The following is a 288,358-nucleotide window of genomic DNA, read 5'->3' on the forward strand; positions in this document are numbered from 1 at the left end:
GGACAGGGGCCAGGGGCCGGGCTGCGCTCCGCGCTGCCTGAGGGCGGATGCTGCGGCTCCGGGAGCGCGGGCAGGGCACAGCCGGCCGGGGAGGAGGCGTTGGGGATCCCGGGGAGCCTCGTCCTGCCCTGCCGCTGCTGGCGGCCCGGCTTGGGTTGTAGGATGCTCCCCGCGCTCTGGAGCCGGAATTTGCAAATGCTCAGCCCTCCCCGGAGCGATGGTTTAACACCCGCCTCCCCCCTCCGCCCACCTCAGGCTGTCCCGCCAGCTCCCCCCTCCTCCTCTTCCTCCTCCTTCTCCTCCACCTCCTCCACCCAGCATCGCCACCGAGCATCCCCAGGCTGCGCTCCCCGCCCCGCGGGCAGGGCCGAGCCCGGCAGGTTGGCAGCCGCGTTCCGCGTTCCGCATTCCCGGCGGATCCCGGCCCCGCTCCCCATCCCCCGGGCAGGACTGGGTGCCCGCATGGCCCGCACTCCCCTCCCGGGTGCCCGCATTCCCCTCCCGGGTGCCCGCATTCCCCTCCCGGGTGCCCGCATTGCCCGCATTCCCCTCCCGGGTGCCCGCACTCCCCTCCCGGGTGCCCGCATTGCCCCCATTCCCCTCCCGGGTGTCCGCATTGCCCCCATTCCCCTCCCGGGTGCCCGCATTGCCCCCATTCCCCTCCCGGGTGCCCGCATGCGGCGGGCGGGGCACGGGCACAGCCCCGCACCTGCCGCGCTCCCCGGCTGGCACGGACCCCGCATGTTAAAAAAAAGAACCCGCCGGGAACAGATGACACAAACTTCAGCTGGAAAGGGCGGCGGGGGGAGCCGGGGGACAGACGAGCTGAAAAAAATAAACGGACGGGGAACATTTGGGAAGTGTGGAAACGATGTGGGCGCTTTCGAGTTACAGCAGGGAAATGTAGAAGCAGCCCATGTGGGCATTGCTAGCTGGGGCTTGGCTTCAAATTCGGGCTGTAAAAGAGGAGAGCATAAGGGAAAATATATTACAAGTGGTTTTGTTTCAGGTTGAATCAAATATTTCGAATAGAGATTTTTTTTCCCCCCTCAAATCCTCTCCTTTTATTTTTTTTTTTTGTTAGGTCATTCATTTTCACCCTAAGTTTCTAAACCCCTATCAAATACCTCTTCTTTCTTCATCTCTGCATCTTCTCCTTGGCAAACAGCATCACCCAAACCAGGTTCTTGCTTCAAATCTTCCCTCAGTTCCACACTCAGCTGCAGTTATGACCAGCAAGGCTTTCCTCTGCGGCTCCAGGGGATGCACTTTCAAACTCGCAGGATCCTAAATCCGGGATTCTCTGCTGGAAATGTCCCAGAAACAGTCAGATCTTCTTCCAGGTGAATCCTCTCCCTCTCGCCCTCCTGCTCCAAGGACTTTTCTCACTGCCTGGCCACCTGTTGGCAGTGCTCATGGAAGACAATGGAAAGATGCCCATGGATTAATTTTAAATTAACTTGAGCTGACTTTGCACCCTGCTTGTACATTACACATAGGAGCTTCTGCTGTGGTTAAAGTTTTCAGGATTTTGCATTTCAGTGATGCCTGTCACAAGAGTGGGTGCTGGGGCCTCACCCTGTCAGCTCGCTGCCACATCAACCCTTGTGCCTAACAGGTGCAGGATGAGCCTCTCTCTTTTCTTTTTGATGCCAGCGTTTATAGTTCTAGTCAAACCTGTCTTGGGAAAGGAAACCTGCCAGTGGTAAAACTGAAAATTCCTATGTTTTATCGTTTTTTAAAGCATCCTCACCACAGACATTACCAGAGCTAGGTTTGATTTTAGGTGGTGCATTTGTGGTTTTTGTTTTTAATGCAGCTGGTATTCATTAACTGAGGATGGAATAGAACAATTTTTCCAAAGCTGACTTGACACAAACTAAACTTCACTTGGAGGGATTTTTTTGTTGATTTATTTTTACGTCCTTCTTCATCTTGTTTTCAGCAGGGATCAAAACAGACCCTGTTTTTCTGCTCCCCAGCCAGGCCTAGCAGGCTCAACAGGATACACTTGAACATCAAAGCTGACAATGAAATCTCATTCCTGAGAGTAATTCTAAAAATGGAAGGAAGCTGAGGGACAGTAAACATTAGATGATTCAATGCAGAGGAGAGACCAATTGATTGATGATCCCAAACCGAAGGCTCTGCTGTAAGGGACAGTCTGCAGGCAGATGCTGAAGGTGTTTATTTGCTGATTTGTTCAGTATTTGAAATTACTGATTCCTGGTGTCAAGTGTTTTACTCTCTGCTGTATTCCTGCATCAATTCCCATTCAGTCTCCCACCAGCTGAAGTGTTTGTGGAAGTAATTGCTGGCTGCTAATCCTTGTGAACACTTCCCAGTGTCTGCAACAAAAATTACAAATTTTAGAGCAAGTTGAGAACCTATTTTTCTTTTTTTTTTTTTTTTTTAAATTCTGATGGAACCTTTGCTGTTGCAGTGAGGGAAATTCCCTGGATTACAGGCAAGGTCTCATTCATGCTCTCACTGTGTCTCCTGTGCTCCTCATCAGGAATTCCTGCCTGTTCCTCTCAGCCTGTTGAGAGACCCTGCACAAGTTTCCTGGCCATGCCTTTCAGGCCCCACATTAAAATGATGTGCCCTAAAAAGCAATTCAAGTTCTGCTTTATTCAGGTTTATCTCCGCACTCCCAAGGAATCCTTTAGAACTCTGTACAGAAAGTAGAGGGCTGGGGGTGGAAATCAGATTTTTCTCCTCACCACAGAATGGTGCTGTGAAGTACCAAATGGTCCAAGGCTACATTTATTTAGATTTATAAACTAAAATTAATCAAGAGAAGTCATTAATACCTAGAGAAATTGGGGAAAACGACCTCCAAGAAAAGTCCACATGTCCACAGGATTCTGCTAGGCTGCCAAAATTAATGTCAGCTAAAGTCATGTGATACAACTTTGGAAATTAAAAACTGGGGCTTGGCTCATTTATTCCCCTTATTGTAATTCTGAATTTCTGTGTTGTTTCTGCAATACAGAATCCTCTGACAGTGTAATTGGGGGGGGGCGAGGGGGGGGGGGGGGGGGGAACAACAATCCTCTCCAGATTTAAAACCTTCAGTTTAGATTTGCTATAAGCAAAATCTGCACATGGCTTCTGTAAAGATTTCATAAAGTTGGACTCTTCGTGGGCAAATAGCTACACAAAAGCAAAGAAATACAATCAGAATTTCAGCAGTGATAGCAATCTGACAATATTTTGGATCAAAAGCTAAAATCACAAAGCCATTTGTGAACAAGACCAGCACACTTAGCTGTTCTATTAGAGGCTGACTTCGATCAAAAATAGGCTGATTTGTGCCTAATCAGTTTTCTGTAATGGGAAATAATGTTTCTTTGTTGCAGATAATTTTAAGTAAAGCAACACCTGATTGTTTGGCTTCTATTCAGAAAGGCTTAACCCCTATCATTGTAGATATCTCTCCATGCAATTTATTCCCTCACAATAAATTCTGAGATTCTGAGTTTTGGGTTGAGGAGAGCTGCAAGAATCACTTTTCCATCTATTGATGTCATCCTTCCCTTGTCCCCTGCTGTCAGTCTGAGACCTGTATTTTGTTACTCACATTTTATCTTCCACACCCTCTTCTAGACAGGAGTGGGTGAGAATATTCCACAGTAGGTGATTTCTGCTCCAGACTTACAGTGATCTCCTGGAAAAGGTGGCACCAATTGGAATTTCCTTGAGTTAATTAATCCATTCCCACTGTGCTTTAGGGACACACCCCTCTGCTAATGTGTAGTGGTACCTTCAGTTTCTTAAACTTGAATTTTGTGTACAGATAACACTTGGAGAGAACCTCCAGTCCTGAGTTATCCACAAGAGTTAGCAGCCAGCCATCCAACTGTAGAAGATAGTAAATAAATGACAGCACTAAATGAGAAGACACCTTTGGAATGTTTTAATGGGACTTACAAGTCAGACCAAATAAAATAAATACCAAAGAGACCTGAGAAGAACTTGATGTTTAACACCAAAACTGTCTATAGCAATCATTCTTCTAGATTAGAAGCTGAATTTGCAGTCTTCATGCAGATATAGATGTTATCAGCACGCCTAACTCATAGTTACTGGGAGCTGCTGCAGCCTGGAAAAGGAATGAACTCTGAGGAGAGTTTGTGCTCGGCATCTCTGGATATATTTTCAACTATATTAAAATATTTTATATTATCAAAGGTACTTAGTGACCAATGTCAGAATTTAATTTGGATTACAGAAGCTCACTGCAGGCACTAAAATCTTCTTTTATCCCAGACACTCTTTTTTCCCTATTGTAAAGTAGGGTTAGGGGTTGCTTTGTGCACTGGTTGTTCCGGATCAGTGTGGGAAGAGTGTTAGGAATTACAGAAGGAATTTGACTACAAGGAATTAACTAACTCTTACACGTCTGATAGGAAGAAGCATCTCTCCCCACCCTCGGGTAGTGGTCCAGTGCCCTTCAAGTCTACAAGCAGCCTGCTGAGCCGGGCTTTGGGTTAATCCTGGAATTTCACAAAACAAGGTTGCCTTTAGGCTGAGTCTATAGCAGAGTAATTAAAAAATTAAATTCCAGTTTATAGATGATCATTCCATGCTATGAGGTGTCATGCTCAGCAGTAGAAGATGGGGTCAAGAGGGAGGGAGGATGATGATTTGAGTGATGGCATTTGTCTTCCCAAATATCCCATGGGATGAAGTGCTGCCTTCCTGGGAACGGCTGAACATCCACCTGTTGATGGGAAACAGGGAATTCATTCTTTCTTTGGCTTTGCTTGCACATGCAGCTTTGCTTCACATGCTAAACTGTCTCAATCTCAGCCCCTGGGCTTTCTCATCCCATGAGTTTTCCCACTTTTCCCTCTCTGATTCTCTACCCTCTCAACAGGGCAACCTGTGCAATATTCACGTTCAGTGAGGGGTGACAGCAACACTGCACACTCTGCCAAGCGCTGCTTTAAAATACATTACAATCTAAAGCAAGTTACCATTAGAAACACAATCATGGGTGGGAACGAGGGAGTGGTTTGGTTCTGTGCCAGATGTGAAATAGGAAAAAAGCTCCAAAACACAGGTCAACCCAGAATGAAGAGAATTTTTCTCTCCAGTGTAAAATAGTAAGAAATATATATTACCCCCTAAGATTTCAATTCAATCACATTTTACTTTTGAACTAGAGTGGAACAGTAATATATGGCTTCAAAATTTAAAAAGAGGTCCCATATTTTCACAACATTTCCTTTATTGAAATCTTTTTGGCTGAAGCTGCATGTCAGTAAAGCAAAGTAATTGCCTGGAAAATATTGATTAGCTCTTGTCAAACACCCCTTTTGCTATTGAGTATTTCCATTTGAGCACTGTCAGCATTTGAGCACTGGCACAAGAGTTGAACTGGTGTGTGTTAAGTTCTCTAAACAGCCCCAGTCCAGTCCCACAGACACTGAGTCATTGCAACTGCTCTGCCACATAAATTACATGTGACAACTTGGACTAACTCAGCAAACAATCCTTTCCTGAGCTGTCTGCTGGCACATTGCTAATTAACAATTAATTGCCTTCCACACGACTCCTGCAGAGCAGGTGATGTGATACTGCAGATGATTCTGTGCGGCGTTGCAAAGTGCCCAAAGATTTCTTATACTGTTTTGGGGTTTTTTGTAATGGTCTTTTTAATCAGATATATATTCCTTTTGTTATTTTTTTAATGTGTTGTAGTACTTTAATACTGAAACTCCTCTTGCTAAAATACTTTCTTTACAGCTGTGAATCATCAGTTGTTGTTGACACCTGTAGGTTTGTAACCTGAAAATTGGGTCAAAATAGAATTTAGCTGGCAGACCAGGAAAAGAAATTCTTGTGAAACCCTACCCAATTATGCCCAGCAAAAGTAACATCTCTGCTTCAAGAGCCAAAAGAGAAAATATTCTCAAATTTTATTACATCCACGTACCAAAAATGCTTTTCCAGCTAAAAGAGGGAATATTTTGTTGCAGACTCTAATCCACTGGGAAGACAAATGGAGAAGACACAAAGGCACCAGATTACCCAGAATTTCATATGTTCTGGACAACAATTTTTCCCAATGAGTCCTTAAAGGTGAACAAAGAAACTCAGTGAGAGAAGAACCCTCCAGAAACAAGCAAACATCACATTTAGTTGCACAAAGCTGGGCCTCGAGGGACAAAGACCAGCAGGGAGATCCTGACTGCTGGCCCAGATTCCAGGAACCTGACAATGGGTGTGGTGGGAGAGCAGGAGGAGATGTGGGAATTGCTGCTGCAATCCTCTGGAGCTGGATGAACAATTCAGGCACAGAGGATAAAAACAGACAGAATGCTGTAAGTGAGAGAAGCCTTCCTAGAAATTTTCAGAAAGCCCTGAGTTGATTTTAGGTTCTTCCCCCAGAGGGTGCTGGACACTGCCCAGCCTCCCCAGGGAAGGTGACACTCCCAAGGCTGCCAGAGCTCCAGGAGTGTTTGGACAGCGCTCCCAGGGAGCACAGCGTGGGATTGCTGGGTGTCTGGGCAGGGCCAGGAACTGGACTGGATGATCCTTGTGGGTCCCTTCCAACTTGGGATATGATTATTTTTATGTTTCAGGATATTTCTGACTATTCCTACTCCCTCTCGTCTCAACTCCTTTCCTATCCACAGGAAAACTGAAACTGAACCTGCAGGGTTTGACTATGTAGTAAGGAAAAGCTTGTCTCAAAATACACTTGTCTCAAATTCTTTTCCAAGTGTCTGGCAATGAGGAGAATCATCAAGCTACCAGAAACATGGAGCTTAATCCATGGAAAACTGAATTCAGGAGAGGAGAAGGAATTTTGCTGGAGATAATTTTATGCATGACTTCTGCCAAAGGCCCATTTTTGACTCCTTCAACACCCTGATGTTTGTAAGATGAGCTATGAGTAATAAATCAGGCAGAGAGGAGACATCCCATATTACCTGAGACATGGAGTTCTGGCTTCACAACAGCAGGAAAAAGAAGTAGGGCTTGTTTCTTTTTGCAGTCTGTAGTAAGGAAGGCAGTAGTAGAAATAATCAGTTGAGATTCTGTGCTCCCACAATGTTTTAATTTAAGCACCATGTTTTGTGAATGGAATTCCCAAAGCAGCACCCATTTCTTAAACTCTTTCTCTAAAATTTACTTGCGATTTTTTAAAGGAAAAATTCCCTATCCTGAGGAAGGCTAGGCGTCAATTAAAAAACAAAACAAAACCACAATTTCTTTAGAAGTTTAACTTTCTCTGAGTATTGTTCTAGCAATCATTTCCTCATGACTAGAAGTGTGTAGTTAACTAAAACATGAAGAACACACAAAGATCTCCCTATTCAATGTCACTTTTACTTGTCCCACTGGGAAAGGAGGATTTTGCTGATGGAGTCAAGGCAGATAAGGCTCCTCTAAAATGTCAGAGCATGAGTGACAGCGACACATCCACAAATATCACATCTTTATCAGCCCTGGTATCACAACTGTACAATTTTTGGGAGCATCATTCTGTATTTTGCACACACATCTGCTCCTGAGATTAAATATCATTTAAGAGTAGAGAAATTGCACCCAGAAGATGAACATTTCCTCTGCAGAGGTCTCCATAATCACAACCTTTGAACTTCTTACAGGCTACAGAATATGCTGCAAATAAACACAATAAAATTTTCCACCAGTGCATCATTTACAAAACTTTCAGCATATTCAGCCTGAAATTAATTTCTAAAGAAATGACCTTTGCCATAAATGTTGCATATTTGGGGCCTAAACATCAAGTTTTCAGGAGCTAAATCACTGAGATGGCCTTTTCTGCTGAGGAGAGGCAGAATATGGCACTTTATTCATTGCTTGCAGTTCAAGAGGGGTTTGTGCATCTTAGATATAGATTGTTTGGATGGTCAAAGTAGCTGAGACTAAGGAGATATGGCCTTATATCTGTAAGTGCTTTTATCTTTCCAGAAAGTTTGAGTTTTCTCAGTTCATTACTAACTTTATACACAGAAAAAAAAAATAAAAAAATAAAAAAGAAAAAAAAATCAGCTGTAATCCACATAGGAATAGAAATACAGGTTTTAGATCAGACAAGGTTTTCTTCTGAGGTTTGGTTTTAAACCAAGCAGGGAGGGTGTGGAGCAGCCAGCTCTTAGTGCAATTAATTTCAGGTCCTTGTTAGGAATGATAAGAAAGTATTAAATTTCAGATGATAAGAAAGCATTACATAGCAGCTGATTGTGTTACCTGGATTTTTGATTCTAAGTCGACTCCTATTTTAAGTCTCTTTAAGCTTATTGAGCGTTTCTCATTTCAGCCCTGGGTTTTACAAGAGCCTTGAACCAGGAGCAGAGCAAAGTGTCCCTCTCTTCCAGCTGAGCTTGTCATTTCTTGGGCACACAGGGATGGTTCAGCTGCTTCCAGTAAAGACAGAACTTACAGGTGCAAGACCTGATTTTACACAGAGAGTGTTTACAAAGCAGCTTCTTTCTCCTGTGCAGTTTTATACTCAAAGAAATAACAATTTATGTTAATTTGCTGCATGGCCAATAAATCTGCAATAGTCTGCACTTGTCACACGTGGGTTTTGTGAGCTATAACACAAATCATTCTGCACCAAATATTTTTATACTCTGAAAAGTTTCTGCACACTGAAATGCACAGTGCTGGGCTTTGTGCACTCACCTTTCTGCAGAGACCCATGGAAGGCAGAGCCATCCCTCAGCAGGACACAGACTGCATTTTGTGTTGATTCGTGAGGAGGAATCAGGGAACTGTGGAATATCCTGGGCTGGAAGGGACCCACAGGGATCACTGGGACCAACCCCAGCAAAGACCCCCCAACAATCCCCCCTGTCCATCCCGGGAGCAGTGTCCAAACTCTCCTGGAGCTCTGGCAGTCTCGGGGCCGTGCCCGTTCCCTGGGGAGCCTGGGCAGTGCCGGCACCCTCTGGGGTAGAACCTTCCCCTGAGATCCACCCTAAACCTGCCCTGGCACAGCTCCAGCCCCTACAACTCTTTGTTCACCCTTTCTACTCTCATGCAGACAGAATTTTTTCAGGCATGGGGCCCTCCGTAATTTCTTGAATTTTTTCAGTGCCCCTTTGCTAAGAGCATCCTGAAGTCCTGAGTCCCCTTTTCTATTTGCAAATCAGAATCCTGGCCAGACACAGAAAACAAACCATCTATGAGTCCATTTGATTAAAACAAAATTTGGCTGCTGCCTAATGGCTTGCTCAGGAAGCGTTTGGATTGCATTAAAATGAAAGAGGCCAAAGCAAGTTCCTGAGCTGCATTCAAAATCCAGTGTTAAAGGTCAAAATACCAGAGTGAATGGCACCTAATCTGTGGAACAGCTTTCAGGAACTCTTTTTACCACCTTCAAAATTTAGCAATCTATTCTTAGCTGAAGCAGATGCAAATTATGGTTTCTCATTAAAACAAATGAAATATTCTAGAAAACTTCTTTTTGGAAACTGGAATAGCTAAATGTAATAAACTTAAGACACACTTGAGTTCTGTAATTAATTTTATTTTCCTATATGTAGCTTAACCTTAATGAAGACTGTTGTTTCAAAAGATATTATTCTAACGTAGATGTTGTTATTACCCTTTGTCAGGTGCATGAAAATATTTGAAATTCTGCCCAAATTACCCTTTCAACTCTACAAACATCACCCTATTCCAATTCTAGGCTATAAACAAATTTGCACTCTACATCAATTACAAAGCATCTAAAATAATTCATAGTGCTAAACATATATTATCATATTTGGAAAAATTTACTTAAGCTTTCCATATTCCAAGTACTAATTTAAATTATTTAGAAGAAATAAAGGCATCCTTCACCTATGTTTGTTTAAAAAGGATTATATTATAGTGCATTTTACTTACAGTTGGTTTCTTCATGTCTTCCTCTTATGTTTGCAGGCTTTAAGATTATCTCAAAATGCCTTTTCCCAAATAATTCCTTGTCAATGGTTCCTGAGCCTGTGATACCACCCCTGCAAACCCTTTACAGCAGGGCCTCACTCAAATGGAAGGATTTCCACACAATTATAGTCAATTAATGTTCTTGTTTCCTGTAAGGACTTGGGGGGTGGAGTGTTTAAAAAGCAGTTCCTGGTAAAATTCCCTTTTAATGACAATAATGGGCTTTCCTTTCTCACTGGTGCATCCCTAAAGTATGGAAAAATGAGCCCCTGCAAACTCCAGCCCAGTTCTGAATATGACGCTGAAAACTCAATAGTAATAGTAGGACATTTTAAAATATTCCTGTAACTTTGTAGAGTATCTCAATCCCTATTATAGAAGTCAAGCCTTATTTTCTGTGATTTTCTACAGCAAGACATCAAAACCCTCCACACCTAAAACTCTCCTGACAAATTAAGGCTCATTTTCTTCTGCTTTGAATTAATTGTTCTCAAAGCTTTTGGTTCTTTACAAAGTAATAACTTCCAAGATTTTTTAGTTCACTGTTTTGAACTAAACAGTTTGAATGGAATAGTCCAGCTGGATTGCCCCATCAGCATTTTATCTTTATTTATGTTAATGCCTCTCTAAAACAATTTTTATTATTAGTTTGCAAGGCAGAATTACCTGAATGCAATCAGATACAGATCTTCCATTAACTGAAATATGTCTCTGGGCCATAAAGAGCTCTCTGTGGTTTTATAACATTATTTTAATTTATTATTTAACATATTTAATATTACTTAATGCATTATTTAATATTTTATATACTAATTAATGTTATTTAACATATTACTTAACATGAGAACAACATAGCTTATAATCTGTAACTATTTTATAGGCCATTTTAACTCTAGTATTATAATTTTGACATTATTGTTCAAGTTGCATCTTGCATTTAGTTCCTTCACTCTAGATTACCTTAAAATATATTCACAAATACAAAATAAAATTTTTTATTTTATTTACATTTAGACATGATTAATGACTGAAAGTTTCCTGCCCATGGCATGGGGTGAGAACAAGGTAATTTTTAAGGTTCTTTCCAACACAAACCATTCTGGAATGCTCTGAAAATGGGCTTCCCATTCCCACTGTCCTTTGTATTAACATTGACTGATTTTCTAAATTGTGTTTCAAATGAGGCTGTGCTTGCTCCACTTCTGGAAGAAACAGGTAACTATTTATAGAGAGTATTTCTAATTTTCTATGTTGTTCCACGCTGTTCCTACAGATGCTTTCTAAAGGCTGCAAAAATGCCATAAACACCAAAAATTCCTTGCTAAGGAATAGACTTCGTCCATTTATTTCTGTTATTAACTTGGGAGAACCATGCCTAATTGCTGCAAGGAGGGATTCACGGAGCTAAACAAAATCTTGGCACTTCAGAAACAAACCGAGCCAGGTTTGTCTGTTTTCCTGAGCAGCTCTGAACTCTGCCCAGATGTGCTGTGATCCAATCAGCTCCCAAGGGAATCACCGCAAACAGAACATTCAGGGTCACCAGTGGGCTCACCACAGTGGCTGGAGCTGTTTTCACAGCACTGCTTGGATTCTAGCAGAAAAACTAATTTTAAAACCTCACCAAGACAGAAATAAATGCAGATACAGAATTCTTAATTCATCAGGGAAGATGTGCAGCAGTAGGTTTGTGAGAGAGGCAGCAGCAAGGAGGAGAGAGAAATCCCATGGGAATTTTTTATCTGGGTGAACCATGAGTGCCCCAATGTTACATGCCAGTTTTATTAAGTTTGGTTTAATCTCCCACTGACTCTAGGAACACCTTAGAAGTCTTTTTTTGTATGACTACTCCCCCAGAGGGTTGAGATCTATGATTTATAGCTGAGTCGTCACAGCATGACTTATTTTTGAAAGAAAAGCCTGCTGTAGTCACCTTGTCCTGTGTCAGCAGAGCAAAAAGGTACCAGGCTTTTTAAAGTGTGATCTGCAGCAGTGAACTTGAGCTCACAGATATAAAACCTGCTCCTGTCTCCCTGAAACCTGCTGGATGCAGCCCTGACAGGTATCCCGGACTGCTGGAGATGCACGAATTTCCATGAACATGCAGCTATTGAAGGAGAGACCTTTCCAAGGAGCAGCTTTACTCCACTGCCTCCCACCCTCGAGTGGGCTCCGTATTATCTACAAAATGGGTTTCTCAGCAGGAGCTGCTTGACAACAAAATGGGCCCTTGGCTCAGCCATCCCATGTTGTCAGAGCTGAATATCTGCCTGGAACAGGACTTGATATTCCTTAAAATGAGTTCATTAGCTGTTTGACCTTTTCTACTTCCTAGGAAGATAAAAGTATCAATGCAAAGCCAAAACACAGCCCTGGACCACCTAGGATGCTGCGACATGGTTTATAAGCAGGGACGTGGGCGAGAGCAGAGCCCAGGCTGCCCAGAGAGCACAGGGCTCCAGTGAAACCAGCTAAAAGTCATTAACATTCTCCAAGACTTTACTGGGAGCTTCAGTGCCTCGGAAACGCCGTGTCTGCTGAGGCAGGGCACAGACAGTCCCTGTGCCCAAACATCCCCCCTCGTGCTGGATTCCCCAGCTGCCAAGTTGCCTCTGTGTTTATCACCCTTGCAAGTGAACAAAATGACTGGAAAACAGCAATAATTCTGCTCGTGCTCCAGTAATGCACGTTTTGTTGCTGCTGTTAATCGTGGTAACGGGGTAAACTGAGCAGCTGCAGATCTGGGGATTCCATTAACTACAGTGCAATGATGTCAGTAATTACATCCATAACAGCATCGTTCAGAGCACTTTCACATCCAATTACATCACTGATATATGAACAAAAAAGTATAACACATTATTTTCACCCTGACTGCTTTCTTGGATTTTCCAAGAGTTTTTCATGAAGACCATCATTAATTTGTCAATGACTTGAGCGACCAAATGACTGTGTGGGCTTGTTCTATATAAATCCCATCTTTCTTCTGCCTGCTCATCATCAGTATTCCCCAAAATATCAGCAACTGCAGCCTCAGGCCTCTGAGGCCTAACCCATGCTTCGCTTCAAGTATTTAAGAATTCCTAATAAGCACCATCTCTTAACAACCTAAATCCAAAATTGTGGTTTTGCACAATGATTACGCACAGACGTAACCAGTTCTGGCCACCCACAGACAGCAGATCTTCCTTTAGTCTCTGGATCCACTCTGCTAAAACAAACTGAAAATGAGTTTTTACTGGTGGCAAATCTGTGTCATTTTGATCTCATTTCCAGTTGAGGAAGAAATTATTTTCATCCTGTACCAAGTCTGAATGATTAAACATTTACACAGTTCCAGAGAGACTTTAGAATAACTTCTTCTAGCAACATCAAAACAAATCAAGGTTTTGGCTGAGTGTCAGTTTAAATAGTAATTGATAGGATCCTGGAGTTAAAAATGACAATTGAAATAATCCTGGAGTTAAAAAATATTTTGGATACAAATATTAGAGTTGTAATAGACACTGATTTACCACACTCCAGTAGCCTAAAGTCATTGATCTACCTAGGGCAAATCTGTGTTGTGCAATTACCATTGAGAAAAAAGGGAAACTTGTTTTTTTTTTTTTTAAATCCACAATGCTATTGTTTTCAAATGCAATTATACAGACAGGAGTTAGCAATTGGGGTCTAGACTTCACCTTGTAAAATGAATTTGAGACGAGGCCATCTGAGTAAAGCTGGAGTTTCCTAAAGCACTTTCATCTCTAATGCAAGGGGAGTTCTGCAGCACAAAACACCAACTGTGGGGTGGTACAGTACCAATATGATAAAACATCAATACAATAAAATAATACAATATCAATAAACAAAACCATGAGAACCTGCCTGTGCTTAAAAAAATTAGAAAGATCCTAACTCCTCTCCCAGATTTGGTATATAAAAATTCCAAAGCCAACTTTAAACTAAATTGAATGGAAGAACAGACAGGAGCTCAGCAGCACTGTCAAAACTGTGAGTCTTGATGCCATCCCTGGGTTTCATTGCAAAGGGAGGGGTCAGAGCAGGTGATCACACCAGTCCCCTGGATTCATTCAGTGATTTAAACCAGGTGTGGCGGCCTGACCCCAGCTGGCAGATGTATATTGCTGTATTACCTTCATAAACTCCATTTGCATGCCAAAGAAATCATCTGTTTCTTCACAAATGTTTCTTCTGCTCATAGAAAATATATTTTTATGAACAGAATTAAACTGACTTCATGATATTGTGGTTTATGGGTAAAAAAATACAGCTATTCTACCTCTACAAGGTTGAAATATATTCTTTCCATCAGAAGAGGAAACAGGCAGAACAAAGTTACTTCTCAAGCAGAAAATTGCTAGATCAAAAATGCCAAGCAAAGCCAACACTCCAAACATGATATGTCTATCAAGCAAGGCTCAGAAATGTCACCTGATGAAAGGCTGGGGATTCATACCCTCTACTAATTTTGTCTATTTATCTTTCAGTAGAACCATCTTGTTTTCATTTGTGCTGGAAAACAAAAAAGGTTGAAGTTATTATACAAAAAATACGTTAATTCTTATAATACCAGCCAGGACAAGTGCCTGCTTTTATTGCCCCACACACCAGACTGAGCAGCCAGTGCTTTGGAGCCCCTTTTTGCTGTTTGAAAAGGGACATTCCTGCTCTGTCATAGGGGGTTTGCCCAGTAAAGGGGCAAAACCAGCAGTAACTCTCAATAAAAATAATAAAAGTATTGAAAATCACAATGTGACAGAATCAATTAGCCTGATCCTCCAGAAAAAGTCAGTTTCTCCCAACTAAAATAGGAAGAAAAAAAGAATTTTGTTTCCTGTAATCTTCTGGAACATCATGCTAATGCTGACCAGGACCTGGGGGAACATTTTCTTTCTAAATCCACACATTTGCTGTTATACTCTCAGCCTATTTATTGTATATTTGAGTAGCTTGCTGAGGTTAACAAGTAATTCTTCCTTGGCCCAAACTCTATCCAGCTCAATTCTCCATAGAATAATAAAGGACTGGTTTTGGTCAATAAAACCAATTTGATCTGTTTATAATTTCATTGTGTGGCCCCATTTATCTCCTTACATCACAGTCAAGATGATTTGTGATTTTTGCAATTGGTTTAAATATTTCAGTAATAGTCTTCTGAGTTATCAAAACTCATTTTTATGCAGCATTTCAATCATTTGAAATCCACAGGAATCTAATACATGAAGATTTTTTTAATATAATATGTTATTTATCTTTAATATATATACTAAAAAATAGCAATATGTGGATAAAATAGCTCAAAGAAGAAACTGAATTTGCTTTTTTCCCCCCTTTTTCACACATGATTGAATGCAAAAGTTGTTCAGTGAGGATTCACTGGGTTTTGTGGCTACTAGGACACAGATTTTCTACACACTTGGTGGACAAATTACAACAAAATAAACTGCTTAGAAAAGTTTAGCTGAGGTATATTAAAGGCAGTTAGGTTTTATGGTTTGGCTGATGAATACCTCATGAAAGATAAGGACCCTTGGCCTTCTAGAAGAGATTTCAGTCTAGATCTACACACAAACTGCAGGAGAGACTTTTAATAATTCATCTGTAATTTCACATCACTGCAGAAATATTTCTAAATGCTGTTGCTGCCCACAAAGAACAATAATATAATCACCCTCATAATGTTCTTTGCAGGTTATAATTTTCCTTGCAGCCAGTAAATAATGGCTGTATTAGCAGTAGGTGATGGGAAGGCAGAGAGAGATTTATTTGCATATGTTTATAGCATTATTTAGACAATAGTTAGAGCAAGCTAGGAAAAGATAACTTGGTAAGACAGCACCCCATCACAGATAAACATTTCGGGGAGAAAGGATGTGGGAAATCATGTTCAACTTCAAAAAACCTCACTAAATGTGGTGGCACTGCTGAGCTTTAATGAGTTAAACCACTGCACTATTGATTGCTTTGGAAATCCATCATATTCCACTGCAGTAACAGCAGAACATCTGTGGGCAGAGGTGCAATATCAACTGTGATAAAAAGAGTAGCCACCACAAAAATCACAGGATATTATAAATTAAAGCTTGGCCAAATGTTTGCACAATGGAGGAGCCTCATTTCACCTCTTCTGAGCATCTATAAGTTGCTCTAAAATATTCAGCACAATCTGATTTCACCTGCAGCTTGTGCTGTGAATCTCAAATAATCCTGACCTCAATCTGGCCTAGAGTGAGCAGCTTTCATGTTCTGTATTTTAATTGCCTCTAAAAAAAGTGAAAATATTTTTTATTTTTCCTGACTGAAAAGAGTTTCTTCCCTGTTTTTTTTTTTCCCCCCGAAGGTGCTGGTGCTCATTTAAGAGTCCACTGTTACAATAACAACATACAATGTCTTTCAGATTTCATTAACAGCATTTTAGTCTGGATGTGAGCATTTTGCTAAATTATTTTGTGAGTTGTTTTCCCTGTGCCCAGGGAAGAGCAGGGTTGGCTTGTGGGAATCACTCCATGGTAATAGTCAGTGTGCAGACCAAGGTTCTCAGAATTTATCTAACATTTCTTTTCCAGTTTTCTCCTGCAGAAATATTTGGAAATCAGCTATGCCACTACACAGATACGTTCACATTTTCCTTGTGGTTCAGTTATGTCTTTGAGCACCAGCACCCCAAACCAAAGGATTCTCCAAAGGTAAAAATGAAGGGTAAGGATCATCATGGAAGTAGAAATCAACATTTTTAAATACAGACCATGAAAAGAAATGCTACATTTCATATTAATCTTGTCTGGAAGAGCAAAGCAGTATGAAACCATTTGAAAAACAATTTAAGTGTACCCACAGACAGGAGAAAATTCACAAATAAAGTTACCCACATTATGGAAAACCCCATGCCTGGTGGCCTTATGGGAAAAATATATGTATCTAGCACAAAAAATATGTCTTCCAATATTCATTGTGGAATGATCTGATCTTTAAATGTAGAAATCAAGAGCTGCAGCCTTAAAAAAATCAAAAAGTAGGAATCATCAGGGAAACACAAAAGTTTGTGAGAGGGTAGATTCATTATGAGGAGTGAATTATTACTTAGCCTTGGCACACATGACCAGTATGTAGAAACATTAAATCCCAGTGAATCAATCAAGCTTTGTTACTTCTCCATAATTAAAAAAGCATGTGTGTGGAAACTTGTATTACCAAAGACTATTCAAAGACCGTGTCTGGAAAACACACACAAAATCATTCAGAGTTTAAAAAAAAAAAATTGTTCTTAATTTTTAGAATTTTTTGTTCCCAGTCTAGTCAACACTTTGTTTTACAGACATGGGACAGGTGAAGTAATCTATATTACATGCACTAATTTAATTAAAAACTAATTGAGTCACAGGGCTCAAAAATACCTGTTACAAACAAATACCTTGAAGGAAATGACCTAAAGTCAAAAAAAAAAAATTAATTGCCAAGGTGTTAGACCTATATTCATCTTTATATTTTTTCCTTTCCCATATCATTCTCCTTTCTTAACAGGAGAAATGGAGTAGCTTTACAGTGATCTAGTGCATCCTGCTGCCGTGTTCTTGAGAGAGGTCTTGGAAAAGAACTGCTAGCTACCCGCTGGAGTTATTTTTAGAAGCTGAATACATCCCCCAGGTCTGTTCTGCATTGCCAGAGCCAGGCCCAGGTGTCACAGGGAGCCTGGATGCGTTCCTGACGCCTGTGGGCAGGGATCCAGCGGTGACGGTGACGGTGACGGCGCAGATCAGACTGACACGGAGCAGCAGGGCTGCAGTGAGCACTGAAAACTGCTCCAGGCAGACAGAAAACATGCTGGAGAAAGGAAAATGTTGGAATGGCTTCCTTTGTGCTTCCCTGTACTTCTTACCAAGAAAGGAAGAATAGGAACACACTGCTAGGAGTTTAATTTCTGGGATAAAAGCAGAGGAGCTTAATGGGGCAGATTAGAGGAGCAGAAGCTCACAGACACTTTGTCCTCTGAGCAGGAAGAGCAGTGCTCGTCCAGAGGGCAGCCAACATCACTGAAAGGCATTAAAATAAAACAAAAATTCACTCGTGAGGCCTTGCACTCATGTTATAGGTCAGGTAATCATGTTGGTGCCTACAGTGCAAGCCTTGGTTCCCAGGGAGCAGAACTACTTCAGGTACAGTACAAACAGTGCTTCGAGTGCTGCCACCAGGACACCAACTGTGCCACAGTGTCCTGAGGGGGAAGGGACCCCCAGGATCACCAGTCCGACCCCTGGCCCTGCACGCACCCCAACAATCCCACCCAAGCAGTGTCTAAGCACTCCTGGAGCTCTGGCAGTCTCGGGGCCGTGCCCGTTCCCTGGGGAGCCTGGGCAGTGCCGGCACCCTCTGGGGTAGAACCTTCCCCCGAGATCCAACCTGACCCTCCCTGACTCGATTCCAGGTCGTTCCAAACCCCAGGTGAGCACACAGCGATCAGTGTCTGCTCCTCCTCTTCCTCTCCTGAGGACGCTGCAGATCCCCGAGGCCTCTCCTCAGTCTCCCCAGGACGAACTGCCTGAGTGCCCTCGGCCGCCCCTCATGGCCTTCCCCTCACAGCCCTCCGCCATCTTCGTGTCCCTCCTTTGGGCACTCTCCAGCAATCTAATATTCCTTTTATATTTTGGCACCCCAAACGTGGCACAGCGCTCAAGGTGAGGCTGCCCCAGCCCAGAGCAGAGCAGGACAATCCTGTCCCTGGCCTGGCCCTGTCCCTCAGGACACTGACGTTCCCCTAGCTGCCAGGACACACTGCTAGAGCCTCAACAGAAATATTTATACCTCAAAGCCCATAACAATTCTCCTCTGGGACCTTTGGAAAGTCACCTTTCTCTCTCCTCTCTGGGATTCTTGGTCCAGATGTCAGTCCTGTTACAAGCAAAGCCTTTCCTTCCACTGGAGGTTCCCGGGGTGAAGGCTGTGCTCCAGACACACAGTGGCTTTTGGGGAGGAATCTTCTCTTCCCAGCACAAGGTCAGCCTGACCTGGAGGGTGCAAGATCCTACGAACATCCAGGCAGTGCCACTCTCTTCAAAAGGCAAACTGGAAGAGTATCAAAGCCGTATCATCTGCGGCAAGATGAAAGCAAGTCTAATTCAGTATAAAATGTTGATATTTGACAACAGTTAATCTCGTCACTAATAAATGTGAAGATGAATTATTCGACTGCCTGTTCTGTCCACAGTACTGGTAGTCTTAGATGAGATGCTCTGGAATTTCCTCTTTATGGAAATGATCCTGATAGAGCTGCTGGTGTGAATTTGTGAAGAGATGATTCACACCAAACATTACACTAACTGCTATAACCACATAAAAAGGATTAGTACAGGAGTAGAGGCACAATACCAGTCCATATCAGAGCCAACCATTCTTGAGCCTTGAAATTCAAGTATCTTCAGCACAAACAGGTGAATGAAGCACAAGATTACAGGTTACCTCTCTATCCATCACTCCACAAAATCACACTAACAATTTTTGGCCACATACTCACAATTAATAAGAATTGAAGTTTTGTTAATGTAGTGAATTTCAGTCTATATATGCAAATTTTTTTTCAGTCAACTGGTACTAAAAAGAACATTTCCTATTAATGAACTGCAAATTAGAGCTTTCCAAACTCAAAAAGGCTGTAGCTCTATTATGTTCTAGCATTTGATCATCCATTTGTTTTCAAAGAATTTATAAAAGTGTACTATTTTAGCTTTTATAGCTCAGAGCTTGTTTGAAGGCAGTAAATTAATTTAAAACCACTGGGGCAGTGATTGACTCCTGTCAATCACACGAGCACAGGCAGTGCTGCAGGATGAGAGAGGAGCAAGTCTCCAGAGGGCAGGAGAAGAGATTGTGAAGATTATCAGACTGAAGGGTTTTCTGCTGTTTCCCTGATGAAATATTTGCCTTTGGAAGCAAAGCAGAGTAACTAAGGAGGTGTTAACGAGGAAGTAAAAGCAGAAGGTAAATCAAAGACCCATTTAAGAAGCCAGGCTACAGACAAGGGCAGTGCTATCCCATTCTGAGAACTACCAAGAGTAACAGGCGAAACGTTGAACAAAAATTCCTTTTCTGACTCCAAATTAGGGTGGTCTACTCTGTGCGCTACAGAAATGCTTCCTCTGCTCACCTCTGGCTCCAGGTCTCTTGCTTACCCAGCACAGTGGCCTGAGTGTTAAAAATAAACCAAACTTCAAATAAACAATCAAACCACTACATTTCCAAATCCCTGTGCTTTTTGTTGAGTTGCTATGATATTTAAATCTCAATTAATGACCTAATGATTATGAAGTCTTGCTGGACAGGGTTCTCTCCCGATTTGTAACCAAGAAATGAAGGCCAAACCACTTGTCAGAGGTTCTGTGCATAACTGAGTGATCAGAGTCTGTTGAATTCTAAAAATGTTGTGGAGAACAAAAGATCTGTCTCCCACAGAAAGATAGGCAGCCCTTGGCAGTCCTCACCATCATTTATGGCAGCAGTAGAATCCCAGCAACCATGCTCGGAAAACCACATGCTGAATTTTGTAGAGAAGTACCAGCATTATTTAAAACTACTATGAAAATGGAAGGGTTCATCAGCCTCATTTGTACATGCAGTGAAACCTCAGTGGGTCTTTCCAGAAAAGGCTGATTTTACCTGAATTTTAGAAACATAAAACACCCAGAATAACCTCCATCCTTTGACATTTGTCATGGGGTACCAGCCCATGGAGATTCAGCATTTTCAGTTCTGGGGCTGGAGAGCGGAGACCCATTGTTTATCTAATCAGACCAGGATCCCTGTTTGGTTTGGATGAATTACATTATGATTATAATCAGAATTTGGGGTTGGTTCATGGATAAGAAAACACAGGCAAAAGCTTTTGTGCAGCAGTAAATGCTGGTAATTAAGTATCACCCATTCTTCCCTTTATTTGGTGATGCTATACACAGAACAGAAATTAAAATTCCCAAAGTAACCACCATGGAATACATTTTTCCCCCTTCAACCAAGGTGACCTAATTTGACTCATCTCAGTTTTACTTTAATCTCCACAGTGCAACCAGACCCGTCCAGAAAGTGGGGCAGGACATCTGTTAACATAGGGACATGTATGAAATCCAGACTCATGCCAGATATTCACATTTGTCTTTTTGTGGCTGGATTAGGAAGGAGTTTCCTTACACAACCCATAAAAGTTGCTTGCTGTTGAAGATGATGATGCCTGAGGAGCTGCTTGACAAATGTGAACTGAGAGGGGTGTTTGGAAAACATATTTGGTGTAAAGAACAGAAAGGAAAAGTTGGATTATGCTGAAAGTTTGCCAGGAAAATACTCACTTAAAATTAATCTCCTCTGGGAATGAGAGGAGACTCCTATAGAGGCAATGCTTCCCGAGTCTCAAATCCCTCCCCCATTTCCTGGGAATAGGCTTGGGAAGCAAAAATTTCCTTGTGCCCACTATGCAGGTACACGTATTTATTTGTGGTAAAGGTTTCTTTTGGCTCCTTCAGTCCCTCTCTCCTTGGAGGGGCCTTGGCAACACTTCCCTGGACACAGCTGGGTGGGAGCTGCTCCCTGTGGTTTGTGTGAGCCTGGAAAGAAAGGGAGACAGCCCCCAACCTCAGCTTTTATCTCCTCCTAGCACTGATTTTAAGCACGAGTGCTGTGGGGTAAGGGGAACAAGGAACTGTCCCTGTGCCCCCATCTGCTGCTCCCCTCTGGTGCTCCATTTTCAGGTGTCTGACTGCAGTTACACCAATTAACCTCAGGAAAAGATAAAGGCTTGATGCGGCTGGGGGATAATTTTTCTGAAGCCACAATGTAAAGGTGTGACTGGTAGTCTCTAATATTTGATGTTTTCTTCTGTGTTCTTGGAATTTACCAGCTTTGCAGCAAAGGAGTTTTGAGCTCTAGGGCAGACAAACGATGGATCTTAGTGGAACAACCCCTTTAAAAAGCTTCTCAACACATTTTCTTGAAGTCATTGTTAAATATACCCTGTGTATTAAATACATAAATGTAACCCATGTCCTGGCCTTCCTAGGAATTCCTGCAACACTCTCCCTTTATCCACAAGCTACCTTGAAAAACATGTGGAGGGGAGGTTTCCCAAACCCCTTCTAGCTCTGGCTGCTGTTCCAGCTAGTTTCCCATACCACTTCCAAGCTGTTAAGGAACAGCCTTGTTCCAGGCAAGCAGAAAATCCAGAGCATCCAGGAAACACAGGATAGAGATCTGGGGAGGAGCAGGGGAGTGGGGCTCCTGAGAGTGGCACTTGTTTTACCAGTGAGAAAGGCAGAAGTCTAAACTGGGAATAGAAAAGGGGCAGTTATCCACATTTTACCAGCAACAACTAAAACCGGCTGCTACTGATGTTGTCACTTTGTAGCAGGGCTGAGCAGTCAGCGTGGGAAGAGTATTTAACACAAATCCGTCGATCTGGAAGCAAAGCTGGTTTGTCTTAGGGTTTTTTTGGTTTGTTTTGGGTTTTTTGGTTTTTTTTTTTGGGGTGGGGTTGTTTTGTTTTTTTTTTTTTTTTTTTTTTGTTGTGGGGGTTTTTTTTTGTTATTTTTGTTTTGTATGGAGGTTTGTTTTGGTTTTGGTTTTTTTGGTGCTTATTTAGGGGTTTTCTGGCTCGTGCGGGTTTGAAGTTCCTGGAGGAACACATTTGTACCAGCGCAGGTACAGGCTCCCTCTGGTGGCTCGTTTCCATAAATGACAATTTTTTCCCCAAAAATACCATTCCGTGCAGTCCAACCAATTGCAGTTGGCCAGATGAGGAGGAACCTGTTTGAGAGCACGTAGGTTCAGGACGCTCTAAGGTTCTTTGTAAAGCACTGAACAATTAATTCTCTTATTATGAGTAAAGCCTTGGGGGTTGTACAGGCTCTTTGTTGTTGCTATGCAGGCTGTGAAAGCACAGAGAAATCTTCATCTTTTTAAAAAAATTAAAAGTCGTTCAAAACAAGTATATTAACTGTGAAAAAGTTGTGTAATTTTAATTAATAACACTTAAAGTCACTGATTATTAATTCCACCCTTGCTTTATTTGAAAAATTACTATCCTTGTGATTACTTCAAAGTCCATAATTGCTAGTTTTAGGGGGTTCAAGGAATAGAATGAGGCTTAGACAAGACAGTTGAAAGACTTTAAAAGAAACAAACCAAAAGCATAAACACTTGGAAGAGCTGATATTGGACATGTACCTGTCTTTTAGCTCACCAAGATGTCAAAATTAGAAAACAAAACACATCCCACCTTAAAAATAAAAACCCAAAGGCTCTGTGATTGTATAATCAACATCACTGCTCAGCTTGCAGCACTTGCACTCGGCTATTCAGCCTTGATCCCAGGTGGTCCTACCCAAGACCTAGCAGATTTTGACTGAAGTAGTTAAAATTTCATATGTGGCTAAATATAGCCTGCCAGTCAGGAAATGCTGCATGGATGGAACCTTCCAGCAGGTCAGGAGCTGGAATAGGTAACCCAAGCCCAAGCAGAACATTTTCCACCAGACTGGAGCTAACTGTGCTCATGTCTAACAGCTCCAGGAGCTGCACCCACAGTAAGGAAATGCTTTCTGTCCACGCCTCTCATGTTGTGTTATTGATACAAATCTCATCAGAGCTTCTGCAAAATCCAGAGCTTTCATAGTTCCTGATTCTTCCTGTAAAGATTTTGGCTGCAGCAGAACAAATTCTGGGTTTGAACAGGCTTCAACAATTTTTTTGTTGCGTCAAGTTTTGACCTCACCAAATATTATTCTAAAGGATTTGTTTGAGTCTCCACAGGGAATGATCCCTAATTCTGAGGAAGCCCTTTGTGAAGCACAGACCCTTCTTCAGTTTAATAGTTCATAGAGTTACAAACTGTTGGAAGTTATTCCAGGACTGTTCCTCTGCTTCTTGTCCCCTTTCCCTTAAAACCTGTCGGAATTATCAGAATGGTACTAAAGAAAATTGTGCCTTTAAGAAATGTCCTTCTGTCAGTTTGTTTTATATTTTAGGCCAATCTCTTCAGAATCCTTACCTAACCTTTACAGTGCTGGAGAAAGGGGAGGGGAAAAAAAGGTTGCTAGGATACTTGCAAAAAGGCAAATTAGCTGCACTAGAAATAAAACAAAGCATTAAAAATCTCGAACCTTCTGAGTTAAACACCCAGTTCCGGCAACTGCCAAAATTTCATGGTCCTTCTTTTTGTGACAAAGGAATGCAGAATGTCATAGAGCCCCAATTTCACAGGCCTATGGGATTTTAAAGCATTGTCTCACTGCATTAAGTTTAAGATATGATTAACTCTATAGTAAGTTTCTCCTAATGCTTGCAGAAAATTTGATAATTATTTATAAATTTATACATTTCTATTTCTGTCCATGTTTGGCAATGGAACTTTGGAGTTCTAGATATTCCATTAAACAGTGAACTCAGCTAAGCAAAGCTGATTCCCTAAAACCAGGTAGAATCTAAGGCTTCAGGGAAATACTTACTTTTGGACAGAGCTGTGGAGTTCTCCTTTTATACCACTTTAGTTCTACTGATCTTTTCTCCATTTATAGATCTGGTAGAAAAAAAATCCAGGAGAAAAGTAAAGCTGAAGATCGAGATTCTTTCCCTTCACTAAAATATGCACCATTGATTGAAACACTGATAAGAAATCAGCCCTTGCATATTTTTCTTCATCTTAAGTGTAGTAAAATTTCTGCTTATTTCAAGAAGATCTCAATTTACATATTCAAATCCACTGCAGCAGAGAGCTCCAATTGCCACTCCCTGCATTAACTCTGAGGCAGAGCCAGAACTCATGGAAAGCTGTTGGGATTATCAAAGCACATCATTTTCAGGGCTCTCTATTCCACTGAGCTGAGGTTTTGTTCAGATCCAGGAAAAGGATGAAGCCATCATTGTTCTGGCCACTCCAGAAATTGGATGCAGTTGTGATTTGTAGGCCAGTGAGCACATCTGCATCGATGACCCTTTCTTCTTCCCTTTTTGCCTGGATAATGTCTGAAGCAAAACCCCCATGTCCATGGGAGATCTTGAGGAACACTCCACAGCTGAGGCATGTTTGGTGTTTTGGTTCAGAGAGATTCTACCCGGTATTTACCCCGAGATGTGAAGAAGAAACACAAGGCAGAGGAGTGCTAGGCTTTAAGAAACCAACATTCTTGATGAAAATGGAGCAGGATTTGCTCCTTGCTAAGTCCCAGATGGGATGAGCTGGCCTCGGTGCAGGATTGAGGGAGGGCAGTCCTGCCAGCTGTCTGCTCTGCAGATGCTCAGCAATGAAAGGCACCTCTGCCTTTTCACACTGACAGAGGTTGTCAGAATTCCCTTTCCCTGGACAGCCAGTGAGAACTTGAAAAGCTTTCAGGGAGATAGAACGCTGCCAGTTTCATAATGAATTCCCATGGTTCTCCCATTCCCATGTCTGATGCCAGCAGGGATTTGTTCTGCACCCCTTCTGATGCCACATAAGTCACAGATGGAAGGTTAGGGCTTCCTTACTTATAGAAGGAGCTGGAGATCATTATATTGCTCTGGCTTGACTATTTCCTTTCTCTAGATGAGGCAATGCATAATATTCCAGATAAGAAAATGTATACCAGGAGCCTTCCCTTGAGGCATTTTCTCATTTATCCCTTTGACCCTTTTAAACAATGTATTTTTCTTCCTCTTCTTCCTCTCACCATGATGTGAGCCACAGAAATGAGTTTTCAGGTGTTTTTTTTCATTGTTTTGTTTTTTCTAATTTAAAAAAATATAATCTTTGCATGCATAAACAGAACTGGAGTATTGACAATCTGAGATGGCAAACTGGGAAGAATCTGAACGCAGCTGCATAAAGAGAGAAAACAGCAAATTGGAATGGAAACACATTTGGATAATTACAAACTTGCCAAATGTAAATCTCCTAAAAAAAAAAAAAAGGCAAAAAAGTTACACTTGTGTTTCTGCAGTGCTAACTGAATTAAAAATACAGAGGCTGTAATAGTACAAAGCTCAAGATTTACAAAGGAAAATGAGTTGTAGGAATTAAGAATTACTGAGGTCTAACAGGTAATTTTAAAAGAACTCCAGAAGAGCAGAGCCAGGGCACTCCATGGGCTCACTGCTCCCTAAGGAATGGCAAGCAAAATCCTCACGGAAAGAGCAACAGCAGCCAGAGCCCTGCCCGGAGCAGCCAAGGGAGGCAGGAGCAGCAACAGGGATGGTCCCGGGCTCAGGCAGAAGCCCAGGGCTTCAGACAAGCCATGGAATTCTGAACTCAAAGGATCTCAGAACAAGCCATGGAATTGTGGACTCAAAGGACCTCAGAATAAACCATGGAATTCTGAATTTAAAGGATCCCAGAATAAGCCATGGAATTCTGGACTCAAAGGATCCCAAATCATAGAGTTTGGAAGAGAGCTCCAAGGTCGAGTCCCAGCTGTGCCCAATCCCCACCTTGTTCCCAGCCCAGAGCTCCGAGAGCCACATCCAGCAATTCCTTGTTCACTCCAGGGATGGGGACTCCAAACCTCCCTGGGCAGCTCCAAGGCCTGAGCACCCTTTCCATGGGGAAATTCCCACCTGGCCCAGCCTGAGGCCATTCCCTCTGCTCCCGTCCCTGTTCCCTGGGACGAGATCCCAAATCTCCCCCTGGCTGTCCCCTCCTGCCAGGGAGCTGTGCAGAGCCAGGGATTCCCCCTGAGCCTCCTTTTCTCCAGGCTGAGCCCCTTTCCAGCTCCCTCAGACCCTGCCAGGACTGACCCCTTGCCCCTTCCCCAGGGTCACCTTTCTCAGCAACTCAACATCTTAGGAAAAAATAGCAAGGCAATTTAGAAACGATTAGGTATAAAACAAAATGTATTTTTTTTTCTATTCTAAAATCCATTAAATGCTTTTTTTCTCTTTTTTTTTAATCTTAAAGGGGGCATATATGGTGCAAGATGTTGATTCCTGGAATATTTTGTTTAATATTTTTCTTTGGTGATCCTCATTTCTTTGAACATGCTTTTGAGAAGACATTAAATAGAATAAATATCCTTTACAGGACAAGTAACCTTTCAATATGCCAGACTTTTTTTTTTTTTTTTGGAGGGGGGGGGGGTGTTGGATAATATTAATAATTCAAGCCATCACAGTACTTGATTAAGCCTCCAGGAATTTCAAATTATTTGTTAGGTAGCTGGAGTACTCCTTCAGAATATCTATTTCTGTTTAAGAATCTTAACATTCAAATGGCTGGTGTCTCTCCCGTTCACTCAAAAAGATTGAAAGTTGAATTCATTTGCTTCTGTTCAAACATATAAAAACCTGCTGGAGAAAAGAAGTGAAAATATAGTAGGCATGGGCATAGATAAACTTTTACTAATTACTTGTGTTTGGTAGGAAAAAAAATCAAAATTAGGCATGACTTGGGGTCAAAAAAAAAACCATTTATAGTGTGAATCTCTTCTCCAGAACTGAATTAATGATATTAGAGCTTTATGATAATTACAGTGAAATGCAACAGAGTGGATAAAAGTGGAATAAGGTCTGGGAGGATCCAGCACTTTGGATTTCAGTGTAAATGAGAAAATTAGAAACCTAATAGGAAGCATAACTTGGGAATGTGTTTGCTGGTTTTGCTGGTTTCTTTTTCCTGTTGAAATTCCTCCAGTTTTTAATCACCCTGTAAATCTTCTCCACGCAGGGTAATTAGTGAGGGCACTGAACCCTAAGGGAGGCAGGCTGCAGTCACACATATCCAGAGGGAGCATCATTCCCATTGATTATTTTCTGTGCTACCCTTGATTTCAATGCTGCACCATTGTCTTCATCCACATTTAATAGAAAATGACAAATTGAACTAATTTGCACCTAAATAGCTTTTTAGAACTGCTTTTTTATTTCCCAAAAATGTGCAGCACAGGTATTAAGTCTCACTTAGCTTTCAAAGCACAACCCAGGAGCTGTAAACACCTTGGTGAGCAAACTCTGACAGGTGAATAATGTGAGTACATCCTCCCACAGGAAAGGCATTTTCAGGGTGTTGAAAGTCTGGTGGTTCACACTCCAGCTTGAAAAGTAAAACTTTGCTTTCTCTGAGGAACTGGCATTTTTTACAACCTGTGCAGAAATAATGCATTAAACCACTTCAAAATATGGGGCAGTGATCCCACAACTCTGCACTATAAAGAGTATTTCTGCTGTAATCAGAATGGGATGTAAATCAATTCCTGGGTGATATTTTTAAAGGTTTCAGGATATTATTGGCTGAAATTTTTAAAGAGATGCTAACAAAACATTTTTGCTTCTTCTAGTCACATGCTGCACAGTCAAGAGTGACAGGGGGAAAGGGGAATGCCTGCTGGGATTTTTGAATTTATAGCACCATTTAAAAATTATAAAATTCTCCAGCAGAGACAGCTCTGGTATTTCTACTAAGCTGATACCACTCCATTCCCCAGAATACAGCTAAATTATTAAATATAGCTTATATATATAAATAAAAATATTTCTGGAACATCTGCAGAAACACTGATCTGGCCTCAGTGTTTCATGTTTCCAGCAGGAATGAATTCCATTTTTATTCTCTTTATAAGTCAGTATTAGAACTTTGGGAAGGTCTGAACAAGTCCTGTAACACTGAGGTGTTTTCAGGGGTTTCTTCTTCAGGGATGGAAAAGTTCTTTTTTTGTTCTTCTACGTCCAAACAGGAGTTTTCTGTACTTTTCCCCCCTGAAACAAGAGGGTTGCAAAATGCAAATGCCATTGAGCTGTCACCTCAGTCCTGCTCCATGTGGATTGCACATCCTGTCCACTTCCAGCAGGGATGAAATCTGCACACTGAGGAGTCTGTTCAACCCTTCCCTTGGGTTGTTGTGACCCCCAGCACCTGCCAAGGGTTGGTTCCCCCTGCTCCCAATCCCTCTCCTGAATTCCCCTGGCAGGTCCAGCACGGGACAAGTCGTTCAATTCCTCCCTGCTAAAATGTCTCACTCGTGGGATGTTCTCTCATTATAACCACACAACAGAGCCAGAACAAATGCATTAGTACCTTGACATCTCTCTTGTTTAGGAGATGGAGCTATGCAAGCAAAATATAAAATAAATATTTCATAGGGGCAGTTAAGAGGCAGAGTGTGTAAGACATGAAACTTCCGTTGAGCTCCTTCCAGAGACTTTTAAAAACATCCTTCTTCCTCTAACAACATATTTAACTTGTTCCTCCCCTCTGTGTTTGTTGGGGATTTTGCATAATGCAGTGTCACTAGAAACTTTCTGTCTAGCTGAATTAAGAGCCACCAAAAGTCTCTCTGGAATGGAGTTCCTGAGTGAAACTGAAAGGACTAAGTGGCTGAATAACTTTTTTTTTTAATTAAAAAAAAAAAAAAAGGATATGGCCAGTTGCTTTGGAAAAAAAGGCCATTCACTTGCCAGAGGACTTGGAGATCTCCAGACCACCCAGAAGGCAGGGACCCTGCCAAATCAAAACCCCAACGACATCATGCAGAAAGGGCTGCAGTTGGCTCCCAGGACTGTTGGGATTTTACTTTTTATACTACAGTGTTTAGAACCATAAAGGAGATCTTGGAACTGAAACTTTGTATTTTATCATTAATAAACCCCACTTGTCTGAAAAAATGGGAAAGAGCAGAAGCAGAGATGAGGTGATCACTGGGAAAATCAGTTTGGCAGTTGAATGGGATTGGGAATGGCAGGAAGGACAATTTTCCTTGCCCTACACAGCACCCTGGGGAAGCTGCAGCAGGTGGAAGAGGAGACCACAGAAAGAGAAACTTTTGTACCAAACAGGGGCATCCCAGGTGCCACTCAGTGAATTTTGGGAGCTGACACATGAAGTCACCCAGAGCTGAGATTTCTGCTTGGGGTTTTGCACTTGTCATCCCTGAACTTCCACCTATACCATTACTCTGTCTCTAATTCCCTTAAATGCAAATAAAGCAAAGCAAATGATGAATATTTGTCAGACTCTAGAGATATTTGTTGTGAAACCAGTTGCAGAGTTAATAAATGGGGGAGTAGCACTGTCAGGAATGTTGCAGGGTAAATAATAGTGACAGTGGTTGCTCTGGGAATGTCTTCAGACTTCCCATTCCACTAAAATCAATATTAAATTGAGGAATATTAGAGTGATGCCTTATCTGAGCTACCTACAAACCGAGCCAGACAGAATGAAGGCAATAAAAGCAGTTCTGTTTATCGAAGGCCCTTCAGGTACATTTTGGGCAGACAAAGCCCCCCCAGGGGCTACACCCAAAAATGGACCCCAGCTCACAGGTTTTCACTCTTTTATAAGTTTGGTCCATTTGCAGACTGGGGGTCAATCTCCCAGTTACAGCTGCAGGTAATGAAGTCATTTACCCCAAGTTTGCTCCCCCCAATTCACTTTTGTTTCCATCTCTGGGCCCTGAGGCAGTGAGGTGTCCTTGACTGCCAGCCTGGAGAGGAATTGTTGTGTGTGAGCAGAATGGGAAAGCAGCAGCTCCCACTGGGTATGGAGTTTGGAGTTACACAGAACTGCAGAACTGCAGGATTGCAACTATATGGAAAATATAAAAGCTAAAATCCTGAGGCATCAAGAGCATAGTACACACTTGCACTTTAAGATGTGATAATCAGATAGAAAAACTCTGTACCATTTATTAATGAGCATTCCATTCTCACGAGCTCATTTCCAAAGAGCATTGGAAAAATCCACATGGATTTGCACGGACAGGTAATGCACCTTGCATGGGGGTGCTGTGAAAGCAGGGAAGCAGAGCCTGGCATTCCCAAGATGGGATTGTGTAACAGCACCTGCTCAGCAGCACCGACCTGCCAAATACCAGGGACAATTCATGGCATGTGCCTGAATCTTCATTATTTCAATATGTGCTTGAATAAGGGCAGTAGCTAGTGATGAGAATACCATGAAAATGCAATTTTACTGATTTGTAGGTGCTGGTGATAACTCAGATTTACAAATTCTTTTATTATACTTGAAAAAAATAACTGCACGTTAGCTCAAGGCACAATTAGGTCATGGCAGGGAAAATCACTGCTCTGAGGGATCACTGTGGCCTCTACCTTCTGCACAGCACCTCAGTCAATTACATCAGGAGCCAGCCCAGGCATCCAGCAAGCCAAAATTATAATTCTTTCCGAAAATATTTCTGGAAGTTTTCCAAGAGTGAAAACATTCCTCCCTCAAGTTTGTTATTTGAATGTTCTATTTATATAGTGAAGTGTTAAAATAATTAAAATTTTTGGCCAGACTGTGATAATCTCTTGTGACAACCTAAGTGGGTAGCACAGCCATAGTTTTTTTCCCCTAGTAATTATTTGAGTTCTAGACCAGCTTTTAGAAGAAAAAAAAAAAAATCCTGTTTCAGTTAAGAAACGCAGGTGTAAGAGACATAGAACTTCAGGAATTTGTCACAGGCGAGGTAATATGTCACTAGCAAGTTGTACTTCTGTTTGACTGCAAGGTTTTGCAGCCCCAAATTTAGATTTTCATTAATAAGTTAATACATTTCTTCAGGAGTAAGTTCCAGTATAATGTTTCTGAATGCAGAGAAAACCTGACCACCCCCCAAAAAACAAGGAGGAGGGATAAACCTCTGTGTGATGTAGATAGGAAATAATTTTAAAATACATTTTTAAAACTATATTTTGGGGGAGGGATAATATTTTTAAGTACATACTTTTTTTTTTTTCCCAATATTTGATGAGTTGACTTGTCAAGCTTATTTTTTGCTAGTCCTGATCCTATTAACTTCAGTCTGAGCATTCAGTAGAATAATCATTGAGTAAAACTGAGAAATGTTTCCCCAAGATTTTTGTAAAGACATATGATCAGCAAAAGGAAAGTTTTGTGTACCAAAGATACTAATAAATTGAGGCAGATTTATATCATTTCAGATAAGGCCCTTAGTGTGGGCCCCTGTATTTCACACAGTGGTGCTCTGCAGGATTTTGAGGAGACTGAGCAGTGCAATAAATGAAAAGATTGCAAATTACTGAAAATCTTTTTTTTTATTTATTTTTTTATACAGAGGTGTTAAAGAGAGGGTCCCAAGAGTTCCTACACTACAGAGGGACTTGTGGGTTTTGGTTGGGATAATACTTCCAGAAAATAAAATGTCATCCTTAAAGAGATCTTGTTATCTTATTGTGCACATGAGGCTTTCAGCTGGATAATATGAGTATATTTGAGGGATATGTAATACTCCTCTATTACAGCCACAAAGTTAGTTTTTGTCACAGCAACAATGATTTTGTCTCTTGTGCCTGTTTTTTTACAAGATCACGGAATAATCAGGCTTTATCTTATTTTTTCTTACTCTATTCCAAGATGATTTAAAACAAAAATCTGCTCTCTCCTTCACTTTGAAAAGGCAATAAAGCTTATTTGGATGTTCATTGTGCACAGGTGTAAAACTCCATCAGAAATTAGGAAAGGTTTTCTTCAAAGTATCGGGAGATCAGAATAATTTAGAGAAAAAAATTACATTGCAGAAATTACTTACACAAAGCATACTTTACTTGAAAATATATTAAATTGTCTTTCCAAATGAAAGTGCTAATTCCAGTGTTATTCACTACAAACCCAGGTGCTTTGGGTAGGACTAGGAAAAACCAAGTCACATAGCTCTAATTGCTGAATATTCTTCTTGAACACTCAATTTAAAAGCCCCAAAGACCAAACTGTTATTTGAAAACTGAAAACATTTGATTATTCAACTGGATAAATCATCTTAGACTGAGCCAAGGCTGGAATGAACTGCAGATATTGCTGAAACTCCCTGAGAGCAGGCTATGACCATTCCATTAACTGAATTGTTGTGCTACTCATTCTCAACAATACATTCCATTTCTCTTCTCTTTCCTCTTGATGTAGTGGAGATCACAGCCCTCCAACATGTGCAATTTAAGTTTTCAGTGCTGATGACAAGTTGAAATTGAAAGTAGTTTTGTAAAATTACGAGTGTCAGTGCAGACAGAACAGAACAATGTAATTAACTGCAGAGCAAGTCATTAAAGAGAGAGAAGAAATGAAACTGCAAATCAGCTGCAAAGGCAAACTGAACTTTTGGCATCACAAATTGCTAATTCATTATCAGCATTGTTGCTATCAGCCCTCTGAAATATTTGGCGACCTTTAATTTTAGAAATGGAACTTTGGGAGTTCGAGAAACTCAAAAAACCACTAAAAATGTACCTTTTTGCTTAATTGAAACAGGGTTATATAGATGAGGTTTTCTATTTAAACACAGGAGCTGTGCCCTTCAGACAATCAGTTTTGTGGGATCAGTGCATAAATTCACAGAAGGTCTCTACAAACTGCATGAAGCAAATCCACAAATATGGTAGGGAAGTGTTTTGAGCTATCAAAAAAGGCAGAATTTTTTAAACCAGAATCTGTAATTGCTGCTGAAGTAATGGGTTTAATGCTAGAGCAGTAATTATTATTTTTTTAACTTCTGGAAATGAACAGACAGAAAGCAAACAAAACCAAACCATTTGGTTCCTCATTGGAAAAAAAGAAAAAAAAATAAAACTATTGGGTTTGACCATAGAGAGTTCAAGTCAATAAAATGCTTTTGAAGGATGGAAAATAAGGACATTAAGGGATTTATGGGCTCATTTCTCTGTGTTTACAGAATTTGCCAAGGATAGTTGGAAACCCCCCTAGCTAGGGAGATAAAATCAAGCTAGAAGACATAAATTCACAGAACTGCACTTTGTACAAACAAACAGATGCTGCATTTAGGGCCAAAAATCAGATAAATTTCACCTCCCAAGAGGAAGTCCAGCCAGAAATGCTGCAAGGGCTTTCTGCATTAGCTGTGTCCAGGACAGTGATAAATGTTTATACAACGTGACATCACTCCAGCACAGAGAGTTTAGGGCCTTCTCCATGAGCAGAAAAAGTGGGAATTCCAGCACCTGCAAGAGCATCCCATGGTGGTGGAGTTGCAGCATCCACATTTATGATTATTATCCTTACTCCTCTCTCAGTCAGGAATTCTAGGATTTTGTTAATCAGGAGGATTTTTACAGCCTGCTATTTTAACTGAAATTTATTAGGAAATCTAAGTCTGGAAAGAGTATTAGAATAAATCTTATTTTCTTGCAAATATTCCCATTGCCTCTATTAGTTACTGGGGACAGGAAGAAAACCACTCAGAATTTCCCTCAATTACTTTAACCCCGGTGTATATTTTATCTATAAAACTCCCTTTACATCCACCTGGAGAGCAAATATTTTACGGCCCAAGGAAGAGCTAAACAAGAAAAAAAATTCAAGAAATATGGGAATGATCTGTCAAGTAAAACAAAGCTTTTTCAGGAGCTCCTTCCTAATTTCTTTGTTATACTCCAAGCAGATGAAACGGCAATTTTAAGAGTTTGGAAAGAGTAACAACAACAGCAACACCACCATGATCCAGGGGCAAAGGTACCCTGACCTCAATTTTACGTTTTTTTATTTTTTTAATGTATTTTTTTTTACCTGTGTGTTGTTTACATAAAAACATAGATTTATTTTTATATTATGTATAGTCCCTGTTTGAGCTATTTTTAAAAGCCCATCTACCTCTGTTCAGCAATGAAAAACAAGTGTGATTCAAGAGAGCTCCAACAGAGGTCTTATTCTTTAGGGAAATCAGATTGAGCATGGACTTGAATAAATTCAGGTTGCAGCTCGAGCAGCCTGTGGGTGTCTGTGAATGGCTCATTTTGTATTCCGGACACACTGGGAGCTACAAATGCCAACCACCAGAGCTGCGCTACACAGATCAGGCTCTTTGTCCATCTTAAAGCAACCACTTCCTTTCTGAAAACGCACTAAAGAATCCTCTGAGCACAGAGCGCTTCATTTTGGGCATTTTTCCTCCTCTAATGTTGGGGTGTTTTGTGACTGCGACTCAAATATTGCCCAAAGGCAAGGCTGTAAACAAGGAGAAGCAGCGGCTCGGGAGCAGAGCCGGCACGGGAGAGAAGAACGGGAGTTCCTCCGTTTTGGCAGCTAAGAGCTTGCTGCTGCCATCTGCCATTTGGGTGATCTTCCCCTTCCGAGTGTGACCTGAAATGCATTTTGCTGAGCTCTCCTGCGAACCTCTGCGTGCGGGGAGGCTGAGCGCTGCCCCGGGACAGAGCGCGAGTTTCTTCAGCCCGCGCTCACCGAGACTTCCCGGCTGCCCGCTCTGCCCATCGCCTGCACTCACTCGCTCACACAGAGGCAAACTGAGGCACTTCCCCAGCAGCAAACCTGGGCTGGATTCAGAGCAAAAGAAGCGAAATTACCCTGATTTATTGGTGCGCTGAGCACGCTCCTCCGGCACTGGGCATCGTGAGGGTCCTTGTTTCCAAGGAAACAGCTGTGATGCCGAGCACATCCTCTCCTATCATGAACTGCAGGAGGGTTTGGGGAGTTTTTTTTTCTCCCTCTGAGAATTTTTTGAAGCCATCAATCTGAAATAATTCGCTGCACTTGATTGGCGTTGATTTCTATTTACAAATCTGTAATTCTTCACACGAGTAGAGGAGATTATCTAAATCTACACTGAAATGAACTGCAGGAAATACGCGGCACGGGCAAATTAATTTAATTATACTTGGGATGGGATTGCTGCAGTTTACAGAGGAATGGAGATGTTACACAATTGCGATCCCTAGATGGGGCTTTTACTTTGATTCTTTGGAGGCATAATTTGCATTATGGCTGATTTGCCATTTAAAAAATAAATCAGAGATTGACAGAGCAGCTGCTTCCTGTGATCATGCCTGGAGCACCTGGAAAGCATTGAGGAAAACAAGGAGGAAATGAGGAAAAAATGGGAGCAAGTCTGAAAGTGTGGCACACCTGAGGGAAATGGTGTTTCTGCCTATCTGTGCATTGGTAAAATAAAAAAAAAAAGATTTACAGATTTACAGGAGCTACAGAAAGCCCTTCAGTACAATGATAAGGGATTCCTGAAGGATGCTCTTTCCCTTCTTGTTAGAGGCCTGGACTTTTACACCCAGGACAGCTTTTATGGCATCAAAACTTGTTAAATAGGACTGGAGAATTGCAGTAGTTTGGTTTCCAACTTGAATCCATATTCTAAGTTATGGACTGCAGGCTTTCATTTCTTTGTTTCTTTGTGTGAACAACATTAGTACAATAAATTATATTATTAAATCCCCCACACAGTATCAAATTAAATTCTTATTAAAGTGAAGAAATCCACTGAAACAAAAATTGGAAGTGCAAATAATCCTTATTAAAATCTGTAAATCCAAAATTATACAAATTTAGGCAACTTCTAATGTCTATTTTCAGGAGCTTTTGAAAGAGGGCTCTGAGGTATGCAGACATCAATTCTTATTAATCAAAACAAATATTCAGGAGATGACCAAAGCACCAAGAAAGCAGCCAAGCAGCCAGGAAATTTTCTGTGCCAAGGCAGGCAGAAACTCCAGGCTAAGCTGGAGGCTAAACTGGTCCTGTTTGGACACTTAATGAAAAGAACATCATTTCCTCTGCCATGTTAAAAATCAAGCAAGACACTGCAGAGTTTGTAGTTAATATCTGCCAGGCCTGCAAGAGAATTTCCAGGTTCTTGGAGACCACATTGGGCTGCAAGTGCTTTATGCCTTATCTCCAGTGGGAAAGCTGATGACTTTAGTGGCCAATATTAACTGTCCCCTATTAACAGACTGGGAAAAAGAGAATTGGGTTTGTGCTTTAGGAAGGGACATTTAAGTGACAGGATTTAAGCAGGTAATTTAATGTAAACACACATAATTTGTTGCGCTGAGGAAAGAGAATCGGCATTCAAGTAGGCAATTTACTTCAATCCCTCAACAAGCCTTTGTGGGTTACAAAATCTTTCCCAGGAAAACCTCTTTCTTTATTGTTCTGTTCAAAAGCACAGATATATCCACATATTCCTCAAAGGGAGCATATATACTTTATATTCCTTTTGTAAAATGTCTCTCTGGAGGTTTTCAGACAAAAATATTACTCCAGCTTCAATCAACTGGTTTTACTGGAGGTTGCATAGGAGCCTCAAAAACGAGCCCTAGCAGCAGGGACTCCCTGAAATTCAATTTAGCTGCAAAATACTTGAAAAATTCCTCATGAATGGAAATTAAAATCAAGAGCATTTTTTCAAGCTGAAACTGTCAACAGTTTGTTTGATCAGATTCCAGATTAGAAAGGAAACAGGTGGAATTTCTATGGTTTTTTACAGAAATTAAGGACATTTGAAGGCCAAACCCAAGGCCATGGTGAGCTCCAGACTCTTCACTGATTACTCTGTTAGAAATGGTAGAGTTGAGGAGCTTTTACTCTGAATTTTTTCCCATTAAATTCCCTATTAAAATAGAATAAAAGGGACCCAAATTACTATTTACATTTATATCACACATATAATAATTTAATTGAAAGAAGAAATATTTTTTTATTCAGCAGCATGAAAAGCAGAGATCCCTTCAAGGTTTGAAACTCTTTTCTAGCTTTTTTTTCCTGCTTACAAATTCAAAAACTGATACTTGCAAGTTGAAACCTCCACGGGAAACCTCAGGTGGTTTAGGATAAAGTGTTTCTGCTAAAAATTGATTTTTGGGGGAAAATTTAAACATTTCTTTATCTGTCCCTGCACAGTGTAATATTAGAAAATAATTCTTTCCTTTAGAAGAGCTTATGCATGGATGTAACACAGTAAAAACGAAAACTTGAGAAATTAAAAATTTCTTCCTCCTGGAACTGATATTTTGTTTTAGCTTCCACCTTCTGATATCCAAGTGTACTTAAATTTAGAAGGAGTAAAACACTATCCTGAGTATTGTAATCAAAGATGTCCCTTATTAACCAACAAGCAAAGAACTGTTGCAAAAATCAACATTTTAAAAAAGAGTATCTGATCTTAGAAGCTCTGATTTACCTTATTAAATACTGAATAGTTCCTTGTTCAGTCTTGAAAGACAACAACTAGTCCAGGTTTACAATATCACCACTAGAAAATTAATTTCAGTTTGGTTTTCAAAAAACCCATCTGTCAAAAATATTCTCTTCTTGAGTGGGCCTTAATCTGTAGAATACCCAGTTCTGGGAACTGAACCTGGGTCAATATTAAAGCACAGATTATGGACCAAGTGGCAAGAAAACAGTGCTGCAAAGCAATTTTCCCTTTAAAAATCCACTTCTTTTTTTTTTTTTTTTTTTTTTTTTTTTTTTGGCATTGGTCTTGCCTGAAAGCTGCTAAGACATTTTCTCTGTGTGTTCAATGCTATTTTCTTGAACATAAATGCATTGGAAAATAATTCACTTCCGGTCTTCCTTACAATATTTTCCCCTTTGTAAACATGTCAAACTTTTTTTTTAATGTATTTTGTACTCCACTTGTACCTTTCAAAGCTCAAAAAGCCAAACCCTGATTTTCCAGGCTTAAAAATGATCACTCTTTCAAGATTCTTCTATCAATTACATCTAAATCTGAACATGACCAGCTTCATTTTGAATGAAAGCTCTATGAGGAAAGACCATGAATAAAAATCAATTTGTATTGCAAATAATTTCAGAAACCAAGGAGAAGGTTTTGCTTTGGGATCACTTTTGAAGCATCACTGGAGTAATTTATTGGAGTAAATCTGAAGGGTTGTGCTTTTTCTGAACCTTATGTAGGCCTTCAAACCCTAAATTATATTTTTAAATTTGGAAAACTCTGCTTTTGACAGGAATCATAAAGAGCAGACAGAACGTTCGCTTGAAATCTAAGTCAGAAAAAGAACTTGAGCAGAGCCCTTTGCTGATGGCAATTAGCACAAATCATTGAGGTGGCTCATGGCCAAAATTTCAGCAACACCCAGGCAGCAAGGCTGGCTTCAGAGGTGTTATCCAGGATGAAACAGATTCACCTGGCAAGTCTGTTAATTTATTTAGAAGCAGAAACCTTTTCCCAGCCTATTCCCAGCACAACTTTGGGAAGCTGGGGATGCGATGGAGTGCCTCTCATTAGGCTTTGCGATGGTCTAGGGTGACACTATGTGGCTAATCTGAGCACTGAAATATCAATTGCCAGTCGGCTCTTGGAATAATTTGGGAGGAAAGTGATCTCACCTCCTGATTAAAATCCAGAGCAGGCAAAGTTGGAGCTTCTCAGGTTTTTGGAGCATGTCATGTGGAGTGGTGAGCATGTCTGAACTGTTGTTCTCAACTTAAACCTGCACAGAGAATTACCTCACATAAAACAAGGGAACGATCACACTGGAAATGCCTTCACTCTGCCTCAAGAAGGACAGAAGAATTCAGCTGTGGGATAGAAATGAAAAATGATTCATGCAAGTTCTTTATCGGAGTCCTCTTTATGTGCCATCAGCTGTGTTTTCCTGAGGGTGGCAGGGGACAAACAGCAGGCAGTGCTCCCGGTCCATCACCTCGATCTCTCTCCTGTTAGCCTGGAGCTCATTTTAGTTCCCTTGCTATTTTAGTTCCCTTGCTGCTGCCCACCCCTCACACAGACCCCTCCTCTTGCCCCATCACTGCTGCTGTCTCACCCACCCACCCACGTGGATGTGCACCCTCACAATTCATTGTGCTAATTCCAGCAGACCTACCTAGTTCCATGGATTCTCCTTCATCCCTGCAGCTCATGGCTGGCCTCACACAGGTTTGGGGCACAGTTGATTTCAGCTCTTACATCTTGAAGGAAATGTAGCTCTGAATTCCACAGGTTTCAACACAGCTTCACCAGTTCTACCCGTAACGATCCAAAGTCATCAACTTGTGAGCTCAGCCAAGGAAAAGTCCCTTTATAGGTGTCAGTAGTGGATGCAGCCATAACTTTTATTATTTTATTTTTGAATAAAATTATTTAATTATTTAAATTATTAAATTATTTTTATATTTTATTATTTTATTAGCCATACTGTTAATACACCAGTACTTGTTTAAATTTTCCAGCATGCAGCCAGCTGGGAAAAACAGCCCCAGTGTGACACCTTGTGCAGCACCCTCCAGCTGAGGGGCTTGTCCTGACAGAAACCACCACTCTGAATTGCATTACCAGGCTTTGAGAGCATCTTTGGTTGTCCTTCTGCTCCATTCTCAGGTACCCACTTGTAAGATTTAGGTGGTAAAGAGATTGATGGTGTTACAATGTGCAGGCCTCCTCTATTGGAGCAACAAACCAGGGCTTTCAGAATTAGTTCAAGCATTTTTGTATAACCCCTCCATAATTAGATCCTGCTCTTCTCTTGACTGAAACTATGAGTGAGGCTATTGTAGCAGTGTTTACACTGAAATTTCTCCAAAGGCCTGCCCTGCCCTGGTCCCAGTTTGCAGCAGTGTTACCCTCAGAACTAATGTGAGCCTGGCTGGACTTAGGGACCATCCTAAAGCAGATTTTGGCTGCTCTGCTCATGCCACACTGACACCCACAGCAGAAGCAAATTTAATTGTACTCCTGGGAAAGGTCCTCCTTTGGTGTCCCTTGACAGCTGTTTTGTATTGCAGCCTTTGCCACATCCACTGGGGCAGTCTGGGCTCACAATTCCCAGTCTCGTTTCTTAAGTCCATCCATCCCTCCTGCAGAGCCGTGGAAGATTTGCTGGTTAAGGACCACCTGAGACATCAATGTTCACAGAGGATTTCAGCCCCTTCCTGAGCTATCACTGCTGCTCTTGGAATTTCCATCCCAAGAGATCACTTTGGAGCAGAACTGTCCTTTTCCAATAATTTCTTTGTTCAAAGAGGATTTCTGCAGTGACTTCGCTAGACACTTTTCCGTGCATTTATTACATAGTAAAGACCAACCTGACAATTCAGGTTTTCCTTCACTTGAATTTTAACACTAACCCGTTAATTTTCCTAAATTCCTTCATGGACTATATCACTACTGAGACAGAAGTATCCCAGTGGGTTTTCCACTGGCAGGATGCTGCAGTGTCCCTCTGTTTCTTTGTCACAATGGTTTCAGCAAACACAGCAGCCCTGATTGCCTCTTTAAAGGTCTGAAATCAGAAGTGTGGTGTTAGACAAAGCTGTGATGATCTGCATAAATTGTGGCTAGATTTCAAAGTCTGCATTTAAAACTATGATAAGAAAATGCAATTAAAAGATCAGAAGGGATTTAATCTATTTAAATGGTTAGAAATTAATTCAGACCTGCAGGAAGGTGTTGTCCCCCTGCTTGAAAAGGGCTCAGAAGAGCTCCCAGTCTGAGTTTAGCCCTGCATTTATAAAATACGTAAAGAATTGAGTTCTTGTACTTGGGGCACAGAGTCTGGTTATAAAACCCAACTTACAGTTTGAATTACTGCATACTCTGCAAGCCCATAAAGAATTCTCTACTCGCAGCTCCCCAAACTCCTTGGTCCACCCTCCTTGTCAAGCCCCTGGCTGTTCTTGTGTCCTTTGCCCCGTGAATTCAGCGGGGGAGTGACAGAATTCCCCCTCCGGAGTGGGGTTTGTGACATGTGGGATGTTTATCTGTGCTTCCAGCAGACCCAGTCCTCCTGCACAATGCGGAGAATTCCACACAGGAACTGCTGGATCTGGAAAAGCCTCCCCTTTCAGCTCAGTGGAAAAAAAATTATTGGATGAACTTTTTTTCATTTTGCTATCCTTAACCTAAACTATTTAATTAGTGTTTGTGAGAAAAAGTTTTAAGCATTATTTCTTAAAGATTTAATATTATATTACTCAGTCATTAGACTATCATGAACTTTTACTGCAGCCACACTGAAGCCAAGTGGAAAAGAAGAACCCTGAAAAAGAAACACAATCTAAGAATTTGGATCACCATGTGCATTACCATTGGTTTGGGTCTTTCTTAAAAAAACCTGAATAAGATCATAATCTACTGATAGGATATTTGGTTGTCTTATTTTGATAAACCAAAATCAAAATTCCATCCACAGCAGTTAAAAAAATTAAATCAAAAACCATCCCAACAAAAAGAGGTAAAAGGAAAAGAAGGAAAACTGATCAGAAAGAAAAAAGCAAGTCTTAGAACGAGCTCTTCCTTTTGATCTGAACAACTTCATATGGAAGAGTCTGCTTCAAAGCTCAGCAGTTTTCTGGGAATTACTGAAGCTTGAGGAGAGTGTTTCAAGTGATAATGTTCTCTTTTCGTGGTGTGGACTGCACAAAATGACCGTAATGAGATTCAGTTCTAATGTCACAGGTCTTTCATAGCTCTATTTTAATCTCTGCTGAGGGCACCCAGGATGGCTGAATGAACAGCATTTCTATTCTAGAGAAATAAAAATTCAGTTTGAAGATGAGCTTTAGATAATTTGTGCATTTTTTCTCCACACAGGAGTGCTGCTGTGGGGGAAGGAGCAGGAATGGGATGTCAGGGTATTCATTAACCCCTCAGAGGGACACACAGTGGGGGCACTTTGGTGACAGAGCTGTGCAATATGGGCTGGAGTGCTGTGGAAATGAATGATGCCTTAGGATTTTAGCTTTTATATTTGCCATATAGTTGCAATCCTGCAGTTCTGCAGTTCTGTGTAACTCCAAACTCCATACCCAGTGGGAGCTGCTGCTTTCCCATTCTGCTCACACACAACAATTCCTCTCCAGGCTGGCAGTCAAGGACACCTCACTGCCTCAGGGCCCAGAGATGGAAACAAAAGTGAATTGGGGGGAGCAAACTTGGGGTAAATGACTTCATTACCTGCAGCTGTAACTGGGAGATTGACCGCCAGTCTGCAAATGGACCAAACTTATAAAAGAGTGAAAACCCGTGAGCTGGGGTCCATTTTTGGGTGTAGCCCCTGGGGGGCTTTGTCTGCCCAAAATGTACCTGAAGGGCCTTCAATAAACAGAACTGCTTTTATTGCCTTCATTCTGTCTGTTCTCTGTTTGCAGGTAGCTCAGATAAGGCATCAGGATCCCCACTGATTTCACACCTTTGCCCTCTGTTGTTATTCTTAACCTGTTCTTCCAACCTGGGAAATCTTAGCTCCATTTGGAGGAGAATCTCTCCCAGCCTGGACCACTGACATGGTGAAAAATGCCCTGTCCCCTCACTGGTGCCACTATCAGGGGCTGCACCTGCAGCATGAAGTGACTCACCACAGTGACCGTCACACACAGACCCTGCAGCACTCAGCCTGTGCTGTGCAGGATTCAAACTAAAGCAGCTTCTGGTGGTTAAAATTCCCTCACTCTGCCACTGCTGCAGAACTTTTCCCTCTGGTGACTCTCAGATCCAAACACAGCCTCTCTGTGATGTTAGAATCCAGAGCAATCTGAATTTTATGTCTGAAGGATGCTGTTCTGATTCAAATTCTTCCCAGTTCCCCTCCTGTCATCCCTCTGCAGCAAATGTTTCTCTGCAAAGACGTGCACCGAGGTTAATGGCCATGCCACAGAGCTGACAGCTTTACAAGCCTCTGTGTCACACTGCTCATGTACAAGATCAGTTTTTCCAGTCCAGAGCCTCCGAGGGTTTGTTGGAGATTGGCAGGACAAGAACAGATCACCATTGCTTCTGAAATGTGACATCGCTATTTATTTTTTGTTCAGCTTTCCATATCAAACAGCACATCTGTGTACTCTGGCTGGAAATCAGCTGGTTTTCATTCAGAAACCTGGTCCTGGCATTTCCCTGTGTCTGAATCCAAAACATACAAACCTTGTGCCAATAATTTGTTGCATTTCTATGGCATCACTGCAATCTTTAATGCCACAAGAAGCACATAAAAATGAGTTGTATACTTTCTTTCTTTCTTTCAGTATTATGATCTGAGGAACACATTAAAAGACCTAACATATAAATTACTACAAAATATAATAAGACTATAATTAAAAAGTATCACTGAGAAAACCATTATGAGGAGGTCCTAAAAAAAAAAACAGCCCTCCCCCAAACCTCCCTTAAATCTAAACCAAAACATTAATGTCCTTTCTCTGCATGAACAGATTTGAAAATATTTCACAGCAATCCTAAAAACTCCCTACTGCTTGCATTGTCAATGACAGATTAAGCACAAGAATGAGCAATAAGGGTCTGATGAGATCTGGTTTTCCAGTGACTTTTAAGATGTATGAGAAGAATCTCTGAAATCTGAGATTGATTTCCAGTGTACCAAAGTCCTATCTGAATTCTGCCTCCCTATTTAGACAGCAATAAATCATTAATGCTAATTCATGCCTTACTTATGCTCCAGGATTGTTTTTAATCACTGACCATGGCTACCCATCAATGGAGAGATCCTAAGACACCAAACTACAAAATTAAATTGCAAGTCCACAGTTCCTGTGCATTCTTTCCTTGCCTTGTTTTCTATTACACAACACCCATAGACACTAATAAGAAATTAAGGATGATAAATAGGAAAACTTGGGGGAACTCAGAGCAGGGAAGAGGTAACTCCTGAAATCAAAGATATCTGTGCTCTGTCAGTTGAAATGAGAAGCAAAGGTTAACTGAGATATCAAAAGCTGCAGAACAATGCATTAACTTTGGAACACTGGAGTTTTTCATGGTTTTTGGAAATGTTTTCAATTACAGGTCTCTAGTGCAATTTCAAACCATCAGATTAGAAGCAAAAAACAACATCAGTAACTGGAATAATATTCCAAAGAACTGAAATGTTTGAGGATCCAGATTACCAGGTTGCAAACATCTCTCATTGTGATCAAAGGTAATCATGATTTTGGGATGAGAGAAGAAAAACAGGATTTCCTCACTGGGCCTTTGTTGCTCTATTCTGCCCCATAAAAGCCAAAATTTTCCCGGAAGTTTCTTAAAGTCTCTAATGGAAAACACCACAATAAAGGAGGGGAAAAAAAGCATGGACGTGCCAAATTATAAATCCCAGCAGGGTTGGTGGGGGATGCAGCAGACAACCCTCACTATTTCCCCAAACTCCATTAGTAACACCCTGCAGGACACAACAGCTGAGCAGAAGGGAATCACTCCCCTGAGCTCCACAAGAAATAAGACGTTCCCTCCCTTCTCCCCCTGCTCAGCTCCTTCACTTTACCTTGTGAGCAACGCAGGCTGAGCTGCTCGCAGCTTGTCCCAGAGCAGGGCAGGGCAGGGCGGGGCGGGGCAGGGCAGGGCGGGGCAGGGGAGGGGAGGGGAGGGGAGGGGAGGGGCGGGGAGGGGAGGGGAGGGGAGGGGAGGGGAGGGGAGGGGAGGGGAGGGCAGGGCAGGGGAGGGCGGGGCGAGGCAGGGGAGGGCAGAGCAGAGCAGAGCAGAGCAGAGCAGAGCAGAGCAGAGCAGAGCAGAGCAGAGCAGAGCAGAGCAGAGCAGAGCAGAGCAGAGCAGAGCAGAGCAGAGCAGAGCAGAGCAGAGCAGAGCAGAGCAGAGCAGAGCAGAGCAGAGCAGAGCAGAGCAGAGCAGAGCAGAGCAGAGCAGAGCAGCCTCCCCCAGCCCCAGGGAACCACAGCCAGCTCCAGGAGCTCACAGCCCTCACCTGCTGCAGACTCCCAACCTGACCTTTCATTTCCATGTGTCTGATGCTCCTTAGAGATGCAAATGAGATAAATCCGTCCCAGTTAGCAGCAGAAATGGTGTAGCTCACAGGTTTGGATTTAATTGCTTACATACATTAAAATTTTTGGGTACCCTTAAAGATTCCCTTGTGGCACCTGCTGTTTCCTTTGTCTGCCCAGCAGTTCCCTCATCACAAGATTTCAAACACTTTTTGTGCTTTTTGGCTTGGCCTGGAATTGACCTTCAGCTACTCAAGTCTTGAAGACATTTTTAAATAGTGTCACCTACACCATTTAAACAGTTTTCTTTAAAGAATAGATTTTTTTTCCCCTGTGTTGAAATTACTTGATCAGTGTTTCAGTATTTGGACTTTCCTACCATCCTGACACCATTTAATTACAGCCTCAGGGTAAAAAATAGCAGAACTTTTTAAAGCCGCTGCTATTGGAAAAGGCAGGATTTCTTCTCTTTTTCTTTCCATTGCCTGCAAAGTCTTGACATCAAAAGCAGGTGTTTTCTGGGCCCAGAAATTCAATCACCAGTAGTTATTTTCTAAAGCCAGCCAGATATTTTTCTAGTTTGACAGCATTTATGGAATGATATTCTGTGGAACTAATTTACAAGGAGAGATCATTCAGGATGTTTAAGTACCTCCCTGTTTTCCTTAGTAAATCTCAGACTGCTGGGGAACCTAAAGAATATTTTTGATGATTTGTTTTTACTAAATCCATGATTTGTAAAATGCAACGTGTGCATGAACTACTGAAGAAAATCCAGCAGCTTTTCAGGATTCAATGACACAACCAAATACTTCAATGTGGTGGGACTGCAGAGGTTCTGTATTGATAAAGAAATTAAATTAATTATTGACTATAAGTAGCAAAGCTTTCCTCTGATGTGAGGTGATTCAGGGTTGTCCCAGCAATTATTTTCAGTCTGCTGTTTGGAGGGATGGCAAAATTCCACCAGGCTCACCACTAGCATAAGGATGCTCTGCCAGTGGCAGATCACAGATCAGCCTCCAAATTTTCAGGAACAAAATGTCCCAGCAGGAACACTGAAGAGACAAAATGCTTTGGCATTATTGGGAGCGCTTCTGTCCTCATACATGAAAATGAAAAGAAAGGCAATTGAATCATCCCTGCAGCATGCTCAGCCAAAGTGGGTTTTCTCTGTGTTTTCTCATTCAGTGAAAATACAACTTTAATCCAGGAGTCATGGGATACAGGAGACTGTGGCATTTAACACAAGTAAAGAAGTCAGAGGGAATATTTACTATGGCCACTTTTATCACCTCAGGCTTACAGAAAATAACAGAGAAAATGTAATAAGAGAAATAGTTAAACCATCCAAATCCCTCCCAAGCATGGACAGCAGGATAATAAAACCGGGTGGAAGAGACTTTATTTCTTGATAGTAGAATAAAACCTCCAAAAAGGCCCCTATGGCACCAGAAGCAGCTTCTCAAGGAGCAGCCAGAGCTCAGTCTCGCCAGCCTTGCTCGTTGTCCCTTCCCAGGCAGGATGATGGATTTGTCACATGCCAGCCTCTGCCTGGCACAAGTCCCTCCTGCTCTGCAGCAGCCACCCAGCAGATGTTTGTGACTCTGCAGCTTCGCCTCTGAAGCCACAAGCCTCTCTGATAGGTGGCAAAACACGAAGTCCAGAGCACTGAATGCTCTGTTGGGGAGCTCTGGAGGGATCCGTTCAATTCCCTTTCTTTGTAGGCTTGGTAGAACAGACATTCTACTCTGAATTAATTACGGCTTCATTCCCTGATCAGGCACCACTCCCCACCAAACCATACAGTGATACCAGGCCTGAAACTGGAGGGAAAGCCCCTGAAATCCCCCAGCCACACCCTAAACAAACACACAAACAAGTGGAAAACCAGTCTGTTTGTTTCAGACCAGCAAACAAACCAGTCTGTCTCAGGCCAGCAACTCCAGTGCTCTTGCCAGCCACGATGTTTTTGGTGGAACAGCAAGGGTCCACCTTGGTCCTCCATGGTCACAGGGCCATGCAGTAGTGCTGGGATTCAGCAGGTTCATTTGGGACAGGAAGGTTTCTATTTCATCCCCTTCCTTCCCACACATCACTGTTTATGTGCACAGTGACATCTCCTATAACTCCTGGAATTTCTGTCTTCTAGAAAATAATTCCAAACATGATTCAAATTAAAAATTGTAATTAACTCTCCATATGCAAAGAAGCATGAGACAGGTTTCCCATTTGATGTGCTATGATAAGAAAGTATTAGTAACTCATTCCTGTGACTTATCATCCCATAATTCTTATTAAATTTTCTTTAATGATTTTAGATAATTATTTTAAATGCCTCTTTTAAAACTCAAAGCTGGAATTTTAAATAACTCAGTGATGAAAGCACCAGGAGGCTTTATAATTTCATGCGTCACCCTCTCTGGAGACATTCCAGACCCACCTGGATGTGTTTCTGTGTCACCTGCTCCAGGTGACCCTACCTTGGTGGGGGTTGGACGGGATGATCTCCAGAGGTCCCTTCCAACCCTGGCTGCTCTGGATTCTGAGATAAAGTGCCATAAATGCTCTGTGAAACTTTCCAAGAAAGCTGCACAACTCATTTTCCTGATTTTGATAATCTTGTAAAAGCTGTTTGCTGTGCACCAACAATGCTGATTTTATACCAGCTCAGCTTCTAGAGATTCTTAAATGCCCACACACAAGGGGTAGGGGGAGGTGCTTTGCTTGAAAATCAACCAAATACATCAGAGAGAGAAGTGCACTACATGCCCTTACTTGGAATTTAACACTTCACTTATTACCAGCAAATGTGGGCTCCCAGATAGACAGAAAATCAGTTTGTTTGAACATATGGGAGAAAATGTTGCTGTAAATATTTCCTTGGGTTTGTGTTTTTCAACAGTCTGCCCTGTTTAATAAATGAGTTGTTCAATCAAACTTGTCTTCAGTTGCCATCAGGTTAGATCATAATGTGCCTGTTAAAACCTGCTTGTAAAAAGAAGAACAGAATCAGACACTTCCCTGTTTTTCCGCCTATAGCAGTGTGCTGGTGATCAAATCCGAGCATTCCCTAAATGGATTTCATAAACTGAGAAATGTGGATTTGTAGTTCATAGCCTAGGGTGATGCACACATGGACCCTTGTCCAGACTGGAGCCAGGAATACTTTTTATATGTAGTTATTATTATTATTACTATTATTATTTTGCCAATGTCTCACACAGATGCAGGAAAACAAACATAAATGGCAAATATCCAGCTCTTACCTTTTGTGGTTCCTCAAAAGCCACTCTAAAAAGGCTGGAGTACCAAGAGGAATTGGGAAGAGTTGAGCCCTGGTGCTTCAGCTGTGCCATGTTTGCTGCTGGGAGGAACCAGCAGCACAGGTGGTGCCACCCCTCCTGCTGGCACTGAATAGCAGCAGATACTCGGGCACAGGGATGCTGGAGGCCACCTACTCCCAGCTGCTTTGGGAATCTCATGGACTTCACTGGAAAAGGCCTTCAGACAGGGAATACTCTTGGATTGGAACTCAGTGCCAGATCAAGCAATTAAAACTCCATTTCATTTCAGTATCTAGCAAATTATAGAGGCACCTGCATTTTCTTCCTCTTTCTCCCTTATTTCTCCTTTTTGCCTCTCCTTTATCTGCTATTTATGTACCACTTCCCTCCTTTTTTATCAGTACAGCACCTCAGCAAATCACCACCTGGTTTTCTCACAGAGGTCAAAATGTTTATCCTCACGGTCTTGGCATAAAACAGCTAAAAACCTCCAGCATTCCTATTTTGAATCAGGGTATCAGCCCTGGCTGTCCCCCATGGAGTAATAGCTTCAAATATGTGCCTTTCTGAAGCCTCAGTTTGCAGCACAGAACAGCAATTTAGTGTTGTGGGGAATTTCATTCCTGCTTTTCTTCCCAATTTGCACCTAAAACTCACATCCATCCCATGCTCAAAAGTATTTCACCAACTCCCCTGAAAAGGTGAAGCTCCTCAAATACATCTCTGAGGCTCCAGCGTTCCCAGAGTGCTTAAAGCACACTGAACAATGCCAGAGCTTTTTCTTCCCAACACCTCCTCCCAGACACTTTGCAGAGATGAAGGATCCTGCCAAAAGAACTTGGACTAAGGCTGCAAATAAATCCACGTGTGGAAGGAATAGGTAAAGGAGTGACAGAGAACTAAAGTGAAAATATCTTCTGATCATTACCTACCCCGAACTCCCAAAATCAAAGCAGAAAAGAGTTTCATTCCAAAGTAGCTGTAAAGCTCCATTAGTCCAAGAGATCTGCTGTCTAAATAATTGTTTTCTGTAGGGGTTTTGTTGAATTCACTATGTTGAGTACATTTTTATTTGTTGGTAACTTTACTCACAGTGTAGCACTATTTCATTTTGGCCTCTATCAAATATAACTTCTGATAGAGAACTGGTGAATAGAAGTTTGAAATCTAGGTGAGAAGACAGTAAAATCTGTAATTTGAAGGATTTTGCCTCTACAAATGAGATTATTTGACAGCCACTCACCTCACACCTGGCCTGCCTGGCTAACTCCTAAAGCTACAATATTGTGCGAGCACAGCGGCATTGCAGTTTATGAACAACTGCATCCATCTACGCTGGAAAATAAAAAAGGAAGGAACTTCTGGACTCGGGGTCTGAGCACTGGAAGGAGAATTCCCTCCTTTTTCCCTAGGTTTCAAGTGGCAGGATGAGTCCTGGGCTGAACTCCCCAGTTCTAGGAAGATTCATATTTCATTTTTCTGACCATGACAGAGGGAGAAAGAGCTGAAAAAAATCAGTGTTAAGTGCAGAGCTGTCATCAATGACAGGAATAGCCTCGGAGAGCTGTTGGTCTTGGGGCCAAGATTAAACTGGTCGTTTCCTAAGCAAATTCACTTCATCATTTGGCTTTCCTTTGCACTCATTCCTGCGATTTCCCTGCAGCATTCCCCGGAGCATTCCCACCTCCAAGTCTTCTGGCCCAGCAAGGCAGGAATTAAAGCCCTGGGGTCTGCTCAGCCCTCACGGCAAGGGAAGCAAACTCTGCCTGGGGAGCAGGGTCCTCACTGCCAATCCAGAAGATTTACATCCACCTGCACATCCAAATATCCCAGTGGGAATCCAGAGCTGCATCTAAGTGACTTCAGGTGAGAATAAAGAAAGCTGTTACATTCAGACCATTATTGTTCATGCTGCTTTGTGAATTTATTTCTTTAAATTTTCCACTTGTGCTCCTGCCAAGAGAGATCTATTAGACAGAAAGCAGCAAGAGTAAATCTTTATCATTTTGTTTCAAACTATAAAATAATTTACATCACATATTTTACTTACTTTTGTCTTTTTTGTTTGTTTTTTTTTTTGTTTTGAAACCACAAACATTCCAGCATCACACTGTAGGAATAAGAATAACAATAGAAAGCATAACCTTTTGCATAGTATTAAATGAACAGACAGAGTAAGTTCTTTATTTACAATTATTGTCTAGATAAAAAAATTCATAAAAACAGATGAATGAACATATATTAATAACCCCTAGTGGGATGGACTGCCAATGTACCACTGTATTGTTGTCCACAAATCTCATGCTGCTAAGTACAGTACGTAGAGAGCGAGCATTTATATATTGCAGGGAATTTTAACAAACTGATCATTTTGGTTTTTGATCCATTGTTCCCATCACAGAGAGGTCAAGCAATAAAAGAAAGGAATTGTGATGCACGACTTGTAGTTGAAAGGTCATAGCTATTCTGCTTTAAAAAAAAAAAAAGTCTATCATTTATCATATACATAAAGCACAGTCTCTGCTCACAAAAGCCCAAGTTTTCTATGCATCTCAGTTTATATGTGTTTTACTATATATACACAGAATGCAGTGTTCGTTTTCTTAACAGTTTTCAAGTCTGCGAATGGTACCTTAGGGAGGGGTACTCCTACGGGAAAAAATTAAAAATTTAAAAGAAAAATGGAACCAAGAAAAAATAGGAAGAGTGTTTTAAAACAAAAAGGCAAACAGTCAGTGTGTTAAGATGCTGAAAAGAAACTGTTCCAGTATTAATAGCTTCTGTAGATGTTCAAGTCCAAAGCTAGAGGCTTCCCTGTAAATAGACACCACTTTTGTCTTCTGGACAGAGATGCCGAGCGGGCCCCAGAGCCCATCCGTGGTGCACGGGGGAATCACCGATCTACACAGCGCGATCCCGGCTGGCCGCCCGGCCCTGCTCCCGGCAGCCAGCCACCACAGCCAGGGGCTCCTGCAGGTGCCACTGCTCACCTGGGCACCCTGCCGGGCGCAGCCTGCACCAGAGCTGAGGATGAGCCTAAAGCAGTGGAGCTCCTACCCCAGAGTCCGGCAGCTGGCAAGGGAAGCTGCTTAGAGCTTTACCTGGCTGATAGTCCTGATGCACCCTGAAAACATCGGGGTTCGGTCTGCAGTTTGGCTATGAGTCTAAGCTTGGTTTGGAGAGTTCTGGCTTGGTTAAGCTGCTGTGACTGCAGAGATGCACCACTGTATGGAGCCGACTTTAAGACAACCAGAAAAACACCTTAACAACTCAATTGATCGAGATGGTTGGAGAGTTTTGTTCCAACACGCCTGGCATAATCGGTTGTGTAATTCCAAATGTCTTTTGCACTGTACAGTTATGGAAAAAAATCATATGCTGAAAAGTCTCCAAGCAAACTTTGTATTAAATACAAAAATTATTTATGAAAAATCTGTGATCCACAAAGTGCTTAGCATTCAAGTGGTTGACATAGCAATTTTATAAGCTCATAATTTTTATGTTTTTAGGGCTGCTACCATCTTGAAAAACATTGTTCGCCTTCCATACTGCAGGTTTTCAAAGCAGCTTTCTTGGTAGAAAGCTCAAGGTAAAATAATGTATTACTGTGTTACTACAGGAACACAAGCTTGGTTTAAAAAAAAAAAAAAAATCACACAAAGCACATCTCAATACACAATTAATAAAGATTCGTTCAGTCCTAATAGTGCAGAAATTATATTTTTCTTTTAAAAAAATCAAAGCAACAACCTACAGTGATTTTCATCCAAAATGCCAACAGCCCATACTTTGCAAATAATAAGGAAATAAATGCCTAAAGTACTAATTGAAAAGGATTAACACAGTATACCACAAGATTTTAACATTTGTTTTATCTCCATATAGACAAACCAAATATAACTTATTTTAAATTATAAACTCATTTAATGTCTCTCTAAAAATAGTTTTGAAGCCATTGCTGTATGTCTAAAGAATGAAATAGCCTTCATTATTGTACGTTGCACCAAAATGAGTTCAAGCAGATTATCAGAGGGAAGGAAGGGGAAAAAAAAGGAGAGAACCTGATCATTTTGATTTTTATTTGAAACAAAGGAAGCCTGGTTTACCTCCCTGTATATAGGATCACAATGCTACATCCAATGTGCTATAGTTTGGCTTCTTTTGTTATTTACTAGCAGTATCTACATTATTAAGAAAAAGAAAGAAACAAAACAAAAAAAAAAAAGAAAGAAAGAAATCAGGCAGAAATCAGAGCACGGTTGTAATAAAATATCCAGGGTGCGAGAGTACAGACATTTTCAATGAGCTGAGCTGAGCCATTTTTATGCTACTTCGGCAGGAAGTGCTTTCTTAACCCTACAAATAGTTAAGGATATTATCTACAGGTTTGTAAACAAATTACATTCTTTTTTAGGACATAAATAAGTTAAAATAGTCTGAGCAATTTGAGCAGAAACAAGGCAACATGCCAACAAAGAAACTTTATATATATATAACTATATATATATAGATAGATATATACATATATATAATTAATTATCTATATACTTATATGTATATATCTCTATATATAGTCTCATAAATGTTTAAGTTCCTCTGTCCAACTGGTGCAAATCTACTGTGCAAGTTAAGCTTTGCAACTTCAAAAAAGTTATTTAAATTAATCTATACAATTGAGTCCATGCCACACAAGCATTTCAAAAACTCACAGACCAGTGAATTGGATAAATAGCCTCAGAAAGAAGTCTTCTGCAGTTCCTGCTTAAGGAGGAAAATAACAAACAAACAAACAAAAAAAACCCAAGAAGGAAATAAAAACAAACAAAAAGAGAGAAAGAAGGGCCAGCAGTGTACAGTACATTCATGCAGGAGGATTTTTTTTTTGTTTTTGTTTTTCTGAAAGGGAACGGGGGGCGGTATGTAAATCAGCCATTCATTCTTTCCCCAAAACCATTGTGATCAACAATTCATTCACTTGTCTCAGAGTGAATAAGAGTTCAAACAGCTTTTCAGCCAGCAATGTTTTTAATATATATATTTATATATCTCGGTTGTTGTGGGGTTTCTTATTTTATTTTACTTTAACTTTTTATATTTCTTTTTTTTTTTTTTCTTTCAGTGACCTTTTCAGCTAAAGTGATGTCTCCAGGCTATGTATTGGGCTTCCTGGACTAGAAGAGGTAGCTGATTTACTTGTATCAGTTGTAAGATTGATTCCACTGTCGATAGCACTGTTGTTCTTGTTCAGCGAGGACGGTGGACTCGAGTTTTTCTTGAGAGCAGGGTCTTCTTCTAGGTCTGTATCGTCAATGAGTGGGATGTGGGGCTGGGAATCTTCTATCCTAAATTCAGGATGAGTCATAAAGTTGTGAATAGAGGTTCTAGATTCTGGTTTTTCTAAACCTTCATAGAGAGAGCTACGGAATGCCTTCACGACGCGGATCTGGGGGGAGAAAAGGAAAGGGCTGTCAGAGGGCACCTCCCCAGGGCAGCAGCAGGGCAGAGAACACTTGGTGAAAAATGTAGCACATGGTTAGGGCAGTGCAGGCAGCTGGAGTCCAAAGTCTCTGGATGTTATATGCATAAACGAGTGGCTCAGTTATGTGCATTTTGAATGTCTGTACCAACTGCAATATTAAAATAAACCAAGGTTTAAAGCCATCAAAGAACTGATGGGGAGGAGTGGTTAAAGAAAGCCAAGGTCCACTCGTGTGGTACATCCCTAGTAAAAGACAAGCCATGTTAATTGTAATGCAAATGTCAAACCATGCATGTTGATAGATTTTTGCAGTGAGTAAGTAGAAAGGCCTTTTTTTTTAATTAAAAAGTCTCTTTTGCATTGTTGTTAAAAAACCATTACACATAACATATCACACTTCACAAACAGAAAAGCACGGAACACGGACATGGTTGGATGGGTACGTATGAGACACACACAGGAGCCAAGTGTAAAAACTAGAATATCAATGTTTTAAAGCAAAATCTAAATGGATGCAGCCAAGAGCACAAAAAGCCAAGCAGACAAAGTACTAAGCGTAATCATGCTACCACAGGGGGGAAAAAAAAAAATCACAGTTACCACATGAACAGAGATAACTTGCACACAACAACTACACTTGGAAGCCTGGATAATGTGAACATAGTATCGTTGAACCAACTTTTATTTGTCCTTCATGCAGATGTGAGGTAAACACTCGAGTATAGACCCACTGTTCTAGCCATTCAGCTTGTTAATAAATAGAAGAACATGTAAATAAAAGAATGGATTGGTTGTTGGGTTGAATTTAGTCCCATTGTTAACAGCGAGCTGTTTGGTGTCTCAGTTGTGCAGTTAAATGCTGAAAGCCACACGATTTTATGCCATTTCTGCAGTCTTTAAAGCAGGTCAGTGACCTGTGCCAGGGGCCACCTAATGCCAGAAACCACCTGGCAGTGAGAACAGAGGTGAAAATCAACTCAAGGCTCAGCCCAGCGATTCTCAGGGATGGTTCCCAGCGTTTTCCCAGTAGGAAATGGGAGGAGCAGAGTGAGGAGTGGGGACACTATGTCCTCTGTGGGCAAAGGGAGGGATGCTCTCTACGTCCCAGGGACCTACCAGTTCTCAAAAGAAATGAAGGGTTGTGCTGGGTTACTGCTGAAAAAAACAGAACTTTTTGGAAGGGGGTGAAGGGGCAGAGAGGAAAAAACGGAATGGCAAAACGTGATCTGTTGGCAAATGTTTCATGACTAAGTATGAGTTCTGTCCCTCTGCTTCCATGTAGTCCATGAGAGAACCTTGAGTATTTCTCAGGGGGGAGACTAAAACACAGGCAGAGGCAGAAAAGGTGCAAGCAGGTACTGTGAAAGCTTCCCCACACACATTTGAGATGGTTTGGTGGTTGGCATGTGGATCTTTTTACATGTAAATATGCTGCACATTGTTGGTTGGCCTGATACACCACTGCTTTGGAAGGCCTGAATTCCTCTTTTGCTTGGCAGACTGCACTTCAGTAATGGCACGGGGCCACAGGGCTCCAGCTGTGGGCTCCAGCTGATCCTGTGCCTGAAGCTGGCCAAATTGTACAGAATTTCAGCACATTTGAAGAAGAGGCTGACTTGGGTTGGTTTTTTTTCCTCTTTGAACTCAATCCTTGTTAATGCTCTCTAAATTTGGATGTTCATCCTCTTTTAAAAATGAAGTCCTGCCACGTTCAGATTGTTTGGTCAGCCCAAATTCTCTCCCTTCCCTTCACAGATACATTGGGTAACAGCAGGGCACAGTACAAAAAGTAGTTCATGTGACTGCTTATGCTCCAGGTAAGAGGATTGGAGTGGTACAGGACAGCTCAGCCACACCTTGCGGTGCGAGAACATTTTAGGTTGGCAGAGGTGCAAGAGAGAAGATTGTCTTGCACAATAAAATCAACAAATAAATTTCAAATCAGTTTTACCCACTGCAATCCCACAGTGTACCTAAGAGACCTCCTGGAATGGAAAACCAGGGGTTTATGAGAGCTGAATCTGAGTTGTGTGAGGGCTCTGTAGAGTCAACAGAGTGGGGGAACAGATTCATCTGCATTGCTAAAGGCAGAAAAGGGAACAAATTCCTCCTCTATCTATGCCCTCCTAGCTTGTCTTTTAAAGTGCAGAGTAATTAGTCAAAATTATGAAAAAAAACTGTATGATTGTTGAGGCAGCCTTAAAACCACATTCCTATATTGCCCTATTTTAAATCAGGAAACTTTTTTAGTGTGGGTGGAGTATGGGCTGATGAGGTGACATTTCTGCAAACCTCCCCATAATTTCTGCTTTTTAAACACAAATATCAGTCATCTCTTCAGCTGCAGCTGGATGCTAGAGCTTATCAATTAAGAAGATAATCCATTATCTTGGAAACAGCCACTTCTTAAGGCATAGACTTTGGTACTATTTGCCAGCTAGATTCTTTATAGTGAAGGCAAATTTTTAGGTAAATAAAAGGGTTTGATATTATCCTGAACAGATCCAACAGAATCCCAAGAAAGGAAAGGTTTTCCTCGTCACACAAACTGTATTTAAGTTTCCATGGTTTAGCAAGGGAGGAACTGATCTCAATTTGTGAGCTCCATGTCCCACCATAAGGAAAGCATCTGAATTGCTTTAATACCAACATCTGGCACCTCGTTTGGATTTAACTCCAAGCCTCTAGTCAATCCAGGGAAAACTACAGATTCCAGCTGTATTTGACAGGCAGCTCTGCAAACGTGCCTGCATGTTTGACCTGGATTTGGGGCTCTGCAGTGGCTCTTGAATTAATTAATTGAGCCTGCAGAGGAACACTGCAATAATGACCTTCAGCTTCATGGTCTGAAGATAAAACTGCAGCCTCTCACTCCGGGTGAAGACATGTGGGAAGAGTTTTGGTCAGGACTGTTTGGGTCTTGCAAGAACATTGAGATGTTTTTAGAATGGCTTCTACTCGTTCACATTGGTCTGTATTGGAAATTTTAGCTTAGAACTGCTTCAGCTCTGCTGATACCTAAGGTAGTTAATCTTCTGAAGGCAATGGTAATGGAAGAGTCAACTTGGCAAGCCCCTGAAGTTGGCAATAAATCAAATTAGATTTCTAAAGAGCTTTCTTCACAAGGGAAGAAATATATCTTTACTTAGAATTTCTCTACAGAGATGTATATTAGTTTTCCATTTATTTTTCACTTTAGAGGAAACTCCCTCCTCAAGTTAAAACGCTGCATGTTTAGCTTGGCATCCAGAAGAAAACTTTTTTTTCCTTTTTTTTAAATGTCACACATTATTCAGTGACAGAATTTCTGCATTACAATAAAATTCAAAAGCACTTTCTAAGTCTGTCCCCCAATGGATCAAATTATTGCTTGCAGGGGACAAACTTAGTGGAAACAAAGGCAGGGGGTTTATTGCATATAAAGGTGGCATTTTAATTTTTCTGCCATAATACTACAGTATTTAATCTACCTATTATAGCTGATCCAACTCCCAGATTTAAAAAAATTATTTACCCAGACTTACATGGCCGAACAGCTACAAATTCTTTTTAATATATGCTTAAATTCAAGATTTGAGGTAATATCTGGTGAAAGATGTTTTGGTGGTCTGCTGAAACAAAGCTCAGCCAGGTTTTTTTGAAGATAAAATAAAGCAGATGTACTTGGGATGCTGTTATGGCTGTAAAAGCATGGAAAAGCAGGGACATCCATGATGGTAGAACCTGGGAAGTGTTGGTTTTGTATGAACTATGTAGAGTTCATGTAATGGTGTTTCTTTATGAGACTGACAATGCCAAGGGAAGACAAACAGTGAGATACAGCTCCCTTTTCTCACAGTAATGGAGACAACAGGAAAAAATGAACTGCTTTTAACAAAAGACTGTGGGGACAACACTTCAGGACATTTTTGACATTGCTATAAGTTTCCACTTCTTTCTTCTCTGGAGCTGTAACAGAAAAAAGACTTCAGCTTCATCCCACCTTGAAAGTCAGATTTATTATACTGCATCAGGCAAGAAAAAAAAAATAGAATTTTAGCTACTACAATTTTTTTCCCATCACAAGAAAAAGGTGATATTCAGAATGTCAGTCCTAAATACAAGCATCTAGGCAAAATCTCCAAAGCCTTGTGAGCACCAAAGCTGTGTTCTGGTTTGTAGTGTGTGGGCTTATACTCGAATGTTTACCTGGCTTCATCTAAGCCAAGTATCTGGAGTTTGGTTCACATTCATTTCAGGCTCAAGGTTAAAGACTCACAACCTCTTTTTATTTCACTCTCTCCTGCTGAACCCTTTTGTCCAATGTTCTCTAGCCCTCTGGGAAAACAAACACATTTAATATTCAGACAGTAGAGAGTAGGGCACTGCAACAGCAAATAAATTCAATACTGAAAGGTCAGTAAGGTGATTAGTATAAAATTGTAAACAAGAGGTCAATTTTGCAAAGAGATGCCAACTCTTAGGTGTAATTGAGACTATTCTAGGTCAAGACTAAACTGTACAAAGGTAAAGGAGATTGGTCAAGGACTACTGCAAATGGAAAGCTTTGAAATAGAAAACGTCTTCAGTATATTGGTGTTTTTTTTGAATCCTCTCAGTTTTAGGTGAGTATAATCAGATTAGGTCTCCACAGGAGATGCTGCATGAACTGGGGTCACCTGTAAATGTTGTGCCTTGTGTGTTCTGGGGAGTAGGATGCAGAAGTTGAGTAAATTCAAATATAAAGTTTAAAAAAAAAGTATAAAAACTGGGTTTCCTAGTTTTCTGCTTTAATGAGTGAAACAGATACATAACATTATCTGTGCTACTCTCTTCCCACATAAAGATGCAGCAAATCCTGCAAGTGCTGCTCAAAATTCAAGCCATGGGCAGCAAGGAAAGCAGAGAACCTACACAGGCCTGATTCTCATTCCACAAAAGGTTGACAGGGCTGAATTTCACTGTATTTTAGAGTAAATGAGCAGAACCCTGTGCAGGGCTTCCACTTTCCACAGGATTGCTGCAAAATTATGTAGTTTGACATTTTTGTATCAGATTTAAATAAATCACACAAGCCTTTAAAGGAACCTGTTTATGCTTTAGAATCTAACCCTTCCTGCCATGGCACATCTCCACTTGAGAGTTTGGGCTTATATTTGGGCTCTAAATCTGCTTAATTACCCATCAGAGAAGAGATCCAGGAGTCAATTTTGATTTTTTGCATATCCCAGGAGGGGTTTGTCAAACCTTGGTTACAGCCAGTGGGAAGTCCTAGGCTTTAGTGTGGAATCCCAGTCTCTGGTTCCATGGTGTAACTTTTATAAACGTAATTTTGGCTGTGGGTTTGACTTAAGTTCTGCTTGTTCCATTTCCTCCTGTGATGGCTATACCTTCCTGTTCAGAAAATGCCCACTGGGCTTGGTCTGTGACCTGAATGTAGATCGACATTGGGCAGCAATCTTTGCCTCAACATTTATTAAAATAGATGATTTCTCTAAAGGAAATTTGTTCCCATTTTTCTTCATGAAAAAATTCCATCCAAACAAGACTTCATCTCAAGTTTTAGCTCTGAATTCTGAATTACTTCCTTCATAGAAAATGAAATATGCAATTATTTAAAAGCTCTTCATACACAACAGATAGCAAACAGTTAAATATTTAAAATATTTAATATTTAAAATATTTAAGATAATCTCTTAGGAAACGAGAGCCAGTGGAATGGAGCTTGCTGAGTGCCTCACATTGGTGTGACACAATCTGCAGATGCATGGGGCAAAGCCCTGGGTGACACCTCATCCTGTAAATAAATGACAGTTCCTGTCCTCGTGCCACCCCAGCCAATGCTGAATGTCCAACACTGCTCCCTACACATCTTGGCACGTGTTAGAAACTGCAGTGATTCTTTAATTACAAGGGGAATGGGAAAGGTTTTCTTGCCATGGAAATGAAGCCCCAATTCTGAAGCCTGTGACCCCTCCAAGTGAGGCAGAGCACAAACCCAGCCTTAAGGGTGCTGTGCTCTGCTCTTGCATGAAGAATGCTTAAAAAAAACCCAACCAATCAACCACACACACAAAAAATAAGCCAAGAAAACCTTCTGAGATCTGTATGATAGACAAATACCTCTGAGACCATTTGGTGATTGATTGGTGAGGTTTTAACTGCTGCTAGAAAATTTGGAATTGTGACTCTGTGTTTTCTCCTGACTCACCATACAGGCGGGTTATTTGAGGCCACTGTCACTGGGGCTCATGCAGTAAAAGTGATTCCATTAAATATTCACTTCTAAAAACCTCTGACAAGACAGTTCTCGTCAGAACCAAGGAAAAGGAGCTCTGGAAGGTCTCCTTTGGCTGGGGGTTGGTTTGGTTTGTTGTTTCCCCAATACTCCCTCAATTTAAAAATTAGAGTATTTTCTGAAAGAAGGGAGAGATTTTTTTTAAAGGGACCTGAAGTTCATGACTGCTTCCACTTGGGAAGAGTATGAGCTCTATACGAGAATGAGAGGATGAGCAAGTAAAAAGGAATTTAAATGTGCGTCTTTCTTGGAAAATCTGAACCACGTTCTTTTGCAGGGGTTACCTATTGCTAACACAAACGTCTGAGAAGCAGGAATACATAGAGTGGGATAAAGACTTGGTTACTTTGTGTACAGTTAGATATTCTCACCCTCTACCTAACTAAAAAAATCTAGCAGTAAAAGCTTTAATCATGTATTCGATTTTAAGCACGAGATAATTTTTGGTGTTACTGAGTTTCAAAAGAAAAAAAACGATGCTCCGCTGCCCCAAGGTTCTGGGCTTTCCCCCCCAAATAAAGCACAGAAAGCAAATACATATAAAACACAAATCCACCAAAGATTGTAGCTGAACCCACCCTTAACTCTGCAGTGGCAGAGCTTTCAAATGAGAGAAATGTGTGTGTGTAAATCTGTGTCTCAGATCTGAGACCACCTTGCTTCACTTCCCCATATTTTCATTTTCTGTAGCTTAAAGGTTTGCATATTAAACACATGCACATATTTAGTGTGTATTTAAACGAATTTCCTAATTTTTTCAGAATATACAACATGCCAGGGTTTAATTTGCAGGAATTTTTGTTCTGTTTATTTAAAGCTGCAATGTCTTTCAAAATAGGTAAGGGACTCCCAGACCTCACTGCTATCCATCAATGGTGACATCCAGAAATTTGTAATTTGTTATTGGTAAAAACACCCTGATGGCTCACTAGGGAAACTTTAGTATTGTATTAAATATTCCCTTGTACAAGCTGCTTTCGATTAAGGATTTCCATAGTTCTGAATGGGCCATATTTATAAATAACTGCTAATTACAGATAATAACTTGCTAACCTGTTTCACAAACCACTGTAGAGTTGGATGCATTCCACAGGCAGATTTCTCTTTACACAAGCACTAAGCTTTGAATCAAACATTAATTTGCCAAATGCTAGAAAAACATTCAATTAAAAAAAAATCCAAAATGTTACTATAAACCTGTAGAAGACATCTTATAGACTGCTAAGGTGTCACAACAAACTTTATATTAAAAAGCAACATAATTAGTAAAGAGCTTCATAAATGCTCCATTAAATTTGACTGGCACATCAATAAAGCATCATGTGATTCCTATATTTTTAATTTTACTTGATGAGGTTTTTTTCACTAACATTCATAAATTTGTGTCTTTGTAGGAATAAGTCTAAACTTTCCCTAAGTATTAAAATTTCCCAGCAGACATTCTGCTGTGGCAATAAACAGTCCAGAATAACCTCTTTAAAATAACCTCTTTAACCTCTTTAAAATCCCAGTCTCTAATTGCCCTCTTCCACAGAGATCCTTATCTCCAGGAATTTTAACAAATCAATCACCTGGCTTTTATTTTATTAAATGTTATATACATCTTTATATAAAATATGAAATAAAATATTTTATTTTATAGCCACTGAAGAAATGCAGCTGTAACCACGAGCAGCTCTGGACAACTGTTGTATTCCTCCAAATGAAAGGTGACAAAGGCTGGAGCTGATCCTGCTTTCACCTACTGATTAACTTCAGCCCATAAATGAGTGAGGCCCCTGTCAAGACACAAGAACATCCAATTCTTGTTGCTTTGCTACAGTGGAGAGTAGAGAGGGAAGATAAATTGTCTATTTAAATTTTATTAGATCTTTCCTCCCAGAGTGCTGGCTACAGCATGTTAAGGAAACATTTACCACAGCACAATGAGCAGCTCTCAGTTCCCCACTCAAATGGAGAAATTCTAGCCCAGGCAATCATTCCCTGGATGAAAGGCTGCTTTGGAATTTTGGGGTTTTGTGCCCTGCTTGGTGTGGAAATGAGGGAACCTGGGCTTGGGAACCTCCATGACTTTACTTCCCCTGGTCCTGCTGCTGCCCTGGAATAGTTGGGGCTGTTGGGGTAAAAGCTTTAAGACCAAACTTCCCAAGACAAAAATAGGAAAATGTAGAAAAATCTCCAAGAAGCAATTGCTTGTGTTGGAAACAAAACAGCTTTAGCAAAAATGAAGTTTCTCCCTTAAATCCAAAACTTCTGATCCTGTGCTCTGCTGTTGCATGAAAACACTTTAAAAACCAACCAACCGACCAACCAACCAACCAAATAACCAACCAGACATGAAAAAAGCAAAAAAAATCCCTCCAGAGATCTGTCTGATGGACAAATACTTCTGGGACTATTTTGTGATTGTTTGATAAGATTTTAATTGCTGGTGTAAAATTCCCATTTGAATGTTTGGTGTGCAAATACTGAGGGGGTTTGTACTCAAGCAGAATGGAAAAGTCAAGCTTCCTTTTTTTCTGCAGGAGTTCTGGAATTTTATGCCCAACTCTGTTTGTTTTTCCTGTCTCTGTTGGCCGGACAGATGAGAGGTTTCTTCTTTGTTTGACCAACCACTAGAACTTTTTTACGGAATACACCCAATTATCTTCTGAAGTGTGTGGGCAAGTTTGTAAACTGAGTTCTACACATTTAAATATTCTTTTAATGCTGTAATAAAGAATAGCTATTCATAGTCCTGAATAAATAAAAATCCAAAAACAGAGTTAGATCTTTCTGAGCAACTGGAATTTTTCTGTTACTGAAGCAGCCCTTCCTTATCAGCTGCCTCAAAGATTTTTCATTCACTTCAATACCTCTTCACTCAAGATTTTGCAACTAAAACCAAACTGTGTCAGGATTTTAGGATTCAGAAATCTGTTTCTTCTAAGACATTTGTTACTACACCAATTTTGTTGTTTCAATACTGTCCTTTCACATGTCTAGGTCCCTCTTGTTTCAATGCTTACCTGCCAGTGAATTTAAAGATAATAAATCTACATCTAAATAAGACTGAGATAATAAATCTAAATAAGACAGAATGAATCTAAATAAGATAGAGTGAATAAATCCAAGCAAGAGATGATAAATCTAAAACTAAATGAGAGAAAAAATAAACTTAAAGTGGTATTTCATCTTTCATGTAAAATTTAGGCCTGGCATCATAAACTAGATTCCCTGTTTGTTGTTCCTTCCTTCCCATGCCTCTCCTGGAAAAGTTGGAGAGAGTCTTGCTGGTGGAATGATGTGGTATCTGAAAAGCTCTAGAATCATTAAAAGTCTGTATTTTATAAGCAGTAGAAAATATACCCAATGAGACTGAGAAAACCTAACAGAGAGCCCTCAAATAAAATCAAAATCTCCTCTCAATTAAAATAAATTCCTGTCCTCAGTGTGAGTTAGCAAAGAGAGCAATTCCCAGGGCGTATCCACTGTACACAAAGTAATCACGTCACAGGTTTTGGGCTAACTGGAGTGGGAGCAGAGGCTGGGGGCACAGGAGCTGAGTCTGCAGCGACTCTGGCTAAGTTGGCATCTCTGAGGGTCGGGTGCAGTAAGAATTCACACTCACGCCCAGCTGCAGCAGCAGAGGTGCTGGTAGGAGAGGAAAGAGCATTGGATAACGATACGTGACTAGGGCTAGAAATATTGGTTACATCCTGGGTCTGGCTTGTGACGGAGGACTGTCTCCTGAGAGCCCCCTGAAAGGAAGTGCCACTCTTGAAAGTATTGACTACTTCGATCTGTAATGGAGGAAAGAACGAGACAAGTTGCTTAAAGTATGGATACAGTTGCATAACTGACAGGAATAATCATGAAAAACAACAAATCAACCGTGCACACGCTTCTACTTCGCTTGGAATCAAGGTGTCTCTTCTCAATGATTTTAGAAATGATGCTAATTTTCTGTCTGGATAAAATGAGGCAGCTCTGTAGGAGGCAGTGGAGCTGCATCACTTTAAACAGTAGAAAATTTGAAATAACAGTTTTATTAAAAGTTTCAACCATTTTGTTTAGAGGTAAATAAAATCAGATGGAATACTTGATATAACTATCTCCACTCTTTTTTCCCTACTGAGATTAAAACTATGCTGTTATGTCTCTCCAGGGGGAGAAAAATTCAGTCACTCAATTGCAATCTGCAGAGAGGGGAAAGGGATGACACTTAACCAAAACAGAAAAACTTCAAAATTCAATATATGACTCCATTTTGTCTACAAACACATGGTTGTCAGTACACTAGTTTGATAAAATAATTCTTCCAATATTTTGGCTGACTTTTTTTTCTGTAATGAAAGTTGGCATAAATTTAGCATAGTGATAAAGAATGTTGGGGTTTTATAACTGGAGATTTAAAATATTAATATTTTATCTTTATACAGAGCACTTAAAATCAATCAGAAAATGATACGAAACTGGACTGACTATTGCAGCAAATAACATGACAATTCTCTACATATTTTCATATGCCTGCTGTATTCCCTGTTTGGCAGATCTATCTTCCTCTTACTCCCCACCACCGCAGATGAGTTAAAAACAGAGCTGAGTATTTCAAGGCATCCTTTGGCACTGGTATAAACTCATAAAAAACAGGCTTTGGGTACAGAGGGAAAGCTGGGGATTGGCAGGAGTAAAACCCACAGATCCCTACACCCCAAAATGTCCTCTCTGTTGCATCAGTGCAACCCCAACAGACAAAGCAGCAGAATATCCATGGGAGGAATTCAACCAACTACTTGTTTGAAGTAACCCACTGGTACCAGATCAGGCAACCCACATTTCTGGAGATTCCCAGCCTAGAAAGAGGTAAATTGGCGGGTTTTTTTAATCAATTTAAACAGCACAGATCTTGGTGCAGCCCCTCCTAAATTTTCCAAGTGGGAAGCACTAGAAAGAACTTATGATTTTCTGCTGTGGTCAGACTTGGGAATAAACCAATTTTTAGGGCTGCATCTTTTATAATATGGATGTTTTCCCTCCCTTAATCTTGTCCTTGGCCATCATTGTTTATTTTCCTGCATGTTTTTATGGGAATAATTAACCACAGCCAGCTGGAAAAAGGATCCCAGGTTACTGCTGTACAATTACCATGGTTAATTTTCCTCCACACAGCCCAAGGGGCTGATTTGTTCTGTCTGAGCCCTGGTACCATTTCACTGCACACCCCCAGGGCTGGGCAGTGCTCAGCAGTCCCCACAGCGTTGGAGAGCTTTGCTTTTGGCAGCAGAATTACACGTCCACTGCAAATCTCACAGTGATGAAAGGACAAAAGGAGGTGAGTTTGCACGTGGGGTAAGGGGCGAGGGGACTGTCAGCTCAGGCTCATGGAAAAACCACATGGCTCAAACCACTGGTGATGTGGCACATTAAATACTCACCTGAAATGCTCTACAAAAGCAGAATTAAATACAGATCTTGGGTTCCCAGGGTCTAACCCAGGTAGTAGAGCACTCTTCAAAAGAGACCATTCAAAGAAGACTTGAAAGACTCTCACTGAGGGCATGAAGTGTGTGTTTCTGTGATAAACCCTGAGCCAAAGGGCCTTTCTGGATGTGCAAAAGCCTTCCTAACAAACTGAAAGCCTTTGGCACAAGAGTGAAAAGATGAGGGAAGATCTGTGTTTAATGGTTTCTTCAGAGAAGAAGAATTGCAGCCATGCAATTTGCTTTTCTCCTGAAGAAAGGCACTCCAGCTCTTCACGGATAGAATTCCTGGTGGGAGGATGACAATCTCCCCAGAATCCTAAAAGCTGAACATACAGAGCTGTGCTCTGCCTGAAGCCAAGAAAGAAGAGAAGAACTTGGCCCAAAAGTTTATCTTCTCCAAGCAGAAAATAAAGAAGAGCTCATGGAAATAAACAGTGCATTTTGAATTCAGATGGAACCTTTTCGTGACAAAGGAATGTATTTATTTAGAACAATTCAGGATGCTAAGGAGGAGAAAGGAAACAAAAATTCGTAAGTTTAAAATTTCCAACACTATATAGGATGCACACATTTTGATTATAAGCCTTCAGGTAGAGAAAAAATACTGTCCTACATTTGAAGCTTATCCATAAGGTTGACATTTTTCATACCTATCTCGTTTTTCTCTCTGTTCCATACTCTAGAAGATACAATTTTTTTAGGTGTGCACAGCTAATAAAAACATCAGTGACTAGCAATTAAAAAAAACTTAAAATCTGACAGTAGCATGCTAGTCCTGGCAGAAAAGATATTTTTCCTGATTTTTAACACAGATTTTCAGATGCATTTCTGTTGTCATTAATGTGAATAAGACCCAGGTATCATTCCTGTAATCTCCAAGCAGGATATTAATTTAAAAAGTAAACCAAACCAAACCAAACCAAACCAAAAACTAAAAAAAAAAGGCTACCTTCCTGTATGAAATAAACCAGTTCCCATTCCATTCACACAGGGCTACCATGATGTTTTCTACATTAAAAGCTACATGGAAGCCATAAAATGAGATGCTGGCTTTTTACCCTATTTCAGAACCTCTTGCCAGGAATGACTTTCATTGCTGGAACGTCTGAATTGTCAAGAGAAGACCATTTGAAGGTTCAAGAGAAATGTTCTCCAAATGAAAAATGAAGGGTGAAAAATGCAGCCCAGCACCTCTGTGTGGTTTTTAACATCTGAAGAGGAACAATCTTCAAGTAGCAGTTGACCTCTCACCTGTTTTTTCTTCAGCTTTTCCTTTTATTCTCAGAACACTTCAGGCAGTTGTTTCCCACCTGATGCAGATAAAGCAAACTGAATTTCAGGATGAATGAAGCAGAAGAGGAAAGAATCGGGCTGGGGGTGTAAAATCCTGACAAACTTGAGAAGTTTTTGAATATCCTGACTTCAGAACGTTTCCATTCTCAAGTGTGAGGGAACTAGAGAAACTTTCAATATATAACTAAAAGAGGTGAGGTGTGTATTTTTTTTTCTGTTTTTTACTCAGATTATGCAGTTTGGCCTGAAGGTGAACTTGGTGAACTTTCCAAAAGATGTTAGGCCTTCCAAGAGGGTGTGGCCAGTCTTCCTTCAGATTGAAGAATTTGTGAGAACTGCAACAAAACCTTGGAAAACATGGCAGGAAATGGCTGGAAATTCCTGTCTCTATGCAATTTCAGACCCCTTTTAGATCCTCCTCAAACTTACATATCTAAGATAAGCCATTTGTGAAGCTTCGGGTTCCTCAGTGGTCATCTGAGAGAGCTGTGCAGGAAGGAAACACTTCCATATAGAGAAGGGGAACACCCATCCATCCAGAGATTGCCTACTGTATATTTATCAGACAACAAAATATCTAAATGGACAAAAGGAGGCCAAAAAGAGCAAAAGAATAGTCAGTCTCTGCCTTAGCTATGTGCATTTTTCATATACATTTCTTTCAAGTAAATTTATGTATGTCTTCGCAGAAACAGAAAAATCCCAGTAGAAATCCCTCCCCTGGGTTGAACCCTCTGTTTGAGAGAGTATGTAGCCAAAAAAAATCTCTTTAATGCTGCAAAGTTTTGTCAGTTTGGATGGGTTTAGACAGGAGCACTCAAAGTAAGATGTGTTGGTTATCTGCAAACAACACCCAGCCTGCTGGAAGGTCTCTGTTTCAGCAGTGAACCTTTGCTGGCAAGCTGTGGCCATCTGTCCAATAGCGACTGAAGAGAAAATAAGGGCAAATAATCCAATTTACAGCACAAGTGTGGAAATGTGGTGTTGGGATTGAATGACCCATCTGATCCTGAGCCCAGAGTTCCAGCCTAGTCTGCCATCCTCAGAGATATAAAATGAGGAGATGCTCTACCTTCTTCTTCCACATCTCCAGGAGTGCATTAGTCAGCAGAGGATTCCTGCAAATACTCCCAGGGATGCTAAAGACATCCCAGTCTTCTTCCAGGAGCTCTTCTTTTGCTGGCCTCCTGAGAAATGTGTGACAAGGGAATGACTCCACCTGGGTGGGCCCCATAGCAGGGATCAAATTTGATCTAAGTCCATCACTCTCCACTGCACACCTGGGCACTGCTTTGGAATATGTTGGTCCATTTTCTTTTTTTTTCTGCTTCATTATCATTCCACAGATGTGAAATGGATGCAAAAACCAAAAGTCATCGAGTAAATAAAATGAGAAGAAAAATCATGAAGGTGTCTTGGCAGAGTGGAGGGAAACATCCTACTAGAGGTGCTTCTACAACTAAGAGCAGAAAGGAAACCAAGATGGATGTTAGCAAAGAGATATAATTAATGTTCATTTGGGTTTAAGCAGTGTAAAAGAATCATTTCTCTGTGAATTAAGTGGACTAAGAGATGCAGAACTAAAAGCTACCTCTCAGATTAGAAAGAGAACTTCAAGGATGTAATTTGCTTTGTGTTGCCTCAAGTTGTTTGCACTCACCCCAACCAGAAAGACATCCTGACAGAAGTGCCAACAGGCAACACTCCTCCTACAGCCACCAGGGAGAAAAGAATGCACATTTAGAGGTCATCTTTCCCTGAAGATCACCAGTACCTGGCCACCTGTTTGTCACAACTGACATTTGAATTTTCTCTAGTGAGGAGTGCTCTTAACTCAATGGAGTCAAGACACACAAGCTCAAAGCTGCAGATCCATATTTGATCACTTACCACTGAACCCTGGGAACTCCCCAGCTCTTAACTTCTCTACCAGCAGTTTCTACCCCTTTTTGTTTTATGCTCTGCAGATGCAGCCAAGAGACCTCACTGCCCTAATGTGACTTATTGCCATCATGTTTTTCTAAATTCATGGCTGCATCTCCCACCCCCCTACCCCCCCAAAAAAAGAAGTATCAATTTGCAGATGTGAAAAAGCAAAATGTGCTGTTTATCTTGGATGAAGACAAAAACCCCAAATCTTCTGAGACAAAAATGTTCTTTAGAAGATTCTTTCAAGAAAAAAAGATCTTTTTCTTAATTATCCACCTCTTTTTCTTGTCAGGCTCATGTAAAATACGCACATCTGATGTGGTGATATCTGTTCTCTGCTGCAAGCTGGCAGAAATACTTGATCTTAGAAAGATCAAGCAAAGCACACCTGAGTGCAATGAAACACTTCACTGCAATGGAAAAGGCAAAATACTTCACATGATTTCCTTCAGCACTCCAGGATAAATTTCACAGCTCTTTAACCTGCACTGTATTTAGCACTATGATTCAGTGTAAAGGTCTGGTATATTAAAAAATGCCGTGGATTTCTGTGTTTGGCAAAAGCTGGGGAGAGATATTTCTCAGGAATCGTTCCTAATAGCCAACTCTTACACCTCAATATTTAATGGCTGCTTAATTCCTACTAAAATCCAGAACCACATTTTTCATTACCTAATAGGAAAGGAAATCAATCCCTTTTAATGGTGATTGATGTGTGGCAGTGCCAGAACTGAACAGATTTATTTTTTTTAATCAAATTGTACATCATACTTCAGACTCAATTTCACTTATTCTATTAGTGCAGCAATGGCAGCAACAATGTTGGTTTTTTGTGTTTGTTTGTTTGTTTGGTTTTGGGTTTTTTAGCAAATCAAACAATACATTTTAGAAAGCTTTCAGAACACTCTGCGAGCTGACACTGGCCAAGCAGCATGATCTTATGAGCTGTCATCACTCTAGGAGAAAAAGAACATCCAGCCACGGCATTCTCAAATCACAGATTGCTGCTTTTGCATTTTATCATTTTATATCTTTTCAGTTTTTCTCTTCCCCTGCACACACCCCCTTTGCTCAGCTCCCCTATTTTGTTTTTCATGCTTTTCCTTCAAGTACAATTAACCAGTGCCATCCTCCACACACACAAACACTCTGTGGCTTTCCTGTTAACGTTCTCTTGCCTTGATCTCACATGAATCACTTCGTTGGGTGTTTTTTAGACCTTGTAGACATTTATTTTTAGCATACCTGGGTTTGGATTCTGTTGAGCCCTCGGAACCAGAGGATTTGTCCACGTCGGAGTTCTCTCTCTGCATGATCTATTTCTTCAACATCTTCATTGAGTTCTTCCTCAGGGACCTCCTCCTTCTCAGTGAGCCTCCCTGCCTCCTTTAAAAACTTTAGCCTACTTGTTGGGATGGTTGCAATGACCTAAAATTATAAAAGAGTACTGAAAACATAAGCCTCATTCAAGAGCAACAGTAAAACAATCTGCTAATTACAAAAGAGGAGTCATATTTTAGTAAGATCTATAAAGATGAGCTAAGCCTTCTCCTAACAGTTCTTTGCACTTGGACAACTCCATTTTAGTCCCAAAAATATTTAATTTACTGTGTAAACAATTAGCATGACTTGCACCACTAAACAACAATGTGGAGCAGGTTCAAGGCTCGGGAAAATTCTTTTCAATAAAGCAAATAGAAGATAAAACAAGATGGAAACATTTAAATGTAATTATGTAAAGAAAACTTAACCAGATTGATAGCTCTGCAATTAGAGTTTGGGTATTTTTAATGACTTATGGTAATGGGAGGTGAAAATTCATTGTATCTCACGCTGAAAAGCTTTTCTGGCATTTATCAAAGCTGAGTTTTCTCCAGGGTGTGGATGTGGTTGTGGGATTTCTCATGGGGTTCTCTCTCACTTTGTGTCCTTACTACAATAAATTCTGATTAACTTAAACCCTCTTCTTATTTTGTTTGCCCACTCAAGTGGTCCTTGGAAGCAATTAATAGAGGAGAATAATCTTTAAAAATTGCAGATACTGTAGCTGGACAATTATTTTAAATCCATTTCAGTGTTACCCTGTTGGGCAGTCATTTTCTCTTTGTTCTGTTTCCTTGCCTAAAACCAGGAGCAAATCATGGCAATTTAAACAAGACATTACCTGGAACATACTGAATGCTTCAAGTAAATCTCCTACAAAGCAAATTATTAGATCCACTTAACAAAAAAACTGCTGCAATTTTCTTTTTTGCCTTCATTTCAGCAGTGAGCAACCACAACTGTAAAGCTCAGATGTGCAAAAAATGAAGGGAGAACCAAGACAGCTGCAGAGGAGAGGAGAGAGGTTTTTTTTATTTTTTTTTTTAACTGGAATGGATGCAGTGAAGACACATGAAAGATTCAGGATATTTTCAGGGTGAAAGCAAACCTCAGAGTTTGCTGAGGGTCTGCTTGAGCTTCATGATCCACAAGGCTAGTTTTATTACAATGTTTTTACAGACAGATTGAAGAAAAAAATACAGTTTCTGCACTACTATAAAACCTTTTTAAAGGGGGGGTTTAGAAACAAGATACAAACCTGCAAAATTAATGGTGTGACATGAGCAGAGACAGAAGAGGAGAGAAAAAGAAAGTGTAAATTCTCCTCAATTAAATACAACTGAAAGTCCTTCAGCCTCCCAGCTCTCAAACTACAGCACCAGTGCTCTACAGAGAGAAATTGCTGGAAACACTGGGATCTGATGAATGTGATGGTGATAAAGGATTTTTAAGCCAATATTCATTAAAATAACTGTATTGGGTCAGGACTGCGTGTGACAGAATGTTCCCCTCTTGCAGCACCTCAGCCAAGCTGATGAGACTCTGCTATAATTCTTTTCTAAAGGTATTTACATGGCTTTTTTGATTATTTATTTATTTTCTGTATTTGCCAACATCCACCAAGTTCAGGACACAGACTGAATAGATGCAGATTAAAGAATCAAATATTATTCCCAGAAAAATGATCACAGTTTTAATAACTGATCAGCAATTCTGGGAATAGGATATGCAAGACTTTAGAAAGGCTTGGTTTTCAGAAGAGATGGGAGCTGTTGGAAATCTGACCCTCAAAGTATCTCAGACTGATTTCCTGGAAACTTCTTAAAATTCCTTTCGAAAGCACCTGCTTTGACACCAAAACTTGGAAATCTTGATTGCTTTCCATGGCTCACAAGAACAGCAAATTCAGCATGTGGGTTAAAAAAAAAATAAGAATAACAAATTTGTTTTGTGCTGAATTAGAATGATTCACAGCAGAGAAAAAAAGGCTGAGACAGAAGAGAAGCATCACTGCTAAAGGAAAAGAATTCTCTCTCGCTGAAGAGCTCCACGAAGAAAGACCTTTACAGACTGTAAATCATGTAAATATGGAAATAATTGATGGGGTTTAGAGTCCTTTTTTCTCTTCTGGTTCACTAAATATTGATTACAAAACAGATTTCTCCCCCCCCCACCCCCCGCTCTGTAATTGCTTTCTTCTCAGTGATAAAGCTGTGGAGGTGTTCCAATACCAGTTTTAATTTAATATCTAAGGTCTCACAATAAACCTGGGGCAAGTAAAGTGGAAAAAAAATGCTTATACTAGTATTAGTTCTTGATGGTTATGTAGAAGCCATGGATAACAAAATTTTGAAGCCAAAAAATTGATCAAAGGCTCTGGGGAATTTTCACAGCTGAAGGAAACACTTTGGAATCTTCTCCCTCTCCCTGCTGGACTTCCTCTTTCTCCAAAAGTTGGTATATTTTCCAAACAGTTGGGAAAATACCCAAAAATCATTTCTTTCTGAGATTATTGAACTGATTTTAGGTCTTCCTCCTCCAAGGCCTTAAGTCAAATCCCAACCTCAAGTAATAACTGCAGCAGAATCCTCTAATTGTGGTGCTTTTCAGCCAGACATGCATTTAAAAGCTGTTCTGATTCTGATCTTATTTCTAAGGAAAAATGAGGCCAAGCTGTCAAAAAAAGTAATTTTTTCCCCCAGAAGAAAACAAATAATCATATTTGAAAGTAAGCATTTATTCACTACAGTTCCAGCAGAACCACAGCAGAACTCAATTGCAGTGGGCAATTTCTTGACTCTTCACAGAGGCAAACTCTGGATCTACAAATCTCTTTACATCTCAGAGAAAAAATGAAACTTCACATTTTTCTTTACTGCACCAGGTGGCACAACCTAAATACCCTGTCATTGCATTTAGAGGTGAAAAAACGTTATTAACTTTGCAACCTGTGTTTGTGCATAAAAGAACAGCGTAGAATGTTAACAATACTGATTGTGTCTGTATATTACTTCCAGAGAGTTAATCCAAATTTATTTAACATCATCTCACTGGCATTTGTTTCTTCAACAATATGTAATTATCTATTAGCCAATGATGACAGAGGATACAGCAGAAATTGAAAAGAATTAAAAATTAATTAATTAAACAAATTAATTTAACTGCCATTTTCTACAACTATTGAAAGCAAAATTTCTTTTTTCCACTCCTTTTTCCATCCTTCACACGCAGAATTAGGTGGATGGAGAATCACTGCAGGAATATTTTAAAGGCACTGTAATTTTCCGTATGACAGTAGCCAGAATGGCAATTTCAGCAAGGGAATGAGTTGGTTGGCCTAGAACTGGAATTTCATTTCAGCTCCAAAACTTTGCCACATCCTACAGGAGGAATTCTGTCCCAAGGAAGGTCACAGTGCATTTGCCTTTGCTGCATCTTTTTGTGACTAAAGGACTTCAGTTGTGACTCAACATCTTTCACAAAAAAAGCCTAACTGAAGATGGCCCTGGTGCTAGAACACTCTGCTAGAAAGGAAAAATATGAAAATTAACAAAAACTCCCCCGAGAGATAAATGATCCTTATTAATACATCTCTCCTTGAAGGCCTCAGTGAGCACCCTGGGTCTCAGTGAGGGCTGCACTGGGCACTGAGAGAGAGCAAGGCAATAACAGGAATATTAACAATATCACACCTTTGAATGTGCAGCTTCCTGAATGCTTACCTGACCCCACACCAGCTCTCCTAATCCAATAAATACACACCACATCCACTGGTCCAGCTGCAGGGGAGAACAGCTGAATGGCTTTCCTCCAAACTGCACAATTACTATCTACAAAGAGAAGCATGGAGGGAATAGGGTCAATTTTTCAGTGGGAAAAGGCAACAAAACAAAAACAAACTCAAGCACCAAAAAAAAAATCCCATCAAACCCCACTTAAATATGAGAAAAAGCCATACCAGTTCAGGCTGAAGTTCCTCAGCCCCGTATTTAACAGTAGTTAGATATAAATGGTCAGGAAAAAAGAACAGGACAGTCCCCATACGCTCCCATAGCTCCTGAATATTCTAGGCTGAGAATTTATTGACCCTGATCCAGTTCGTTTTGGAATGTCCATTGTAAGAGAGACTTTTCCCTCTGAGCAACATTTTATTTTGTGTTTACCTATGTGGATCACAGAGAGACAGAGGGCACAGAAAACTCTAGATCTGTTGGAGGAAGGGGGTGTGAGAACCCCACACCTTCAGCAGGATAACAACACAGTCTGAGCAGACTCAGAAGGTTTTGCTAACTGAAAATAAGATAGTATTGAGATTTCTTGTTAATATTGCTGCTGCAAAATCAGGGACCTGAAATCACATCCAGAGACTTAAACAGTTCCAAGTTTTAAACTCATTATTTTGAATTAGTTGCTAAAGACCATCACTGAGAAGTTCTGCCCCTATCACTGCTGCCCTTCCTCCAATATTAAGTTTATTGAGGAGTTTCCCTTTTCAAATCACTGTAGCCCAAGTTCCAACTGCTCTTTCCTGTTTCTCCCTCCTCCCAGGAGAAAAGTGCCAACAGTGACAAGATAAAAACAGATTTCTCAATGATAATATCAAATAGTATCAAGTACAGGATGGATGGCAGCAAAAAAAAAAAAATGGATGCAGCAGAAGGAGGAATTCTTACAGAAGAGAAATTTGGGAAGAATGCCTATTATTGTAATGGGACAGCAGACTCAGGAAAGGAACATGAGGAATCGCAATCCAGGGGCATTATTGCTGGGAATACTGAGCTGCATTGGGCAGTGGCATTGAACAGAAGAACTGTTCAGCATCAGGTATTTGCAGGTACATTTGTCTTTTCAAGGAGTAATAAATAATTTTAAAATGCTTTGTCGGTATGCTATTAAACAATTTCTTCTTTAAAAACTAGTTACAATATCAATGATGGCTGTTACTACTGTAGATGCTAATATTCATTTAAGAATTAACCCAGCTATAAGGATCAAAATTTATGTTTTATTAGTATGGCTACATAACATTTTCCATTAATAACACTAGTATTGATTGAGAAAATATATGAAACCAGGTGGTTTACTACAACCCAGTAAAATGGTTTTCCTGCATCACTTAGATTTAAAATTAAAAAAAACCAAAAAAAACCCCCAAAACAAACAAACAAACAAACAAACAAACAAACAGACAAAAAAAAAACCCACAGAGAAGAAAAGCCCCAAACAACTTAGGGTGGATTTCTGATGAACAGTAACTGATTTGATGTCTGAAGTTTTTGCTTTCATATTTTCCAGACTCTGTACTGCATTAGTGTATAATTCTGAACTTGATATAAAGTGTTGGCAAGTTCTCCCCACAGCTCAACCAGACAAAAACCCTTTTCCAGCCCCAGAACCAAGGACACCACTGCAGCTTCAGCCCCAAAAAGTGCAAACAGCAGAGAATTGAGGAGAGAATGTGGGAGGATGGGACTGCAGAACCTGGAGCTGGAATTGGACAATGAACCCCAACATGGAACTGGACCAAAACCTATAAAAGTGTGAACACTCATGACTCTGAGTCCATCTTGGGTGTAGCCCTGGCCAGGCTCTTGTACTGCCCAAGGTGAATCCCTTGAAGGGCTTTTAAGAAATCCCTGCTTTATTCCCTTAACTCTGTCCAGCCTCTGTTCCAGGGAGCCTCTCCAGGCATGAGACTGCTGCCCAGAGCATTACCTGAATAGCGAATGTACCCAGGACAATAGTGCAAAAAATGGGATTTCTGAAGATGCCATCGAAGACGTTCCTCTCGCCATGGATTTTGCGGGCGTTGATCTCGTTGAAGAGCTGCATCATGACAAAGGTGTTGAAGATGATGGTGTAGTGCTCAGAAGGAGGAGAGTGAAGTGGGGCATTCCTCCCACTGTCAATCTTAAACATTTTCTCACCTAGATGTAAGACAAAAAAGAAAAGTTCCCTCTAGAACGGATCAAACCGATTTATATTCCCCTTGTTTTCTTCAGCCTGTTGCCTTCTCTGCTCTGATTTAACACCTTTCTATGTAAAACTTTTACTGCACCAATGAGCAAAGCACATCTCAAGTGAGCAAGAAGCTTTTCAAATGCTCACTCCTATCTAACAACTCTACACCTACACTGACACTGTCTGTCCTGCCCTTATCTACCCAAGCAGGAATTACTGTAAGCACCCAATTCTTTCAGGTGTAACAAAATTGCAAGATCACTGCCAGTGTGTTTGAATTTTTACCCATTTACTAATCCAGTAACTTCTGCCAAGCACTGAAAGATATCAATGACAAAAACCACAGACATTTCTGGTTTTAAAAAGATTTGGCGTTGATCAGCAGCAGGCACTGCTGTTTTGTTTGGTAATTTGTTTTTCACTCATTAATCTGATCAATCAAAAAGCAAGATATAACCCATGATGAGTAACTGTAAAAATGTGGTGAGTTTTGAAATATAAATATAAGATTTTTTTTTTTTATTCCACAGTCTGACAAAACCAGACAGTGAATTCTAGGTTTCTGATGTCTCCAAGACATTTACTGTATGTTCAAACACAATATATTTCTAAAAATAAAAAAAAAACATAAAAACTTGTTGTACTGGTCTCTGAAGAAACCTCCTACAAAAGAAAGGAAGTATTATTTGATCAAAACAGAAATAATTCTCATTAATTTGAAATTTAATTATGGAAGCACTGAGTTTTGCACATTATGTCACTGCAAAGCTGAGCCTTATGGACTTTAGAAAGGAAAATGATATTTCCAAGGCTTATCAGAAAATTGTCTGGGATGTGTACTCCAAAGTATGCAGTTTTCCAAAGACACACAGGAACAATTAGAATAGAGGAGAAAAACCTGGTTTGCTTTTCATCTGGCTCAGTATAAAGTATTTTAAACCATAAAACTCATCAGAAAGCCATTCTAACTCCACCTAAAGTTCATAGAAGCTCTTGTTCAAAGATTCATATCACATGAATTACCAAGAGTTTCTTCACCTGTTTCAGAGAACCTGAAATTCCAATTTCCTAATGCAGACATTCTCAAAATTCCCTGTGAATCTAACAATGTCAGAGACCACCTCTCTTCAGAAAACTGACAATTCTTTTGGTTTAATTCCACTGTGAACAGGTCATCACCTCCTCTCAGCATCCCAGATAAACCCAGATGGTCATAAAAATGAGCAAGGCTTTCCCAATGGAGCTCACAAACCTCCTAAAACCCACAAATTTACATTTGCAGCTTATCTGGAAGCCTGTATATAAGGACAAAAAAGCCCTGAAAGACAACACATGTGATTTAACAGTGACTACAAAGTGACAAGAAGACAATACCCAACTGAAAAAATGATCTGTCCTTTGAGAGGGTTCAGTTATTATTGTGGAGCAACAGAATCTATTATTAGCTCCTACTATTCCCTGCAGCAAGAGACATTTCTCCTTCCCTCCTCTCTCCAAAATACAACCTATAAAAAGCATCCATTGTCAGCAAGGCCTGAAGAAGAATCCAGTAATCCAATAAATCAGACTTCTTGCCCCCTTTTAATATCCATTCCAGAAATTAAATGTCAAAGCAGAGTGTTATTTGAATCACTTAATGCTGATTACTTACTTTCCATACCACTTAAGATCATCTTTATTACTGGACTGTGGACAACACTTCGCTCTCGGTAAAATGGATCTTGATTTTTATTGTGGTGTGTTTTGTGGATTTTTAAAATTTGTTTTTATGTCCCTCCTCACTACAACAAGTTTCACAATGAAATTTCAGTCTAGAAGCAGCAGGGTGGATACTCCTATTACAACATAACGTTCTAATGCTTGTCTTTGATATAAATTTTTGCCAAGTTTACAAGTTTGCCAAACCCCAAACCTGCATTTTATGAGGGGGAAAAAGCTCAATGAGGCCCAAGATAACAATATTTGGAAAGTGACTACAACATGACAGTTGCTCTGCTTCCATGCCATGCCATGCCATGCCATGCCATGCCATGCCATGCCATGCCATGCCATGCCATGCCATGCCATGCCATGCCATGCCATGCCATGCCATCCCATTATCCCATCCCATTATCCCATCCCATTATCCCATCCCATCCCATCCCATCCCATCCCATCCCATCCCATCCCTTCCCATCCCATTCCATCCCCCAGGGTAACAAAAGTAACAAACGCACATTATTAATTCATTGCATTTAAAGAATTTTGACACTTTAGCAGCACAGCCCAGCTCCTTGTGAGCTGAGCAGCAAGTCTGGGTGAGCCTCTCACCGACAAAGAGCAGGGTGAAGATGAGGGTGAGCTGGTAGACAGCGTGGCCCAGGATGTTCTTCATCATGGTGCGGGAGATGAGCGGTTTGTTGCGGCCGTAGGGTTTGCGTAGCAGCAGCGCCTCGGTCGGAGGCTCCGTGGCCAGCGCCAGCGAGGCGAATGTGTCCATGATCAGGTTCACCCAGAGCATCTGCACGGCCTTCAGGGGAGAGTCCTGGGGGGAAAAGCAGGAGTTTGTGTTTCCCAGGAAAACCCGCGCCGGGCGTTCATTTTTGCCGTGGGACTCAGAAATCCCCGCACTGAACTACTGGGACCCTTCTTCCTCTCCTTCTGCAGGACCAGGAGCACAATGATCTGAGCAGAGAGGAATGATCTCCCTGCAGGCATTCAAACAGCACCATCTGCAACCACCACACTCACAGCAAGCGTGACAGTAACTCTTTGTAACACCTATTGCAATGCTCTCTTTTCCTTCATGCGTCATGCTAGAATTTTCAGCTGAATTTAGATATTACTAGAGAACTCAAGTTTCTCTCCTGGAAGAAAAATTATATTGAAACAGATTAAAATGTAACATTTCCTTAATACTAAAACCTACCTGTCTTTTTTTGTTTGTTTGTTTGGGGTTTTTTTGTTGTTTTTTTTTTGTTTCAGAGACAGCTTGAAATTCTTGAAAATTTATGCAACAACTACGGATACATCTTCATACATTACACTTAAATAAGATCTTTAATAGTAGTGACATAAAAAAATGCCTAGTATTTTTATAATAAAAAGAATCTGAAACTTATTAAACTGTATCAAATGTGCAAAAGCAAGTCAACCTATTATTTTACTAGGAAAAGGAAAGCACATTTAGAACTATGGAAATGGGATAAAAAACCCCAAATATTGGTATTTGATGCAGGCTGTGGTTTCTGGAGCAGCTCTCCAGTCACTAGAAGGAGCTCTTTCCTCACACAATCCCATAAAGTCTGTGTTGATAATACACAGGACTTTAGGTCATGTTTAAAAAGCCCAAATTAATTAAATAAAGAAAAGTTACACAAATCTCAGGAACAAGTCTGGACAACTCTTAGGAAGTTTTGATGTGTAACTCCCTGGGACAGCTGTAAGGAGAGATATTTCAAGGAGCCAGTGGAGAAGAAACAAAACAAAGAAAAAAAACCCCTAAGTCCTGTACCTTAAGACTGTAGAAAACAGGCAGCATTAGCATGGCCAGACCGTGCTCCAAACTGACCATTTTTATGAGGGAAAAAAGAATCACCAAAGTAACAAGGCATCAACATGACAAATTTCATCATGAAATTGAGTTACTCTGCTGTGTGAAAGCTGCAAGAGGGAGCACTATTTTTGTATTTCATTACCATGGTGCTGCTGCAGCAAAGCAAAAATGAAAAAAAAAAAAGTAGAGGGCAGGATACAAACCAAAGCAAAGCCAACAAAACTCCCTGAGAACTCTGCCCATTTCTTCTAAGGGTTAAATGTTCATTTTTAATGAAATACCATAAAAGAACAAGGGCCAACATGCATTCAATGTCCCAAGGACTGATAGGAAACAAGGGCAAGGGCTTTGGTCTCTTGGGCATCTGGTTTAGATTCCAACTCTCTCTTGAGATAAAACACGATTTCCCCTTAAAAACACATTTACACAGATTTTGATGCATTTCATTCACTAAAAAACAAAATAACTTTTGGCTTATTCGAAGGGATGGAGAAAATCAACCTCTTGTTTCTGAGTCTTACAGGTTGGGCTCATGGTGGCAAGGAGGACAATTGGCATAAATAGATTCCTGACTTCTTGGTTATAGGTTACATTAACTGGGCTTATCTGGAGAGCACAGCTCACTCATTTTAAATACAGCTGCAGAAACAGGAAATGTCTTTGTCTTTAGAGGTGGCTAAAACCTAAAAGTGATCAGGACAAACTTCATCCCAAACCCAGACCTCATTCATTTTTATTAACACTAATGGCTCCAACAAAGAGAGCACTTGCAGTAAAAAGCAGTTTGTGGCTGGGGCTCACAGACCTTTGATGGGACACAAGTAAAAAGGAAAACATCTTTTCTGCTGAAGTATTTTCCTTGTCATGTTTTTGCCTGTCTCATTAGTAAGCTTGAGCAACTTTCTCTGCTTCAATCTGTTACAATAACTCAATTTCCACTTCACACACTGAATTCTCTGTCAATAAAACCAAATTTCCCTGTTCCATTTAATAGATAGAGTCAGAGATTCAGGTGTCTCTCCAAGCCCGCCTATTCCCAGCAGAATGGAAAAGGCAGGTTATTTCAGTCTCTAAATCACACAACTGTAATTGGCAGTCATCAGTTTTGGCAACAACATGTTCTCACCATTTCACACTGCCAATCACCTTGGGTGGCTGTGGTGCCCCTAATAATTATCTATTATTGGCAGTGCTGCACTGCTCAGTCGAGTGTGAGAGCTCATTCAAGGTTGAAGCCAAAACATTAAATACACATTAGTCTGGGCAGGCAGTGGAATGAAATTTCCACTGCAACTCTATCTGATTTCTGATTAGTTGGTGGAAACTGAGGAAAATACATATCAGCTAAGGAGCTTAGGCTTCCACTGCAGATTTTGGTCAATTATGCAAGTGGGATGCAAATCAACCTTCTTTTCTGTGTTTTAGCCAGGGACCAGCCAACTGACCAGCCAATAACTCTTAATTCCCTCTCTGAAAACTTTGGGGATGTGAACCACCCAAAATCACCACTTATTCATCAAATTCCTTTCACTTGACCTGGGAATAGGTTACCCTTGGCCTAGAGGTAAAAGGAAAATGTCCCTTAAATCAAGTGATCTTACACTTCATCTTGCAAACACTTAAAAAGTACAAATCGCCACAGGCTGGAAATAAACTACAAATCTTTTGTGACATGCAGAGCCTCACAAATTTTAGAGCTTGTTACATTTGATTTAGATGACAAGCTGCAAGGCAACAAAAAGGTATTTTCACCTTTTCCTCTTTAGTCCCGTATGACACAGAACACATGCAGGGATTCATAAAATTGAGCATTTCTGGGAGTTACCTTTCTATACATTAATGCAAAAAAAAAAGTCACTGTGATGGTAGATCACACTGTCTGCTAATTGTATGGAAGTGGCATCTTCAATCCCATCCCAATTCCTTGCCAAAACAAAGCTAAACATTACAGACTTTGATTTTATATTACAGCTTTTTCAAGTTTGCCAGTGCTATTATTTTAGAATTTGCCAAGTACAGTTCTGCAGTAAAACATTATAACCATGTAAATTACTGCCTATTACATGTAAGTATAGATCATCCTCTTTTTTTTGAACAAGACCTGTAAAAACAATCAGTGATTCATGCAGCAGTTCATTGCTACAGTGCCTTTTAATTAACATTTAATTTTCCAAACATAAAGTCCTATGGAGTCACTGTTTTCAGCTCCTAATGGCTGCTAAGACATTAAGTCTCTCTCAAAGTGTAAGAATAATAATTTGAATGTAAAATGTTAAAACACATCCTTTGTCTTCCCTTTCTTCAGTGCAACCTTTCTGAAGAGTTAAATTGCCTCAACAGTTGGAGCCACAGACCGAATCTGGCACTGAGAGAAACCCGCTTGCTTCATTGCTCCAGTAAAAAACTGTTTCCATTTGACTGAGCTGCATTTTAAAGATCTTCATTTTGTTCCTAGCCAGATCACTTTGAGCATCTCCAAAGGTTACGAGCTGATATCCTCTGGGTGCTGTGGGTTTGTTGGGGACAGGGAGTGGGGTGAGCCCATACAGAGCTCTGTGGGACACCCAGAGATGTGGAGCAGTGACTCACTGCAGGCACAAAACTCACAAGAATCGTGGGCAGAGCTCCAAAGAACCACCCTCACTGAATCAATCAGGGGCTCTGCAAAACTGTTATTCAGAGAATGAAGTCAGAATATAAACCTTTGTAACTCATAAACCTGCCGGAAAAACAAGCGATGGGTTTAAGCTGAGGCAGTGGCTGTAGAAGGGGAAGGACAATCCTACAAAACTGGCCTGACCACCACACCCTGATCACACTAAAAGCGTGCAGTGGTCAGCACAGGGAAAGCAGCAAGAGGGAACTGGACTAGATTAATTAAAAATAAGCTGAATGAGCCCAGCTCAGCTGCACTGAGCCACACAAACCTCTCTGGGAGTAACCAGAGGTGTGAGCCCCTCCAGGGTCTGTGCACACACAGACACTGAGCTAAAACCACCCCTGTACCCAGGCTGGGGGCTCCTGAGTCACCTTCCCACCAGAGACTTCTCCAAGCTCTGTTTTCCTGGATGACCCAGATCTCAGAGCTCCTTACGTAATTACAGACTCACAATGCGGAAGTTTATTATTAGCTGAAAATTCAGATCTTGTGGCTTATAGATGGAGCTGCTGTAAGTGAAGCAGGGCCCCGTGTGAGAGAGATCCCTTGGAGGGGTGGCTGTGGCAGCAGCTGTGCTAAGCTTGTCAGCAGGTGACACTGGATCTGTAATTCTCACACTGCTCAGAATATGACTGCTGTCACCTCAACATGACTCGGTGCTGGGAGCCAGAGGAAACAAGAGAAACAACCATTTCCATTGGTCCCGTGCATAGCGAGCTCTTTGAGAGCCCAGTTTGTCCTGCATAAGCTTTGTCTGGCACTGGAGCAGCACAGAGGACCACAGACACTTTGTGCATATCACTACCTACTGAAACAGCAAACCAGGACAAAACAGAAATCAGAGATGTGGTAGATATTCTCTAAGAGCAGCATCTTCTTGAAGCAAGCATTGGGTAGAAGAAAAATAAAACTATATTTGCTTAAAATTAACAGCGTTCAACTAAACAGAAGTTCCCCAAAGTGCAACTGGCAAGGACCCTCACTTCATTTATCTATTTGAGAAAAAAAGCAGCAGATTATTCAAATGGCCTCTAATGGTCCCAGGTTCTGCCTAATGTTTTTCTTAAACCACTCCATGGGCCTAGCAAGGTGCTCTCGACCAAACAAATCAACTCCTGGGTGGGCAATGGACTCCCTGGGTACCCCTAGGAGGGCTGGCTTCACTCCCACTACTCTCACACAGTCATTAATTAATTAACTGATTAATTAGTACAGAATTGCTGTGGTTTCACTCTGAGTCCTGCAGGGAGATGACCACATCCTCATATTTACATGTACACCAGAGTGATTGCAGGATCAAGACTGAATAAAACTAAGCCTGTTATGTTGCAAAGCACAAGCCAAGTGTTAAATAAAAGATCAGTCCATGAAGATTTTATTATCTTTGTACTTCTTTTAAGCACAAACAAAAAATGGTAGTCGAGTGTCAAGGCAGCTTCATCCTGAAGCATCCTAGTGTGATGGTTTCAAACAGATCATTTGAGAGATGCCATGAGAAAAAACAGAACAAATGTTATTACCTACAGAGAATTTTTCTAATTCTAGATATGAAATGTCACCAAAAGAACAGTCTGTGTAATGTTCACTAACCTGCATGTTAATGATGGACTGAAACTATATTCTGTGTGTCAGAGAAAGCCAAACTGACCACCTAAATCAAAGGAAAACTCAGTCCAGTGTGGACTTGCTTCATGCTCATTTTGAAGGTCACAGCAAGCCGTGCTGCCTTTTGGAAACTGCAGATTTAAGCTCTGTTTGTTAGGGACTAAAACGTGTTAGTCAAAATCTGTCAGACCTGTGCACAGTTCTGGAGATTTGGATGTACATGTGTGCACCTAGACTGTTGTAGGCAAGATTTCTTTGGTAGAGTCCTGCACTTCATGCTGGAGCTATTTTCATGGCAACCAGAGGGTACAGCATGTTCCCAAGTGCAATTTTTAGCAATGCTTTCAAGCCAAACAGAATGTCCTTTGGCTGGCTGGAGTCAAAGCCTAACGCAATAATGTGCATTTGTGAGGCAAAATCCTTCTTGAATGAGACAGAACCAGGAGCAGCTCAAGATGATTCACACTGAGTGTAAACAGTGGCAAAGGACAGAACTGCTGCCTTTCTGCATCCACTTCAGCTTCTCCCACACCTTTCCTTTGGGTTTGCATCATTACTGCCAAATTAAGGAACTGCACAAGAATCTGGTCACAAAGCAACCCAGGAGTTCCAGGAGGTGTCCACTAAAACCTGTGAGCAGGGACAACAAGCCCATGGATGGTCTCACAGACCCCTGAGGCAAGAGAAATGCACTGGGCCTGATCCAAATCCTTCCAGAAGCCAAAGGAATTATTCAAAGGACAAAAAAAAGCTGAATATACTTGTCGATAATGCACTTTATATCCACTTAGATTTGATTTTAAATAGTCCTCGCACTGATCCAGCAATGTTTAACCTCTGCAGGAATAAAAAAATTATTTGGTTAACGAATAGAATGAGTTTCCCTTTGTGCTTTCACAAAACAACTGAAGAAATGCTGGGCATTGACCAAGAAATTTCACCTTAAACAAATGTTTATAGTCAGACACTGATTGTCAGCAAAATCAGTTTCAGTGATGGTTCTGTCACCAGCCTGCTGTCAGCACCTTGCTATGGCTGGTTTTGTACCACCTGTAAAAACCTCCCCGAGTTCCAGTCCTTATTCCTGTGTTTCCAGCACCAATCATTTCACAGCTGGACATTTTCTCAATATGCTGGCAAATATTTCAAAAGGGAAATTCATCAAATTTGCTGCACCACCACGAATTTTGTCCCTCAGCACAGGCTCAGTGGTGACAAGAAGGGACCTCCAAGGCCCCTGAATGTCAGCCAGGGCGCAGGAGAAGTTTAACCTCGTGGGTTTGTTAAGGTACCTGGGTTTCTGGTTGCAAGGATCAATTCCATTATTCCAGTGTAAGTTTAGCCTGTACAGAGCTGATGACTTATTCATTGCTTTGCTCAGGTGTGCCTGGGCTGAAATGTACCTGCTGAAACAGGTATGGGCATCTGGGTGATGCACCATGAGGGAAGCATCAGCTTTCCCACACTGCACCCCAATCCAGGGAGGCATTTTGTGACAGCACCTGTCTGCAGCATCTAAAATATACATTATTTTAGGGACTGACAGCACTAAAACCCACATTTTGTTATTTTCTCATTAAAACAAAAACCTTACACTGTACTGCTTATATCCTGTTTACTCTCTAGAGGGGAAAAAGAGTTTTATTGCCCAAAAAAAAATAAAATTCGAGAAAAAAGTTTCCTTTGAGATGTTTCTTGCAAATGACCTGGACATGTTGCATGTGCACCAAGATTGCAGTGAGGGATTAATGAAGTGAAAGAAGGAGAGGTCTAAGTCCAACTCTGTGTGTGTTGTTTAATTGGTTTGTCATCAGCATCTGGAATTAAAAATAACTGCCTGAAAACAACAACATAATTTTATCAGTCAAAATTATTTGGGTTACTTGCATGTGTCAGCACTGCTGCTTTGAAAATAATCTCACTCCAATAATGCATAAAAAATATGCATTTATTAGTGAAGTATTCTGAGAAGAAAAGACAAATTCATATAACCTGCTCTCTTCCCAGTCCGTGGTGCTTTCTGTTTGACCATCACAGGCTCAGGGATGACAACACTGAGGGAGGCAAAAAAGCTCCTAAAAGTGAGTTCTTTTGGGAAAAAAAGATGGATTAATCCAGCCTGATGTCAGGAGCTCTTTAACCCTCAGCAGCCTGATCCTTGGAATGCTCAGGAGAATTTCCAAAGGTTTTAATGCCACGACAATTTTTTGCCTTTTCTTTTATATACCTTTTATGTATTCTGAGTGCCCTTATCATGCATACCTGTAATTCCTTAACTCTGATAATTTAACATACTCCTGATAGTCTGTTAAGCCAGAGCTCAACAGCCTTGCAGCTAGAGGCCAGAAAGCTCTACGACACCTCAAAAAACCAAGGTCTCCTCCAAAATACATCCTGTAAACTTAGATTGAGTACATCAGGAAAAAAAACACTTCAAGATAAAAAAGTATCACACTACTCACTCCAGTGTCTCACTGAGGCATCTTTGTCAGCTATGCTAATTTGCAAGGTCTATAAAACTGTAAACATGATCTATTTTGTGTACACATTTCAGCACGCTCCACCTCGGTGGGAGTGTTACACCACAAAAATCCTTATTAGATACCAAGGTAAAAACCTTTAACCATGTCTAGCTCTTCATTTTAGGACTAAGGAAGTGTTGCAGTTATGTCAAGACAGACAGGGCTGGTATTACCACCAGTCCGTCAGTTGCAAACTCTACGTGCCTTCTTCTCTTAACAAACTTCTTTCAAGCAACTCTTACTCCTTCTTTCATAAACATCTCTCAGGTAACTCTGAATCCTTGTCTCATAGGCAGCTTTACCCAGTACTGATTCCTTGTCTTCCAGGCAGTTCCACATTGCACTGACTCCTCCTTCCATTCTGCGTGACTGGCTAAACCCAGGGTGTCCCTCACACAGCATCTGCTCACCACATCTGCCCCTCGCACATCCCTTATCTCCTCTCAGCACAGCCAACTGCTCTTACTCCAGCAAACTCGGAATCTCAATCTCCAAGTGCCCCTAACTAGCAGCCAGCCAACCCACCCCTTTCTATCCCCCAAACTGATTGGGCAGGCACAGATGTTTCCACTGCTTGCTAATCCATACAGCTGCAGACCATTGGGAAAGATTCCTTGCTGCACTATCCTTTCAGCCTAGCTCTCCACAAGAATAGGCATCGGTGCACTTGGGGCGTGCCAAGCGGGAGTCAAATGCAAGGCCCCATCCACGGATCACGGCAGGATCGCGGCAGCATTCCAGCAGGAATTGCTCACCTGGGTGATGCAGGCTCCGGTGAAGGCCACGATGACGGCCACGATGTTGACGGTGAGCTGGAACTGCAGGAATTTGGAGATGCTGTCGTAGACGTTGCGGCCCCACATGACGGCCTTGACGATGCTGCTGAAGTTGTCGTCCGTCAGGATGATGTCCGATGCCTCCTTGGCCACGTCCGTGCCGGCGATGCCCTGGGGAAAGGGGTTGGGAATGAGATTCCCTGCTGGGCAGCGCAAATCTTCACGGTCAAAGCCCTCAGCCTTTTTACATTTCCTGGAATTTCACTAATTCTGTTTGGTTTTGAAGTGAATTAGGAGAAAAGAGAATTGGTAGAGAGCAGAGGATTTCATGTGGTGATGGCTCTGAGTGTTTTAACAACCTAAAGACTGCTGATCACCTGAGTTATTTTTGTCATGGATGATGGTTTTTTTATTATCCATGAACAGAATATGTAGTAGAGGTGTGCATGGAAGACACCTTTCCAATTAGTGGTGGATTTTACCACAGCAAAAGAGAACTCCAGTGTTGGGAAGAAAAGGTTCATTTTTCTGTATGGGCACAGGATTCTGCACAAAGCCAGTAACTAATTTGACGAAATCCTGAAGAAACATCAAAACAAGCAATGCCAGTGCATCCAAGGATTAATCCAGTTAACTGAAGAATTCTCAGTAAATGTAAGTCATTCCCACCAATATATTCCTGCACTGACAAGTAATAACTAAGCAACTTCACATTTAATGAATGGAAAAGCCCTTATAGCAAATTCATAATGGCACAAACATCAAGATTATACCATTGCAAAGCCAACATCAGCCTTTTTAAGTGCTGGTCCATCGTTGGTTCCATCCCCAGTCACAGCTACCACCTGCCTCTGTTCCACCTGTGTGCTGTCAATAATACCTGCAAAAAATGTAAATATGGGTCTATGTTTAGTCATTTATGGGCAATAATTCACAAGATAAAACAGACCCTGTAAAAAAGCAGGGTCTGTATAATACAGATTGGATAACACCACACAGGTTTACAGAGATTAAAAAGGCAGATCTTTAATTAAAATAATAATGAAAGCTGTGGCATCACCACCACCCATCACTAAACATCACCATTAGAATTTACATGGAAATTTCTGATCCTGCATCATCAATGCATCAACAAAACCTGCACAGGCTTCAAAGGACATGAGAGCAGTTCGTTATGTGCTTTTGGCAGATTCCTGCTATTTAAAGTTTTGTGTCACAGCCCAGCACTGATCAAACATTGATGGGAAGGATTTGCCAAAAAATTTAAGTGCATGTTTAGGGCTCTCCTAAGCTGGGACCCAGCTTTAATATTAGCTTTACTAACAGGCCTTCTTAACCTAAAGATAACAAAAGTCATTGATGATTTTTATTTAGCTGGAGAATTTTGGGAGCCATGTTCAATTCTGCCAAACAATGATTAAGGAGATATAAACTAATTCTTTAAATTCTGGAACCAAACATTTTAATAAATAGAGAAAATAATTTCTACTTTCATTTTGAGATCATTTGAAAGAAATCAAAAAACACTTTTCTCTTGGCGAATAAAGTTTTTCACACAACAAGACTGCAGGGAATTATTTTCCATTTATGCAGAGAGGGAAAGTCAGGAAAAGAGTTTATCAAAGGCTACAGAAGCAGCCCAGGTTTTGATAGGATGAAGACACCACTCAGGTTTCTATTTCTATGTCAGGATTGTTTGTAGGATACAAGAACACCTGTCCACATTGATAACTTAGGGGAGGAAAATGACAGAATTCCTTTTGCTAACACATTTTGCACAAAATCGTTAGCTCCATAAACAATTATCCAAATCCATCCAGTGAGAAAAGCTTTCACTCTACTCTGAAAAAAAAAAATCCCTCCCATATCAGATAACCAAGGAGAAATAGGAAATTGCAGATTACAGGGCAATAGCTGCCTCTTGGCAAGGTTCAGGCTTATCAGGCACCAGAAGATTGCAGTGCCCTGTGCAAGCAGTTAGTGCCCTGTATTTTTCAGACTTATGAAAATGAGGGGGAAAAAAGCCTTATTCACTTTCTACGGGTAGTATGATCTCAGAAAAATGTCAATTACTCTGATAAGATCTTACGATTAGAGCTTTCAGTTTGTTGGGGTGATTTGCCTTTGGAATTACTAAATAAACAGGAACATCATCTGTCACTACTGTTAAAAGCATTTACTTGGTCTTGTTATTAACACATCCTTTGATGTTAAATTAATAGTTGAAGCTTCTGAGAAAAAAAAAAAAAGTCATTGAAATCTCTGGCTCATTAAGGTATCAACTGCCCCAAAGAGGTCAATAGTATCCATTCATAACTGGGTTCCAAGTGGGAGCAAAACACAAACCAAGTTGAAGAGGCTCTAACAAATGATCTCCTATAGAGATAAATGGATATAAACAGTGACTGTGTTGATGGCTGTGCCACCAACTGCCCTCCATGAGCCAATTCCTGCGTGCTGCCAAGTCATTCACAAAGTTTAGGAGACACTTTTATCCCAAAAACCACCAAACTGTGCAGCCAGGATGACCCAGCACTGCCCAGAGCAGAGACCTGCATGCAGCCACGGAAAACCAGACATGAAAAGGTCTCAGGTATCATCAGACCTCCCAGCGGGGCCCACTGGAAGTGCCACAGGAAATAAGTGGAATTCTAGGGATGGACTGCAGTGCTACCCATGGAAGAGAGAAGGACTTTGCAAAACTCTCATCTGTACACTTCTAACATGGAGCAGCAGCAATTATTTGGGATTCAGAGGATTTATCACAGCTCTGCTGACACTCCCTAACTTCTGCCTGCACTTTTTAATCTGTTCCTCCTCCCTTGCTTCCTCACATGGCTAAATGTCTGCCTTCTTTCCAGCACGTGCTTCCTTCCAAACACATTCAGGTTTGTTTTTATTTATTCTGTTAATGGCTGTGATAAGGTTTCACTCCAAGAATTTTCTTCAGTACTGAGGAATGTGCAAAGACAAAATTCAGTGTGAGGAGACCAAAGAGAAGAAAGATGCCCTCTGCAGTCCTGAGCTGTGGGGATCAATGTCTGGTGTGATCAGGGGAAAATGTGACTGAGGGCATGAGCTGACAGGCTGCCAGTAAAGAGAACATTCCCTGGCCTTTGCATTCGGTCCAAGTGGTGAAAAGAAGCTCCAGTGTTAATTAATCCTGTCTAACAACCAGGAAATTTCTTGCAACTATACAGCTTTACTCCAGTTGAATGCTTACATACAGAATTCTAATAAAAACAGGTTTTCACAGAGAATTCTTCTACTCTCAGCAAAGCTTCCTGCCAAAACAGCCTTTGCTCTTTCATTGGCTCTTCCCCCATGTTCAGCTGTTTGGCCATGACTTCCTTCTGTCAGAAAGAATTTCATGCAACAGCCTCGGAAGCACACCTAGAGCAGAACATGACAGTGTGCTCCACACAGGGACCCCGCTGATGTGGCAGGAATTTGGTTGGGAAATTTGGGCAGGAATTTGTCCTGCGGCTTGCATAAGACACAAGTTTCTCAGAGCAAGCAGCTTGTGTCAGATGAGGGCAAAGATCAGATTTTAAAAAACCACACAGAGCTGTCAAGAAGGGTTCTAAATGCATTAGCCTGCTATAAAAAGCACAAAATACAAGATACAAAACTGAAATACATTCTGTATCTCCCACCTTCCTCCTATTTAACACTAAGCAAGCATTAAATCAAATCCACTCAGGACAGAAACTTAGGAGTATCAGCCAACAATGTCTCTTCTACACCCGTGGCTCAGTTCAAACCCATTCCAGCCAGCCTCAGGTTCTCCCTTTGTCACAGCACAAATGCTGTTCTATTTAAACAAGCCTTGCTTGCCACCCTTAGAGTTGCATTAGTAAGAAACTCCTGGGATAAAAAAAAATCCTGGTTTAGAGATTTCTTTCTGTCTCAGCTGCTTAAAACAGGCAGGAAGATGCAGCCCCAGCAGAGGATTTCACAGCTGAAGCCCAGTTCAGGGTTAGACAGGCAGGGAAGCTGATCCTCCCACAGGCTCACAGAGATTTGTGTTTCTTTGACAAGCTAAACATAGGTACAGCCATGTATTTTCATAAACACCTCCTCTTCAAGTTAGTTTTTAATACTTCTAAACTTCTGGAAGCTCCCTCTTAATGTAACAAGAATTTGGAAAGTCTGTCTGAAGGAGAAAGCTCAAATTTATTTCAGTTACATGCTTGGGTACCCACCTGGACAGAAATGTAAGGGTTAATGTAAAAAAGTTCTGTATGACATTACAAACAGCACTGGGTATTAGGTGAAAATTCCTCCCCAAAGTTCAGGATATCAGTTAATACAATTTTCAGTATTTTTATTATTCTACCCATCTTGTGCCTTTCCACATTACTGAGGTTATGAAAATACTACCATGCCATGCAAAAATAGTTGAAATATTTTAGTAATTAAGGGCAATTATTAAAAATCTTTTCTTCCTTAAGTTCCCTTCCTGTTTGATAACAAATTAGCCTTACATGAGAATAGCTGTTTTCAATATCACCATAAAAAAGAATTTCAGTCTAATTTAAATATATTGGAAGGTACTGCTTCTTTAATTGGCAAACTGATTATTCCTTTGATCTTTTCTATACCTTCTGATGATATTTCCCATCAGTGTTAAACAGTTGTTTCTCACAGTGTTTTTAAAAGATAAACTGACAATTTTGATTTATTTCAGCAATAGCACTGTAGCCTCACATCAGTATAAATGATACGTGGTTTAAATTTTGAAATAGAGTTAAAAACATGAAATAACCCCAACAAGTGTCTTAAAACCCACCCCAGGCTGTATTTCAGTGGCACTGAGATTTTGGTTTCACTGAAGCAGTTTATGATGATAAACCACTCTGATGAGTCTTTTTCCAATCTACCTCTACTTCAAAGCCATAAATATTTGACTGCAAGTGTCTGCCCAGGCTGAAATGCTGAACCATGCCTTTCTCTGGTCCCTGAGTGGCAGTGAAAACAAAAGTGAAAAATAAAAATTATCCTTTTGCTGGGTGTGATTGTGCTATGTTAAGGTGAAAAAACACTCCCTCCAGCAGCTGTATGTCATTAAAAATTAAATATAAAAAAGTTTATTTTCTGATGTGTGTTTTTAGCCTAGAGCAGACAGAATACATCAAAGGGGAGAGAATCCTCTCAATCCCTCAAGTGTCTGAGAAAAACATAACATTTTAACAAGAGGTCCAAAACTAGTGAACATTTAAATAGTTTCTTGTAACTTCTAATGGCCCCTGGAGTATTACCAGCCAAAAAGTTCCATCATGATTACCACAGACTTGTTCTTGACCTTTGTTAAGACACTTAATTGCTCTCTCGACCATGACACATTTTTAAAACTTTGTGATACTTGCATGTGGCATTCAGTAGGAGCAAAGATCTTCTGGTCTGTCAAAGCACATGTGCTACAAACCATCAACAATTTGTTGTTCCTTTTTTCTCCAGCTCTCTATTAATTTCAATTTCCCTGGCAAACGTTTCCTTCTCCTCTTGAGAGAAAATCCTAAATGATTCAGAGGAGCACTCCCGAGGGACTTGGTTAATCCACCAAACACAAATTGTTGTGTTTCTGAAACAAATCAGCTGTTGGGCGGAACAAGGGCTGTTCTCTGAGTGCTGGAACACAGGATTTGAGATGCCCTGGTGAGGAGACTTCAGCTGACCTTTTGCAGGTCAAACACTCACCCATGGAGATAAAAATGCTCTCCAAACCTTTCCAATCTTTAACAAACTCCTGCTGGAAAACTATTTTGGAGCACACGTCCCCCAAAAATGTATTTTATTTATTAATTACACATAGTTACTGCCATACTAATAAACTGTGCACATTATAAGACAGAAATATAAAAGTGTGGGATGGAGATGATACATTCTGTCTCCAGCTACCCCGTCCAGCATTAGGGCAGAGTTCTTTGGAATGTTCTGTGTTTCCACCTGGTCTGGCAGAGCTCCTTGGAATGTTCTGTGTTTCCACCTGGTCTCAAGCCCAAAGGATCCAACTAATCCCATCTTCAAATTCACAATGGAACTTCTGCTCTAAAGTCATGTAGGGCATTTTTTAAAATTGCATGATGCTCAAAAGCCTTTGTAATCAGTCATGTATGGAATCAAAGAAACGAAACCTGTAGGATTTTCTCCCTAAATGTGGATTATTATTGGAGTAGTCAACCAGTTGAAAACAGGTAAGTCATCAGCTGGATCTGACCCTGAACTTCAGCTGCTCTAAGATTTGCTTAAAGGGGCTCTCCAGACTTGCCAGGGCTTTAGCAAAATGTTCCTGCTCTTTCTTCATCAGGAAGCCAGGAAACAGCAGTCTGCTAATGGGCCTTCCACCTGAGCACAGCCAAAAATGAGGTTATTCCTGCACAGAAACCGCCTGCTTTCATCAGCCAGTAAGTGTGAGCCTCCAAGTCAACTGAATAGGATGTCAAGTCTAAAAGAAAAGAGAAAACTCAAAAGAAAAAAGAAAACTGAAAACCAATCCCTCCTTAATGCGAGTGCTCCATCTGCAGACAGTGTGGTAAGAGAATGGAGTTTGTATGGTACAGTTCCTATTGGACAGATTCTAAAAGGACAGGAATCTAAAGGAAGCAAATGCAAATCACAAAATCAGACGAGCTTATAGGAAAAATGGAATTGTCTGAAAATCCCCATCTCCACTGGGCAGCTCCCAGTTGCACCATCCCAATAACTGCTGCTGTGACAGGAAAAGGTTTTTTCTCTTGGAATACGCTTTAAGATAATTGTAGGAGAAGAGATGCACTGGAGTGACTGGATTCACTCTGAATGAGATTGCTCTTGTTTTCCTCATAAAGCAGTGCAGGCAAAGACAAAAAAAATCTATATCCCTTCTTGTTTATATCTTGTTTCCCAGCAATATCGTCTCAGGTTGCAATGCAAGATGTAACCATCAGTACGTATTCTGTAACCATCTTAAAACCATGTGGGGCAGTGATCCTTATCTCTTCCAACTCCCATCCTCTGTCCAGGGACATATCTCCTGTTAATGGGCCACTGAGTTCCACTGCATGGCTGATAAAATCACATCATGCCATTGGGAGATGCTCCACCCAGGGGGAGGAGCCAAGTATTTCCCACCTAGATAAAAACTGAAACACCGAAGCAGCCATTTTCCACCGGATTCCAGATGGAAACCAGACCTTTCCACATCATCACTGGACCTTTGGAGGAAAACTGCACCTTCCACAGGAGCACTGCTGCAACAGAACCACATCTGTTACTGCAGGAGGATGCAGCCACCATTTAATGGGACTGCTCCAACACCCTGAGTGACTCACGGGGGTCAGGTTGGATTCTGACTCTGGCAGTGTTTTGGCTTTTTGCATTTTATTTCAATTTTCCTAGTAAAGAATTGTTATTCCTATTCCTACATCTTTGCCTCAAAAACCCTTAATTTCAGAATTATAAGAATTCAGAAGGAGGGGTTTACATGTTCCATTTCAAGAGAGGCTCCTACCTTTTTTAGCAGACACCTTTTCAAACCAAGACAAATATTTTCTTTCTGCCCACCAACTGCACATTTTCCCTTCCCAGCTCAAGCCTCATTCCAATTAAAAGTCACAAGGCAGAGGTAGAACACAAACACAAGAGTGCAGGAAAACTTCCTTGTGTGGCGTAGGGATGTGCAGTTAAGATGACAACTCAGGTGGATTTACAACAGTGAAATCAAAGCAGATGACGTGCTTCAACACTTTTATCATTGATTTCCACCCCAACAGAAGCAGTTTGCACCCACCTTTCACCAAAGTGTGTTTGTCCGTGGGGGAAGAGCGAGCAAGCACCCGGAGCTTTGGCCAGATTTTGTCAATCCGCTCCTGCTCGATCTGCAGGGGGGGGAGCACAAAAGAAGAACCCAAACAGTAAAAACACTGGCCTATGATGACCAGAATTTTTGTTATTGTGTCAGAAAATTCCCCTCATTGTTCAAACATGCAGCTTTTCTCCAAAAGCACAAAAAAATTCCAGCAGCCATCAATGCTGCAAGTGAAGACAAGGCCGGTAATAACAGGGCTCAACTGCTGGCTAATGCAGGTGAATTTTTTCACAATATCTAACCAGCCTTTCATACCACCTTTATGGATAATTCCACCCAGAATCATCACCCTAGATAAAGGATAGTGGAGTTTCTCAGTGATGATCAAACGTGTTCACGTGTTTGTTGTTTTACTCCACATGAGAGCCCAAATCCTTTATTTGGCACCAATAATGGCAAGCTTTTCTTGTGTAGCAATAGGAACAAAGCCAAACCTGTTGCATTTATTAACATTCCCAGGATTCCACCCATCAATGTAGGGAGAAAATGACTGTGTCCACTCATTTATGATGGACCCAAGAGCCAGCATAGATTTACTTATTTAGAACTGTGTGTGAGCTCCATCTTTGATGAGGAGTTAAAAATCTTCCAAAGGATAGATTTTTTTTATGCAAATCATTGCTGTGAGTACATCAGACAAAGTGGAAAAAAATAAAGAAATGAGAGGAGATTGTTCTGAGTACAGATTGCATTTTCAGGAACAAAATTGCTGTTGAGTTCCTTTTCCTCCTTGCCATCAACCTGCTTTAATGGGTTTAGTTTTGATTTCTTGTGGAGAAGTGCAGTGGTTCTAAAAATGCGGAATTAGGCCAGCACTAAACTGATCCTGGAAGAGTAAAGATTGGAATTGTACTGCTGTTTTGAATTGCAAAAACTTAGTGGGAGAAAAAAGAAGGAATTTTTCCAAGCAGTCTTTACCGTCCTGAGGCACACACCAGCGCTGGAGAATATTTCAGCGTTTCCAGTGGGTTTTATTTACCTCTCCCTTCTCATTTCGGATCCTCCTGTTGAACTCCTTCCCCTCGAGGCAGAGGAAGTCCTCTCCTGGGTGGATGATGCCACATTTGATGGCAATGGCACGCGCAGTGTTGATGTTGTCCCCAGTGACCATGCGCACGGTGATCCCGGCTCGCTGGCACTTTCGGATGGCTTCTGGCACCTGCAGATGATGCCTTAGGATTTAGCTTTTATATTTTTCATATCCTGTACTGCATTAGTGCATAACTCTAAACTCCATGTGGAGTGTTAGTTACTGTCTTCACATTTTGGTCAGACACAACAATTCCTCGCTAGGGCTGGGAATCAAGGACACCTCACTGCCCCAGGACCCAAAAAGTACAAGCAAAAGTGAATTTGGAGGGGTGAGCAAACTGGGGGTAAATGACTTCATTACCTGCAGCTGTAATTGGAGGATTAACCCCTGACATGTGAATGGACCAAACTCAGAACTGTGTGAAAAACTCGTCACCATTGTCCAGCTTGGGTGCAGCCTCTGGCAGGCTTTGCCTGCCCAAGCTGTGCCTATTGAAGGCCTTCAGTAAATGCCCACTTTATTCTCCTGACCTTGTCTAGTGTCTGTTCTAGGGAGCCTCTCAAGGCAGCACAGAAGCAAGGCAAGGGCAAAGGGAACTCCTGGATCAGAGATAAAACACAAGGCAGGTGTTCCCATCCAGAAAAGTTTCGGGCTAAGAAGTGCCTGAAGCAGAAAGAGGAATCAGACGTGTTTTATCATGATTCAACTGACTGCTGTGGAGCTGGGGTAACTTCACAGACAAGGCAAATCTTGTATCAAAAAATATCTTTTAAATCAGTTCCAAAAGTTTTCCACTGGCTTGAATGAAAATGAGTGTTCTGCAGCTTTTCTGACCTTTAGCAAACCTCAACATAACTACTCAACACGTGTAAATATGAATGGAGAGTACAAACATTTTGTACAGAGAATGATTTTACTTCAGATCCAAACTTCCCTTTCAATAAGATTTTAAAAATTATTGTGATGTAGTACTACTTAATTCATGCGTATCAACACGTGGAATTTCCTAAATACAAGAGTTTAAAATGAGTGTTTTAAGTGTTCGAAAATCATAAAAATGGAACCCGACTTTACTTATGCCTTTTTCTGCATGAGATAAACCTCTGCTGCACAGGAAATGTATCAGGGAGAGAGAATTCAGGGTGCAACAGGGGCTGTGAGATTCATGGAAAGGCTCCATTCTGACTTGGCATCATACACATGTTATTTAAAAAAAACAAAACCAAAGAAGAAAGATTTCAGGAATTAAAAAAAAAAAAGATTGATTCCTAATAATTAAGGCTGTAGAAAGGTTCCATGTCTATAGCTCAATTTCAGATATGGAAAAATTCTGTTCCCTTAAATTACATCCTAATTAATGATAATTTCTAAGCAAATATCACTAACCCATTAATTCAGCCTCATCACAGTTTTGCATTATTTTGCATTATTGTTATGAAAGCATTATTTCTTCAAGAGAAAAATAGCAACCTTATTTAAAGTGGGAGAATAAGGAATGTGCTTAACATGTCCAGAACAGCCTGGATGTTGTTCTCCAGCACAGCACCACTTCTCTAAATTTCTTTTTTACCTACAAGAGTTTAGAGCACCCCAAGATTCATCATGAAGGCTGAAGCCCTTCACAGAGCTACAGGGAAGTGAGCTGCCCTACTCAGAAGACGGCAATGCACAATTATTAAAAACTTTTTTAAAAACTCACTACTATTTAAGAACAGGTATCAAAATGGATATTGCTGTCTGTATTCAGTGCACCTTGCTGATCACAACCTCCAGCACAGATACAAATATGCTGTGGAACTCAATGCCAATTTGAGTGGGTTCATCTCATCAATTAGTGCAGAAAATGTTGAGAAAAGGAGACACCATCTCCAACATTACACTGCTAATTTTATATATTTCTAGATATTTTCATTTCCTCTGTAGCCACAAGTAGGGGATGCTGCTGAGGGCATTAATGACAATCCTTGCCCTGAGCCAGTGGGGCAAATCTTGGGCTTTGTGGGATTTCCTGGGGCCAGGACGGCTCTGGGTCTGCACTGAAAGCCCTAAACTCCTACACCACATCACAGATAATGGTTCCCACAGTCTGGAGTAATTTCACACCATTCTTTTGAATATTCATTAAAGGCAGTTTGTGGAGTTCCTTTTTTTCCAAAATGCCTCCCTAAACCAACACCTCTGTGAGGACCAGAGCAGCACTTTTCTCAGGATTCCCAGGAAATTCCCTCCACCCTGAGTGTGTCCACCGGACATGCTGTTTTCAGGACTCTGTCACCACAGAGCACAAAATCAAGGGCAGAATTCAGGGACAGAGCTTTGTCTTCCCATAGCCTCACCTCTAACTGGAATCATTTTCCCCACAAATTTTACGCCCTGGAAAAATTATTTAGACCCAAAGCCTTTGAGTGATGTAAAATAGGTTTCTATAGGGGAATGTATGATCATGTTAAATGTGTTCCTTAAGCAAACGACCCCTGATCTCCCGAGTTTCCACATTAATAATCCTGCCTAAATCCCATTTGTCAATTGGAAATGCTTTTGGTACCCACTGGAGCTGTGGTGACCCTCATGCATAGGACAGGACAGATACAGATGGAAATCTGGAAAACCAGCCCAGTGGATGGACCATGAAGGAGAAAAATAAATCACAGTGCAAGCAGCAAAAAAGGGGTCATTCCCATGAAGTGTCAATCCTATTAAACAAGGTCAGGGGAGGACAGCCCCAGTTGCAAACACGTCTCAAACTCACATCTCACTGGAGAAATCGTTCTGTTTTCCTCTCCTGTCATTTTCTGGACAGCTGGTGGGTGGTATCTGATTTAATAGTGTGTACAGTAATTACAGTTAAAATATTGTTCATATTTTTTTTATTGCTGTAAGGGAGAAAGAGCATTGGCAGACTGAGTGGGCAGAGGAAGCAGATATTTTCCATCATTTTTGCAGAGCTTACGTACACATTTCACAATTTTTTGGTTCATTTTCCCTCTGCAAAGCAAAACTTCCAATGCAAGCAAGCATGCACGAAGTATCCAATGCAGGAACATCTTTCCCAATCAGGTGACAAATAAATAGGAGATATTTGGAAGGGATTTACGTTCATCTCCCAGAAATAACAGACTGGAGGCGTTTTTTGGCAAATCAGTGTGAGCCAGTTCAGGCTCATTAAAATCAAGACAGAAAGAGTGTCAGGATCAACAGATAATCTCTGCAGGAGAAGGGCATCACTCTGCTTGCTCTCTTCCTGTGTATTTATCAAAGAAAAATAAAAAAACACACCCACAAAATATAAATATCAAGCAAGCAGTTCAGTGCCTGCTAAATCCAGTAGCTACTGCTGACTAAGCTGGTGTCTGAATTAACCTGGGAATATGGAAAAGCCATGGGTGTCCATGGTGGGCATTCCAGAGAAAACTGAACAGTTATTGGACATCAGTGTTAAATAACTTGTGGAGATGTGAGTGCCAGAAAGCTCCATGAGTATCCCAAGAATATCCCTGGAAGCAGGAGGGAGGAAGGACTCCTCCAAAGCTGGTATTTCCATGTGGAATCACTCCTTGGGTGCACAGGAGCTCCCTGCCCAGCATCCATGCCCAACACCACCTCAGGGAAAAGGAAAATCCTGAGCCTTCCCCAGGAAACACAGGAATGCACCTAAAGGCAAGCTAAAGGCTGCCAGAATGGGGACATTTAAAAAAAAAATTAATTACCTGATCTATCATCTCCATCCCAATAAATCCTGGCACCCATGAATACTGAGAATATTGATAAAACAGCACTTTTAGTAAGAATTCCAGATTTTGTATTTTTTTTTTTTTTCCCTACAGAAAGCACTTTGAAAATGCATAAATTCCAATGGGGAGTCAATTTAATGAGCAAATTCCATTTTGGCAAAATATTCCCTATAACTGCTCAACATATTACTATTTGCATCAGCAGTGGGGATTTCAGATATGCACATTATGATACCCCAACCAAGTCAGATATTCCAAACCTAAAGTTTTCTGAACTTTATGTTTTTCTCCTGGCTCAGGGTTTATTGGATCATTTCTTTCCCCTATGGTACTGCTTCTTATAATGTGCAGAGTAGTTAGTAATAATTTAAACATTGGTTTAAATACTTTCATTATGTTATTGCTACTCTGAAACAGTCAAATGGGACAAGGTGGAAAAAAATCAAAAACCCATGTCCCAAAACCCAAATGTTCAAAATTTGCTAAAATTCTGGAATTGCAAGTATTTTATTGTGTGTCTTGCACTAAAGCAGAAATGTTCCTGCATGTTCTGGTGTTAACCTACAAAAAATTTGATGCAATATTAAAATGTTTATTTAGAAACAAGATGTTTTCCTGCCTTCATCTCTTTGATTCCTCACATAGAAGTTAGATTTGCCCTCTATTTTTAGCAGAATTATTCACTTTTACCTCAAGGTCCCAAGAAATTATTCCCTGCAAGATAAGAGCAGTTCTCTTACAAAACACCCTCTTAACAATCACATGAAAGGAAAGTTTGCAGCTATTTTCCATAATAACTGCAAATCCCACTGCTCTCCAATCCCTCAGTCTGTCATACCACATGGAACCTGACTTTAAAGCTGTTTTTTAATGTGGGTCATGATTTAATTTAGGAGAGGATTGATTCACAGTTCCAGTGGCCATCAACAAAATATTTCTGAAAATATCGATATCTTCTGCAAAATATTTTCTGCAAAATGTCCATATATGTGAGCTGGAGCAGTAAAGGAACACTGTAGAGAGAACTTCTAAAGGACATTTTCCAACATTTTGAAAGCCTTGCAATGTCAGGCGTGGGGACAGATGGATTAGCAGCAAGAGACCATCTGATGGCAGATAAAGTGGATGCTGTTTATCTGCTCTTTGTGGAGATAAGGAGTTTATCATCCAGTTGTCACCTAAGCAAGATTTACTTTATATTTTAACCTTCATATTGAGAAAAAAAAAAAATGAAATCCTTTCTGAGGCAAGGCACAGTTGTGCAGTTGGTACCAGGGGTTGTGTTGTGTTAGTTCCAGAGTTACTGTCACCATTTCCAAACCCTAACATGGAATTAATAACTCTCCATTAATTATCAAACAACAAATAGAGACATCAGAATTCTCTACCTTGACCCTTTGTATTTCTGTGGGAATATAATTTACAAGTGTAGAAGCAGGGATGTTCTTCCCATGTGCACACCTACTACTGATTTACTTAGGTGAGTTGAGCTGAAATTGTACATGTTTGTACAAGCCACGTAAATGTGGTATCCATGACAACTGCAGCCTTTCCTTGTTCAAATACAACATTAAAAACAAGTTTTCCTGAGTAGTCACCAGGTACAATCTTAAGTAAAGTGACAACTATTGCAATAAATGGCAAAACTCTAGTTTCTCTGGAAACTGCCATTATAATCACGGCAATTTTAATCACTACGCTTGTCTTCCCTAATTTCAGAGTTGCACATCACTGCACTGCTTAAAAGAAAATTCTTTAACATGTGGGAGCATTACAAATCAAACCCATTTCTAAAGTTAATTTTCAGCTTCTTTGATAGAGATAATTAAAAAAAAAAAAGAGAGAGATAAAACTTGCAAGAAACCTACCATTCAGGTTATGTCCAGTTTTATGTAAGATAAAAATTGGATGTACCTCTGGCCTTACTGGGTCTTCAATGCCAACGACACAGATGCAGGTCAGGTCAGATAAGATGTCGTTCTCATTGTCCCAGTCAGGCTCAGGGCTGCTGGGGAAGTCTCTGAAAGCCACACAGATGGTTCTCAGCCCATCACAGGCCATGGGCTCAATTACTTTCTTCACCATCTCGTCCCTGTCGCGGGGCCTGAAGATCCGAGGTTCCCCAGCTGCATTGAGGATCCTGGAACACCTGGTTTGGGCAAGGAAAAGAGAGTAAAAACTAGTTGTGATACCTTAGGATTTTAGCTTTTATATTTTCCATATATTTGCAGTCCTGCAGTTCTTCAGTGTGTAACTCCAAACTCCATACCCAGTGGGAGCTGCTGCTTTCCCATTCTGCTCACACACAACAATTCCTCTCCAGGCTGGCAGTCAAGGACACCTCACTGCCTCAGGGCCCAGAGATGGAAACAAAAGTGAATTGGGGGGAGCAAACTTGGGGTAAATGACTTCATTACCTGCAGCTGTAACTGGGAGATTGACCCCCAATCTGCAAATGGACCAAACTTATAAAAGAGTGAAAACCCGTGAGCTGGGGTCCATTTTTGGGTGTAGCCCCTGGGGGGGCTTTGTCTGCCCAAAATGTACCTGAAGGGCTTTCAATAAACAGAACTGCTTTTATTGCCTTCATTCTGTCTGTTCTCTGTTTGCAGGTAGCCCAAACAAGGCATCAAGTGTGCATCCCGTATAAGCTCATTTCAGTCAATGCTTCCCTTTTTTGATGTCAGGTTTTAAGTTTCTGCTGTAAATTTCTAGAATATTCACTACCGAAATACCAGAGAGAATTTGTAACTTACTGCACAGACACCAAGAGCCCTTCATGCGTTATTTTCTCAATAATCACTGAGCTGACAACTTACAGGGAAAGTGAAAAGTGCTTATTTTCCAAATGGGTCGGACGTATCAAATCCATTAGTAAATTACCAAAACCAGACGCAATTCCTTGGTAAGAAAAACATGCCGTGTTCCCAGAGGCACTTAAAACAATTACAAAAAAACTAGCGTGTCACGTTTCTGGTGCAGGCAGCAAATTCCCACCAGGAGAATTCCCACGTGTTAGCGCCAGGATGTTTTGCACTTTGGAGGAACGAGGCCATGCTCTTACTTCTTGAGGACGATCTCGGAGGCTCCTTTGCTGTACATGCGGAAGCTCCCATCCGGCAGTTTGATGACTGTGCTCATGGACTTTCTGACGGAGTTGAAGGTGTAAACTTTGTAGAGCTTCTCCTCGGGGATGAGGCTCCGGACGGGCTCATAATCCTGCTTCAGATCCAGGACAAACCCCAAGAGGCCACACTCCGTCTTATTGCCCACCTGGCGAGGCAGCCCGCCCTCTTTTTCTGGTGGCTGGAGAGTGGAAAAAAAAGTTGGAGATGAATTTCTCTCATTTCTCTTCACAATTCCTAAGTTACAGAGTACACTTTAATATCAGAAGTGTGCAGCCACAAGTCTTCCAGTTTTTTAAAGCAAGGTGAAACAGACCTGAAGCATCTCCTCACAACAAGAAGCACTTCTCTAGAGAATATTTGCCACATTTGGCCTCTTGCATTTATTTTTTCTTAAATTAGTCATTGGCAGCTTGTGATGGTTGGGCAATCCATTACAAAGGAAGTAACTTTCCTTAGGCTGAAAACCAAGCAATTCTCACTTGTCACAAACAGAGGATCTCCTTTTCTCTCTTGTTTAGAATTCCATCAGTTTGCTGATTTTCACAGCTTAAAAAGTAAGTTGAAGAAAGCTCTATCCTTTTTTTTTCCCTGACAGGCATTTTTTATGTTAAAATAAATATCCATCCAAACATAACAACAAATCCCAGTGAAAAAAAATTTTATAAAATAATAGTTCTGTGTCTAAATGTACCCGTTTCTTGAATTACGTCAGTCTGCTGCTTCAGACAAATAAATTCTATGTATATTACAGAAAATGGAGAAGGCTGAACACTGTGCAACTTCTACCAGTTCTCAGTCCTTCTGAAGGAGAGAAGGAAGGATGAGGAAGACTTTGGATTCCCTTTCAAAATAAAAACAAAAAAACCCAAACAATCAGTGCTATGATTTACTAGGGAGTCTAAGCCCAGGATACTTTTCTTCTAAAAAATGTAACCAAACCTGAAAATCCAAATTTTAAAGGCAGCCTCCATCACGGACTCAAAACTACCCATACTTGACAGCATCACTTTAAATATTTACTATGCTTTCCCTGTTCATTTACAAACTTCCTTTTACTTTATTTACAAACTTTCTTGGAAGTCTTGTACACCCCAAACAAAATATTAGCGTGCCAAGACTTCATGTGGCCAATGTGTGAACAATCAACTATTGATAACTTACGTTTTCTTACCTCTGCAGAATTAGGAAATTGTTCCTTGAGCCAATGCTAAACTCCCCTTATGGGAATAAAAGCAGGAAATCATCTCACAGCTTTAATTTGCACTGAAAACAAATTTTGATTTGGCTCAAGCCAAGACTCTAAGTCTTCATTTTCAATGGCAGTTAAACATTTCCCTCATATTCTGCAGGATTAAGACTACAGGACTGTATTCAGAACCCACATTTAATTTCACTTTAAAGTCCAGTTTACCTCAGAAATGGGATTCCTAATAGATGGGATTTCCTACATTGGCCCTCACTGGGATGAAGGCACACAAAGGGAATGATTACAGCTGCAAATCAGCCATCCTGCTACATTTGAATTCTTGCAACAAGTATGGCCACAAAAAGGGAAAAGGGGAACTTTTAAATAAGCATTAGTAATTAATTATGGCAGAAAACCACTGATTGCAGCTGGTTTAAAATATGAAGGTCAGACAGATGATAACAGACTGGTATATAACTGAAGTAAACAAATAAATATTAATTTTTCCAAAAGAATCATCTCCCAACCAGCAGGAAGACTGATACCTGGTGACATGTAGATTAATGTCATTTTTTTCTTTCAGAGAGAAGCAGCTATGATGAACAACACAGAATAACCAGAAAATCTGTCTGAAAGAGATTTATCCTTCCAAAAAGGATTGTAACATCTTTCTTCTATGTGAATCATAATTTTTTCCTGACTAATATGGGTCACTCTGGTGTTGCTATGATTTTTTTAACATCACTCCAGGGTCACTGTAAAACAATGATATTCAGAAAAAAATGCCAGTGTGATACATTCATTTCATTACCTGCTGTAACAACTTGTCCTGCTCTAACCTCATTATATTGTGATGTAACTTCCCTTTGGATTCTCAAATTCACTTAAGAATCCCTAATTCAAAATGGAAGTGCTCATGGGGAGGTGGATCTGGAATTCAGTGGACATGAAAATCCCAGGAGTCAAAAAAATACCTTTTAAAATCCAGGTTTTTTTACTTATATAAGCTTTGTTTTCCTGACACTGCAGGCACAGGGTTCCTGAAATCTGCCAGGAATTTCAGGTTTCTCAAAGCAACAGAGGAACCAACTTCAGTGCCTGGGTAATGATGGGTGCCAGGGAAGATCTATTCCTCTGGGCGTATTAAATCCAACTCTACTCATTCTAGATCTAAATCCTCATTTATGCTTCTCTTTGCCACTGAACTCAGTGAAAAGTGAAAATGGTCATTGAATTAAATGTGAATGTGATTAGGCCCCTGGAACGCTCCTGGAACCCAAAGAAAGACAAAGTTTTCCATCAGAGTCAGGCAATCCTAGACAATAATTCATTTAGAGATATGATTTCATCATGCCCTTATGCCAATGGATATCAAGAAAATAAAAACCTGCCCACATTTCTCAATACAAAAAACCTAAATATCAGAGTCTTTCCAAAATTGCCTTTATTTCAACAAAAAGTAGATCACGCTCCCCTGTTCCTACCACAGCCTAAAAATAGATTTCTTTCAGGGAACATCTTTTGAATGCAAATACGTAAGCAAGGGGGGCAAAAACACCCATGAAAAGAAAAGGAACAGACACTTCGGAAAGGTTTCAACATCTAACAAGTGGCCACCTCCCTGCAGAGCAGCTGCTGTCTCCATATTCTTTGTGCACTGCATTAGGGGCAAGCATATGGTGCTGAGAGCTGGCATGGAGCACTTCCTTCCCTGCACTGTTCCAGCTCAAAATCTATATGCCAGGAGCAGCCTCCTTGCAGATTGCTCTTGACAATCCCTTGCAGAAGCTGCTGCCTCTGAAACTTCCTGCTGGGCTGGAGCTAAATTTATTTCTCACTGAATTCTGCGGCTCATGGCACCTGGAAAACAAGGACAGCCCGATGGGGTCACTCTGGAAGGATTAGCTGGGAGCAGCTCCAGTGACTCCTCAGAGGATGGAACTGATGCCTTGGGATTTTAGCTTTTATATTTTCCATATATTTGCAGTCCTGCAGTTCTTTAGTGTGTAACTCCAAACTCCATACCCAGTGGGAGCTGCTGCTTTCCCATTCTGCTCACACACAACAATTCCTCTCCAGGCTGGCAGTCAAGGACACCTCACTGCCTCAGGGCCCAGAGATGGAAACAAAAGTGAATTGGAGGGAGCAAACTTGGGGTAAATGACTTCATTACCTGCAGCTGTAACTGGGAGATTGACCCCCAGTCTGCAAATGGACCAAACTTATAAAAGAGTGAAAACCCGTGAGCTGGGGTCCATTTTTGGGTGTAGCCCCTGGGGGGCTTTGTCTGCCCAAAATGTACCTGAAGGGCCTTTGATAAAGAGAACTGCTTTTATTGCCTTCATTCTGTCTGTTCTCTGTTTGCAGGTAGTCCTGGAAAAGGCATCAGAACCCTTGGAAGAGGGAAGAGGGAAAGGCTTTGAGCTGAGATTTACCACGGGGAGCTCCAGCAAGGACCTTCTGCTCCCCAAATTCCCCTGCAATCTGTTCCATCACCTGCTTGGAAAGGACTGAGCCAGGACCTTCCCTCATTCATGCCCCTTGCATAAGTTTTTCAAACATTTCTCCCCAGCCTTTAGAATATTTACCCACAATAATTCAATTGTGAGCAATTACTCAGAAGTAGAAGAGCCCCCAGACAGATGTTTAAAGAGTTGTGGTTACACCCAGCAGATAGAAATGGGTTTCTAGGTCAAAGTACAGCTGCATTACCAAGGCTTAAAAATACCAATCCAAAGCCAGCATTGACCTGATACCGAGTTTGGATTACAAAGGGAATTTTCAGAATTGTTTCACTGGGAAATAATTGACTAATAAAAGGTTTTAAGAAGAAAGATAACATTCTGAGCATGACTTAAAGAGGCGCTCCAAGTTTTAAAATTAGATTAGGAAATAATTCCCATTTTTGCCATAAGTCTTTACTAAACTTCCCTTTTCTCACTGCCCCTTCTGATGTGAGAAGAGAGGCAGGAAGGCCCAAATAGTCCTTCTAAATTAAAATGTCAGGATTTCCCATATTATTTGAAGACTTAATTTGTTGTATGTAACTCTCCTGTGTTCTACAGGTTGAAGTACTCCTTTAGAATAACAATGACATTAAATATTCTAATTTATTACCATGAAAAATGACCTTTGCTAGAATACTGTATCACTATTGAGTGTTTTATTTCAACCCAGCATCACAACAGGAAAAAAGAGAAAAACAAAAGCTTTTTAAAATTAAATTGCAAAAGATTTCCGTTTCATACTCTAATTACTCAAACAAAAGACAAAATGGACCAGGATGCACAGGAATTTTCTCTGTATAATTAAACATGTTATATGTAAAATTTAAAATAACCAAGAAGGATGAATGCTGTTCAAACCACATGACGTTTTTAAATTCCTAATACTGCAATAAGAACTACTAAAGAACTGTATCAGAGATATTCCCTTGCTATATAATTTCAATCAATATTTTAATGTAAGACATCTCAAGCAAGATTAAAACATCCTAATTTATAACTAAATAGCTTTTTGCAGATACATCTTCCTTCGACTGACTTCAAGCTAAAACAACAGAGATTTAGAAATGCCTGTTTGTCTTAGAGAAAAGATGCAAAATGAAAGGGGTGAGTTTTCTATAGCCAAGGATTAAGAATTGAAAACTCTGCTCATCTAAATAAAGTTTCCCAATGCAAAATGGGAAATTGTTCCAGAAGCTCTGTTTGCAATAGGAAGGCAGGGAAATACCAGCCCTCAGCTGGTTTAATTTGTTTAGTTTGTGTTGGTATTTATCTGGGATCCTGGAGCCAGAGAAATGGTTTAACCCCAGCTGGAAACAAGAGATTGGGATGGGATGGGATGGGATGGGATGGGATGGGATGGGATGGGATGGGATGGGATGGGATGGGATGGGATGGGATGGGATGGGATGGGATGGGATGATGGGATAATGGGATAATGGGATGGGATAATGGGATGGGATAATGGGATGGGATAATGGGATGGGATAATGGGATGGGATGGGATAATGGGATGGGACGGGAAATAAGAAATATATCAACCCCTGGACTGAGACAAGAACAGATTCCCTACAAACACCTGACAGCAGCTGTGCACCCTTAAAATGCTGTGAATTTATTGCCACAAGATCTCTATGTAGGAATAAAAACCAGCTTTTCTATCTGTGCAGACTCTGATCTTTGCAACCTCGAGGGCCCACCTGGAATAATATTACTGATCCCACTTTGTCCTCGCAGTTTGGAAATTTCAGTGGTGTTTCCATGCTAATGGTGAAAAGTTGTCTGTGTTTTCCACAGAGCAGGGTGGTTTGTGGTGCCACACAGCTGTTTCCCAGCTCAGAACCAGCACTGCAATATACAGGGCAGCTGAAATTCAGTTAAAATAAAGTCAAAGTCACCTTGAATTGGGGTCAGCAGAAGGGATTGGAGAAGAACAGTTCTGAATTTGGGGCTGGCTGTGTGACCTCCCTGGCACCAGGAGACCCAGGCTGCAGGACTTTCATGGTGTCCTGAGCTCCCTCACTGCATTTAAAGCCCAACATTTCAAACTCTAAAGCTTTGAAGGTCTTTTCCTACTCTTCTGTACAGTGCTGAGTAGATTAACAACAGTGTTCCCATTCACTTATATTTACCTGTTCATCAGAAAGTAAATATATCTCCTTTTAACCTTCAAAAGATTAAAAATACTTTTACACTGAGTTGATACAGATCTCTCTCTCCCTCCACTTCACTTCAATTTCCAAGGTCTAGAGGTCCACAACCCTTAAGGAGAGCGAGCCTCTGAATCCCTGACTTTGATCACTTTGCACCATTTTCTAGGTCCCATGGTTGTATATCCATAATTTCAAAGCCCTATGGCTCATACATTTGGAAATTAGCTCTAAACCAGACAACAAAAAAATGCTTGGAAACCCTTTAGCAGATGCTTTACATGCCTTGGTACCTGAGATTGGATATATTCTCCAAATATCTTTGGATTTGTTACATGTGGTACATAACAGTGCTACATGGTGCTTGCAAAGAAGACAGGAAAGTATTAAATATTTTTAGAAGTGTTAATACAGCTTTTCTAAAATAAAATCATTACAGGCTAAAATAAAAACTTTGATTGTGAAGAGCTTCTGCCAGAGAAGAAGAAAAAAAAATAAAAGACAACATTCACCTCTGACAGTGCCATGTATTTTCAGAGAGAAAGAATCAAACATAAAGTGATGGGAGAAGGAGAAGTGGTTTTTGCTAATTCCCTCTGTATTACCAGTTCTGTCCCTTTTCCCTTATATATTTCCTGCATGATTTAGACACTTAAACATCTCTGTAGCAGACAGAAGTACATGGAGCTGACGTACCATCAGAAAGTTTGAATTTCAAATTGGAGGGAGGAATAGGATCAAGAGAAAAAAATTGGGTTTTACTGATTGTATTACTAATCCAGCACATCAGCAGCATTCCCGGGCATCAAACAGGACTGAGAATGGAGAATGCAAAGAGGTAAATAATAAATATTCACATAAATAAATAAATAGCTAAAATTGCACCTAAATAAATAGCTAAAATTTCACCAGGGCTGATCTTTATTGATGTGTCCCCCATATTTCTAGTCTGAAAACACAAGAAAATGGGATATAGAAGCTAATTCCTTCTGCTTCCCATCACCCACAAAACCCCAAGATCTACAGCAGCTCCATCTCTTGGGAAAATGGCACCAAACAAATCATGTCAAGTTCTCACTCTTTACTTTAGGCATCAGCAGCCACCACCAAAAGTCTCTCAAAAGCAAGGCAATTTATCCCAAATCCTGGCTGACAGGTAAGGAATTGCCAGCTCATTCCACATCTAGACAAGATGAAAATTCTAAAATGAATTCTAAAAATTCTAAAATTCTTTCTAAAATGAATGCACAGTGAAACACTCCCATGGGATGTAAACTATGAAGACTGGAATCAAAAATGTAAACTAGATTATTTCATATCAACAAAGTTATACATTAAGAGGTTGCTTTAGTGGCTGGTGAGGCTCCTGATTTACCCCATGTTTAATATCCCTCATGGTTATTAAACCTCTTTAAATATCAAGTGTGCCCACACTTCCCAGGAAAATGATAGCAGGAATTTTTGTCTCATTCCTGTATCAGTTTATGAACGGGCTCAGGTGTGCAGCAGCCAGAACGCTGGAATTATCCAGGTACAACTGGCACAATCAGCTCTCCCGTGACAGCTGGAGGATATTCAAAGGCTTCCTGTCTCAGATTAGCTAGAATGCAGGGTAATTATTTCATTTTTGGGAGGATAATTATTTAATGGCTTTCCTTAACCAAGGCCATGCTGTGGCACCGCATCATTCTCCTGGTGCTGGAGGTGGGGACAAGTTTGGTCAGCTATAAATTGATATAAAAATGGTGCATTTCAGTATCTTGCCTGCAACTCCAGCAAGGCAGTCCTGCCCTGAAAGGGGGCCAGCTAGAATTATGCAATGGATCAGGGTGACATTTCCCAGCAGCAAAGCTGAGGGAGCAGTGCTGATGTGGCTCAGTGAATCTGGGCTCGTGCTCCTTTCAGCTCACAGAACAGGGAAAGGAAAACAGGGACACAGCCCATGAATTCCCCCACGAGTGACTCTGAAAGAAGGGGAAATCAGGCATGAAGAACAGACTGAGAGCCTGATGTGACAGTCCCCACTTCCCCTCTCTTTGAATCTCACCTATTTTTACATTCACATAGAGGGTTTTTTTTAATAAAACCCCTTTTATTTTAATAGCAAATAATTTATCCTCTTAATTCGAAGGACATATCTGCCTTTGATTCACTTCAAAAAAAAAAAAAAAGGCAAAAAATTTCTGCCACAAACATGAAAACTGTTGATTCTTCTCATTGGTTTAAGATGGATATGTCAGGTTTGTACACAATTTTTGAAAAGTTAGAAAGTTGCTCAGGGCTGTGTCCAGTGGGATTTTGAGTATCTGCAGAGAGGGAGACCCCACAAATTCTGTGAGCAACCTGTGCCAATGTTTGACCACCCTCACCACTAATTCAAACAAAAATTACTATTTCCTTCAGCTTCACAACCAGATAAAAAAAGGGATAGCTCTAGCAGAGGTAGTTAACAAAGCTAAATTCAACTGCATTTATCTAAGTAATTTAATTTGGACCAGAGCAAGGTTTTCCGATTTCAAACTATAAATAAAACAACTGATAACTTTTAAAAATTAAGAATATCTATTCATAAGGTCCTGCACATGTATGTTACATTTGTACATCACAGTTCAGCAAAGATAAGAACTTTTCCTTTCCATCTCCTAACTATTTCTGGTTCTCTCATTTGAACTTTCTCCTTTTGTAATAAATAGTCTACGTTTCAAGACAAAAATAATTGAAACAGAAGGCTGGAAGTGTTTTAATTTAAAAAATAGAACTCATTTTGAAAAATCTCTCCATTCCAAATGACAATAATTCATGGCTGGATTTAAGCAGGGTGCATTAATGTACCACACTACAGTGCCAAGAATGAACTATGCCTTCTAATGAAACTACTGATTAATTCTTAGTTATGATTAGGATCCTCCAGCCTTGGTGTTTCCAGACGAGATTAAATTGAATTTTACTGGCACAGATTTTTCTCCACATTTCCCTCAGAGAAGTCTTGGCATATTTATTGCACTATAAGACATTATTCATCTGTATTTAGGCACCTTCCTATTGTTATTGATCAAACCCATTCCTACACTCACTTGAAACGTGCCATTTCATGACGATTTAGTTCTAAATTTGGAATATTCCCTATTTCCTTCCCAGACACAGCCACTAAAATCCTTCCTTCTTGTCTTTTTGTACAGCACCAGGGAAGTGGCCATTGTTGGATTTATTCTGGTGCCATCCCCAGCTTTAAGTGCAAGGAGAACTATTGACTATTAACCTATATAATCAAAGTAATTAGACACAGCAATTGTTGTAAGCTTACTTTAATCAACAACTAATTTACTTTAAATATAGTCCACGTACAATGATTCTGTTTGACTTTGCTAGAATGAAACCTCAGCATTTCTCCCGTTACCAATATCAGCAGAGCCCAGACCAGAGTGACAAAGGGACAATTCCTAAACCAAACCGGCAAAAATTACGAGCAGATTAAGAGATTTTATGAATTTCTATTCCCAAATTGTCACGAGCAACAACCAAGCTGAATATTTTTCATTTCAAAAGAGAAACTGCACTTACTGGCAGAGCTGTAATTGGTGCCTCCTTAACGGCACCCAAGATCTGCTACCTTGGGTTAGATCTGTTAAACTCAGGTTTTACTGCCTGCTGGTCCTGGGCTGGCTCTGTGAGAGCTGCAGACAAGTGAAAACAGGACACGAAGTGCCTGGGGTGGAGCCCATCAAGTAGGAACAATCCAGTTCCAAGGCAATGTACCAGTTCAAAAAATTTCCAAGTTGGACCCAACACTGGGATTTACATGGGTCAACATTAAAAGCCTTAAAGTATCTGCCACAGGGCTGAAAGCTCACCTTTTAGGTTTAAGGAAACATTTTCTTCATTCTAAGCAGCATTTCCAATTTGGGAAATGTCCTTGGAGTCACTCTACTAACACTTCAGTAATTTATCAACTGATTTTTCCCTCACGTCTCACTCCTTTCTCTCACCAAGCCAACAGTAATATTCACTGATTCTGACCATGTGATCTTCAAACTGCTCACCTTTTATTAACTACTTAACTCCTGTAATCAAAAGTAATCACATTTCTTAAAAACGTCTCCACTGGTGGCCTGAAGTGCCTCTCGTGCCTTTTTTGGACTGGCCAACATGCATGAATTTCAACCACAGAGTGTGAAACCCATCCCCTATTCCATGGCATCTACATATACCTGCTCTCATTTCTATTTGTGTTGCCTCCTCTATGCTTTCTTTAACTAATTAGAGGTGGAAAAACCAATCAACCAAACATCCTCTTGTACAAAAATCCACCTAAACCCAGTCCCGCCATCTGAAAAATACGAAATGTGATAATAATCATAATGTACAAAAATTTAATCACGCATTAAATAACAGAAGATGCCTGACCTTTAGAGATGTGCCCCTGAATTTCCATAAAAGAGAATTTACAGGTGGCTGATCTGTCCATCCAGTTTTAACATGCAGAAAACTTAACACTCTGGGGATTGTCTGTTTTTCTATTAAATAGAGCCAGATAGGAAAACTAAATTTCTAGAAAATCTAAACCAAAGCAAAGATTAATCTTAATACTTGCTGCCTTTCTGGTGGCACCACAGCTACAAACAACTTCTACAGTCGAAAGAGCTAAATTTAGTGAGTGCAAAGCAAATCTAGCCACACTAAAAAGAAACTTTTTCCACTTGATTAAACTCCTGATTATAGCCCATCATAATTACAGATCTCTGTTAATAGTACTCATTTCCACAGTAAGGAGAAGGTTCTTCAAGCATCCATCTCCAAAGGAGTCTAAAAACACCAAGAGCAGATATTTCAGTGCCGATACAAAATGTGCTCCTCTTTACCAGCACGTATCAGCTGGAACTATTTTTAAATTGATTTTGGTTTGTTCCATTTGGGGTTTGGGAGGCAAATGGATGAGCTCAAGTGGATATAATCTGTCAGACTGATGCTTAGCTAATATATTTTCTCAGAGGGATTTTTTTGGTTGGTTGGTTGGTTGTTGTTTTTTTTTTTTTTTTTTTTTTTTTTTATGATTGGTGGGATAATGTTTGGGATGCATTCTAAATTCAGTCCTCTGGACAGGCCCTCTCCTTGTCAGGACACCAGGAATGATGCCTTGGCTGGGCAGAGCAGCACACGGAGGCTGCAGCCAATTTGTGCCTGATTATTCATTCAGGAGGAAACGGGACAGCAGTGATGGAGAGCTGGAACATCCTGTCCTTCTTTAGAGAAAAATTCTCCCAGAAAAAAATCTTGTTTCTCACCTCTTCCAAATGCACAGCCCCTACCACACCAGCACTGAGCACTGCCAGCCTTTGGAGTGAGGGGAATTGGAAGGGGATGGAATAAATGGAAATGAGAGATAAATAACAATGGCGTAAAAAATCTGCAGTGGAGCTGTTTAACATTCTCAAGACATTCCTTAGGTGCTAGGGCCAATGAGCCACATTTTCTGCCCAGTCTCATCCAGAATTTCCCAAGGACAAGGTGTCCCAATGTCCCCACAAGGAGCCAGCCACACTCTGCTCTGTGAGTTTGCACCTGCAAAGGTAAGGCAGGCTCACAAATTTGTTCCATTTATCCCATTCCATTTACTCCATTTATTAACGCAGGCTCACAGTACTTATCCCATTTATCTTAATTTTTCTAATTTCCAGAAGGTTCTTCTCCATGCAAGGTGCTTGCACAGCAGTTCTGTCATTTTTTCAGTGATGCTAAAGGTCTGCATGGCTTTGACTGAGTTAAAAGAATCCATCAGCCTGTCCTTTGAAAACTCCCTGCTGCCTCTGCAAGACTACAGCTGGGAAAATGATTTTGTGGGACACGTCTCCTGCCTGCTCCCTGTCAGTCCCATGCCCATGAGTATCTGGATCCATTACAGTCACCTGGTTTAGCTCCTCATGGAACCCTGGTAACAATTCTCCAGGATCCCACCCAACCTAGAGGTTTTGCTGTCCCAGAACCACCTCTAAAAGCAGAAAGGCCCAGGATTTTTGGACACCTTTCCACACTCACAAATAACCCAGAAATATAATTGATTGTATCCCAAAGGAGCCAAGAGCTTCACACACAAGATGAGAAAACTGAAAGCTTGACAGAAAAATGGGCTGTGCCAAATTGAAGCTTAGATTTTACTTATCATATATTTAATACCAATTGTCTAAGTTATCTGTGACTCAAAAAGAATGTGGTATTTTGCTTACATTAAAAGCAAATTAACAGATCTTGGGAAGTGCAAGGTCAGTCACAAAGAAGAGCACCGAAAGTCAATTTAAAGTCTTGCTCAAGTCTGCAAGTAACTCCTGCCATTTATTGCTCTGAAATCAACACATTTTGTGTCATAGACTTTACTCCTGATCCAGTGTACTTCAGATCTTGTACCATTTGCAGGTTTTTGGTGACTGGGGACTGTTTTGGTTTTTTTCCCCAGAGGAATAAACCACATTGGAGCTGTTAAGAGTAAAAAAGAAAACATACTAAAACTGCATTGTATATAAAATATATATTTACACAATATAAATCTGAAAGGAAATTAATTCCCTATTCCATTATGAGGTGATTCACCCACCACATTGATTTCTAATCAGCCTGTTTGTGTACCTTATAAAACCACCACCATTTTCTCTGAAATTGGCATTAAATCATCACACTGGAAGGTATTATCTTCCTGTTTCTGTGACTGAGAGCACAAAGAAAACCCACAATAAAACAAAATGTGCCTGAAGTAATTGGTTTACACCAGCTCATGTAAAAACAAAAGCTCCCATCAGGAAAACATGCTCCCTGAGAATATTCCCTGAAAAGTGTTCACCACATCCCCACCAGAACATCAATCAGCTCCAGGCTGTGCTGGCTTCACCGCAGCAGGGTGGCAGAGGCAGGAAAAGGAGCCCAACGCCCTCAAATCATTCATTGTGCCAACACATGCTTTTAAAAAAAAAGAAAATAAAAAGGCCTTAAAATGCTCAGACAAGAAGTAATATTTGTAAACCCTGGTGAAAACATTGTGGAGCACCTTGCAGGAAACAATGACTTTTAAATCCTGCACTTTTGGGAAGAGCTGGAAGCTATACCCACAAGTGAATCTTCTCATGCAGGACAAAACTTGTGCAGAATAAGAACATGAACATAAGATGAAAAGAAAATTCTATGCAAGGCAATTGGAAAAACATTTGTTGCAACTTGCAACATGACAGCAAGTTCAAAATCCAACTGACTCATTTTCACACCAGCAAGAAGGAAAAAAAAAAAAGCCCTCATGTATAAAATGATATTACAATAACAAAAAGCTTGCAAGAGATTTTAGACTGACTAAAACTTTGCAGTGAATATGGATTCCAACAGGAATTAATGGAATCTGCAATTCCCAAACTGAAGGCAAAGAAGGCCAGTATGAAGGAGATGTTTATTACCATGGATTCTGTCACTGGAGGAAATGTGACACAACAAAGATGATGAAATGTGGTGAAAATGAAGGAAGATAATTTAAACCTTTAGCTAGTATGGGAATAACTTCTCAAGGAAGATTATTTATTTATCCATCTCCTTTTCCTCTAGGTGGCTGGGGCACCCCTTTCCTTGGCGGGAAATAAGGAATAAGGGAGGGAGCTGCTGGTGCCCAGCTCCCCCACAATTCCAGCTCTCTGGGGAGGGGATGAGCTCTGTTCCAGCACATTCATCCCCCATTCTCTCCCTCCAACATCTGTGTCCCTCTGTAGGGAGTCCCCCCTTTCCTCTGGCAACCAGGGCACCAAATCCCACAGCCCTGGGTACATGGCATAGGGACAAAACTACCCTGCCCCCAAATCCCCCCTTCCGCCCCCAAATTCCCCCTTCTGCCCCCAAATCCCCTCTTCTGTGCCCAAATCCCCTCTTCTGCCCCCAAATCCCCTCTTCTGCGCCCAAATCCCCCCTTCTGCCCCCGAATTCCCCCTTCTGCCCCTAAATCCTTTCTTCCTTGGAAGCTGACTCCATTCCACCCCTCACAACTTGCAAAAATAAATGAGATTTCATTAAAATTCAGCTTTTTTGGCAGGACGAACCCTCAGGCCAAGGGCAGGAAGAGCAGGATGGGAAACCTGAGACAGGCTTTACACACAACACAGTTATTTCAATTATCAAGTCAGCTGCTGATTTAGGGAGAAAAGCTGGTTTTGAACCTCTCACTCTACTCAACTCCAATGGCAGCTGATGTGTGAAGATCATTACTTTCTGCTAATTGCTACTCCTAGAAGCACAGACAATTAACTTCTTATCCCTAATGATTATTATTTACATAGTAAATAAGATGGACACTATAGGTTGGGCTTTTTTCCCCTAATTTACCCTGAGAAAATGCTTACCAAGGGCTTTATCAAAGTTTTAAATATGTTGGGTGAATTTTTTGGGTGATGACTGTCTTGCTTATATTTAGAAAGATTCTCTGGCCTGCATTGTCTGTTCCCATCCATAATTTATAGCTGTTTACACACTTGTGTAACACTGGGAACAAAGTACAAAAATCAGATTAAGATAAAAATTTACCTAAAATAGTTCACCTAGGAAATAAAACCTCTTACAAAACACACAATTTTTTATTAATCAGTTCAATAGATTTTTAATCAAATCAACAAAATTTTTCATTTTAAATGGCTCAAATGCACCACTTAGCTGGAGATACAGACAATATTTTAATGCTGTCACCTGAACTCTTCAAAAAGAAGAGCACACACAGATTTCACAGATTTCTAGTACCAAACTAATGTGCTGAAAGCAGCCAATAAATGACTTGCAGCACTATCCAGAAGTTGTTTGATTCCTGGGATGCCTTTCCTGATCTAAATCCACCCTGAATATCTCACAGGGTATCAGAGGCAGGAAAGAAGCCAAACACATCATTCGCTATGCCAACATATTTTGTTTTAAAAATACAGAAGAAAAAAAAAGTTCCTAAAATGCTCAGACAACAAGAAGCAGTATTTAAAAATCCAGATGAAAACACTGTGGAGCATCTTGCAGGAAACTGATTTTTAAAGCCTGCACTTCTGGGAGGAGCTGGAGGTTAAATCTGCTAAGCAAATTTTCCTCTGTGTTTCTCCTGGTACCCCATATTTAGTAACTTACTGTACCCCTAAGGCTGCAGGATCTCAGTTTTAAATCCTGGAGCAGTTTCATGAATTCCTCCAAATTCCCTTGGTCTTTTTCAGACAGCGAACAGAAGGAGGATCCTTGCATTTCTCTGACAGTTCCTCCCAGTACATTTTTCTGAGCCATTTTCTGGGTGGCTTTAATTACACAAGGAGAGGACTTTAGGATTCCAAATGTGGATTTAGGATTCCTACAGTGCAGGAAGGTGATTCCAGCCTGCTGCTCCTTCCTCATCCAAAACTAGTGGCACCAACAAGGAGCTGGTCCAATGCCATTACATGGGCTAAGATGAAAAAATTAGTATTTGTTACTGTCTACTGATTTCCTGTATTATTATATGAGGATGAAACCTTTGACAGACCTATCCTTCCATAAAATACCTGTCAATTAGCACTTCTCCTCACCTTAAAACACAAATAATGAAGTCGTGACAGTGTGTCTGAAGGGAGAATTTACTTTTGAGCACTGCCTGAGGAAAGAAAGCAGAGATAAAGAAACATTCTGAAGGATGAATTGTCACCAAAATTCCCTCAAGCCCTTCTGCACCAACACTAGCACTGCAAAGCTCCCTGTGGACACAGCTTGGACTTGTGGAGCACACATGGTGCAGATAAACAGGGAAAACCACACTGTAAATAGAGGAGCACAGTGTGGAGAACTCATGCAAACTCTTCTGCTGCCAGTTCAGAGTGAGCCTTTTTCCTTTCCTTTCCTTTCCTTTCCTTTCCTTTCCTTTCCTTTCCTTTCCTTTCCTTTCCTTTCCTTTCCTTTCCTTTCCTTTCCTTTCCTTTCCTTTCCTTTCCTTTCCTTTCCCTTTTTCCTTCCCTGTTTTCCCTTTTCCCCCTCACTTTGCCCTGCAGCTCTGGGGTTCTCCCTCCTTTTCCCATCATCTCTTTTGCTCCCAAAGCTCTGGCACAGGCAGCTCAGCCCGGACTGGCCCCTGGCCCACCTGATCAATGACTGATAAACGATCAATGACTGATAAACGATCAATGACTGATCTTTTCCAAAGACTTCACATCAACAGCTGGAGCTGCCACCTGTGCCTTGATGTGAGTGGCAGGTAAATACAGAAGGAATAAACAGGATTTAAGCTGTGCCAGTTACTCTGCTGTAATTTAAATTATCATAAATGAAAGCTTTTCTCAATCTATACTTACTACTTTTTTTTACCACTTCTGTGCCCGTTTCTGTCCTTATATTTTGTGTCTGGAGGGGTTTTTTAAAGTATTTATTTTGACTCATTTTTAGCAGCAATTGGGGAACTAAGCTGGATGAAATAAGAGATGGCTTGAACCTTCATGTGCAGCAAAAATAAACGGGAAAATCATCAGTACTTTAACTCAAGAAACAAACGGCTTGAGAATAGATTCTAAGCAAACCATACCTGAGAGGAAAAATATCTTTGCAATTCCATATGCCAAAATAACTCAAAAAGGCAGTTTGGAGGTTAAAAGCTATTTTCATATGGTTCTCCTTGGAATAAAAAAGGCAATTCTAGTGACAGATAACAGCAGTTTCATTTAGCAGAGTGCCCTTGGCAGATTGCTCTGCTGCTACAGCCTCAGGCCACAGAAATTCCCTGATTTTCTGTTGATAGGTGTGGCCTAATCTGATCTGTTGGAGCTTGAGCTTTTGTAAAAATGAAATTAAAAAACTTTCCTAAACAGTCAGGGTCTCCTTCTTCCTTTCCATTTGTAAAGCAAAATTTCAGATAAATACAGAGACACATTAAAAATAATCATAATAATAATAAATATGCATAAATGTAGATAGACAAAGGAAAGGTCTATTCTCAGACAGATGAGAAATGAGAATTAGGGAGCCACAGGCAACCACAGTTTAAAAAGTGACATTTCAATCCTCCTTTCCATCTCTAATAACTTTACAAATTAATGTGGGGAAATGTCTGGAAAAATCCATAAACATACTTACTACACCTCACTTTTCAAAACTATTTGGTAGAAAACTTCCAAATATCCATATTCCCAAAAAAGTATAAAGATTTTATTTTTTTAAGAAAAAAACTTACTATATTGAAATTGTTGGAGTTATGAATGGTAAAAGGAAATGCCAGGAATTTTCTGTTGGCTAAATAATATATATATATGTAATTATTGAGACAATTTTTTTTATCTGATTAAACAAAAATTTAAAAGTCAAGATTAATTCAAGTATTCGATGAATAAAATTCCATCTGTGAATGAAAAAAAAAAAATCTCAAAGAAAGAAGCATATTCTGCACTTAGCACACCTTCCAAAGGCTGTTCCTGACAGGAACATTGTGTTTCCCAACAATCAGAGAGCTCTTCTTGCTTGGGATGCAAATATATTCTCTCAAATAAAAAGAACTTTCACCTGGCTGCCACACCCATGTTCCCACTACCAGCAATGGATTTGCATCAATTCTTGCAGAGCAGCTGTTGTGCTTAAGTCTTGTTTTCCATCCTTTCACCATTTCACCTTTGTAGAATGTCATCGTTCCTTATGGCTTCTCTATATTATGGGTGTCTAATACATTATTATCTACCTGCTCTGCCTTTCAGCTGCAATCAAATTGCCTGTACTCTTTGTGCTTTATTTTATTTTCTCCTTTAGGTTTTATCCAACAACAGCCTTTCTGTCCCAAAAGCTTTCCCAGCTCACATTCATAACTTGATGAATATTTACTGACATGCAGACCAACATATTTTTATTTTATTTTCTTTCCTCTGGGAAAAGGGAGTGAATGTGGAAGGCAGTGAATGTTTTGCCCTTTTCTGTGCCATCTCTTCCTTTGGTTCAAGGTTTGCCACAGTCCTGCCACAGTCTGTGCAAACGCACCAGATCATAGCCAGATCAACACTAAAAACTCCTCCTGGAATTCCAGATATTCACCCAGCACAGGAAAAAAAGGAGCCTTTGATCCCTCAGCACCCATCAAGCAGCAAATAAAAAGTTGATGTTAGATCTTCACAATAACAGCTCCAGCAGGGACTTTTCCACTGGTGCTGAAAATCCCTCATCTAAACCCTAAATGTGGTGTCTTCTTAATCAGGAACATCACACCCAGACAGGAAATTAAAAGAAGAAAAACCTTTCAAATTAAAACTGAAATTATGAAAGCAAGAGCTGCACAGAAAAGTTCAAATCAGCAGTTTTGGTGTTTGGAGTCTCTGTTTCATCACTGCTCCTTGATGTCCAACATCAATGTGCCATCAATGAGCTCCAAGTGCCATCATAATATTCCCAAAATGCAAATTTTGCTCTCAGAGTGACAGTCTTTGCAGTCCCCATCACAGCTCACAGGCAAAAATGTACGAAGCCTGATTTTATTTCCATGTGGGAACAGGAATAATGAGCAGAAAGGTTTGCTGGAGAACAGCTTCACACAAACAGCAGAAACGTTACTCTGAAGCTAAAGGGATGCAAAATCAGCTCACCCAGCAACTTAATCTTGGAAAGCAGTAAAAAGAGCTATATTTAATGACGCTATTGTTCAGTTGGAATAATTTTTGTTTAATTTCTCAGGGAAATTCAAATCTTTTATGCCAAGCACTGATATTATTCCCTTTTTATATTTTTATCAATGGTTCAGTTGCCCCTTAATCAAAAGACAATGCAAGAGGGAATATTTCTCATTCAGCAGAGCATCTCGACTAATTTTATGATCCCATATGTGATCCCTCTGAACAGAAGTTCACACAAAGAGCAATTTACAGCACACACATAGCTGGAGAGCTAAAAATAGAAAATGCAAAACTCAGTCTTGGTGGCAGAACCCTTACAATGCCCTTTGTGTTTCAGCTGATATTCACAATTTGATTAAACATGCTCCAAGAATGAGTGCATGAGCATGCATTCTGTATTAGCAGGAAGGAAAATAATTCTGTATATTTATCCTGGAAACAACTCCCTCAGGTATTTTTTACTGCATTTATTTGGGATGCAAGATGGGCTGTGGAACAATATCTTGTATGTTATAGTTCAGCTTCAGCTTGTTATAAACTGTGAATGAAATTAAATCCCCTGAGGCTGGAGCTGTGGTTCTCATGGAGTCCATATTGCAAAGCTTTAGCTCATAAGATCTAAAAGATCACCATTAATTTTAAAGAGATAAACTCAAGCAGTCACTGATCTGCATCCAGAGGATTTCATCCCTTTACCAGTTTAGAATCAGCCTCTGTGCAAAGCTAAAAAAGCACTGAAATGATGAAATATTGACTTTTTTTAATAGGCACAGAGAACTGATTCGAACAAGGAGTAATGAAGCCAAGTCAAAGTAAGGAAAAAAAATAATCAAAATTACATTAAGACCGTATTAGAACTAGTATCAACCAGAAATGTTTCAGTAAACCACAAGAAAAACACAGATTATGAAACCTAATGTTGCAGATGGGGAAGTCTGGTGATTTCCCATTTGCTCTAGCATTCAGAGGGGGTGATCTGGTGTGGAATCTGAGCAGAAACACTTTGGTACTGGCTTTGACCTCAAAATGAACAGCAACACAGAAAACTCTGTCAAAGGTTCTGCCAGTCACACCTGACTGAAAAACCAACCCATGCTTCCCTGCTGCTCCCTGGAAATGAGGAGAATTCTGCGGGCACTGGGAACGTTCTCTCAAAGCCTTCCCAAAGTCACACTCCGTGCCTTGTCTGAACCCTGGGTATTCAGGCTGTTGAATTCTCTTTCTCCAGGAGGAAGCACCTGAGCTGACAGAGGCTGTAACAACATTTAAATAACCTAGGAGTATTTTACCTCTCCCCAGCAATCAAATGTTACATTGATTTGTGAGAGCAGGAACTACCCAGCAACAGCAAGCCGTTCTTGCTGGTTTAGAAGTTCACAAAGGAAATTCAAGGAGCTGCTGCCATAATACATCCACTCTGAGTTATCACACATTATTTGTTTTCTCTGACTGTACTTTAAAAGACCACTTTTAAAACAAACATGAAGTACACGCCTGACTATTCTGCAGCTCAGCACAGACCTATAAAAAGGACCATACATATATTGATAAACTAAAAAGAAAAAAAATCCATTTGTTCAGCAGCGTTAACATTCAGCTTGACCTTTCAAAGAACAAATCTATTGGAATTGCAAAAATTTTCAGCCTCTTAATTAGCTCTGTACAGAAGAATACAATGCCACAAGCAAACAGGATATTTCTATTCTGGCCTCCTGTACAGAGTGAATAAAATACTTCAGGATGTAAATCACTTGAAACTAGAATGAATAAAGGTCATTAACCTCGTTGATTTAACCAATCCAATTTGTGCTCTTTGAGCATTAATTGAAATTTCTTAGACACACAAAACCATTTGCATATATGAAGGCTCAGTGAAAACTAGCATATTTGTGTTGCCAAATTCATCTGCACCAGAACTCAGCCACCCCTATCTTATGCAGCAGGAGTTTTTCAAATGTCTCATGGTCTTGTATGCTTAAGCAAATCCCTGTCCTTGAATAAAACAATGAAACACACAGTTTTCAGAGCACCTGTTCTCATTTTGAGCATGTCAACAGGCACGCTGAATTCATTATGAACTTCATTATGAAGTTAATGTTTCATAATCAAGAACAAGACACTAAGGAATTAAAACCTCTCAATAAAAAATTAAAAAAAAAAAAAAATAAAATTAAAAAAATTACTCCTCCTTCTGCTCGGCCTCGCTTGATTGCCCAAAGAAAAACGCACCTACTCACCAGAATTTTTGTAGTGTAAGCACTGTTGATAGCAATGGCATTGACCAGCAGCTCCATGGTTTTGGCAGGGATGGAGTCAGGGTCGGGGATCTCCTTGTAGTGGACGTCGCCCACGTAGGCCTGCACCACGGTCATGCGGTTGGTGGTCAGCGTGCCCGTCTTGTCCGAGCAGATGGCCGTGGCGTTGCCCATGGTCTCACAGGCGTCCAGGTGCCGCACCAGGTTGTTGTCCCTCATCATTTTCTGGGGGGAAAACCCACCAAAACCCAAGTAAGAAAGCCTGCGGGGTTGGCTTTGATGGGTTTTTAGCCATAAGAAGCAAAGCAGCACACGGACAGTCTCGCCGGTGAGAACGTGATGATCTCCAAAGCGGAGCTTTGGTGGGTGCTTCAACCTCTCTTCACGTTCAACATCCATCCATGCAGACAACCAAAAACTGAAAGAACTAGCAAAGGACTTAAAAGTGGAAAACAACTCGGACTGGGTCAATGACCTCCTCGGTCAATGGGGACTGACGGGATGGGCTTCATCTTTAGTTAAGGGAATTTTATGGATTTTCATTGTGATGATCACTGTGTTAGTCATGTTCCCATGCCTTGTCCAGTATTTTAGAAGAGTTGTTGGGAGTGCATTTTTATTAAATACAGAGAGAGGAGTTGTGGAGGGAGCAGGGCCCCTCACAAGGCCTCCTTGGAGAACTATCCCCTAGATAGGAATTGCTCAGTCACAGTGACTGGTCTAAGAGACCCTTCTCCTCACTTTGGACCCCACTTCATCTCCTTGTAAAACTATTGGTTCTATTTCCTTAGCCCCAAACCATTGGTCATTCTGTCAAGCCATACCTTCCCTATAAACCCCCCTACTTTTACCCAGTTCAGTGGAATGCTGCTGTCCCTGGACTCCCCTTGTCAGAAGACAATAAAGAATCCTGCGGAACCTCTACACAGCGCTCCCGCTCTCATTTCTGTGCGCCGGCCAAAGTACCTTGCAAGCCCAGCTGAAATCACTTAGAGCTGAAATCAATCTAAGAGCTGATCTCCTGAACTCCAGGCACTGCTTGCATCTTGGTACCTTGTGGCTGACACTGCCTAGAGTCCAGGAGAGGCTGTTCCCTGTGGAACTCCCTATCCAGGAACGTCGGGTGGGAGCCAGGGTCTGACCGACCCCCGGCCCAGCCATGACAGGTGGGGGCCAACAGCCCCAAATCCCAGTCACAGACAACCAAGCTGTGCCCATCCCTGAGATAAACTAAATGGATTGCATCATTTTCCTGCAGTAGGTTTGCATTTTAAGGAATAGCTGGAACAGCGAAGATGAGCTAAAGGAACCAGGATTTTTTAAACATTATTGTTACAGAAAACATTTGGGAGTTTTTTCTTAACACTGCTTGGTATGCCCGGCTATTATCTGGCAGCACGCAGATGGACCACACATTTTGGGGGAAAAGCAAAAGGGAATGAGAAAGGGAAAACAGTGTCAGTGGGAGGACATCAGGAGAATGAGAAAACATTTTCAAAGCAGCTACAATCTTCATTAACAAAACCCCATTTAGAGACTTACTCCTTTTTCCTAATAATTGTGACACTTGGCTACACAGAAGCCAAGAGATTCCTTCCTAAACTTCCTAAGTTAATTTGTTTACATGCCAAATGGAAATAAACTTTACACTATCTTCACTTGAAAGATTCCCAAAATGTTTAAATCATCTGATTAAACTGCTCAAGTAATCCCCAAGTCCAGGATGTTAATCCTCTTTAATTTCCTAATAGAACCATTTACATTGACTTCAAAGAACTGCAACTGCATTGAAGAAAAGTACATGAAAGCTTCAGTGAAACTCTTCATTTCTTGAAGAAACTCCTATTTCTCTGAGAAGTGTTCCTGAAGACTTCAAATCCTTGTCAAAACTTTGTACAATTGCACAAGGAAATTTGAATACAAAATTATTCTGTATCAAAAGACTGGATTATTTTCAGAGTACATTATGCTCAATAAATTTCTGGTTCCTTGAAAATTAAGTGTGTATTTCTACTGCTTGATATTCCTGCACTGTACAGTTTTAAGGAGATGTGTTAGATGCATTTGCATTTTTGTTAGAAATATCTTCAATGTAAGTTTTCTTTAAAGCTATTTCATGAACATTTTCAGCACATCATTTTCAGACCGTTTTTCATCCCATCTTATAAAACCTGAGAACCAACCCAGCAGCAAACTCAAGCAAACAGCGCTTTTCTCCCTGGATTATTTTGAATGTCTCTTACCTTTACAGAATAAGCCAGAGAAATAGTGACAGCAAGTGGGAGTCCCTCAGGAACAGCAACCACGAGCACAGTAACACCAATAATGAAGAATTTAACAAAATACTGAACGTAGACAGGAGTGCACTCAGGCAACCACTGCTTCTTGTTGACCACAAAGGTGTCAATGGCAAAATAGAGTACCAAGATGATGACAGTGATGGCAGACATCACCAGACCTGGGAGGAGAAATCACCAGTTACCATAAAACCAAACACCACTGAGAACATGAGCTACTAGGAATTGGGATACAATAGGAAATTATTTCTTTCTTTGTGACATTTTTCACCGGTACCAATAACAATGATAAATTGCACCATGAAGAAAAAACATTTCCATAATATATTTACAGCAATCAGACATTCCAGTGCACAAGAAATTCTAGGGAATTAATTTTTAAGCACTTACTGCTGCCTTTCAAGTTTCCCAGGCAGTGCAGGAGCTCTCCTGTCACTTAAGCTAAGTTTATTCAATTTAGCACATTACTTTGCCTGGTACAACATTTATCTGTCTTTTTAACCCCCACCTCTTATAAATTACTTGTCTATCCATATTTAAATACCTTTCTTCTAAGTAAGTATATCTTTAGAGGCTTGAGCAAAGGAGTCTCCCAGTTTACGTTGCTGTACAAAATACTGCAGAGAAGCCCTACAGATGTGTCTGAATGAACATAAAGAGGCAATAATGCAGAATTACCCACAGGACAGTTTTTCATTGGGTTTTTTTACATGCTGCTGTTTCCAAGATGTCCCTGTTCAAGAGAATGCCTGCAGAGTGTGTATTTTCATAGAAAGAGGTTCCAAAGAGACAGAGACACCAATAAATATTTCACAGAATTGACAAAATATCCCAAGCCACTCCCTGGCATGTCCACTCTTCCAATAGCACAGACTGCTGGGATAGCAGTCCTGCGCCACAGTTTTGTCCCTGGGTTTGAGTATACAAATAAAATTTCCATTATAGCCTCAGCCTTGCCTTGCTCTGACCAGCCCTATCTGGCAGGTTTGTGTGAAGCAGTTAAACCTGCACTTTGGAATAAATTCACTTCTCCCTAATGAGTTCACAGAGTAGAATGAGAATGCTGTGAATCTAATGTCTTGACTGCAGTTTTAAAAAAATTGGTAAAGCAGAAGGATGCTAAGGTTGACAGGAAACAGATGAGTCAGGGAGATCATACTGTGCCAGAGGATAAAGGAAAACCCATTAAAATACTGTACAGGCAAATACTCCTGACAACGCAAGACATCCCCATAGATTGCTCAAAGCCAAAGAAAAACCAAATGAGGCAATGATTAATTGATTGAATTCCTGTTTCTTGCCACATTACTACACAATTACTACACATTCCCTACACAATTACTTTAAGGGTAATGTTCACGTGCCTGCCAAAATACCAAAGAGAGCAGAAGTCTAGGCAGTGCAGAAAGGTATTTAATCCAAGGAATTAATCATCAGGGGAAACAAAGGAGAGAAGCTGGAGGAATATGAATTGGGGCAAGGCATTAAATCGGATACCAGAAGTGATTATCCCAGACTCAGTCACACTCTGTTCAGGCAAAAGGAATTGGCATCTGGGGGTTATGGGATCAACTCCTGTGATGAACTCAAAAACGAGATGGGAAGGGGAAAAACAAGACTGAGGACAAAGGCTGAGGGAGATAGAACAGAAGTAAACAGATCTTGTAGGGCCTCAACCAAAGAGCCGAGATCAAAATCTCTTTAATACCATGAGAAAAACAAACCTAAGGAACTTTAGGCCCTTATGGAAGATTTCCACTCTCTACCTACATGGTGGAGAAGTGCTGCTTGCAACACCAGATGGTTCTGGATACAGGAGTCAAAACATCTGTCGTGCTTGGGGAGAAGGCAGGAACGTAGATATTTGGGGAGAACGGAATGATTTCAGGATTCATGAGAAGGAAATACTGTATGAGTGATATTTTGAGATGATATTAGAGATTCTGAAACTGTGTACTCCCAAGTTCTGAGGGGAGAGGAAATTAAATACATAATTACTGCACTTGGGAATATTAACTCTGAGAAAAGCTGCATTTCATTTTGATTCAAATATTCATTACAGTTCAAGTTGCCCGAAGCTCCTTGACAGTCAAAGCTGATTTTTAGGAGAATAAAAGATCTTCAGCACCACATACTCTCCTTAGAACAGCTTTGAGATGACCCATTTCCAAACACTACAGTCAAAAAGGGCCTGTCCCCTTCCAGAACCATTTCCTTTCCAGCTCTTTGTCCCCTGTGACCCAGAGGGGTTTGGTGTCACCCAGCCATACCTGCTTTGCCAATCTGCACTGCCAGCTTGGTCAGCTTTCCCTGAAGGACGGATTTTTCTTTCTTGTGCATGTTGGATTTCTTCTTGTCCTTGTCATCTCCCTCTCCCCCTTCTGCGCTCTTCAGTGGCTGCATCTCCATGGCAGCAGCCCCGTCCTGCTGCTTGGCTGACAATGCAGAACAAAAGTGTTACACCAGAGCTTCATCCCTTCCTTTTCTCCGTGCTCATCTCTCCGAATCCAGCCAGCATCACAGCAGCTGCCTGGGACAATCTCTGCCAGGGACGCCCTGGGCTCCCCTCTCAGGCCCTGGAGACCCAGTGGGGCTCTGCAGGACACAGCTGTGCCAGCACATCCCTCGGGACACGTGGGGATTTGGGATGGAAAACCATGGATTTGGTTTATCCCTCATTCTTACCCCCACCCACGATGCTCCGGGCCATACACATTTACGTCACTGAATGTCTTGCACGCGACTTGGCAGGTGACAGCAGGATTCCCTGGAACAGCAGAGCTCGGGTGCTCTGACAGATCCGTATTGCTCAGAATTTTGGGATGTCTCTTAGAATGCAACTCCCCCTCACAACTGTATTTCCAACGCCAACATTTTGAAGGCAATGTGGCTGCACGGATGGCCCATGTGTCACCTCCCTGGGCAGCGGAGGCACCTCGGGGACCAGGAAACCACACACGCTGCCATCAAGCATTCCAGAAAACCCCTGGGTTATAAAGTTTCCTCAGCATTCTGTGATTGAGTATCTCAACCCTAGGGTCTGGTGGTGGTGGCATCACCATTCCCCGAAAAACCCAGACATGGTTTTAGGGCTGATCCCTCCTTTCCTGACAGAATGCCAACAGAAGGAAGCTTTATTTTCACATGTTTCTGAAAGGCAATGACATTGCAGTGGATATATGTGCAAGTGTCTGGTTTGTACTGAGCACAATAAACAAAATAGGATGAGATGAAACAGCTTTGCTTCGTGAAGAGATTGTACACACCAGTGATTGTTTGACCTGGAAATCTAATTTATCTACCTGGCCTGAATGCTTATTATTTAATGGCATTGTATTTGGTACTTCTGTACCATGAACCACTGAGTATCTCTATCCAGTTTCTGAGCCATCACCTTTGCAATGCTCAATATTATCTGAGAAAATTATCATTTCATTTGGTATAACCCAAGGAACTCTTGATAGCTGTGTCTTATAATAAAAAAAGAACCACGACCTTGCTTCAAAGAAAGCAAAATATTGGTTCAAATTTCTCCCTGACATGGTATATTAAATAAGAAACTCCTAAGACTCTAATTCTCCCTGTTGTTTATCCTTATAAAAGGCTTTCACACTGCTAGATAACACCTTGGCGTTAGTGTTTCCTTTTTTTATTGCTTTGCCTTTTCCCTGCAAATGAAGAGATGTCCAGACAATGCCATCAGACACCAGAAATGATGGAACTGGGCTGGAAAATCACTAACAGTACGTAGGATACACAACTTGCACAGGAAAAATTAATTCAAATGAGCTTGGTGAGATGAAAGCAACATCTATAAATGGTTAATTTAAAACACTCTTCTCCTAAATCTCTGCAACTTGTGGAAGCTGCGTTCTCTTTGCTGGCTTTTTGGTTGGGGTTGGTTTTTTGGGATTGTTTTGGATACTCTGCATGAACAATAGGGGCCAGTTTGACAGACGGGCACAGATCACAGGTTCTCACTGCACTTTGGGACAGGACTGAACTACATGCTAACAATACAATTCACAACCTCCTGAATAGGAAAGAGCATTACCTTTGTTCTGGTTGTTCTCCATATTGCCATCCTGCATCTTGCCTAAATGATGAAAAATTCCAACAGACAACAGACAGTAAACAACCTTCAGCCAAGACAGAACACGAAAATGGGATTTTGTATCAATGGGAGACAAAAGCCATGAGCACACCACGGGCACCTGGGCACCTCCCCTGCCCTCACACCTGCACTCTCAGAGGGGCCAACCCAGCTGGGCACACCCAAGGAATTCCAGCCAAGCTCAGGGTTGGTACTCCTTAAATGCTAATTATCAGCAGGTATTTTTAAGGAATCTGCATAAATGCAGAGGAGGAAACCAATAAAGTGGATCCAGTAGAAAGATGAATTGGAATAATACTCCTGAGCTGATGTTTCAGAGGGCTGGGACTTAAAAAATCTGGCACACACCAGCACAGAGTATGACTTTCTTAATGTATTCCAGAATTAAATTAGTCATGTTACTAAATTGAGAAAAAATAGAAACAATTGTGTAAATAAACATAAATACATAAAAATGGACATCATATTTTTAAATTCTGTCTTCGTCACTTGGTTGTACTTATTAGCAATTTTTTTTTTTAAAAACAAGTGCCAGGTGACGTAAATTCAGATTTATACTGAACACACATTTACCAAGTGTCTCTTTAATTTCCAGCTTGACATTTTATCCACAAACAGTTTTACCACAGCAAAGTCCTTATTAATTTGTGACTTTTTAAACTGGAAATGTCATTTGAAAGTGTGTATAAATAAAAAATGGTAAAATGTACAAATCACATAAAAAAACTTTGGTATCCAGAATAACAACTAAATATTTTCAAATGTATTAAAAATTTCTTGGTGGGATCCCTTACAAAACCTTCACAGTAATTATATGAATTTATGGCAAAGACTATCACAAATATTATTTCAGAATGGATGATAGTGTCCTTTGGTAGATATGTAAAATGCACAATAAAAATGATGCTAAGGAAAATTAAGTTAAAACACCACTACAGGATTGTTGACACATTCTAATAAGAAATATCATCAGATCTTTTTTTAAAATGTGCCAGCAGGTACATCTAGTTCTTCTGACTGCTATGTGGATTCATTTTTCACTCTGCTGTGAATAAATAATAACAAAATGGAAAAGCTAAGATGCATCTCGTGCATGTTGGTCTTTGCAATAAGTGGGAGACCAAAAGCAACCAAATCAGTCCTGTGCTGGTCAGAAATAGGCCCCAGTGTCACACTGGGAAAGTCCAAAGCCCAGAATGAGAGTCAGGGAAAGGACATCTCATGACCTAAAATCATCTCAGAGCTCGGGCGAGTTACTGCAACAAACCACTGACCATTAGCTGACTCTCTGTATTTCTAATTCTATTCCCACCCTGGCAATAGAAGGACTTTTAAAAATTCAGAATCCACCTTCCAGAGCTTTACACTTTGCACAAGAGATGAATTCATGAACCTGAGCAAAACCAAGCTCATGTTCACAGTGAAATTCCCTATAAAACCTTTGCCTGTGGGGCCCAGTTGGACTCAATACCTGCCTGGTGGCTGTTTTCTTTAGAAGGGCTTTTAATAAAGTTACTGGAAGACATAAAATATCTCCGGAGATTTGGATTTCTGGCTGGAGCATAAAGCCTTCCCTAAGAATTGGAAGGCATTAATTTAGAGCAGGCAGTCTGCTCCATTTCCTGCTCTAGGGATCCTTTTGCAGAGTGCAATTCCAAACCTTGGATAGCAAGAAATTGAATGTTCAACTTTCAAAAAGATAAAAATCACCAACAAAACCCAAACCTGACTGTCCCAGCTGGCAAACACATCACAGAGATTATTTTTCTTTGTAAATTAAAATATGTACTTTTAGCACCTATATTTGCCATTTAATGGCATAATTACCACAATAAATGACACTAACAATTGACTGGCTACCTGAAAATAGCAGTACACAAAACAAACTATCATTAACAACAGTTTAAACTCAGGTATTTAAAAAATAATTTCTTAATATTCCTAATTATTGCATTCAGGTAATTGAGTGGGGGAAGTCATCACAGGTAGTTACAGTTCAGTTATTTAGACATAATAACAAAGAAAAGGTAATTTGGGTAATCAAGATAAAGAAAAGGAGGCTGTAAACTATTTATACCCTCCAGTGCCAAATAATTTTAAGGCTGCACTTTTCTATAAAATAGGAACAAGGAAATGAAGGCAGAAAGAAAGGTGATAGAATCACCACTGCTGAGAGATCCTTCCTCCTTCCAGGTACAAATACTCCCACTCCTTTGCTCCTGGGTGCATTGTTTGGAATCATCAAAAGGATGAGTATTTATTAATATTCTGTTAGTATAATGTGAAATAATTCTTTGTATATATATATATATATACATATACACACATATATATATATAACATAATTCTGAAAATACTTTCATCTTTTCTGTTTGGAATAATAAATGTTGTTTGGGCTGGAGAAATCCATCTGAGTTTTTTATCACTTTTTCTAAGCAAGGATGAGAAACCAGAAAGTTTAGAATAGCATTTCTAACACCACCTGCATTCTGCAGCTGATTGGAAAGTTTTGAATTTAAATATAAGTATTTTTTGCATGTCTTTGCCTCACTATAATTCCTATATTTTGGAAAGGACTCGTGGCACCTTTACTGACTAAATTCTTACTATAAAAGTAATGGACTTCACCAAATAAAATTCCCAAGAAAAGCATCCCCCTTACCTGCTGCAGCCCTCGAGGAAGAGCCTATGACACAGAATAACAAAGTCCTAGTACTATTCTGGAAATTACGTGCCTCATTTGGAAATTATTTCTAAGTTGGAAGAAGTGCTTGGAATCAACCAAAGAAAATAATGGAATAGTGTTCCAAGTGCTGAGAAGGAACCATCCTATTAAAGGAAGTTTTAGATAATTCTTCCATGCACTCAGTACATAATTACACTTACTATTCAGAAATATATTAAAATATAAATAAAAATGCATTAAAATAGATTTATTATTTTTTTTAAAGTTCAAACTGCAAATTGCTTTGCAGGAGCTTTTGTAGCTCAGCACCTGCACTGGGATTAGCTGCAGATGTAAAATATCCCAGCAGAGATTTCTCTGAGTCTGGTAAGGCATTTCTATACCTTTTCTATATTTTCTGAACACACATTTAAGTAACAAATTCTCTAGGTTACAAATAAAAAAAAAAAAAAAAACCCACCCTGGAAATCCTGATTTAGGAAGGTGGCAGCGCTCTACTGGAAGGAAATCAAATTTGGGGTAATTTGAGCTGCTAGAAGGAAATCAAATTTGGGGTAAACAAGCTGTAAACAGTGATTGCTGCTTCCCCGATTTTCATTTTTCTAAATTACCTTTACTAAATATAATACTTTGGAATGAGATTAATTTTCTGCAAAATTGTCTGCTCTATTTGTGGCCTTAACTTGCAACCTTTCAAAAACTGAACATATTGTCCATAGTTCTGACAATGAGGTCAGAAACAATTCTCTGTTTTGATCTCAACTCCTAAAAATTAACAGAATTTGTAAGAGTTCCTTTGGTAAAGCACATAATACACAGGCTGGGTCACCAAGTAAATGAATTTACCACAACAGGCTCACTGGCTGAAAAAAACCCCTCCTTCTTCTGGGTCAATTGTGTATTGACAATTAAGAATAAAAATATTTTATCTGGAATGTAATAGGTTGATTTTCAAGCAACACCATTTCCTGAGCTTGCTACTTATTCAAGTATATAATATTTTTTTCTTTTCTAGAGATACTTCTACACAAAGGTATTAGACTTCAGGTAAAGTTCTTGTTTCCTAATACACCTCAGGTAGAACTTCCAGACTTTAAGAAAATATTCATTTCATCCAGACTAAAGGAGTATCTAGATGAATATGGGCTCCTTGCTTTGTAATTTATCCTCTCCTTCCCTTCTGCTCTCCAAACTATATCTCCATTTTAAGTATTTAACTCATCAGCAGTGCTGAGTGAGAAGGTACCAGAAATCTGGCATTGGCCATTTCCCAGCTAATTCCAAAGCACTCAGACCTAAGTCAGCCTGTCTGAGTTCTCCGAGCAGCAGAATTGTGGAAAGCCTCTCCTGCCCACGTTAATCGAGGACCAGCAGAATTACTGAACTGCCTCCTCTCAGAGGAGCTGAAATCCAAAACATCCTAAACTGCACCAAAAATCCACTCCACTGCTGCAGAGCCCCCGAGTTTGTATCTCTCAGCTCCAGGACAAACACGGACAGTAACTGCTGCTGCTGACTGGAGGGAGGATGATGGAAAATCACATCCCCAATTCCGACACTGATCTAATATCCCCTGGAAGTCAATTTCCTCATTAAGCTCAGCATTAAGCCCGAGCACACCAGGGACTGAGCAGGCAGCCCCAGGTCTGAGCAGAGCCCAGGCTGGAGCAGCACAGGCTGAGCACCAGCAGAGAGGGGCTGAACGCTGCTCCCATCCCTCCTCTGCAGCTGGCAGGGATGTGCTGAGGATCCACGGGGACTGCAGGGGAGCTGGTTTGTTTTACACTCACCAAAGTGGAATTATCACAGAATCACAGAACGGTTTGAGTTGGAACAAACCTTAAAGCCTTGGTGCCACCCCTGCCCAGGCTGCTCCCAGCCCCAATGTCCAGCCTGGCCTTGGGCACTGCCAGGGATCCAGGGACAGCCATGGCTGCTCTGGGCCAGGACCTCAGCACCCTCACAGTAATGGAGAACAAACCACTGATAATTCATTCCCTGGTTCTTGGTCTCTAAGGAATCTGGAACCAGGATGATGGAGGTCCCTGCCATGCAAGGAGATGTACAGATTGTAAATCCTAGTTTTCCAGAATGGGTTTTAAATCTGCTTATATGTTTATTTTAAATTATTTGAAAATAGGCTCAAATATTTCCTGTGTCACTGTTTTAAATAAGATCCTACAGCAGTAATTCCTGGTCCTTGATATTGCTATCAGAATCTCTCATTTCACATACTGCATGGAAAAAAACAAAACCTTCCTTCACCAACATGATGAAAAGTAAAATGACTACTCAGTATTTTTGGCACTGCACAAGAGGGAAAGGTTGCTTGGTAAATAAAGGCTCATGTATCTGATTAACAGCAAAATACAGCTGATGCCTACACTAATATTGACCTGTTCAATCCAATTTAACACTGGACTTTGGCTGTTAGGAGGGACACTGAAATATCTGTGTGCTAAGTAGCGGGGTCAGGAGCTGTAACGGGACATCGTCAAAACTGGCTGCAGGAATGGTTTGGTTTGGGTTTAGTTAACACAGGCAGGCTCAGAAGGAGATCACTGAGGGTTCACACAAATATCCTCAAAACTCCTCAGTCCCCCCTGAAACAGATGCTGAAAACTGCAGAAGTTGTTTTCAACCACAGTGTTGGTTGAAATGGAGGCAGAGCCCTGATCCAGCCCTCTCTCAGAGCTGTGTGAGGAATTGTGATATTGAAAAAGAGAAGAAGCAGAGAGAATCCCTTTCTCATGGTGCTCCTCTCCAGACCTAGGCTGAACAGTGAAACTTTATAATAAAACTGCAGGTGAATCTACCTGAACGTTTTGAAAGTGGCCTGACTTATCTGCTCCTTTAACTGCAGTTTTGATGGCAAATAGATCACGATTCCAAACCCTGCCAGGCTGAATTCCGTGGGAATAAAGCTGCAGCATCCCTGTGGCCCCTCTGCCAAGCTCTGCAGAGCATGTGGAGCAGGATCTCTCAGAGTGCATCACACACACACACAACATCTGTGCGGGTCAGCCAGGGGAGAGGGAGTTTGACACAGTCAGGAGAGAAATCCATCAAATCAGACAAGCCGGGGGTTGTGACGTACCATTGACTAAGCTGGCATTTGCATTATCAGTGGCATTTGCACCTGCTGCACCATCTGTGGCTGGAGGAGGGTGGGAGGAGGGATGGGAAGAATCTACTGAGCAATAATGGATTAAAAAAAAAAAAAAGAAACAAACAAAAAAAAACCACAGAAACAAAACGACAAATAATGATTAAATAATATCAACAACGCGAACGAATGCACGTGACGGAGCAAAAAGCCTTCGTGGCTTTGTTTGCTCCCAAAATCAAAGAGTTTGAAATTAATTAACACAAATTTCCAAGGCAATGTGGCATTGGGAAGGTGTCACAAAGTAAGCTGAAAACTCAAATCATAATAACAACAATAATCAATAATAATAACAAAACTATAAATATGAAGCACATTTAGCAAAGTTAAAGGGGTTGGTGAAAACTAACTGTACACAGTCCTGTGTACATTGCATTAGCTTTTTTATGTCTTATTTTTTGTACTTTAACATAATTTATGCATTTTTAAAGTAGTTGAAATATTTCCTTTGGAGTTAATTTACACAGTGCATGGGCAGCTTTAAAATTTGCATTTAAAATGCATTATATCTATATCTGCATGTACTTCTACCTAGCAAAATGGTAAAAACATATTATTTAAATGTATTTTATGTCTTAAATAAATTTAAATAAATTGCTTTTCAGCAATTACCCACATATTAGAGAAAACTGGACAAGAAATCTTTCCTAACAGGAAAAATAAAAAACAACCAAACAAAAAGCTTGAAGGAAGTTTTATCGTTTTACTATGTTTTTTATAGTAAAGTTCAATCTCTGAGAATAATAGATAAAATTTATTTTACTTTGTTTCCGGTGGTTAATTGCTCAGAATGGAACCAAGTCCTCCCATGAATCCTGACTGAGACTCTCCTACAGGGATTATTTCATGCTGTACTGGGTAGGTACTGCAGAAGAATGGGCTGATTTTATTTACAAATGGCAAATTGGGAGAAGAAAATAAACAGCTCCCAGGATTTAAAAACACACCCTGTGCCACTGCGTTCAGGAAAATTTCAATTGCAAATTTGATTACTGTGGTGGCAACGACTTAAACTGTTTGGTGACTCGTGCTTGTTCTTTATTCCGTTTGGATCCCCACCCCAACCAGCACAGCATGAGCTGCTAACAGTAAATCAAGTATTCCACCTTAAATACTTTGTAATTTACTTCTGGAGAACAGCTGATTATTCCAGCTGAACGTGAAGATTTGCAACACCAACAATGCCTGCACACCAAAAGATTTGGCACCAACAGTCCTGTTGATTTGAAATCATTCTTTAATTTCAGCTTGACTGATTCAAAGATGATTATTTCAATCAGCAGTTCCCCCCTGATTTGCACATTGGATGGGGTACTGTTCTTACTCTACCTGGAAGCTGCTGTTCCTCCTCCTGCTTCACACCTGCATGATGATTTTTTAAGTGTTAATGAAAATAAAAGCACACACCCACACGGACTGAAAGGGGCAGGGCTTTTGAGAACTGCAGGTTTATGGACTAGAGGTTTAAACTTGAGTTGGGGCCTCCATCCACCACCAGCTCTGCCCAGGCAGGAGCACAAAGCTGCCAGCAGTATCAGCAAATATGGAGGAATTCTCTGTATTATGGGCGGGGGGGGTATTATAGCTATTTCTACAGAGCCATAGTCCATTAAATTCTGTGTCTGCATCCAAGCTCTAACACACTTCTCTAAGAAGCTCTGTGTCTGGGTAATTTACAGCCACAATGTGTGGGAAACTCCCTGATTTCTCTCTTCCTGCCTTTCCAGGCTCTTCCCATCGAAACCTAAGAGAACCACCAGTATCCTGAGCAGAGCTCAGGGAGGCCAGCCCAGTTAAACCCAGCACAGGCAGCTCCCACATCACACAGGGGTGAAGCTGCTCCTGCTCTCCTGCAGATCTCTCAAAGGCTCTGAAGGACAGCAAGAGCAAACTCCAAGGTGCTGCTCAAAACTAGTCTGGCATAAAAGAGCTTTGCTTTGTGAAGTTCCAGTTTTCCTCCTTTCAGTTCTCCTGGCGCTCCCCTTGCCTGGCAGCTGTTGAGCATTTCTATGCAGAAACGAAATGATAAACATTTCATGTACTAAAAAGGGATTTCCTCAAAGCAGCAGGGAGTCAGAAGGCAGACACTTGTTGAACATACCCAGAAACCTGAGGTCCTGAAAACCATTTGAATTTGGCCTTCCTATCTGTAGCTTCGTATGAAATGATGGAAACAAAAAAAGGTGGAATCATATTGCTTGACAGATAGCAAATAAAATGTTCAGTAAACTTTTACTGCTTTTTTTGTATTAACAGTGAAAATCACTAGGAAGAGCAGAAATGTCTGAAAAAAACCTGCATTAATTGGCCCTTAATTATGTCTGAAAGACAAATATTCTTAGGACAGACTTGGAATGAAATTGTGGAAGCAGAACAATTTACATGACTGTGAAGAAAAACTGGAAAGGACAGACATTAAATCATGTTTCTGCTTAGTGTGCAGCCCATAAATTAGCAAATGCTTATGACATCACACTGCAATAAGGTGAAAAGTCTAAGAGGCTTCTTGATTTCATTAACTGATACAGGACATGAAAGTAAAACTGTCTGCTAACATTTACTGCTACATTCTTGGCTTTTACTATTCTTAGCTCAACCTTTACCCCTGAAGAAATTAAAATGCCTCTCAAGTCAGTCACTGACATTAAACAACCGGGCTAGCAAAGAGCCACAGCTTATCTTTATTTCAGTCCTGGAGCTCCAAGACAGATGCTATTTCCATGGCCAAGGGTTTTTTTCCTGGGGAAAAAAAAAATAAATTGATAGAAAAGCACAAAATCTTAGCAAACTGTAGGTGAGCATGGATTCATGTAGAGTAGCCACAGCACCTGGAGCATGCCCAGGTATTCCCTTGCATTTCAGTATGGACTGAATGGGAGCCTGCAATTCCACACTGGAAAAACATCTTGTTATCCAATGGGTTTATTGGTTAACAGCTTCAGCTGTTTTTCTGTGTGACATGTGATGATAAAAATGTGTCATTAAAAATAAAAAATAAAAAATTAAAAAAAAAAAGGCAGTTTGAAAAATCACGTTTATTTGTCAAGAGCAGAGGAGAGCTCTGGCTGCACAAAGCCCATGAGCTTTCATTGGAGAGTCCTGGTGTTGGGAGATTTACCTTTCTTGTCTTTCTTCTCCTCCTCTTCTCCCCCAGCTCCCAGCAGAGTGAAGATGATGCCAGTCTGAGAATTCACCCCCACAGCAGTCACCAGCATTCGCCCAGAGCCTTCCATGACATGGGTGCCTGAAAAGGTTACACAGAGCAAAAATAAATGTAAAAAATTATGCAAGGCTTTTCTGACAAAAAAAGGCCTTTTTTGTCAGCCTTCTTTTTTTTTCTCTCTCTTTCTGAGAGATTTGTTATGCTTTATAAAGCTGTATCAAGGGTGATATTACCACATAACCAATGTTGCGTGTTATTCTCAACCAAGAATTAATGCTTAAGCACAAACCTCAAGCTGCACATCCATCACCATCAGATTGTCTTTTTAAAGGAAATATTGTCACTAACCAAGTTTATCTTTTGCAAGAAAACAATTTCAGCCCAACATCACAAATACACAAATTAGGTCAGCCACCCCAAAAAAACACCCCCAAAATAAATTCCATTCAAACCTAAAGGTCAAAAAAGATCTTTAAAAGCCAGCAGAGACTTGGTTGGCTCAGCAAGAAAAGAAAAGCTCTTACATCTTCCTCAGAAATTTATCAGAGTCTCCTTCAGGACACGTCACTGTTTCCAAATACACTTTAATTAAGAAATTAATTACAATACAATGCTATTTGTATCCCTGTGTTTTGTTCGGAGGGAATCTTCTCCTGAATTGGATGACAAAGGTGGATGAAAAGATCCTCCCAAAAGGGGCATTTGCTCCTACACCCCAGAGCAGCTTCCCAGGAAAACAGGTAAGCTGGGAGCTCAGCTCTGCACACCTGGAGAGGGCAGAGCAGGAGCTCGGAGGGGACGGCGCAGGTTTTACCTGACAGCAGCATCGGGTCCTTGTCCACGGATTTGCGGACCTGGTCAGACTCTCCAGTCAAAGAGCTCTCATCGATCTTGAGATCATTTCCTTGAATGAATATCCCATCAGCAGGTAAAAGGTCACCTGTGGGCAGAACATGGCAGTGGAAAACCACCATGAAGTTGCTTTTGTAATTACATGATGAGTTTTATTATAAAATCACAGTTAGTTGCATCAATAAGTGAAATGAGAGCAGAAGGGAAGGAATTACTCCTGGTTCTGTCCACGTGAGCCACAGTACTGCAACCCTGCAAGGAAAGGCCTTTTATTGCAAACATTTTCTGCTTAATGCTATCCCAGAATCCAGATGTATCACATTTAACACACAATGGATATCCCCATCATGGGGGTTTGGCAGGGAAGTGCTCTCCACATCACTTTAAGGTTTGTCCATCAGACTTCACAGGAATTAACAGCAGCTAATTAACAGCTACGCTGCCCTTTCCCCTTCCCCTCTCAGGAAGCCCTTAGGTAAATCCAGGAGAAATGTGATGGCTGATGGAAGAGGGATATTGCTGGAATTAACAACTCACTGCAGAGGACACAGAGTTCCTGCAGGACTCTTTCACTCCACTGGAGCAGGGGCTTTCCCTATGGCATGGAATTATCAGGCACCTGATCTGTGGGATCAGTCTGCATCTGAAGTGACCCGTGAGGTGATCACAGAGGCCCAATTCCCTTCTACACAACATTTACAAATACCTCCTCTTATCCCTAACTGGACAGAAATAAAAATAAATAAATCTGAATAATGTAATCCTCCATGACAGAAAATTACCTTTGTACGAACAGTTCTTGTCCTGGTAAGTGAAAGAAGTTCACCCCAAGTAAACTGATTTCTTAGTGCAGTTTTAGAGCAGGTTTTTAGGTTCTCCTCCTGCCCTGACAGCTCAGGTGCTACCTCAGCATGGCCAATGCTGACTCTTCTGTCCTATAAACCTGACGCAGCCCTGCCTTTCCATCCCTGCCAGTGAAGCGCGCCCATCCTGCTGGGAAGAGCCAGCAGAGCAGGCGTTCTGAAGGTGGGGCACTCACCATATTTGACCTGTGCGATGTCCCCCACCACGATCTCAGCCACGGGGATCTGGATGACCTGTCCCCCCCGCACCACGGTGAACTTCTGCTCCTGCTCGATGCGGCTCTGCAGCCCCCGGAACTGCTTCTCCTTGCTCCAGTCATTGAAGGCAGTGACCAGCACAACACAGATGACAGACAGGAGGATGGCAGCGCCTTCAATCCAGCCAGCTTCGGCCTCCCCCTCATCCTCAGCTCCTCCTGTTGCAGTGCCACACCCTGCAGGGATGGAAGGACCATTTTAGGGAAGGTCGGGTGTAGCACAAGAAATAAAATTTGCTGCGACGTGACAAGGTGAGGCAATGGAGCTGCTTTGCCAAGCACTGCCTGCTAATGAAATGTGGCAGAGTGGAGGGGAAAGGACAAATAAAGAGGTCTGTGGAAAAGAGAAAGGAAATAAATGGACAGAAATCTCAGTCCTTTTAATTTTTCTGCTGAGCAACCCATCCTTGGTGAACCTGGACTAAATGAATGGAAAGAGAAAGCACCAATTCTGTTATGTGATAGAGGACTCAGAGCTTCACCTGAGCCCCCAAAACCTGCAGGATAAGAACAAGAATAATGCTGAAAGTGACAGGAAGGACTAAAATCAATTAATTACATTAATCAATGCAAAACAATGGCATTAAATTAACACCCTGCCAGATTGAATTAAACCATTTTAACACCATTTTTTAAAACCATTTTCAACACCATTTCTAAATGTGCTCAACTGAAAACACTTACAGGGAACATTTGTTTAAAAACTACTGGGGTAAACGGAGTTTATCAGCATTTAAATTTGATAATGAATGCATTAAGGAACACTGAGTAAAAACAATTCCCTGATATTAATTCATCACTCTTCCCTACAGAGAAATAGAGTGGGATGTTTCTAGAACTGCAAGTACAAGAATTATTCCTGCCACAAGCAAAACAGTATTAAGAGAATCACTCTATTCTGGGCTGTTAATTCTGAATTACTTTCTATACATCTGCTAATTATTTATTTCAAAGTTGGATGCAATTAAAATTTAAATAGACTTCCTAGATAATATTCACCAAAGCCAAAGTAACATCTCCTTGTTACTGAAAGAGCACCTGGGAGAAATACTGGGCAGCCAAGGACACATTCCAGAGTCATAATCCAGAGAAATCCCAGCTGATGGCAGAGAGGAGAACTCAACCTGACCAGCAGAGCCTCCTCTCCTGAGGGAGCTGGGAAGAAATTTTCCATTTCCCACGAAGAGTGGGACCAGGCAGGAATTTGACATCACTTTTCCACCTCACCCAGGTACCAGGGGGGTCCCAACCTCACTGCCACCCCTGACTGAAGTTTTATTTTGTTTTAATCGTCACCTGTCACTAGAAGGAAATAACAACCAATGTGATTTCTATTTTTAAATTACAAACAGGAGCATCATCATCATCTATTAACCAGCTGACTAATTACTCTTGCATGTGAACAATAACAAAACTACCACAAGTCAAAGGAAGAAAGATGAGCCTGAACGGCCGCTAAGAGAAGGAAATTAAAATAAATGGAGTTTTTAGCCAAGATCTCTGTAGCTCACACTGAGATTACAAAGGCTGCTGCCAAGGGCAGGAGCTGCGCTGGCAGGGATGTCCTTCCACTGCTGGCCCACCTGAACCTTCAGCACAAGAACCTCACCAAAACCACTTTTAGAGCGCTCAAGGAAGAAATTCAGACATTTTTTCAAGTTCAGTTCCTTCAGTTGTTCATCACCAAACACAAATGCAACTCAGAAACCAACCCTGCAACTTCCTCCTGTAGCAGAATGGGGATCTGGGGAAGGACTAATGAATTTTGCTCTGTTTAACCTTAATCATCTTAGTTGGGCTGTGTTAGATTTTTTAAGATTCCTTTTCCAAATCGGCAGATTCAATTTTGTCTTAATTGTTTTAAATGGTTTCCTAGTGCAAGTAATTCTGTTTCAGCAGATATAACACCAGAATTCACTCTCCTTTTTTCATTAGATATGACTTAGAATGAAATATGATAAATATTCTGATTTTTTAACAGCAAACCACCTCTTCTGTTTCTCACAAAAGAAACATGGCCTGGTCTAGCCACAGTCAAACACTGATTTTATTTCCTTTGCAGGTGGTCGCAATGTAGTCCAGCTTGTACAAAATTACAAAGAGCTGCTGCAGAGTGGTATTTCCAAAACCCTCCAGTACAAAACAAAACAAACAAACAAAAAAAAAATCTTGATTAAGCAAAATCAGACTTGACCAGTGAGGTTAATTTTGTGTTTGTGTTGTCAGAACTGATCTCCATGTTCACATAAATGGTAACACGGAGCATGCAAATATTACAAGATATCATCATTAACATAAATTACCTGTAAATACCTCATAGATTAAGCACAATCAAATAAAATAATTCACTTTTTTAGCTGAAAAATTTGTTTTATTCCAGCTGAAAAAAATTGTAAGAATGAGAGAAAATCTGAAGGAAACAGACTGAACTTAGATCAAGCTCTTGGAAAGTGTCCCTAAATCTGACAAGCTTCTACACTGGATAAAAAATCATGTTTATGACTTAAAATCCTGAGACAATCCTCCACAACCCAATGAAAACAACAATTTTAAATGCATTAAATTTTTTTTCTGTTCTTTTCACCTGACAACAATAAATTCAGGTGGAGCAGAGGTGTTTGAAGGGAGGAGGGAATATTAGGAGTAGAGAAATTAATTGCTAGACCTCATCAAAACCTTAAGGCTTTTAGGAGGAAATTCTGTGTTGATTTTTGGATTTTTCAGTCGTTAATGGTTGAGACTCAATGTGGGCTCTCTAAAACCCCAGGAGCTCCCCTGGTCCAGGTTATGGGACACACTGAGAAGTCAATCAGAATTTCCCAAAATTTTGCCTTTGCTTTTTACACTCCACAGAAAGGAGATGGGATAAAAGTGGTACATAAATTAATGCAAGATGTTCTTTCTACAGGAATAAACTCTAGCAAAAAACTACTTGCTTCTTATAAGAGCAAGATTTCCAAGCAGATTTCTTAAAAATATGCAAAGCAGGATTTTAAAATGCAACCTCTGCCTTTTACAAGATGACCCATCTGTCAGAAAACATTTTCTTGAATTATACGAATTTTCTTAAATTATCTTGAAACTGCTTTAGAGGTGATCCTTTTAATAAGAAAAAAGATGAAGGAAACCTGATTCTCCATTGGTTTGAGTCTGCCTAATGTTTCCTTATATACTTAAGGAAAAACAGTTGGGTTTTTAATTTTTATTCTCGCTGCTGTTACTGTTTTCTAGAAATTATATAAAGATTTATATGTACTTACATGAAGAAACTTTATGTATTTATAGGGGGGAAAGACACAAACTTCTTAACTCTATATTTAGATAATCTGTCCTATTGCAGTGCAGAGTGACCCAGTACTGACCTTACAGACAAGGAGGAAATAAGAAATATTAATAAAACAGATAAACCACACCATATTAATACACCTAACTAGCAAAACTGAGTTTAAAGAATCTAATATTTATTTTAAATGCTCATGTAAGTTGAAAAATTCATGTTGAGGTGTAAGATTGCTGTTCCGCTTTCACAGAGAGCACATGGCTCTCAATGCTACCCAAAAATATGCCTGAGCTTTTATGGAAATGCACAGAGTGAAAAGCATCACCAAAGAGTTGTTAATATGCAGATGTGATTTATGTGAGGGTTTCATTCCAAGATAGTGAATTGTGAGGTTCTCATCTTAAATTACATTTAACAGAGGCCCTATCTGTTAGAAAATCCAAATCCAAAGAGGTAAACAAGTTTAAAACATGGAGCTCTTTTCTACCACAACTCTGAACATGTGGCCAAAGCCTCACCCTCACAGGACAGAAAATATGCAGGACTTGAAACTGAGATGCTGAAGACCTGCAAGTCAAGGCTGTAAAGGGCTGGGACACCTTTGGCACAGAAAAAGCAGATGGAGCCCTAAAATTGATCAAGTTATCCCAAAAGGAACACCAGGTGAGCTGGAACTCCCCAGGAGAGGGAGAACATGGCAGCACAGCCTCAAAGAATTCTCAGAAACACAAAAGGGAACCAAGGTGACTTCTATGCCCATAAAATATCTGAAAGGGCATTAGCAGAACCTTGTGGGAGGAGAACAGAACTATACAAGTTTAAAACTGGGCCAGAAATAGATCAGCAAAGCTGCTGGGAAAGTTTTCTACTGAGGGGAGATGAAAGGAAAGAAAAATCCAAAGGGAAGGAAGGTTCAGGAAGGAAAGAACAGGAAAGTTCTGCCAGCCACCACAAGCAGTGAGTCCAGCTGAAGTGGCAGCAGCTGGATTTCCATCTAAGCAGGGACTGGGGGCTCCAAACCTGCCCAGGAGCCTGCAGAGCTGAGCACACCCCCCAAACACTCACCTGGGCTGCACTGCACTTCAAGAAAATTCCAAACCAGCCTGAGAGACCTACTCTGCATGAACAGAATTTAATTATATGGAAGAGTTTAGAAGGAAAAAAAAAAAAAAAAAATAAAAGGAAGAAAGGCATAGGTTATTAACGGGAAAGTTAGAAAAAAGTTTAATGTGCTTGTGGTGAAAAGGGAAGAGGGAGAGGAGGAGACACAAGAACAGGTTAAAGCACTTCAGGAGCAGCGAGCAAGAGGCATCACAAGCTAATAAAACTGGTGGCTGTTATTAATCACTTCAGCTTAGTGAAAGCTGGAAAGCAAGAAAGGGAAATAATAGGAAAAGTCCACAAAAAACCAGACAGCATCAACTGACAGCTTGCCAGGCTCATGTCCTGTTGGATCTGGAATGTTTTTGCACAATTTCAATACACATTTCTCTTGATATCAACCAAACTTGGGCAGATACAGGAGGAAGCACACAGGCTCGGTGCAGCTAAAAAGAATATGTGCTGAAAATTTCGAACAGTTATCAGGAGATTCTTAATGCTGCTTTGAATAACATAATGATTATAATTACAAACCATATGATCCTGAGCTGCAGCCTGGTAATTTTTACATCAGAAAAAGTACATTTTTGAAAATCTGGGAACATCTGTATTCCTAAATCCCAACCTACAGCACATACCTCTCAGCTACTCATTTCAACCTACACACTGCTATTTTTAAGCTGAGAATACCTTGTGGCATTTAAATTCCCTTGGAAAATCTCCTCACACCCCCAGAGGTAAATTTTTTAGTCAGTCAAACTGGTTTTGTCATCAGAAAGACAACAGTTCCCCTGATAAAAACTTTTTATTGAATCGCTTTCTCTAAAGATATTTTTCCCCTTGCTGCAACTCCAGCACTGATGCCATTTAAAGCCAATTGAGCAGCTCCAAGTTACAGCTTTGTCATCAGCAGAGCTGGGCTCTGCTTCCCACCACCACCACTGATGATAACTACTTTACAAATGTACTTAGCTGTGTAAGAAAAGGAACAATAACCCAAAAGTTACACTATAGGAACCGTAAATTCCCCTCCTTAACAAGGCTTTTAAAGCTGTAACAGACACAGCAGCATTTATTTCTGCAGATTCCTCCTTATGTGGTGTCTTTTACTACACAGTTAGTCCCAGGAGTGACTGCCACCAACGTTCCTGCCCCAAATCCTCCTGTGTGTGAGGATGCATCAGCAGATGTTGAATCACTTCCCAGGAGGGCAGAGCAGGAGGCACAGGCTGGCTCAGGCACAGGGGCAGAAGTTACTGGAACTTCAGTGATTTCTGCAACTTCAGTGATCTCTGCTCTCTCCAATGATTTGGCCAGCCCTGACAAACATTTCCAAGTTACCTGCACGAATCAGTGTTCTCCAAACCCACACTCCATCCTGCCCCACCACAGGGATCTATGAGTGGGACAGAATTACCCTACAGACACTGAGCTTCGGGGGGTTTGCACGTCCACTAAAAGTAACTTTTGTACATGTATTGGGGGCCAGTGTTAGAATTCCTTACTTTGTGATCCACCAGTTTGTTATGTAAGGGCTCCAGGGGGGCAGGGAGGGAAAGCAAAGAGCTGCTGTCCCTGTGGGTTTGTTATGCAACTGTCAGCTCCAGAGCTTGCTATTAAATATTTACACATTTTTTGGCATCTATATGCAAGGAAACAATTGTGGGGGCCCTGCAATCAAAGAGATACATATACATATACATATACATATACATATACATATACATATACATATACATATACATATACATGTACGTTTTTTCACATGTTCCTCAGCCTGATCACAAGCATGCATGAATACAGGAATATTAATTGAAATATTTCCTCCACTTCAGGAGATAGGATGTGTTGAGCAAGATTCTTCTGCCTGACATCTCCAAGGAAACATATTTTGGAGAGATCAGGCAAAGGGATGGGTTCTCACTCCACCAAAGAACCAAAGCAACTACTTCTACAATGTTTATATTCAATTTTGTTTCCTTTTGTTGCCACAGAAAAAATAGAGAAAGGCAAAAAAAAAAAAGGGAATTTTCACTGCAAGTCCTGTTCTTGGGGACTGCAAGAGAAAAACCTTGACATTGGGTTGTTGTAGCTTTACTTATATTGCTCTGAGCTAGAGATGTCTGGTAAATATAACCTCACACTCCAAAGGTAAAACATGGGCTCCAAATGCAGGAATCAGTCCTTGAAAAGTTGTTCTGTGTTTATTAACAAGGATTCAAGTGCAGTTATTCAACCACTTGACTCTCAAAGTCATGTCCTAGCCGAGTCCTACTTGCAGAATTAATATTTCTGGAGGATCTTTTCCTGGAAAATATGTGAGAAGACTTTTTTTATGCCCTCCTTAAGTTCTAAATCACATTCCCTGCCATTCCCAGCTGAGAGCTGAGTCGTGCCTGGCACCCTGGCAATGTGTGATGAGCAATATCCAAAAGCTTTGTCAGAGATCTGCAAATCTTTCATAAAGGAAAGTCATCTGGGGGCCCAACACAGATTTGCAGAAAGGAGATTTCTTTGTAGGTCACTTTGCATTAGGAAATAATTATTTAACCTGCAGGTCCCACATGACAAAAAGTGCACATTTTGCACTTCACAAGTTCTCCGCAGGTTGTTACTGACACCAGCTTGAGCCCCAAACTTCTGTCATCCAGCCAGGAATTGCCTCCCAAAGCTGCCCTTGTGGGGGGAACCCCACAGAATGGAGAGGTTGATGCAGTGGGGCAACACCAGATTGTAATAAATGAAAGCCAATATAAAACAAATGAAAACGAAAAACTCCACATTGCAATAAAAGTATCAAGTGACTCAAAAAACCCCAAGCAGTGCTGGATGAGCAGGACCCCATTTGTTCTCTCATTCCAAAGGTGATGGGTTCAAAATAGGGGAAAGTCTCAAAGACAGACAGACTCACTGGATATTCAGCCAGGAAAGCAGGCAATTAAGAATCAAGGATTTTATAATGGGAGGCTTCAAAAAAGACAATTTCTACTAATTATTTTTCATGTAATCTCAATCTAGAATCAGGTATTTGTAAGCATTTTAGAATACGGTAAAAATCAAGATGGGCATATTCTAAAATGACCAGTGGAATATATCTTCATCAAAACACCTAGAAAAGAGCAATTCCATTCACTTAAATTTCTGCAGCCCAGTAGGAATTTGCAGAACAAGTGCTTCTACACAAGCATGTTTACCCCCATTATAATAAACAACAAAAACAGCTTCACAGGCATTACTAAGCAAAAAAAAATATTAAAAAAGGACAAAACAAATAAAATAATCATTCTTTTTTAAAATTCTGTAAGTAAGAATTATTTGAAGGATTAATTGAGAGGCTGTGAGCCAAAATTACAGGACAATATATTCCACAGTGCAAGGAAGGCTGTGCTGGGGTAATTGTTACAATGACCTTCTCTCAAAAAGAAAGAGCTCTTAGCATGACCTACAACTATTCCATAAAGAAAAATACTTAATATTATTTAACTCTCTCTGTAGAAACAGTGAAAAAAAATCAAGTATAAAAACATACATTTGTCAGTAACGAGTGATTCTGACATTGCTTTTCATTTCAGTATAAATGTCAATGTCCACAAGGAAAATTCTGGTGAAAATTGAAGCTTTCTTTGTATTCATGCAGGATATAAAAAAATAGAGCTACAAAATTCTCCAAATTTAAGTCACAGTTCCAAGAAAGCAGAACAGGTACATACGGTCTTAAACCTTCAATAGTTTTGCTCAGTTTAGGCTCTTTTTCTGAGGTTTTTTTCATGGAGAAAAGTTGGAAGACCTGAGCTCAGTTCCAGTGCAGAATAAAAATACACTGAGAAATCTGATTTAGCAGCCAGCCTTGATGCCCCCAGAAACTCAACTTGGTTGCTTTGACTTTATCAGAAAAGTGTTTTCAGTTCAGACTTTAATAAAAAAAACCAATTTACAGCACTGATTACCAATTACAGCACAAATAAGGGATCCCATTCAGATCAGGTTGTTTCGTAACTATGAAAAAATATCAATGTAAAACACAAACTCAGCTGGAAAGATGCATGGACTAAACTGAATTAGCAATGTAGGGAACTGTGATTCCTGAGCTCTGGATGGAGCATTAATAAATGTCATTGGTTAATTCAGAAACAAAGAAGGAGGGAAAGAAATCCCTTCTTTTTTCATGATCACATGTTGCAAGGCCACATTTAGAATAGGCTACTGTGCCAATGCAAACAAATCATTGGGAATAAAACCAATTAGAAATTAGAATTTCTGTTAGCTTGATATTAGCAGGGAAGTGGCTGTCCATATGTTGACATTTGCTTACTTGGAAAAGATTAATTAAGTTTGATTTAGAATTCTAACCTTGCTATTAAAAAAATGGCAGAGGGAACACTGCAGCTTCTGGGATAAAGTTGTCTTATTAAATATGTATGGATCAAGGAAAAAAATACACATAATGCTGGGAAAATCTGCTAAGTTTGGAGCTGCAGCCATGTCAGAGATGAAGCTGCAGCTGGGTTCTAAAAACAGGAAGAATGCTCCCATTTCTCATGGAGCAATCCCTGACAACTTCTGACGCCTTAGGATTTTAGCTTTTATATTTTCCATATATTTGCAGTCCTGCAGTTCTTCAGTGTGTAACTCCAAACTCCATACCCAGTGGGAGCTGCTGCTTTCCCATTCTGCTCACACACAACAATTCCTCTCCAGGCTGGCAGTCAAGGACACCTCACTGCCTCAGGGCCCAGAGATGGAAACAAAAGTGAATTGGGGGGAGCAAACTTGGGGTAAATGACTTCATTACCTGCAGCTGTAACTGGGAGATTGACCCCCAGTCTGCAAATGGACCAAACTTATAAAAGAGTGAAAACCCGTGAGCTGGGGTCCATTTTTGGGTGTAGCCCCTGGGGGGCTTTGTCTGCCCAAAATGTACCTGAAGGGCCTTCAATAAACAGAACTGCTTTTATTGCCTTCATTCTGGCATCAAGGCATCACTTCCAGCACTTGGGAAATGCAGCTGGAAGCAGAGGAGGCTCTGAGCACTTCCTCAGCTCCCACTCAGATCCCTGAGCCCCAGGAAACACAGCAACCCAGGCAAAGAAAGAAATGCTTCCCAAAAAGCAGCTCTCATCGGGGCACTCTACTTTAAATAGAGCCCTGAAAAACATTTCACACTGAAGAGAACAGCAAATAAACAGCTCATAAATCCGTGATCAGATGAGAGCTGTCTGTCTTGTGCTTATCCACAGAGCCTCTTCCCTTTCTGTCTGAAGCACAGGGATGAAAAAAGCACATCACGGAGGAAGGGTTTTGGGGTGGCATGTGCCTCAGTAATGGATGCTTATGCTGTTCCATCCCTCTTTAACTGTGTTCTGATTGAAATAAAATGTGCTGGCTTCCAAAAATACTCTCCTCTTTTCGTCTTTTGACGCTTTCAAACAAGATGTTCTAATGGAGAGGGTTTAATTAACAACAATGCTACCAAAAATTTGCAAAAGCAAAACTGAAAAAAGGTTGACTTTGCCTAGAAATCTTGACAGATGTTTCACCAGAGCTTCAAAATCCCCAAGAGGAGCAGGGGATGGAGTGGGGATGCCTGACCACACTGGCATAAACATTTATCTTAAAACTTCCTACATGGTTGGAGCTGCTTTGGTTGTGTTCTGTGCAATCAGAAGCCTTTTCCAAGATCTGACACACTTCACACACCCAGACCATTTAGTGAGAAATTGTCAACTTTTTCCACCCTGCAGGCCCTGCAGAGGTTACTGGGAAAAGGTGACTGATTTAACAGATCCCTAAAGAGTCATTCAGAGTTTTCAGAGGTTCTGAGCTGGAAAGGCACTGATAAAGAAAATTTGCAATTGAGAAGCTTAAACAAAAGAAAAAGAAAACAAACCCCTGCAATCCCAGAAAATTCAAGGAGTGCCCTTGGAGCCAGTCCTGGAGCACCTGGGCCTCTCCTGATGCTGTCCCTGCCTCACTCAGAAAGAGAAAACCTGGCCAAAGGAAATAGGGAAGATCTGTAGAGCTCAGCCACAAAACCCCTCACAAACTGCAGTATATATTGCTTTCATTCCACTTCTCATCTCCATCCCTTCGTGCTGGAAAGCTTTAAGGGATGAGGAATCAGCACAGTAAAAAATTAAAATTCTATCATAATGTCTTACAGCAGAAGGCATCAAAAAGTTCTCCCAAGATTTGTATGGCCCTATAAAAGCATTTTAGAGTGCAGATCTCTGTGCTAAAGGAATGTGTCCTGGACTGTGTTTTACAGTTTATTTTCACCCCAAAGGATGGGATGAAATTCCCCCTGAATTTACATCCAAAAACACCTTCACTGTGAACCCCACTGGGGACAGACAGGAGATGGGATTTCTGACGCAAATTCTAAACTAAAATGTTCACATGGATATATCCAAAGCTGCAGGAAATTAATATAATCTCCATCTAGAATGTATATTCTATATTTTCTGCATATTAATTACCCACACTAAACTGAAACAAGAGGAGCAGCATCTCCTGGGGAGAAAAAAATTTCTGGTTTTGTGCAAAACACAAATAAATTGAAATTACTTGTTTAAATGCTACTTGTTTAAATGTTACTTTATTTAGGAGATATATATATACACACACACACATATACATGAAAATATACATATATGACAAGTGCCTTCCTGTTCAAAAAGGTATTTCTGATTTGTTTCTGTGCTTAAACATTTTTTTTTTTTTAGGTAACAATTTTTCATTCTAATTCAAGCCCACCAACAGTGAGGAACAGTAAGCACAGTAAGACTTTGAGATGTAGCATACTTTGCCTCGACTTCAACAGAAAAATAAACCTAGGACCTGATACAGAAACAGTCAATATTAAAATATTCACATCATAAAAATTCTGCAAATTTGAGTACTAATTGGTATCTTAAAGCTGCCAAATTAAAAATTATTTTTAAATAACGATGAGATAAGAAAAAATTCAATACTCCTGTGTAGAGGAGATGAATCCCTCTGCAAACACCCCTGTGACAGCACTCTGGAACTTCCTTTGAAATAAGAAAAACTACTCACTTAGAATGACTCATGCTAGAAAAATGCAAGCTCTTCTTTTTATTTTTTTAGAATATTAATGGTTAGGTTTGGTTCTTTATAATTGGTTGTCCCAAACAAAGAAAGATAATGTAGTTGGCCAAAATGTGTTAACCCTGTTTTCCACTGGTTTACTTGTGATCCCCCCAAACCCTATAAAAGTACATGTGTGATCCCCCATCTTTGGATTTGTAGCCTGACTCCTTCACGGACGATCATAAAGCCTGTGGGAAAAGTCTGAGCTGCTCTCCTGGTCTTTTTATTCCAGCTGGAAACCACAGGTTTCTGTGAGAAGCCATGAAGCTGAGTGCCTAAAGGCCAGCGCTCACAGACCTTGGAACTGTCCCCTGCCCAACAACAACTGGGCAGGGGACACGACAAAAAGTTACATTCCTGTACTTTTATATTATTTTATTTCATAAGCTATTAGCTTTTCATAATAATGATCTTCTCTGAGTTTTTGGGTTCCCATTGATTTAAGGCAACTTCTATTTATTTTTTTCAAAAAACAGGCAAATATTTTTTAAGATAATATTTTGGCTCTCTTTGTCAGCTTCAGTGCAATATTTGCGCTTTTTGAACTACTGCCAACCTGCTCAAATTTCAAATTGCCATTGAAAGAATTCCCATTTGTGGGTAAATCTCCACAAACAGCTATTCCCTGGTATTTATCAACAGGCTGTCTTCTAGGAGACAAATTACAGCTGGAAATAAAACACCACAAATCGGTCTTTACATCCTTATAAAACACAAAACACAGAGCTGTGCTTCAATTCTTACAAGAGACACCCTGGTTACACACCAGGAATTAAAGTCTTGGTGCAGGGACACTCAGATTATCCAGGGAATTCCGAGAATTTCCAACATTGGAACCTTCTAAAGATAAATCTGATAAATGCCTGTCAGGGAGGGTTGAAGCATTGATGGTGCTTTTGAGCCTGGGATGGACTAAACCCCCTCCAGCATCCCTTCAGGTGGGTTTGCTCATCATCTCCTGCCTCATTTGCCTTAGGCTGGTGTTGCCAGGCTGGGATTAGCCAGGCCAGCCTGGAGTGCTCTCTGATTTATCCATCCAGCATTCCTCCTGGCATCACTCCTAATTCAGGGAATGCTGGGGAGCTCTGGGCAAGCCCAGCCTGGCTGCCCTGCAGGACTGTCCTGCCCTCCTGGCTGTCCCGGGGTCAGGGCCATGCCCAGGTGACCCCTGAAGCCCAGGGTGTCAGCAGCCCTGAGCAGCCCCACAGGGGCTGGCACCCCCCCAGATCCAGCCCGAATGCCGCATTTATCCCTCTCCCAGCCCCCCCGGCTGAGAGGCACCGGGTGCTGCTGTGGCACTGACCGGGCTCCAGGCTCTCTCCAGGAGCACCGTCCCAAGCAGGGGCTGCAAAGCCCCAGGAGAGGCTCTGCAGGCTGGGTCTGAGCCCTGGCTGGTTCCATTCCCCAGCCCAGCCCCACAGGATGTCCCCATCACCCCACATCACAGCCGTGGAGGAGCCCCCAACCTAAATTTGTCCCTTCTTTTGAAAATCACATGAAAGCAAAAATGTTTCAGAAATTCAGTAGTGTGTCCAGGGAGTGATGATCCAAAGGGACACAATCTTCTCCCCATGAGCTCAGCCTTGCACAAGTACTGGTGACAATGAGAGTTTGGGACACACAGCACACACACTCCCACCCGTCCTTGTATTGAAATGATATCTAGAGCAGGAATTAAAAAAAGCAAATTCTTACCAGAACTGAATTTCTTTAGCCAAACAGATTGGGGTAATGTCTCCAGAAGCCATATGCTGCTTCACCTCATGCACGCTTTGGGAGGAAGGAGGTTGAATGGGGGGTTCTGGCAGAACAAGCTGTTTTTAAGAGGGCAAACACTTCCATTTCTCCTGCTTCCCAGGCTGCCAAATGCTTCCTCCCCTTTGTGCTCACAGACTGTTTAGACTGGTTTAAAAAATCCTTCAGGAATCTCACAGTTTAATTTTTTTATGATTAAGAAGAAGAGAATTTGTGTGTGTGCAATGACACTTCGTGAAAGTTGTGTTTTGCTAACTCTGACAACAATCTATTTTTTATTAAAAAATGTTAGCTTCTAATAGCTCAGCTTCTCTTGAGAATGCTCCTCCCTGGGCAGCACAATAAAACCCTCTGGTGCAGTGACATCTGGGAAAGTGTGATTTGCTCAGCAGCAAAGATGATCAAGGATTCTTATTAGGACACATCAGCTTTTAAGGCTGGGTGGCCCTTAGACCCCCTGATATCCATGATTTTCCATTGATTTCTTATTGCTCAGTGCCTGGAGAACATTATGTAACAATCTCTGTGCAAACTTACAATGCACATGAGTGCATTGGATGAGACAAACACATCAGAAGCTGCAAGATGTTCACCACTTGCTGTATCCAGCATCTGCAGCAAAGTTCTACAAATATTTTCAGCTCTTGCTGGGGATGGTTTGCTTTGTACTGACATAGGCCACATAAAGGGGTGAAATTTAGGGCTCAGAACACTGCAGGTGTTAAAATTAATGGATTTTTGCTCATTTTCTTTTGAAAATGCTTCATATTTTCTCAATTTTGTTTAATGAAGATGACTTGAAGTGGTGGCAGATTTTCAGTGCCCCAAAAATGTTACTGGGAGACACTGGTTAAAGTGCGCACACACACACGAATCCTGGAGTCAGTTTTCCAACTTGATCTTGTCTTCATAACCAGGAGGGCTGGCAAAAGACTTGCAGATGTTTATTTCTATGTGCTGCTATGATTTTAGGATGGTTGCAAAACAGCATTAACATTGGCCTTACAAACTAGATTTTTGTGCTGCCTGTGTTTGTGCATTTTTAATGCAATCTACATTACCACATGTAAAATGCTCTAAAACAAATTTAAGATGTAAAGCTGCCACAAAAGACTGGAGAATTAACTTTGTTCAGCTGACTCATTTCTGACATTTCTAATTTTTTCACTCATTAATCAAATTGATTATCTGCATATTAATGAAACTCAGGGTGGCAGATTTTTAGAGACAGAGGAGTGCATGCAACATTTTCCTGTGGAAAATGTCCTGGGATCTTAAGTGGGCCCTGCAAGAACCTGAGGATGGAAAAGTCTGGCAAAGGACACAAAATGGATGTGCTTCATTATGCATTCAACAGCCCTCCTGAATTAAAATGCTAAGGGAAATGTAGGCTGGGCTGAAGAGGTAAAAAATTGATAAATGCTGCATTAAAACACTGAGTTTCTATTCAATTGTGGCTCACTAGGAAGCAAATGAACCGAATTCCTCAGAGGATGGCACCAGACTTTCATATGGCTATTCATCTCAGGTTACTTTTAATTCTGTTTAATTAAATTTGGTTCAAGTTCCTCAGCAATCAGTGCTTTCCCTTTTTTGAACCATCCCCTGGGCCGTTTCAGCCAAGGGGCACAGGAGAATTCCTTGTTGCAGTGAACTCCTGAGCCGGTGCTCATTTCTCTGCCTGAAACCACACAAACGCTCAAAGCAAGAAATCCAAACCCAACCACGCTGACATGCCTGCACTTGGCAGAAGCCAAACGCTCTCCCCAGAGGATTTCACAGCTCCCAGCACCACTTCCCAGAGCAGATGAGGTGGCAGAGCTCCTGCAGAGCCAATCCTGCCGTGCCTGGTGGATCCAAGGGTCGCCTCCTGCCCCGGCGACACCTGCGCACCACTCCGGAGCCAAGCAGCGATGGCGCACGCCAGATCCTATTTCCAGGGTCCCCCACCAGGCATCTGCTGTGTTTGTACAATCTAAGAACAAGATGATTTCATCACAGAGGTGGAAGGTTTCTAGAGTTCCCAGGAAAAACGAATATATATCCACCAGACCTGTTTCTTGAGACACGACACTTCTTGGAAAGGGAACAGAAGTTTTTTTGATTGGGCAATAAGTGTGAGAAAGAAAAATGTTGCTGGGACAGTGAGAAGAAAATAGTTGAGAATTGGATACAGAATGAGTGAGAAATTCCAAATATCACCCACCTGAAATTACTGAAATGAGTGCAGCTCTGCCAGAGTTATTGGCAAAGAAAGGAAGAAAATCACAGTTTAAAAACAGGAAGGAAAGAAAGAATAATTTAATTCCATCTATGGTCAAGCAGTCCTGACATATGGCAACACAGAAAGCAGCTTTTCCTGCCTGTTTCACCTTCCCTGAAATCCTGACATTCCCTTTAGCAGCCTAAAGCAAGAAAACCACAAACCACCTAAGGAAAGGTGAGAGCTGGAACCACAACATGACACAGGCACAATAACAATATTTTGAAGTGTTTGGAGGGAGCAATGTCTCCATTTCATGTTATTCCAACGGCTTCTAATTCCTTTTAGGAATATCCCACACTGAGTGCTGGGGGGTTGGGACAGACCTCACATCTTCAGAACAGTGTGAGCCTAGCACACACTCATTATTGCAGCTGCTCTGCTCCAGCAGAATTCCAAGACAGGGAATTTGCATGGACTGTCCAAATTGATGGGAATATATATATATATATATATATTTTAACGTACATCAGTACAAACTGCATAGAAATTCAAGCTAGCTGGTGTTACATTCAGCATTTTCACTCCTAAGAAAAAGAAGCTTGTTGCCAACTGCTCTATATTTTTTCAGGTGCTTATACTCTTTTTATAGGTATTCTTTCTAATATCAATACATTTTTTACTTTTTTTCACTTTCTCCCCAAGACACACAAACTAACAGCTGGTCAAATCTTCCTCACTGTTCCTTATTTGCAGACCTGCTCAAAGAGATGAAATGCCAAAGGCACATCTTGAGCTGTACTCCACAGCAACCTGGGAGAAGATGGGAGCAGCACAGCACTTCCAACCCCACGCAAGAGATATGGACAAGGAGATGGGGAACTTTTTTGTTTGGCTTTGAGTTTTTCTCCCCCTCTGACTGATTTTTACAGAGTTTTTCAATCTAAATACCCCTTGGCTGCCTTGGCTTCTTCAGGGAGGACCTTTCCTGCTGCCTGGTGGCTCTGGCACTGCTGACAGGTTGGCTCCTGCCTTTCCCTGGCTGCTTGGGCCCCGCTGTCCATCCCATCCATGCAGGGATTTGACATTCCCACAACAGTTGTGCCACAAGTCCAAGAGAGTGCTGCCTCCACGGGGAGGCTGAGCACAGGAACAGGGAAAGGCAGGATCCTCACAGGAGCCGTGGAGCAGCTGCAGCTTCTCTCCAGTTTCTGGACGTCCTTTCTGGTTTAAATCTCCAGCTTGAGTCCCCACTGAGTGATGTGGCACATTACAAAAATGGTAAGAAAGCACATGAGTGGCGCAGCCCATGAAATAAAGTCTCTTTTTTAGGTCATGAGAGGCCAGCAGGAACCTCAGCTCCAGGCCTGGGCAGCAGCAGCATCACGAAACCACCAACATCTCAATATAAGTGGTTTGGGAGGCCCAAATTTCATGGGACCATGTCTTGTTCCTATGTTTTTCCAACTTGTTGCAGGAGCAAGGGGAAGGGTAACCCAACAAAAGCCTTGCTGAGCAGCACTGAGCAATGTAACTGATCATTTAACTCTGTTTTCAATCCAGACTTCTGCCTTTGGAATTTTAACAGAAGCTGCCTGAACCAAAAAGTCCTTTCCTTTTTATTCCACCTTTAAGATACAAAAAGCTGTACACTAGGAAATAGGTTTCCAGCCTAGGGCTTCCTGGTAAACACTGTGATGTTGGAACATCTTACCTCAGGCTGCCTTCTTCCCCCTTTGCAATCCAGAAGGAAAGAGAATTCAAGGAAGAACAGTTAAAATGTTAGTTACACTCCTGAAACCAGCCGATGATTGTCAGGGCTTGACATCAGCAGTTTTTGCAAGGGGATAATAAGATCCACATGTGATGCTGGGGCTGAAGATAGAAACAAAGAGGAGGACTCAAGAGGGCTCAGAAATTCCTGCTGAAGGTGTTTGCAGAAGGCTCTGGGAATTTCTGACCACTTCACATGGATAAGACAGGGGAGGCACCAAAGCAGCAGAATCCTGATGGGGGACTGGGGGAAAACAGCTCCAGAAGGAGACAGAGCTGCAAATTGCCATTAGGGCATTTCTGCCAGAAGTGACTGCTCCAGCAGAGCTCTGAGAGAAAAGAGTGAGGAAAACACCAAAGCAAACCAGCCAAACAAACAAAAAAATCTAAAAAAACCCAGAAACAACAACAAAACGAAACAACAAAAACCCACCAAAAATAACAAGCGACCAGGTAGAGGAGGAGATTCTTGTATTTTGACAGCCACAATAAGACAGATATCTGGGAATGACCAAGAGAAGCCCTGCCATTTCCCATTCCCTTGCTGGATTTCTGAGTCCAAGCACTCTGTCCGGAAGGATGTCCTGTTTCCTCAAGTAATTCAATGGTTTGAGTCCATTGCTTACTCTGATGAAGGAACTCTTTACACTGTCTTTAAAAACAGGACAGGGCATTTCTTTACTAACAGTACATAAAAATCATTTCACCATATACTGCTATACAAAGACAAACATTTCCATTTTAGTCCTGGACTACCTCTAATGTACATTACAAAAAAGTTAAAATGAAGCCAGGATCTCACACATTCACCAGATCCTCTGAGATATCAGAGAGCCCCTACTCTGTATGGCAGGAACACTGTAATCCACAAACCCCAGACACAGAAGTGTTTTTTCTGAGGAACAAAACATTTTTACCTCGCCCCAGCCACACCCCTGTGTGATCCTCACTGTAGCAGAGGCTACATCTGCACTGGGAATTTTCTCTCAAGATGCATTTTCTAAAATCCAACCGCAGTTTTGTACCTTTTTGAAAGGGTAGAAAACTGATTTCGTGTGGCTCAGTAATGAGAACAGTAATTGCCACGCGGATGACAATAATTTATGCAAAAGATCTCAATTGCTTCTAATGGCCTGTCAGGTGGTGAAAGGGAATGCAATGCACATCATCAAAACTCCGGAGAAAACGTTCCTGAAACCTCCACTCCTGCTAAGGAATATGAAAAGGAAGAACTGCAGTGGCTTCTGGAGAAGCAATCAAACTGCACTTTTATCCAGGGATTCCTCTAGCCCAGATCCCCTGATTGCAGCAGAAATGGAAAGACTGCTCTCCAGGACTCACCCAGATCTGCAGTGAAGATGTGAACACTCAACTCACATCCATGAGGCTCCACCCTCACACAAGGCTCATGAAGCAGTTCATGCACTCCAATATTTACTGCATGTGGGGATTTTATCCTGAATTTCTCCTTCAAAAGCCTCAGGAGAAATATATTTTGCACTTCTAAATGCTAATTCTGTTACAGCATCAAAAGTTATGTGTGGGTTTCAAGAGTCAAGAAAGGAGTTACAGTGATTTTTAAAAACAAAGATGAGTTCAATTTATTGTATTAACCACTAATGCCATTGGTAGATATAAGTTTAGGATGCGAGAGGCAGATAGAAATATATTAAATAAAGGCAGATAAATGCTCCATTACAGACAGAAGTGGTGTTTCCCTGACACTGAGTTCTACAGTCTCTTCTTTCCATCTTATTGTCCTTTAATCCTCCAATGCAAGACTATCACTTCTAAGGGGTGACAACTTTTCAAGTTACTCCAAGCAAGAAGTTGACGAGTTCAGAATATTGGCAGTGATAACTGAACAAATCAGTCTGGAAAGAACAGTGCTGTTAACTCGTTTTCATAATGAAAATGCATTTCATTTGGAAAAAACAAATGAAAAAAGAAAGAATTTAAAAGAGGAGGCAAGACTGAAAATAGAGAACAACATGTGCCAGCTCTCCTTTCTAACACCTGGCTGTACTTTCAGAAGTAAATATATTGTTTTCAAGGGGAATAAAAAAACAAAATAAAAGTTGCAAATAAGTGTATATTTCAATAAAATGTTCATTCTGGAGATAGTCAGGAAAGGAAAATACTGACGACAAACCCATTAAAATAAATTTCAAGCGGGATTACTCCCCACTTCACCAAGGCAAAATCAAGCTTAATACATCCATTTTCCAGTGTTCAGGACTCTTTAAAAAGGTCATCTACCAATAAATTAAAGGTACCTTCGGCAGCAATTTATGATATACTAATTTTAAAATTAGTATAAATTTTAAATTTTAAAATTATTTAAAGAGAATTGTTTATACAACAGAATGTATTAAAAAAATGTGGAAGACCTTTACAATGTCTTTACAGTGTCAAAAATGGGATTACAAGATATTCACTAATTTGGTTTTCTTCTTGTGTAAACCAAGGCAAAACCTTTCAGAAAAACAATTCTTCAAGCAGGGAAAACAGTGACTATTGAATAAAATTCTGTCTGTGGGAAAACACAAACACATCTTCCCAGGCTGTGCTGCTGAGCTTCCCAGACTCCCTCAGAAACTCAGCAGGCTCCTGTCTTCCCATGGGAAAGAAACATTTTAAGAGTAGGGTAGAAATAATAAGAGTAACAATTTGAAAAAGAAAGAAACAAACCACCCCTGCCTGATGACACATCTCTCCTCTTCCTACAACCTGGAGAAATCACACTTTCAAAATTCCTTCCCTCCCAAATAAAATAAAATAAAGCAAACTGTGCATTTAGTCTAAGCTAAATCCTATTTTTGTAAAGAATCCCTCATGGTTTACAATGTCCCCAAGGTATACCACCAGTTATATGAGGTAATTCCAATAAATAACATTTTCTTCAGCTGAAAAAAAAATAAATTACTCCTTTATCTTTTCATGCCTAAATTGAGCATGGATTGAGCCATGGATTCATAATTCAGTGAGAAAGCACTGAAAGATTCCCAATAATTTATAAAGGAATTAATGAATCCCCACCAGGACCCAAGAGCTGTGCATGGCTACATGCTGATTGTGCTGCTGAATGGGAAGGGAAGGGAAGGGAAGGGAAGGGAAGGGAAGGGAAGGGAAGGGAAGGGAAGGGAAGGGAAGGGAAGGGAAGGGAAGGGAAGGGAAGGGAAGGGAAGGGAAGGGAAGGGAAGGGAAGGGAAGGGAAGGGAAGGGAAGGGAAGGGAAGGGAAGGGAAGGGAAGGGAAGGGAAGGGAAGGGAAGGGAAGGGAAGGGAAGGGAAGGGAAGGGAAGGGAAGGGAAGGGAAGGGAAGGGAAGGGAAGGGAAGGGCCCAAAGGAAACTGCAGCAAATGTAAAAAGCATTTCAGGGCTATATTTAGAGGAAGACATTCTTCCTACATTTGCCAAGCTGCTCACGTCATTTCACACAGCATGTTTGATCCAGCTTTAGAAGTCTAGGAGGGAGCAGGAGAGGGGGGGAGGAAGAAATCTGGATCAGCTGCCAGAAATGGAAATCTTGCATTTATGGAGAGGAACAAATATTTTAAGCATGCGAATTCAAGAGTGCTTTCCAAAGAGGGGGGGGGGGGGGAGGCAGGGTGATAAAACTTCCTGCAGCCAGAAAGGCTCTGCAGAATATGGAGAATATTCATCAATAACAGCACTTTGCTCCAATGCTCCCTTTGGAGCCAGCTCACAAGCCTGAGCTGCACCACTAAAAATACTGAAATGTGTGAATCACACTGAGCTCAATCCTTCCTCTAGTGTAAACTGGAGACTTGTCTGTGTTCCTGCAACGGGATCCAGCAGTTACATAAACAATTACATATTTCTCATCCATAACACGTGATAAACAACCACAAAGGATGAATCAAACACTCCAAATGCAGGCTCAAAGGTGAAAACTCAATCAAAACCACTCCAGTTTCACAAGAACATTATGATTTCCCTTTAACTCACGTCATGATGTTCAGGATTTGCATAAAGAAACATCAAGATGAAAAGAAAAATATGTCAGGACCAGATGAAATGGGATCAGGAACAAACCATGTGGAAATTTCCTGTTAGTGACCTTCTGGAGGGTGGTGATGGAATTGATTTGAGATTTAGGACACACTTTTCTTAAACTGAGATGACTTCTGTGAAAAGCTTTTACCTTCATTCCCTTCTCCAGGTGGCTGATAAAATGAAAGCCCCAAAGATATGATGGCTGCAATTTCCAAGATTATAAGAGTCACATCCTGCAATGCTTCCCAAACTAGCTGTATGAATGTTTTTGGCTTCTTTGGAGGTATAAAATTTTTTCCAAAAATAAGCTTTCTTTTTTCTAGGTCTGCAGCAGTGCCAGCTAATCCTGTAAAAAAAACAAAATAAAATAAAATCAGGTGAAATTGCCATGAAATAGAAAATGCATTCCCATAAATTACTTCTCCAAGAAAAATTCCAAGCTGTAGCACCTACGGCATATTAACAAACACAAATATTGCACTTAAATTGTGGTTTTGCAAGAAGATTTGTCCTGATATTCTGAGCAGAATTCTCATGAGCTCCATTTATCACTAATTCTTGCCAGGTTTAATCATTAAAAAGTCTTTGAATTCAGAGGTTTATATTAGTAAGACCTATGTATATACATATATACAAGCAATGACTTCTGAAAATAGATACTAAAGCATAAAGAAATTATTTTTGGGATGAAGCTGGAACAGATCATGGAAGCTTTTGGTAATACCTGTAGCAGGTCACACAAATCTTTGTTCTGAATGCAAAGGATAAATCAATAAAGCTTCTCTTGTGCTACTTCAAAGCAACCTGTGGCTGCAAATGGACTTCAGCACATCCCTGGAATGAGCCGCATAACATTTTTGTCACAGGAAAAAGGAAAAGTGATAAGTTGAATATGCACAGAAAGGCAAAAGGAAACAATGTGGCTCCATGTATTTTACATGATGCTTCAATTTAAGAGCATTTCAGTTTAAGGACACAGGATAGCAATGGGTGGTTGTGCTGAATAATCCACTGAGGTGCTTTTCCCCCTCCTTTTAAATTATATTAAATGATGCACGTCTGGTGCCTTTACAGAAAAACAAAACAAAAACAAACAAACAAACAAAAATATTTTCAAGCATCATCAGGGTAAAATAACTGAGCCCAAATATCTCTCCGAGCAGCATGAAGAACTGCAAGAACTTCTTGCAGTTCCATATTTCTGCTAAACAATACCCGATATCACAGAAATGGTCAGATTGGAAAAGCCCTTTAGGATCATCGAGTCCAGCTGTTCTCCCAGCACTCCCAATCCCACCAGCAACCCCTGTCCCCAAGTGCCACATCCACATCTTTTAAATCCCTGCAGGGGTGGTGACTCCAGCTCTTCCCTGTGCAGCCTGTTCCAGTGCTGGCCTACCCTTCTCATGGATAAATGTTTCCTAATATTCAATTTACACCTCCCTTGGTGCACCCGAGGCTGTTTCCTTTTGTTTTATTTAGAGAAGAGACCAACTCAGCTGGAAAATTTACAGACTTTAGGTTTTGAATGTGATCAGCAACATAAAGTTATGTATGAGAGAAGGAGACTCAGGGGTGACCTTATCACTCCAGAGCACCTGAAAGGTGGCTGTGCTCAGGTGGGGTTGGTCTCTTTCTCCAGGTAATGACAGAACTAGGGGCACAGTCTTCCCTGTGCCAAGGGAAATAGAGGCTGGGTATTAGGAAACAGTTTTTTTACAGAAAGGGTGATCAAGTACTGGAATTGTCTACCCGGAGAGCTGGTGGAGCCACCATGCCTGGATGTGAAGACTGGATGTGGCACACAGTGCCATGGTGTCTAGTTCAGGTGTTGGGCTGGGGTGGACTTGATCTTGGAGGTCTCTTCCAACCTTGTGATCCTGTGATTCTGTTACTTATAACTGTTTATGGTGATCCATCCTTGCACAACCCCAGGAGAGCACCAGAGCTGACCTTGGAGGAACAGCAAGGTGCCTGTGAGGGGGGAACCATCAACCCCACACCACGGGGACTCCTGGGCTCGGGCAGTTCAGGGCAAATCCCTGACTCCCCCAAAGCATGCGGGACACCTCAGCAGTGCGAAGCACGCCCTGCAAGCAGGAGGGAATGCCAACAGTCCCCACTCTGTGCCTGGCCCCCCCAGCCCCTCCCAGGCGGCTCCTGGGGACGAAAGTGATGCCACCCTGGATCAGTGATCCCCACTCCAGGCACATCCTGACTCACCTTTCCCTTCAGGTGTCTCCTTACAGCTGCTGGGCAGCTTCTGGCTCTTGGTTAACTCATCAAAGTTTCATTTCGCCTTCAGCTGCTGAGAAACACGAGTCCCTCCCGCAGAGCAGGGCCGCTGGTGTTATTATTAATTACCTCGGTTAATTTGCTGGGCCCCATGCTCAGTGACACTGGGACAGAGGGGTTCCAGCCAGCACAAAGTGCCTGCATCATCCCCCAGCATTCCAACTCCTCTGAGAGCTCTCATGGCAGGGGAAATCTTTTCCCCTGTGCCACAGGAGTTGCTGCCTTTTTGTGATCCCACACAGGTCACAGAAGTTTGGGCAACACAAGTGAGGGATCAGCCTCCAGCACAAGCCAACCCAGGGCACCCTGAGCTGCTAACACTACAGGGCTGCCAAAAAGAAGGGTTTACACTAGGAGTCAGAGAATCACGGGATCATTAAGGTTGGAAAAGACCTCTAAGATCATTGAATCCAACTTTTAACCCAACACTTCCAAGCCCCCCACATCCCCAGGCACCATATCTGAATGTTTTTAAAAGTTTTCAATGAATGGTGACTCCATCACTCCCCTGGAGAGCCTCTTCCAGTGCTTGACATGGAGAAATTTTTCCTAATATTCAATTTAAACCTCCCCTGGAACACCTTGAGACCATTTTCCTCTTGTTCCCTGGGAGCAGGCCCCTCCTGTCAGGGAGTTGTGCAGAGACAGAAATTCCCCCTGAGCCTCCTTTTCTCCAGGCTGAGCCCCTTTCCAGCTCCTCCTCATGGGATTTTTACAAAAGGCACCCACAGTTTGCATCACACCCCCAAAACTCAACCAACTCAACCTCACACACGGAGGGGAAATTCCATGGGCACCATCGACAGGGATTTGGGGCAGAAATTTTTATCTGATGCAGCTTCAGGCAGCAGCACAAAAATCTGCAAGGAAAAATCTCAAAGAATGGAAGGAGCAGACATGTGAACAATGCCTGTGATCCAACCCAGAACATTTGTGCTCAGTGGTGGGCCAGCTCCAGCAGCTCAGCACAGGGCTGGAGCTCTCCAGCACTGCAGGGATGGCTGGGACAGCACAGGGAAAAGATGCAGGGATTTTCAGTAATCCCAGTCACATTTGCAGGGACATGCTGCATTCCTGAGTTTCGAACGATGCCCTGGACCTCACTGCAGGAGGGCACACAAAGCACAGCTCCTGTCCTGTGTTTGTGACGTGTGTAAAATACACCTGAGGAGTCTCCAAAGCCAAGGAGAGGCTGGAACACCAAGAGCTGCTTTTTCTCTAAGATAAAATTTGTCTATTTAGACACCGTAAGGCTGACTGAGGAACAGACTGTCTAAAGCATCCATGGTCATCCTTATTTTCCTGACTATAATCCACGTAATGCTGGAATTCAGACATCAGTCATTCAGACTCTTCCATTTTTGTTAAAATCATTTTCCTTAAGAAGCACAAACAAGGGTAAATTATGTAGATGATTTTATTCTTTTCTCTAAGTCTTGGTGAAATTACTCACCCACTCAGTCTCATCTAAAAACCAGAGTATAATCATCTTTAATAATGAAATTTATTTCCTTGTAAATCATTTAGAAATCCTGGAAAATTACATCCAGTGTCCAGTTCAAACCAAAAGGTTTCCCTTCTCCTGTGACCCAGCCATCACTCAGAATCCCATCCAGCAAAATTTTGGGGTTTTTTGTTTGCTTGTTTTTAACTCCCACTGAAAGGCATAAATTAACAAACTCTTTGAACGAGGGAGAGAAAGAGAAAAGAAAGGAGACAATGGAGAAGCATGATGAAATCAGATTTGCAGAGTTCTGCAGAGATAATGTCAGAAAGGGCCAGCAAAGTGCATGGAAATGACAAAGATGTGGGGAAATGGCGCTGAGCCTCTGAGGCAAGAGGTTTGCTCTGCAAAACTCCCACAAATTCTCAGAATGCATAAGAAGGTACAAGAGGGGCCCTCCTTATCTTTTCCAAGTCAGCTGCTCTACTCAGAAAAGTTATTTTAATTATTCCTGGGGGCTCTGAGCGAGGCTGGGCTGGCTCGTGGTGCCCAGATGGCACAGCCAGCAGTGAGCACAGCGAGGGCAGCACAGGACATCTGCCCCATCAGCACCTGAGCCTGGACATGCCTTTGCTGCTGCTCCACTTTGTAGCTGGGTTTTTACCATGTTAAACACACCAACTTCCTCTCCTGAATATTACTGTTTTATTTCTCCCTCCAGTCCTGTCACAACAATGAAAGAGCATTGCAGATGAAGGCAATTTAAAACATCATTTCTGTGTGAGGATATAAAACATCCAAGGATGTAGAGAAGAACCAGTGGGGACTAAAAAACATGAATGGAAATAGAAGCTCAGTAGGACTTCAGATTTCACATATTCCCAGCACAAGCAGCAGCCTCCAATCTTCTGTTCTGTGTGGCAATAAAAGTCACAGCCTGGCTGGGTTTAGGTTCATTTCTCCACACAAGTATGAGTATTTTATTTAAGTGCTTTTCTAGGTCAAAGCTGTGCAGTACAACTTTGCTTGACCCGAGCGTTCAGAAACAGATGTGCAGATTTTGGTTAAATTTACATACAAATATTGCACACAGGTTCAGGAAATACTGTGAAAATTTACTGATTTACTTGAGTAATTTCTTAAGGTTACGTTTTTCTAAAGTTTTCACCAAAATTTGTGGGAGAATGAAAGTGACTGCATAGAAAGCATTTTCTACAGTGTCATGCAGTATATTAAATTCATTTATGATTTAATCTGGCATTGTTGCCTTTTTGGAGGGAGAAGAGGGACGCAGAACTGGAGAAATGCCACTTAATGAATTTTCTCTGTTCCTTATCTACATCTGCCAGTTCCTGCACACTGAATATAAAGCTATTTTTTCAATTAATGCCTGGAAAAATGTATTTCTCTGACAGTCATCTCCACTGCAACCAAATGGAGCATGACAAACACAGAATGATCCTGATGCTGCAAAAATAGCTAAAGCACAGCACTACTAACACAACAATGAAAAAAAAAAGCATCATAAAAATTTAAAAGAATGTTTGAAATTGGCTCAAATTAGGAGCTGAATAATGAAGAATTTACATTTGCGTTAATTGAACAAATAAAAAAGTCATTGCTTATTAAATTCTTTCTGTGCTTTTTCTGATGCAGCCAGAAAAGGAGATAAAAATTTCAAATAGCAAAACCTGTAAACGATGGTATTTTAAAAATCAAATGTGAGATTTATTCAGCACTGAAAGGAAAGGCTTTCAGGGATGGTGGGGAGATGAAGGGAGAGAGGAAAGGCAACTATTTTGGTTAGAGATCATTAAAAATTAGGCATGACACACCTGAATTCTTCCTGTGAGAACCCAGACCTGGGTTTTATCTCTGAAGCCAAAATCCCCCTGGCCTCAAACTCTTTTTCTCCCATGATGAGCACTCCCACCATCACAGAAATTAAAAAATACAACACCCCAAAGAATCAACTGGACAATTATTTCGTTTTCTTTGCCTGGTTTCACCAATTCTATGTATTTCCCATCGAGCTCCCTGCCATTCCTGCTGCTCTGTAACAATTCAGGAGACCCTGCCCCAGGCCCACAGGCTGATGGAGCTCTTGTAGACTCTCACATCTTCCTGATGAACATGAATTAAAAATATCAGCTCAGCTGCTGCTGGGGTAACAAGGACAATTCAAGCCCCAGACAGTATTTTTAGTGGGATTTGACTCTGCCTTTAGAAGCAGACTTTTGCTCTGCTTTTCCCTTTCTAACAAGCAAGAAGCTTTTTTTCTTCCATTTCCTCAGCAGCAATCTAAGCAGCATCATCTCTGTAACAGTGACTGGAAGAGCTGGAAATGTCACATTTTCAATTCAAATGAAGAGCCTGGAACCAACAGATTCAGTTCCTGAGGGCTGCCTCAGGAAACTGCCCCAGCCTAGCTGAAGAAGGCAAGGGGACACTCCCAGTAAATCATGATTGCTGTTATGGTTTGGATCAAATGCTAAGGAAGGTCAGGTTTGTCTCTAAGGTATAATGATGTCATCACTGTGATGTAATCCAGCATCAGCCTCCCTTAGGTCAGGAATTCTTCATGACACTTGCTTATCTAAGGAAAACAAATGCCTGGAATACCACAAAAAATAGAGGTTACATTAAACTGACTCAAGAGGATTGGTTTCCAAGTAAAACGTACCCCAAAGATGGGAAACACAAAGTGGAAATATTCACCCCTGCAACGGATGCCTCTGTGACCTCCCAGTCTTACGAAGATTTTCCATGCAGTACATTGAAATTCTGTTCAGGTCATATTAAAATAAAGTCAGTTGAGAGAATGCTGCCCATCAATGAGGAAGAGTTTAATGAGAGCATCTCCTAATTCCAGCAAGGTGAATTGAAATTTCACTACTGAATGAACCTCAACAAATAATAATTTCCTTCTAATCTCAGGACTACAAAGCTGTCTCTAAGTGTAATGAAATCTCATTACCCTTTTTCATTAATATCACTTGCATACTTTCTTTTATATAAAGGTTAAGAAATACATCCAAAAATTAAAAGCCTTTGGCACTACAGTCATCTAAGCACGTGTCCTGTAAGCTTTATTCTGCTGCTGGGACTATCCCTGGGAGCAGAACCTTGCAGGACTCAGACCCTCCTGGTCTCAAACACTTCACAGCCAGATCCAGACAGCTAACATAGAGAAAAGAGGGTACAGAAACAGGAAATTAATTACCTCCCTCTCCACTTCCTCATTAATCACCCTCTCTCTTCACATCTGACAGCAACAAATGGCCCAGCCACCCTGTCCTGCCCTCTGAGCTGTGCCACCCCTCAGCATCCCAAATCCAACGACCTGACTACAAAATCCCTCCCAGAAACCTTCCCACTGACAGGGCGAAACCAAAGCTGTCACTTAAGTCACACCAAGTATGCAAATGCCTCTCTAATTCCATGACCTTTCAAAAAATAAAGGAACTGAAGAGCTTAACAATTGCTCTTACAAACTGATTGTCTAATGCAAATGTTAGGAACAGGTACAGAACAACTGGCACTTCTGCCACGAATTCCCATCTCTCACTGTGTAGAAATTCTAGAAAACTTTATCTCAGTTTGATGGGGCAGGGAAAGGCTGAGGTTCCTGCCCCAGACAGGTTGGGGGCAGTTGGTTGGGCAGCTCAGGGGAGTGAAACCACATCATCTGAGAGTGCTGATTTACATTTATGCCAGGCAGGGTTTATTACTGCCCAGAAGCACTGAATGCTCCATGACATCTCTAATTCCCTTCCCCATCCAGCCATTTGGGGTTTTATTTCTTCCATCATCTTTTAATTCCTTTTTAAAATAGAATTGCCCTGAAATGAAGCCACTGAGCAGGAACAAACAGTTTACATAAGATGAGTAATAACAGCAGCACCAGAAATGGTTCTTGATAGTGGCTGAAAACAAAAAAAAGCCACTCTTGAAAGACATGCCATGATTTCATAATAATCTAATAACTGGACTTATGTGCAGCACATGAACACGAGCCAGGACTGAGGCAACAGATGAGACATCAAATATTAAAGGCAAGACATGTACTGAATCAGATGAGTAATGGTTTTCTGGCCTAAATAGAGGGCTAGAAGCTTTCTGTAAAGGCTGATAAAGCATTCAGGGAGAGCTCAAGGTCTGGGATGAAGAAAGAGGAATCAGGATTTTAAGTTTTTTTTACAAATGTTTTGCTGTCAGTGGGAGTGTGGATGTTGAGAGGGAAGAGAATTATCCCACCAGAAATCATTCCTTCAGCTCTTACTCCATCTGATAATCATGAAACCATCCACACGTCTCACCTCAGTACCCTGGGCTCCTGGAAACATTTTTCTTCTGCTCTGTCATGATATATAAGATCAAGTACAATAAAGCTATTACATTCAGGGCAAGGACTGTAATAAATACTAATAATCTAGAATAAATACTAATAATCTAGAATAAATATCCGTCATCCCAGCCATCACCAACTAGCTAATAAAATGCCAATTAAAAAATCATTTTTGCATTAGGTATGTAAATACCAGAGCAGTGACAGCACAGATCCTCACCTAGCACTAAGAGACAATTAAACTAAAGGTTATGGAAGGGTTTGGCAGCCAAGCCAAACAATCCCAAGACAGTGGGATACCCCACAGCCACTGGATACTCCAGGTTTGTTCAGCATCACAGACCCTCAGCTTCTGAATGGTGTTGGGGCTTTTGGGAAGGGATAGAGAGAAAATGAGGGAATGTAAGGTTTTCTTTTCCCCACTTTCCAGGTACTCAAAGCCTTGAGAATGATTCTTCAATTTATTTTTTTTTTTGTTATTAAGACCAAGCCAGGATTTCTTTCCCACAGAAGGTAACATTAGGATTTAAAGTGGACCATACAAATGCCCTCTGCACATTTTGTATTATCCACAAAACTCTGATTTCCTACTGAAATACAGATGTGCACTGTGGGACCAGTCCAATGATGTTGACTGAGAGTATGAAGGAAATAGTATCAAAACTGTGGGGCTACAGTGCTGAATTATAATACTATAATTGATCCAGATAATGTGAAGCATTTTTCTTGCTCTTAATATTTAAATCAGATCTTCATCCCTGGGTCCATCTCAAGAGACAGCTAACACACAGTGGTTGTTCTGTAGGCCAGGCTTGGAAAGCCCTAACACAAAAATCAGGTCATGGCAAGGAGCAGCCATGGAAGTTTAACAGAGGAGATCCAAGGTGGCTGTCAAGAAAACAATCATGGAATAAATAACATCATAATGTCAAAATGGAAAGTCTTCCTTAATTAACACATCTTCTTGAACTCTTATCGCCATTCTCAGTGGATAATAAGAAAAAAAAAAAGACCCTAAAATCCATCAGTGAGTACAAGTGGCAAGTGCTGATGACAGAGGCCCTGTGCCTGCCTGTGTGGATGCAGCACAGCCTGGGGAACGCAGGGGTCCCACTGGAAGCATTTCCATCAGCCACACTCCATAGGGAGCACTGGGTTGTGGCACGAGGGGAGGCACTGCCAGCTGGGAGCTCCCTGGGTGCCAGGGCTCCTCCAGGTCCTGCAGAGGTGCAGCCATCAGGTGCCAGCATGCAAGGGCTGGTGGGAGAGCGGGGAATGCCACAGGGGCTGTGCAAGGGTCCTGGCAGGAGATAGAGAGGGGAAGGATGGAGCCACGTGTCCCTGTGTGACCAGGACACTGAGCCTGGGGACTCCAGCTGCTGGGTGACCCCGCACGAACCCACAGGCATCCAGCTGCTGCACTGGCAGCTCTTCACAGCTGGCACAATCCCTCACCTCTGCTTCTTCTCTTGTCTTGTCACAGGAGTGACTTCGTGTCACCCACAGTTTTGCAAGTACACAGTTGTGTTCAAAGGCTGTTGGTACCACTGAAATGTCCCAGGGTCTGTGGCCAGGTGACCAACTCCATACAGCTGAGGGGACCATGGAGAGCCTCAGCTGCCCTTTCACACCAGAAGGAGCTTTCCGTGTGATGTGGCCTAAATTGCTGAAGACTTCTCACAGATTTTCTGTGCACACTCAGGGTGACACTCTTGGCAGTCAGAAAACAGCAAAGGAATGAAGGAATAAAATACATGAACCTGGGAAAGCATGGCCTGAGTGAGGGAGACATTCTGCAAGATACATCAGGCAGACTTTTAAACCCAGCATGAGGCTCTTATGCAGTATTCTGAAGGTCTCTCCTTCAGGGAGGGGGAAGAATCTTTCCTCTTCCATGATGAATCTTTCCTGTTATTCTTTATCACTGCAATCACCACAGTTTCTGTGGCGTCAGCAGTTCCAAGGGTCTGGAGCTCATATCTACTTGATGAAGCCTACTGAAAAGGTTAAAAGTAACACATCGTAACAACAGATGCTCTGACAACAGCAGCATGGAAAAAAGGGGGTTTCTGATGAGGCCAGGCATGTGTAGGTTAAGTAGTTAATGCCTCACAGGGTGCTTCAATCTTTAACATAAAAACACAAAACAGAAGAATAAATTTATATTCTGATGGGACACATCTTTGTGAGGTCTGTAAGGAAGTTGAAATGAAACATCCAAATCCACTTGTCCCAGGCTGCTTCCTTGGCATGATTCTTTCCCAGCTTGCTTAGAAAAAACAACCAAATAAACCAAACTGCATTTTCCTGAGGTGTTACCTCCAAGTGCTGCTACTTTGTAGCTCTTAATGCCTCTGTCAGAGTCACCCAGTGCTCCTGTGAGCACCACCACTGTGGCACCTACACAGGGCTGGCCTCTCCAGCTCTGCAGAGGCTGAACATTCCTTGCTGCTCGTCCAGGAAAGGGGAGCTACAGGAGAGTGAGAACTCTGGAGAAAACACAGGGCTGTGATCATTATGGCACATTATGGCTCAACACTGCTCTCACTCCTGCAGGGACAGTGATTTCCCTCTGACCGCACTGCCCAGCCTGGGAGATGCTTTTGGAGCATCCAAAGGATGAACTCCCACAAACCATGAGCATCATAACAATGAGATGAGGCCTCTGGCAGCCCTCCCAGTAGTCCCACTGCTCCCTCTGTGACCCTGCACTCACCATTTCCCACTCAGCCCATTCTCCTATGGCACCATGTGTGGATCAGCTCCCAGTTTCCATCCTGTGGGATGAGCACCTTGGACATGCTCAGGTGAAAGTGGGCTCAGCAAACTCAGTCTAAGGGATTCACCTGTTCCCAGCTCTGGATCTATTCTGGGATATCTATCCCCTAACAAGCACTATGGATTAACTCTTGCTGTGCAGTTCTTCCTCTGCATTCAGAGACCTCTTCCCAGGATGAAGCAAAGCAATGAGTGAATGGGCTGGAAGTCAAATGAGATGGGTGGCACAATATGACTAGAGGCAATTGCTGTGCAAGGGGAACGTTGCAAGCCACGAATGGATGAAATGAGCTCTCATTGGAGACCTTTTCACTACAAACCTAAACTTCCCGAGGTACAAAGGTTAATTAATATCTGTTGGGGTTAATTGGGGTGCATTAAGACAATGCAATATTTGTTTACTCAGTGAAGCTGCCAAAGGATGTCTCTTAATAGGAATTTTTATGCTTCTGCTATGATAAAATACAACGTCTTGATTTCTGCCGATGTGTCTTTCACAAATATTTGCAACGTGAGGACACTTCTGCCAGGGCTTTGATCAGAACTGCATACTCAAACCCTCAATGTGCAGTGGCCAAAGGACACAAAATTTTCAGCTTCTCAAACCACAGAGCAGAAAATGAAAATGGAGGAAAAAGTAATTCTTAAGGCAAAGAACACAGATATTGTGACCAAAAAACCTGAAGGGATTTGAACAGAGGCACTTTGCCACTTCTGTCACCTCAAATGGAATTCCATGGGAGCTGAGTGATTCTCAGGGGCTTTTTGGATTGCTGGAACTCCATCTTTTGTACCCCAAAAGGGTTTCCCACTTTTGCTTTTGTCGTGACTGTGAACTGGGAGGACTTGAAGTGGGCCTAGTTTGGTGCCCATGAAAGATCCATGGAGCCTTTGGCTACTTCATAATTTAATTTAATCTTTGATTTGCCCTGGAAAACAACCTGGAGAAGTTCAGTAGTGATTAGTGCATTCAGATTCTGTTAATTGTGTAGAAGGCTAATCAAGGTGATTGACAATTTGTGCTTCATGGAAGAGAGAATCTATTCTTTTGGGCTTTTTTTAATGCTAAATTGGGAGATGTCTGTGGGTGTTGTGCTCCTGGTGGAGTTCTGCTGCATGGGGGGGTATAGGAATGAAATAATGCTCTATCCCTCAGTACATCTTGGGATGGATTTGGTCACAGCTTGTATTTTCTCATCACTCAAAAATAAAGCTGGAGTTGAGAAAATATTGACACTTTTCCTGGTATTTCTTTTAGCTTTAAATGAGGCTGAGAACTCTTTAGAATAATAACATTCTCTTGGTTCCAGTGGGGCCATCATCCCGAATAAAACATTGCTGTTCATGGTGAATCCCCTGCTCTGGGACACCTGCACACCTTCTGTGGACTGAATGAGCTCATTACCACAAGACAAGAAGGTCCTGAGGCTCTGCTTGCATCTTTTCTCTATTTAATCTGGAAAATGGGGCAAGAGGGAGCTTGTTTGCCTTGCTGAATTACCAGTGCCCAGTGACTGCCAGCTTTGAGTTTACATCTGTGTTCAGTTTTGGGCTGGCCATTTTAGAAGAGCTCATGCTGGCATGGATGGATGCAATTTTACAGCCTCTTCCACTTCTTCCTTTTAGTCTGTATTTAAGTCTGCAGGAAAGGCAGATGATGATCTGAAGGGTGTGCAAATATTTACGAATTTGTGTTAGCCACATCAGCAGAAAACAAAGTATTATTTTGTATCATAGTAGAAGCACCAAGTTCTCATTAGCAAACCATCCTTTGGCAGCTTCACTGAGTAAACAAATATTGCATTGTCTTAATGCACCCCAATTAACCCCAACAGATATTAATTAACCTTTGTACCTCGGGAAGTTTAGGTTTGTAGTGAAAAGGTCTCCAATGAGAGCTCATTTCATCCATTCGTGGCTTGCAACGTTCCCCTTGCACAGCAATTGCCTCTAGTCATATTGTGCCACCCATCTCATTTGACTTCCAGCCCATTCACTCATTGCTTTGCTTCATCCTGGGAAGAGGTCTCTGAATGCAGAGGAAGAACTGCACAGCAAGAGTTAATCCATAGTGCTTGTTAGGGGATAGATATCCCAGAATAGATCCAGAGCTGGGAACAGGTGAATCCCTTAGACTGAGTTTGCTGAGCCCACTTTCACCTGAGCATGTCCAAGGTGCTCATCCCACAGGATGGAAACTGGGAGCTGATCCACACATGGTGCCACAATAATTCATGTTTTAACACAGTATAATTTATTGTTTTGAGATCACACAGTAATTTATGTTGTTATATTTGAAACAAAATCTTGCAAGTAAAAACAAAAAGACCAAGAAGCAAAAAGTAATTAAAAAAAAGCAACTAAACCCAACATTCTTATTATACCAAAAGGGAGCAGAATTCTAAGCACTTAATACTCTTATCATGTAACACAAAGGCATAGATTTAGATAACAACCACTTATGGAATTAATTACATTCTTTACACCAAAAGAGATGGAAAAATGTAGTTATCCCAGTTACACTCACCCCAAGGAAAGGAATACTTAAAACATTTTATGAACTTAACACAGAATTGTTCACTTGTCTCATTAGTAACTTAATTGGAAATTCTATTTCGATTTTCTGTAGGAGAGTAGGTTTTGCTCTGCTCTCTTCCTTGACTTGTCAGGTTATTTTTTCTTGTGTGGTTCCTGCCTCTCACAAAATGTTTTGGGTGGAGTCATTCAAATTCACAGTCCAGAATCTTATGCAAATTACTACGAGCCAATTGCTGTACAAACATTGTGAAACAGAAGTCTCCCCAAGTCCTTTTCAATGGCTGCTGAACACAGCAAGATCAGATACTTTCTATTTTTATTGAAGCTCAGGTTTCCAAGTTGGTAGAATAGAAGATATAGGAATAAGTCTTTCTGAAATAGCAAAAAGAAAAAAAAAAAGAAAAAAAAATTTAAAAAAAATTTAAAAAAAAAAGAAAATAAAAGATTCTGTGCCTAAGAAAAAAAAGCTTTGGGAAACTGGCAATCTTCCTAAAACCCAAAATGTTCCAAAAACACAGCCTATGATTCAAAGGCACTCTGTCATCTGTACAGTTTTGCTTATAGCTGCATTGCAGCATTCTCTTCAGGAGTGCCCACTGCTCTTGGAGGATAAAATGACCCAATTGACTCCTCCGTTCCATCATTATTCATTAATGAAGAGCCTGGGCCTAGAGGATTGTCATTGCAGAAGAGAAGGAAGCTTCATTAACACATCCCTTCAGCACCACACACTCGAACACCAAACACTAGGCAAGAAAAGCAGACTCAATTTCAGTGGGTGCTCCCGCAGCATTCAGAGGCTGTTACCAGTTTAAATCGCTCTGAAAACGCTGCCCTTCTGTTAAGAAATCCTCCTGAAGAATGCACAAAGTGCAGAGACCCTTAACCAGCGGCTGAGGATGAAGTCATTGCTTTCAGCCAGACATCCTGAACATGCATGTGTTTTCCCCAGGTTAGGTAAATGATGAGCAGAGAGGAGCTGAATGCTGAAATACTCGGGGTGCTCAAAGGCACACTTTGTGTGTGTGTGTGCGTGTGTGTGCATTGCCTAATTCCAGTATCCCTTTTGTTAAACAAATTTATGTTCTTCTCTGCCTCCCCATGTACCTTCAGTGTCTACTGTTCTTCCCAAAGACCACCTGAAGAGATCTCCCCTCCCTTCCTTTTCCACGTTTCTCAATCTCCCCTTCATTTTCTCTTTCATTTTCTTCATTATCTCAGAGAAACTGATAAATACCAGACATCACTTCCTCCTTCCCTCTGAGCTCCCACTGCTCACCCTCTCCTTCTTAATCCCTGCACTCTGTTCTCTGAGGCCGCAGCTCTGATTTAACCTCACACATCTCTTTAGGAGGGATTTTCACTTGTTTGCCCCTTTTAATCAAGCAGGAGGACAAAGTAAGCAAAATTTGTAAAAAGTAAGCAAAGTAAGCATGGAGTAATATCCATATCCTGTCAGGAGTGTCTTCAAAGACATCCATGAGTACCACACACTCTGCAGGCTCATTTCTTCTTCAATGAAGAAAACCACTCCCAAGGAAAGGAAATATTCCTCACATTGCAAGACTTTGAGAATCTTAGCAAAAATCTCCTATTCATTTAATGATTACGAAAACCAACAGACAACAGAAAAATTCAGAAGTAATTATGTGAGTCTATTAATAGCAAGTGCCAATAAGTTTCCATTTCTGTGGCCCTCATTAGAAAAATGAACAATTTCTGGTATTGTGGAAACAGGCTTGCAGAACATAAAAGGCTCTAACAGCATTAATCTTTTAGCTTTCTGAGCTTTGTTTGTGCCACAGCCTTTATTTGCAATCAAGCTTAGTGCACATGAAGTTCACTGCCTGCCAGCCCTCAGTGCCTGATCCTGCCCGGGGTGGGTAATTCAAGCTCCTCTTCACTGACCTACCAAACTCTGACCTGTTGGACCTGGCTGGTAAAAGTGAGAAGGGATTACAATTTCATTCAGATCATGATAGCTGAGCAATTCATTCAACAAGGGGACCAATTATGTCTGATCCCCTCACCTTTCCCCCTGCTTCTGGGCTGGACTGATTTGCCAGGAGAAGGTAATCCTGAGTCAGGGTGAATATGATCACAGTGACTTGAGATGAAAAGTGCTGGATCTTGAAAATGATCTCAAATTTGTCCCATTTGTTCAGCTGTTACAGACTGATGCTATGAAAACAGAGGTTCTTTGCCTGGAGTTAATAGCCACCACACTTATTTATTTAGACACAGTCAGGATGATGCACATGAGACCATCATGTGCCCTGACCAAAACAGGGAATGTTTCACAGTGCTCCCCTGGTGCTCTAGTGTGTCAAAACGTTGAATGTACATAACATGACATCCTCTGTCACTGGCTGAAGGCAACAGATGATCCATTAACTGATGCAAAACCATCAGTCCAGTCCACCTAAATACCCCGTTCTCTTGTGAACACAAAATTAATTAATGACAATGTTCTGTAACAAAATACAGCCACCAATGCAGTCAGCATCTAACCAGAACCAACACAGAGCAAATTCCTCCACAAATGATGCTTGGAATGTGTTGGACTCCTTGGTTCTCTCACCAGAAAGGGCTTTGCTCTGCCTGCTGCAACATTGGGCACTTGTGCTTCTGACTTCACCGTGCACAGAGCTCACCAAACCTCCTCAACTCAGTCATGGGAAGAAGGATGGCAAAGCCACAGGACCCTGGGGTGCAGCCCCAGCCCCCCAAGTCCCAGCAGGGCCCTGTCCCTGCCCCACAGGCTGGGACCCGGAGCTGGCACCCAGCTCCACCCATCCCTGCTGCCAGCCAGGATTTCCAGCTGCAGTGAGGATGCAGATCTCTCCAGGACTAGATTACTTTATCAACACCTAATTTAGAGCCTGATCCCACCCCCGAGGACAGCAGCAGTTTTGCTGCAGGGAAAGCAGAGGGTTCAGAGTCCAGGGATGCTGCCCAGCGCCAGCTCTGGCTCAGAGGTGACCCTTTCCCAGCAGAGCTGCCCTTCCTCCCCAAAAGAGCCACACTCTGCACTTCTCAGGGCTGACACATCACAGAAACCAGACGCAATTGCCCAGTTATAAATTCTACTGAAAATCTCCTTGCACATTAAAAAGAAGGAATGCCAGGCTGAGGCAGTTATTAAGCTCTGTGTCAGCTACCCCCTTGGAAATTCCTTACAATATGCCTTTAAAACATCTCTCTGGGCTCTGGCACTCTGCTTTGGCTTGGCCACACGCTGTCCCCCTGCCCCTGAATGCAGACTGCAGCTGCTGTGCTTTATGTAACCCTGTTTGCTGCAACGTCACAGGACCTAAATGCAACATTTCCACACAGAACCGCACAAAAAGGTTTGGCTTTTGTTGATTTTGAGTGAGTAGCTCCTTCAAGCCATGTTCCTTGAGCCTGAAAAACACTGAACTAGTCCAGAATCCTGGCTTTATCAAGCTGCTACCTCCAACACCCTTGGCTTGCCCTTGAAAAGGCTTTCTGCAGCCATGACTCACTGCTACAGCACAAAACCCAGCCCAGCCAGGGAGTTCATCAAGGAGGGACATTTCCATGAGAGAGGGACAGCAGGGACCTTCCTGGGGCAGGAGGAGGGACCACTGAGCACCCAGATCAGTGCTCTTGCTGTTTAAAAACAAGAAAAGAGGCATCCTTCCCTTTTCCTGGCTCCTATGGCACTTTCTGGATTCACAGTTTCATTCAGCTGAGGAAATAAAATGGTCCAGCCAAGCTCTGGCCTTGCAAGCAACCACTTAAAGGGAGGAAAAGTGCCCAGCAGGAAGGATTTGAATCATAGAAGTATTGGGAGAAAATAAGAAATGGCAAACAGGCAGGTAATGAAGCTGTTTGCAGCCAACTTTGATTTTCTAAGCCCTCATCACTGGATATTTGCCCTTCAGAACAAAACTCCTTTAATACTATATGTATTTCTGGAAACTTCGAGGTATAATTTTCCTAATGGCATAAAACAGAGCCCCAAGTGTTCTGGTGCTGCAACAGACCATGAGGATTTTTGTTAACAGTAGAATTCTGTCTGTAAATTGCCTTTGGAGAGATGAAACAAGATGCCCAAAAGCTGCAATTCCAGGAAGGATAACAGAGAATGCTTTCTGGAACATATTTATTTACCTGAAAACCATGTGTGGTCATTAGGCTGCTTGTTTCCCAATAAATATGAAGAATCTGTGAACTGTGGGATATCATCTGAGCTTCCCTTACTCTCCCCCTCTCCTATGCCCACTCAGTGCTTACAAATTGTGATGAGACATCACTGCACTCTCTGGCACAGTGAGGATTTGAATTCTGATTTAAGACCAGCAAACACAAACATATGGAAAAATAAAGCCATTTACATCTCAATTTGGCATATCCCATGCTGTATACAACTAATTATGGCTCACTGAGCTCATTAATTTTCCCTGGAATTCCCATGCAGTGGTGGCACGGAAGCCAAGTGTGAGATACCCTATGGCCAGTCCCAAGCCAGGCAGGCAGGATTCCAGATGTATTTCCCAGCACAGTCACACAAACAGTTGTGCTGACACTGGGAACTGAAGAGGGTGACAACAGCCCCAGCCTGGAGCATCCAAAGTGCTAAAAATCCATTTAACACCACCAGCGTTTCCCCAAACAGTGCACAAGCACAAGCACCCACCTACTGTAGGAGCAGGGCTGTGAAAATTCCCGGAATCCAAAGGATTCCTGCGCAGCAGTGCAGTGGAAAGCAGAGGTTCACATGTTAATGGTCTCCACAAAGGCCAGTGATGGTTTAAAGATTGTGTTTATCCTCGTAGCAAGGATTGTTTATCCTCACAGCAAATGCAGCCACACTGGGCTTTTACAGCTCCAATGTTTGCATAACATAATGCTCGAGCCATTAACAGCAGAATCCTTCTTGACCCTTGCATACCCAGGTATTGCCAGTGTTTGGCCTTTCGTTTATCCCAGGAAGTTTTATTCCTGGACAAAAGAGAAGAAGCTAATCCAACACGGATTACAGATACTTTGTGCAATAAATGTCATGCCATGGATCAGAAGTGTTTGCTCTTGCTCAGCTCACACATACTTGTCACATAATTGTGCCTTTATGTAAACAGAGACCGAGAGAATGTGCACAAATAATATACACAAATGGAGGAGCCATGTCAGGAATAGCACAGGGATGATGCAAGGGAAGGGGCAAGCTGGGAATGTGAACATTGATGAGAAACATGAAACACAAAGCTCTGCTGCAGACTCAAAAGGTAAAACCTTCATATGTGCATTTAACCTCTTTTTTTCCCCCCCCTTTTATTTTTTTAATTATACTTGTACAAAAAAATATGATCTCTTTGCAACAAAGGATCAGACTGATGAAAACCCATCTCCAGAGAATGAAGCTGCCCTGAGTGGCTCACACTGGTTTAAATCAGCTTTTCCAGAGCCCAGAGATTCTGTGGCTCCCTGTCAGCACAGGGATTTCATGGAGAAATCCAAAGCAGGCTATTCCGAATTAACAGGCACGCACAAGGAGGGCACAGCAGTGCGCTTTTGAAAATTCTCATTTCTAACATGCAACACAAAATTAGGAATGAGTAAAGGCACTGTTTGTATGGCCACGATGGATCCAGTTTGACGCTTCTGTTGTGGATGGGAAGGATTTCAGAAACTTAAATGTATTCTAACTTCCAGTCACTTCTAAAATCACACAGTTGAAATATCACATTAAAGGTCCTTTATTTTAGATCTCCTCATGCCATAAATCTCCAGATCTGGAAAACATGTCAGACCTCTAGGAATAAGCACAAAAGCATTATCTCTAAATACCGCCACAAAATAAATAACCACTGACTTGTGGATCTGAAGCTGAGAAAACAACAGACATGCAGACAGGGATTTAAGCAATTGTGGGAAGATTTTAAATGTTGTAGGGGATTTGTATTAATTTCAGTCTTGCTATAAATCTTATTGCAGTGATAATGAAGATTTCTAATGACTGGCGTTCTGCTGGCTGCTCTTGCCCACAGCTTACACTCACTTTCATGGCAAGAAACAAAATGTTGCAAAAGCAAGTGAAAGTATTTTTTTTCCCCTGAAAAAAGTATAAATAACCCGATCTGACAATAATTTTCTTTTATTATCAGCAAACAAACAAAATGCATGAATCTTAAGCATTCTTGGCGGTTTGCAATACACAAAAAACCCCACCAGAAAATACCATGGGGATGCTTACATGTAGATTTCATACTCTCACACAAAAAGTCACAATCTGATCTCAACCACAGGAAAGCAAACAGGCTCCTCTTACTGATGGTCCCCAATTGTTCATTTTTTCACCCCCGCAGCTATTTTCAGATGTTCTGTGTCCTGACTGAAGGGAGCCCACAGGAAAGATGGGGAGGAGCTTTTTGCAAGAGCCTGGAGTGATAGGACAAGGGGGAATGGATTCCCACTGAGAATGGGTTTAGATGGGAAATTGGGAAGAAATTCCTCCCTGGGAGGGTGGGCAGGCCCTGGCACAGGTGTTCAGAGCAGCTGTGGCTGCCCCTGGATCCCTGGAAGTTTGGATCCCCCGACACTGGTGCTTGGAGCAGCCCAGGACAGTGGAAGGTGTTCCTGCCCATGGCAGGGGTGGCATTGGATGGGCTTTCCAACCCAAACCATTCTGGGATTCCATAATTATCTTTATTTTTTAGTTAACTATGACATGCTGGTGTTTTAATTCCCAATTTCTAGCAGAGCAATTTAACTTCAAGTATGATCTTGAAGTTAACTTCAATTTAGCTTCAAGTATGATCTGCTCTGCACCAAGGATTTTTCAGTGCTACTTCAATCCTGACCTTATAGATCCCAGTAAAAACAACTTCGGAAAACACAAGTTGCACTTACAACTTACCAAACTGTCCTGCATGACTAAGCTGATTTCTAAACAATGACCATTCACTCTTTTTTCAATAAAAGTAATTACAGGGTTGTGTAAAAATGTTTATACAGGCAAGGCAATAAGCTGCCACTGACAAGTAAATTACTCATCTATTCTAGTTGTGCTGCTTACAAAAATTGGCTCAAAAATTAAAACACAAAAAAAATGTTTTTGAAAAAAAAACCCTGAGCAGCACTTGAAAGTTAAAAGAGTTGTGGTGTAAAGTTGACTCCTAATCTTTCTTACCACTCAGTTTTGGTCCCAACGCCTGGGAAGATTTCTGTAAGATGCTGTAACTTCTCTCACATGGGGTTGTAAAAGTTGTAGTGCCAGAGGAAAAAAAAGAAGTCATTTCCTAACATGTTACAAGTTGAACATAACAGTAAAATCTTGTAGAGCCTAGAAAGGAGGATGCTGAGTTCTGCAGCTGAGTCTGTGCAGAGGGACAACCAACACACAAACACTGCAGTCCTGGGGTCCAGAGAACAGCTGACTTACTCCTTTCACTTAAACCCATGGACAAGGGGCCCTGAGAACACAACAAATCAAAAACGACAGTGAGAATCACCTAATGTTTCTCCTTAGCTCATTTGTTCCAGGCAATGAAAAGGATTTGAAATATTTTTGTCAGAACTCTGACTGATACTGCCTTTTCTTTGCCAGCCCAGCACTAACTGGGAATCAAACCTAGAAAAGAGGAAGGCCAAATTCTCTGTGACTGATGAATGTCAGAGAAATCTGGAAACTGGGGGTCAGATTGCTCAGAATATGTTCCACCAGGTGTTGCTGTCATAAAATCTCAGGATGCCCAGAAATCCAGGATGTGGCAAAAGAGCAAAAATGAAAGACTCCTGCACGCAATCATTTGGGGTCCTTGCACCAGACAGGTGTGGTGAAAGGAAAAAGAAAGGAAATACAAATGAAGGAATAAACCCACATTATTTGTAAGGGAAAAGAAATTCCCTCTAACAGGTTTGAGGTTTAAGTTCCCATATAGATGTTATTTATACAAGGTGCTTTATCAGCCAATTTGAGTTCAGCTTTTCCACTGAAAACACAAGACATAAGCAGCTGACTTACACACATGGATTTCCAAGCTAAGGATGAACTCCTGATCGTGGGAGGAAGAAGTGCACATGAAGAGGAGCCAGTGGAGGTGCAAAGCCAGAGATCCCCCCGAGGGTGCTCCGGGCACACAGGAAGAGGGAACTGTGTTGGAGCAGAGGCAGGTGCCCTTCACAGCACCCAAAAAAAGGGGAGGGAAACCCTGGTAGATCTCCTGGGGTTGAACCAGCATCCCTGGAGGTGCCTGGGCTCCCTGCTTGTTTCCAAAACACCCTCTAGCACTGCACTTTAAAGGCTTTTATCATTATTAAGGATATTCCTGGATATTCATCCCCTTCATTCAACCCCCAGCAGGTGATGGAAGGGTGGAAGATGATCCTTGAATATAGAAGCAGGTAAGTTACACCTGCTTGTGTGACAGGAATACTCTCCAGAGCTGCTGCAGCCCCAGCAGAGCAGGCAGGGGCTGTTATTGACACATTGTCTTGGCTCATGCAAGTTCCATTTGATGTTTCATAATCCCAAGAGTGCTGAAAACTCAGTGAAAAACACATTCCTCCTCCTACAGGATCTGTCTCATCCAGCAGGCACCTCCTCTGCACAGAAAATTGATCCCCAAGAGAAGGGAATGATGGATGGCTTAAAAAGGGTGGCAGGAGGAATGGTCAGAGCCATTCCAGTGTGTCCATTCTCTAGGTCACTGTGGTCACCTCTCTGGGATTGCACAGCACCAATCCTGGCACATTCCCAACCAATCATTTCATGCACTGGTTATAATTAGTGATAAATAGCTCACAAATAATGAGAGAGAGGGAGCTCGTCACCAGCACTCCCTGTTCTCAGGACTACCAGGAGAGGTAAATCACACAGCACATATGCACATATACACAGACTTCCATACCCAAAACCCTCCCAAAACCAGACAGACGGTCTCAAATGATGCAAACATGACCTTTCTGCACACATCTGTTTTTATTCCTACAAACATAAATTAAGGAGAAAATCCCAAAACATTGGGGTGTATCACATACAGCAGTGACAGGGCAGTGTTTGCTCAGCTGAAAATAACATACACTTTTATATGTGTATAAAATGCTTTTATACTGAAAGCCAGACTGGATTTCCAGGTTAGAGGTGCAGCTGATGGGAAATGCGAAGAATGCCAAAATGTGGGGAAGTCTGAGAGTTCCACACTTTGATTCCATACTTGGAATGTAGATGGGGAAACAGGGGAAGTGGCTCCAACTGGGAGCCAAACACCCATCCCCTTCAAACACCTCCACATCCGTTTGGAAGGGATTTAAAAGGACAGGAACAGCTTAGGGTGAAAGTAACGCCTCAGCTGAACCTGATACCTTGGTTTTCCACCCTCTGGAGCTAGGAGCCCAAGCCCAAGCACAGCCTGTGGAAGTTAAAGCAGCTCGCTGCTGGAGGAGAACGTTACCAGCTCCAACCCCGACAACCAACATCCTGATGATTTATCTCATGGAAACCAGCGATCTCCAAGGCTTTTCCTGCAGGGAGGATGGCAAGCAGGTGGCAAACTCTGAGTTCTGGTGGTGGGAGGCAGCAGACGGGATGGGAGCAGTGGGTGCTGCCAGTGTCTCCATGAGCCAGATAACATTACCTGCACCGCAGGGCTGGTAAATGGAGACACAGCTGCAACCTGAGCTGCTGGAAATTTCCTCTGCTGCCTTGAATTGCCCAGGTTTTGCTGGAGAAGAAAACTTGGGCACCGTCATTTCCTGGGCCACCATTTCATAGGTGTTTGCTGCATCCAGCAGTTTAAATTCCACCAAAATTTGAGGAAACCGCACATGAGTATTCAAAACTTCAGGTGGTTTTTAAAACGTGATTCCACGGTAAGGAATTTATGGAAGATGTAAAGATGGAGAGGATTGCTCTGCCAGCAACACTCCCAGCGAAGGATTCACAGTTTGCAGAAGCGATCTTGAGGAGAATCCGTGCAGTTTTAATTCCTTCCAGCGGAGGCCAGTGGTTTACAACAGAAGGAATTGACTGGCTGTGTTTCATCTGGAGTTGCCTTTCCCACGGTGGCAGTGCAGGGAATACACCTTGCCCAGGCTTTCCGTGAGCTAAGGATGGGAAGCCCCAGCCTGGCCTCTACCTGTGTTGCTCCAAACACCAAATTTTGCTTTAAAATTCCTCTGGAGCTCCCAAACGACCCCTGCAAGGGTGAGCTGATGCCAAAACTGCAACTCATCATCACATTCCTAAACAGGGACAACTGGGACCAGTGTTCAGAATGCTGAAATATTTTAAGAACTTTTTTAGTGCTATTTGTAGGCTTCAGGATGTGTCCATTTAACTGTACAATACAGTGATTTTCTGGCTGAGACTGCACCTCTTTAAAGGCTTGATTTCCACAGGGAAAAATCTCTTATATAATATTTAATATTTGAAATAAAATGCTGAGAAGTCACGTATCTTAATTATTTAGCTTCTGACATATACCCTGCCTTTAAAAATTCAGTGTCTGACTGGAGATCTGAAAGACTTTCCTATAAATAAGTTATCTTCTCTGAAGCTGTAACAAATTTCAAAAAGTGTTGCAATGGTTTGCAATGGATCAATCTGATCCAAGCACAAGACTATTAACAAGTAAAAAAATCCCCATGTGTATCAATATCATTTTAAGGCAAAAAGCCACTCCAGGTTACTGGAATTCTACAAAAAAGGCTCAGGGAGAGCAGCTTGAACAAAAGGAAATTAATTTCCCTGCTCCCAAGTACTTTCTGTCCAACAAGTCAAGCAGGAGATTGAAGGAGTAGTTACAGTTTCTCTTATCTACAACAGACCTGCTTCTGCTGCAAGTTATCTTCTAAATGGAAAGCATTCTAAATTAATTAAACAAACCTCAAGAGACAGTAAACTGATTATTCTGGGCATACATAAGATGCTGTTGAGTTAATCTCTATGAACACAAGTGAGTTAAGTTTGTATTGACATATTGGGCCAAATTTATTGTCAGAAAAATTAACCTTGGGGGAGTTTAGCCAAGAGTGAATTCTTCCTCATTAAGGAGAAATAGGTCTATTGTCTGAAGTGTGAGGATTTAGAGCCTCTTGGGAAAATCACATTTCACTTCAGTTTTATAAGTGATGAACTCTTGCACAGAGTTGTGCTGCAAAATGCACAGAATTCTGTTTCACCACCTCAGAGCTGGGCTGTCACATGGGACCTCTATCATGCGAGTCCTGACCTGAGCATTGAGGAGGCAAAGTGTTCTGCTAAGCTGTGGAAATAATTATTCCTGGATCTTCCCTGCAGCATTCAAAGTGCTTGTACAAGCAGGAGACACAACCCTCATGCCTAAATTTCACACGAAGTTCATCTAGTTATCACAAAATGTCTTTGTTGTCTACACTTAACCTAGGTGAGATATTTTTGAATTAACAACTCAGAGATATTTTCATCTACTGCAATTTTTTCTATTTAAAAATAATAATTCACCTAAATTTTATAATGACTGTGCTCTACACAGGGGCTATAGAATGGCATGTATTAATATTTAAATTATTTTGCGCAGTGGAGCAGAACTCAAGGCAGTAATGCTAACACTAATTAAGAGAGAGATATAGTAAGGACTCAAACTGGCACGAAGATCATGTCTCAAGACGAGACAATGCAAGCCTCAGGAGATGGTCCCCAAACTCCTTCAGCTCTAAATGTTCACCTGAGGTAACCCCAGAGTCCTTCTCTGTGCTAATGGGACAAATCCCATCACATGTGGCAGGACAGCATTCCCAGCATCCTGGTGGACTCTGTCCCATCCTTACTGCTCCTCAGCATCACCCTTCCTTCCGATTAATTGCATTTTTGGAGCTTTCCATCTCCACAATTCAGCAATACGACTCAGCACTGTGTACTAAAGGTAAAACATTCTTGTTTAATTTATCCTCCTCTCTTTCCACCAACCTCTGGCTCACTCAAGCATCCCAAAGAGAAATCTTTTTTCAGCATGGCCAAGAGGAACTCGAGAAGTGCCCGAGGGTGGAGTGAAGCAGGCTTTGGATCAGGCTGGAACTATTCAGAAACATTTGTGAGAACTGGCACAACTCCACAGAACCAAGGGAACTCCCTCGACACAAAGCAGAGGCCTCCAAGTACCCTGAACATTTCCCGAAATGTTATTAGTTCACCTCTTCTCCTTGTGGGAGTCATTCTGGAGACATCTGTACTAAGTGCTATTAGTGCTGTCACCTCAACTTGGTTTTCAAGAGTCCTTCCCCTCAGTGTGAGAGAAAAATTAATCAGAACTCAGCGTGACCCAGGTCATGGGGGCACACAGCAGTTACCAGCCTTGCATCTCCCAGGACAAGCAGAAGAGAGGAGAGCTCGGGCAGGGAGGTTCATCCCACTGGCCTTGGGATCACAGCCTGGCACCTGCACCTCCTCTGGCCCCACACTGCATGAGCTCCACTTAACAGCAGTGCAAACACCAAGTTTCTACCTTATTTAGACTTCCTCACCGTTATCTTGGCAAAGGCAGCCTGAGCGTGGCTTTAAATACCTCTCAAAAAACCCCACATTAAATTACATTAGGGAATCATCCAAAATTACTGGTTTTAAAATCAAAATCCCCAGTGCAGAGTATTATGATGATGACTGAGAAAATTGCTATAAAAGCCAGGAGGTTGTTTTCTTAGCAATACCAAGAGTATCTTTCCCATTGTTCTGCCAAGACTCGCAGCAGTGCCAGAGATGTTCAGTTTTCCTGAGGTTCATCACTGCACTACAGTTGCTGCTTCAGCCACAGAATAGTGGCAGCCTCCTGGAGAGTCTTAATTAAATAAAAGGCAATTTTAGAGGGTGGGGAGAGCATAACTGCTATTTGGATGTCAGCAGACACAAAGCCATATTTGCTCTTATAAACGGCATTCAAATAAAAAGCAACATTACTGCTGAATGATTCCACTGAAATTGATTGTCACCAGAGTTTAGGCTGAGGTGGTCACTAATTTAGGTTATTTCCTTCAGAAAAGAGTAAATCCCCAAACTTCAAGCATGGGATCCTTTCTTCTTGGATGAGTATCTGATGTTACCCCATTCTCTAGTGCTGCTCCCAACCAGGATGAAGCACAGTGCCCATTTTTCAGGCATGCCATGGAGGAGGAACCGGAAGATGGTGCCCATTTTCCACGGGTGACACAGAGAAGGGATTGGAAGATGGTGCCCATTTTCCAGGGATGCCATGGAGGAGGAACTGGAAGATCCTGCTGCTCACAAGGAGGAACTGAGCCCCAAGGGAAGGGCAACTCTAACCCAAGAAGCAGCAGTGCCCCCATTAGAGTTTATTAAGCGAAATATTCCCAATTAGAAGTGGCTGTGAGCACCAGGACTGAAACCTTTCCCCATCTCTGATCTGTCAGAACTCCAAGTGCCAGTTGACTGTACAAAATGACAACTATCCAGGCTCATCCCTTGCAACAACTGGCATCTGCTCTGGAGTCGTTTGAGTTGGTTTGAATGGCACTAATTAGGAGTAGTTACACATAAATGACATCCCAAAGACTTGACACAATAAACATTGCTATCTAGTGCCATTCATTTGCTCTCCTCATTCAAGCACACACAGTATTTACGATAATTTCCATGTTCACTGCCACCTTTATCCCATAAATAAGGTCAGGAGACAGACAAACAATAAATATGGGAAGCACCACATGGAAGTTGAATACATAATAAGCTATCAACTGCTCTTTAAAGCGTGTGGGCAAGGGTTTGGATTGCATCTGGAAGGTGGATGAGAAGGCTGTCTCCTTGTTTGACCTTGCAGAGAAGCATTAGGATTCCTCACAACCACCAGGCAGCTTTATAAACACTATCAGAATTCCCTATCTCCCTCTGCTCTGCAGGCAGAGAACAGCACCAGTGAAAAATAAAGATATTTTCATTGTCTCATGGCTACAGACTGCCAGGAAAGATGACGGAGGTCCGAGCTACCAACAAGAAACACGGCAATCTTCCTTTTGCTGACTAAAATCCTCTGTTTCTGACTCAAGAAAAGGCAGCAACCACCAAGTGATTTTCTTTAATTTCCATCATTTCCATCATTCCATAGCATCCCACAATCTGTTTCAGACTTACAGCTTTTCTTTATCCCCATTTCATTGCTTCAACACCTGACACAAACTCTCTCACAGCCATAGTGGCACAATGTTATTTTCAAGCACCTTTAAATAGTGCTGCTGATTAAACAACTCGTCACTAATGTGATTTCAGGAATCCAGAGCATCTCCTAAGGTGCAACCTTTACCACTAATTGAAAATATAGCACAGAAAATTAAGTCGGGCTGACAGAATTAAATCAGGAGCTTTCAATGCAATGTCAAATTTCTGACAAACTGCATATTACCAAGTAACAAACTATCTACCAAGTGATTACGAATTTAAATTTTCTTAATTATGTTTTTGGGCATCACATTTTGTGTACAGCTTTGTAGAAAATGGATGGAGAAGAATCCCAGTGGATTAAGAACAGAATGCTCATCAAAGACTACTGGGACCTGTTGAAATCTGAATCCCTTCCACCACCCTTGAAAAACTGGAAGGTGCAGCTTAATTTCCATTGTCTCAGATCTCAGACAATAAATGTAGACCTTTTGTTTCTTAACTACTCCCATTCCCAGCTTACATGTGCACATACTTGCAACAACCTGACAGGGAGGCTTTGGAGTCTTCATTTGTTGGAATCACAGCATAAAAGCCCAGCTCCCTGTGCACTGAGCAGCATCAGCACAGGACAAAGGAAGATGAATAGAGACTTGATTTTGTGTCCCTGCTCATATCACACAGCACAGGAGGCTCAAACAAAACCTCCACAGATGAACCACTGCCCAGGCACCAATTAATTCTTTTCCAGAACAGAGCCAGTTAACACACAGTCTTCTTTTTACTTAACAGCCCCTTTTTACTTAACTCTCCCTGTGGATGATCCAGCTCCAGGTGAGCTATTTGAGCACACACAGATTTTCTGGAAGTGCTCTAAATGACAAAAATGCTCAAAAACTTTCTGAGGGTCTCCCAAGGTGTGTCTGAGGTGAACCACACCCAGTGTATCCAAGGCACTGCACAGAGGGATGGGCTGCACCTGAGAGATTCCAGTTGACTGGGAAACGTTCCCAAAGACAGCCCCTGGTTTTGGAAACCTGTCATGGTTCTGTCCCATGAATGCCATGCTGCCTGCAGCACAAAGACACGTGGCAGTGTTTGACAAAACCCAGTGTGCCCCTGCTGCCAGAACTTCAACATATTTTACCAAAGCAGAAGTCAAAGCAGGCTAAAAATTATGCAACATTCTTTTTCATTCAACTTGATGATTATATAATCAGATGCTTTTCAATATCCCAGCAGTATCTCTGTGTATGGGTCCCTGAAAAAAGACATTCTCAGTCCACCCCTGCCCACAGCAGCTGCCTATTCTTTCCTTCCATTAAAAGACCAGTCTGGAGAAAATGGATCTGTCTTTTCGCCTCAAGGTTCTCTGTTTTCAAAAAGAAATGCCATTCCCCAGGCACAGCTCCCCAAGACTATGAGAATCATTACTCCTTTAAAGCAGCTGCTGGGATGAGAACTAATAACTAGGTTATTTCCTTTTTTAACTTGTTCCTTAAAAGTTCTCTCATCTAACCAACTAGAAAGTTATTTCTCACAAATGCACAAATTATGTCTGAGATATGTAAGAATATTCTCAGTAGCAGCACTATATTTTAGGAAACAGTGGGTCAACTCAGAGTTCTATGTCTGTATCCACCAACCTGTTCAGAAGACGGAATTTTATTTAAGAAATTCTTTTCTTCACTACATCACTTTTAGCAGCCTAACTCTTAGGAATAATATTAAGATAATTTCGAAATCCTTTGCTTCCATTTGAGATGGCCAAAGGAGCAAGTGAATCAAGAAGCAGTTGCAGCACACAACAGAATGCAAAGGTTAAGGAAATAGAGCAAAGGGTCAAAGACAGGGTAAAAGAGTCATTCACTCCTTTTAATCACTTGGAAATGTGTAGAAGTTCCAGAAAAATATTTGGAACAGTGAAATAGGAACTATTCAGAGGATTCATTTGCACAGCAACCCCCTCATACCTAGATGTTATCCCATAAAACCTGCTCCATACCTACTCTGTGGCACAATCAGCACTTTATTCCCTGATAGAAGGTTGTGAATCAGTTAAGAGCCAGAACACTCTGTTCCACTTTGATTACTCACCCACACAAATACAATAAACGCTAAAGAATATCCAAATGCAAGTGTGAATGACCACATTTCACTCTAGCATGAAATTTTTAATTGCACTTCAAATTGTGAAGCTGCTGTTCTAAAAAGCAGAATAAAAGCACCAGGCTTGAGGTTAAGTTGTAGACAACACCCCAAACTCTTCAGAGCAATTTCCATATGGACGCACAACGTCCTGCACTGCTTTTCAGACCAGTCCATTCACAGCAGACACCTACAAAATAGTTGTTTTTTCCAGAAATTGCCAGTTTCTCTGATTAATCTCTAAGACATTGTCTTTGTGTCCTGGAACAATCAAATTCTAAGGTAAAATTAATTAGCAACTTGAAGCAAAGCACACCTTTGATGAGCCCCAACATTTCCAGGTAGAAGCATCCTTCTCGAACTGCTCCCTAGCAGCACTTTCCTGGGTTTGGCTTTTATAGTTGTGTTTTTGGGGGCTTCTTTTGCTTTTTCAAGCAGGACCTCTGGAGTCAGATTGGTTATTACCACCACACAAGTGTTTGCCTGGAGACCTTGGAGATAACTCCTGACTTCTGGACACAGCACCTCCTTTCTATTCCTAAAAGCAGCTGGATTTCCAGGGCCAAGCCTCCCTCACAGGCACCTCTGCTCTGGAGCCTCTTGGATGTGTTCAGCTGGGAATTGCGGTTGAAACACCCTCCTCCTTCTGCATCCTGCACTCACAACAGGGACCGAGGCACTGACCTTGCCACTGCACTGGATAAACTCTATAAATAGCTGGATTTCCAAGTATTCCAATGTTCATTCACCAGTTAACTGTTAACTCATGACAACAGGCAAGTTTTTGTCCCGAGGCACGCATTTTTTCTTTGTTGTCCTCTTGTTCCAGGTAAGAATAAAATTGGTAAAGAGTCAAGATGACATTCAGGTTTGTTTCTCGAGGCAAGTGCTCAATGACTTCGGGGCGGGGGGGGGGGAAGGCAAAACGCACCCAGGACTAGTGATGCACCAACATCTTTGATTTTGTGAGTCAGATCTTATTTATCACTCCCTGGGCCTATGCTTTGGTTTTGTAACTCATCACAGAGCTGGTGTTGGGCTGTTTGAACTCAAATGTATGGATGTTTCTGTGGAAACACCTGCAGAATACGTTGGGTCTCCAAAATCCTAATGGAGACAGAAGAAAGGAGGGAGAGCTGAGGAATCCTCCTTAGCAGAGCCCTGCAGAGGAGTGTTCAGGAGAGCTTAGCACACATTCAATCCCATATTTTAGCATGGTATTTACCCAAGCACCAGTGTCACTGTACAGGAACAGCTGCTGCTGAAAGGAGACAAACACCAACATCACTCCCCATCCTTCGGCCTCTCAGTAGATTTAGAAGAACCTCAGCTCTGCTTTAAGAAATTTCGCATATTTCCTCCTCTGTTGGAGAGGTTTAGAAACATTGAAACAACATTTTTCTGTTCTCTTCACCCTTCAGCTGTTACAGAGCACACCTAGAATGCTGTGAACACTGGAATAACCCAGTTTTAAATAGAGGCCAGCCTTGGACATAACTCCTCTTTCCCTGTGTAACTATGAACTCTGTAAGGAAAAAAATCCATCTCCTGCACTGTTTTGCAGCATTTAATTGTCCTCAACAAACAGCTCTTCTTTGAGGCTCAGTTCTACCACATTTTCCCTCGGGAGCACCCATGAAATCTCTATTAGGAAACACCTCCTCAAGCAATGCCCAGCACCTGCTGGAGCCTCTCCTGCTTCTGTAGGCAGGACTTGTCCACGCTCACCTGCACTTCAGCTTCCTTTTGGGAACTCTACCTTTGTTCTGCTCGTTCAGCATTCAAAGCTGAGCCCTCCTGTTGCACTTAGGCCTGGAGATAAAGCTGGCTTGGATGAAGACTTCAGTAACAAGAGAGAATTCCCTGTTTTCTTCATGCAGGCGCTGGGTTGGAGCCTTCCCTTGCCCTGTCAAATGCCTTGGAGCACATCAGTATTTACCCAGCACAGGACACCTGAGCTGCCTTCCCTGCCCTACTTCAGCTATTTATAGCATGGCTGGGCAAGGGGCTCCAAGGTGAATGTCCAGATATTTCAGATTCTCCCTGCCTAGGAAGGAGTCCCAGGTTTGTGCAGGATCAAGGCACAGATCCCTCGCAGTGCCCCAAATACCCTGAGCTGTGAAGAGCAGGATCTGACCCCAACAGAGCCCCACACACTCCCTATCTGTCCTGAAAAGTGTCCTTTAACACCTCAACAAAAATGCTGAAAGGAATTACAATTACCGTGTCCTAGAATATCAAAATTCCACAAAAAGAATCCCCTCAGGAAATGTTGTGCTGCCTGCTCAGTACGCATCTCTCAGAATTTCCAGTTCCCAAGATTCAGTATTACAACTGGAATTCTCTATTATTTTAGCCTACATGTTAGTATCAGCATGGGGACACTAAAAGTACCAGATCAGAGGTTGCTTTAAAATAAGGATTTATGGAGGGCTATAAATCAAAAGATATAACAGGAAATTTAATAAAGATAACATTATTATGTCAAATGCAACATGGATTCTAATACACAAAGAACAATGTTTTTCCACATAAAAAGCTCTCAGCAAGAATTTTGAACAGAGTGTGAAGCTAAGAATTACTGGAATAATAATTAGATGTTCTTGGAAATGAATTTAATAAATAATCCTTTTTATTACGAAGCCTACAAAAGATAAATGCCCATTTACTGAAACAGAATCTTTAACTTTATTCACCTTTGTACCACACTGTTGGCATTTGCTTTGCCTCTTGCCTATAAACAATGAGGATTTGAGGAATACACCAAAGAATAAAAGCAGAATATTATTACAGGGTACATCAGAATTGCATCTTACACACGTGTACAGAATTAAAACTTCAAAGAAAAATCAAGTGCCAGAACACGAACTGCCATCTGATCCTGTCTCAATTTGTTGGCAACTATGACAATGCTGAATATATGATGGAAAGAAATTCACTTTTCCTGTAGATATCATGGCTAATAATAACAGTAATTAATAATAATACACAAGGGTTCTAATCCCCACTCAGTTCCAGTACTGCCAAGGGGGCTTCTTGGAAGTAATTCCATATTTTGTAGTAAAATGTAAACCTATGGTTCTCTTTTTTACTGAGCAACAGAAATGTTTGTGTGAAAGAAGGCAAGATTTATGTCTCATATCCCAACAGATAAATGGCTTCCTTGGTTCAATGGAAAATGTGGCATTTCTACCTTCCCTCCAAAACCACCCATGATCTGAGTTTAAGACATGAACAGAATCTTTTCCCCACAAGTTACTGCAAATGCAGATGTCCCCAAATCAAATATTAATGGGGGAATATAACCTGACTGAAAATCAGCAAAATGCTCAAACTAAGCAGCTGTGGACAACCTCGAGAGGCACTAAAATGCTGTTCCCACACAAGATCCCTGATTCCAGAGCAATCCCTGTAGTACCACGCAATGGACACAATGCCTTCCCAGTTTCAAGAAGTAACAAACTGCAGTGAGTGGATATTCTGGAAACATTTCACAAAACCCCAAATTTTTTGCCTTCCAGGAGAGTCTTGCAGCTTCCTCAGGTGGATTCAGGGGAAGGTGTCCTGGACATCCCCTGCCATCCAGCAATAGTTATTGATGTTCTGCATGCCAAGGACACCTCATGCCCAACCCAGCCTCCTAAATTAGCAAAGGCACAAGTTTCTTCAGGCAACTTTTTCATCTGAAAATTCTGGGAAGAGACACCTCAGCCCTCTCAGGTGCTCTTATCCAAAATTCTCCATCAGGCTCCAGCTGACAGAACATTTGCAGGGAAAACCACAACTCTGTGCAAGACAACTGACAGAAGCCAAGGCGCAATTTTGGCTGAGGAGAGGCAGCTGGTGGAGTAAAAAGCAGGAGATTTAAACGTGAAGATCTGAAACTCAGTACACCTCCCTCCATAAAAATATCATTTACAATTCCAACAACTCATCAGTTACTTGGAATAAAGAAGGAAGCAAAGCTGCTTGGAGTTTTGAAACAACAGATGAAAAACATTGTTTCAAATATGATCTGATCTTTTCAAATATGAACAAAACAGTCAAAATACAAGATTCTTCTTCCAGGAAAGTCTCTTGGGAGTAATTCCCAATCACCACATTGCTGAGTTTGTAACAACTAGCATCTATGAAAGATGGAAAACTTTAAGCACTTCTCTTATTGCCTACCAAACCACAAAGTAAAAATGACAACATCTTGGAAAGCCATGCCATACAGATCATCTGGTCACGCAGATGTGTAATTTGACCGTTTTTCCTTTGAAGCCTTTTCAGATGCAAGGCATCAGACCAGTCCCACACCACTGGTGTGACTCTGAGAACCTGTTCCCAAAGGCCTGGATGTGTAGTGGATCTTTCCAGACCTCAGCACCACGACTGCCCCATCCCTGCTGATCCCACAAGAGGGAAATCTCATCTCTAAATGGCAGTGTGTCTGTGTGTTACAAGCAGAAATAGCCACACACACTGACCCATGCTGGCTGCTCCCCAGCTAGGGCACAGCTGCCCGAGCTGGGCTCACACCAGTTTGAGAACTGGGGTCACTCCAAAGATCCCAAAAGATCACCCCAAAGATCTGCAGTTGAAAGCAGATCACTCACATGTGGGCTGCTGTGGATTTTGTAAAAGGGTCTGGCTTCCATTTACAGGTCAATAAAGTGCACATGGAAATGAAACAGTTCCAGACAGTCAGAATTTGGTTATTCAGTAATGCAGCTCCCCCTGAGTAACTTGAGTCAGGTGATTTATGAAAAAGGTGAATGATTTGGATATTTTTTGTTTTATTTCTGCATAAATGGCTTTTGGAACTTTAGTAGGTTGGATTTGTAGAATGGTTTTTTGAGTTGTTTTTTGGATGTTTGTGATTATTTTTTGAGGTAGGACTCTTGTTTGATTTTTTTGGTTTAAGAGGAGTTTGGGGTTTTTTTGTTGCTAATTGCGTTAATGCGAGGTTTGTATTTGGATTTTTAATATAGGTTTAACTTGTGTTTTTTTTTTTTTTTTTTTACTTTTTATAGTATGAATTGTGCATTTGTTAAGATTGTTATGGCGATATATTTCCAGGTAAAAGATATTAAATTGTAATTATTGAAAGGTGTTTTTTAACAGCTGTTTGAAATATGGAGAGTTTAAATTTTTTTTTGTTTGTTTTAGGGTTTTAATTGTTGTTAGGGGTGTTTATTTGGGATTTGCAATTTTTTTTTATAATTGACTGGTATGGTTTATTAATTGTGTTGATGTTATGTTGAAATTTTTTTAAAAATTTTATTTTAATTGGTAAGTATGTTTTACTTATTCACTATTCAGTAATAAGCTCTCCCTCACTGGTATTCAAACACTACCTGTGATTGATCCTCCTCACATGAGATTTCTGACTTATTGCCAGGCACTACGCTAGCCAGGCTTTGAAATTCAGCTGTAGAAACCCATGGCTCAGAAGCCTAAGGGCCACTCAGATGTGATTTGATTCACAGCCCACATTCCAAACTCTTCCTCACCATGGTAATCCAAGTTTTCACCTGCTGGCTGATGCAGGTTACATATTTAAACCCCAGATGTCAGCTGAACTCTCTTACAGTTTACAGCTGTCCAGAATTTATTCTGTGGTCTGTTATAAAATCTTTAACTCTTGTTCTAATTCCCTTCAGCTTTATATTTTTTAATTGCAGAAGCATCTCCAACATTTCCAAGACACAAAAGCTTATCCAGAACCTTGCTCGAGGAAGCTGCTGTGTGTCAGAGTGAAAAACACAACAGCCAAAGTAAAATATATTCCCTTCTGTGTAGAGCAGCTCGAGCTTATGAAGTACAAGCACTTAAATTAGAAGCAAGTGCTACTTTATAAAATCAAGGCAATAGTTCCAGCATTTGAAATGCACATTGCTGTCTCTGGTTTGTCAGAGACAATCTTTGCACTGTTCAAAACTAAATTCATTGTTAGAACTGAACACGGTATAAGATTTAAAATGAAATACACCTCTGACTTTCTCTGCAAACCTGAATTTTTGTAGGCAATTCCTTCAAACGTGGCATTCCCCAAATGAGGTTAATTTTGTTAACACAGTCTTCTAAATAGCCCAAGTTCTTTAGAACAGCTGTGGTTCATGTTTTTACATTGAAAAAAATAGTTTGGTAATCCACTGTGTCCTATGAACTACCCCCTGCTTTCCTTCCCTTTCTGCAAGCTTTGAAAAAAATAAAAACAACTTCCAGGTTTTTAGTCAGTTGGAAATGGTAACAGGGCTTATTGATTGATCACCCCCCTTTTTTTTTTCATACTTTTTAATAAAATTTCTTTTCAATTTTGGTTCCCAGAAGTTCTTAAATACTTCAATGATTTCCTTTTTCAAAAAGTTTTATTGCTATTGCAGATTCTGGGGGTGGTTTTTGCCAGAAAATGAGTGGAAAGAGATGAGTAACTCCAATCAAATCCACTTTAAAATGTTCCTTTTCAGAGTTAGATACTATAAAAAACATCATATATACAACACTAACAGCGCTGTAAGTGTTTACAGAAGATATTCTGAGAGAAAGATTAAATTTTCATTCCATCTAAACATAAACACCTGGGTTGAAGAAAAAAACTGCATCTATTTTTGTACATCAGAAGTCAGACTGGAAGCAAGAGAGAATTTGAGGCTGTTTGGCAGCACATTAAATTGCAGCAAGTAGAACATGCAAAATTAAGTCAACGTGACACCGAGGAAGGGCTTTTTACCCCTGCCAGACATCATTTTTGATACAATTAACCCACACCTACAGATTTTCCTCTAAGCCTGCTGCTTTACCACCCCCATTTAGGCTTTATTTAGGCAAATAAACATTTGTTCAGATTTTTTTCTTTTTTATTAGATTAAGTGAAATAAAGTTGTCAACTCTTCAGGTGATGGCAAGGTGTTATTTATCAGTTGCTGCTTCAGATTTAGGGAAAAGTCAAATCTTGGAGTATTTCTTAGACTGAAGCTTCTATATTTCAGAAGTATGGGGGGGGGGAACTTCAAGCACACCTCCCAAAAGGAGGATTGTGACCAGCAGACTCCAGTTGGAAATTGCAACAGATTTCCAGCTGCAAAGTAGATTCAAGCTAATGAATTCTTTCATAACTTCAAGCAATATAAACAGAGCTGTTCATGTAGGACCAGGCCTCCTTGGCTCTTATTTCACAATTAACCCTCCTGGAAAAGGAAACTCTCTCATCCCTAGGGAGCCCCTGGCACCTTGGGCCCAGCACTGTTGTACAAAGGAGTTTATTTGATTAAAATTGGGCAATGCTGCTACCAGGTTAGAGCAGTGCTGATTACTGGGCTGAAGTCTGCACACTCTTCAGGACTAACACTGGCCATGGCTACAAACCCACGGGCAGACCTGGATGTTTAATTGGCTGTACCTGGGAACACAATTTTGCCTCAAATGTTACACAAAAAAATCCCAAAATAAACACAAAACCCCCCAGACCCACCCAATCCCCAACAATTTTTCCTCTGTGAATTCCACCTGCAGCAGAGAAGACCATGCAGGTGGTGGGGGCTCTTTCTACACAAGCTGCTTTTACCTCATAAATCACAGCCAAACAGAAACCAAAAGCAGCATGCGGTGGATTTTGCCATTCTGCCTCCTGCTGAAATCCCCCAGCACAGCACGGGCTGTAGAGCAGCACCACAGCCTTTGCTAACGGGAATGAATGCATTTATTAATTCTGTGTGCCAGCTCGCCTTACTCTCACACCCTGTCTGAATATTGAGCACAACGTCAGGTGCTCACCTCTGCAGAGACACGGCTTTGCTCGTTAATTAGCGCTGCTTGCCAGCTCCCGTTAACAAGTTGTTGGTTACTGAATAAACCAGTGCTTGCTTCTCCAGTGAGGAAACTCTGCTCTGAGCCTCACTATCATCTGGTCCTGACTCCTGCCAACACTTGTACAAATGTTCACATGACTCCTGCTGATTAGAAACGTACCTGAACCCTTGGGCCAGCCACACATTTCACTTTCACTTCCTAACACTTCCTCTCCTGCTTCCCCAGCCTTTATAACACTTCCAGGGTACTACAGGCTGGGGTATTTTTAAATACTTTTGGCTACCTTTAAATTATTGCTTCTTCCTTTCACCTTATCTATTTTTGAGGATTAGGTACAATCAGTCTTTTGTGATGGGGGAAAAGCAGGGGCATTGCTGTAAACTTGGATTTGCAAAGAAGTCTTGGGAAGTGTCCTAGTTTGAAAGACACGTATTTGCTAAAGAAAGCAGAAGCCTCCCTTGGAACTGAAAAATGTGATCCTTCCTTCCTACAAATTATTATGATTTTGAAATTAAGGGAGCTCTCAGGCAAAGATATGGGGGTAGGAATAACAGTTCTTTACTAGTATAACTAACAAGACAAACAAGAACAACAACAGCTATGAAATTACCCACAAACAGAACAGTAACTCAGTCCCAGTGTTTTTTGGCTGCAGGCACCTTTTCCCTGAGCTGCAGTTCCCGGTGCTGGGGGCGGGCGGCTCCCGCAGAGCTGCAGGAGGGCTGGGGGTGATGGCAGAGCTGTCCCAGGGGGAGAGAGAGATGGAGAGAGCTCTCCGCTCACGGTGTGGGTCCTGGTGCTCAGCAGAGTGCTGGATGGTGGCAGGTTACAGTGAGAAGGCAGCAGGGCAGGGTCCGACAGCAGTGAGGATGGCTCCCGGTGCTGGGATGACAGGGATGGGCCAGAGGCGGCGATCGTCCTTCTCATCCGAACTCCGCGGGGGGAAAGGGCCGAGCCAGAGCCTTCCTTCTCCTCTTCTGGATGTTTGAATATCGAGGGATTTCCCTCTTCCCTCCCCTCCCCACTTCCCCCTGCCATGAGAGCCCAGTCAACAGGTATCTTAGCATGACGATGGGGAAAATTCCACAGAGGGAAAAGGGAAAGAACCAACGCCCAACATTATCCATCCTGAATTTTCCCATACCATCATGCTACATTAAATTAAAATCTTCAAATTATAGACATACATGTAGTTACAGATACAGGCACAGTATTACAGGTAGTTCACTTTAAAACAAGTTTTCTTTGGGGTATGCATCTGGTCTTTTCATTCATTTGCATTACTCACTAGGTACAACTCAGTCTTTGAGCGAAAACCACTTCACAAATTGGATTGTCTTTGTTAGAGGCAGAGTTCACTCAAACAGTTTTTCCTAGCATACTTTTCACGTGCACTACTGGAACGTCATTTCCATTTGGTGTTTTTGAGGGCTTAGACTGGGCAGGGCCTGCTCAATTAGTGGAACCTCGGGTGTTTACTAACTATGTGGCCTTTGGTAGATTAATTTTTCAGTTCTTGAAAGTCTTTTACTTAGTGCTTTTAAGATGGTTTTAAGCAGTTTATTGCACCGTTCAACTTTTCTAGTTGCTGGTGCGTGATAAGGAATGTGGAACAACTACTTGATGCCATGTTTTCTGGTCAGGTGTTTATGAGGCTATTCTTGAAATCAGTCCTATTGTTTGACTTAATTCTTTTAGGGGTACCATGTCTTTAAAGGACTTGCTTTTTTAAGCCTAGGATGGTGTTGTGGGCAGTGGCGTGAAGCACAGGGTAGGTTTTCAACCATCTAGTGGTGGCTTTTACTATGGTTAGCACATAGCGCTTGCCTTAGCATGTTTGAGGCAGTATGATGTACTTAATTTGTTAGGCTTTTCCATACTTATATTTGGATAACTGCTCTTTATACCAGAGGGGCTTTACTTGCTTGGCTTGCTTGATAGCAGCAGACGTCTCACAGTCATGGATAACTTGGGAAATACCGTCCATGGTTAGATCCACTTTTTGGTCTTGAGTTCACTTATAGGTAGCATTTTTGTCTTGATGACTTGAGGCACTATGGGCCTATCGAGCCAGGAACAATTTTTCTTTGTGTTGCCAGTCTAAGTCTATCTGTGACACTTTTATTCTTGTAGCCTGATTTACTTGCTTATTGTGTTGGTGTTCCTCATTAGCCTGACTTCTGGGGACATGGGCATCTACATGATGGACTTTTACGGGTAGCTTCTCTACCCAAGTGGCAATGTTTTTTCACTTATTAGCAGTCTAGACTGGTTTTCTTTTACGTTGCCAGTTAGCCTTTTTTCATCTTTTTAGCTAACCCCACAGAGCATTGGCTACCATTCATGAATCATTGTAAAGGTAAAGTTTTGGTTACTTCTTTCTTTTAGCAATGTTCAGGGCCAGTTGAACGGCTTTGAGTTCAGCAAGTTGAATTGATCCACCTTTTTCTTCGGTAGCTTGTGCAACTTGTTGTGTGGGGCTTTATATGGCTCCTTTCTACTTGCGGTTCATTTCTATGATGTGACAGGAACCATCAGTGAAAAGAGCGTAGCAAGTTTCGTCTGCTGGCAGTCGGTTGTATGGTGGGGCTTTATTAGCCTGGGTCACTTGCTCTTGCTTCTTTTTATTGGCAAGACTAAAATTTTCACTTTTTGGCCAGTTTGTAATTATTTCCAAAATCCCAGGGCGATTTGGGTTTCCGATACGGGCACGCTGTGTGATGAGGGCGATTCGCTTGCTTCATGTGGCATCAGTGGCGTGGTGGGTAGAGGGGACCTTCCTTTTAAATATTTATTTTAGCACTGGTAGTCGGGGTGTCAGGAGGAGCTGTGCTTCTGTTCCAGTCACCTCTGAGGTAGTTTGAATTCCTCTGTAAGTAGCCAAGATTTCCTTTTTGGTTGGGGTGTAGTTGGCTTTAGACTTTTTGTAGCTTTGGCTTCAAAATCTCAGAGGTCAGTCTCGGGTCTCACTAGGTACCTTCTGCCAAAGGCTTCAGGACAAGCCCTTGTTCCCAGCTGCAGAGTAAAGCATTCATGAAATTCTTTACTTTTGTTTTTTTTCTGACTGGGCTGAGGGCTACGGCATGAGCAATCTCCTGCTTGATCTGGGCAAAGGCTTGCTGCTGCTCAGGACCTTAGTGGAAATTGTTTTTTTGTCGGGTGACCAGCTAGAGAGGGCTCACGATCTGGCTGCACTAAGGAATGTGCATTTTCCAAAAGCCTATGGCACTTAGGAAAGGTTGTGTTTCCTTTTTGTTGGTTGGTGGAGACACTGCGGTGATCTTATTGATGACCTCAGTGGGGATTTGGCGCTGTCTGTCCTGCCACTTTACTTCCAGGAACTGGATTTTTTGGGCAGGACCTTTGACTTTGCTTCTTTAGATGGTGAAACTGGCTTTCAGCAGAATCTGGATGATCTTCTCTCCTTTCTCAAATACTTCCATTGCCGTGTTCCCCCACACAATGATGTCATTGATGTACTGCAGATGTTCTGGAGCTTCACCGTTTTCCAGTGCAGCCTGGATCAGTCCATGGCAGATGGTGGGGCTGTGTTCTCACTCTTAGGGCAGTCGGTTCCAGGTGTACCGTACGCTCATTCAGATGAAAGCAAACTGAGGCCTGCACTTTGCTGCCAGAGGAATGGAGAAAAATGCATTGGCAATGTTAATGGTGGCGTACTACTTTGCTGCCTTGGACTCCAGCTCGTACTGGAGTTCCAGCATGTCCGGCACGGCAGCGCTCAGCGGTGGAGTCACTTCATTCAATGCACGATAGTCCACAGTCAATCTCCATTCTCCGTCAGACTTGCGCACAGGCCAGATGGGGCTGTTGAAGGGTGAGTGGGTTTTGCTGACCACCCCTTGGCCCTCCAGCTCACGGATCATCTTGTGGATGGGGATCACGGCATCTCGATTTGTCCTGTACTGCCTGTGGTGCACTGTGGAGGTGGCAATTGGCACTTGCTGCTTTTTCACTTTTAGGAGTCCTACTGCAGATGGGTTCTCTGATAGTCCAAGCAAGGTGTTCAATTGCTTAATGCCTTCTGCCTCTACAGCAGTTATTTTAAAAGCCTACCTGAGTTCTTTTGGGTCTTTGTAATAGCCATTTCTGAGGAAGTCTATACTTAGAATACAGGGTGCCTTTGGGCCAGTCACAATTGGATGTTTTTGCCACTTTTTCCTAGTTAGGCTTACTTTAGCCTCCAGCAAAGTCAATTTTTGTGATCTCCTTGTTACCCTAGGAATAGAAACAGGCTCTTCCTCCATGTGTTCTGATGGTATTAGGGTGCATTGTGAACCAGTATTAACTAACGCTCTACGTTTTTGTGGCTTTGATGTGCCAGGCCATTGGATCCACACTGTTCAAAAGATTAGGTATTTTCGTGCCTCTTCCCGGCTAGAGGTAGGGTCCCTCTAGCCCTGGTTATTATTTTCTTCCTGGGCATACATATTGGAGGTTTCCTTAAGGGGATTTGACAAATTATCCTCTCTTGTATAATACCCTGCACCTTGGTTATATGAAATTGAGACTACCTTTACTTTAGTGGAGCTCCTTCGGTTAGTGTTTTTCTTTTTGAGTTGACGCACTCGTGTTGCCAGGGCAGAAGGGGGTTTCCCATTCCACCTTTTTATGTCTTCCTCATGGTCACGGAGAAAGAACCACAGGTCAGTTCGTGGGGTGTACCTTCTTTTTCTAGTTGCGGGACGTTGGGCTTTAATTTGGGGATCTGTGACTCTCACAGGTGTTGCATTGACCTTCCTCATCTTCCCCCTCACCCTTTTTATCTTCTTAAACTCCTTTTTGAGTTCCTTAATGACGGTAGAGACTTGAGCTTTCATTGGGCCACTGATCATACTTTCAAAATTTTTTACCTTTTTGGCAACAGAACTCACTGTCTCCTCGTTGTTGTTAGCATTAATGGCTGCAATGAATGTGGTGTATTGAGATGGCCTCAGGTGTGCTAGATTCTACAACATTTGCCCTGTGAGTTTGACCTTGTCGGGGTCATTGTTACGTTGTTCACTCCTTCCAAAGAATACTTCCAGTATTGCCACTTTTCTCAGTTGTTGGATCCTCTCTTTAAGGGTTTTCCAGCGTATTCTATGGTGGTGGTTCTGCATTCTTTCTTTATGGACAAACCTTTTTTTTACACTCATTAAAAGCCGCTCCCAGAGGGAAAGGAGGCTTGGCTCTCTTATGAATATGTGATCCGCGCCTGAGTCCTGGGTCAGGGGTCCCAAATTCCTTGCCTCAGTACCATCCAGCTGCACACCTGTACCCATAAGGTCCCAGACCCGCAGTAACCATGTTGTAAAAGCCTCACGGCCCCTTCGTACAACATCTTTACGCAGATTACGGAGACTCTCGTATGACAGGGACTCTGTGACGATCTCAACCTCTGGCTCCCCTGCTGGTTGTGAGGGCCCTGCTTTCTGATCCTTATTATCCAGGTGCTTTGTTTTCACCTTAGACTTTCTAGTTTTCATAGGGGCAACTGCTGCTCATTGTGAGTGCCTTTGCAGTTCAGTTGGAACCTGGAGAGATGTAACATTTGTGGGTTCCACTGCTGCACCATCAGGTTTTCTCTTTTTAAGGCAGGGGGAGAGTTTTTTAAGAGCTGGGGAAAGGTACTTTTTTAGCATATGGCCCATTTCCTTTACTAGAAACCCCACCCACTTTGGGTGGTTCCTCTCTGAGGTGGGCTCTGCGGCAGAGTTAGGCTTAGGGGCAACATCCTTAACCTTTGGGGCAGGCTCAGGCTCAGGGGCAGCATTTTTAGTTTCTGGGGCAGAATCCTTATTTCTTGGGCGACGTATTAGGGTTGTCATCCAAGTCCACTTCCTTTCATTTTTGAATGTTAAATAGAACAGGTTTACAAGGCCTATTAGCAATGTCAGCCACTGTATGATATCATTACCACTTAGAAGAGATTTGAACCCTTCAAAAACTGGTGGAGAAGGCCCAAAAAACTGTGTAAGGAGTTGGGACAAAATTTTTTCTGGTGTCATAGCCTTACAGTATGTACCAATATTAAAGTAACCTCAAAAACATACAGTTAGAGTGTGATAGCTCAGAATCCATGTACCTGCCTTCCAGAGGAAGTTAAAAAATTCATCAATTTCTCACGTTATCAACCCACAAAATGAACTGGATAATAGTTACAGCAGCCTGAGTTATAGAACCCATGTTCAAGTAAGGGATTGCAAATGGGAGAGATAAAGCTGTGGCCACATGGAGCCCAAACCACGGTAAGCTGGACAACATGATGCCACCTAACACAAAACTGAGGTAACTCAAGAACTGTTATTCCTTTTTCACCCTTTCCTCTCAATGCCCTCGGACCTCACGTTGGGCGGCCAAAATCTGTCCTGGTTTGAAAGACACGTATTTGCTAAAGAAAGCAGAAGCTTCCCTTTGGACTGAAAAATGTGATCCTTCCTTCCTACAAATTATTATGATTTTGAAATTAAGGGAGCTCTCAGGCAAAGATATGGGGGTAGGAATAACAGTTCTTTACTAGTATAACTAACAAGACAAACAAGAACAACAACAGCTATGAAATTACCCACAAACAGAACAGTGACTCAGTCCCAGTGTTTTTTGGCTGCAGGCACCTTTTCCCTGAGCTGCAGTTCCCGGTGCTGGGGGCGGGCAGGTCCCGCAGAGCTGCAGGAGGGCTGGGGGTGATGGCAGAGCTGTCCCAGGGGGAGAGAGAGATGGAGAGAGAGCTCTCCGCTCACGGTGTGGGTCCTGGTGCTCAGCAGAGTGCTGGATGGTGGAGTTCACAGCGAGAAGGCAGCAGTGCAGGGTCCGACAGCAGTGAGGATGGCTCCCGGTGCTGGGATGACAGGGATGGGCCAGAGGCGGCGATCGTCCTTCTGGTCCGAAGTCCACGGGGGAAATGGGCCAAGCCAGAGCCTTCCTTCTCCTCTTCTGGATGTTTGAATATCTAGGGATTTCCCTCTTCCCTCCCCTCCCCACTTCCCCCTGCCACCAGGGCTTAGTCAATAGGTACCTCAGCATTACAATGGGGAAAATTCCACAGAGGGGAAAGGGAAAGAACCAACCCCCAACAAGAGGATGTCCCTGTTCACCAGCAGAAAAGCCTTCCTTGGCTTTACACACTCAACTCAGCATAATTAATTAAGGTTCTATAAACTGCCATTCCAAAGTTCCCCCCAGTTCTCAAACTGAAATTACTTTGAGCGCTTTTCAAGAAGTCTTAAGGAAGGATCAGTTGACTTTATGTAAAGATAATTTAAACAGAGGAGTATCGGCTATTATAACTTATCACTTTCAAGCTTCTCCTATGAAAACCAATTATCATGATATGAAAGTATTTTAACAACTATTTTTTTAATAATTACATTTTTATGTCTTGGACTGGATAGATTATTGCAGTTGATCAAGAGTCAAAGCACCAAAATCCATTAATTTTAACAATATTATAGAAGTTTAATCACATAAAACGGCTCTGTCGTAAATCATAAATGTTAAATTAATAATATTTTTCTAGAAAGTATTGAAAACTCTTGTGATATGCCAAAAAGTCAAAAATTTAAATAATCTTCTTAAAGAAGAAATAGAAATTTCATCTTTGTTGTGAGCAAAATAAGGGTTAAGTCAGGGAACAGAATGAAACAAAACCGAATCCTTGCATGTCTAGAAACATGAACACAAGTAGCCAATCTTCCTTGTCATTTAAAATACTGAGTTTCAGCCTGTAACTTCTACATTTAATTATCTCACCCAGTGAAAACAGGCAGAAGTTTTCAGAATTAATTTCTTATATAAATACTGCTCTTGACAGCCTTTCCAGCAAAGAGCAATCCAAATTTTTTTCAAAGATTCAGAACTAAAATCTGATCTAATTTTAAATGGTATGAAATTCACTGTGTAATTTGGGTTTGGGGTGGAGTGGTTTTTTAAAATCTTTTTCAAGCCACAAGCCCAGTTTGAAGATCACTGCTGGCCTTAAAATAGTTTCAACTGGAAATTGGCACAACCATTTACAGAAGACCATCTAGTTCATCGTTCAATGCACCCAAACTTGTAATTATCAACTTTAATATCTCAAGTAGATTTATTTAAAATCATCCTGAACCATTTGCCTTGAACAGTCACCACTGAATCTGCTGCCAAGGACTGATGTAGCCACAATCACCCATTCGTACCAGGGATATTTGACTGATTCCCCACCATCCTGCAGATAAGGGAGAGAAAAAAGAGCCAAGTTCAAACACCAACAATAGGGCATAGCAGATAATGGAGATTAATTCTGCCAAAAGGGCCAAGTTCAAACAGAAAAAATGGGGGCAGAGCAGATAAAGGAGATGAATTCTGCCAAAAGGACCAAGTTCAAACAGGACAAATGCTCAGCACGACCTGATCAATACTTGAAAGCACAGGGTCACCTCCAAAGACTTTGGGTTGTTAGAGAAAGTGGAGATGAGGCCACAAGGGGGATTCCACAACCACTTCAAAATCAGAGATACTGAAGATCATCAGGAAGCAGAAAAACACACAAAAAAAATAATAAAACACCAAACCACCAAACAAATAGAGACCAAAAAACAAATGAGCAACAAAGGAAATGTGTACCTGCAAAGAAATTGCAATCAAAGGACAATGGAAAAAAGTCAAGAAAACTGGACCAAGAATGGTTTGGTCTGAAATCACAACAGAACAGAATTTTGATATTTGTTTTTTCAGGTTGTCTATAAGCATAAACTCGGACATGGAAGAATCCACAAGAGGGAACATTATACTGAATTTTAAAAGTGGAAAATGCAGATATTCATAACAAGGCAGCTAGATCACTTAAATTTATCAGGGTAACCTTCTATCACTGCTGACCACTCACACCAACACCTGCAATTCAATAACACAAGAAAATGTGGATAATGTGCTTGGATGAAGAAATAACCTCTTAGGCATTACATAGCTTAAGATTTTTTTTATTGTTCCTGTCAGCCACCACCAGTCCTTGCAATCTATCAAGGTTACAACATTCCTGGGCAGTCCCAGGCAGCTAAGATGTGTTTCCAATTTTTAATAATAGAATAAACTTTTGCAAAAATATTTCAAAATTAAAACAGGCTTAACTCCTTACACCCCTCAAAATTTATATGAGGCGGACAAAAATTTCTCTTAAAGATCCTATGGCAGCAACTGAATCTTTTAAGGAAGATTCAAGCATGACTGAAGATCTCCAAATAAAATTCAGGACTTTCAAGCAACAATGCAAGTTAAGAGGCTAAAAACCAAGGAAAGAGAGGAGAAAAGACTGTAAATCACAATGAAATAGTGATAATGAGAAATCCAGGGGATTGCAAACTGGGTCCCAGATTTGGGGCATTAATTCCAAATCACTCATTTAAACCAGAGTTTGCTGTTCCAACACGAGCATGACTGGACAGAAGAGATACCAGAGGCTTGCATTCTCCAGGGAAGAATGCCAGCACCCAGAAGAGCAGCTGGGAGTGACTCCAGAGCAGGGCTGGATGTCCCCACAGGGACATCTCCCACCCACAGCAGCTGCTCAGTGTGAGGACATTGACAGGAGAGAGCAGAAGAACAGACACAAAGCTTTCCCCATCCAGGGAATGGCGTCGACTGCCATCCCACACCAAGTCCCACACGATTTTTCTTTGCAGTTTTAAGCTGTGAGCTGCAGAGACATTTGTGTCAGCATCAATACTTTGGGAAAAGTGGGGCAGCAAAAAGAACTGCCAGCATCTCATGGCAAAACATGCCACACTGATAACCTTGTTAAACAGGATTAACATCAGGAATTAAAAATAACATCGAGGTTTGGTGAAGAAAAAACTACTGATTTTACCCTAAGAGGCCCCATCTATTGCAAATGCTAAAATAAAGTTATTTCTAAGTATTTTCAAACTCTGCAGATCTCTTACCATGCCTACTCCTCAGGGCTGAAGGCACAAAATCAGTTTCTTCAAAGCCATTTATTTAATACCCAACCCAAACCAGCTCACTCTCAGTTTGCACGTGGCATTTTGGAGCAGTGGTGCACACACACGTTAACGAGCTGAGTGTATTTGTTCTCTGCTGAGGGGTCACTTCAAAACAGTGAATAAGACAATTTGAGCTTAATCTGGTATTTCTGCCATCTGATATTTCCTACTGAAGCAAATGAACTCAGCTGCGCTGTGGCATTAAACACAACCAAACCAGCAGGGCCAGCTCATTGAAGGAAACACGACTGACTCATGGCGCTTCCTCAGCTAAAACTGCTCCAATTCTCTGCTCATACAACAAATTGTGCACATCCTTCAGTGTGCACCGTGGGCTTGGGTGTAAAAGAGAGAAAAAACACCAGTAGCTCAGAAAAGAATGATCATTCCTTTAAAACTCACTTCTGAGGGTTCAGGTTCTGGGTTTTACTTTGGGGGTTGCCGCACGTGAGGTTTCATGTTTATAAGCAAGTAAAGAAGCAGGAGGTGTAACACAACCACTGAGATTTCCCCAGGAACAAACCCAGCAACACATTCCTAGAATTTCCTTAGCTATCTGTAAATTTTAAAAACTCATTTGCTGAGTCCTTCAACACCCAGAGCTTGGAATCATCAGATGGACAAGGCACAAAAAAATAAGTAGATTTATCATCCTAGGACCAGCTACAACTCTCATGTAACAGCCTCACGTAGCAGTGAATTGTTGGAAATTATAAAACTCAAACTAATTTTTAATTACTTGCAAGTAGTGCTCACTTTTAGCCAGCATCAGTTGGGTTTCTTCACAGACTCTTGTTGGAGTAGCCAAAGATACAGGGGAGATTAAGGCCTAGAAATTTGGAGAAAAAGCTGATAAAAGGACTAAAGCATGGGGACCAAATCAGCATGAAAAGGAAAATATCAATAACCAATAGAGGACTGAATGTTAACTAATGAAGAAAATCACCTCACTTAGAACCAATGAGTGTCAATTTCTTTGCTAAAAATGCATAAATAAGTGAAAAGGTTTTGTATCAGCACTGGCGTGGGGGCTGGAACTTTGTAAGCCACTCACCTCTGGGCCAAGATTGAAGTAATGCCTTGCTAAAACTAAGAAGACAGTGGTAGAGAAGGTTATTTTCCCCTGTTTTGTGGGGATTTTGGTACCATCATGGCTCCTGTTTGACACACCCTGCCCCTGATAACCACCTACAATTTGGTCCCCTTTGGTGATTGTGTCTGAAGCCTGGAAAGCAAATGGTTCTGAACACTTCAGTGGGCACCTGTTCCACACCCCCAGGTGAGCTCTGTCACACTGTCCCTGACGTGCCCCACACACCCAAAAACTCACTGGCTTGAGAAAACAATGGAACAAAGGAGCAGCCCGGGCACTGAGCACCCCCACGGGAGAGTGCACAAAGCCAGCAGGGGAGCACACCTGAACACTTCCAGAATTTTCCACGTTTACACCACATTTCTGCAGGAAACAGCAGGGGGCTTTAATGCACTGTGAGGTTTTCTCTCAGTAAAAACTCAACAACTTGAGTAGTGAAAAGCACAGATCCTGACCTGGCCAGCCTCTTCACTCTTTGGATTCATTACCACAAACAAGGTGGGATTTTCTCCAGGGTTTCTGTGGGCTGAAAGTCACCTGTAACACTACAGTTCAGGGACAGACAGAGATTCTGGCTGCAGATGTCAATGTGGATGACCTCTGCTATCCATGGAAGACCACCCAACAGTCATGACCCCACTGGTAGAGCAGAATGGTGATGGCATGCAGCAATTCCTACAACTGTACGATTTTTTTAATGAAGGTAAAACAACTTCAAGGTGTAATTAAAAAGCAAGCAAAAGCAAACTAGAAAAGAGAAAATAGAATATCTCAGGAAAGAATGATCATTCCTTTAAAACTGAGCTCCTGTGCCAGGGAAAGGGAGGGGGCCAACACATGACTGAAGTGAGGCAAACCCAAGGAAACCCACAGCATCCCCAGCTGTCACCTGAGCTTCCAAACTGAGGCAAAAACTTGAGACTGCCAGGAAAACCGTGCAAAAATCCAAGTGGCTTTGCTGTATTGTTTAAAGAAATAATTAACTGAGGCACCCAGATTAATGTTAAAATTATAACTGCACAGCTGCCCTGCAATTCCACAGCATTCCCATATATCTTTCTTCCACATTAATGCTGCCACAGTGCTGAACAAACGGCTGAATGCTGCAGCATCCAAGGAGCTGTGCCCTCACTTACAGAGGCAAAGTGAAATCCTGCTGCAGCTCATGGAGCACTCACTGGATGCTCTGAGAAAATTTTCCTCTTATTCTGTACCTCCTTCAAGGGCAAGTTCACCTTTTGAAGCACATCTGTAAAGGAGTGGGCTATTCCCTCTTTTCCCTCATCTCCAATGCTAATCAGAGGAAAAGAATCATGACAGCTTTTAAACTACTCCATAAATTTGGTCAGTTTTCCTTTCCAAAACTCATTTTTTTCAGACTTTTTGTAACTCAGAGGACTGTACCTACCTAAGCTGCCCTCACACTGAAATAGACTGTTCCTCTGTGGAAAGTGCTGGGGAGGAGAGATTGACACAAAATGCAAAAAGAATAATCAAAGGAGCAGCACAGCCTGTGGAAGCTCTGGTTTGGAAGCCTTAGCAGAACTGACTCAGCTCATAATCCACACAGGAAAAGAGTATCTGCAGTCCCTGAAGAATTTCATTTGAAAGCAAAGAGGAAACAAGGGCTAGTAAATGCTATTGTTACAGAAATAGCAGCTACATACACCCAGAGATTTCTATTACACAACTGAAAACCTCTGCCTTTAATAGAATCCGTGGCTGCTTTGCCAAGTTCTGGACTGGCAATTAGGATGAGACATTGAAATGCATTGTTTTGCCAGCTCCAAGGCATGGACAAGGAATGGGATTTATAATGAGCATTCAGAAAGGGTTTCTTCCTTCTTTAAAAGTGAAAAAGGAAGTTACTATACCCAGCTGAAGGCTGTGCCAGGGAACGTTATCTATTGTCTGTGAAGTAGGTTTTTTATGTCTGAGGTAATCAGCAGCTTTTCAGGATTTGGGGGGGCTGCTTTCTCCTTACACCTTGCAGGATCTCAAGCACAGTTTCCAAAACACGTACACAGATATGAAAAAAAAAACAAAACAAAACAAAAACCACAAATCCTGGAGATGGAGGAGAAATAATTTCCAGAGATACTTCAAAGGCAAGTGAGAAACTATGAGTGTACCACATTAAAGGAGGTCAGCACAGAGGGAATGCAGATATGTTTGTCTTGGAAGCACATTGAGCTGGCTGCAAAAATACATATTTGGCTTTATTTTCCACTCACCTTTGTAAGTAACAGGCATGTCAAAAACCAACCTCTGACTTCTTGGAAAACAAATGGAAACAGTAAATTTGAACAGTCTAGATTTGAAGGGAGAGTAGTGATTAGAGTGATTAGTAGTGTGAGTAGAAAGGGACAGGAGGCAGGAAATCATTACAGCACCTAACACTCTTCTTATCCCAGGTCTGTTGATATAAGTTACCTTCAAAAGAAAAATGACCATTCAATCATTAATTTCCTCTTGCAGAGCTGCTGAGCTTAGACTTGTACAGTGAAGCCACTGCCCCATTAAAAAAAAAAAAAGCACAATCCTCTTCCATGAAAACACAGAAATGCAATGCTGAATAAAAGAAAAACAAAATTCAACATTTAGTTATTGTGAGGAATGGCATTGTCATCACCTGTCCAATCCACAGATGATCCTTACAAAGACTTAAGCAGCAAAATTTCCCAATTTCTATGGCTCAGCTGGAAGCAGCATCACTGCTAGCAGCAACACTTGTCAAAAATGTCTGGGAACACCTAAAAGAGATTCAAATAGTTGTTTTATCTCTACATTTTCAGGTGACACTTTAAAGGGAGCAGGTTTTGCACCCCTGTAAGTGACAGCTGAGACAATGAATTTAGAGCTTTGCTTTTGCAGCAGGGCCAGTCCCACCAGGACAAAACCACTGCATGGCAACTCTTCCCTTTCACAGGACACTGACAAAATCAGGCTAAACCCCTTCTCTGTCTCTGATACACTGCAAAGGCAAAGCTCAATTCCATCAAGGGCACACAGGCTCCATCGATTGGATTATTCATTTGGTGTAATGGACTTTGCTTTCTTCCTGCAGCCTTCTCAAAACAAGAACAAAATGAAGATAAATCAGCTCGCTCTCAGGGCTGGCATTCTATAGATATTTATGGATTTCTGAGCCCTGCAATACAACGGAAAGGAGGCATTCCCCAAGGATGTTTTCCTCTGCAGTCTTGTTACCTTCCCAGCAGCTCCCCAGCACAGGGACACACCAAGGAAAGGCTGCAACCACCCCTCCCTTTAGATCTTTCTTTGCCATCACTGAGCCAAACTCCAGCTTTCCCTTCCCCAGCACAGGAGCCACTTGGACACCACAGCCCAGAACGATCCCTGTTTGATCCTCCAAGCAAAGCCCTAACTGCCATTTTCCGAGGGAGCACCAGCAATGTAATCCCAGTTTGCCACTGGGACAGCTGATATAGCTCTCATGGAACACAAAGATGACTTCCTCCGTTGCTGCACTGCGCCCATTATGCTGCAGGCCTGGCCTCATCTTTTTCTCACACAATAAATGAGCTGATTATGCCAACAAACTCAAGCCACTAGTCCTAAGAGTGAGATTACAGGTTTATCAACTGTCCTATATAATGGCAACACTTTCCATCACTTATTAATTCAGCAGAAAGGGGCTGAGTCCCTGTATTGCATCACTGCATTGAGATCAAGGAGAAACGTGGGGCACAACACCTTATGGAGAATGCTGACCTGCAATAATCTCCTTGCAAAGAGGGAAAGAATAAAGAAAGTTGCTGGACCAGGTTTTCCTTTGACTTACAACACAATGTAGTTGTAATTGAGTTGTAAACTGGAATGGACAAATGCTAGTCCTGTGCAGATGAGGTACAGAAAAATTTCACACCTATTTATTACTCTGTTCATTTAAATCTGAGGTACAAGAGCAGAATGTATGGCTGTGGTCAGTACACCCTGCCTGCATGTATTTGATGTCTTACAGGGAAAAGGGGATTTCAGCTTGCATGAAAATAGCCTCCTCTCTAAGTGTTGCACCTGCTGAGGTAAGATAATCATTGAGAGGAAGATGATGTCCTGGGTAATCACATAAATAAATCAGCACTGACCCCAGAAAATCTCTGATGCTGCCTAACAGAAAAAGCAGAAGACACTCAGTCACTTTCTACCTTTCCTAGCCTTACTTTAAAGCACTGCCTGTAACCCAGAGAGAACCTTTTTGCAAGCCTTTTAGGATTCTCAAAGGAGCAAGTATATTTTTTTTTTTTTTTAAAGCTTTATGGGGAAAATGCATCATGCAGTATCTCTCTAGTTCTCCACAAGAAATTGAACAAAGCCAAAGTAAATCAGCAAGTGGCACAACATGCAAGAACCCAGAAACAAAATGAGCAATGAAATTGGACTTATCACAGAGAAAAATCTGAGCCATTCATTTGAGATGCTTATGTTTGGGTAACCTTTGGAAGAATGTGTGCTGTTTCATTATACAAACAATGGAAGTATTAGATAAGGAGAAGAAGCGCCATTGCCAAGAAAGCTCCAGGCACCCCTTCCAAATCATGAAACACAGAGATGCGACTGTATGGAAATACCACTCCTGCAGCAGGAGTGACAAACCTACAGAGCTGTTCCTGCCAAGACAAGTGGGTCCCAGTGGGAGTGCAGCTCAGGAACCCCAGCAGGAGCAGCACATCTGCCTGGCACTGGGACACAGGAACCAAATTCAACCTCCCTAAGGCCAAGCCTTACAGCTGGGCCAGGCCTGTAGTGCAGGACTGAGAGAGCCCCGTGCGCCAAAGCAAACCCTCCACAACTTCTTCACACACAACCATCTCACCCCGATCTCTCCCGGCTGTTCCAGCCCTGGAAGGCCCTGTGACAACGGAGCTCCATGTGACAATGGGGATCCATGTGACAACAGAGCACTGCCCCACACAGCAGAGTTGCAAAGAGCCACCAGTGAGGGATGCAGGGCTTTTCCTGTGGAGAGAAGGCAGGAGGGGTCCCTGGGCCAGTGGGAGGGAAGCAGAAGGGAAGTCCCTGCGTACACTCTGTGCTGCCCACTCTTCCCACAGAGTCAGGGACAGCTCCAGCTCCCCCAGACATCCAGGCAGGGAATCATGGAATTGTTTGGGTGGGAAAGAGCCTTTAAAGGTTGCCCAGCCCAGCCCCTGCAGAGAGCAGGCACATCTCCAGCTAGGTCAGGCTGCTCAGAGCCCATCCAACCTGGTGTAAAATATCTCCAGGGTTGGGACATCCCCCACATCTGTGGGCAGTGTGATCCTGTGTTTCAACACCCCCACTGTATGAAATTTCCTCCTTGTATCTAATCTATATAAACCCTCCTTCAGTTTAAATCAACTACCCCTTCTCCTATCACAACTTGGGGAAAAACATTTTAGCAGGACCTAACTCTCTTACAGGCCTCCAGCAAATACTGGGAGACTGCCATGGCCTTTCCCTGGGGTCTTCTCTTCCCCAGGAGAACAAACCCAGCTGGGATACACAAGGGGTTCTGCAACTGCAAATCCCAAATGGAGGAGCACCTAGGCCCTCTTCCTTCCTTCAGCAAGCGCAGGGAGCCTGTTGGGGCACCTGAGGGCAGCCACTGATGGAACCAGAGGAAAACATGGAGTTCTCCAAGCTCTCACCATCTCAGCCACACTCGGCACTGCACAAACACCCAGGTGAAATACAAGTTTAAAGTTCATCCATGGGGTTTTTCCTGCGCAGGGCAGGAAAAACCCCCGCGAGGCCTCGGCCACGACCATGCTGAGGGGTTTGTTCATGGCCAGGGCTGCTCTCTTGGCCCAAACCAAACCTTCCTGTGGGGAGGACAAGGACAAGTAAGGGCCAGTGCGTGCTTGGAGCTTGGCTGCTGGCCTGGGGGCTGCCAAATGGGTCTGGACTACAAGAGATGTTTGTCGCCACAAGTAAGGACAAGGAATTAGGCGGGCAGTGTGGCGATCCGGAGAGAGGATGAGCAGCTCTGCTCTTATACAGCTCCTAAGATGCTGCTTTGAAGGTTTCCCAAGTTACTTCAGCTCAACATCACAAAGAAACTCTTAAAATCTACTTTCAGAGAGCTGGCAATGTTCCTTTTAAGGAAATTGTAAAATCAATGAAAAATTATCCATCCTAATCTTGAATGAACTTATGGATAATATTGAATGGTTTATACATGATCAAGTGTATTCTTTTATCAATTAAAATGATGCTGTCTCCAATTTCTTTACATTCAGGATCTATTTTGACAGTGTGTTAAAAAAAAGCTCAGTCTGTGACAATCACAGAATCAATTATTTTACATTTCTATTTTAAATTTCTATTTGTCTGAATCAAGTAGTTTTCATTCCTTTCCCAATTTCCTTTCCAAATTCTTCACATCTCTGAAGCTGACTGAACACAGTGGTGCACCTGACTAAAATTCAGTGTAAACCAGCAAGAGCAGCTTCCAAACAGACTATTAAGTTATTAAAGGTGCATTTTTATAGAAGCAAGTGTGAGGAACCAAAACTAACAAGTATTAAAAGCAGCTGGTTGATTTTGTTGCATTCAATCTTTCTTCATCTTTTACCCTCACCGTTAAAATTGTGAAAGGCTTTTTAGATTGAAATAATGAAAAATAAACACACCTCCACAGCTGGTCCAATTGATTCTCAGTCCATATCACCCACATAAATATACATTTGAGAAGAGAGAGAACTTCTCTGGTAGCTCAACTAAGGGCAGTTGCGACGATTAAAAAGTCAACTTCTACAGAAGAAATATGTTGGGGGTTGGTTCTCTCCCTTTTCCCTCTGTGGAATTTTCCCCATCGTCATGCTAAGATACCTGTTGACTGGGCCCTGGTGACAAGGGGGAGGGGAGAGAGAGGAGGGAAACCCTGCGAAATTCAAACATCCAGAAGAGGAGAAGGAAGGCTCTGGCTCGGCCCTTTCCCCCCACGGAGTTCGGATGAGAAGGACGATCGCCGCCTCTGGCCCATCCCTGTCATCCCAGCACCGGGAGCCATCCTCACTGCTGTCGGACCCTGCCCTGCTGCCTTCTCACTGTAACCTGCCACCATCCAGCACTCTGCTGAGCACCAGGACCCACACCGTGAGCAGAGGGCTCTCTCTCCATCTCTCTCTCCCCCTGGGACAGCTCTGCCATCACCCCCAGCCCTCCTGCAGCTCTGCGGGACCTGCCCGCCCCCAGCACCGGGAACTGCAGCTCAGGGAAAAGGTGCCTGCAGCCAAAAAACACTGGGACTGAGTTACTGTTCTGTTTGTGGGTAATTTCATAGCTGTTGTTGTTCTTGTTTGTCTTGTTAGTTATACTAGTAAAGAACTGTTATTCCTACCCACATATCTTTGCCTGAGAGCTCCCTTAATTTTAAAATCACAGTAATCGGAAGAATCACATTTTTTCAGTCCAAAGGGAAGCTTCTGCTTTCCTTAGCAAACACCTGTCTTTCAAACCAGGACAAAATATTATCAACTAACTCTTAATTGATATTGTCATTATATCAATTTCCATGAAACCTTTCCCTGGTATTCTGAGATCTACAGACAGAAGGGGAAAAAAAAAAAATCCACAAAGCTGAAATGTTCTCCCCAGTGCACTCCTCCAGCCCATTTCTAGAACCTTAGAACCTTAAGCAGTTCTGTATTCACTAAATATCAACAGAAAAACTTTTTCTGAAGTGCTGGAACATCATCACCAATGTGTAACACCTTCTAAAGTGCCTGTTTGAGGCGTGGTTACACAGGTATCATCGTGGAAAGGTTCTTCCTTCATCTAAAAATTAAAAAAAGCTTCACTATAATGTGCCGGGACACGGCCCCAAGGCTGAGCACAGCCCCCAGAGCTCCAGGAACCTTTGGACAACACTCCCAGGGATGCACAGGGTGAGACTGTTGGGATGTCTGTGCAGGGCCAGGGGTTGGATCAATGATCCCTGTGATCCCTTCCCACCCAGGGTATTCCATAATTCTACATGCAGTGAATTCTTCACTGTTTACATGCACTGGAAATCACAGTGTCCAAGTATTTTAAGCAAGAAATCAGGGAAGTTAATTCACTGACACACTCCTGTAAGAAATAAATATTTTTATAAGGGAAAGTAGATTAAAAAGTTGCTGTAAATTGGTGGGCACTGTATAAAATTGTGGGTATATATGGTTAAGTATTGGAGAGAGTGGATTCCAGTCTCATTTGGTATTCATTCTCATTTGGTAACTCATCCCATTTTACCGGCTGTCCTTTATAAGGTATCACTGATGCTCCAGTAAGCCTCAGAGACTCCAACTGCATGGAAAATTATACAACTGTCAGCATAGCTCTGCCCAGGGAGGGGATTCAGTATTGTTTTGCAAAGTGACAGGGCTAGATGCTGCCTATATGTGATACTGCTGGGATAATCAAAGTGAAACTAATCTGAACACAAATATTTTTAGAGCAAATTCAAGTTGACACACGTGTATTTTTTGTATAAATTACTTCCACAGATTTTTGGGGAGGTTCTTTTTATGAGCACTTAAACGGGAGCTTCTCATTATAATATAATCACTTTAAGGCAAGAAATCCCTCAGGCATAAATGGAAGCTGGGATCTCGACTGCATCTGTAGCTAAAGGAGCAATCAAAGAAAATTTAAAGGAGAAACTAAAGTCTCATAACCCATAGTAATATTATTAATTCATTCAGTATGCAAATATTATTCTACTCAACATTCAGCAGACTTCCCCCGTTCCACTCTGCATTGAGACAGGAGTTCACAGGGAAATGAACCTCACAGCAGTGTCAATGACATCTGAGTTACAAATATGACATCTTGAGAAGTTCAAGGCCTTTAAAATCATTTCAAACAGCACTTCTAAGTGTGATTGATCCTACCAATCCATAGGTGGGACATCAAATATTAACATGGGAAATTAATTGCGTCAGCTCTGAGTTCATGACTACTTCTTCCTTTCTAAATAAACCAGTAAATTCAGGTTAGGTTAAATTCACACATTTTACCAAATTATCATGTCCATGCTGACAGGAAACATTTTTTTCCTCTGCTCCGGTAACTGTTTTGGTACTTATCCCACAAAATTACAGGGAAATTATCTTTTATGAAGATAAATTCTGGAAGAGCTTACAAGGCAGGGAAGAACCAGGTTCTAGAGTCAGGTCCTTTCACTGTTTCACAATCACTCAGGACTTCTGCTCAGGCCATTTGGGTTCTTCAAATAAGTGCCCTACGGTAATTCTTATTTCATATTTCCCATAAAACTATGTGAGATGTACAACAGACCAAAGTCTGAAAAAAACAAAGGAAGCTCAGTGAGCTGTGCTTCACCAAAAATGATACCTAGCTAGAAAAGTGATTTTCAGGCACGGCAGCAAATTGTGTTTTTCATAAAGGTATTCAATGAGGAATCCACAGTTCACTGCAGATACCAAAAGATAAAACTAAGCATGTCAATAATTAATTTTCAAATCATATCTGCTTGGTGTTAGAATCCCATTTCCACTTAAGAAATTATTATGTTTCTTTCATCTATGAATAGTCATCTCTTCCAGAATATCCTCTTCACTGAGCTTGGAATCAAGAAAAACAATGGCTTGGCACTTAGAACTAAATATAAGCTTATATTTGCCATGAACCTTTCAAGTTTCTTGTTATGGATACTTTCTCCCCAGTGAAAATTTCCGGAGTTTGACAAGATGTATTTCAGAGAATTTTTCCAAGCAAAACAATTACAAGTAAGATGTAAGTCTCATGTGAGTGGGAATTCCTATTAAGTGATCTACTTGAAAATTAAAACCCAGCAGAGCCTTCCCAGTTCCAAGGCTATGCTGATTGCCATTTGAAGCTGGAAAGGTTTTTCCCTAACGCACAAGTGATCAAGTGCACGTAATGCTTAGAGGAAAGTTACCTTATCTGCAGTATCAGATACAGATTACTGCCGGAGTCAGCGTGCCACTCTGCTGGATCCATACACTCTGTTCCAATATGAGGAATTGAGTTTCCCTGATGTCATAAACTGAACACACAGCGCAATTAACATCTCCTTTGAAGTTCACATTGACCAGGTAACCACTACAATGAGTTGGCAAAACTTGACTGAAGTCACCACCCTGAGCTCGGCTCAGATGGAGACTTCAGCTCTTGACTTCCTGCAAACATGGAATTCCTCAAGCTGAGACATTGACAGCTCCTCCTTTGGGACCCCTCAGCTGGGGTAATTTATGGTATCACACTACAATAGGCAGGTTTATGATGCCACCAATAATGCCAGACTTTGAGGCATTTAAACACTGGAGGTAACTAAATGATTAATTTTAGAAAGAAGAGAATGGAACAAAGCCAAGACTTTTATCTTGTTGAAGAAGAAAAGAACTTAAAATGAACATCTTGGCTTCATTACAAGACTGCAGAAATATTATAGACTGAAAGACTGTGTAATTTCCAAAACTGTTAATACTCCTTGGAGATAAAAATACAGTAACAAAAATAGAATTCTAAGAATTAAACTGAATTTTACTTGCACTTAAAGAGAAAGAAAATTGTGTGAGGAGAGGGAAACATTACACCATTGTCAATGCTTTATGGAGAGATATTTGGTTTGAGCATTAAAAACCAGACTAATAAATGATCAGGCAGAAGTCTTGAAAAACACTTAGGAAAATAGATACTAGAAAACTATGCTTGGTATTATTAAACATAAGAAAGTAAGGAGCTTAATTTTACACACAACAGAAGGGCACCTAATAAAAACCTCAATACAATCACAGACTGATGATTTCAGCGAAATTATCTATGGTAATATAATAAGTGAAGATTAGTAACCTATACATAAACATAAAAAAAAAAAATCGATCTACACAGTAACATAATGTGCATCTCAAAAGGTCATTTCATACCCTCAAGATGTCCAAGTACCCAAAAGCTGTTTTGAAGCAACTGTTTTTGTGCTTTCTTTCCCCCGGGAGCACAGAGATTCAAGTCTCTTTGCAATGCCTAAAACACATGCTGATTTTTTGTGGCATTTTAAGGAAGAATAAATGCATTTAGCTGTTAAGACAAGAAGCACTCCTTTCACTCTCATGCCAGCTTTAGCTATAGCTAGACTGGTTTACTTTCTTTCTTAGAAGACTCTTGTTTTATTATTGCAGGGAATAATGGCAGCACCATGAGAATTCTGTTCAGGTTGGAATCAAAACCTCTTTTTTCATCATCTGGAGGGTGTTTACACAAAGTCCCCTAACTGAAGTGAGAAGTGCTTACCTTCTGTGGGTGATGTCTTCAGATGTCTGCAGAGCCCCTCTGTTTCCCCATAAGTCTCTTTAATTTTTACTACTGCTTCTGTCCCTCGGAGTTCCATGAGGGAGCGCAGTTCCTGCAGTGTGCACCCAAACTCTCCTGCATGATTGGCCTCATTTCTTTGGTTCTTGGAATAAAAATCGCTATTTGTCATGTCGCCCATCGTGGCTTGGTTATATTGCTCCACTCGTTGCAGTTGATACAATCTTAAAACTGTTTAAAAATTGAAGGAGAGGAATCTTGAATTCCAATGTGAGAAATTAAATAGATTCCCGCGTGTGTCCGGCGAGCGACGTGGAGGATGCTCCTGGCGAGGAGGGTGTCCCTGACTGACTGCAGGTCACAGAACGGCTGCTCTCAGGGCTGCAGACCAGCTCCACTCCATTCACCATTTCCCATTATGCTGCACCCAAGCTGTAGAATCTACATGGTCATTTCTTCCTCTGGACCTTTGGGAACAAGCAGAAAGGACTCATTACAAGGCGTGATGTTACACGGATTCAGGCAACCAGGGGAACTGCGGGTCGGCAGCACCCACCCCAGGAGAGCACCGGCTCTGCCTTAGATAAAGCTCTCCACGGCTCGAGCACCAACGCTCGAGTGCCAAGAGCAGCCGCTAAATAAGATGAGTCATGAATATTAATTAGCGAGCGATTAGCCCGGCGTGCAGGATGCACCCCCGGTACGTGCTCTGCTCCATACAGCCCCCCCGGGCTGTCCTCTGACCAGAACAAAGGCTCCCGAGTCAAAAATGGGTTAAGCACTACCAGTTTTCATAATGGGTTAAAGCAAAACTGGTTTTATATCACAAGGGTGGTGAAACTTGGGCAAAAGCTATAGAGCCACCATCACAAGTGCAGAATATATTGAAATGCATTACGCCTTGCAGCCTTGCCTTTGTGCAAGTGAGCACAGCAGGAATGCAATGGGATGTCTGGGTTGGGAGGGACAGAGCCTCTGCATGAGGAGTCCTTTCCCCTGAGCCCAGGCACCAGCAGGCACTGACACACACAGGATGCTGCTGGGCTCTCTCTTTTTAATTCTTTTCCCTTTTTATGTTCAGTGTTGAACAAGTCCCATTTGGACCATCTGGGAAACAGCTGATTGCTTGCTAAAGCCAGCCTTTAAAACCTGTCTCCCCTTCCCATATTCTAATGAAGATGGTTTAAACACTGCTGAAACCAGCTATTATATTTGGCATGTAGAGTTTTAACAGAGATTAAAGGTTTCTTTTTTTTTTCCTTTCCAAGCGGGTTAGTGTGAGTGCACTGTCTAATCTGGAGGTCTTAGAATCGTTTTCATAATAAAAAGGATCTCTCAAAGGGCACCCCAGCAGCCTAATGACTGACCAACCTGTCACAGGCAAAGGGCGCACGTTGAACTTTCTAGGCACAGCAATCCCCAGTGGAAGTTATATAATAATGCCCAGATAAAGCACATCAAGAGGAGCCCAATACATTTCAAGTCCTGGTTTTATACTGGCGTAATAATTTTAATCTCCCACCCAGCTACAGTTGACATGACACACAGGGTTTGCTATTTCCACTCTCTCATTGCCATTGCTCTGCACTGACAAAGATCAGCCTGTGTGAGCAGTAATTTGGAGTTACTTTGCTCAATTAACAAAACTGGACCTCTACCAGCCCTTTCCTTTACAGCTTCAAACCTCAACATTCCTTTGACTTCTGTGAGGGGGAAAAATTTAAAAAGTTCAAGTTTCACTATGATATTACAGACCAAAATTGAAATACCAGCCAACTGCTACACTTTCTTCCACCCATCCTATTTACTGATGTATCTTCTAGTGCTAAGAACTTCTGCCACCCTGAATTTTGCATACTGCTTTTCACATTCACGAGATGAGAATTTCAGCACAAAACATTTTTACAGAAAACAACAAATAGAAACTAGAAGTAGCAGTTTAAAAAGGCCTTTATTTACCAAACAAGAGATGGTGAAGCACACTCAGCCCTCCATGGCTGCATCCTGGGCACTGCTCAGCCTCAATCCACCCCCAGGTAATCCCCTACATACAGCAGGAAGAAAAGGCCTTACTCACACTATTGCTTTCTCTGTTTGTAAACAGGATGGATCATTATTCTGAACAGAAATAGCATCAGCCTGTAGCATTATTTGGGAAAAAAATTGCCGGCCAGAAATGCCACAGATGCCCAATCAAACAGGCTTCTTCCCAGGAGGCAGCAGATCGCCAGGACTCCTCCTTCCTACCAGCAGCATCCCAGGCTCTGCCTGCTGTCAGCCACGGCAAAATGCAGATTGAGATCTGACTGTCAGAAAGACTCAGAGCCTACAGTAATAGTAATAACAATTAGCTGAAATAACAGGCTGCTCTTTACTTCCAGTGGTTAAAAAAAAATAAATATAACTGTTCCTAAGTGCAGTGCACGGTTTCGAGAGCTGGGCATCTCAAACAGCCACGATTTTGAAAAAAAAAAAAGACAGAAAAAACATTGCTCTAATAAAAAAAATCTTTTTAAACATTGCTCCAAGATAATAAAATTGTTCTTAAACTTTTTTATAACACCACAGAAAAAAGACAATTTTAAGTATTTTCTGAAGAGAACCATCTACCAATTTCATTTCTGATGCAAAGGGTACTAATCACAGCAAAGACATTTTCTCCACGATCTTTCTGTGCAAAGTGTCCACTCCTCTCAATCAAAGCATCTCTTTAGGCTTCCTGTGCTATCACTATAAATTAATATACTTTCTTCTATTCTTAGAAATTCATTGCCATTTGTCAGCCACAGCAAGACAGTGCTGTTGCTTTTCAACATGAGTCATTTGCCTGCTTAATTTTTAATTTCACCTCCAATTAAATATTAACCAATAAACAACAAATATGAAGTTCACACTTCCTTCAGAGCTTCAAAACCAAATCACTGGCAGTCTGTGCTGCTCATGACTCACCTAATGCTGTGCCACCAGGGAAACACCACCTCACGTTTCTGAGAGGCAGATGGTGAAACCCAGCTGGCACAAAGCGTGACTGACATTATTCCTTGCTAATGCAGCTCCCTAATCCCCTGGAACAGGATCCTCAGGCTCCATTCCATACCAGAATCTCTCCTAGCAAAAGCCCTGGCCCCTCAGGCTGCCAGGACTGACATGCAATCACTTCACCCCTCCTAAGTGGTGAATATTGAATATTTCTTCACCAAAAGCTGAGTAGTAGGAAAGTTGTGGCTGGCTCGTGGCAATATTCCCATTGTGGGGTTTTGCATCTCTGAAATGCATCCAGTGGGGGAAGTCATCCACAAGAAACCCCATTATTACACTGGTTTGGGTGGTGGTTTTTTTGGGTGGAGGTGAGGGAAGGGACTGTTTTACAAAAAACCTCACCATATTGATATTTTCAAGATGTAGATACGTTCTACATGAACTACCAAGGAATCCTGATTAAAGGACATGATACTGGCACATTTTTTCATCAAAATTATCTAATATCCTAATAAATAGATAAATAAACAGACTCAATAAATCAAGTGAACTGGATTTCATGCTCTGGATGCTGCTTTCACTGGTCTATCCATGGTGGGTTTAATTCATGACTGGAACATAAAGAGGCCCCACCCCAAGCCCTGAGAGCTCAGCTTTCCACACCATCCTAGAACAGGGTCACCTCCTCCTCCTCCACGAGGCAGATTTGGTCTCACCATGCCCTATGAGAACAATTAATAGGGAAAATGTCCCTCCTCAGACACGTTCTACAAAAGAGAAATAAAAACTCCAGTAAATTAGTTTCACACACATTAGTTGGTTTTTTCCAGACAGAAGTGGGAACTTTTAACAAAGGTTATTTGGTTTTACTTATTCTTCCCAATGCTTCTGAAACTAGAAAACTGAGTAAAAGAAGTCCCAAAGTGCAGTTTGAAAACAACAGACTTCTGTGGAGCTGAGATAAAATTCACAGCCCACTCAGATACAACACAGGTAACAAAAGACTTCACACACAGAACACCTGAGACAAACACCATCCTTATTTTCCTCATTAAAAAGTCAGAATATCAGTCTGCACCTTGGTCTGGAATCTTGTCAAAGACAGATTTTTGTTGTACAAATGCAATATAAATTTGAGCTGGCTTCTTGGTTTGGTTTCTTTTCCAGAGTTGCTTTGTCTGGGGGAAGAGGCTTCCAGTCCTGTAGAGCCCAAGTCAAATATTTTTCATCCCCCAGCTGCTTCGAGGAAATGCATGCCAATTAAAACAGAAGCAATTTGGATGAGCTAACTGCAGGCCTGCTGGGAAAACTATTCTTTGATTTCCCTAATCAGGAAAAGTCTCATCTTGGAAGCTTGTAAATATTTTCACAGTGTGTTAGAATGTAGATATCATCCTCAAGTATTCTGACATCTGAATTCATGTGAGCTTCTACTGGCAGGAAGGTTAACAACAATGTAATGAACCAGACTGCACCAGTGCAGAATCCCAAGGCTTGCATTTCACAGTCCTTAAAGTCAGGACAAATGATGGAGTCACAATGAGTGGAAAAAAAAAAGAAAAAATAATAAAGAGGATATATTCTTAATTTGACTGTGTCCTCTAAACTGTCACCCGACATTATGGCAGCTCTGATTTCAGTTTGCTGGTGGAGAAACTGTTTGAATGTGTTTGAATTCCAGGTTAAAGGGTGATCTCCTCTCAGCCGGGACAGAGATCAGCAAAGCCCGGGTTCTGTTCACTCCTCATGCAGCTGGAAGGTGACACACACAGCTGGTTGTCCAGGGATTAAACTCAGGACATCAGCAGTTCCCACCCTTCCACAGGGAGCATTACTGCCCACTTGGAACTTCATTTGGCTGTGGATAAAATTCCAGCTGAACCCTATAGAGAACCCCCACATAAGGTGGGGGAAAGCAATGAAGTGTCACATTTCAGTGAATACAAGGTACATAACCAGATTCATCTGTATTCAGTGATACCAATTCCTTAATAAAGCAGGACTGGAAGCAGTTTTCTGGGAGTTTTCCCTTGAGTCTGAGCAAAATCATCTGCGATATTTTGAGACTAGAGCTCCTTGAATTCTGTGCTGGAAGCAGCAGGGTAACAACTGATTGCAGATGATGAAAACCTCACAGAAGATCTCTGCAAGGGGAAAAAGAGTTGAGAAGGAAAACCATAACCTTCTCAGTAGAGGCCTCCAGATATGTGAAATAAATCAAGTGTGGCCCAGCTGTGGCATCAATTTGTGGCAGAGCCAAAATGTCCATCCATTTATGAACACAATCTTCATGGAACAGAATGAGGAATGGATTCTCTATCCAGCAGCCAACAAAGCTGGTTAAATATACCCAACAATGCCTAAACTCATACTCTCTTTAAAAATTTAAAAAAATATTAAAAATAAATAAATAAATTTAAAAACAAACAAACAACCAACAAACCCTCACACTGACTTTGAAGCTCAATTATCAGGAATGCACAAGATGCAGAAAGAACTAAGGAAAAACAACATCTGAATAAAAGCCAGTTGGCACCTTACAAAGTGTGAATTTTTTGTTTAATACAAGGAAGCCAAAAGTAGATCAAAAAAGAGAAACTGAACTTTGTCAATGAAATATTCTCTGAAAATATTCCTGACTTCATCCCTACATTTCTTCATGAATTTCAAGTTGCCTTAAGTTAATCTGTCCATCTATAAAGAAGCTGTGGCTGCCCCATCCTTGGAAGTGTCCAAGGCCAGGCTGGATGGGACTTGGGGCAGCCTGGGCTACTGGAAGGTGTCTGTCCCTGCCTTTGGAAGGAGTTGGAATGAAATGGTCATCAGGGTCATTTCCAACCCAAACCAGTCTGTGATTCTGTGATAATTCATTCATGATGAGCACACACATGAGATATCCATTCAGTTGCTGTTTTCAGACAGAAATATATATCCCCTGACAACAGGATGACATTAAGACAATTAAGTATTATTTTAAAAATATTACAAAATGAAAACATAAAAAAAAAAATCACAGGCAGCTACCTGTTATAATCCCTTAACAACTGCTTCAGTCTTTCAGCATTAACCTGAGCCTCCAGTCACCAGTTTTGTTATCTGGTAGGATAAATAAAAAGGATCCCATGCTACTCTTGAATATTTGAAGGCAACAAAAGCCTTGTTACAAAAGAAATATTTGTTATAGAGACAAAAAATATCAATAATTTCAGTTGTACAATGAGCATATTTATTTAGGATTTCTACCAAACAGAATCTTGCACAAATTGGCTGATTTTTCTGTTTCCCATGTTGTACTAGTGTCATGAGGGGAACTGAAAGGAGGGCTGTGAATTAAAGTTCCTCCAGCCCCTGCTGCAGTGCACAGTTATTCAGTCTATGTTTGATCCCAAGCCTGCTTTCCTTTGTTCCTTGTGGAAATGGCTCCAGAAAAGACAAATGAACTCCTGACAGCAACAAAACTGCTTTAGAGGAATCAATTCAGGCCCATTAAATAATGGAATTACTCCATCAGTGACTTCTGGGGAAGTGCAGCAGGTCCTGCAGATGAAACCCTTCCTCCCCTGATGCCAGAGCATCACTCTCTGCCTGCAGAGATGGGATCTGCCCTGAAAATAGATTTTCCCAGTAAAGGTTGTCCTAGCCACCAGTTTTCAGAACTCAATCTCACACCCTGCTGGTGCTAACATGAATTTATTATGTTTTGCTTCCAGTGCTCAAATGAAAGGTTATTTTTCATCAGCTGTTTATTCTCTCAAGGATCCAATTCCCCACAGCAAGGCAGGTCTGGGGTTTCTCTCATTCACTGCCTTCCTACATGCCACATATTCCCACTCTTTGGGGATGTAACTTCTGGCACTGAAAACACCCATTCTACACCTCTACAAGCTTTAGAAAATTCAACTTTTCATGTAGAACTGATTTTATGCAGTACAGTTGTTGCAAGGAGTGACAACTTCCAAACTGTGTTATCAACTTAATCAAAAACACAGATGGGAAAAAAAACACCTAAGGATATTCAGACTTCAGACACTCAGCATTAAATAAAGGAGACATGAAAAAAAATCTAAATTAAATGCTCTAAAAGCAGTAGGAGATCAGGTAAGGAACATATCCCGTAAGTGATTCCTGCATCACTTCCAAAGTGGAGGGAAGCCTTTTTTACAGCAGGAAACACCCAAAAGATGTACTGCAGTGATGCTACATCAGAGGCAGGTTAGAGAGCAGTTCTTCAGCATCATCTCCAGGGCAAAACATTCAAAATTTCTTCCTTGGGCTGAGGTGCCTTTCTTCTCCCCGCCCCCCTCCCCCCCCACAAAATTATAGTTCTTTCCAGTTATTACCGTTTAAACCCAGGGGACAAGGATGAAAAATCCTATAAAAGAATAGAGCCCAAACTCACCCGGCTATAATTCAGATATTTTCTTTGCTTCACTAAAAGCAAATTATTGGCGCATAAACACTAAAAAGATAAGGCATTCTACATCTGTCCTTCATCTGTGTGTTTTACAGACCACCAGATTTCTTAAACCTAGAATTTGAGTTACCATGTGACCTTTAGCTGATTATCAGCTTGGTGCACACAATTCCATGGAGTTCCAGGATTCTGTGTGCCTAAAATAACTGATTGTATCTCATTTTATAAGAAAATTCTCCAGAACATCTTAAAAAAAAACCAGATTTTCCAGCTCCTTCCTACAAATAGCATCTGAGGCTTGACAGAGACTGATTGAAGCTGACAGTCCTGCTCAACCCCACCTAAAATTTTTGGGCTTTTATTCAGCCCCTGTTAAGGCTGGACACTGAGCTTGGTTCCTAATTATTACCTTTTTTAGTCCATTACTAATCATTTAATTATAAAAATATTAAAAGGTCTCTCTAATCTTCATACTTTGAGACTAACCCAAATATTTAATACTTTGGTAGAAATGGTAATTTCTCTTGATTGGTCACATCCATCCTAACCTCTTTTCACATTCCTTTCTCAGATTTTTTTAACAATATTTTACAGGCACTTTCAATCCTAAAAATTGAGATTAATGAAGAAGATCTAATCTATATCTGAACCACCTATCAGGCTTTTAATCAATAAACTGCAATTTCATTTCATGATTCCTCTGCCACAGCCCTCTGTGCTCCCAGCTCTACCTTGAAGGCTGCATCAACCTGGTTTGAGAGTTGTGAAATGGGAGTGGAAATATTTCCAGTCCTGGATAGGACTTTGTCATAAGAGCAATCTCAAAGACTTAAAGGAGGCCTGGACTTTATTACTTTTTAAATAAACCAGAGATAAACTGAAGGCTTTTCTTGCCTTCTTGGGAGCGTAAGGTTGAGAAAGTGCAGTGGAAGTGCACTCGTTAATGTGAAATATAATTTTGATGGACTGCTTTTATTAACAAGTTGATAGGTATCATGTTTTCCATAAATATAGATCTATGGAATAACACAGAATAAAAACTTGAGGAAATGCATAACTGGCCAGCTGTAGAGAAATCCATTTTGTTGTGTCATGATCTGAGCTCTGGAGGTTAGCACACCTCTCCAGTTTTAACATCCATGCTATTGTAGTATGATCAGTGTTGACACTCATGTCCCTGAGAAAGAAGCTCAAATTTCTACATAACAACCCAAGGGAGACCATTAAAAAAAAATAAAAAAGCGCCTTGTTCTGCTGTTTTCTCTGTCCTTCTGTCAGCACCTATCACATAAATCACCCCAGCCATCAATAGGGAAAAGGAGTGACTGACTACTGCTGTCTATAAAAGTCTAGAAAATCAAAGATTTAACAGACCTTTAGCCAAAAGACAGAAGACCACAGCACAGCCACACAGAAATTGAATCAGATTGCCATTTAGCCAAAAATGCCTTCATTTCAGTGCTACACATATAGTCTTTTATCTACAACAGTCTTCAGAACTAATTGCAGAAAAAATCCAATTTTCCAGGAGGTACTCTTATTTTTCAGGTGTGTGATTGCTCAGCAGGTGAAATGCTGAGCATCAAACAGATCATGAGAAACAGCTGGTCCAGGGGGAGGGGGGGAAGGGGGGGGGAGGGGAAAAAAAGGAAAAAATAAGAAAAAAATAAAAAACCAACCCCTCTAAACAAACAAAACCAACTTCCACTCCAGGCTAAATTTGCAGACCTCTCTTCTGCCACCTTGGTTTCACTGTCAGAGGCATTTTGTTATAATATTAATTAAAGATATAAAGACATGAAGCCAATACTGAAGCTTTTAGTGCAGCACCATTGGTCGTTAATGAGATACAGACAATGAAGCTTCCACGCAAAGTAAGTGCAAGCAGAAAAATAAAAGAGGAAGAACACAAAATATAAATCATTTGGTTGTTAAAAAGACCCCTAACAATATATAGTTGTTTAATGGCTGAATAGAAATATATACAAGTAAAACTGGAAGAGGCATATTTTTCACTTGCACATTCCCATAAAGGCTGAAAAAGCAAACTGTGGGCTATAATCCACTCTTCTGAACATATATCTACATTTTCTTAACGTTAACAGTGAAAAGAACTTTTGCATCTGTTCCTTTAAAAAATAATTAAAGAAAAAATCTTATGTAAGGCTGGGTTATTTTATTCTTGGGATGGGATGCAGTTCTCTAAAATGAGACAAGAGACACCAAACTATAAATGACAGGGACTATCTCAGAGAGATTTTTGTTGCTACCCGCTCATTTGATAGCAGGAGTTCATTTTAGTTAACTAAGGGCATAGTCCCAAACCTCTCCTGCTATGTGCCTGCACATTACAGAGCATTCTTACCCCATCTCACCTATTTATAAGGCTTAAAAAGCAGCAGATAAAAGTATAACAAATTTAAAATCAAGCTTTAATAGATTATAAACTGCTAAAAATAAACTACCAGTAGTTTACTACCACTAGTACACAGAGCAGAGTTCAGCTCCTATAAAATTTAGCATCTCTTCAATTCTCCTTTATGCCACTGAACTCTCAGACCATCAGCATGCAAGGACTAGAAGAAAAATAACTGTTTTGCTTTGCCCTATCTTATGGAAAATAAGTTATGTGGTAGAAGAAAAAAAGCTTTTTCCCTTCAAACAATAAATATGCTTCAAGCATATTCTGTTATTTTTTGCTTAAAAGAAATCCATCTAAATATTTTTTACTGTCACAGCTTTATAATTTTTTGTTATAAACCAACCCATTTTCGCTACTAAAGAGAGATCCAAACTTGGCCAGCTTTGAACTCCAGCTCCCCATGCAAACATCCTCAGCCACGAGCTTGCAGGTGATAGAAAGTTAGAACAATAAATTACAATTGAAGTGATGATTTGGGGAGAATTTCTATGTAGTTTTGCAGAGAGTGGAAGAGAGAGAGCACCTACCCCCTCTGTCCCCAGCTGAAATGAAAGCCAAGAGCCCCCAGCCCCCTCCAGCTGGCTGATTCCTCTCACCTGCCAGGAAAACCACAGGTGATTCTCATTCCCTTCAGTCAGGGGAGAAGAAAGGGAAGCCCTGGGATAGGATCGAGCCCAGCAAGTCCCATGGCATTTTTAATCACTGAGAAAATCAAATACAAACAGATTTTCTCCCCAGTGATTTAGCAGATGTGCCCTGTAAGGCAAGAGGAGCAGAGCTGCTGGAGAGGTGAGTCTGCACCACGAAAATCCGTGTGAAAGGAGGAGAGGGAAAAATCCATCCCCGCAGGACTCGGGTGTACAGCGGGAATTGTCAGCCAAGGTCACTACTAGGAAAGAGAGCAGCCAAAAAGGAGGTTTTAAATCTCAGTGGGCATTAGCTGAAAGACACACAGTGATGTTCTGCAGGGGTTCTAAATAGGACATGCACAAAGGATTCCAAGGAGATGGCTATCAGGCAGTCCTATCAAAATACCAATCCCCCCCCCCAAGGTTATTGTCATCCACGGAGAATCACTAAATCATTCTGGAATAGAAATTATGAACTACAACTTGACAGAAATCCCAGCCAGGCCCTACATAAATACCTCACCAAAATGGCCAACACTATGTGAGGGGGATGAGGAACATTTGAGAGTCCCCAAGCAGAAGGAAGGAGGGTGAGGGCCGTGCCCTGGAGCTGCCAGGGACATTTGCAGAGGGCACTGGGCACTGTGGGGCTCCAGCTCCTGTCCCTGGCACCAGCACACGCCACCTGGCCACGGGAAGGCACTTTGGGGACAGGCATATGCAGACAGAGCTGGCACATTAATGCTAAAAACCAGCTCATTAGACCTAAACATCCAACAGGAAAAATAAAAATTAAAAAAGCTTGGGAATAGAAATTTCCGAAGCCAAGTGTTCTCTACATTCAGCTTGAGGGAAAGCATCAATTTTAGCAGAGGGAAAATAAAATAAAAAACCTGTTCTTCCCTCAAAAACATATATGAGTACAGACATTACTCTCTTTCTGCTTCACAGAAGCAACATTTGGAAAACTACTTAACCTTTCTATTTTTATCTGGGTGCATTCAAATTACCAATAACGTACAACATGCTGTAACAAAACCACTGATGTAGGGTATAATTTTCCCTCAAGCACATTATCCTAGCTGGTGGCTCAGAAAAATAAGCTGATAAAACAGCAGCAGACATCAATTGATGGATAAATACATAGCTGTCTATGTAGAATGTTGCTGCCCAACCTTAAAATCATACAATTAGCCAAAAAATACAAGCTGTAGGACAGGACATACCAGCAACCATGCATTAGCTATGGGGTTATCCCAAAAATCCTCCCACAAACACATTTTTAAGCAGACCAGCAGATTATCGCCTCATAATTTAGCTATTAATGCACAGATTTATTTTAAAGCCATCATCATGCCTGGTACTTTTATTAAGTATCTTCTTCCCTGTCAAGTTCAATCGGGATCTCATCCTAACCATGATGAGCTTTTAATTTTCTGTGCTATTAATAGCAACTTAAAAATAAAATGTTCTCTTTTGAAGCTATAAAGCTGTAACTTTCTTTAGGAGCTGCAAGGGGGAAGAAAGATTAATCTTCCTACTCTGCATCTCTTAAGATACATTAGTTATCTGCATATATGGGAAAAAAAACAGGAGAACAAGGAAGAAACAGGAATTTTCTCTTAATAGAACTCCCTGTGAGGATTTCACATGGCTGCAGCCATGAAGTGAAGAATTACCAATATACAAGGAATAAGTAATTTAATTGCCAGGTAGATTCAGAATCCTCCTCAGTGACTCTTGTGCCCATTATCAAGAGATAACAGATTAATGAATGACACAATTAGCCACAGGATGCACAGACTCCTGTCCAGCAAGGCCCTTCAGCAGGTACTCAAATTTCCATTCAACTGGGGTCCTCATTAATTGCCCAGCAAATAAAGAAAGATGGGAAGCTGGTGATGAGTCTCATGGCACTCTGTGAGCATCTGAGACGTGGATCAGACACTTCCAGCTGCTCTTCCTCAGCTGCCTCCACCCAGCAAGGGCAGGAGGGAAGGTACAAAGTTGTTCCAAGCCCTCTCTGGGTCTGTAGGAAAAAAATGAATGTGAAGTGCTGCACACTCCCTTTCAGCATCCTGCTGCCTGCACTTGCAAGGAATGACACAAGGAAGATCAACTCCAAGGCTCCCATCAGAACCACAAAGCCCCAGCAGCTCCAGAAAAGCCTGGAGAAGATTCTGGGGAGGGCTCAGAGCCCCTCGCAGTGCCTAAAGGGGCTCCAGGAGAGCTGGAGAGGGACTGGGGATAAGGGGAAATGGCCTTAAGCTGGAGGAGACTGAACTCTTTTGGATTTTAGGTAGAAATTCTTCCACATGAGGGTGGGGATTCTCCCTGGCACAGGGTGGTGTAAGAGACAGTCTGAAGTTTGCCTCATTTGCCTCACATCACAAGAAGAGCCTGACGGACGACACTCCCTTCACACAGGAATTTAGGTCTAGCCAAGGTGGTTGCTTGCCAAAGAACTGTTTATAGATACCAAACTGTACCGTACCTGCTTCTCTAAGCACCAGTCTTTCACCACCTTTTGGCTAAAACGGAAAAAAACTGTAAAAGGTGACCCTTTGGGGAAGCTCTTTTGAGTTCTCCCCATGGAAGGAAGACCTGTCCATTGGCTGCAGACCACGAGGATGTCATCCCATCCATTGGGAGCTATTCCCCATCCCCTTCTCTCTCTCTCTCTCTCTCCCCCCCCCTCCCTCTTTCCTTTAGCTCTCCCCTTCTGTCACATAATTGAGTTGCTAGCACCAAATAAAAGAGCTCTGCTGTGAGTATACTGAAGTGTGCTGCTGTCCCCTGCTGTGCCTTTTGTACCTCAAGATCAAACGAACCATCACGACCCTTGCCTGCACTGGTGGATCGGGAGAGGTGCCCAGAGCAGCCATGGCTGTCCCAGGATCCCTGGCAGTGCCCAAGGCCAGGCTGGACATCGGGGTTGGAGCAGCCTGGGACAGTGGGAGGTGTCCCTGCCATGGCAGGAGTGGAATTAAATTGTTTTTAACGTCCCTTTCCACCCAAATCATTCTGGATTCAATGATTCCATGACCTTGGCACACAACTGAGGCACTGGGCTGCTTTGAGAAGCATTTTCTGCAACTGCCTTGATGCTTGTGACCTTTCTTTTAGGATATGGGCCTTGCCACAGCCATTGAAGCCTATCTTTATCTAAAGATTGGAACACTGAAGTGTGTTTTAATGAGGGATAAACTGAGACCATCTGGATGTCTCAGCTGCTACAGAGCATGATTGTTTGCTGATTTTAACCATGGCTCTTGCAGAGAACGTAGACCTGTGCTGCACAAAGTGCATGAGCTCAGCTTGATTTCTTCTTGTAATCAAATGTGTTGATCTAAAATCTATTTCCAGCAAATTACTTGTCCGTTTTGGGAACAGCTCCCTCCTCATCTCTTCAGCATGGTGATGGGGATAAGCAGAGACAATTGAGTTGAAAAGGTATTTTTGTGAGGGGCTGACAGTGGGCACTCCCTGCAAAATCTTCCATTTTGGAACATGACCACCATTGACTCACAAACTGCATACCAGGTGTCAACTCAAATCAAAATCTGGAATTCTCTCTCTCTCTTTTTTTTTTTTTTTTTTTTTTTTTTTTGTTGTTTGGTTTGGTTTGGTTTTTTTCAACTTCAGGGGTTTGGGTGACTTTTGTTGTTGTTGGGTTTGTTGTTTTATTTTTTTTTCTTTACTGAGATTTGTAAAAAAATGGTAATTAATTTGTCCCATTTGAATGGTGGGAGCATGGGGACAATCTGAATTTCTTCATGCACATATTTCAATGGTTAAATGTTCTGAGTACTGGATAACCATATTGCAATTAAGCTTCAATAGATCATGTGTTGACCCTGTATCTATCCTGCAAGAAAAATAATGAGTTAATTTGGGAAGGTAAGTAAGAAACTACTCAAAACCACCACAAAATTAATGGTCAGCAAAAGAAACTGTGAAAATAATTCTGCAGATTAATTGTTATAATATTGTCTAGGCAGCTGAGATTTCTGCTCATTTCTCAAATTAAATAAAACCAATGGAGGAATGAACCCAAATTTCCCATGTTCCCACACATTTTTTCCATGTCAGAAGACTACAGGCACTGGAAACACTCCAAATTCTAAAACCTTCAGCAAACTCCACAACTACTTTTCAAGAGACCAGGCCTGGGTTTGGAAGTGGGGATGGAGTGAGTGTCCACCCAAATACCTCAGCCAACAGGCACCATTAACAATTCGAGATCAGAACATTGTTTAAATTAGTTTAAGTGCTGTTAATTGTGCATTCACCAGGAATGACACCTGTGACTTCAAATTCCAAGCAGATCTGGAAATTAAAAGAGTATAAGCAACATGTGTTCTTGTAAGAAGAGCTACTCCAGGGATGCTGAGATCATAAATAACTTAGCATATTTTAGCATGGCTTTTCCACCCTTTTTAAATCTAAATACAAGTTTCTGGAAAAGAAAGTGTTATCTGTTGCTTCTACCTCTCAAAAAGTAATTCAACAAAGAATGTTCTGGCTTTTGACTATAAGGTGATTATTTGAAAATTAAATCCTATCTTGTGTTTTTTTTTTTTTCTATCAGAGTATCAATAAATGCTTAAAAGGGCATTTCTGGAAGACATATCTTGAGATGCTTGGGAGAAATACCCCCAAAACACCAAGATAAGCTGACTGCTCCCATTTATTAGGCTCCAGCTGGTATCAGAGAACATTGCTTTATTGATTTGTTGGGCTCAAAACCCTTTCAGGGACAACACATAAATACCTACCAAAATTTCAGTTGGTTACTACTTTGATTCCGACTTCTAAACCCAAACAGTTTTGATAATTTGAATTCTTCCTGTCACCCATCACCAAATGGTCATCCCAGCTACATCCTTCCCTCTGACACCAGGCCCACAAATATTTCACAATAAAGGATTCCCACAGAAATGTATTCTGGCAATAGAGATGTGGAGGTATCCAGTGTACCAATAAAATTAAATTTCTCCCTCTACAGGCAGAAGCAGTAACAAGGAATTAACAAATTCTCCAAAGATCCAGGCTAGTGCTGAATATGCCTAAAATAGCCGAAGTTATCAACCATCATATTATTACCCTGTAACATTATTGGTCATATCTGTGGCTTGGTGTGCTCCAGATGTACCAAGTTTTAAAGAAAGCTTTAAACACTGGGATTCTTATGATTAATCTGGTTGAATCTAACCCCCTGCATTGACATAACACCTGAGCTGTGCAAGTAAACAAAAGACAACTCCAGCTGTTTCCAAGGTTTTCACACCCATCAACTCCTACATGCTTCCTAGACAAACAAACTCACACCTCCTGCAACAGCTTCGGTTTGCTTTGTTATGTTTTGTGGGCCCATCTGAAATAATTTAGACGTCAGAGGATTGAAATTACCATACTTCTAATAACTTGAAGCAATCTCCCAATCCGGTTTTATTTAAATCACAAATCTTACAGAGAGAGCACCCCCACAACAATCTCCAGAATAAAAGGGAGTTGTCAATTCTTTGCATGTTTAAGTACAACCCCCAAAAAATAAAAATACAAGTTTACCTCAGAAAATTAAGCAGGACTGATCAAAGCCAATTCTTTGCATGTTTAAGTACAACCCCCAAAAAATAAAAATACAAGTTTATCTCAGAAAATTAAGCAGGACTGATCAAAGCAGAGCCCACATCTCTGATTTGCATGCACATAGCCCACATGCTATCACAAAATGCAGATCCAGCCCACTCCTGATGGCAGTGAGCAACTCCACCAGGTTGGGGATTACAAAACAAGATCCCATCTCTTGTTTCAGCCTGTCTCAATCTGGTGCTCCCCATGTGAATCAATGCAGATTTTTTAGCATTTTAAATCAAGACAACTTTTGTTCACATATGTTCCTGTGATTATTGTTTTGCCTTCTTTGAAAATGAACAGAAAACACTTCCTCAGATGTATTCCTTAATAAGCTTATGTTTATCTCGCTTTTTGTCACTTCTTGTAAGAACAAAATTTCCCAAATTCTAGCACAGCCATTTTAAAAAGGACTTACATTCCCACTGTTGAAAATTATTTGTGGTAGTAGTGAGTGGAACAAACAGACCCTTCCCATCCCTGCAACATCGACTCCAGTGACCTTGAGGAAAACAGACAAATAGGAAAAGCACACAGCTGTCACCTAAACCTCTTTAACTCTCCGGAAGCTGCAGCTGTCCAGTGGCACTCTTGAGACTGCCAAGAGCACATACACCTCGTTTGGAGAGGCTGATGCCTTCTTGGGACTACCTAAAAACAGAGGCAAACAAAATTAAGGGAATAAAAAGCAGTTCTATTTATCGAAGGCCCTTCAGGTACATTTTGGGCAGACAAAGCCCCCCAGGGGCTACACCCAAAAATGGACCCCAGCTCACGGGTTTTCACTCTTTTATAAGTTTGGTCCATTTGCAGATTGGGGGTCAATCTCCCAGTTACAGCTGCAGGTAATGAAGTCATTTACCCCAAGTTTGCTCCCCCCAATTCACTTTTGTTTCCATCTCTGGGCCCTGAGGCAGTGAGGTGTCCTTGACTGCCAGCCTGGAGAGGAATTGTGTGTGAGCAGAATGGGAAAGCAGCAGCTCCCACTGGGTATGGAGTTTGGAGTTACACAGAACTGCAGAACTGCAGGAGTACAGATATATGGAAAACACAAAAGCTAAAATCCTAATGCATCATGGAACCATTCTGGTGGCACTGTGTGCTCAGGCTGTGCTTTTCCATCCCAGTCAGGAGGCAGTGACACAGGCAAAGCTCTGTGTTTGCTCCTGTTCAGCTGCTGCTCTGCTTGACCTGATCTGCCACTGGTGAGTGCACAGGAAGCACAGTTTATTTGCTGAATCTGTTTACCCCACTGTCAGTCAAGATGTAGAATGATGCTTAAACAGACAACAGTCAGATTAATGGAATTGAGGTTGCAGCTCGGAGCAGCCAGGGAGCCGTGCTGGAATCGCAAAGCTCTTATTCTCTTATGATTAAAACCTCCCCAGGGTTGTATCAGTGTAAAGACACACCAGATCAGGGATGCACACAAGCCAGGGGACCAAGGGATGGGAGCATTTCCTTTCGGGAACAGCTCACCAGCTTGAGAGGAAGAAACATGAATCACGCGGAGATAAGTTGCTATTTTAATTGCATAAGGAGCACTGGTGGATTTGTCATTCCTTGTGACAGAGTTTTGTCCCCAGAGTCACATTCTGAGCACAGCTCTGTTGCTATTGTGTAAGACATTTCATGCACCAGGGTGACAACCCAGCACACAGATCCAGAGAGCCTCATAAACAATCTGCTTTCACTGACTCCAGGGATAGATGCCTCTCTGCTCTTCCACAACAGAGCAGGAAGACCCTGTCCAAACACCAAAAAAAAGGAGACTGACTAAAAACTACACATTTCTTTGTGCTGGCATTGCTATTTCCAGCACAGGGGAAAACAGACAGGTGGCTTGCAGGTGGCATCCTCCTGCAGGGACCAACGCTGCTGGCACAGATGGCACAGGAAAAAGGGAAGTGATGGTGGTGGTAAATCCATTTGCTGAAGCCTTTAGCACCCTTTGCACTTAAACTCTTTAAACTCTTTAAACCTCAGCACTATAAATGCCAGAGTTGGAAGGGCTTGTCCTGACTCACAGGCTGTGGGGAAGACAACACAGTGCGGTTCTGGTGGTGGCAGAGGGCTCCTCACCACAGCTCTGGCCATGTCTGGGAGCAGAATGTCCCCAGGGAGAAGTGCTGTGCTGCAGCTGGAGCTGCACCACAGCAGCATCCCCCAGCTGGGAGCCAGTGACTTGGTGTCCCTGTGGGTGCAGGGATTTCAGCGACATTTGCCCTAGAAATGAGCCCTCCAACTCCAGCTGAAGCACACAGGAGCCACCAGTGGCACAGCACACAGAAACTATTTCTGTATCTGTGCAGAGCTGATCTTTGCCTTTTCTCTAGCCTAGATTTTGATTTCCCTTAAGTGATCAGTGTTGGCCTAATTCTACTCCCATTTACATCAGTTGAAGCTTTACTATCAACTTCAAAGAAAATGGATTTAACCCAATATAGTTCATTTTGATAAATTCTCCTTAAAGAGAGAAGGACCTCTGCTTCTCCAGAAGAGAATAAGAAGATGTATTTTTACATCAGGATTCAGAGCCAGATGACTTTGCTGTGCCCTACATTCACATTTTGGGTTTGAGCAGCACTGCAGCTCGGCAGCAGCTCTGCCAGCCGTGGCTCTGGCTGTGTCTCAGCTCTGGAGCCCAGGCAGGAGGTTTCTCTCAGAGAAAACAGAGCAGAATCCCTGCTGCAGGCTCACACTCGGCATACACAGGTTGGGAACAATCAGAGGGCTCTGGAAAGCTTCCAGTCCCAGCAGGAGCACTTTGGGGCCAAAGGCTCAGACTAAATCCAGTCAGACGTGAGACCTGCACAGATCCAGGACCTCAGCACTGCTGCTCCCCGCTACTGATCTGCCTCTAATGCACCAAATGCCTTGCAAACTCCACCTCTACTCCTTACCTCTATCATCTTTTTATTTCCCATGCCTTCCTAAATAATTCACTCAGTGTTACTGGTCTTCACAACCTTCTGTGTCTTATGCCCAGATTCTTATTTCAATTGCATAAATTTGGATTTAGCCTTTTTGGATTATAGCCTTGGAGCTGTGCCTCCCTCTTACAGGGACTTGACTCCAGTTACTAAAAACTGTCTCCCAGAATGAACCTTCCAAGACACTTTAGACATGGGATCATTTGTTCAACATTGCATTAACCAGCAACTTCCTATCAGGAAAACTTTCCTTGCAAACAAGGTTCTGTAACAGATTAACTGACGCATTAGACATAAGAACTTTAGTCCAATTTAGGTACCAGCAAATCCACTACCAGAATAAAGTATCGAAAAGGAACACTAAAAAAACAACCCTTCAAATAAGGCTCAAAATTCAAAATCAGAGCACTTGTCTAGCAGGAACAGCAGTGGTTTAGGTTCCTCTGCTTTTACAGAAGGAAGGACTGCTGTAAAAGGTACCTCTGCAAACACTACAGCGGCAGGAAAAGTAGCAATTTCTCCAGAGAAAGGGTGATTAGATACTGGAATATTGGATATTGGCTGCCCAGGGAGGTGGTGGAAGTCACCATCTCTGGAGACATTTAAGGAAAGACTGGATGTGGCACTTGGTGCCATGGTCTGGTTGATAAGGTGGTGATCAGTGATAGCTTGGACCTGATGATCTCAGAGGACATTTCCAACATCAATTATTCTGTGCCTTATAAGAAAACATTTTATCAGAGGAAGAGTAACCCCAACACAATGCATCACAGATACTTAGCAGGAAGGGAAGACAGATACTGCTGTAAATGCTGTTCAAATATTTCAGTCTTTATCCAGTTAGAATCCCTTTTAACAATTATATCCTAAAATTACTGGAAACTCTCAGTCTGCAGGAGTATCTCGCTCTGCCTTTATACACAAGGATTTATTTGCATTCTTTCCCCCCAACACTCTACAACAGGGACAGAACCCTCCTGACTGTCAGATCTTTTGCCCCAGAATCAAGGTTTACTGTGACCACCTTGACCTGGGCTGGCTCATCTCCCTCCGCCTGCCCTACCTGCTCTCCCTCCGCTCCCCTTGATCTCCCTCCGCTCACCCTGCTCTCCCTCCGCCCTCCCTGCCCATCCTATCTCCCAAGGCCTCTCAGGGATAAAGTGACATCTCTAAGGCCACAGAATGATGGTGACACATCCCCCAGCAATTTTCCTTTTAATCAGAGAGGGGGTGGCAGTTTCCAACCACTTTTTATCCTTGTAACCTTAGTGAGCCCACCCTAATTTCAGAAGTGACGCCTTATGTTAATTGAGCATGTTTTATCATAATTCATTTTCCTCTTTTCTCATATTTCCCCTTTAGACACAGGCCTTTATCAAGATGATTATCAGACGTATTATTTACTATTTTATGGTGCAGAAAGAACTCACCCAAAGGAAGGTGACACTTGCAGGAAGGGTGCTCTACCAAGAAACATTAATTAGCAACCACTGCAATAACACCACAGCAACAAGTGTCAAACCTCCCTACATGGACTCAAGCAGTCAAGATTAAGCTAACATTTTTTCCTTATTACCCTGACTTTTATATAGTTTCACACCGTAAATGGAAAAGTCATCTAGAAATTTGGGGCAGGTCATTTATCACTGTTGAAAGCAACTCCACAAAAATCTCTGAAATGGAAAAATTTCAGTAACATTTTCTGAATTCCCCATGCAGGACAAGAAGGTGCTGTTTTCACTTCTCCTGTTTCTGCACTTTGGTCTTACCTGTATGAATTCTATTTGCTGGAATCAATTAAAGTGACAGAAGACCACAAATCCATCATGGAAAGATACAAAAGTCTAGTAAAGAATGGCCACTAACAGCCCATAATAACAGCTAAGCATGAGCTGCCATGGCAAATCAGTGCTCCAGGACTGCCAGAGGACTCAGAGACTCCACAGCACAACATTCACAGAGCTCTCATCAGACTAAAAGCTGTCCCTGACTCACAAAAACACAGGCTCAGACTTCCCTGCATTTCTACTTGGAAAAGCGACTTCAAATCAAGCAGTTCTCTTTTGGTTTGGGGGTTGTTTTTTTTTTTCCCCAGTGTTCCTAAGAAAACCATAGGATGATTTAGGTTGGAAAGGAACTTTGAAGGTCATCCAGCCCAACTCAGTGCCGGCTTCAAATGTGGAACAGCTTGCTCAGGGTCATGCCCAGCTGAGCTTTGAACGTCCCCAAGGATGGAGATTCCCACTGCTGTCTGGGCCACTGTCCCCATGTTGGAACATCCTCCTGGTGACAAAGCTATTTATATTTGACCAGAATTCCCCTTACTGGAATTACAGCTTTTACCTCAAATCCTTTTGCTGTGCACCTCAGAGATGAGTCCGGATTTTCCTTCTTTTATGACTTTCAGTGGGTAAGTGAAGAAAAGAATAAAACCACATCCACCTCTTCTGACTGAGGAATGCTGACACTCCCAAGCCTCTCCCTGTGTGCCATGTGCTCCCACCTTGGTGGCCCTCCTGTGTCACTAGTATCTCTTCTGTACTGGACAGACTGGTCACAACTCTCCAGAAGCAATATCACAGGTTTGAAACAGAGCAAGGAAGTTAAAAAGAGAGGAGAGGACCATTATTAATGAGTTTAATGCCCACATGTTGGCTCAGGTATCTCTGATAAAGCAGTTAAGCTTCACCTGCCATTCCAAAGTGATTTCCCTGAGCTCACAACATCACTATTTACCCAGAGCTGCTGAGAGCAAAGGAAGAATTGGGATGAACTTTGCCGAAGTCCCTGGGAAAAGAATTTTATTTTCAGAATCAAGAATAAATCTTCATAACTAACACTGGGGGGGGGAAGTTTCCATGCCACGAAGGCCATCCATTTAATCAAAACACTAATCCTACAGTGAATTTTCTGAACACATTTGAACCTCAAGGTCAAAAGTTACAAATACAGATTAAATACATTTCTTATATATAGGATTAGCCACACAAAATAGATTGCTTTAAAACCTGTTTTCCTTCAGTCCACAAACTATTGGAATTAAGGGAATTGAAAAATCAGCAAAGGAGTTTGATAAATTTACAAATCTCCATTCACAGTGCTATCAAGATAACCTTGATAAAAAGAATTAATTTTGATTATCGGGGGAAAAAAATTGTTTGCCTCCCTTAGCAGGTTGTTTAATTCCCAAAAATACTTAGAGCAATATTAAGTTCTGCTATATTGGAAGTTTTACATTATACAATATAATGCAATACCTAAAACTGAACACGACCATTTAGAATCAAAGTAAGGCAGTGGCAGATTATTAATCACCTCTGCCTTTGTTTCATAAAGACAATTTGAAAAATGAGAAAATTAAATTATGCCTTTAATAAAGGCATATACTGAGAAACAAAAACAAATCAGAGCAGAATTCAGAGATTAACAACTCAACCAACTTCCTGAAGGCCAAAATTTATTCAGAGGGGCTCTGCTGGGGGAAAGGTGCACTGAGAGGTGGGCAGGGATCATGCACACAGTGGTGGAAAAACAAAGGACTAAAACAATCAGCATTTCAGTGGGGCCACAATGTCAGTAAAGAGAACTTGGGCATGAAGTCTGTGGCTCTGATGTTTAACCAAAATAAAATCAGCCCACATGCAGACAAAGCAGCAGGAAGGCAGGCAGCACCTCTTGGAGTGGGGAAGGATTTTAATTTAGCCCTGGAACATCCTCCAGCTCCCAGGCAGCAGGAATGGTGCAGCTCCAGCAGCCTGGGAGATGTGGTTAGCAGAAAAGGGGAGGCTCTGCTGTCACACAGCATGTCAGGAGAGACAGGCAAGCAGCAAAACTGGAGAAAGGAGGAGTCAGGAAAGTGGCTAAAGAGCAAGAGATGTATTTAAGCCCTTCCCAAATATCTGCAACCCAAGGGAGAAGACAGGGAAGGAGTGGAATGGATTCAGGTGAAAGGAAAGCTGCCAACACTGCTCTGCAGCACAGATCTCTCAGGTCCTCCTGGGTGAGACACAAACATCCTTATTTCTGCTTCCCAGATATGTTCTACTGCCAGGCTCACAAGGAGCAGAGCACACTGGCTGTGCTGTCCAGCACTGACACCCTGCTGGCCAAAAACTGCCTGGAGTTCTCATGAAAGGAGGGCAGGGAAGCTCAGAGCAGTGCTCTTCTAAAGGCAAAGCCAATTAAAATTGGATTTGGGCAACTTAAAGCCGCCCCAAGTTTCAGAAATAAAGGTTGAACAGCTTCCTAAGGCACTCTGAAGCATATTTTCTGGTAGATGAATATGGATTTTGCAGCACTCCCAAATGCCATTAGCAGCAAGGAGAGCTGTAGGACTCAGTCCACACGATGCATTATCACTGAAGTGATCCCTGTTTAATTACTACAGAAAACACAAACACTTTTCAGTTTATTTTTACAGTGTTAAATAGCTTACAAATTGTTGCACAGATGCGTTCCCTGGCATGCATCAAGTCCAACATTTAAGCAAAGTCATTCCTTCACCTCAGCTGAAACCTGGGCCCTCAGTGATCAGCAGCTGCTAGGAAGTGACATTTCCCTTGATCCTCACAAAAACTGTGGTCATTCTTGGGGGTTTCACATTTTCACTTAAAAAAACAATCAATGAGAGCTCCTTCATGTTCTATTTTATGGTTCCACCAGTTTTCTTAACCTTGAGAAAATTTGGCACCATTATTCTACTTATGAGAAGTGGGAGTACACGAAATCTTTCCAGCAAGAGAGAAACTGAGCTGGCAGGTGCATGAAATTCTACCCTGCAAAATGACAGAAGGGGAAGTAATGGGACACTAGACCTGTCACTTACCCAGGTAAGTGCTGTAAATAAAAAAACTATATCCTTTTAAGCCCATTCAGCTGTTGATAAATTGACACCAAGTATGGATATTGCTACAAAATACAGCTGGAGTAATTCGAATTATTTAAAAAACCAGTTGTCACTATAAAACAAAGACAAGCAGTGTATGTGTGTTTGTAATACATTTAAAGTCCCAAAGCCCAGAAGGGAAAGTCTCCCATTTTTCATACATGAAAAATGTATGATGCACTTTCCTGCTGAGCTCACACATTGGGTTACAGCCCCACGGGAGGACTGGATTTAAATACCTCACTGGATTTAAATACCCTTCTCCTTCTCCAGGACAACTGCCCTGGAACCCAACATGCACAAGCCCCAGATGCCATGAAAGCTATGGAGCTATCGCTCCCTAAAATTTGGAGAAAAGTAAAGGAGTTTATGTTTTCACAATTTCCTGTTAAAGCCCTCAAATTTATTAAGGTCTCTGTGCTAAAAATCTTAGAAAGCTTTCATTCCAATAAAAGACACCATTCCACAGGGTTTCTTCAAGCACAGGAAAGCTCAGTGAGATCCAGGAAGGCCCTCACAGACGTTCCTGTTTCAGAGAAGCAGAGCTGAGCTATCCGTGATCTCTTCCCTAGCAGAAGCCTTTGGAGGTAAGTGCAATCATAGATTTCCTTGCACACATTTAAAACCAGACTTAGCCCCTCCTGCATCTTTCTCTGTCTTGTTCTTGGCTAGCCCCTTACATAATCCCAGGACTTCCTTATTTTAAAGCACATATAAAACAGTCTGAGTTCAAGCACAGAGATAACAAAGTCGTCAAACAAATCTCAACGCTTCTGAAACCTACTTTTCTCTTTTGACAACTGTCTGAGAACAGAGAATGCAGAGAGCTGTTCCTCCTTTAAATTTAGCTTCATCCTCTGTGAAAATTCCTCCCAATGCTCCAGCATTTGCTGCCTGGTCTTTCCATTCAAGTAGAATGGGGCAATGAACCCAATTTTGTGACCCTTTCCCATGGCTGTTGGGATTACAGAAGGGAAAAAGTGAACACGTGTCCGAACAGAAAACCCAATCTTTGGGGTTTTTTTTCCCCTTCTGAATTGTTGTACATGTGCAGCAGTGGGACAGCTGCTGCTGCACCTCTGTTTGCCACATGTCTGTGTGCCAGGAAATGAGCTGGTGCTGGTCCTGCTGCCCCCCAGAGCCACGTGAGCTCTGGAGCTGCTCAGATGTCTGCCTGACACGGGATTGTCTGAAATTAGAACATTGCCCCATTTTCAATAAAGCCTCCAAGATTCCAGGGTTGTCCCTGTTAGCAAGGGATGTCCTTGAAAACGAGGACAGCTGATAACCTTAAAGAAGGAGGGTAATTAGTCACAGCCCTCCAACCTTTTCTCCTAAAGAAACAGTGATAAAAGTAAACTCCTATTAGAATATCATTAAATGCATTATTATGCAATACTGGTTACATAACCATGCTTTACCAACTCGGGGTATTTTCAGGCAGAATTCAGTTTCACAGACTTGCCCACACAGAAGGTTTTAAAAGTATGAATTGTCTCTCTGGAAGGGATGCAAAAAGCTCAAGTAAACTGATGAATGGCAGATTGGCTGCCAGTATTTCACATCCGACTTGAACCCTTAAAAAAAAAAGTCTTCTTAAGAATCCCTTCTCAGATAATTCCTTCCACAGAAGTGATAAAATTCATAGAAGGATATGCAAATCCAAATATATCACCCTATCCAGAAATTCAGTACTATTTGAATTTAGCTAAAAATTCACTGTGAATCCATGCAAAAATCAAGGATAAGTAAAATTAACTACATTAAGCACAACTTGAAAAATGTTGCTGCATTTTATCAAACTTAATATTGTCATCTATTTTCCTCTATCCCCACTTCCAATAACAAGCAGGAAGTGATGCATTCCATGTTCTACTAAAATATTTGATCTGATTTTACTCATCTAACAGCTTTAGTTAGTTCAGAAATGTTCTAACCTCCAGAATAAATACCTGGATATTGTTCTTAGTTGTGCCTAAGCTCTTGTTGAATAAAATTCACAGCCATTATAAAGTCTAAAGGCAAGAAAAGAATGAAAACAGGAGTGCATGTGAAATTCTGACAAGAAAAAAGCTGGTGCTGAATGGATTTTTAAAAGATCAGGTTTAAAAGGAAAGGATGTACATTTTCAACACAGAAATCTACATAAAATGCAAGCATCATTATTATTTAAAGTTCATTAGAAAGCTGCTTATTTTCTTTCCTAACGTTTCCTTGCAATATCAGCCATTTACTGCTATCTGTGAAATTCATCCCAAAACACTCCATTTGTAATGGGCTACAGTGACAATCGTTAAAGAGAAAATAAACAGCTGATGAGTATTTCAGGTACAACATCATCTCGAGGTAATAAATCCCGCAAAACCCCTCATGGTTACGTGGGTTTTTTTCGCGTGCATGGCTCCGCTCTAATGAATCATTCCTACTCGCAGACTTCCCAAAAGTCAAATGCAGGGGACATTTTCAAAGCAATTATCATTTGCCTTCTGGCTGTGCGAACTAATAATGGACATTCTCCCCCTCTCACAAGCCCACATTTTCTGCCTCGTGGCTCAGCTTGCCGCTCGCTGCCGTCCCTGGACGCAGAGCGGTCCTGCCGGGTAGCAAAGCACCGAGGTCTGCGGAGCAGAGCAGCGTCCTGCCCTACCTTGATGGCCCTGGAGCAGTCCCGGAGCAGCGCAGGTGAGCGCCCCGCCGGCCCTGGGATGAGTGAGGCGCTCGCAGCGCCAGCCCGGGCTGCGGCGGCAGGGACACACCTTTCCTCTTCTCTCCACCCCCTGCAATCCCCGGATCCCTGCTCCCTTCCTCGGCAAGGGCGGCAGCCGCTCTGGGGAGGAGGCACCGCCAGGAGGGCGATGCTTTCTCTTGCTGACAAACCCTGAACAACAAATGACTTTCTGCCGTGTCCCAGGCGGGGAAATTCCAGCTGGCCCCGGCGGAATTCACCAGTTTGCGAGAGAAAGCGGCGAGGAAGGTGGGTTCCCGCGCCCTGTCAGCTCCCAGTCCCGTCCCGCAGCCCGAAGCAGCCCGGCTCGGTGCGCAGGGACGGGACAGCTCCTTGCACTCCCGAGAGATGGAGCCCGGCACGGCACAACCCGGCACGGCACAACCCGGCACAACCCGGCACGGCACAACCCGGCACGGCACAACCCGGCACGGCACAAACCGGCACAACCCGGCACGGCACAACCCGGCACGGCACAACCCGGCACGGCACAACCCGGCACGGCACAACCCGGCACGGCACAACCCGGCACGGCACAAACCGGCACAACCCGGCACGGCACAACCCGGCACGGCACAACCCGGCACGGCACAACCCGGCACGGCACAACCCGGCACGGCCCGGCACAGCGGGCCCGCAGAAGCACCTCAGGCAGAATTAAGGACTTTCCAAAAGCACTCTGAGGAAAGGCTGCTGGAAAGGCAGGGAGCCACCAGAGTTCCAACCAGCACCTTTTGCCTTTTCAGTTACTTATTGAAGGGCTGAAACATAAACCCAGCAGCACAGAAAGCCTTTACACCAAACCCGGAGCACCTGGCTGTTACGTGGGGTGGGAATATTTGGGAAACGGAGAGGTAGATCCCGTTTTTTAAATGGGATCAAGCAGAGGATGCAAATGAATCCCAGCCTCCTTCACTGAGTCCTCAACCACTAAAACACCCCAAAAGAGGGGAGGCAGCAAAGCCAGGGCTCCAATTTTCAGCTTCTCTGCCCAGGTTCAAGCCTGGCCCTCTGTTTCTGTACAACTTGCCCAAACTGAACTGTAACAAGTTTTTTCTTCAATCAACACAAACATATTGAACTGCTATTCTCAATTTTAAAGGAAATAAAGGAAAAGAGAGCTCCTACTAGCTCCATTTTTTATTTAAAATGTTCACACCAAAAGTAAGTAGGATGAGTGGGATAATCCACATTAAAAAACAAACCAGTATTTTTTATGAGAGATATGTACACCACTAAGTTCCTATTTATTATTAACAACCTCAAGCACTTTCTCAAAGGTAAACATTTTCTCCTATCAATAAAAGAATAGTCATTAGAAAAAGAAAATAATGATAAAATATCCAAAAGTAAGAAAGTTTAGTGCTGGTTTTTTAACTATTGTGTCATTTTCTCAGGAAACTTTATTATATTTTAATTGTTCAATTTATATTTATCACTGTCACACTATGGAAATTAACTTCTGATTCATTTAAATTGCAGAACTCTGTATCTGTAAAGAGTTACATTTTCTTCTACAAAATTAATAGAATCTAGAAGAATTATACTGTGGTATTTAAAAAGAAACACAGTCAGACTTACCTGAGAAAATCAAATTCTCTGAGTTAATGCATGCTTGATTGGACAGAATTTTGAAAGAGTATTTCATATGTACAGACCCTCCAGGTGAAGAAACCAACAGTCACAGATCTTTACATTTTGGGACTGTAAAAAGGGACTCCAAAAATACTAGAGATGGTTTCACCCAGCTATTAAAATAAGTGGTTAAAACCTAGGTAATTAGGAAATTTAAAAATAGTGCAGGAACGAAATATGGCATTGAGCTGTGAGAAAAGTATATTTGTGGCACGCAAATGTGTCAAAATCAAATTACACCTTAACAGGAAAGCAGTGTGTGCAACCTCCACAAAATATTTTTCTTAAGCACTGAGAAGCAACTGCTGTAGGTGAGAGGACTCATTACTTGAGTCATTTCTTGAGGTGATAAAGACGATTGAGATCTATTTGTTTTGTATTCCAAACTAATTTTTATTCATATTCCAGATCCAAACAAGAGTCTGAGAAAGAAAGCACTGAAACTGTGCTGAGCTGCTGGGTTTCAGATGGTTGTAAAGCCCAAATGCTGCACTCTGCCCTTGCTATGGCAGAATTAACCACCTTCAGCTCATCCTTCCCTGGTGTCCTGCAGCTATTTCACACTGATTTGTCCTGAAATAAACTCACAGTTCCATCTGGGGGCTCCCTGCACTCCACCCCAGGCTCTGCCTTCCCACATGAACACCCAAGGAAGCTCCCAGGGCTCCCCAGCCCCACTGAGCTCCTCGCCCCAAGGAGCAGCTCTTGATTTATGAAGGCTCTGCACACATTGTGCAAGAAGTGCCCGAGAAAGGCTGGCACGATTGAGCACAGACCCAGTGGCACCGTGACCTGCGGAAGCACAGAGCCAAAATTCCATCCTGCCCTTCCTTGGAATAATGAGTGCCTGGAGCTGGCAGGGGAGGGCACAACAGGGGCTGCTCCCACATGGGCACGAGGTCAAAATCACTTCAAAGCAGGTTCTGCTTTTATTTGTGATACAAACAAACGCGTTTGGTGTCCTTCCCTCTCTTCCACAAGGCAAATGTTCACGAGTGGCCGTTCCCAACCTGAGCAGAGCAGGCTAAATTTAAGGATTAAAGGAATTTATTTCCCATACCTTTCTGATACTTCCCATTCTGAATAACTCTGAAGTTGTTTTATCTGAATTTACAGAGAAAAAAACAAAGAGTTGATGGGGGTGGGGAGTGTTTAAAAATTACAGAAACCAAATGAGAGAAGTTTGGAAAAGGATATTCAAGATACTACTTCAGGACTTTTTTTTGCCACTGCTGTAAAATTTGCAAGAAGCTCTAAAATTTGCATGAAGGGTTACTGAACGTTACCATCACATTATATAATTGTCTTTTTTAGGTGGATATATACACATTTTCCTGTACATAAATGTAACTTTCTGGCCTAAATAACTCTGCTAACAGATAAAATACCACTTCTTTACCAGGTAGTTTTTAGGGAATCTCTAACAGTAAAACCAGATTTTAAGTTTTTTAAGAGTTACACGTAAGATAAGAGACAAGAAATCTGTATGAAATCATTTTATCAAGGCATAGGCACAAGGCTAAAGGAGAGAGTGGAATTTCAAGGAATGAACAAGGAGGACTGGAGATAATGGAATTTATGTGTGGGGATTAAGAATAAACTAAGTAACAGTACTGGGAAACAATGAAATGGAAAAGGGTAATAGGAAAACTAGGCCAAACTTTACCTGTTTTTCCATAAATTTAGCAATGTCATTTCGAATTCAAGAATACAGCAGCTTATTTAAAAGAAACTACTATTTTTAAACAAAAAATGCTCTACCAAAAATCTGAAATAAAATAAAAAAAAAACCCTACAGTGGGCTAGACCAAATCAATACAATCGTATCCATTACAGCTTCAGGGGTGACCTTTACATCAGATCTTTGCATCTTTGGAGCAATTCTTATTGCACCCCCAATTCTGTGTAAGCAGAGCTGAAAAAGGTGTAAGAGATACGAATTCTGACAAAAGGTGTAAAAACTATGAGTTCTGACAAAAGAAGTAAGAACTCTGAATTCTGACCAAAGCTATGAGGTGGGGACCCCACGTGCCAGCCTGAACTCTCATCCCCCAGTAACTCAGCGTCTGCTGGAACCCAGTATTCCACCAGCTCCCCCGAAACATGAGCTCCAAAATCCATGTGTGTACAGGAAATTCAGCCTCACCTCCAGAAAGGAGCAAACAACCCCATGTGCACAGATTTCTGTGCTGCTGCAGCAGTACCCAACCATCCGACCCAGCACATTTTGCACACAGAGAGCACTGAGCACTAATATTTGATGAAGGTGTCACATTACCCCCCAAAGGGAAGTGAGAAGTGCAAGGCAGCCCTGGAGCCTCCAGATTTCAGAGATAATTGCACAAACCTGTCACAGAGTGCTGACCATCACTGTCATACAAGCTCATGAACAAATACAGGTGTTAGAACTCCACGTTTTTATGCAGGTTGAATATGTTTCATATCACAAACAATTACTCCAAATCCCTGTGGCAGGGGTGGCACTGGATGAACTTTAAGGTCCCTTCCAACCCAAACCATTCTGGGATGTGCTACAGGAACACAGGACAAGGGGAGAAGGGTTTTGTATTGCCATATCCTGAGGTGAATAAGCAAAACAAAACAATTTTGCTCCACTGACTTCTAAATATTTATCAACAGGAACCCAAAATTTGACTCCTGTTACGTTTTATCCATCTGCACATGTTTTACCTGCACTCTTGTCCAATGTCCATGCCAATGTTTGGTTTGTGTCCCATGAAACATTTCCTCAAGCAATGTTATTAATTTAAATTCATCCAAATGCGTCTGTCATGACAAACATTTCTGCAATGTAAGAACAGAGTTCTTGATCGAGAAGAAAGTTTTACAAATAAGTGTTTTCTACTTTCTAAGGCTCTGGAAAAATTGTTGGGTTTTTTTCAGAACCAGTAAAAATAATTAATCTGCTTTTTAAGGTAGATAGAACAGCAGAAACCCAAGCTGCAAAACCCCTTTCAACCTCAGTAAAACTATAATTTAATCCCATGCTGTGTTACATCTCCTACAGCAAGAGAACAGAATTTAAAGATTGCATTTGTGCACTTTTGGGGCTGTTCTCACAGTCCAAATCCAACCCCTACCATGCTTTTTCCATAATTATGACAATGAAAATATACAAACTGTAATAAGCATGTCCCAAATGTTTGACCAAAACATAAACATCGCTTTAAAAATACCCTCATCCCGTTTCAGAAGGACGACTAATCCCAGATAACAAACTTTTCCCAGATAGAATTAAGAGGGAATTTCCCACAATTTTCCTGTTAAAAGTTGCCATGCTCTGATCCCAGCAGTAGATCCAGCACCACATGGACACGTTGGACAGTGCTCTGAGGCACAGAGTGGGATTATTGGGATGTCCTGGACTTCCTGATCCCTGTCGGTCCCTCCCAGCTCAGGATATCCCATATACCCATAAGGATTTGTACAGCACGAAATGCAGAGTGAGGCTCCATTCCCACAATCCAAACAGGAGCAGGGCTCACGAGGGCTGAGCATAGAACAATCAGAATCGCAGCAAATCCTACAGCAGAGCAGCACAGACCAGGAATGAGGCTGCACTTCCAGAGCAGCTGCAGCTCCTGGGAGCTCTCAGCTTCCTCCTGGAGCTCTCACAGGCACAGCAGCCACAAAGCTCCCAAAGCCCATAAACTCTGGAGCACAGAATGGCAAAAAAACATCTCCCAAGAAACCTCAACAGCAGCTACTGACTGCCCAGTTATGCAGTTAAATCAACATGGAAAAGATCCTGCATCCTTTGACACCTGCTTTGCTTTGGGGATGAAGGGCCAGGTCCGTTATGAGAAAGAAATCCTGCTCTTTTTAATTAAAAAAACCACCCCCACACATGGAATAAAACATCTAAGGCAAATTTTTAATGAATCATCCAGCAAAAGAGAATTTTCAGCTGGTTCTACCTCTGGTTATCACAGTCCTCAACACATATAACTTCTAGGAAAGTGTGTTTCCCAGTGATCTCAGTGCTGCAATAGTTCTGTTTAAAATATTTATATTGAATTGCTCAGGGAGCCTAAGGCTGCCCAGCCTTCAGTAAGGGCAGCACAGCCCCAGCTCTCACCAGCCCTGCATGGAAGTTTTGCCCTCAGTTACCAGATCAGGTAAAACCAGCACCTGAGTGTCCCTAATATGGACCTTTATACTTTACAGACTGAGGGTGACTGCTGGATAATAGTGCTTCTCTGAAGTCACTAAAATCATTAAATAAAAGTCATCACAATAAAAATTTCTCTCTTTTTTCCCTCAGAGCACCAAGAGCTACAGAGATGCCAAAGAGCACTCTGCCTTTACAGCCTGCTTCCCTGAATTCCTGGAGAAGAAATAAAAGCCTCTTGCATAACCCCCATCAGGGCAAAGCACTTTCTGAAATGAAATGGAACATGCAGAATCCTTTCAGACCACTAAAACACACGCACACACAACGATTTTTCAGAAGATGATGCAGGAACACAAAGGAACAGACAATTTACCCTTACCCCAATGACCAAACCTCTCAAGTTATAAAAGTACACAGTGATAGAGGCATTGCTTCCTAAATTAATCAAAGTTTCATACAGACAAACAGGCATCCAGGCACTGCTTCATCCCTGTGCCACAAATTATGAAATCCCAGAATATTTCTCCAGAGCCACTTTGTAAACAAGAAGTGAGCTGAGATGGACGGAATGGATTGGGGGATGATACTCTGCCCCAGTGACACATTAATGCAAATCAGAGGGAGGAGAGATGGATTTTTCCTTCCTTGCTAGGGTCTTATCTTGCATCCAACCATTCAGCTGGAAGATGGGAGCCGCTCAGCAGCTTGAAAATTGGAATTTTATCAGTCCAGGAAAACAGAAAGTGTAAATATACATACATACATACATACATACATGCATATATATATGTATAAACACAGGATTAAAACATTAGCCCTCTTAAGGACAGAACAGTGCAAAGAAAAGCCACTGCCCATTTCAGACTGACTCTGTCTGAAGAGGAAAAACCACTTTGAACCAACCCCCCCCCCCCAGTCCCTTCAGGCAGCAATTCCCACCCAGCTGGGGCTCAGGAACAAGCAGGGCGTGTAATAAACTTTCAGTAGTTGCATTCTGAACAAATGAGTTCATTTTCACTTCACCAGGTGGAATTCAGAAATTCTCAAGACAACCATTTGTTGTTGAGATTTGAGATTAATATGAAACCAATCATTCCATATTAAAAATTCAATATGTTAATAATAGTAATGCAGTTTATTTTGCTTCTATTTATCCCCCAGATTAAATTTAATCCCTGTTTGTATTGGTTGCCTGAACATCTGAGGGGAAAAAAAAAATCTAGAAGTAGGAAATAAAATGCTGACCACTGTGATTTTAAAATAATCTTGCGAATCTCAAAATAATCTGTTTCCAGTAGAAAGAGAAAAAAGTTGATACTTACAAAGCATTAAAACATTAAAAAACTACAAGCTAGCAATCATGAAAAATTGCCTTCACTTTTCGTCCAGCATTTTATACTTTTGTGGAAATAATCTTTAGAACAGCTTAAAACGTTGTTTAATTTCACAGAATTGAAGTGCTACATTTAGCTTGGACAATGGAAAGTCAGACTGAAAAGTAGAAGTTTCCACATGACCAAGAATGCTTAAACATAACACATCTGTAAATATCTTAAACTTTATAAAGTATTATGGGGGATTTTGATATGGAAAACTTCTGCAAGCATCAGTAAACTGTATTCATGGTTTTTTTTTCTATTTAATCTTATGCACAAAAAAGGACCAAAAAAAAGGGAGAGGTGCTACAGAACAAGAAAGTCTGTTTCTAAATCTATTTCTCTGTTTGAATCAGAATCTCAACATGAGAAGCAGTTCAGGCCCATTCCTCCAGGTCTGTATCACTTCCACAGAGACAAAGTGACCAAAAATTCTCTTAGGATGACCCAAAAGAACCCTCTGCACAATTCCAAGTATCAGAATGGATTTTTCTTTATTGAAAGAATATTTTAGAACAGAGAAACAGTTTAAAATGTGCTGAGATCTCCTATGGAGATCCCAGGAAAGAAAAGCTTCACATTTCAAACTCTTGGGTTTGTCAGGGCAAAAATAATCTTCACTAAAACAATGCCAAAAAAAAAAAAAAATCCCAACACATGCCTTGAGATTTGGTTACATTGGTCATTGGACAAATTTCTGGGTCTGGTCATAGGATTCTCAGTTTCTTACTTGGGTTTTGGATCAGCAATTTGCTCCTGATTTAGAAGAAAAACAAACCCAAAGTGTTCTCTGTTGTACCCTCAGCAAAGCGGGAACGTTCACACCTCAGCTTTTGTGGCAGAGCTGAAATTCAAATATTCTCTGTTCACTCCTCACTGACACGTGCCAGTACCACAGGAGCTTTTTCCACCACCAAACTTGTGCCTACACTGCTTTAAAAAACACCCTGAAAATTGTCACATTTGACCCTTCTTATTCTATACTGTCAGGAAGAAAAGAGACAGCAAAGGTGAAATGGTCACTTCCCAGTGCACCACGAGAAGCCGTGGATTTGACCATCTGGAAGTTCTGGCTGAAAAAAAAAACAACTTTGGGTGGTCTTGGGGGTGCCATGTTATAGCACTCCTGCATTTTTCAGGAAAATAAAAGTTCTGAAAAAGTGTTAGTGTGACAAATTATCCAAAGAAAGATTAAATAGCAAAGTCACCATTTGTACCCCTTCGATCACACCCATGGGAAGCTTGGAAATTTTGGGTTCAAGTCACTATTTACTCCCATTTGGTTTTTGGTTAGACTCTGCCAGAACTGTAAAAACACTGCCTTTGTGGGCAGAAAAACTACATTTTGCTGGGGGCAAATTAAATAACATCCTGAACCTCATAAATTGTTTCCATTGCAAACTTAAAACCAGTGAAGATGCTCACTGGAATTTCTGGCAAGAACACTTGCAGAGTTGTTCCAGAGACTGACTTCAAGCTCTTTTGTTCCAGTTTTAAAACTGACTTTTTGATATGGGTTTAAACAAACATTAGAAAGTCAGATCCCCAAATCTACTCTTTGGGATAAGAGTAGATTCACTTTTCCAGACCACCTTGATTCCAAGGTTGTGGGGGAGTAGGGAACTGCTTGGTTTGGCATTTTTTCAGAACTGGCATGAGATTCTCCTTAAACAACAAAATAGTTGTAAAAGGAATTCCAGTGGCCCATTTAAAATGTTGAAGTATTGAGAGCCAGCTATTCCAGAGTTACTCACAGTAGGAAAAATATTCCTGTGCTCTTTATTGCATCCCTCACTTGTATTATGAACAGGTCACAGCGTTGTAACCACATGGCCACTTAGCTTTTAGAAGTAAGATAATAATTCAGATTACAAAATCAATTTGTTCCTGAAAACCAATGAGAAACAAGGTGACAATATTTATTTGATAAACAGACAGCCCAGGGAGTGTTACTCTCTTGGAATACTCCTGCATTTCCATATCACTTACTGTTGGTCCTTACCTTGAGAGCACAGACCTTCAGAGCTCCTCTTCTCACCACACCGGGACGGTCCAAATTTACTTTTCCAGAATTACTATTCCTGAATAACAGCAATGATCTGAATTTGTTTCAGAATAAAAATGCCTGGTTCACTCTAAGCTCCAAGTTTTTGAGAGGAGTTATTTTCATTGACATTCACGGCATTAACTGAAATAATTTTGCATTTATTTGATCTGGTTTAAAATATTTCCCTGATGTTTCTCTTTCCTGCTTGCTTCTGCCCATCTTCTTGATGAAGATCTGTGAACACATCAGGCATGAGGATGCCACTGCAAAAACATCAAGCTCTTGGATATTGCTGAAGTGGGACATGAGTTTTCTCTCTAATTCTTAAACATCCTAGGTACCAGGCCAGTTCTGCTTCTGTATTTTCCAGTGCTGGCTGGCCTTTCTCAGACAGACACTGCTGCCCATCACATTCTGACTGCAGGAACTGAAATTGCCCTGGCTGCTCTACAAGGAAATGGTTCTCACGCCGCAGCAGAAAGCTGTCCCCTGCTGTTCAGAACTCCCTGTCACACACAGGGTGACCGGGCAGGTCCCTGCAGTGGCACCAGGGATGGGTGCCCTGGTCACCTGCTCCTGACACCTCTGCCCTTTCTGCCCGGGCATCTCCCAGCTGAGCCGACACACATCTCCAAAGCCATGGGAGCAGGAGGCTGCTGGAGGATGGGGATGGTGCCACCTGCAGTGAGCAGCTCCTGCAGTGAGTCAGGATGAGCCGACAGATTTTCAGGTGTCACCTGGGGCCGTGTCCCTGCCCTGCAGTGTGACCATGGGGCTGACCTCGGGGGCACCGAGGAGCTGCCATCAGCTATTTAAAGCTCATTACAATATCAATGGCAAGCTCAAAGGAGCTGCCGAGTCCACTTAATCCTCAGTGTTGAACAAGTACCCTCCAAACCCAGGGCGTGTTTATCTCCATCCTACTGCAGCCAAGCTGGCTGGTTTTATCTTCTCCTCTGAGGAATCTCTGCAGTTATTGCTCAGTTAACTCGAAAACTGTTCAGCTGTTCAACAGCACAGCACCTCTTCATCTCCCCCTCTTTAATGATCCCTTCACTCCCCACATCAGAAGGAATTCCCAATAAACACTGCTGTAATCTGTTCACTACATCCTGTTTATCCAGTTTAGGCTGTACTAAGCATCCCTAGCAGCTTAGACCTTCTTTATGTAATAGGGCCGTGCACACAGACCTAGAGCTGCTCCTCCACAACCCACATCCCTTTTCAGCTCCGTTTTAAGAAATTGATTTTAAAACTCCTATACGTAGGGACTCACCTTCCAGATATTCACCACTGAGGGAGTTCTTGAAGGAAGAAATATAAAACATAGATTTCATATCTATTTCTGTAACTTAAGCATAGCACTGACCTTTGATCCTCCTTTGAAAGGACCTTGCTAATATGAAAATGAAGGCACAATAATAGATCCCTGGCTGGAAAAGTCGTACAGGCACCATTGTTTGTTATTCCAGGAAAATTTTAGCCACAGACACTTCAAGGACTTGTGGCCACTATTCAGAGAGGTAGATTTACTGAAAGAACAAGCAAATAGACTTACTAAACCTCTCTCACACAGCGTTTTAGTGCTTTACAACACCCACACATGGGGGTCATTGATGGGCAAAAAAACACCCTGACCTCTGCACTCCCCTGCACTGCAGTGTGGCTGGATTAATTTCTTAAATTCAACGTGTTTGGTGTTTTTTCTTGTGAATAACACTGCTGCACATCGAAGCAGCAGCTTGCTCTGGCTCCAGGAAGGCCCAGCTATGGCCTTTCAATGTAAAAACATGATTTAGGAGAGAGGGACTTTTAATCAAGTCTTGTAGCAACAGCACAAGGGGCAATGGTTTTAAACTGAAAGTGGGAAACTGAAAGTTTTTACTGGATGTAAGGAGGAAATTGTTCCCTGGCAGGGTGGGCAGGCCCTGGCACAGGGTGCCCAAGGCAGCTGTGGCTGTCCCTGGAAATGCCCAAGACCAGGTTGGACACTGGGGCTGGGAGCAGCCTGGGGTAGTGGAAGGTGTCCCTGCCATGGCAGGAGGTAGAATAGGATGAGCTTTAATGTCCCTCCCAATCCAAATTATTCTATGATTCCATCTCCTGTATGAACTCTGTGATGACATTTTCAAACAGAGGAAAAAAAAAAAGCTAAACAAACCAACCAAATAAAATTCAAATATATTTTTGGAAAAAATGGTTGAAATCATGGCCAAACCCAGACTGTTACAGTTAGAAGCCAAAAGAAGTGAAGCACAAGTGTTAAACCACCTACTTAAACTTGGCATTATACATCCATAGGGGCAGAAAAGGAACCACAGCACAAAGCTATACCATGGCTGCTGCTCCTCCACCAGGAAATCCTCACTTGAGCAATCTTGAGAAACCATTTAAGAAGAGAACAGAAATCCCTCTGGGGAAAATAGATCTGAAGACTGAAACCTGTATCAATCCTCATAAATTAAGTCAGTCTTTGCAAAAACATCCCACCAATAAGCCTGCAAAGGCAACAGACAGTGTTTAGGAGGGAAAGGTCAGTAATTCCAAATCCAATCACGCTGATCTGGCAAACAATTCTGTTGCCGAATGCTGTAAATATCTTGGTCGCAGAACAGCTGCAATCCAACAGTTTTGGATGGGCAGACAGGTCCTACAGCTTTATTTTTTTTTTCACTATCTCTCCTGCTGCCACTTTGACTTTTGTTTGCAATCAGAAAAGGACAGAATTTAAATCCAGTCTGGCGGCAGCCCAATAAAATCTGATCTCTTTAGCCCTCTTCTCTACATAAAATCTGCATGGAGTTCACTGTGCATTTTTAGTCTCTTTAATAAAATATCGGACAATAGATCCTAAAAGTTTTTAAATGTTATTATTAATTCCATTACCACCAGGCAATCTGGGCTGAACTTTGAAAGCAGCAATGTCTGACGTGAGGGAGAAGCTCATAAAAGAAGTTGGGAAGGGTATTTAGCAAGCTAGACAGAAAAATAATATATCATATTGTCAGGAGTTAGCTCAAACCTTTCAAGCACACATCGCAAAATGGAACCGTGGAGAAAGGGCACAAATGGAAAAACATTCCCGAGGAAATCAATAGGCAGGAGCAGGACATCCATTTCCCACCCTGTGCTGACTTGAGCACAGCTTTCGCACAAAACAAGACATCAGGAGGAGCCTATTTCCCTCCAGTCAGGTTTCTCACACAAAGCTGGGAAATTCTCAAGGGCTCCTTCCCTGTCTTTCCTCTCAGCTACACAAAGAGCTGACTGCAGGATCACAAAGATTTGGGATCAGCCCAGGCTGAAAGCAAACCTCACGAGTCAGGGACAGACAAACGGGAATGGGTTTTGCTCCTAGGACAAGGTCCCTGAAGAGAAAAGTTTGGTAAACCCTGAAGCAGAAGTGGGATTATTTGAAGCCTTCACCAGAGCTGCTGTAAGAGGAAGGAACCAAGGGATGACACAGCAAGGTAGAGAGAGAGCAGCTGTGTCTGCAGTGCTGATCTCCACAGGAATCCCTTTATTCCATATGTTGGGGGGTGGAATTTAAGTTCCTCACACCCATCCACTTTGTGCACTCCTTATGCTGCTGTCCAGCGCCCATTTCTGCTCTGAATGACCTAGTGAGCAGCTCTCTGTAAATTCTGCACACAAGTCCAGGACTACTGCTCAGAAGAGGCTGCAGGAGCTGGGCTGACAGGGCTTGCCCTAGTCCCTTGTGGTGTCCATTTTCCCTGAAATTGCTGCACCTGCAGATGGGACACACTGGTGCAGTCAGCAAGCTCCACAGGGGAGGGATGTGCTGGCACAAGGATGGGAAATTTTCCTGCTAAATGAGCTGCAGCCTCCCATTACAGAGTCAGGGAAGATGCTAAATGCACGAAAAATCAGAGTCTTCAGTTCAAACCATGCTGCCCATGGCTGTCCTTCCCCTGACCTTATAATGAGCACAGCAGCACTGGGCTGGTCCAAAGACAGGGACCTCATGGCAAGTTCTTCCACAGCAGTTTTGTGAGTAAATCACACAGTTACCAGACCTTAAAGGCCTATTTTCAGTGCTGTAGCTCCACCTATTCAGCAGAAGTATCTTGAAAAGCAAATACCCCACAGTAGAAAGGTGTGTGAGGAGTACTACAGCCCTATACCAATGCAGATGGTCCTGGAGATCACTTACCCTTCAAAACAATTCCCCCGAAGTGTCACAAGCTTAATTACCAACCTTATTATTCTTAAGGCTTTTCTTTCCCACTTGCAGACAGGATATTTTTCACCATGTGACTTGAAACAGAGTTCATGCCTACAGGTCTGGTCTTCCAGTTGGACCAATAGTGAAATTATAATCTATCACTCAAATCTGAGAAAAACATTTCAAATCTTTAGGTCAGGCAGACTAGACGAGGACTACACCTCACTCACAGTTTATTGCTGGTGTATTTGCTATTTTAGACAGAGAAAACTGAGTACATTTTTCTGTACTAGTTCAGCAATGAACTCTCCACAGGTACACAGGAAAAGGATAAAATACTCCTGTGATTACAGTGAGACTTGAATCAAACAGTTCATGATGGCAGCTGTACCCTGATTTCAGAGCTCAACTTCCACCGAGTGAGAGATTGCTACAGGCAAAACCTTTAAAAGGCTACTGTTGGCATAAAACATCATATAAGGATTGTATTAAATATTAAGTAAGGCTCTCTAAACACAAAATCTTTTGATTTTCCATGCTCTTGTTTTACAAGCTCACTCTTCACTTGCTGTAAGCACAGGCACTTAGCAGAATGGCACCATGCTCAAGTACAGCAGCTCTCTAGCTCCTTCTGCCCCTTATTCAAACCAAGTCCATTCACTGAAGTGACTCCCAGTTAGATCTCTCCTGTATATCAATAAGCACAGAGTAAATTCAGTACAAAATAGGAGGTACAGGCAAATGTTGCAGTCAGTTATTTCTCTGAATGCTCAAGGTTAATGAAATCAAGCAGACATTTACAGAAATCATATCATTCAGGGGCTTTAGGAACTTATTACAGTTGTAATCCATTTTCCTAATCCAGTGATTGGTATTGAGCAATAAAACATTTTGGTCATCTGCTGCAAAAATGTTTCATAAGTGATTATTTTATTCACTGATGCTATAATAACTGAAGTAATGCGCAGTCAAATTAAATTATTTGGGGCCTAGCATAACTAGCATCATTTAGGATGTTTTCCATTTTTAACCAGTGAACTCCATATCCATGGTATGAAGCTGGATCTGAAAGCACTGTACACTTCTGCATTTAGCACTGCCAAGCACAGACCGTCTGCAAGAATTCCAGGCGATTTTCTGCAACACTGTGCTGACATTTCAGTATAGCAGATGCTTAGGTTTTATTATCAATACACTGGCAAAGTTCGAGGTTATGCTCACAAAGCAAGTTTTCCTTCTCCATCACTTGATCCAAAGCCTTTCCCTTGCAGTCCAACCTGCTCTCCCCAGGACAGGAGGATTATCTAACTCTGCCCACCCCCACTTCCCCTGACAAATCTTAAATTCATTTTCATGTTACAACCAACTTCATGGAAGGGAGTGAACTCACAAGTATTTAGGTCTGACAACTGTCCTGAATATTTGAATCCCTCTCTGGGTCTGATGAGAAGGAACACGAGTCATTACATGGATATTGATGGAAAAGTATCTCAGAGGTCCTTCCAAGCAATTTTTGAAGCTGCCTTCCTTGTGAAACAACTTGTTTAGCCACATGTTTATATGAAATAACATCTCTGTCAAACCAGCACACTGAGAATAAACCACAGATAAAAATACAGAAGAAACAGAACTACTATTGAAATGTTCTGAATGCTGCTCTCATGAGTTGAAAGACAATGATGTGATTGGTAACAGGCAGACTCTGGATGTAGCTTCAGTAAGTTAATTTAAGCCAAACATCTCCTTTAGCTTCGGTTTCAATGGAAAAGACTCTGCTTAGCTGCAATTTGGAGCACTCTCCTTACCTTGTTTAGATTTTCCAGACTGGTTTACCCACCCCTAATGAATGAGATATTTGCCTAACTAGCATTTAACCCTTTACTGAGAATATACCTGATATGAGCTAATGAAAAATCTACAGTATCAGAACCCCAACCAAACCCTCTGCATCACCTGCTCCTTCCCTCACCAACTTTCATGGTATTCAGAAATGCCAACTGTTTTCAGTCCATGTTCAAAAGGAGTAAATAATTTTTTTTAAAAATCACTAGTCATCAAGACAAAACAAAGGGAAAAAATTGCTGAGCCAAGTAAGAACTGAGGGAAAGAAACCACCAGGACCTTTTAAAGTCTCCTTCTTATAAGAAAATCCCTCTTTTCTCTCAAAGCTGTTTTTTCAGCCTTTTAAATTCCAAATAACTACATGACAATTTATCACTATATTTTCATCTATAAATCCTTCCCTGGGGAATCTGTCAAAGGTTTGCATCACAAAAATGCAAGCTGCCTCGAAAGCCTCTCCTGCCAAAACACAGCCCTGCTGCACTCCAATGGAGACATGAAACCACTGCAGGTGTGGACACAACACCTGGGCATGAACTTCTCCTCCCCAGGCCCCAAAATAAGTTCAGGTGGCAGCACTGAAGCCCATTTGGGGCAAATTCTGCTGTTTACAACCTCATTCCTCTCTATAAAAAAAACAGCACAACAATGGTGCCTGGTGGATTTACACCACTTTGCTAAACAAGCTTTTGCTTATTGATTTGTTCTATTTTAGCTGCTTAATGATTAAATCAACTTCAAATAAAACACTCACACCCTGAGGCTGGTCAGGTAACTCAGAAAGCATTTCTTTAAAAACCCCAAAGCTTTTATACATATTTATAAACATAAATACACACAGAGTCAAGAAATGTTTTGGGGATGTTAAGAGTGCAGAATTCAGCGCCCGAAGTTGGCCAAGCAACAAGTTACTCAACAGTCTCTTGTAAACTACCTGTGCTCAAACCGTGATAAGGTTTTGCCTATATTTGTCCATGCATCTCATTTTCAAAAATATTTGTTTACATATAGTTCTTAAAAAAAAAAGTTAAAAGTAGCTTTATAGAATTCCCAGTTCTGTCTCCAACATACACTCTGGATTTTCCCTTTTCTCTGTCATCTACTGGCCATACAAAACTTGGATTAGCTTGGATTTTGACAACTGCCCCATATTTTAAAATTCAGTTTCTAGTTAAATCTTCATAAGCACGAGAGAGACTTTTTGAAAAGGAAAATAAAGAGAAAAGTAAAACATGAGATGAAATGTGACACTGAAAGAATGTGTGTTACCACTTTGCTTGAGCTCCTAAGAATTGAGTTAACTGAAGCAGAACATAAATAAAATCAAGGTCAAAGAAAATTAAAAAAGATTCATCTGGTACTTCTGTAATAAACTATATTCTCAAAGGCTTTAGTCTGAATTTGCATGAAATTAAATGTCTCATCTGGAGAATGGTCCAGTGGTCCATTATTATTTGCCTAGCTGATTTTCCACAGGCTTTTCCCATAGCTGAAATACATGTGGTAGTAATATTTTTTTGTCCAGAAAATAAAGTTGAAAATAAAGAACTTTAAAAAGGTATCTGATAGCCAGCTCATGTATGTTTTAAAAATAATTAGATTTTTTTTTTTGTCTTTACTAGAAATATATTATGTATATACAAACATTCAGAAAAGGGTAAAAGCCAGGAGCAAACACATGAAAAGGCTTGGATGGATTTCAAACTCTGTGTGGAGCTTTGGAAGATCTTCACATGCAGAGAAGTGATACATCTAAGAACACATCCAAATTATTTCTCACAGTTCCACTTCATCAAAAAAATAAAGTTTCAATCAACTGTTTTAAAGGGAAAAGTGAGCATAAGGAGTCCTTCAGCAGGTGAAACAAAGTGTTCAACAGAACAGAACAGAAACTCCTAAAATTCCCAGTGCATCTCAGGATGGAGGCTCCATTTATTTCCTAAACACAAACACTTCATTCCCTCTCTCGGTACCCAAAGTCTGGTGGCTCTGTGCTCAATCCCATCTTTGCTGGGTTCTTCACCCCACGGGATCCAGCCCCTTCCTAATTCCCAATGTCTATTTACAGGCAGGATTTATTTAATATACAGACCGCATGTGTCACACACACAGACTTCTTGAAACCAGCAGAGTGGGGCTGCTAACAACATTCAAAAGCAAGTTACAAAACTTTAATCATTATATGGAAAAGCTGCAAAGAAAGTCACTGGAGTCCATGAACAGCTTTTTTAGAGTTATTTCGCCCTCTCTCCATCATCCAATTTCTTTAACATGGGATTTTTTTACTATTATTTTTTTTTTTTTATGGATAACCTGCAAATCCGTCACTCAGAATTATTTTGGCTATTTTTGTCAAGATGCAGTGAACACATGTCCAATGCCTCAACTAGTATAGCTGCACTACAAAGGTAATTGAGATTAAATAATCTCAGTTAGAACTCTGGAAAACAGATATGAATGAAAAAACATGGCATAATAAACAGTTAATAAATGATATATGAAAATATAGGGTGAAATTCTTTAGACAGACGAAATTAAAAATTCATATAAAAATAAGCAATTCTAATAAATTCAGGTTTGGGAGTTTTTTTCTTCAACCTCTGATTAATTTATTGGTCATGATCCTAATTAATATGTAGGACACTGTCAAGTGCTGTCAATGATATCTCTTCTTTTGCAGCACATATTACTGTTCAAAACCTGAGATATCTCAGGATGAATGAAGGTTTTGGGGAAGCCACAGGGTTAATGGGATCTCTTCAGAAAAATATTCTGACTCAGTTAAACCTATCATTAAGATTTCCACTTCTACTCTGCTTTGGGAACATTTTCTCCAGAACAGGATAGAACTGTTGATGTTGGAACAGCCCTCGGAGAGCACCGAATCCAAGAGTTATCCCACCTAACCATGTCCCCAAGTGCCACATCTAGATGCTTTTTGGAAATCACCAACAATGGTGACTCCACCATTTCCCTGGGCAGCTGTCCCAATGCTTGACCATTCTTCCAGTGATTTCTGTTGTTTTGTTTTTTTTTTCCCCAATTCCCCAATCTAAAGCTCCCCTGACCCAGCCTGAGGCCATCCCCTCTGCTCCTGTCCCTCTTCTCTGGGAGCAGAGCCCGACACCCCTGGCTGTCCCTTCCTGTCAGAGCCAGAAATTGCCCCTGATCCCCCTTTTCTTCAGGCTGAGCCCCTTTCCCAGCTCCACTCCTGGGGCTCCAAACCCTTCCCAGCTCCATTCCCTTCCCTGGAATTTCTCCAGCCCCTCCAGGTCCTTCTTGGAGTGTGGGGCCAGAGCTGCTCCAGGACTTGGGGTGACGCCTCAGCAGTGCCAGCACAGGGGACAATCCCTGCCCTGCTCCTGTGGCCTCTCTGTTTCTAGCCCAGCCCAGGGGCCATTGGCCTCTTGCCCACCTGGGCACCCCTGGGCTGGTGTCCAGCTGCTGTCCCCAGCACCCCCAGGACCTTTCCCAGCTTTCCAGCTGCTCACCCCCAGGCTGGAGCTGCAGAGATTGGTGTGACCCCAGTGCAGGACCTGACACAACCCATGGATCCAGGCTGTCCCCATCCCTCTGCAGAGCTCCCTGCCCTCCAGCACACCTGCATCCCCCAGCACAGCAAGCAGGGAGAATCACACAGTGATTCCCAAGGTCTGTGTTCAATATTTCCCCCCAGAACAATCTGCTGATGACAACTCTCAGTCACACCACCAGGAATTACACAGCTCCCAGCATCACCATGGCACAATCTCAGCCTGACACTAATCCTGACTTTCCTTTCTGCTGGGTTTTACCCATGTGATCCCAGAGAAGGCACCAGGCAACCCCACCAGCACCACACTCAACAGTGGCTCTGTCAGAATTCCTGCAGGAACCTCACCAAGCCCCAAAAACACAGTTAAAAAGATTCTTTGCACAACTCTGGCAAACCATTCTACAGCATCATACCAGGCCACTTCTCCTTGATTAGAAACATTTGCTCAAATGAGGTAATTTTGAGTTGCAAGTACATTACCTTGTGTTAAGGTATGATTCATGCATACAGATTTTAATAAAACAATTAACATTTTGTGCATAGGACAATATTTAATGTTCTAGACCAAGATGTCAGTCTGATTCCTAGGCAGCACCACACTTTCCATGCCTTAATTATTCAATATCAAATCCTTGTCATGCTGTAAAAAACAGCTGTTTGAGAATAATCATTTTTAAATGATAAATACATTGATTATGTGTAATGATGACTAAGCCACTACAGGTCAGATTATATTTTGTCTATTAAAAATATGGTGATTTATCAGCCTTTTTTTATTTGTAAGCAATGTTTAGAAGGTCTGAATATGCAAAAATCTGTTCTTGCAGCTAACAGACAGTTGATGGGTAGGATCTAATCATGTCCAGAACAACAGGTATGTTTGATAAAGACTGGAATGCTTCCAGGAGTTTGGTGGCAAGGGAACAATTACAGTCCACAGGAGAAAAGTCAAAATATTGTTTTGACAATTTACATTAAATTATGCTTTCACATTTCTTTCTCTGCAGGTGAAGGCACTACAAAAAATATACCAAACTTATGCCAAATCTTTGCCTTGCAAGAATTGTCAAAATCTATTAAGTGCTATTTGCAGAAAATGCTTTCATTTAATGTTCTTTACAGATTTCCCATTGCAGCTGACCTCTCCCACTGGCCCCAGCCTGAGGGGCACATGCCTGTCACCAGCACATCATTTGGGGACGAGTACTTGATTATTTGTGATATGTCCAAGACGCAGGACTGTTAGAGTATTTCACTTGCAAAATATCTTCGTGCAGCTCTTGAACCACTCCTTGCTGCATTCTCCTAATGAAATTATCCCTCCTCTCATCTCACCATCCCTGCAAACTTACTCAAGGACATCCTGAAAATGTGGAGCAGCCCTAATGCAGGAGGGTTCACACTATCCTCAGGAACCTTCCTTAATCCAGGGCTGCACGTTTCATTAGGGAAGAGGCAGTTTACTTGGATTTCAGCTGGACCTGCTTGCATTTAGAACCACCAGGAGCATTTTTGTCATATTCTATATGACAAAATTCCCAGCCAGGAGTTCTCATTTGTGATGGAAGGTGGAACAAACAACAGCAGCTTACATTTCCTCACCTTCTTCCTGGCTGCTTTGCATTTTGAAGGACAAATCCATCTATTCCAGCCCTGCATTCTGTCCCACCGGCTTGGGAGCTGCCCACCAGCCCTGCCCCTGCCCGTGGCACCCCTTCTCCTGCCGGGTCCTCGAAGGGAAGAGCTCGGGAGCAACTCTGCTGCCAGCCAGCCCGTGCCCATGGGCAGCCTGGTGAGCCACAGCATCCTTACCCTGCTCTTGCTGGCACTGCTTGGCACAGCAGCTCTGAGCCACAGCAGGAACTCACTGGCACCACCACAGGCTGTGCCATCAGGTGTGGGAATGTTTGTAGAGAAAAGGGACATGCAGTGAACAAGCCAGGAAAAGGATATAGACACTTCTATGAGCCTGAGCTAGGCCTGTAGCTTCGCCATTGAAGGAGCGTTAAGAAGAACAGCTGTGGCCTAACAGGGAAACAAGGGGTGAGACAAGAAGAGCTGAAGGTGATAGGTGAAGGCCAAGCAACTCTGAAACCAATGAAAAGTAGAAGAGTCCCCATGTTTGCCTCGTGCAAGAAGGTTTCTACCAATGGTAAGTTGTGTGATCGCATGCAGGGGTAGAGAAATTGTATATTAGGGTTAGAAGAGAACAATAAAGTGGCACTTGATTCATATTGAACCGTGCAGTGTCCAGTTCTTTATCTTCTCACTCAGGGGCTGTCAAACTCAGCCCTGCCTGGCCACAGCAAAGCCACCTGCACCAAAAACCCCTCTGGGCATCGCCTCCTTGCCCCTGCACCTTCCCCAAATACTCCTTAATCGACAGTGTTCCCAAAGCTCCACTCCATTGTTGCTACACACAGCAAATGCTCACTTCAGCCACTGGGGAAAGCAGTGTTCAACTACTGCCAGAAAAATCTAAGTGTGATAAGAAAAGCAGAATTTTTACCCCAACTATCCATTTTAGTGATTTTATTATGAAAATAAATCTTACCTGTAAGATTTATTTTCAACCATTATATTAAAACTTCATAAATAAATGGGTCACTATTAAAACCAGGAAAAATGATGCAGATTTATTTCACTTCTCTTGTTTTGTCCTATCTTCAAAATATTAGATGTAAACCAAGTTCTTGGTAATTTTACATCTGGTTTACTTAGAAATGAAGTATTTTTGAGAAGCACTGTAAACCATTTTCAGCCCCTGAAGTCATTGGATAGGACAGTTCTGCAAACTGCACATAGTGATTTAATGAACATGCAGAAAGAACTGTATTTAAGCTTATTTCTGGAAAATTGCTTTTGATTGTGGTTTTTAGACTGAACACAGGGTACACTGAAATTACATTTCAGCTTTGTGAACATCATATGAACCATTTAACAAGAATTCTTCAACCTTATTACCACTTTTTTTTTTAAAGACTCTTCCTGTCTAATAAGATGATTGATAAAGTGCATTTGCAATGGCACAGTGACATATTTGGGGGGCTTGAAATGCTCCCAGTCCTAAGAATCAGTTCTGCAGTAAAACAGCCCTTCCATCCATGAGCAGGAATTTGCTCACAATCCAGACCAGCTGGGCAACGCTTTCAGCACCACAGTTTCTGCATCAATTTATCCCTGGGGAAATACATAGGTTTCTAATCATCTATTGCTTCCTTTGAACAATACATAAGGGATTTATGAAAAGGATTTTTCAGGCATGCCATCAGTCGGAGAGATTTAGAGACAAATATTAGGTTCTGCAAAAGCATTTTTACACTACTTGGACACTCACAAATGTAATCACTCCTTCCTGCCAACTCTCAGTTTATTATGTAATATACCCAAACTTTTACATTTATTCAGTATACACAACTGTGGTTCAATTTGGCACATTTTTGGGTTTTAAATATGAATAAGAATGCTTCAAAGAATAAAATGGAGTTGGGAAATATTTATACAAGAAGCTGCATATGGATTAAAATTGCTTGGCTTCAAAAGTAAAATTAGATGATGTTTAATTTAGTTTATTTATGAAGTTGTATTTGTTCAATTTAAATACGTAATCTCCTCTGAGAGAGTTCAGCTTTGCAAAATGATAATCTGCTCCTATATTTCTATTAGTTGTGATTTATTCTGATTCATTCCTTTGTTCAAAAATGCTAATGAAAGCAGAAGATCCACAAGCAACAACCAATACATCCATCAGTCTGAAAAACAGGGAGAGACTGCTCCACACAGCCAGGCAAGAAATCCCAGACAAAAGACTTCCAGGGAGACACTGGCTGTGGAGAAACGCGAGCACGGGCTGAACCAGCACAGCCTTAATTCTCAAAACTCATCTCCACAAGTCCTGCAAAGACACACAGCAAAATTCCCTCCCTCCTCTGGGTACACATCAGAGAGACAGGAATGCTAAAAATCAACTTTTCTGGGCTGTGATGGGGAGGGAAATCAAAATGGGATATTTTTTCCTGTTTGCAGAGAGGAAAAGCTGCCCAAAGCTCTGGGGACGTGGGGATTGTGTGGGGGTGAAGGACACATTGACAGCAGCTCTGCCACTCTGGATGTGCTCTGAGAAGGCACCAAAGAGATTTTCCCATCAGACACCCAGGTTTGGAGCAGGTTACTTGCCTGTCACCAGCTGTTGATGTGTTTATTCCACTCCTTGGGTGAGACCCTGGCAGTGCTGGGGTGTCTGCACAGTGGGACCAGAGAGCTGGACCATAAAACCCTTCTTCCATCCCTGGCTCCTACAGCTGCACCCAGAAACTCCCACGGAAACACTGCTGGGGCTTGCCAGGGTCAAGACCTGTTTGCAGACAAAAGAATTTGCCACTGATAACAGAGATCCTCGGAACTTTCATTACAGTGAGATTTTTTTCCATCCTCCATGTGAATTAAAAAACCTCCAAACTGCTGCCACTGTCTACACATTCTTTCCTTACAAGTCTATTTCTTATGGGCACACATGGAATATCCCAGCTTCTGCCTTTCCCGTGGAACCTGATGGATCTTCAGTTTAAGTCATGTAAGAATATGGTTTGAGGGGATAATAAATAATAACAGGTTTGAGGGGATTCCCGATTTCTAGACTCGTATTTGCTCTGCTCTCCTCACAAAGAGGTGAAAATGAGTAGAATCTACTTCTTCCTTCCTGAACTGAACTAAAACCAGCTCCATGGAGCCCTTATGGCCATCACCACAGGTGATTGGTGCTCTGTCACTTAATGGAGCACGAGGTTCATTTCCTGGTCTGTTCAATCCTTTGCAGGAATGAACTCCATAGCTCCCAAGAAGAGATTTTTATCTCAAGTAATCACAGGCATTCCCATATTCGTTTTCTTACTGCTGTGGTGGAACTTGGGCGCTGTAAAAAGGCAGAGTCATGGGAGAGAAAGTCAAATCCATATAGAATTTTGAATTAAGCAAGGCCTCGAGCTTTGAGACTCTGTGCTCACTACAGAACAAACACAAAAGCCAGACCAACATGGAAATGTGCTGCTGCTCCTGAGGGTAACTCCTGAATAGAAATATCTGGCAGCTGAGAGGAAAGTTTCTGGAGAACCAGCTGTGAGGTCAAACAAGAATTACAAAGAAGGGAGTGGATCTGTGTGTGGGAGGCAGTACAAAATTGGTATTGTTTTCAAGTGAACCACTGCAAGACTAACTTTGAATGGAATTAAACTCCACAGTAAACCAAGGAGCAAGAAGGATTTTAGAGGAGCTGCTCTCTATTTGGGTGCTTTTAGAGGTGTAGATGTGCACACGTGTGTGCATACACACAGACACGGATTTTCTTCTCTGCCTGCAAGGATTTATCCCTTCCCTTTGCACTCTCCAGGGTCAGTGTGAGCACTTCCAGCGCTGCCATCCCACTTTGATTTGCTGCCACTGCCACAGCCCCGGGTCATGCTCTGCCTCAAGGCAGCGGGGTGAGTTCACAGGATGGGATAAACCCAGCACAGAGGCTTTCCAGAAGATCCCAGGCCCTAATCCTCTTTATTCCCAGTGCCCACAACAGCACTAAACTCACCAGGACTGTCTCCCACTATAAAGTGCCTTCTCTAAAAGGAATATGTGTGGACGTTTCTAGTTACTTGAATATTTGCTCCTTCACAGCATTCTAATTCAGGTTTACTTTAAATATTGCAATTATTCTTCTCTCAGGATTTGGCAATTAAAGCTCAGAAAGCACTGCTACTTACCTGACTGATACTAAAAACTTTAACATGTCCTGTATCTGCAGCTTTCATCTACTCCAGAGAAGATAAAGGAGGGGAACAAGATTGCCTTAGAAGGAAGCTGAACCCAACTAAGAAATTGTATGTTAGTTTTCTCTAACAAGTGGGGAAAAAAAACCCAAAATACTTTCCTAGCAATATTTTTCAAGATCCCTTCCTAATCCAAAAGCAGATATGTAAATGAGGCTTGTACGTCAAGACCTCATGCACTCAATTTTAATTCTTAAAAAGGTTCAAGGAAAAAAAGTTACTTTAGATGCCTTCCATTTTCCCTTTCATTCCTTTCCATCCTCAGTTCTGGTACCAGAACCATGTTTTCAGATTAAAACTTCCAAGTGTATTTCGAAACTAGAAAAAGGAGGACAAGGGCAGGGAAGAGGACACTTAATTTATTATCTTTTCACATTAGAGTTACAGGGAACCTTAACGATACACCAAGCTATAAACTCTGTAGCTGGTGCTGTATTAATCATCTGTCTACATGAGAACTCAGATAAATATATAATCCTTTTTCTGCATTGCAGATTTTATATGTGCCTTCCTCTGACTGCTGCTTCTTTTTTCATTATTTTGTAAACATTGCTGGAGGGGAGGATCCATCCCAAGGTAGGGAATGGCATCTTAACTGTTCTTGCTTCAACTGAACAGCCACATTAAGATTTATAAGAAGATAACCAAAAGCAATAGGCAGCAATTCAAGTTTTGCAGCAGAGAGTCCCTTTTCTTTTTTCTTTTTTTTTTTTGAACAGTCTGAGGACAGTTTGTCTCTCTCTACACATTGTCCCTCCTCCAAGGTCAAGCCTGTTGCCAGCCCCAGGGAGCAGCTGGCCCACCCAGACCTTCCCCAGCTTGGGGAGGAGCCAGGTCCCACCTGCATATCCAAAACATTTCATTTTGGACAGGCTCCAGTGGTCCCTGTCTACATCACCTCTTGTCATGTCATATATTCCTGGAAAAATATATATTCCTCTTTTTTTGTCTCCCCACCACAACCCAAGCATGGAAATAAATCCAACCCCTCCACATTCTCCACCTATTATTTAATATAATAATAATATTTAGGCACCACACAGGACAGAGAGAGATACCCAGTCCTATTTTAAATGAACCAAAACAAGATTTAAAACCAAGTAAGCCAAACATTCTGCAAACAGTGGTGCAAACTCACCAACTCCCTGGGGATAACAGCTCCCCACAAGCACTCAGCATAAAACATCACCTCAAAACCCATATGCCTGAAGGGAAGTTTTGATGCTGCAGTGGAAATACCAAGGCAAGTCCTTTCACATCCTTCCAAGTCAGCCCAAGACACACAGGGCACCCCTCAGCCTTTCCCCTCCGTGCCAGGAGCTCTGTCCTGCCTGCCTGATGCTGAGTGATACAGTGTGGGGATGAGAGAGGCACCAAACTCTCAATGAGAGACATGAAAATTACCTGCAGAACCACAAGCTTGTCCCCAAGAAAGCTGAGAGGTGTCTTGCATCTCATTCCTCCTGTAATCCTCCTGCTCCAACAGTTTGTTTTCCTGGCATTTTCAGCCATCTTATTCAGCACTGCTGATTTAGCACTACCATTTTATCCTGCAGTTCTCTGCATAACAATCACCATGACAGCATTATAGAAACAACCAGTCCTACCATAATGCAAATGTCCTCCATGGGTACTGCAACAATTTGCATTGCATCTCAGGAGCAGTCCGCAATTCTTCTTGGGATTTCCCAGGTTAGCTCAACTCCTCATAAATAGGTACTGCTTCAAGCACTGGGGGAGGCAGGGTGAGAGTCTGGTGTCATTGTGAAAAACACCACAAAATCATCATTTCATTGTAATTGCACTTCGCTGCTCCCTTAACATCAAACATCGTTTGGAGGCATTTTCAGAACAACGTGTGAAATGTTCATTACAATGCAAGCAGAGGAAAGGGACATGGGAAGCCTGCATGCCCTCAGCCAGGACAACAGCTTCTTCTCAAACTGACTTACAGAGGACACAGATCTATGCTGCCTCCTGGCATTTGCTGTTCCCCTCTAATTACCTGTGTGGCACAAGTGTTCCTCTGTGAAAGATAGATTGGTGGCAGAGCATTTTATTGCGCTTCATCAGCACCAGGGGGTGCCAGGTTTAGTGAGACACTGAGCACGACCATTGCAATGAATTCATCCAGCCCCAAGAAGAATCAGTGCACGTGCCAAAGAGCCACCACCCCTCTGAGGAGCATCACTCTTCCCTCAAGGCCCCCTGAGGCACAGAAAGCTGCTGAGCAAAGAGTGTGGATGGCAGGGGCTGTGCTTGGAAGGCCGAGGCAGCCAAGGGAACGGGGATGGACACCTCCCCATTGCAGTCACAGGTGACAGATGGCTTCAGTGCAGGGTGCAGCAGATCCCACAATGTGTGTGAGGCTGTAAAGATGTCCCAGACTGTTCTACTCTCCTTCATGAGCCTGCTCCTTGCTGGTTCCAGCCTCACAGGGTTGGCTACAAGTTTTGGGAATACCTGGACTAGAAAGAGTGGAGCATGGAATTAGTGCAGAGGGGTGAGACAGCATCACCAAAGGGACTGATCAAGGCAGGGGTTCTGCCCAGACCACTGAGGTTTGGAAAACTGAGGCCCCTTGAGCTCCAGAAGAAAGGGGAAGCTGAACAAAGAAGTGGTCTCTGAGAAAACAAGGGTATCCAGGATAAAAAAAAAAAAAAAGTGGAGATAGGACAGAAGACCAAGGGGAGTTTGGAAAGACAAGTAAGGGGAGATCTTGAAATTCGGAGATGCATGGAGACAAAACCTGGAGGGATGCCTAGGACAGCCTGTGTGTGAGGTCAGGTAGGGTGAAAGCCTTGTTGGATCTCAAACTCCATCACCCCATCCCAGTGTGGGCTGTCATTCCCTGCCCCACCTGCGGCAGCTGGCAGGAACCGTCATGTAAGACTTCAGCTGGGGGATACAGGAGGAATCCCAAACCCTGTTTAAAATGCTGCATCTCACCCTAAACTGCAGCCCAAAGTCTGCATACTGTGGAACACAATCCAAATCAAAGCACACAAGAGAACTTGTCAGACTAAGACAGCTCTTGTCTGAGTAAAAATCTCCCCAGATGGAGTGTGTATATAAGGAGTGTCATTTTCTCCAAATGCCCAACTAATTTTCAGAGGTCAGGAGCTGGGAAGGTCAGTCAACTGGACAGGCAAGGACTACAGAAATAGCTCTTTGCCCAACATCTCACAGATAAGCATCTTCCCTATCCTGTTTCCTCATTCTGTGTGACAGATTTTTCACCAAGATCCAAATCAGATTGGACTAAATCTCATTTTATTTTTAATTCATTTCATATGGTTTTATTTTTAACTCACTTTAATTGAAATGAATTTATCAATTGAAATTACTTCATCAGCTGTGAGTCTTCATTCTCTAATATATAAAATAAGCTCTTAGTAAATCTGAATCACTGTATTTTCCTGTTTCATCCTCAAAGCCTGGGATGCTGATGCAATGCATTGGGCATTCAATACTGCAAATTCCACTCTCCCAACCATAAACGTATTCAGGATATTGACCAGTTTTTGGCATCTTTTAATAACACAGCACTTCAGTTCTGGGCTAAATCTTGAAATTGAAGTTCCAGCTCTAATCCTCTTCTTCCAAGGGATTTCTTTCGATGCAATAGCCAAGTGTTTTATTAATGGTCTGGATGAAGGAACAGAGCACCCTGAGCAAGGGCACGGACTGGGCAAACGGGGAGGGGTGGTTGTGCCACCAGATGGATGAGCTGCCTCTCCACGGGAGCAACGGGCCAAGAGGAATCCCAGGACGACCGACAAAGGAAAAGGCAAAGCTGTGCCCCTGAGGCAGGACAGGCTGGGGGCCAGCTGGCTGGGTAGCAGCTCTGCAGAAAAGGCCCTGGGGTTCCTGTTGGACCCAAAGCTGAGCAGGAGCCAGCGGTGTGTCCTCACAGCTCAGGTCTGCCTCCCTCCCCAGCAGCACTGCTGGGACATCCCAGTGCTCCGACCTAGGCTGGGCTCTCAGGACAAAGGGGACCTGAACTTCCTGGATAGAGTCCTCCAAAGGCATGCAGAGGTGACGAAAGGACTGGAGCACCTGACACACAGGTAGGAGGTTCAGAAAACTGGGACTCCTCAGCCCATAGAGCAGAAGGCTCAGGGAGACTTTGTCAATGAACAGCTGATGGGAGAAAGTGAGGAAGATGGAGCCAGACTCTTCTCAATGGTGTCCAGTGAAAGGCAAAAAGGCAAGAAGAGCAAAGGTAGAAAATTCCATTTAAAGGTCAAAAGCTGCGAGGGTGGCCAATCATTGGCATGGATGCCCCAGAGAGGTTGTGAAGTCTCCATCCTTGGGGATACTGAAAACCCAACTGGACACTGCCCTGCTATTGGTGACTTCACCTGGGGCAGGAGAGGTTGGGCTGGACCATCTCCAGAGGTACCTGCCAACCTCAACAATTCTGTGCCTCTGAAATCAGCTGCCTTCTCCAGCCATTTCACCTTCACCGTATGGGCAAAGGAGACAAAAGGCCAAAAATGCACAAAGTCTTCCATAGAAATCCCAGTTTTACTGCTGGTCCTCTTCTGGCTTTTCCCATTAACTGTTTCTAGGATTCTCTGCGAGCCTGGTGCACAGCCCTCAGATGGTTTAACTGTGCCATGAATATTTTAAAAACAAGGAAAAACATGTTACCAGCAGGATGAACTTGTTCATACACCGTGTGGTAGAAGGGAAGTATTTTCTAACTTGGTTACCATTTCCCAACTCTGCCAACTCTGGCACCTAAAGCGGGAATTCCACATCCCTTCTGAGGCTCCATAGTTCACTCATGTGCAGCGTTCAGAGGGAACACGTCCTGCCTTCCACAGAGCTGACAGCCTCTTGAATTTATTAAAATACACCTCGTCCCCAACCATTCTCTTATACATTGGTTCTTCTTCTTCAATAGCAAATCTCCAGGTTTAATGCAAAAACCGAGGTTATTTATCAAAAGTACAACAGTAAAACCATGCTTTTTAACCTAAACAGAAAACCAGCAAAACTTGAGCCAAAAACCCTACAGCTCTTAAAATTGTACCGTACGCTTACATTTCCTACAAAAGGGCACCAAACTTTCAAATAAAGAATACAATAAAATGCCACTGAGCCTCTCCGTTGCTTTATGGATGAAATTAAAGCCTATATGTTTATATAACCTCCACAACGCCCTTTATTTATCTCTGTTGGCATATCGAAAACCATCCAGCATGCAGAGCATAACCTACCTAGAGAGAAAGGCTGTTCTCTTATGCAACTGCTCCACTAAGGATCTGTTACCTTGGAGCACGGCTAGGGAGCTGGGCGAGGATGGATCCCGTGGAGCATCCCTGCTGGGGCGGAGGGGCTGAGGCTGCCGGGTGCCAGCCCGGACTGCAGGGGCTGCAGAGGCTCCGGAGCTGCCCCGGCACACACGGAGCGAGCTCTGCTGCTCCGCCGGCACTGCCAGGGAGGCTCCATTCAGAGCGGAGTCTTTGCTCCCTGTCTGCCTCAGCACAAGGATCCCACAGAGGGGTTGGCGGAAGCTTTAGCATCGGATTTTAATACCTAAATTGAACAAAAACATCTCTCCAATCCTTAGCTGTTTTTTTTTTTTTTTTTTTAACTGGCACGTTAAAATTAATCAGTAATGTGTGAGGGGAGCGGGGAGATTGACATTTGATCAGATAATGTATAATCTGAACGTAATTAATCAGAGCAGTACTTGCTAAATTCCAGAGAATTACATCCTTCATTGTGTCTCCTTGAAAACAGAATGAAAAAATCTGGCAAAAGACAGCTTATTCTCTCTCTGTATTAAGGTTTCCCAGTCAGGTTAATCAAATGAACCACTTTCTTCCCTTCAGAACATGATTTTAGGCGCAAGCTGTAAAAGTATTTTGATTTCTTAAAGGAGGTGGGGTCCATGTAGAGTACCCCCACTGCTGGAGTCCTACTGCAGTGCAATGGGCTCTCAGTGAGTGGGAGAGGGAGCTACAAGGTCAAGACTTCTACATTTTTTTCCAAAATGCAAGAAGGAATTACTACCTACACAACTGGCATTTGACAATGTGAACTGCAGGATGAAAATGAAAAAAGAAAAAAAAAAAAAGGAAAGAAAGCAAAACAACTTATAACATTTTCATCTGTTAGCAGGATGCATGCTCACAGTTGCTGTATTCAGACAGGAAGATACATAGATATATAGATATATATATATATAGGATTCAAAAGATGTTGCATCCCTAATCCAACAGCACTGGGAAAGATAAACTGTACATTTTAAATGCTGGGCGAAGACAAAAGGGGAAAAGAAAATCTTTCCAAGCTCTTTTCTGATACATGGTATGAAATTTAAAAGGAAAAAAAGCACTCACAAAAGTGACTTCATGGCAGCTCTCAGAAGAACAGTGTAATACCTAGTTCATCATTACCATGTCTTCTGCAACCTGGAATCCTGCTGGGAAGCATGAAACTCTTCCAAGCTGTTCCAATATACATGCATGTAACCTTTTTATATATGCAGAAAGCATGAGGAGTATCATGCAGTTTTGATTTGCAGCAGAGAAGAAAATTGACCTTTTCTGTGAAAATGAATGTATATTTAGCATTGATGACGGCCAAAATCAATTCTCTAGGGAAATGATAACACATAGACAAAAAGGATGAAAAGGTGCCACACAGAGAAAAAAAATAAATAAAAGGGAAAAACCTTAATGCTGCATTGCCCTACACAACTTATCTACAAGCCTTATTTTATTGCCTTATTTGCAAACTTACTCATTTTACCAGCACTACAGGGAAAATATGAACCACCTCTTCACAGGTAGCAATTTGGATTAAAATGAGAGGGGCATGAACAAAGTAAAAGCTGTCTGTGATCAAGGACCTGCTGGATACCTGAGTCAAACAGTTATTCCAGAGCAAGGTACAAGAGCCAGTCATGCATATGGATGACCTCTCACAAATTAAATGCTCATCAGGAATGCATCTCAGCAGTAAAAAAAACCATGTGGACTACAAAATCGATCTGTAATCCCTTTTCTAAGCAAATACTAGCAAAAACCCCTCGTTATCAATTTCATACCACAAGTATCTAACATCAACCTCAGACCCCAGCAATAAAAGCGCAATTTTCCCACATCAAACGTGCCAGCTCTCCTCCAGACACCCCAACTTGTGCAACATCCCTGCAATCCTTTCCCAGACCCACAACAGAAAGCAATCCGGGGGGGTCAAGCCAGCAGAAACCCTGAGGAGCATGCAGCTCCTGGGGTGTAAAATGAAAACGGTTTATCCTGAAAGCAGAGCCCTTCCCTTTGAGCCGCTTCAATACTCACCTTGCAGCAGGGATGGGGAGCAAGGGGCTAAGCATCTGCTGGTGGCTGCCCGAGAGCCCCAGGGCTGCCCACAGCCATGGCCCCGGCAGCGCTGGGACCCCGTGCGGTGCTGGGGGAACTGCCCCGGCTCGGAGGGGGCAACCTAAAGCCAGGGACTGGCGAGCTGGGAGCCGGGAGCCGGGGCAAAGCTCGGCTGCTGCCCGGAGCGCGGGGTACAGGAGCTGCCAGCGCCGCAGGCACGGATCAAACGCACAGAATCTTCCTTTACATAATCGGAAATGACTCCCAGAATCTTATGTGCTCTCTCTTAAAGCGCTGGATGCCTCCTGAGCGGCCAAAAGCTTTTCCCATGCAGCATTCGGTGGATTTGGAGCTGATTCCTCTTTGGATGAAATTAATAAATAAATAAATAGAAATGAAAGTCTATCTGTCAGAGATCTTAATTATTATACCATACACCTCAGGAAAGCCTTTCCCCACCTTGCCACAGGAAACATCATGCATGGTTAAAAGGAGTTACAGAAAATTCCCGGTTTCTTCCACATTATTTTTAGTCCATCTCAATACAAAGGCAATGTTTGGGGCTTTTAACCTGCATGCCCTTTGCTTTCAAACAAACGCACTGAAAAACTACAAACAGCTCTATAAAGGAACCCAGATGAGGATTTTCTAACAAGAAATAGCTTTGCCTATCGTAAGAGAACATTAAAGTTAGAAAAAAATGCAACAGTCGAAGTGTACTGCTCACATTTTAGCGAAATGTGAGCTTCTGAAAGAAAAAAAAAAAAAAGGCATATCCAATTCTTACCAGCAATGATAAAAGCAAAATCCCATCCACGTGTTTTCCTCATCACTAAAGAACTCATTTAATCAAAATCAATCCCATACGTTTCAAAAACAACAAGATCATGCTGAATTCTCAACCTACCGAAGCCCAGCAGACGCTTTCTGATGCAAGAGAGCCTTTTAGCGATGCAGTTTCTCTTTGACCTCACAGAATAATCTACACGAGTCGCAGCATTACCTTTGCAGAGATTCCCAGGGCACGAACCAAAACCTAATGCATCACTCAGCCCCAGTCCCCACACCATCTTCCCATTAGCTCGCGCCTTCCCCGGCAGCAAAATGCCAAATAAACCAGCTCAGAACGGAAAGGGGAACGACTCTTTTTTTTTTTGTTTTTTTTTTTATTATTGTTATTATTATTATCACCACCACCACCACCATTATTGCTCTCATGCTGTGGATGTCGCTACTTACTTGGCTAAGACATCCTCCCCAGCGCAACCTGCTCCCGGCTAGCGGGCGGAGGGCTCGGGGCTCGGCATGGGCGCGGAGCCGCTCTGCAGACCGACCGTACCACCGCGGCAGCGGCGGGGAGGCAGCGCAGCATCCCCGCACCGCCAGCGGGGACACCGCCAGCGGGGACACCGCCAGCGGGGACACCGCCGCAGGGACGGGGGAACGAACGACAGCAAGAAAAAAAAAAAAAAAAAAAAGAAAAAAAAAAAAGAAAAAACCAACAAACAAACGAACAAAAAAAAAAATGGACTGAACCACCATGTTTGTTATTTGCGATTTTTTTTAATGCTTCCCCTGGGATAATGACAAAAACGGAAGATGGCAAGCGACCAGGAATATGCCACTTACTGAGAAACGGGAGAAACCTTCAAGGACAAGGGCTGTCAAGTCCTATCACTGCCGCTGGAGGAGGAAAGGGGGGGATGAAGGGCTGAGGAGGAAAGGGGGCGCGGGGATCGGCGCAAGATGCGGCGGGGCTGGAGCCCGCAGTGCCCGGCGATGCTCGGGCTGTGCCCGCGATGACAGCCCGGCACGGCGGCGTGTCCGTGCTGCAAATTACTTCATAATCACCCTCTGCAAAGATCCGGCTCGCTCGCCCTACCCTGGCTCTTTCTGTTTATGTAAGAACAATGGGGATTCTAAGGAAAATAGAAAGGAGGGAAAAAAAAAAAAAAAAAGCAGCCTTGTAGCGCTGTGGGGTTTGTTTTGGGTTTGTCCCCCTTTGTCCCCCTGCCATGTCTGCCAGAAATCCAAAACCATAAAGGAGGAACAGGGAAATATCCCCATTTAATCTGATCTGGTCACATCAGCATGTGCTGTAAAACCACACACACATGCCAGAGCAGCTCTCTGTCCTTCTCTTTCTCTTCCTCTTCCAGACAGCCCCACACTTTGGGGATTCACTGCATTTTATCTACAGCTGCCCACCATCCATTCTGAGTTATTATGTATCTGCTATTTTGAATTATTAGCACATACAGTACTCAGAAGTGTAAAAGGCTTTTCCAATGGAATACCATGTTATGGCAGTGCAAAACAAACCCAAATATCAAAAATAAGACAGAGACATCAGTCCTTTGAAAAGCAGAACATTTTCTGTGTAATCGTTTATTTTTTTTCAAAGGAAACTGTGAACAGTACATGTACCATGTCCAAACTACAACTTCAACTTCCCTGCCTCAAACCATTCAATCCTGAGAGTGACTAAACACAAGAAAATATCTCCATTTTTTGGAGGAAGAATGTATAAAACAGTACATATAAAAGTTGGGATGTGTTCTGTAGCATCCTAGGACAGCAGTGGCTCACGGCTTGCCTGTGCCTTGGCCAGGGTGGGCAGGAGCACACCTCCCTGAGCAATAATAGGAGTAGCTGCGCTGATGCTCTGTCATCCTGCCTTACTCGCTGCTCAGAATATCAATTCAGCCAGTTAAACCAAAAGTCTGCACTGCACCAAAATGGAAGCTATTAAAAAAAAGAAAAGTGCTGGGATCATTGATCAGGAGTTTTATCTATGCTGATCAATTTTTTCTTAACGAAGTAGAATGTAAATCAGTTATAGGATCAATGCAGAATTTTCTCATGCAAGACTGCCTTTATCATTCGGAAGCTACAGGCAATTACATGCATGCCAGGACACCAGATGCAGTGACTTTGGGTTATATTAAGCAGAGAGACGTGTCCCCTTTTCAGAAGTTTTCAGTACAAACTGCAGCTGTGAGGAGTTTGCAGTGCAGCTCAAACTGAATCCTAGCACTAAACAAAGCAGTGCTGGAGTTGAATGTCTTGTGCTGAGGTCCCAGACCCGTATATGTTGGTGACCTCTACTGCTCTGTCAGAAAAGCAGGAAGATACTGAGACATCTGCAATTATCTGGCTACTGACATTCATCTTTGTGGTAGAAATTTTAAAGACAATTTGAAAAGCAAGAGAAGAGTGATTGACACAGACGTTTTTCTTACCCTGTCTTTCCTGAAAGAAGAAAGGAATAGCTTAAAGAAATTCCACACAACATAAAAATTCCGTTCCACTCATTTGGCTGTTGCCAGTTTGATGAGTGCTGCTCTCAAAGGCTTTCTGTCATACTACAGAAACTTCAGGCCAGAGGCAGAATCCTAAGGTCTGTATCAGAAAAAACTCTAATTCTTAGTTTTAATTAACAGAATATGGAAGGGAATAAGAGGAGGTGGAAAATAACAAAAACAACAACAAAAAAAAAGTTCAAAAGGGAAAGAAAACCTTAGTCTGAACATTTCATTATATACCAAATCCTACCAACTTTGCACATGAATATTCCCAGTGCTCACTGCTGGCCTCCGAAGCATCAGAGCACATGGGGAGATGGACAAGCCGGGATGAATTTTGGAAGTTTCTTTGGAGCCCGCTCACAGGGCTGTGTTGGTTCTACCTCCACCACAATGCTGCCACCCTGCAGCCAAGGCCAAGCACTAATGCTGATCTCCATCCTAGAGGACGCAAGTTCTGGAGTGGGAGCTGAGCTCCCAAGCCTTGGATTCATGCATCACACTGGAGCCTGCCCTGGGTGTGCATCAAGGAGCTTGGGTCAAAGAGGAAACCTCATTTAAAGCTCCCCAGAGAAAACTCTTCAGAAATTGCCCAAACCTGAGCCCCAGCACTGCTGAGGCAGGGCCAGGAGTTCTCTGGTTCCAGGTTGACACCTGCTTAACTGCCTTCAAAGTTACAAGACCACAATCCCAGGGAACAGCTGCTATCCAGAGCAGGTACCCTCCAAGCAGACCTGAAAATAGCACAGCCACTAAAGAGCACCTCTAGGAACACTCTGAGCTCAGAATGTAAAGGGTTGGGGGTTTATTATTATTACTTTTTGGACACAACTATGAAAGTATTAACATTTTCCAACCTGGCTTCTAGCACGTGCAGCTCAAAATGGCTGCAACGCTGGCTGGTGCTTTTTTGAGATATTTCATAATCAAATTTAATAGCAAAGCCCTGCAAAGCAAGACACCATCTGAAATGAGGGTTTGTCAGCACATCTTCATGCCTATTAAAGCAGCCAGCAGCATGTTATTTAGCTCTGACAGAAAAACAATTTAACACCTTAACTTGGGGGCAAGGAGCGGAAATGGAGCAGAAAAATGGAAAGATGCTCTTTGGGACTAAGTTTAAAAAACACAATAATGCTTACGGGATATATTAGGAATGAGACTTCAGCTGTTGACCTTAAACTGTAACTTGAAAAAAAACTGTTTCCCCTGTAAAACTTGGACTGCCAATTTATATTCGGAGGCAAAAGAGCCTACCTTATTTCTTTGGAGAAAATTTTAATTCCATATGTACTGGTGATAGATATCGCAAGCACATTTCAAAGTCTTTATGAAATAATTAATGACAGGAAATACAGAAACATAATTTTAACTCCTCTTTCAGGGTCTTGGGGACCAGGCCCTCCTTTCCAGTGATGCTGTCCGATCAGAGGAATGGTACTGGAAAGCAGCGGCAGATTGCGAATATTTTCCTAATCATGACCCAGATACTTAAACTAGAACAGCAGACTGGCAGCCTTTCAAATTTTTAAACCTCATTTGCTCCATTTTTAAAAACAGGGATTAAATCTGTTTTCAGATTCGGAGTCTCTCCAGTTTGGGAGCACAGAGCAGTAATATTTCTGCAAGGAAACAGCTTGCGCTCCCAAACTACACAAACATGTTGTTATCCTGGGAAGCAACATGACCTAATAAAAGGAGTGGAGGAGAGGGACCTCAGAACAGTCACACTCAAGGACTTGCCCTGCTGTTTCCTGACTGGGAGATGTTAGTAGGTCACTTGATCCCACTGTGCTTCAATTTCCCTAACTATATAAAATCAGTGTATTCCCGAGTTTAAATTACAGCGCTTCAGAGCTGGTTGCTTGGTTAACCCTTCCCTGCCCTTGCGGGAAGGTGTTGGGCACACCTGGCTGTGCTGGGGGAAGTTCTGGAGCTAATCCAGGCACAGGGCTAGGATTGGGAGAGCCCCAGAGATCCCGTCCAAGCCCAACCCTTCGCTGTGTGATTTAAACCTTGGAAGCCCGTGGTTGCCTTGAACTCTTTATTTTATCTGCCACATTTGTTTTCCTGTACAAATTGCCACTTGCTCTGATTGATAAATTATTGCAGCTCCAATCAGCTCACTCCCTTGACCAGCATCCCAGCTTTTTCAATATCTGAAAGGAAAACTACCAGCCAGCCAGCACTGCAGATCCCCCCTCTCCTTCAATCTCCACCATTCAATATCTATAAATATCCCAATTTTTCTTCTTTCACCATCTAAAAGCCATGCCCACAAAGAGAAGATGCCTGCAAGGCTGGGCTGCCATTGCTGTCTCCTCCTTGCCACAGGTTAAAACTCAGAAAATAAAACCAAGCTCCCAAGATCACCCCAAAAAAAAACCTGAGGAAGAAACATTAACTAGTCTGAGCTTCCCAGTACAGCTTAAGTAAACCTGGCTCACTGCCACAGCCTAAGCACAGCAATGACAGAGAAGCATCTTAGCAGCCTCCTCCAGAGGGATCTGCCCTGGCCAGAGTGAGGACCTGCAACAGCTGACACAGCTAAACCTGAGTCCACTGCTGAAATCAGCTTCTCAACAGCCTAAGACAGGCCTAAGAATACAAAACCTGTCTTACACCAGCATTCAACCCTCTTTCTGGCTTAAAGACAGAATCTGCCATCTCACATGTAGATGAGGAAATATTTGCTGACACTCAGAACAAATCTTAGACCAACCAATAGAGTGGCCTGACAAGAGCTTTGAAGAGCAGCCTCGTGAAGGTGCCACTTTGGGAACTGTGGACAGGCAGCAAAGGAATCCCTCTTCATTCCATGGGCATTTAAATCCCATAAAATGCCAGTTCTCAAAACAGAATTTGTGCCAACTGCTTTCCAACATTAATCTGTTTATTTAACATAGTACAGTGATACTTTGGGGGGGGGGGGGGAGATTCAAGTCCTTTGTGGTTTCCACCACAGGAATTCCTTTCCCTGTGTTCTGGATACTCTCCCTCTGAAGTCTCATATCAGTGATCCTGATGGAGGTGAGAAATTTAATCCCAAGTCATTTAAACCCAAATTAGAGGATTGTACAATTTAAAGGGGTCACATAAACTTATATCAAACTGCAGATTTCAGACAACCTGACTTTGAAGGATGTTTGGAAATAGGGGTGAAACTCTGCACAAGTAGATGGGTTACATGGACTCATCCCTCTATTGCATCAAAACTGTCCTCCATGGAAAAAAACAGAGTTTGGAATTAGAATTTTGGTTCAGTACCTTCTGATATCACTGTTGCCAACTATTATCATAATGTTCTAGAAGTTGTGTTTCCTTCTTATTTGCTAAACTTCTGTACAGGTAACCACTTATCTTCCATTTGAAAACAATAGCCTGAGCAGGATGTATTTGAAAGAGCATCCTTAGCCATGAAATTGTGCATGACTGTAACATGGATATGAACCTCAGGTACCCCTTTACACAGCCAGGCCACACCATGACCTTGGACTGCACCTTAAAAAGGCAGCCCACCATTGTTCTATTTCCAGTCATATTTCAGATTAGACAGTGAGAAATAATAGCAGAGAATTAAATTACAAATATGGGCTGTTATTCATATTACTAAGGAAATGCATGTTCCTTTGAGAACTTAAAGCTTTGATTCTTCAATATGCAGACTAGACTATTCCTACATATCTGGATCTCCTGACTATAAATCTCATTAGGCTGACACAGTAGCTCCCACTGTAGCCTTTTTGTCAAATGGCTCTGAATAGATCAGCCTTATTTATTACTCAAATAAAGGCAAATTATTAACATAAAGGGGAACAATGGTGGGACAAGGTTCAATCACTCTCAACAATTTGTACTCCAGGAGAACAGAATTTTAGCAAACTATGAAAAAAGGACTTCTGGTGTCTCAGCAAACAATCTAACTCTGATACACGTTTCCTAGTAATTAATCACCTGCAGTGACTGCTTCCTGTTGAGGAGAGGGTTTTCCTGATATAATGAGATAAAAGGCTATGTTTAGCTTAGTGGGCAAAGCAATCTGACCTGTTAAGCTTTGGTAAGCCCTGGGTATCTGTGCCCTGCTGATCATCCTGCCTGAGAACGTGAGCCACAGGTAACCCCAGGGCAGCCCAGAGCCCCATCATGGGAATCTTGGGGCCACCTTGGAGCCACCACCTCCAGAGGGTGTCCCCACAGCCCAGC

General features: G+C 41.7%; 1 protein-coding gene across 12 annotated transcripts; it reads right to left on the reverse strand.

Moving 5' to 3' along the window:
* Positions 1 to 53,412: 53,412 nt before the first annotated feature.
* Positions 53,413 to 222,495, reverse strand: ATP2B2 (ATPase plasma membrane Ca2+ transporting 2). Of its 12 annotated transcripts, XM_062500944.1 has the most exons (23): positions 222,297 to 222,495; positions 162,655 to 162,852; positions 141,186 to 141,443; positions 140,109 to 140,234; positions 139,250 to 139,375; positions 130,220 to 130,261; positions 128,436 to 128,600; positions 126,112 to 126,326; positions 123,851 to 124,093; positions 103,117 to 103,358; positions 101,967 to 102,201; positions 96,268 to 96,447; positions 95,211 to 95,298; positions 88,213 to 88,319; positions 87,419 to 87,610; positions 78,653 to 78,866; positions 76,097 to 76,308; positions 74,104 to 74,211; positions 70,304 to 70,486; positions 67,717 to 67,751; positions 66,098 to 66,104; positions 64,067 to 64,183; positions 53,413 to 54,058 (listed from the first exon to the last, which is right to left on the reverse strand). In XM_062500944.1, exons 1-23 carry the CDS (start codon positions 222,493 to 222,495, stop codon positions 53,747 to 53,749), a joined length of 3,804 nt encoding a protein of 1,267 aa, XP_062356928.1. In that variant the 3' UTR covers positions 53,413 to 53,746. The 12 variants fall into 12 exon arrangements, with proteins under 12 accessions (XP_062356928.1, XP_062356930.1, XP_062356929.1 ...); XM_062500946.1 differs by lacking the exons at positions 64,067 to 64,183; positions 66,098 to 66,104; positions 67,717 to 67,751 and adding exons at positions 136,063 to 136,122; positions 137,461 to 137,493; XM_062500945.1 differs by lacking the exons at positions 64,067 to 64,183; positions 66,098 to 66,104; positions 67,717 to 67,751 and adding exons at positions 136,063 to 136,158; positions 137,461 to 137,493.
* Between the last annotated feature and the right edge of the window lie 65,863 nt (positions 222,496 to 288,358).

The sequence above is a fragment of the Cinclus cinclus genome, chromosome 12 (genome assembly GCF_963662255.1).
Source record: "Cinclus cinclus chromosome 12, bCinCin1.1, whole genome shotgun sequence".
Lineage (NCBI taxonomy): Eukaryota > Metazoa > Chordata > Aves > Passeriformes > Cinclidae > Cinclus > Cinclus cinclus.

Coding starts and splice junctions, on each gene's coding strand:
- ATP2B2 (XM_062500944.1), bottom strand. CDS start 222,495: ATGGGCGACATGACAAATAGCGATTTTTATTCCAAGAACCAAAGAAAT. Junction 124,094..126,111: donor CTCTGGCTTATTCTGTAAAG/GTAAGAGACATT, acceptor TTTTCCCCCCAG/AAAATGATGAGGGACAACAA. Junction 88,320..95,210: donor CAAACACACTTTGGTGAAAG/GTGGGTGCAAAC, acceptor CATTTTTTGCAG/GTATTATTGACAGCACACAG.